Source organism: Micromys minutus (assembly GCF_963924665.1).
Source record: "Micromys minutus genome assembly, chromosome: 3".
NCBI classification, from domain to species: domain Eukaryota; kingdom Metazoa; phylum Chordata; class Mammalia; order Rodentia; family Muridae; genus Micromys; species Micromys minutus.
Window position 1 is genome coordinate 81,723,219 of NC_137972.1, and position 288,358 is coordinate 82,011,576.

Genomic DNA, 288,358 nt, shown 5'->3' on the forward strand with positions numbered 1-288,358 from the left:
CATCAACACTGGCCTAGTTTTGTAGAGAATGGATATAACATCAATGTCAACAACTGGAAGTGGTGTGTGTGTGTGTGTGTGTGTGTGTGTGTAGGGGAGTAGTACTATTCCAAGCACAAGGGGACCCCACTGACCAGCTATAAAAACATAATGAGTAATTCATGAACTACTACATTTGGTCTGGTTTACTGTGAGAGAATGAAAGAGAAACATCAGAAAATAGAATTCTGAATCCAAATTAAGATTTTTGGACTTGGCAGCAAGGAGCTATTGAATAGCTGCATCCCAGCTGTGCTTGAATATGCAGTTGTGTGAAGATATGCTGGTGAGGGGAGGGACTTAGGAAGAAGAGCATGCTGTTCAGAAAGTGTGGTGAGAACTTGGATGAGGTAGAGGCAATGGGTTATGGGAGTGGATGGATGCCCGAGTTACAAGAACCAAACAACAGAACCTGATGTCTGACCGGGACATGGAAAGATAAGGTATCCAATTTTGACCCTAAACTTTCCAGGTTGATTGTATTCCCAGAAAGAGGGCAAGGTCCGGGAGGCAATCTGAGAAAAGGATCAAGTTTCACTTGGGATAGTCAGCGTTTCCACACTTGTGAACACCCCGAGAAGAAACAGGGTAGACTTTGGGAGGGAGCAGAATACGGACAGTGGAGGAGTGGATGCATTTCTGCAAAAACACACAGACGGACTGCAGGAGCCTTACTGCCGAGGCTTGTTAGGAACCGGATGGGCGGGCTGGAGAGATGGCTCAGTGGTTAAGAGCACTGACTGCTCAGGTCCTGAGTTCAATTCCCAGCCACCACAAGGTGGCTCTCAACCATCTGCAATGAGATTTGATGCCCTCTTCTGGTGTGTCTGAAGACAGCTACAGAGTACTTATATATAACAAATAAATAAATCTAAAATAAAAGAACCAGAGGGGCATCGCCCGAGCTTTGCAGTCCCGTCCGCTCCTCACCCTGCCGCCCCGGCTCCCGCTGAGTCTCCAGTGACAAGCGGCCTTCCCCGTTAGTCCTATTCTCAGACTTTCCGGACCGGTGTATCAGGCAGTACGACGTCTTTTACCCGTCGGTCAGCAGGCAGGGAGGCTGCGAAAAGACTGCACAGCCCACCTTCGTCACGTCGCTCGACCCAAGGTCGATCCCCTGGGGCCCCGCCAAAGTTCGAAAACGAGGGGCGTGGCAGGAGGAAATAAAGAAGCGACGAATTCTGGATATCGCGAGACTTTACAGGCGACTCCGACTTTTGTGCTCCGGAAGCGGAAGTCGGATAGTTGAGGGATTCCTGAGCGTTTGGTTACCTTGGAGAGTGGTGTGGGGTGCTTCTGTGCCGACGCCCGCGGTCTCTCCAGTGCGTCCGGCTGAGGGGTGAGCACAGCCCTTGGCGGCGGAGGGAATGGGGGGCTGGAGCCGGGAGGAGGAGGAAGCCGGGCGTCGCTGCTCCTCGGAGCCTCTTTCCCCTCTGGTCGGCTCTTTAAGGCGCTTCTGGAAGGAGCTGCTTTATCAGAGCGGCCGTAAGCCACGCGTCACATGTGGTTCTCAGTCAGTTATCCTCGGCTGTTCTCTGGGCTCACCTCTGGAGAGCAGCCGAGCCAGGGCTGGAAGACCCCAGCCAAAGTTCTGTGTGGTTTTATTTGTGGTATAAGTGGGTTCGAGTACAATGAACGGCATCGGCCACAGCGACAACGAACGTGCGCCCTCAAGTTACTGGTGCTTGAACTGGCTTGTTGGTCTTGACGACCCTCTTGTAGTTCTTCAGCGGAAGAGCAAGTTTCCTCTATGGGCTGCTGGGGCTGAGATTCTTTAATTGTTTGCGGTTTGTGAGTGCTGGTGCCCGCAAAAGCCGGAAGAGGGCGTCGGAGCCCCTGGAGCTACAATTACAGGCTGCAGTGAGCTCCTCTCCGTGGGTGCTGGGATCTATCTGATCTGTGGTCCTTGGGAAGAGTAGTGAGTGCTCTTTACTACTGAGCTATCACTCCAACAACTCCTCCATCTTTGGAGGTTTCCTTCAAGTCCCTCCCCAGCCGTATTTTCATAATATTTTTTGTTCTATTTTATATGTTTATTATATAATTATATTTTATACATTATGTATTGCTATGCTTTATATTGTGTGATTTTTATATATTATATATTTTTAAATCGTAATAACATTTCCCTTTCCTCCCTTCAAACCCTCCCTTTTATCCCCCCTAGCTTTTTTCAAATTCATAGTCTGTTTAGTTGTTTTATATATATGCATATATGTATATACGCAACCTGCTCAGTTCGTATATTGTTACTTATATGTGTGTTTTCAGGGTTAATCACATATGGTATTGGATAACCAGTTGGTGTGCTCTTCCTTCAAGAAGATGATTTCTCTTGCTCTTAGCATTCCTTAGTTGCCTGTAGTTCTTTGTTGAGGCCTCTTGAGTTTTCCCTCTTCCACATTAGCTTGCCTTTTGGTAATGTTGTCCCCGGCTCATATTTAATTAACCAAAACAAACAGTATAGTTGTCTCAAATCTTTGGGTTAAGTAAAGCTTGCATTAAGGTTTTGTTTCAGTTCCGTTCTCATGAATAAGTCTGAAGATCCTGTGTGGTAGGGTATGGGGAAAATAGAGTAATGCATTTTCCTTACCGTGTGAATTTACTGTGTGTCTTAGTTGGGAATGGGGCGTTCTCCTAGTGGCTTCTGTGGTTAGTATGGAATCAAGGACACTTTTACTTAGTTGTGCGTTCTCATTGTTCTGTTTTGAGATGGTGCCTCTCTACATAGCTCTGGCTGTCCTGGAACTCACTCTGGAGACCAGCCTAGCCTCAAACTCAGAGATCCACCTGACTCTGTCTCCAAGTGCTGGGCTTAAAAGCATGTGTCACTACACTCCACTTAGTTGGATTTATGTTAAGCTCATTTGGTTTTGGGTATTTAATATTAGTTTGCCAATACCAGGTACAAGAGGGTATAATAAGGTAGAATCTGAGTAGTGGCCTGAAAGGTAAAAATGCCCTGGTACTGGTTCTTGTATTTAATTTGTTGGGATGAGGGTAATACTGTTATGTTTACATATTTTGAGGAAAGACAAAGCAATGAAGAATCTTCCAGTTAATCAACTCATGAAAAGCTTTATTAAAAGTGTAATTAGTACAAGGGAAAATGGTTTGAGGATATCTGGGGAAAGATGTGGTTTTAAGCTTTAGCAAGATATTACATATGCCTCAAATCATAAAATAGGCTTCGGTTCTTTCTCTTTGCCAAAGCTGGTTTTGTACTTCTAGGCTCAGGTGATCCTCCTGCCTCAGGTCCAGGAATGCTAGGTATTCATCATGGGCCATCTTCCCTGTCAGGGATAAGCTTTGAGGCATTCAGCAGAAATGAAGTTTGAATTAGGAAAGCTGGGGGAGAGAAAAGCTTGCTCACAGAATACTGGGAAGTGAGGATACCTATACAGTTATGCAGTTTCAAGGTCTTAGATGAAGATTAAAAGTGAGGTCTCTCTCTACTCTGGTTTCTTGAGGATTAGGCCTGCAATTTAAGCAATATCTTTTCCTTTAGGTAGAAGGTTAGAGAAATTTTATTTTTGATGTATCCATATATTATGTAGAAAATCATCTGTTAAGAGATTCATATTTTTAATTTTTTATTATATTCATTTGTATGTGGGTCTGTATGTCATGGTGCCATGTAAAGGTTGGAGCACAACTTGTGGGAGTCTGTTCATGGTTTCTGCCATATGTGACCTGAGGTTCAAACTAAGGTCCCTAGCTTTGGCCACACCACCTTTATTTACCCACTGAGCTATCTTGCCGGCCCAGATTCTACTTTTTATATCCATTAGACAGTATCTTACTTATTATTGTTAAATGTTTTTCATTTCTCGTGGGATCTGGAGTAGTGATACATTACATTAGATTATAAAATAGTTACCTATAACTTTTAATAGCCATACATCTAAAGGCCTGTTTTCATATATGTTGTTTGGGTTGGCTTCAGACCCCTGGTTTCAATTAATATCAGTTTCTGAAGTAGCTGAGACTGCAGGTACACATTTAGGAAGCTATACCCAGTTTCCCTTTTTCTTTATTCACCTTTGTTTGGGGCTGGGGTAGCTGTTTTTTTTTGTTTTTTTGGTTTTTTTTTTTTTTGTTTGTTTTTGTTTTTTAGACAGGGTCTTTGCTTTGTTTTTTGAGACATGGTTTCTCTGTGTAGTCTTGGCTGTCCTGGAACTTACTCTATAGAACAGACTAGCTTTGAACTCAGGGATCCACCTGCCTTTGTCTCTGGAATGTTGGGATTGAAGGCAAGTGCCACCACCTGGCAAAAGACAGGGTCTTCCATTGTAACCTAAGTTGGTCTCAAACTCAAAATTCTTATGTTTCAGTGTCCTGAGTGCTGTGATTACAGCTACTGATTCAGTTACTCGAGATTCTTAAAAATTCCAATTTCTCATATTTAATTCTCAGTCATTTGCAATTCTGCTTCATTTCCTACTACTATAAAACTGATAGCTGAATCCAATTCTCTTTTTGGTTCTTTATGCCATTGTCTGGTTGGCCAGTGTCAACTACTCTTCAGTCCCTTACCTTGAATGGTGATCTTTTCTGGTTGGCTTCTGTGTATGTACCAAAAATATTGTTTGTGTTCATCTTCATCTCTTACTCTCAGTTAACTTCAGTGTGTGGGCCACAGCACTCTCTAAATTCATTGTGCCGTTACCTTTTTAGTAGTTCTAAATGTATGTGGCACTATAATGTATGTAATCACTTGCCGGAAGTCTAAGAATTATCCTGTATTTCTTCCATATGAGTACACGGTAGCTGTCTTCAGACACACCAGAAGAGGGCATTGGATCCCATTACAGATGGTTGTGAGCCACCATGTGGTTGCTGGGATTTGAACTCAGGACCTCTGGAAGAACAGTCAGTGCTCTTAACCATTGAGCCATCTCTCCAGCCCCTCTCCTTCCATATCTTGTTGGTGACTATTTCTTGATGGGACTTTTTTCAAAATTGCTTTCTTAGTCCTACCTCACACTAATTAACCTTTTAGTATGTTACATATTACTATAGCAATCTGCTCTTAGTTCAGTTTCACTAGGCTCTACCTAGTCTTTTGAAATAGTAAATTGGATCTTTTTATTTTTGTTTATGGGATCCCACTATATAGCCTTTGCTGGCCTGGAATTAACTGCAGGTCGGGTTGGCCTGCGGTTCCTCTTGCCTCTGCTCCCTGTTTACAGATATGTATTACCACACAGGACAATAGATTGGATTTTCCCTTGTTAAGTCACCCATAATTCCCATTGCCCATCAGAAGATACGAAACTATTTGCACCAGAAGATATAAAAGTATTTGCATTGGATCCAACATTTTTCACGATTTGTCCCAGGATCACCTCTCTATTTTTATTTCTTGATGTCTTCTGCTTCTCCATCTATGTTTACATCATATATGTCTCCCTTATGCTTTTTGTTATGTGTGTATGTGTGTGGGGGTGCATGTGGAAATTAGATGTCCACTTTGGGGTCGTCCTTCGGGATTTATGCACCTTGATTTTTGAACTGGGTCCTTTCCCTGGAACCTGGGGCTTGCTTGCCATTTAGCTAGGCTGGCTGGCCAGCAGACGCCAGGGATCTGCCTGTGTCTACTTCTCCAGCACTGGGATTATAAGCCTATTCCACTGGGCCTGGCTTTTCATACATATCTGGAGAGCAAACTAAGGTCCACAGTCTTACAGGACAAGCATGTTACCAGTTAAGCTATTCTCCCCAGCCTTCATCTATGTCTCTTCTAGACTGGTGACTGTGGGAAGTATGGCCATGATGGTTATTGTCCATCTTAGTATGGCAGGCTCCAGTAGCATAGCATAGTCAAGAACTATTGAACTGAATGTCTACAATCTTAAGTTTAAAAATACATAGGGATTTTTGTTAACACTCTATCCAAAATTGTTCACTTCTTGTTTTTTATCAGCTAACAAATCAGTATTATTGTTTTTTAAATTCTTACAGATCTTAAATATTGTACAGAATTTCAAGATGAGTGATACTTCTGAAGTAATTCCAATTTTTGAAGAGATGTTCGCAAGCCGATTCACACAAGATGACAAAGAATACCAGGAATACTTGAAACGTCCTCCTGAATCCCCTCCAATTGTTGAGGAATGGAATAGCAGAGCTGGTGGTAACCAAAGAAATAGAGGCAACTGGTATGTGTTATTTCTGCAGGATAAATGCAGAGAGTGTAGTAACCAGTGCCCAGAACATAAGCACATACATACTTGCTCTTATGTGTCTTGGTTAAGCCAGGCATAGTGATGTAACTTTTCAGTACTTGGGAGGCTGAGACAGTAGGATTATGAGTTCTAGGCCAGCCTGGGCCAAACAGTAAGGCCCTGTCTCAAACTAATTTTTTTTTTTTTTTTTTACAAATATACCTAATTAAACTGGAGTTTTGAGCTTGATTTCATAAAGGTGTTGTTTTGATTACCTTAGAAATTTTAAAAAATGAGGTGGAAAATTAAATGTAATAATTCAGAACAATAAATAAATGACACTGATATTATGTATTTAATAGGTGTCATTTTGATCCCAGTCGGGCTTATTGCTTGCCTCTGTCCTGTAAAAGGTGTCCAGTATGATCTTAGGGCAATCTTACTAGTGCTTGCTGTGCAGCAGAGAAAGAGCCTTTCCACCTTTTTGTTGCTGTGTATCACATCAAGAACTCACTGCACTAGGATTGAGTTCTTGTTTGTAATAACGGGAAGTTAATGGTTCTCTTTTCTTTTGGTAGGCTACAAGACAACAGACAGTTTAGAGGTAGGGATAACAGACGAGGATGGCCAAGTGACAATCGGTCAAATCAGTGGCATGGACGGTCATGGGGTAACAACAACTACCCACAGCAGAGACCAGAGCCCTACTATCAACAGCAGTGCACACAGTATGGCCACAACCAGCGGCCTCCATATGGTTATTACTGACAGATGTCGGCAGCTTTTAACTAAGACCTTTTATTTTGACAACATGCTAAATGCTTGTGTGTCTTCTGTTGGTCATAGCTTTTCATTCTATTTTAAAGAATGGGTTATTGTTTAGAACTTGAGACTTGAAAAAATTAATCTTTTTAGAAATGTGATGATTGATGGGAATAAATTTACCAAGTGTGGATTATATTATTTGACTTTATCTTACATACTGTTTTGTTTTATGATTTAATAGTGTCTTGAGTTTGGTCTGTTTTCCTTATTTGGGTTATAGTTCTGTCTGTATCCCAGAAATAAAAAATTTTAATTAAAGTGCTGGCTTTATTTACTTTATACAAGAATAACATGCTTAGATTACTCACCTCTGAAGTGTTACAGAGGCTAGGTCTCTGAGAACACGCCCACGGTGTCTTAGAGTGTATTATACCTAATAACAGCAGTTAAGAGGTCAAACACTTGTGTTGCTTCTGTGTTTGTATGTGATCGTGGTATCTGGTGGTTTGTAAGTGAGAGACAGCTCCAGAACTGACTTGGTCCCTTTGTGGAAGGACTCATGTCCAGTGCAGCCTCCTGAAGCGGTGGTGGGTGGGATGGTAGCACTCAACATTTTGTGTATCCCAGTTTCTGTAAACTCAAAGCAGAGAAGAAATGGGTGTGCTCTATAACACAATAGCCGTGTAAACACTGTTGCATTTTGACTGTTGGTATTTAATATGTATTGATTTTTGTGAGGTTATTTTCATTTTCACATGCTTACCTTTGATGCTTCCTCTTACAGCTATAGTGAGGCTGTCGCCTGCTTCAGAACAATCATTCTTGAGATATTTTAATGATAACAATAGATTTATTCAAATAAAAATTTTAAAATACTTGTCAGCCTATTGTATGCGTACCGAGTATAAAAGAATGGATAAATTGAGTAAATGTAAGCAGCTCTGCCCTTAAGTTCTGACAGCCCATTGATTTATGTGGTGATGACGTAGTTGGGTTTTTACTATGCTGTCCTTTAGTAAATAAGAGTTAACTTTCTAAGTTTGCCTTTTCTCTTAGCTCCTCGATATGGACTCTTCCAGGTTCTCTGTAGTCTGAACGTATTAAGTCTCTTCTTAATGGGCCATTGCTCAGATAACCGTTTTTCTAATGCATCAGGTATTCACAATGAGGAAATAAGGCTTTAAGGTAAAGTAAGGCTTTTCCGGGTACCCTCCCCATGGCAATTGGCAATGGGCCACTGCGGATCCATAAAGATAAGTCTTGGTATTCCAGACACAGAAATATCTGTCCACTGGTGGAGTTGACTTAAGGGATGGATCTCAAGATGCTCAGAAGAAAAGTTGTTTTCTAACAGTATCTACTTTAAAAAACAAAACCAAAAAGAAAAAGAGTGAAGTTCTAAGAAATAAAAGGCATAAATTCTGCTTCATAAGAGAGGAAGTAACATGAGAAAGGACACTTTAAAGGTGAGCCAAAAAGTTGAATGAAAGTAGTTTTATAGTCTGTTATAATAGCACACAACATTTAGGCAGAGTTGTAAATGCCCAAAGGAAGAGTCAGGACTGAAACGGACCAGTAAACCCTCAGGTTGTAAGCACAGCACAAACATTTGTTCGGAGGGAGTATTGGTAAACTGAGGCAGAGTAGTGCAAGGTGGGCCAGGTGTGAGCACAGGCTCCAGACCCCAGGCCTCAGGAGGCCTAGGCAAGAGGTTCAACGTTCTCGGCCAGTCTGGTATAGTGAGTTCTCTACATACAAACAAGATTAGGAAAGGCAAGAAACAACGATGGGAGACTTATCACCATTTCCTTATGTATGATCAAATTAAATTGCAAAGGGAGAACAGAATATATTTAGGAAGTAGACACTTAAAGTTTGGAAGAAATTTATATAAAAGCTGAGCTAAAATTAATGGCACACACTTTGGAAATTGCACTCAAATGTGATTATCGAACACATCGGATTAAATCCTTTTGAGAACAGCTTGCTGGGACTTGATTTAAGAACTTTCTGGCATGTGTTTTGCAGTGCTAGAAATAATTGGGGTAGCTAGCTTATAAAATAACCCTGTGCCTTTGCTTTGAGAGGAGGTTTTGGGTTCTTGGAGCCGTTTAGGAAAGGCATCTGGAGAGATTTCTGGTCTTCAGATGTTTAACAGAGGATACAATTTGCCTTTTGTGTTTCGTATACCTCAAGGAAAATGCAGGACCATATGGTAGAATTAAGAGTAAAGAAACATCAGTTTTCTTTTTATCATTTAAGAGTGGAATTTCTCTGCTGAGGTTGGCCCAGATTCCTTAGGGTCAGACAGCTCTTAGACTGCTGAGTAGTGGGAGATACAGATGTATGCCACCCTGCCCAACCAGGATGTCAGCTGCTTTTATCACCATCACCATCTTTACATCCCCCTCAGTGCCCGACTCCTGGTCATCCCCTCCCACAATCTTTCCCTATCCCCTTACCCCCTCTCTGAGTGGGTAACTCAAGTGCCCCTCCTCCACTCTGTATCCCGCCCTGGTATATCAAGTCTCTGTGATGCTAGGATCATCCTCTTCCACTAAGGTCAGACAAGACAGCCCAGCTAGAAGAACATAGCCCACAAACAGGAAACAGCTTTTTCGAAGCCCCTGTTCCAGCTGTTCAGGACCCACATGAAGACCAAGCTGCACATCTGCGACATATGGGTGGGAAGCCTAGGTCCAGTCCGTGCATGCTCTTTGGTTTATGGTTCAGTCTTTGAGAGCCCCAAAGGGTCAGGTTAGTTGAGTCTGTTGGTCTTCCTGTGGAGTTCCTATCCCCACAAGGGCCTGCAGTCCTTCCTGTTCTTCCACGAGCGTCCCCAAGCTCCATCCACTGTGGCTGTGGATACCTGCACCTGTCTTGAGTCAGCTGCTGAGTGGATCCTTTCAGAGGACAGCCACCATAGGTTTTTTTTTTTTGTTGTTGTTCATTGGCTTTCCCCATGAGGGATTTTCTTTTTCTTTTTCTTTTTTTAATTGAAGAACTTTATTTTTAAAAAACAAAGATAAATGTGCAGATCTTAAAGCATTTTTGCATAAAAAGTATATGAATACATTTTTGTCAGTACTTGATTTTTTTAAAGGTTTGATAGTATGCCTTAAAATCTTACTAGTTACAATGAGCATAAGTACATGTAAAACAAGATGTAACCTGGAAATAGTCAGTTTTCTTGAGCCACCATAGTTTTAAGAGTGCTAAAGTAGAAGGAAATGACCTTTCATTCCGAAGGTTACTGACAGCACTAATTTTGAATTCTAATAAAAGTACTTGTCTTAGGGTTTCTATTGCTGTGAAGAGACACCATTACCACAGCAACTCTTATAAAGGAAAATATTTAATTGGTGCTGGCTTAGAGTTCAAAGGTTTAGTACATTATTGTTATGGGAGGAAGCATGGTGGCACACAGGCAGACATGGTGCTAGAGAAGTAGCTAAGAGTTCCACATCTGGAACCACTGGCAGCAGGAAGAGACTGAGACACACTTGCTCCAACAAGGAGTAATGCCACACCTACTCCAACAAAGCCACTCTCTCTGGGCCTCTGGGAGCTGCTTTTTTTCAAACTATCACAGTACTGTACTTTGCTCATAACATTGTTAAGCCTTAATATTTTCCTACCTTTTTATTCCACTTGACTTTTAACATTTGTGTTCATTGGTAGTCAGTATACACGAGGAAATTTAAAAGGGCAACAGGTACTTGAGGCTAATGATCTCGGGCTGCAGTCATGGTTGGCCCTATTCTTTTGGGCTCTTGACAGGGCAGTACATTGTGGAAAGAGCATGTAGCAGAAGCTTCACCTCATGATGGTGTGACAATGAGATGGGGGAGGAGAAGGACGGGGGTCAGGTTAACCTGAAGAACTTCCTACTCGGCCCTATGTCTGAACTCCCAAGGACCCCACAGGCTGGGACAAAGCTTTTCACACGTGGGCCTAGGATCTAAACAAAGATTTGGTTGTGGAAATCTAAATCCTGAGCTGTAAGGTTGATACTGGGGATAGGAAATAAGCTAGACTTGTCCGTGTCTCAGCCCTGTCTTCCAGACAGTTTATTCTGTGAGAGTTTTACTGAGTTCCCCAGGCTGACCTTGAACTTTCAGTCCTACTTGGGAAATGAACTTTCAATTAGCACTACTGTCTACAGTAACAGAAAATTAACATTGTCAATATTTAAATTAATACTTAAGGATTAAAATAGAGCTGTACATGACATTTTGTAGTATCTAATCAAAGATTTCCCAGGCTCTGCGATATTATTAAAGAACAAATTAAAAACCAGATCTAATTAGTAGATTGGACCTCAAGGGAACCTTGAGAGCAAATACTTCCTCCTTTCTAGGAATCTAGCTTTTGAGGAAACTAAGGTGAGTGGAACTTTCTGAGTGTGGCCCTGGGCCAGGATAGCTACATGGTGCCTATCTGCAGAGCTGTAATCTGTAAGGTGGTGCAGGGTGAGGAGGGAGGCCTTGGCATCAGGGAAACACTCTGAGGAACTGCTATCCTCAGAAATGAGCAGTGGGTAGTACCTGTGGGGTTCACCGTTTCCCAGGCTACGTAGGAGCAGGTTAACAGTGTGGCAGAGGCAGGAGGTCAAGGTCTGTGTAGTGAGGTTCAGCACAGCCAGGACTACATAGAAAGATCCCATCTCAAAAAGACAAGGAGGGTGGAATCATGTGCCCAGGGACAGAACTGCTGGAGGTTACTACTGTGTTCAGAGAAATAAGCCAGACACACCGCATATCACTAGTAGAAATGAAAATTTTGTTGACCACATAAACATGGAGTAGCACAGAGGTCACTAGAAACTAGGAGGAGGTGAGGGAAGGGAATAGAGAGGGTTGGTTAAGGATTCCAAAATAAAATCAGTGGTGGGAAGTAGCTGAGTAAAATCAATGTAAGATACATTCCACTTTCCAAAGTACCTAGAAGGCTCCGAGTTCCTGACACGTAGAAACGATAATGTGTGAGATGACAGAAATGCTAATTATCCTGATTTAGTCGCTGTCTGTACACATATCAAATTATACTATAGATCATGAAGAAGTACAAATCCTATACCAGTTACAAAGTAGCCAAGTATACAGCCCTGGACTAGGCACATAATGGTGCCTGGCTAGTAGCCGCTTCATACCTCCTGAATTTGAAGACGTTGGGTCCAATCTCTCTGGATTGGGTTAAGAGGTTCGGCTCACAGTCTCCATGAGTTTCTGTGCACACCAGCCTCGCTGTTTCTGGAAGGTGCTGAGTCCTTAGAATCATCCACGACCTTTGCCTCCTCTTTCACACAGGTCCCCGAGCCTCTTACAGGGTTGAGAAGACTTCCCACTTAGAGCTGAGTGTTCTAAAGTCTTTTACTCTGCACATTGTCCAGTTGTGGGTCCTTTTGTTAATTCCCAGCTACTACAAAACGAAGCTTCTCTGACCAGGGTTGAATGACACTCTGCTCTATGGGTGTATCATGCAAAGAACCTGCACAGCTTCAAACCAGACCAAATCCCAGACTGAAAACAGGAAGTGGGCACTGAGTCCCACCCACATATACCATTGACATCTGCATTACAGTTGATACCAGCATGAAACGGAAAATCAGTTTTCTCCAATGGAGTGTCACCAGGTATATCAACTACTCCCTGGAGCAGCCCTCATACCCAGGAGTAGCTGGCTAACAGAACAGACTCCATTTTTTTTAATGCATTTTTTTGTCTTGGTGTATTTTTTTTGTCTTACTAATTTGTCTTCCTTTTTTGAATTTTGTTTTGATTTTTAATTTTTTGGTTTTTCTGTGAGGTTACTGTGTGTGTTTTGATTGATACTATAAAGTTGGGTGGGTAGGGAGGTGGGTAGGATCTTGGGGTTTGGGGACGGGAAAGAATATAATTTAAATATATCGAATAAGCTTTTTTGTAAATGAAAATGTAAAAACTAGTTCAGCTCACGGGGCTGGGGAGTATGGCTTTTGAAGAGTGTCTGCCTGGCATTCACAAAGTCATGCATTTAATCAACGGCTCTATATAAGAAGCAGAAGGTGGAAATTGTGAGCTCATCTTCAATTATATAGCACATCTGATTCCGGCTGCTGCGGAAGACTGCCTCCAAAAATTAAAGTTCAGCACACAAATATCCCTCCAGTGTCTTCATGGGCTGATGAACTAATTTAGATGGTGTTTCATTCTGTCCCCAGGGGCACAGAGAGCCCTATGTATTAATTCCCAGTGGAGTTTTCTCTGTGATTCAGTGACCTCTCCTGAGACCAGTTCTGGGGAGGGTGATTGTGATCTCATGGTTTTTTTCCACTGCCAGTGCCTCTGACTCCCCTGTCTCCAGCCTCTTTTTGTCTGCATGAGGTAAACAAAGCTGTCCTAATTGCAAAAGCCAGAGGGTTTTGTCATTTCAAATTCTTTTCCTTTTATATTTCATTATGTACACTCCATGAAAATACAGAATAAATGTGAAGAGTGAATGAGGCCGTATAAAACTTAATCACTGTCACCCAACCATTATATGTTCTTTTATGTTTTACCATGTTCACAAAGATTTATAGAGTTATATATTCCTGTCTTTCTTGCCAAAGTGAGGAGATGTATGTGTGTGTGTGTGTATAAACATAAAACATATACTGAACAGTACAGTAGATACCATTCTAGTCAACAACAGATTAAAAACTAATGATTTTATTTTCATAATATGTATGGATTTGACACTGATTAAATGTCCACTTTTTTGGTATATACTTGGACATTCTCTTTTCATTTTTCATGTACTACCAATGTTACACTGCCTTTGCTCACATGTCCTTTCCTGCCTTTATTCTGTGTTCTGTGGAGAGGACTATAAAACACAGAATCAACTAAGCTGGGCTCAAAGGGGCTCCGAGAGCTTAAAGTGGCAAACAGAGCCTGCGTGGGTCCACACCACATGCTCTGGTTGTTTAGCTTGGGGTTTTTGTGGGACTCCTAACGGTGGGAGTGGGGGGGTGTCTGACCCTTTTCCTCTGAGCTGCCTCATTAGTCTTGTGAAGGTTTGTGCCTAGTCTTGTTCCATCTTGTTATGCTGAGTTCGGCTGGTATCCCTCAGAGGCCTGCTTTTTCTGAAGGGAAATGGATGAGCAGGGAATGGAGGAGAGGGAGAGATGGTGGGAGAGGTGGGAAGGAATTGAGGGAGGGAGGCTGCAAACGGTATGAGAGAACAAAAAGAAAAGTCAGGTTAAAAGACACGTAAAACACTAGGATCTCACATACCCTGGACTGCCTAAGTGGGAAGTGAGCTGAGTGTGGCCTCTCCCTGCTTCCTGACTACAGTGCGGTGTGGCCAGCGGCCTCAAGCTCCTGCTGCCTGCCACGCCCTCCTCAACCTGATAGGCTGCCCCCTCAAACTGAATCAAAAAATCCCTATTAGGTTTGCTTTTGTCAGATTGCTTGTCACAAAAGTGGCCGATATATAAAAGTTAAAGTGCTTTTCCCTGTAACTTCAAATTTTTAAAAACTTTTCTAACATTGATATCAGTATTGTGTGGGTGGGGGTGAAGGGCACACACATGTCACAGTGCATGCATGGCATTGGGACCAATCTTGGGAGTTGGTCCTCTCACAGTGGGTCTTGGTTCTGGGAGCTGAACTCAGGTGTCGGGCCTTACACAGCAAGTGTCTGACCCCTGAACCAGCTGCTTTCAGCCTGGGGGGGGGGCGGGTCACCACTTCTTTGGAGGTTGTGTATCAGACATCCTGCATATCAGATACTTACATTATGATTCATAATCAGCAGAATTAGTTATGGAGTAGCAATGAAAGTAATCTTAGGGTCGCATGTCACCACAGCACGAGGAACTGTACGAATGGGTCGCAGCATTAGGAAGGTTGAGAACCACTGCTGTAAACCATCTCTCCCTCCACACCTCAGCTCCTTGTCTGATTGCTCACAAGCTTCTTGGACTTTGCAGTCACAGCATGTACTAGGTTGTCTCATTGTTGGCTGTCACTACGCCCGTCATCTGGGACACCGCACCTCTCTGTAAAGTCCTCCTTTGTTCTCAAGCGTTTTCTTGCGTCTTTTTTTTTTTTTAAGATTTTATTTATTTAAGATTTTATTTATTTATTGTATGTATGTTGAGTACACTGTAGCTGTCTTCAGACACACCAGAAGAGGGCATCAGGTCCCATTAAAGATGGCTGTAGCCACTGTGTGGTTGCTGGGAATTGAACTCAGGACCTTGGCAAGAACAATCAGTGCCCTTAACCGCTGAGCCCTCTCTCCAGCCCTCTTTCATCTTTGAACATCGTGTTCTGCTTAGAATCCATTTGGGATGCTCAGCACACAGGCGTTGGTTCTCCTTAGACTCCTGCAGCCACTGTGTCCCCTTCCCTGGCTTCTCTGACCTGCCCTCACTTTTTTTTTTCTAGTGTGGTCTTTCGTCCTCTGGTGTTTTTTTTTTTTTTTTTTTTTTTTCCTCTTTTTATTATTTTAAATTATATGTATAAGGGGATTCCCTGGCTCTGATTCCAGGTTAACACACCTTCCAATAAAGGCATTTGTGGGTCTCTCACCGGGACAGAGTCTTTTCAGTAGAAGTCCCGTTGTATAGCCTATTGGCCAGTGTGTTCTTCATGCAAATAAGTAGGCATGTTTAGGGATCTGGCCAGTTCTGCCCGATGCCATTTTCAGAAACACTGACCAGGTGGGATTTCTGAAAGCTGCAGAGTAGAGAGAAGGACTCAGAATCCTGGGTCTTTCATGGCACTCACCTGGGACTGCTGAGGGCCTCGCCGGCCCTCAGTCAACACTGTCCTGTGTAAGATCTAAGCCTAAAGCATCTCTGGAAAGACAAGAAGGACCCAAGTGTGTGAGAATGACAGTGCAGAAAAGACGCCCTGACACAAATAAACTGATGGCCACCAGCCAACTGTTGTCAATTTCTGCTGTGCTGCCCTGGTGCCACCTCCTGGACGTAAGCTGAAAATCTGGGGTTTTGGGCTTTTTTATGATTTTATTTTATGTGCATTGGTGTTTTGCCTGCCTGTATGTCTGAGTGAAAGGTGTCAGATCCCCTGGAACTGGAGTTACAGGCAGTTGTGAGCTGTCAATGTAGGTGCTAGAAATTGAACCCTGGATTCTATGGAAGAGCAGTCAGTGCTCTTAACCACTGAGCCATCTCTCCAACCCCAGGTTTTTAGTTCCTAATCACATATATTAAAACAATCTGGATTTGTGGTCACAGTAGGTTCCAACTATTTATATTCTGCCTTACAGTTAAGGAACTATTTAACCAAATCCTTGAAAACTTGAAGTAGAATCCTAAGGTCCACAGCCTAGAGCATGCCTTCTAAAATCCAGGTCTTTAGCTTTTGGGGGCCTTAAATACTCAATGGTCTCATTTGCATTTTTTGGTTCTCTCTCTATCCTTTAGCCAGTGGAAGGTGTGGAGTGGCTCCCAGAAACCACAAGTTCAAAATCTGCCCTTGCTTCCTGAGCAGAATGATCTCATTTCTTTTCCTTCTTCAAGTTCTGCTAATGTGTGGTGTGAGAATTCGAATTATCACAACATTTGTGCTGGAGAGACTATCTCTTATGGTGGCAGTGAGAGGTGACAGGCACAGGGCCACAGTACCACCTGACACTAGCCCTCAGTTACAGCTCACTTATAGCTCTGGCAAAACGAGGTTCCCCAGGACACAGGACAAGAAAAGCAGTGTCCCGGGCCTTTCTGAAGACTCAGAATTAGAGGGTGGACCAGGCTAGAGTCACAGTTCCTGAAAAAGGATAGTGGGCATGTCCTTGGCTCTACTTCAGTATCCCTGAGGTGAGACCAGGGCCCAGCTGCCTAAGCAGCCTCTGTGGCAGGTCAAGGTTCCCACGAGTGAGGACAGGCAGCTGTTGACTCCTGAAGATGAAGAAGGGACTGCCCATCTTGAATACAAGCCCTGCACCAGTCCCTTGATAGTTTCACTATCACGTATCTTTTGTTTTCTCGTTTATTTGCAGTTACTCTCACTGTTTAATCCAGGCCTGACTGGATCTCACCAGTCTCTCCTGCCTCAGCCTCTCTGCAGCGGGCTTATAGGCCCTGTACCACCCACATGCTTATCATGATGCATCTTGTTAGAAAATATTGTTGTATTTCTCTAAAAAATAATTAGGCAAAGGCTCCTTGTTAAAATATGGCCACTTCAAAGTCAAATAATGATGGTGAGTGGAAGACATCTGCAGTTCCAGAACTCATGGGGCTGAGGTAGGCCAACTTAAAGCTAGCAATGTGAAACTAGTCTGGGCAACAGGTGAGGCCTCATCTCAAAAGAAGAAAAAAGGGAACTGGAGAGATGGCTCAGTGGTTAAGAGCACTGGCTGCTCTTCCAGAGGTCCTGAGTTCAAGCCCCAGCAACCACATGGTGGCTCACAACCATCTGTAATGGGATCTGACGCCCCCTTCTGGTGTGTCTGAGGACAGTAATCACATACGTGAAATAAATAAATCTATCTTAAAAAGAGATTTTTAAGAGGATTACTCCTCTCCAGCCTCCATGCTTGTCAATTTTATTCTGCTGTCCATTTCTCCGTTTGCTTCAGAGTGCACCTATCCTCTCTCCAGCTCTCCTTAGTTCGCCAACAATAATTAAGATAAATCTTTCCTATTCATTGGTTCCAGCTACTTATTAATGGGTGGGCATTTCTTGCCAAGAGGGTGGTTTAGAAACTTCATGCAATCTGATCGGGTATGAGGTAGAAGGGAGCTGAACTTCTGGAAAACAAACACCATAGCTCTTCTGAGCTGCCCTCTTTGTAGCAGAGGGTCTCACATGGATGTGAAGCCCGGAGCCAGGGCTCTCTGCCTCAGTGACATGGGACTGAGAATAAAGCTGGCATGACCACAGAAAGGAAAGTGGGCCCTCTGCGACATTACTGAGCTGTTCATCAGCCCATTAAGGACACTTCTGGATTTTGTTGTAGGCTTAGATTTTTTTCAAAACCTGCTTTGACTATGGTTCATTAATGCTTCAATGTACCTCCCTTCTAGCCCACCACCCACCATAGCCCACCACCCACCATAGCCCACCACCCACCATAGCCCACCACCCACCATAGCCCACCACCCACCAGAGGCAGGGGAAAGAAATAGGAAGCAGAAGTTGCGGACTGTTCAGAAACGGTTCTTTGGAGCTATTCCAATCTTTGTGGTCAGCAATCCAGTCCATAGCAAAATACCAAACACGAATCAGTAACCGCGGCTTGATCCAGAAGAAACCGCAAGGCTCTGCCAACTGGTATGAATCTGGGAAGTTTAAGCAGCAGACAGAATACCACCAGAAGTTCTTTGGTGCATTTCTCTCTACAAAGTCACAAGTGAAGCTCAGGGAAAGAAAGCAAAGGAGAACCAATGCTAGAATGTCATCAGCAAAGACCAGTGTCAGCCAAGCACAACAAGGACCAGCAAAGAGCTGCAAGGTGAACCAATGCAAGAGTGTCATTTACTGTCTGATGGGTTGTATTTATACTCTCTCTCAACATCGCCTGTCTCTCAAGCATCCTCTCCAGAAAAACATCAAATGCCCTTTCACCAAACAACTCCCCCCAAAAACATGTGTCTGTTTTCAGCAAAACATCCTTCCAAGTGTCTGCTTCAGCAAAGCTTCTTCTCATAAGACAGTTTCCAGGAAAATATCCCATGACACAACTGAGTCTCCAACGAAACCAGAAATTCCCACTTCATTTAGTAAGCATGTTAACACATGTACTTGACATGGGGATGGAATATGTTTCTGTTCCACAAGAATAGTCCTGTAGTAAGTCATGCAAGTGCTCAGGTGAAATGCCTTTAATTATTTTTTTATTGCATATTCTCTACTTAAAATTCAATCCCACCTCTCCTCCCCCACCCATTGCTTCCATGAAGGTATTCCCTCTCCTAACCTCTATCTCCTACCTCAGCATTCCCCTACACTGGGAAAATGACCCTTTACTGGACCAAAGTCCTCTCCTCTCATTGATGCCAGAGATATCCTCTGCTGCACATGCACCTGTGAAATGCCTTTTGATACCCAGTGGAACTTTGGGAAAGTTCTCTAGCCCAAACCACATGAAACAATGACTTGGAAGCAGGGTGGTAGACAAGCATCTTACAAGAGAGGGCAGCTGGATTTAAACCAAGTCTGCCTCTAAGGAATGACACTGTGCTTTGGATGAGCCTCCAGGGGTAATTTCTACTTCTTTTACATCAAGCATTTTTATAGTTGGTATTTCTTGTATGTGACTGATACATTTCTTATGTACTTACCGGCAAAGCACACACTACGAATCAGAGTGGTATGTTAACTTACTACATCACTGTAACTTGGCTGGGCACACTGTGGACGTCTGAATGTAATCGCAGAACAAGCATAAGGCTGCACAGTAAGTTCTACATTATGAGATTCTGTCTCAGAAACAACACAATCAACAACCTAAAGCATTACAATTTAGTTCAAACATATAAGATATATTTATTATCTCTTCAGCTATGTATACACATACATTATTGAGCAATTTATACATGTTGTCTATACAGATCTAGAAATACAGGCTCATGTGTCCCGGGCTGACCTGAAACTCCATTATGTAAAGGAATGCCTGAACTCATCTTCCTGCCCTCAGCTCTAGACTGCTGGGATATAAGAGTGTAATACCAGACCCAGTTACACAATGCTGGGGACTGAATCCAAGGCTTCATGCACAGCAGGAAACACTCCCAAATGATTTCTGATGGGCTTTATAAACAATGAAAAGAACATCCAGGACATCTTTATCATTCTTAAATTTTAAAGTTAAAAATTAACATAATAACATATTTAACATAATTATATATGTGCCTATCTCTGCAGGTATGCGTCTGTGTGTGCATATGAATGTGGGTGCCCTCAGACCAGAGGCACTGGATCCCTGGAAATTGCAGTTATAGGCAGTTGTGAGCCATTCCCTGTTGTGGTGCTGGGACTTGAACTCATGTCCTCTCCAAGGGCAGTAAGCACTCTTAACTACTTGCTCCAGACACTTCTTTCTTCTTTTAAGATCTTTGGAGATTCCTAAGAACTTGTAGATTTGAAAGTTTACAAGGTTCTAAAAATAACTGACATTAAGTTATATATCTTCATGATTACTTACTTTTTCACTAAATATTCCATATGATCTTTAAAAGATATAAAGAAAACACTTCTGCATTAAAAAAAAAAAAAAAAAAAAAAAAAAAAAAAACCTTAGAATAGAAGCTGTACAAAAGGTTTTTCTAGTTGTAAACTGAATTAGAGGACCCCAGAACTCCAGAACCACTGTGGCGCTATGAGGCTAAGGACACTTCACACGGAGTCCAGAGAGCGGGTTTCCTGTCAGCTTCCACGCTCTGATGTTCAACTCGTCTCCCAATGCCCGAGATCAGAAGCTCTGTCACGGACAGCTGCTGTTTCCTTGTGATTCCATGTAGTTAGAATAATCTAGTTCAGGCTGTTTGCACTCGGGGATTTTAAAGGTTTATTTATTTATTGTGTATGTGTGCCTGGAATGTACATATCTGAACTACAGGTCTGCAAGTGACCTTAGAGTCCAGAAAAGAGTGTCGGGACGCCCTGAAGCTGGAGTTCGTGTGAGCCTCCGGTGTCAGCGTTGGGAGCTGAGCCTGGTCCCCTGGAAGAGCCACAAGTGCTCTTGGCTGCTGCGCTGTCTCTCCAGCTGCCATCCCGAGGGATTTTACATTTTGTACTTTTATTTTAGTCTGCTTTGATCTATGTATTTATTCTCCACGCCTGGGCACGGGTGTATACTTTCCTCTGTGGTTTCCTTGTGAGAGCTCCGCAGGAAGTGCACATTTCTCGCCTTCATTTTTTTTCAGCTTCTGTTCTCAGCTTCTCCAGGACCTCCTCCGGAGTAGTGGAGGCCAAGAGCTTCACCACCTTTTCCCGAGATTTACCACCCTGAGCCAGAAAGAAAGAGACACCATCAGTATCCTAACACTGGCAGGGGCAGCGTGTCCCACCAGGAGCTATGCCCGGCCTTTCCCAACGGCCCTGGGCGCGTCCACCTCACTGCAAGTGCCTACAACTCTCCAGGGCTTTTGCTTTTCTACTTCAAGTTTTATAACAAAAGTCTGGTATTAAAGTTTCAACATAAATGTTTACAAGGTTCCAATTGCTATGTCTTACCTTCTCTCTTTAAGACAGGGTCTCATGTAGCCCAGGGTAGCTCAAACTCAATACAGAACCAGGGATAAACCTGAACCCCTGATGCTTTCTGTCCCCTTCAAGTGCTGGGGTCACATGTACTTCCTACCATGCCTGGATAATATTCTAGCTTCAAGTAATTTGTTTAAACTACAAAGGAAAATAATTTTAAAATATCAAATATGGCAACTCAGTATAAACTTTTAAAACACCTAAATATTAACTGCCCTTTTGTAAATGGTTACACATTTTTTTAAAACTTCAAACACAACCAACCGCATGTGACTTCACAATCACTTAAACCATCTCGCAAGAGGATTTATTTGAAACACGGCTTTTACAGAACACAGACTTTGGAGAGGAATTTATCTTAGATGAACTGTGTGGACAAAGGGAAGAATGGGGTGTACTTCCTGCTAATGTAAGCAAGGAGCACGGCCAAGGTCAGGCACGATCTGCCACAGGTTGGGGGAGGTAAAACAGGGCCTGATCAGATGGGCCTTCAGGTGTACTTTATTAATCAAGGACTTTAATGACACCCAGATATGACCTGCAGGGTGCAGAATTAGAACACATGCAGAGCTTTGTGACCATGGCCTGTCCCTTACATACAGACTCTATCTCAGCATGTCCACCGTGATGCCAGGAGCTTGTTTTAGTCATTCTCTGGTGATTCTGTCAGTCTAACTTCATATAAACTTACACTCACAATCAGCATCCCTAGTGAGCAGGATCAATGTGGAGTCAGAAACTCCTTAGTGGAGAAAGCAGACATTTTAGATTCTTTTCAGTACAGTGATGTCTTGAAGGAAGTAGGCATGATTAATCTGATAGTAGGCACAGTTATACATTCATGGGAAACATACTGTAAGTGAGCCTAAGGAAGGACTGTAAGGAGTGGGCGGTCCCTACCGGGAGGCAGTGTGGATGAAGGAGATGGAAATCACACATTTTGGCATTTAAATGAGTAAGTTTTTAAAACCTGACTTTACAAGACTAACAAGATGGCTCAGTAGTTGAGAGCACTGACTACTCTTCTAGAAGACCCAGGTTTAATTCCGAGCACCCACATGGTGGCTCACAACTATCTGTAATTTTAGTCTTGGAGGATCTGACACCCTCTTCTGGCCTCTGAGGGCACCAGGCACACATGTGGTACAGATATACACACCCAGGCATAACAGTCAGACACACATGGCTTGACAAAAACCTTTTATAGAAAATATGAACTATGATCAAAATCGAATAATTTAAAAAGGAGAGGCCCACCTTATCCAGAACCACGTCACTCTTCCTGAGGTCCAAGACCTTGGATAGGTACCGACAGAGCTCCGCATTTGCCTCTCCCTCAGACGGAGGCGCCGCAATGGCCACACCAACGGCCTCAGTGCTCAGATCTAGGAAGAAACGGCACCAACTCCATCCTTAAAGGGCTCCTCCTTCATGCAGCAAAGGACTGTCAAGCAGTAAGAGGTTACCTGGGACAGGACTTCGACGACCCACTGTTGAGCTAGGCTCAGTCTCTTGCACACAAACAATGACTGAATTGAATGACTACCCTGATACTCTAGAGGAGGAGAAAGAGTCTCTACAGTTACAGAATGCACACTCACAAAACCCTATTGCCCTGCTGAGACGGGGCTAGAGTCTTAGAGAGCATCTTGGATTTAGGCAACTAGACACTGCCTTAGAATGGGAAGAGCTCTAGGAAGCAGAGGGAGCTGCATACTGGATTGCACAGGGTTCAGGTTTCACATTAGGAAAAGCCCACCACTAGGCTAGGTTCCTTCCTCTTTGAGATATGTATCTTAGATGCTTTCAATATTCAATACATTAGTATTTATATACTAATTTCACTACTTTTAAGAGCATATACGCCTCCCTAAGGGGCTCCACTGGAACTTAGTACCATTATTGGCCCCATTTTACAGGTGATGCAGTTGGAACTGGGTAATGTGGTCTATAGCACTTCACAGCTATTGGGAGAGCAGAAGATTTACACAAAGTAGTTTGTGAATCTGAGGTAAGTCGTCCCCATCCATATTCATACACCCTGTATAACAAACACTTCTGCATATCCCACACGAACAAGACAGTAAAAGGCTCTCCCGTTACCTCTCAGACGCAGGTTTTCATTTTAGCATCTCTGACATTGTACCACGTCTTATAATGGATAGAAGAGTTTAGTTGTTCTAATTTGTAAAAAATGCTGTATATAAACACTTATGTCCCTTATAATTGATTCCACTTAGATTTGACTTAGGAAATGCTGGCCAAAGGTTGGGCTTGGAGCACAGGCCTACAGTCCTAGCACTTCTGCTGAGGCAGAAGGTAAGTGTGAGCCCAGCATCAGGCACACGGTGATTCTTATCTGGCAACAGATTCAAGACAACAGGACATGAGTGAAAGCCAGGCCTACCTAGCACTTTGGTTTTGATGTACTATTTTCAAAATACAAAAATAATTTGGTATACATTGCTTTATCTTTGTTTTTTGAGACAGGGTCTCTGTGTAGTTTCTCTGTCTTGGAACTCACTCTGAAGATCCGGTTGGCCTCAAACTCAAGAGATCTGCCCGCCTCTGCCTCCTGGGTGCTGGGATTAAAGACCTGCCCGGCACAAAGCTTTATCTTGAAAATAAAGATTCTTAAGATCATGCAGATCTAATTTTAACTCCACATAGGAATGAGTGAGTCGGGGGCTCAGTGCTCAGGTGTTCTCCTATTCTTTAGGTTAATGGTCATGAAACCAAACCAAAGACTCTCTTCTCCAGCAGTGCCTCTACTCTTTGGAACAGGAATAATTAAGAATAATCTAAGCTATATATAGATTTCCTAATGTGTCCTTCCTAAACATTTTGTTGTTTAGAGAGGGGGTCTTGTTTGTATTCTAGCTGACCTCCTGCCTCAGTTCCTAAGTCCTTGTGAATTACTGGTATATATAGCCAGGCCCATCTCCAAAACACCACATTTTTTAAGAAGGAAAAGATACAGAGAGTCCATCTGATTTGGTATTAAATATTGTACGTTTTCTTTCAAGTATCTTTGTATGAGACTAGAGAATGTTTAAGTGGAGAAGCCTTTAACTGGAGCTATAAAAAATACTGTTTATAGTTACAGGATAAACTTTTAGATAACAAGGCAAAAGAAGATTTAAAAAAGTGCTTGGTCCACATACAAGTCCCTTGCAGTGCCCAGACTGTACCTGTTACAGCATTCTGTTTGGATCCAGGTTTGGCATGGATGGCTATGGTGACAAAACCTTTAGGATCAGTTGCTACAGGCCCTGTAGGAGGTGGTGGTGGTGTCTCTGGTTCCTTGGTTTGGTTTTTACCCTAAAATGACACACACAATTTTACAGGTTACAAAATACTTCATTCCTACATCCCTCCACAGTCCGCCTGCTTCCCACCAACCACACAGTTTGCACTGCCCTTAAAACCTGGCTCTGGCCTCCACACCTTTCTCATATTAGACTGCTTTCTTAGGTCAGCTTATAATTCACTTCCCCACAAGCAGAGACACATCACTTGTCATGGCCCAAAGCTTTTAGTGTGTGTGTCCTGTTTAGACCTCTTGGCTAGCTTAGGACTTTTTCCCATAGTCTGCTTTATAGTTCTTATTCCTCAGAAGAAGGGCCGTTTCTATATCCAATACATTGCAAAGCTCAGAGTGAGTGAGGAGTCCATGGCAGAAAGAACAATGACTGGCATTTAAATGTCATCTAACAACAGAAAACAATTTACAGGGCAGTATGCAGACAGTGGGTATGAGGAGATTCATACTCGCTGTCTTCAAGGGGCTAGGATCACAGCGTCAGAGAACAAGAGATCATTAAGGGGAGGCAGTGCAGTCTCCTTGACAGAAGGAAGCCATCTGCCACCACTGGGAGGCAGAACGCATATCTGGCCAGGAAGTGTAACCCTCAGAAGGCGGGAGCAAAGACGGAGGACATCGGGTGCATAGCGGAGCCTACTTTGTTCCTAGAGCAAGGTAATGTGCGACCCAGGAAGTCTCAGACCTGGACCCGAAGGGAGGTCTTCCGCCCTCCAGGCGCTGCTTCTGTTCCCCGCCAGTGTAGCCCCGTGTCCCACCCTCTCCACATCACGGGGCTTGCCACTGGCCTTGCTTGTCGCACCGACTTTCTTAGGCATTGTGGAATCACACAGGAGTCTAGCAGAGGACAAGCACAGCGACCAACGGCGAGCCGAATCATCCCAACCCCGAAGGCGCCTCAGAGGGCCACAGCATGGCGGAAGAGTCCTGTGCGCCTGCGCTAGTCACGGGCGGACGCGGCATGCGCGTCAGCACGCACCTGAGAGCGCCACCTTGCCCCGGGATGGCGCGGTTTTCATTCCTTTGCAACCCGTCAGCTTCTTCGGGGTGTGATGCTTTGATGAGCGATCTTCATCAGCAGAGGGAAAGTTGTCACGTGTCCGTAGGACTGGCAAGAGCAACAGCCTCGGTGCTCGCCTGCCCTACGTGGCACCATAGCAATTCGCACAGGGCAGTGTGTAAGGAGAGGACCACTATGGAGTGGGATACAGCTGCTCGTGTAGCAGAGGCAAATCAATGCAGGTGCTAAAGTTAGGGACTGGCCTTGTCCAGTTAGGCTAGAATGTGTAGACAGTATATGCCCAGAGATAGGCATGCCACCTAAATGGGAGATAGATGGCTTGTAAACCATTTCGAGGATCTTTGGGACCAGAATGATCTGAGATGGAGGAAAGATCATCTGAAGATGCCCAAGTCTAGGGCTAGCAAACCGGTTTAGAAGTCCCTGGGGGAGTTTCTAGGGTACATTAGTTTTTAAATGATTGGAGATATCCAAGTGGAATAGTTAAGGAGCTACCTGAATACATAACCAAAACATCAGAGACGTGCCAGTGAGAGAGGGGACAGAGAAGGGAGAGAGGAAAAAGGGAGAGCAGGGAAAGGGGAGGAGAGGAGAGCAGAAGACGGGAAGAGATGAGGGAGAGGAGAAGGGAGGACAGAGAGGGAATGTGACGAATGTCAAATGTCAAAGGGTAGAAACGTTCAGATTCAGAAACAGGTGGGACTGGAATGTGAGTGCTGAGAATAGTCACTAAAGGCTGGGATCAGAATGGGATGTCTCAGATAAGTCCCCCAGAGACACCATTTCCATACAACATGTCATGTGGTGTGGTCATAAGTGGCTAAAGCCTACTAAATTGAAAAACTAGGAGGCAGAAGTGATCCAGGTGTTAAACCACACCATACCTTTTTTTTTCTTACAACTTTATTTTTTAAGAGACACGTGTACAGATTTTAAAAGGCATTTTGGTGTAAAACTATATGAATATATTTTTGTCAGTACTTAATTCTTTTAGAGGTTTGATAGTATGCATTGAAATCTTATTGCCTCTTTCTTCTTAATTACAAATAGAGGCACAAAGTGGAGCCAAAATTATACTGTAGTAATTTGAATTTTGAGGTGAAATGATGATACTCTTTTAAGCAGTGGCTCTCAACCTGTATGTATTTTCACCTTTACCAAACCTCCCTAAAAATATTTACATTATGATTCATACCAGTAGCAAAATTAGTTATGAAGTAGCAACAAAAGTAATTTTAAGATCAGGAGTCACCATAACATGAAGAACTGTATTAAAAGGTCTCAGCATCCGGGGCTGGAAAGATGGTTCAGGGATTAAGAGACTGACTGCTCTTCCAGAGGTCCCGAGTTCAAATCCCAGCAACTACATGGTGGCTCACAACCATCTGTAATGAGATCTGATGCCCTCTTCTGGTGTGTCTGAAGATAGCTACACTGTACTCAAATCTTTTTTTAAAAAAGATCTCAGCATTAGGAAGGTTGGGAACTACTGCTCTAGAGACTTGACCATCTTTTTAAAGGGAGGGGGCACGTTAGTGAATTACTGATGGTGCCTAGCATGTGGCTAGATGGGTAAAGGAGGGGAAAATGTCCTCTAAGGAGCCCTTCAGCCTTCTCCATTTATTATCTTACCCTCCAGAGAATAAAGACTTCATCGCCAGCTAGAAAGAGCAGGTCAATCTGTCACACAGCCACCTGCCCCAACGGAAAGAACAGGATCTGTCATCCAAAAGGCAGAAACCCAATGTAAAATTAGGTTTAAAAAAATAAATCTTACCTAAATTTGCCAATGGAGTTAAGTATTTTGTTTTGTTTGGCATGTAGGAAGAATAAATGCTGTGGCTCCCTCTTGTTTTTGAATGTGAGGACAGGGACAGGCAGCTGAAGAGGGCAGTAAGTGACACCTACTACTGTTCTATAAGCATTTTTTCCTTTCAAAGTGTATGTCTTCATAAAACTTCATGTTGACCTAAGTTACAATGTTTCAAAGTGCAAAAACTCCATCTTAAGTTGTTGGGTAGATAGTAGACTAGCAGTGTTTTAAAGGACTACTTTTCTTTTTTTTAAGATTTATTATATTTAAGTACACTGTAGCTGCCAGACACACCAGAAGAGGGCATCTGATCTCATTACAGATGGTTGTGAGCCACCATGTGGTTGCTGGGATTTGAACTCAGGCCCTCTGGAAGAGCAGTCAGTGCTCTTAACCTCTGAGCCATCTCTTCAGCCCAGAATACTCTTTCAATGTATTGCTATTCTACCATAGGTAGTGAAAATAATATATAATATATACATTGTGTCTTAATAGTACATTATATAATTATATAAAACTATAAATTATTTGTTATTATTATTAAAATAGGGTCTCTCTGTATAGTCCTGGCTGTCCTGGAACTTGTTCTGTAGACAAGGCTGGCCTCGAACTCAAAAGATGCACATTTCTCTGTCTCTCCAGTGCTGGGACTAAAGGTGTGCACCACAACCACCTGGCTGTTTTGGCAACTCAACAAAACATTTTACCTGCTCAATAGTGTGGGGCTAAAAATGACTTTAAATCGTATTCAATACCACGCAGTAACCTTTCTAATTATTATCTTCTTTGTTTGGGCATTGTAATACCAATGCACAATGATGTAATAACAAGCAAGAATGTATGCAAAACAGTGCAAAGGCCAATGCAGTAATCCTTCAGGCAGCAATGACTGGCATTTTGGAGCTAGGGATGGAATTCAAGCTAGGTATCTTAGTCAATAGTCTATTGCTGTGAACAGATACCATGACCAAGGCAACTCTTATAAAGGCAACATTTAATTGGGGCTGGTTTACAGTTCAGAGGTTCAGTCCAAGTTATCCTCACGGTGGGAAGCACGATGGTATGTATGCAAAGGCCACAACTTCTAAGGCCCTAGGAGCCTAGGGGGGCATTATCACTCAAACCACTACACTGGGCAACTGCTGTGCCTCTCAGTTATTCCCTGCCCAACTCTCTAAGTATTAGTTAAAATTAGAAGTACATGGACGCTAAACTTTAATTAACTGGAACTTTTGTTCCAAAGTAGTATCTCATTCAAGTTTTAGAGAAAAAGAGAAGTGACACACACAAAAAAATAGGTAAACAAAAAGGATAAATTTATTTAAAAAATTGCAGGTGGTGTCCCAACGTCAGTGAGTGGTTTCATGTCCTGCACCTTCCGTGAATACACTCAGTTAGTTGTTCAGTAAAACACAAGGCATGGGAATGCCCCAAATGTCAAGAAGCACTAACTTACCTCTGCATGCAATACTGGTTAAGGAATGGCTACTACATACTTTACTTCTCTTCAGTTAAGCAGAATCACACATCCCATGGGTATTTCAGCTAACGAAGGCTTATACCCATAAGATCATGGTGAAAACAGTTCCCTTTCTTCAACAACTTCAAGCGATCCTAGCCACCAACACCACATCACCTCCCTGCCATCTTGAAAATACAAAATATTACTTTTGATGAAAAGTTTTATATCCTATTTAGAAAAATTCTTAAGTAGATCCTTTAAAGAATTTTTATTTTTAGTAATTTTCCACAACTATCTGATAGACTGATATGCCTTAAGCTTAATTATACAAGGTTTTTTTTTTAATAAGATAATCATTTTCAAGGGGAAAATATTATCTTACTTGTATTTTAAAAATCTGTTTTATATAAAAATGTATAAATTTCACACTGCCAAAAATCATTTTGATCCACTTTGTGATCCACTGTGGATGTGTCAGTCACATCAACGGTAGAACTGTGCAGGTGACACAAAGACTCCTTTCCTTTTCAGCAGGAGGGACTGGCTGGACGGCTTTTATGATTCCAAGCAGCTGTTAGGAATCCTGGCCATCTATCCCCTTCTTGCTGCACAGGGCACTGCAGTGTGACGTGGTTACCTGTGGGCAACTGTCATAGTCAATCATCTGGATTACTGGCAGCACCCGCCCACGACAGGCTGTGGGATGGAGTGATAAAGAAGCCGTCTCTGATCATCTCCTTAGATCTGTTCATCTCACACTGTGAAGTTACACCAACTCCACCTCCAGCTTTAAAACTGTGTGATTCACTTCTATACTCTTACAAAATACCTTCTCTGGAAATGCACTGAAACGTTTCTTGGGTGTTTTCTAGGCTTACTTTTAGCATTACTCCAAAAGCTAATGACCAGATATTTGAAAACCCCAAGTATAAAGTCAGTTTTCTTAATTTCCTAAAATTAGTTATTTGAGTTAAAAAGAATTCTGTAGGAAAACTCATCCTTCTCATCTAGCTTTCAAAACAGTTAAAACAAAAGTTTAAACAAACAAACAAACATACCCACATCTGCTATTTATGACAAGAATCTCTCAATTCCCATACTGAAAGATCACCAGTCAGTGGATCTACAAAATCACACAAGATGAGGCAGAAAGACAGCAATTGACACACAAACCTGGTTCTCTTTGCTTCGAGAATAACAAGAAAAAGGAAAGTCTGCCTTTGTATCATGCTGAGATTTAAATTAACTATTTTACTTCTAAGAAACTAAAATGTTTCTTACTCTGTAATTATAAATACTCAAGACACTCAAACTATTTGTGGCCAGCTGTTTATGCTTTTGAGATTAGACTGAATGGTTGTTAACACTAGATTATGTATAAAATATTATTTCTGGTATCTGTCCATCTTCTATTGATGTGCCATTGTTATTGCCAGGGGAACTGAAAAATAAGAAAACAGTCTTGCTTGCAGCAGGAGTCTCGTGTACTACTTTCTTCAGTCCTTTTGTGCCATAGTGAGAATCTGGACCCTAAATGAAAACAAATGGTTCAGCAGTTGTTATTTAAGAAGCACTCAGTGTGTTCTGATTTGTCTAATGGTCTACCCTATTCATTATGGACTCAGTATAAAATTTCATGCAGCCATCTAATGAAATATGAGGGTTTTGCTTAAAAACAATTTTAATAACAAGATGGAGTTCAGCCATTAACACCTGTGAAAGGTTTTAAGAAAACAACTGTGAAAGTTCAATTTCCTTTACACAAAGAGGAAGCTCTTGGGAAGAACTGTTCTCTCAGAACACAGTGCTGGGCAGCACTTAACGCAGTAGAGCACCTTAGCTCTGGTTTCCTCTTCCCCGTTCTACGAACCTCCCATGCCAGTGACACAGCAGAACATGGAAGCCAGGAGCCTCATGAGTGCATACTGGGCACAGCCTGAGGGGCTGAGTGGCTCTTACCTTGAGTGTTGCACATGCTGTGTAACAGACATTGGGCAGGATCTCTATAGGTTCTTTGAACATGACCCTGAATGTGTTAGCAGTCCCATCACAACTAAATCCAGTATCATTTTGTCCCAAGGTTTGTTTTTTCTCATACTCGATGATCTGTGATTTTTTTAAAAGAAAAGTTACATTTAAGTTAAATTGTAACAGTCTTGTGGGAAAGAATATGAAGCTTTTAGAAATTGTGACGTAGTATAAACTTTTCTCTAATTATCACAGATAAATTTTTTAAAGCATGTGATGATCAGAAAATGGCTCTTTAACTCACGCATCACAAGAATAGGCAAGCAACAGGGGCTTGGCTACAGAAGAAGGATTCTGTAAGAAAGGAGTTTGGTATACGAACTCTAGAATGTGGCCTTGAGATGTTAGAGGGAAGAATCTTTCCTCCTTGCTTAGCCCATGTCTTATACCTAGAATAATCTCAACACTTTCAGCTTCAATAATTACTGCATTTAAAATGTCCTTAAATGCATTGTCATGTCTGTGAATACCTTCAATTAGTTCTATCACATGTGCCAAGTGATTAACGGCACTAAGGGACAACCTCAAGGAGGGTCCAGGCAACAGGAAACAGGCTGGAAGTGCCAAGTCAGATGATAAAGAGGACAGAGAGCTATCTGTTGGAAGAGGGCTGAAGCTTCAGGAAGGGCAGCTTGAAAAGCTCAAGCCATAGCTTACCAAGTGACTAGGAAGGCTTCCAAACACGGGGACAGTATGCAGGGGCAACCTTCCCCTCACAAGCCCACCTTTCTGCCAAGATTCTAGCAAACAATAATGAAACGAGCAAAAGCTACCTAAGGTTAGAACTCTGTAGGGGCGGGCAGAAGGATCACTAAGAATTCTAGACGTTGTTTTGTCTTGTTCCTTGACTAGGAATTAGCTATATAGGTGTGTAGAGTCTGTGAAAACTAAGACATGTACCATTTATTAATATAACCTGACTCAAGTTTTTTGTTTGTTTGTTTAACAAAGAAAAGGTCTCACTATGTAGTTCTGGCTGGCGTAGAACTCTCAAGAGCTGGGGACAAAGGCATCCACCACTACACTCAGTGAACATACCCTTCAAATATCTACTACCGGTTCAATAAAAGAGGTCATGCCATTATGAGGTATCATTATCAGCACATAGATTCATTTTTAACACCTTCTTTGTGTCAATTACTGCCAATTTACATTACTTCCTACTCAGTACTGCTGCCCCATGGAATTCTGGGGAGTTGAGATGTAACTGATACAGTGCTAACAGTCACTCTTTCCTTAATAATTCACATAGCTAATGGCGGGAGAGATATGGATCAACTTTCAAAAATGTTCTAAGCTAACACACCCTTCTATTACACAAGTCTCTGATACTTTCAGCTGTTGATACAGCTGAGCCAAAGTTGTCTTTTGAGATGAGCATGCTCTCATTTTAGGTGAAAGGTAAAGTGTATCTTAAACAAAGCAAGCATATAAAAATGAACTTTCACATAGTAAATGCCATCTCTGTCTATACCACCAGACTTTCCTTTCTATGCCACAAGTCTGTGAGATAAGGACCTAAGAGCTAGTTCAGCAGTTAAGAAAACTTAAGTGTCCCTTCAGAGGACATTTCCCAGTACTCACACGATGGCTCACAACTGTCTCTAATTCCACTTTCCAGGAAATCTAATGCTTCTTCAATCTGTTCAGGTTCCTTCATGCACATAGTATGCATACACAGACTTATAGCACGTAAGCTTCCTAGCACCCTAGCACTCAGTTCAAGGCCATCTTGTCCTACAGACTGTCTCCAAATAATGGTAGATGGCAGGTGAGGAATAAACCTCAAGATTTCCTCTGGATTCTACATGCATTCATGTACATTAATATGTACCTTTGCATGTGTAAACATACTTAACCCATATACAACAACAGCATGAAAAGAAATTTTTTCCTTTGTTTCTGGCTGTCACAGAAATTGTTTTTTAGTCACAAAAATATAAAGTAGTGACATTTTAAAGGCATGCATTTCATTACAAGGCTCAACGATTTTACTATTAAAAAGAATATAGGGGTTAACATTTAAAAGGCTTGTTTTTATTTTGTTGATAAAACCTTGAAACATGTTTTACTTCCTTTTCTCTTATTTTTATACTTTATGTATAAAAGATACAAAGCACTGCATAGTTCATAAATGATTTGTTTTACAAAATAATATTACTTGACAGGTATGTGACCCAAGGGAGAGCAGCAGATCTCTAGGAAAGATGGAACAGAAGAGGTGTTTAGCATGCTTTCCCACTGTACATTAGTGCCCTATTACAAAGAGCTGAGGTTGAGCAGCCCTAAAGAATGGTCGACTAGGCATGGTGGTACACACCTATCATCTCAGAAACAAAAACAAAAAACCCACAAGATAGTTCCAGTATACTAACACTTTTGTAAAGGACCTAAATTTCCCAAAACTGAATTTTTTACTTACAACAACCACAAAACAGAAATGGTTTAAAGTACTACTGATGCTTCTGGGTGCCTTTCACAATGACAATGAAACTTGTTTTCTTGTTAGGACAGTATTTACTGAAAAGCTGCTGTTACATCTCAGGATGCTAAGAGGAAAGGGGAGTACCTGTATATTCACTTGATAATCCGTGGGCCCATGAATAGATCCATACAAACCAAATCCAACTACAGAGATTCTTCTGTTAACTGTGAACCTGTGAGAAAGAAGCCCATTACAAAATAACAAAAATAATTCTCTAAGTGTTCATACTATAGCTTTTTAAAAGTATTACCCAGATTTTACTTAACAAAAAACAAAACAAAACACCCTATCATAAAAGACAATTTTGAAAATGTCATCTTCTTTGTCCACAAAAACCTAATGTGAACTGAAGAGGAACTCAAGTAGGATTTGTTCCGTACAGTCAAAGAATTGTAACCTAAATAACCACTTACCCAAATCTCTTTCATGAACATGCTAATCATTAGGACCAAAGTTCCAAATTTGAACAATCCATTGGCTCAGTAAATACTTACTGAGGGTCTATCATATTTAGTCACTGTGTGGGGCTGGTCAGAAAACAATGGTAAACAAGGCAGTTTCTATCTTTGCCAAAAGAGAGAAGGGAATAAATAATAATTAATTGTGATGAGAGCTGTGAGTGCACTAAACCAACGATTGGTGGTAGGTGGCTGGAGACAGGAGCTAACTCACACTGGTGGGCTTGAATAAAGGGTCCATAAAATAATTAGCAGGTCTCATTTGGTCTCAATAGTCAAGAATTATCAATCTCTCTTACTTCATTTAATATATGTGTAAAAACTGACATTAAATACAAAGGCAACTGAGAAGACTGTATAAGTATCATCTGTAGCACAAAACAGCTCTCTCAGCATTTTCAGCTCAAGTTTTGATTATTATTACTACTACTGGCACACCCACTACAACTTAGTAAATAATTCCTTATGTGCCAGTTCCTAAGCTCCATTTCTTACTATAACTCACTTCTTTAAAAAGCACAGCAGTCCTACATATTAGCAAACGATCTATTCTTATTATCCTAAGTTCTTGTCATCAAAAAAAGCTTTAGTCAGGCATGGTTGCAACCATTCATGGTGCAAGCTACGCAGGAAGCTAAAGCGGAAGAATAAGTTGTGCTCACAAGATCAAGATTGGTCTAGACAATACAGTGGGAGAAAGAGAAAAGATGGGAGGGGAGGGGAGGAGAGGAGGCGTTGGAAACAAAGGTCCTTGTGCTCACAGATAATACCAGGAAAGCCAGGAATGTGAAACATTCAGGGTTGTCTTTTCAAGGAAAAGGATGAGTGACCTAATGTTTGCCCAAAAGGCTGGGACTAGAAGTGGCTAAGAGCCTAGGTAACCCTTGCACTATCTGTAGAGTCAGGCCATACCTACCTCCTACAAGGATGACTATAGATACATAATAGCCTAGGTGACTTTTGTGTTATCTGTATGGCCAGGGGCTTCCCCGATTCCCTAGAACCAAGACCAGAAGTGGCTAATACCCCAAAGGTCCTCCCCACCCATCTACATACCACACCAGAACCTCCCAAAGGCCCTTAACAGTAACACATGTAACCTATCTTTAAAACCCACCTTCTTGGAAGAAGTGGTAAGTACTTTGAGAAGAGCTTTGATGTAATGATGCCTCCTTGTGCACACGGAATTGTGTTACACCAGGAAACATTTTTAACAAATTGTACTGCACTTAAATATGTCTGGTGTCAGTTTGTCTGGTCAGACTCAAAGATTGAACCAACACTGGCTAGTTAAGTCACGTTGAACCAGATTTCCTTCTTGTCTCAAACAGCCTGTTACTCTGCTGGCCCTGGCATTTGCAGAGATGCTCACAAGAAGGGGAAGGAGAGGAAAAGAGGAATAGAGAACAGAACAGACTGCAGTTTAAAGAGATTCTCCCGAGTCAAAAGTCTAGCCAGCAGGAACATAAATCTCACTCACCTAGAACGGCAAACCAATGCTCAGGCTGGAGACGCAGTTCTACGGCACAGTCCTTGCCTAGTGCATGAAGTTACTTCTAGCCTCAGCACCAAAGAGGAGGAGGGAAAGGCTCATGTCCTACCCCCTCCCCCATGCTAAGCCACAATACCAGGTATGGTAAGAAAACAACTCTAAAATTTTCTACAGTAATTTAAAATCATAAAACCCAGTATTCACTCATTCATTCATTCATCTGAATATTCTGTCTGTCTATCTGAAAGCTGCCCAGATAGGTAGTTGGGTAGTAGAGAATGTGTCTAGGTTCTGTAGTAGTCAATCCTCAGCACAAAAGAAAAGGCAAGAAAGCACTTGCAGCATCCTGTCAACTCCTTTCTATGAACTATATTAAAAACCATTATCAGACTCTGACTTTTAAATTCTTCATCATGTAAAACAGTAAAAAGGACATCAACTCACTGCAATCAACCAACTCCTTGGACAGTGTCTACGTCTAAGATAATGTATCATTTAGGCAAAGTTGTTTTACAAAGCTTTCCTTACCTCCTAGGATAAAGCCAGAAGTGGCACTGATAAGCCAAGGGCACTCCTAGGCCACTGGATGTTTGTTAGACTGTTTCAAAGAAGTTTAACTTTTTTTTTAATTTTAGACGTAAAATTCTTTAATCATGTGAACCAAACTATAATTTATTCCAAGTTTAGAGAGGCAGATAATCCTCATCATATGCTGTAGTATGTTCAAGTTTCTTTTTTTTTCAATGTTAAAACTTTAATTTTCCAATGGGTAACTCTTACCTCTCATTTATCTAATTCTAACTGTTCATCTGGCCCCAGAGTTTCTGACCTGTATATTGTGTTTCATATAAAACTTCATATAGACTCATTGTTATTTTTCATATTTGAAAATATTTTATTCTCACAGATTAACTATATTTTGTTAGACAACTCCTTTACCAAACTCATGGGATTCCTGAAAGGAATTTTCTAAAATACTCTTGGTAATTTAGAAAGTTAATGTATCCCTACCAAAGTGTGATTCAAGCCAAAGTTCTCTAGATAGTACTGTTTGCTGGACATTTCAGAGTTTAATTCTACTCTATTATAGTAATATTCAACATAATAAATATATACTTTCTGCAATACAGTAAAATATAAACTTGCATGTTATTTACTCAATATAACTTAGTTTCTCAAACACGGTACTGTGGCAGTACATACGTGAGCCGTACCATGTCAGTCATTATGTGCACAGCTGAGTGTACCAAGTGTTCACATCACTGTACAACTGTCGCTTTTCATTTCTGTAACCAAGTGCTTTTTATTTTATCAGAGTTTTGATGAGAATAATCTCAAATCTACATTTTAGGCAGCAACTATTCTTTTACTAGTTCCAATAGGTTTTTTTCCTTCACCCTAGATTTACAGGCACAAAGAGCCAGTGACGCTACAATTCCTGTGATATACAGAACAGACTCCTATAACCAAGAACCCCCACGTTCATGGAAGGAAATTGTTTGTGACTGTAAGCTATAATCATATTTTATTTAAAAAGCAAAGACATTTAAGTACAATTTCACTGACTTCCACAAAAGGCAAAACCCATGTAAGAAACTCTTAAACAGTTACTGTTGCCAATGATAATTGTGTGTAAATTTGTACAAGCAACTTTCTACCATATATGTGTTTGTTACACGTAAAGACACAGATACCCCTCTCTACCTTAGACTTAATCCAACCAACAACTCATCCTACACTGTCATGTTCATTGTACAAAGAGTTCAGTGACTTGACAAAGGCTGCCCTACTAACAGCTGCTTCACCTGGGTCCATTAAATCCAGCCCAGAGCAGTTTCTTGCACTGCCCCACCCTTATCTTTTCTGCTTGTGTAGGAAAAGCTGAAATAGGAAGGCAGAGCTTCAGCTTGCCTGGGAACATGCAACTAAAGTCTCTGACAGAAAATGACTAAAAAGCTGAGTGGTGACTTTAGAGTTCCAAATAGCTTTCAGCCATAGATGATTCAGATACAGGAAAAATGAATATATATAGAACTGACTGAACTATCAAATGTTGGAATGTAAGGTATGAACATGTGCATACTTTGTAGCTGACACATGAGTGCAGTGTATATAAATGTGCACTGCAGTTTGCCTGCTAGTGTCTTACCCAAAGTCTAAATACTGAAGTACTAACTTTACTACCAGCTTCAATATTTCTCTTTAAATTTTTATTATCAGCTGTATTTATTTCTCCTTGCATTATAGATATGCTATTTATCACCCAAATTGTGACACTATGAATTTCAAGTTGGTAAAGGAAGAAATACAAAACAAAACTGAAGTTTCCAGGAGCTATATACTAATGTACATCCAGAATTAACAGGAAAAGCCTCTTCCTTTCTGATTATCTTGGGCTCTAGTTTATGACTGCAATAATCACCACCAAAACTCAGTAAAGCTGCTAATATCTCTAGCTGGATTTTAAATTTCTCTTCAATAGTCATCACTGTTAGAGAAATGCTAACAATTTAACCTATTCATATTATCGCCAGGTACAGAGGTCAAATTTTATCAAAGGCAACCCTATCCACCAAGAGTCTCGCTGCTTGCTGGAACCACTGTTTCCTGTGGTCTCTCTCCTACTGTGATGAGCTATGTTATTGACTTCTTGACTCTCCAAACACATACCATTTGTTCTCACTGTTCCGTTAAGGCAATGGGATGTAGAATTTCCTCTATAGTGAGGCTCAGCTAGGATGTGTGTTGTTCAACTCTTACTTGAACTCGGCTTCCCTCAGTGATTAACCACATGGACTTTCCTCAATGCTCAAGGAACCTGTTCTTTGAGTGTTGAATAAAAACTCACCTGTAAGAACTTTGTGAATGGACAGTTCTCTGATAACTTAATTCTTCCCAGGGTAATTGGTCTACTCAGGCTTTCTTCTTCGGTCAATTTTGATAATTTATATTTGCCTATAAAATGATCCATTCCATCAAAATGTTCAATTTATTAGCATAGAGTAAACCCAGAACTAAAGTAAAAATTTCAGCCTATGATAGTCGCATTTTGATTTCTAAATATGAATTTAAAAAAAACTGCTTCTAGGATGGTTTGTTTTGTTAATCTTTTAAGGAAAATAGATTACAAATTGATCAATTTTCCTACTTTTAATCCACTACTATCGTCACTTGCCTATTTAATTTCTCTCGGGCTCTATGTTCATTTTCTACTCACTTGGACTAAATACTTGAATCAGTTGTTCCTACTCTTATTTGCTAAAGATAGTTATTTTTTCTTTGGTGTGCAGCTATGGCCTCATCCTGTATTAAGCAAACTATAACTACCTCTCACAAGAGGATAAAGACTAACCACTAACTGTCCCCTCCATCCCACACCATGCTCACAGTCCGACAGATACCTGATGCGATCACTTGTCCCACTGTACCCCCAGCGGCTCTCTACTTGCTGGAATCTATTGATGCAACACTCCTTTCCTCTGAGGCAGCACCGTGGTCGATCAATGTACTCTACTCGTGGTTTAGGATTGACGGTAAAATGAAGAAAGAGGTTTACCACTTCACGATCTGACAAAATTCCAGATTGAGCAGGACCTGGAAAAATAGAAATAAACTTAGCATATAAAATTTTAGCCAATCACTTTGAGGCTAACCTGAAAGAATGTGTTAAGTGAAGGCTTAGATGGAACTCCACCATAACAAAAAGTATCTTTCTGTCCACTCCCCTAAGTACCACAGACTTCTATTCACCAAAAGAATCAATCTCTCTGATGGCAAATCACTTCCAAGGTCAGACAGGTACCTGTGACCTTCCACCTCCCATTTAAATACTTGTCTGAGGCTACAATCTGAACATAGGGACATTCTGGCAGAAATGTCAGGGGAATAATGATTTATTTCTGGGGTTTAGCAGTGAGCAGAAGGTGAGAACTAAGGCTGGAAAAGCTGTGGAAACACACAACCACATTACAATGTTCCAGTCCACTGTCTCTTACTGGAGTACTTTTAAGCTTCCAAAATTAATGCTACTTCCTCACAAAGAAGGGCAGGAGATCCTTTGTAAAGCAAGTAGAAGCAGAAGAAACTTCAAATACTACAATTTTGGATTAGGAAGCCTACTGATTTTAAAACACAATTTAAAAGAAAATTCAGTATGAGAGCCAGGTGCAGTGGCATATGCCTATAGTCCTGGAACTCCATATGCAGAGGCAGCTGAATTTCTCTAAGGAAATTCAGGATCAGCATACTCTACACACACAGCATTTCCCAGTCACAGCAGTTATAATGAGACCCTGACTCAAATAAGTAAGTTTTAAAAAAGAAATCACATACAAAATGACAAAATATATTGCTCAGCAAAAATGATGCAAGCTTTGTCACTGGTAATCTGTGGGTAAGGAGAGTAAAGGCAAACAAGAGGACAGAGAGGAGGGAGAGAAGGAGGGGCATCAACCGAGTAACACCTGTGAATGATGAAATGAGGAAGATGAAAACTCATTCTCCTCCAGAGGATTAGCACCTTAAGGATAAGGACTGAGCCGACACTATTCTACAAAGCTGAGTCCCCAGCAGCCATGTAAAAAGCCACTCACAGTCCAAGTAAGAGGCTGTCCCCAAAACCTGTCATAATACCCAATGTGGGTAGTTCCTAAGGAACACCACCCATGACTGTCTAATAGTGTGCGCTACATCACATTCAACACACTTTTTAAGGTTAAAAATGCATGATGATTCAAAAGCCCATGGCGAGAGGATTTTCCTTTGTTGGAAAAAAAAAAAAAAAAAAAAAGAAGTCTTCCCTGGGCATGGACAGACCTTTGATCCCAGAACTCAGGAGGCAGAGGCAAGAGGATCTCTTGAGTTTGAGGCCAGCTTAATCTATACTGGTGAGTTCCAGGACAGGCAGGACTTCAGTGAGAAACCCTGTCTCAGGAAAAAAAACAAAAAGTTCTCATGTCATGAAAAACATGTAACAGCTTCAAGAAGGTAAAATAGCATTCACTAAAATTAAGAGAGAGATAAACAAAGAATTCAGGTCTGTTGTATAAAAGGATACACCAAATATTCATCAACAACCTACTAGAAAGCAAACATAATAAAAAAAATTCCTACAAGTACCACAGAAAGGGTATGCATCCTTCTAAAACTAAGCCTGGCCAATGAAAATAATGGAAGCCAAAGGAAATAGTAAATGAGTAGCTGCCACACTGAAGTTGTAGACCCGGAAACATTCTTGACAAGTGAAAGCAGGAGAAGATGCTCACAGACGAGCAGAGGAAAAAGGAGCCGAGGGACTCTGCTGGCCTAACGCCCACTATGAAAAATACTAATTGTTTAGCTTGACAGAAATGTTCCGGACAGAGGACAGCAGTCATCAGAAAGGATGAATTTACAGGCAATCTAGATGATTATTGATTTTTAAATTAACGACACCTTATAGGCTTTAAATTATATAAAGAGTTAAAATACATGGAAATGGCACGAAATACTGAAGAGAATAATTAGTAACATCTTTTGAACTGCATGGAAAAGTTTAATTTGAAATTTTTAATTTTTAAAGATTTAATTTTAAAATCTCATAAGGATTTGTGTATTATCAATTAACACACAAAAATAATAGTAAAAAATACTTAATTTTTCATTAAAATTGCTAATCTTTTTTTTTTTTTTTTTTTGCTGTGCACTAACAAAATAGTAGAGGAATGTTTAATAAGCAAATAGAGAACAAAATTCCAGAAATCACTTGGTTTCTCCAAAAGAAAAAGGAAAAGAGAAAACAAACAAACAAACAAAAAATCCACCACAAAAACCATAGCTGAGTCAAGATGCAGGAACACACAGCAAGACGGTAAATCCTATGTGCCAAGAACTGTTTAGATGTAATCAGGTAAACAAGTCAAAGGCAATGTTTCTAGAACTGGCTGCTTTAAAAAGTGCAGCTTACAGAACACAACTGGCATACAAAGATAGTGAGCACCTACTGAAAATGGGCAGTAACAGCTCATGAGTGAGACCAGTCTGACTCCCATAATACAGAAATACGGGCAGCCCATAAGTGCCCATGACTGGCCTTCTTAGGCACCTGCACTTCCTATGCACATACCACTTGTCAAACACATACAACTTAAAAAAAAAAAAAAATCCTTAGAAATATAGAATACAAAAAAGCTTTTTTAAAAAAGCTTGTAAAACTACATTAGTGTCAACATTGTAAAATAAGTTTTACTAGATTTAAAGGGGGATATAAAGTAAAAGTAAAGGAATATATCTAATAAAAGAAATATAAATTTTAATGTACCCACATTTTTAAGAAAAAGATTTATGAAACCAAGTGGGGACATACTTCTTTTAAAGATTTTTATTTATTTATTTATTTATATGTATGAGGACACTGTTTCTGTTTTCAGACACACCAGAAGAGGGCACCAAGAACACATTACAGATGGTTGTGAGACACCATGTGGCTGCTGGGAATTGAACTCAGGACCTCTAGAAGAGCAATCAGTGCTCTTAACCAGTGAGCCATCTCTCCAGCCCAGGGACATATTTTTAACCAAAACCAAACCCTCAAACCTATCTCTCCTAGGAACTGATAAGACAGAAGGAAACAGATATGTTGAGCAACATTTTTAAAATATGTATTTTGTAGATACATGATTAATCAAGTTGTTAAGCAAGATTTTTCTGTACTCAACAATTCAAAATACATTCACTTCATTATACATCAATATTTATTAAGGCTGGACATGGTATGATAGGACATAAAACAAGCCTCAACAAATTTCAAAGGACTGAAATGATAACAGAATAGATGTCCTGACTACACCAGAATTAAAAGAAAATAAAAATAAAATCTCAAGTACTTGAAATTAAAACACACACCTATAATCACAGTTCTGATGAGGAAAAAGAAAATGAAACTCTACTACAAAATCAGAACTGTTTTTTGTTGCTGAGGGTTAAACCCAATACCATGTAGATGCTGGGAAAGTGGTCCAAGCTGTAAGATGAAATAAACCCTTTCCTCCCCAGGTTGCTTTTAATCATAGTCTTAAATCACAGCAATGGAAAGCAAACTACAACCATGATGATAAAGTGTTGAGAGGGCTGTTACATGAAGAATCAGACTGAACTTAACTGTCTTAACTTTGTTCTGCAATGTGGACTTACCCACTTGAGGAAACTGACAGGATAAACTGATGCTAAAGCATTAGTTCTCAACTGATTCTCTACTCACATATGCCCAATAAAAATATTTCCCACTGTGTATCAAATGACATGTATATGAATGTACTTTTTAATTTTTATTATTTTATTCTCTATGTATGACTGTTTTACCTGCATCATCGACATTCCTGGTACCCAAAGAAGCCAGAAGAAGGTATTAGGACCCCTACTTGTGAACTCTAAGTGCTAGTTATACACCAAAAACTGAAAATCAAAGTGAGAAGCAGCAGCCATAAAAACCAAAAAGATTCATCCCTATATATAACCTTGGACAAGACACTTATTCTTTAGTTTACTTAGTCTATAAAATGTGGACATTATCTTGAACAGCTCTTATGAGAGTTAAATGAAATTACACACAAAAATATATTTATTATATATCTATTAAATCTTAGCTTACTCTTATTTTTTGCTCTAGAAATAGTTTCAAATTAGTGAAGTTACAGTCTTACCTGCTGCAAATTCCTCAATTGTCATCAGTGGGAACCGAATTAAGGAAAGTGCTTTTCCTAGGACTTTCTGTTTGTTTCCAAATGTCACAGGTAATTGTTGTCTCTGACATTCTGCTTCTGCCCAACGTACAATAGCTCCAAAAAGTCGACTTTCTCGGATACTCAGTGTGTCTCTTTCTAGAACTGCACAGAGTGTATCTAAAGAGAAAATACAATAATAAAGAGTACTTTGTTCTAAAATCTCAGTTTAAAACACACACACACAACTACAGATTAGATACATAAGGCTACTAATACAAACTAGAGTTTGCAGGTAAACTGGTGTGGATTAGCAGCATCCTCTGCAACACAGTGACAGAAAGCAACCAGGATAAAAACAATAAACTCTTGGTAAGAGAGAATGTGGAAGAACAAGAATGAAGACTAAGCTGAGACTTCTGCACTGAGGGGACTGGCAGGCACTGAATGGGCAGCATCTGCTGAGGGAGTGCCACTTCTTACAGACACAGCACTACAATAGCGCACTAGAGAGTAGACACGGTCAGGGGCTGGACAGTCAATGGAGATATGGATGGCCTGGGTAACACAGGCTGTGGGGACAGAGGGGCCTCATGCACAGACTCCACCAGAGCTCTGAAGTGAATAGCCTGGAAGGAATCAGCCCCACCATGGCTGAGTGAGAGAAACAGAAACCAGCAAGTGAGCTGCTGAACTTCTGCAGTCTCCTTGTTCGGGTAGGAAGAGATTACAGGACAGAGGTAATTAATCTCAGGTGGCCAGGCCTTCCATACCCTCGAGCCTCAGTCACAGGGAACTAAGCATGGGAAGAACTAATCCCCACACTCCAGAGACAAGCTGGAGCTAACTGGTGAGGCAGAAATGGAGTCTGCGAGGCTGTCATTCCGGCCATGTCTGTTCAGGAGAGAACTTGAAGTTGTAGCTAGAGCACTAAGACAACTAAAGAAAGATCCAGGGAATTCTACTTGGGAAAGAAACTAAAGAATCGCTACTCACAGAAGATAGGATAGAATACAAAAGCAACCCCAAAAATTCTACCAGGGAACTGCTATAGCTGATAAGCACCTTCAGCAAAGTGGTTGGATGAAAAATTAATAAAACAAAAAACAAAAAAAAACCCAAAAAACAAATAAACAAACAAAGAACAATTGTTCTCTTATATACAAATGGGAACTGGCTGAGAAAGAAATCAGGGAAATAACACCCTTCACAATAGCCACAAATTATATAAAATACCTTGGGGTAACTAACCAAGCAGTGAAAGACCTGTACGATAAAAACTTAAGTCTTGCCCCTGGGCTGCCTTGTCCAGCCTCACATGAGAGTATGTGCAGTCTCACCATATACTTGTTATGCCATGTTTGGTTGATGTCTCTGGGAGGCCTGCTCTACTCTGAGGGGAAGGGAAGGGGAACACAGACCTGGGGGGGGGGGGGGGCAAGAGCAGAGACTGAGAGAAGGGGAGGGAGAGGAACTGTAGTCAGGATGAAATACATAAGAGAATTTTTTTTTAAGGAAAAAAATTTAAAAATAGAAGAAAGGAAGAAAAGAAAAAAGGAATTCTGTAAAGAAACAAAGTAGAAATTCTGGAAATAACTAAATAAAAATCACTGTGAAAAGCATCTCCAGAAGACAAGTAAATACCAAGAATGGAGGTACAGGTGGAGACAATAATAGATCCTGATATACAGAAAGAAAAAAAGTGAGTTTGAGCAAAGCTTCCAAGAACACTAGGATATATCAACAGAAGGTAAGCAAGCCAGCAGTATGATCCAACATAAAGCAGACTTAGAGGAAATCACACAATTTTCTCAACAAACATAGAAAAGGTATCTGGCAAAGTTCAATAGCCCTTCTGATAAAAGTCCTGAGGAAAACAGAATAGAAGAAATATTTTTCAAAATAATAAAGGCTACTTATGACAAACCTATCACCACCATCTTACCAAGTTGGAAAAAACTAATAAATATTTCCTCTACACTCTGGATTGAGACAAGGGTGCCGACTATCCCCACTCTTATTCAATACAGGGCTCAAAGTCTATAGAAAAAAATTATAAAAGGCATATACATAAGAAAGGAAGAAGTCCTTTCTCAGATTGAAAAGGCCCTCAAGACTATCAGAAAATTCTTAGGCTGAAAACTTTCCATAAATTAAATGGTTAAATTATCAACATAAAAATCAGTAGCTTTTGTTTTAAACTGTGTGTGTGCCACACGTACACAGCACATGTGTGGGGAAGACAAAGACTTAGGAAAGTCAGCTCCATCCTTCTACCACATGGACAACAGTCTTGCTGACTTTATTAAAGCGTCTCACTGGCCCATTAGTAGTTTTTCTATACATGAAAAATGAACATGTAAAGACAGAAATGAGAAAAGATATCTCATTCACAACAGCTGTTTTAAAAGGACTAACTAAATGAAAACTTTAAAAAACTAAAGGAAAAAAAGACACAAGAAAATGGTATTTCCATGATCAAGTATAGGTAACATTGAAAATTAATACTATGAAAATATTACTGGAAATAATCTACATATTCAGTGTGATCTCCATCACAACTGCAATGGCATTCTTCACAGAACTAGCACAACTCTAGAATGCTGAGGGAAGCACAAAAGTCCTCATGTTAGCCATGTGATCCTGAGGAGAAAGTTGTGCTGGAGGATCACATTAGAGCCAGCATGGCACAGAACCAGACATGTAGACCATCTGAACAGAATAAAAGAAAGTGTGACACATACACACACTGCAATTCTAGTTACCTGTGTGGAAATGGACAGGACTGGCAATTACCTTAAATGAAACCAACTGGACTCAGAATGCCCAATACAGCATACTCTCCTATGTGGTCCTAAATTTTATGGGCATGCATAACTAGAAAGGGAACCTTGGAATGGTAACAACACACCTTTGAGGTAAGGAGAAAAGAGAAGGTAATGGGATGTATGTGTCATGGAAGCAGAAAAGGATTTGTTGGGGAGCCGGGAAGAAAGGAGAGCAGTAGAGAAGTAAGGGGGATGGGTTTTAGTGGGATGGGAATAAGGAGGAGCTATCATACCACCCAGTACTTCTGTTAGCCAACTAATAAAATTACTGGCTTTGTCTTTAAAATAGTAAAGACACTAGAGGAATTTACACACACACACACAAAACTGTCAAAAACTAAATAAAAGGTATTCTACTAAAACTATATATGGTAAGCAGGTAACTTGTCACTTAGAGCTCCTGATATAGTCATGCCACTTATTAAGCTTGGATAACCAGAAAATTAATAGTAAGCAACAAATAGGTATCAACGGTACAAAAACTAAAGAATACAGATACAATCCACTAAGCAAATATTTACTCTGAAGCATTCACTGTTGCTGGGTACTCTGTGCACAAATAAATCACTGAACAAAAGTCCTTGCCATCACAAAATCTACATTCTAATGAGAAGAGACTTAATTAACAAAAGATGTGTTAGATGACACTTGTAAAATAGCTAGGGAGGAGGAGTCAGAAGTTTTGATTCAGATTGGAGGGTCTGCAGAAGTCTCAGTTTCCAATGTTTGTTGCCCTACATTTTAAATTTAATTAAAAGCATGCTATATTTATACATAGCAGAAATCAACTAAAGCATTACATATGAGTAATAAATCATTCAGAAGTAAATATAAAATTATATTTTAAAAATCACATTCTGAAGTCTATAAATTCACAGTAAAAGTCAAATATTTGCTTTTCAATGGAGGGTAACATTGATATTAGTCCTTAGAACAAAGTAGGGGTTCAATAAGAAGTTAAACACTTTTATTTAAAAGGTTAAATAAAAATTCCTTTTAAAGTGACTCTACCTCTTGTGCAGATAACGTAATATGGGACTCAAAGAACAAACAACACCCGCTCTTCCCTTCCAGCATCTGATTCTGGGCTATCACTTGGGTCACCAGCCCACCTTTCCTCAGCCAGCAATCCTCAGGATTTGTTTTCTAACATCAAACTTTTTTTATTTTTACTGCTGCTGAGCAAAGTAGTTCGAACTAGGGCTCTATGTAGCATTTCACAATTCAATTAAGTGAAAATTAACGTACTTTATTGTATATTGTATTAAGTATACACAGTAAGGGGCCCACAGAGATGGCTCAGAGGTTACAAGCACTGGCTGATCTTCCAGAGGATCCGGGTTTAATTTCCAGCAACTGCATGGCAACTAACAACTGTCTGTAACTCTAGTTCCTGTGGATATGACACCCTCACACAGACATATATGCAAGCAAAACACCAATGCATCTAAAATAAAATTAGACAAGTTTTAAAAATACACAGTGAGCTCGCCATGGTAGCTAACTCCTATAACCCCAGCCTCCAAAGGCTGAGGCAAGAGAATCACACGCTCAAGGCCAGCCTGAACTACAGAGTGAGACCCTATCTCAGAAAATGAACAAACAATATTTAATCTCTAATCGAAATCAGACCTCTTGTCTAATTCAGTAATAACCTTGAGTTAAAAGTAAACTAAAATCCTCGAGTATGATACAAAGCACCTCACTCGGCTCTTGGCACAGTACAAACTTTTTCATTACTTAAAAATTTTGTGTGTATGTTTGTATGTATGCACACACCACAGTGCTCAGCCAGAGTTCTGTGCTTCTACTATATGGGTCCTAAGGCTCCAATTCCAGATGTCAGGCTTAACAGCTGAGCTATCTTGCTGGCCCAAATTCATTTTGTTATATCCATGTTACAAGAATCTCCTAAAACAAAAAAGCTAAAGCACCTTTCTTCCTCTAGAATACATGCCCACATCCTAGAGAAGGGAAAAAAATCCCTATCCTCATAAATACTAACTACACTTTCTCTAGAATTCCCAAGTTCAATAAGTATATATCAGATAAATTGGTCTCCAGTGTGGAAATAGGTGGAGGGACACACAGGTCCTACTGGCAGGTTTCTATTGGCAGATGGGTTTTTTTAAAAATTATGAGTCATAAACATAATATAACACTGGGTGTTAAACAAATCAGCAAATCTACTCAGCTAAGCACTCATACTTTAAGATTCCCAGGCTCTTAGACTTCATCCCAGGGATGAAAAATATAAAAGCTATTTATAAAACAGTTGCCACATATAAATCATTCAGATGCAGGTAGTGCGATTTTACAAGTAGATGAAAAACAATGGAGCATTTGACAGCTTAACAAGAAACAATTAAGATTTAACAATGCTTCATTAACAGCTCAACAACCTCCTAGCCCTTGCCCATCAATAAAACACAATGTATAAATTCTTCCCAGAGCACTGAGCAATGAACAGTAAACTGACAGTGGAATGTCATATTAGCTATAGAAGAGGACAGTCACATACAGAAAAGGGTAAGGTGCCAGTTCTTACACAACTCACCACAGTGGTCTGAGTTGAGCTGCGTTATGTTTTAAATGAATCAGCCTGGCTTCCTGACTGAAAATTACACACATCCAGGGACACAACATTTAGCTGGTCAGGTAACTCAACGTGTACTAGGGGGTTCTGCTGTTTTCTGTGCTACAAATAAGTGGTAAACAAGACAACGCCTCTGCCTTCAGGGAGAGCATCCTCTAGGAGAAGAGAGCAAACAACCAACACTTAAGAAAAGATGAACACCTAGTTAAGACTATCAAATAGGAATTAAAAAAAAAAAACAGAGTAAAGGAACAGGAATTTTATTAAGTTATTTAATTAAGTAGGTCGGAGCTAGTCTATCTCAAGTCTCAGTTAACCTGTAAATGGAGTAATTAAAAACAGGTAGCCATATAAAAAAAGTCCAGTCAGAATGAGCAACAAATACAAAGTCTTGAAAGATAATGACTCCTGTCTGGTGTAAACAGAACAGGAATGGACAAGAGGCAGGAGGCTAGCCAGTTGTGCTGAGCTTGAGCTGTTAATTACAATTATGTTCTCTCTTGTCTTAGGAAGTAAGTAGCCTGTACATCCTAGCTTGCCATGAAATCAGGTGGATCATGTGACTGAACTCTGGACAATGAAATAAGGATGCTATTTCTCTTAGACCCAAGTGGATATTTTCCCTCCCATCTGCTAGCAAGATACAGACAGTAATCAGGCCTGAGAGGTACCTGCTGATGACACTCTCTATGGACCATTACATGAATACAAAATGACTTTGTGTTTGTGTTTGAGCCAGACAGCACTTTGGGGTTTGTTACTATAACCAAGCCCAATCTCTGCCTTACACAGGGCCTGATCTTCTAAGAGTTATAAAAAGTTTGAATTATATTCTTCCTGCAGTGGAAACAGAAGTAATATAATCTGATTTTTTTCAGTTACAAAAATCATTCTAAGTCATCCCAATGAGAAAGAACGCTGGCTTATATGGTAGCAGCAGATAAGAAATAGTCACTTGTAGGATTTGTTTGCAGGTGAGACAGCATGTGGGGCTAATGAAAAAGAATAACCGAGACTAAGCAATCAGGCCTAAAAATAAATATATTTAACAACATTGTCTTTTGTGGATGAGAGGAATAAAAATTTTTTAGAGCATCAGATTTCTTGATGAAGACTAAAAACAGCCAGAAAGGAACTGAGGAATTCTAACATAGGGAAGGAAATGAACATTTCTCTTTTGACTGTTGTATGGAATGCCTTTAAAAAAAAAAAAATCTACAAATGAAGCAGGCAATATATATATGAATTTCAATCCCAAAAGAGAGGGACTAATTTTAATTCACCTTAAAAAGACAAAGCTATAGGAATCCGCTCTCTCCTCTCCTGCAAAACAAAGTTCAAATCCTAACCTGTCAACTTCCTGGTCCTCTACCACCTGAACAACCAGCCAGCTCTTCTGTTTATTTGCTCTAGGACCCTAGGACAATCCCACGATGATGAACAATCTTAGTTACTTAGTACCTGGGGACACACTGAGGTAGTAAGGATTCAAGAGTACTCTCACTCAGATGAAAGAAAGCACAACTCCTGGAGGAGGCAGGCCATCAGCGGTGTGGAAAGCCAGCGCAGTGTCCACTGGAGCACTGGGACTCACCTATGTCGATGTCGGTGAACCCTTCCGCGCTTATTGCATCCACTGTGCTTTTGTCTATCGTGTCCAGACAAAGACTAGCCAGCTGAGGCTCATCGAACAACCGCGCCTAGAACAACAAACAGTCTTACTTTCAGTTACTTTACCTCAGGCTGTGCACATTCCAAGTTCATACTGTACACAGTTGCAATTGCTAACTATGCAGAATACTGACAATGAGAAATGGAGGGCTAAAGAACACTGTTTCACAGCATCAACCCATCTTGTTATTTTTACTTTCACATGCATATAAATTACTGCCTACTTTTCCATGAATTACTTTAGTCTGATCCTTAACAAACTTTATAGATTAGGTAAAGCATATCAAATAATTCAGTGCTGTTCACTTATTTGTCTAAGATCATCTAGTTAGGTATGCTGCAGTCTAGTACTTAGAACTTTAGTCTTACCATCCCTGGTAACTAGTACATCAACTGTCAAGAATTAAAAGATATCACAAGTTTTTTAAAAACATTTCCTGTAGTAATGGGAGCTGTATTAAGAATTTTGGAGCCCCAGGCACCCAACTAATTTTAGTATACTACAACAATTTACTTCTTTAAAGATACAAAACATCACTCAATCAGCAAGCATCATATCACTGAGTTTTGTTATCACTCTTGATTACATAGACTTGTTATCACTCTTGATTACATAAAGTAGAAATATATTTTAACTCCTCTTGTACACAAGAGAACAGTAAACCTAGACTATGTAAACAGAACAAGTGGTATGACCCTCATATGAGGAGACACTGCCTATAGTGAAAACACCTCTTCAATGAAAAAGGATTCATTCTGCAAAACATTAAAAAAATGGATTTTCAAGCAGTTTGTTGTCTGGTTAAGTAACAAGAGCAGAGAGCACTTTAAACTTGCAAATCACAAGCATCACAAGGGAAAGAGAGTCTAGGATTTAAAAAACGTAGGTTGAAATGTTTTCACTAGAAACCAGCATCAGTTCAGTTACAACTGTCAGGATGCCCTGCCATCTTCTTCAGGCTGAGAAGTGTCCCACAGCTGCTTCTTCAGCATGGTCACCTCTACCTGTCTGCTCTTGTAATCTCCTCTGGGAAGGGCGGTGCATAACTTCCCTTTGCTTTATTTACTGGCATGGTACAAATACACTGAGCTAATGCACTAATTCTGTGAGACTAATTCTGTGGTCTCACTACTTCACGGTCTTATACCTACCAATTCATTAGCTGTCCTGAGTTTCAAATGTATTTTGTGCTGAATGAAAACATTTTCGTTGGCAGTAAGAATTTACATCACACACACACACACACACACACACACACACACACACACACACACACACACACACACATACATATTCATGAACATATTATTCATAGGCTTATTTATATCTTGAGTTAATACATAGAGTTAAGGCAAATAAATGTTTGTATGTTTTTCTTCTGTCACAAACCCATACTCCTGTCCCTCACAGCACTGTAATTTCATGTGCTTAGGCAGAGATGATTGGTTTTAATAGGGGGAAAAAAGTATTTTATAGTAGAAATAGTTCAAGGGCCTATATGGAACGCAGCACGGTTGTTACTACATATATTCACATAATAATTTAAACCCTTCTGTTTGTACTCTGTTTGATGAACATAAGCAGGAACTGGGTTATGGCACATGTGCTTTTATTATTTGGTAAGTAGACTGAAACAGACTGGTAAGCCTACTGAAGTTTGTTGGTCAAGATACTTGATTTTTAAACTTCCCTCTAAACCAGAACACCATACTTAGGTGCTGACCTTTGTTTCTTAAATACTGAGAATTGTGTCTATGCGTGTGGGTATGAGTATGTGTATGCAGGAGAGCACACATGGGGTTTGGAGGTCAGTGTAAATGCCCACTACTTAAACATTTCCAGAGCAGTGTGATGGCACTGTGTCTGGACTGAGGTAGGGAACTTTGAGGTCTAGTTTCCAGACCCACTAGAACATTGCCTGACTAAGCACATCACCAAGAATCTTAATGTTATGTACTAATTGTTTTAAAATAGGAATAGGCTTGTCTTGCAAATTGATATTCAAAAGGTAAGAGATACTTGCACATACTTCAATATAGAATATATAGATGCATTCATGGAAAAAATGACTTAAAATTAATTTATAAAATTATTTAAATTAACACATAGCCGTAAGTTTTCAGAATAAAGAAATTTAATATTTTTATACAATCACAAAATCTTTGCCTCCAATTCATAACTGAACTGAATGATTAAAAATGTGAGTACAGATTTTAGATACAGGCTTACAAACCAGTATCTTTAGAGTTTAAGACAGAATGATTCTCCTTAAAGGACACTGAGGGGCTAGAGGGATGGTTAGTGGGCAAAGGCATCTGCTATGTAGGCTTAGCCACTTTAGGTCAAACCCTGGCGCCCACTAAAATGGGAGGACCAGAAATTACACCCATAACCTGACATGACTGATAGGTCTTCACTTAATTTTCAGTAAAATTCTCTTCTTAAAGATTTATTTTTATGAGTGTTTTACATGTATGTATGTATGTGTACTGTGTGTGTGCTTGGTCCTGTACAGAAAAAGAAAGCATTGGATTCCCTGAACTGGAATTACAGAAGACTGAGACACCATGTAGGTCTGATTTAGGTCCTCTATGAGAACAGCAAATACTCTTTAACTGCTGAGCCATCTCTTTAGCCACAGCAAAATTTTAAAGGATTTAATAATTGAGTTTCTGTGTATGTGTCACACATATGTACAGTACATGTGAGCATATACGTGTGGGGATATGTCCATTTATGTGCACACAGAGGCCAGAGGAGGATGTCCAGTGCTTTCTTCTACCACTGTTCACCATATTTTTTTGAAACAGGGTCTCTCTCTGAACCAACAGCTAAGCTAAGCTACTTGGCTCTTACCTGCCTCTGCCCATCAATGCTGGTTAGATACTTTCATGTGAATGTTAACAGATTTGACTTTATCACAAGCACTTCACTAAGTTGTTTCTTAACTCAAGATTTAGCAATTCAGATACAACTGAACAATGTTCTCTTTTGATTATATATTAGGCTTGTTTATATTAATTTGCTTTGCCAATCTAATGTTAGCTTTAAATAATAAAAAAGTATTATCTTATGTAATTCTCCCATAACACACACACACACACACACACACACACCTCCCGATTACATATCTAAAAATTACCTACTGTACCTGCTCATTCTTTCCCTCTATACAAACCTGTGTTTTGTAGGGAGAGCAAATATACTCATTTGTGGGGGGTGAGCCAGGAAAGTAAATTGCATATATTGTGGCCTTTTAAAATTTCCTACAAATGAAGATAGTAATTTGGTAAAAACAAAATTAATACATTATTTATTAGTTTGTTGGCTGATTTCAGTTTTGTAACTTTGTCCTAGTCCTATTTTTGTAACATTTTCCTTGTAGTATGTGATGCAGTCTATAACCAGAATTCATTCATTCTTAAAGAAATTTAGTGCATTTTTATAAAGTGAAAATCTATCAAACAGATTTTTGTTGTTTTTTTATGACATGGTTTCTCTGTGTAGTCCCAGCTGTCCTGGAACTTACTATGTAGACGTTGCTAACCTCAAACTAATAGAAATCTGCCTGCCTCTGCCTTCCAAGTGCTGGATCTAAAAATGTGTGCCACCTAAACCAGCTTAGGCTCAATTTGTAGGCTATTTTTTACCTATATTTACTTACCTGAGTAAGCAACATAAAGGCATTATCTGCCCTAAGATGTTTAGTGAGAAATTCTACGCAATGTGCTTCCAAGGCAGGGACTGCATATTTCTTAGCAGTGTAAAGAGTGGTCATAACAGTTTCTGGACCAATTTGAACTTCATCTGAGTACAAAAATCTGAAAAGAAATTAAAAAGTTAAATAGACAATCAGCATTGTTTTAGACAAGTAATCCATCAGAATTAAACTTTAATGAGCAAACAAAAAAAAAAAAAAGAAAGAAAAAGAAAAACACCAGAAATTTGCATCAGGATAAGAAGCACCTGCACAGACATCTGATTCTTACTCCTCAGAGGTACAAAGTATTTCCATTTTCAGGAGGGTAAGATACTCAAGAGACAGGATTATAAACACACATCCCTAAGCCAAACCTTGGGCTCCATGTAGCACTCACTCCACAGCTGCTTACAACAGTGGTTCACTAATGTCTCCCTCATCACGAAAGTCACATCTCCAAATGTTAAACGATTCATTTATTTCTTGATATCAGAACCTTCCTTAAAGCCTTTCATAGCCATTCCAAAATTAGCACAATGACCACAGACTAGAGTGCTTTAGAGGAATAAAGTAATTTAACAATCCAGTTGATTCCACAGGTTCCATATTGGTGGACTCAACCAAATGTCTACCTATAACACATGTGAGGAGGAGGAGAAGAGAAAGAAATTGTGTGGGTCTGAACCAGTGCTATCATTTATTTGGTATGTAACCACATATTAAGCATATTACGGTGTGACTCTCTAGAGATGAGAATGACATCTATTTGTCATGTTAGTGAGAGCGAACACAAGCTAAAACAAATCATTTTCAGTAGAGCCCAACAAAGATTAGCCTGAGCTGCTTGCTAATGTATGGTCTACTTTTCTTTAATAAAAAAGTTTTCTTTTGTATTTCGGAATATTTCTTTCTCTGAGGCTTTTTGTTTGTTTGTTTGGTTGGTTTTCTGAGACAGGGCTTCTCTGTGCAGCCCCGGCTGTACTGGAGCTCACTGTGTAGACCAAGCTGGTATTAAAGGCGTGCACCCCAACTGGCAGAGTATTTCTTTTCCTTTGTTACAACCCTACCTTTCTCCTCAGCAATCACATCCACATTTCTCAAACCTCCTGCCGCCTTCTTGATTATTCCTTTTTCTTCCCTTCGCAACTTTATGTCTTAGCTTTGTGGATACAAAGCCTGTTCTCGTTTTTAAGACATGTAGTAGAAACTTTTAAGTCTTCTTGCCCCTCAAGTCCATGATTCTTTGAAATTCCTATGTTTTGTTTGTCTTTGTCATTCACATTCTGATTTTCTGTATCTCCAAGTTCAGGAATTAGTAGCTGGTCTGTTTCCATGTAAAAACATCTTGGAAATGCAAAGGCTAGGCTGTGAGCTCCGGGTATGTGGAAGCTTATGACCAGCACCTTGCCTTGAGATCAAGGACCCTTTATGTCATTATGAGAGCTTTAACCAGAGGTTCCAAAATCATACCAGCAGTTCTATTTGTTGCCAGGCAGTTTGCTCAGGTTTACAGAGGAACCTTCAGTTGTTATCAGCACGTGGCTGGGGGTCAGTCTTTACAATAATTTGTGTCGTAGGCATTAGGCTCCCTCCCACCTTCTTTAGTACCAATTTGGGGGGTTTGGGGGGGTTCTACCAGAGCAGTTCCTGGCTCCACTAGGCTCCTACTATGGACTGGATTATGGGCCCCCCAGTCAGCCACTCTCACTCTATCCACATAACTTCTAAGTACATTGTCTATTTTCTACACATTGGCCATTCCAAACCATCCCCTTTTCTTCTACCAGGCACATTGTCTTTCACATTTATCAGTAATCATTTAATTGAGAGAGATGGAAGACAAGGACACAAAGCTGAAGTACGTATGAATCTATGTTTGGGAGCTCCAATTTAGGCCGGCATGAAACTTCTGTGAAGACATTCTAAGTAAAAAAAAAATTGTGTTTTAGATTATTCTGCATGTGACCCTTCACATTCAAACTGAGTTTAATAAAAAGTCCACTTTAGTTATAATCTTTAGCTTATATCAAGGAACACAGTCATTATTATAGTAAAGGATCACCAGTGTCTAAAGCCATTGCTTGCAGACATTCATTATTATACTAATTCCTTCTCTATAAAAGCAATTCAACTGGGATATTCGGTTTCATTATTGTTCTCAATATTAGAGTACAGATCCCCTAAGTAGTTATTTTAAAGTCTAGAGATATCATGAATTGTAACTGATCAAGCAAGTTTCCTTCTTGTACATTTGTTGCTAAGATAATTACAAATGAAAGCTGTGGCTTGATCACAACATACTTTTTTCTTTTTATTAACCTTACTTAGTTCTATTTTAGTTTTTATCCTTAGATTTCTTGTAAGACACTTTAAATTATTTTTGAGAATTTAAGTTAAAAGTAAATACTGGACTATAAACAATCAAAAAGGGAATTTTCCCCCTACAGTAGTAAACAAAGTATGGGCAGTGCATTTAAGTTTTAATGTATACACATGTTAACACACTAGGTAAAAGTTTCTAAGTAACATCAATGTCGTGGGGTATATTTTAATTTTTCTACTTCTTTCGTCCTTTGTTTTTATTGTTTTTTGCTTTTGAGACAAGGTTTCTCTGTGTAGCCCTGGCTGTCTTGGAACTCTCTCTGTAGGCTGGCCTTGAACTCAAAAATTTGCCTCTGCTACCTAAGTGCTAGGATTAAAAGCATGCACCACCACTACCACCCGGCTAGTATTCTTATTTCTAATAAGAAAACTTACTAAAAATCTAAGAATCATCTTGCTCATATTTCATTTACATATATTCTCTGAAATATATTTAATCAGTAGGATTTCTTTTTATTTAAAGATCTATCTATTTATAATGTATATGAGGTTCAGTAAGTTTTTGTACCACTTGGAATGCAAGAGCCTGCAAAGGCCAGAAGAGTCTTAGATTCCCTGGAATTGAAGTTATAGGTAGTTGTGATCTGTCCTATGGGTGCTGGGAATCAAATCTTGATGCCTACAAGAGCAATAAGTACTCTTAATCACTGAACTATCTCTCTAGCCCCAATTAGATTTTTATCATAATTAAGAAAAACTACAAAAGATACAACTAAAACATGTCATAACATCACCACAATTCTTTGCATGTGAATTTTAACTCTTAGTCTGCATGCATGGTATCACAGTATGCATGTAGGTGAAATGATCTGTGGAATTGGCTCAGCTTAGACTGCCAGGCTTGCACAGTAGGCACCATAACACAGGCACACTCTGTATTCTGAAGAGACAACTCAAGCTCTCAGCCACAACCTTTAATTGTCAACAAAAACACAGAGAAATGATTCAATGTCATTAAAGTATATCTGTTTCCTTATCTCCACCCCAAAGATGGTCTCCAACAAGATAAAATCTAAGGTTTTATTTAATATGATTTAAGAAAATTTTAAGATAGTGTCTTCTGTAGCTGTTTTAGGCTTTGACGTTTTTTCTGATCCTTAAGCCTCCACTTCCCAAATGTTGGGGTGACGCCCGTGTGCCTCCACACCTGGCTAATTAAAATAATGTCATGTATGTGTATTCTTGTGTGGATGCATATGTAGTGGGTGGGTTTAGAGGTCAACCTCTAGAATAACATCCATCTCCTCTGAAGGCAGTCTCAGTACCCTGGAACTCACTAATTACACCAGAAAGGCCAGGGAGCCCCGGGGTTTCTCCTGAATTAGCCTTCCCAGCACTGAGACTTCAAGTACATGCCTACTACGTCTAGCATTTTGATGTAGGCTCTCTGGGAACCAAATTCAGGCCTCACGTTCCTTCAGCCCTGAATTAAACATTTTTGAAAGGACAGAATGAAAACTTAATCTCATGTTAGAAAGAGCATAAAAGATCATATCTGAAGAACTTTGTTTATCAATGATCCATTTTATTCAAAAACAGTTTTTGAAGGACTATGTATATCATTAGGCACAGTAATAGATAACAAACAGTGCTACAAAAATGAGCAAGATAGATTTGTCCATAGTAAGTTTATAAGAATGCTTAAGAAGTAATGCCATAAGATCAGAAGTATCAACCAGACACTAAGATACAATAACCACCTAAGAAGCCCACATTAGGTCATGCCTTCCAATATTAATGCTGGGACAAAGATCTTTGCTGGTTTATACATGATCCCCATTCACAATCAGCTTGATGTAGCGCTGCAAACACATCAGTTTAGCCTACACTTTAAGAACACCTAGAAGCTCCTATTTTTGTTCAAGAAATCAAGCTTGCTGAAATGATCTCAAACTACTTGAAAATCATCCAGAATCGGAGTCAAACCCTCCATATGACCACAGCCCTAGAAGTTATCTGAAATCAATTCCTGAAACCTTAAAGATATGCCAAACAATTGGGTGATCCCATCAATTCACAGCTCTAAAGATAATGAAATGACTGTTTAAAACCACCAGTTGTTGGAATGGTTTGTTCTAAAGTAACATGCAACCAAAACATGCCGAGAGATTAAATGAGCTAGGGTGCAAATTTGCCTGTAGGGGAAGGGAACAGTGATTTAATAAAAAACGCAAAGCCCAAAATTATTACCTGAAGTGTAATAATTACTGTCTTCTAGGAAGAAGCTATACAGTTAGAAGAGGCCTTGGAAGGCAGACACTGAAATAAGAAAAATGCCACCAGTAATTAGGTGGGGACACTGAATGGACAGAGGAAAGGGGAAGATGATATCACAATGGCCTTTAATAGCTGTAAAGCACTAAACTTCATCCAACAGTTCCTAAAAGGGAGAGAAACTGCAGAGAAGCATGCTGGGTGGGAGACACTAACAACAGGAAGACAGCCAAGTCCAAAGACAGCAGTAGCTTGGCTAAAGACAAATGCAGACTACCCCAGGATGGTCGAAAACTGAGAACTCTGCCCCAAAGAGGAGCACTAAAACTACTGCCTGAAATCAAAGCCAGAAGCACACCTCCACCCCCAAGGAATTGAGAGCGCATGCATTAGTGTTGGATATCAACACCTTACATCACACCATCAGGAATTCTCTTCACTTTACCCAACCTTCAGTACCATTTAACAGCTTCCACGGCTGACAAAGTTTTCCACTCTCATTTCCAAATATTCTCTTTGACTTGATGTGGGGCTCCAGCTTCCTTTCTCATTTCACTGACAGCTGCCTGTTTTGATGCATGCTCCCTTTCCCTGCCTACATCTCTATGTGCTTCAAGATCTCAGGGTTCAGCCTTGTACCTTTCACAATCCACTTCTTTCCCAAGTTGATTTCAGTTAAATCATTTAAATACCATTCATTCTTAACTTCCTCTGATCCCACCTTCAAAATATAACTGGAATCTGACCACTTATCATATCCATGCCTCCCCGGCAGCTCAACACATCTCTTATCTGAGTAGAGTACAACACAACCTCTAACTTATCCCTTTCCCATTTTACTCCCCTGTCTCCTGTCTAACCTCCAAATAACTGACAGGTGATGTTTTTAGTGTAAATAGGACCACAACACTCCACTGAAAACCCTCTTAAGCTTTCCTCAGTCTGGCCCATCCTTTTTACCACTATCACCTATCTCTTTTTATCTACTCAAACCTCGACGGTTTACTCCAGTAGTTTCTCTAACAGGAGAGATTAAGGCCTAAAACATGCCCCACCCCTTAGCTTTCTCTCGTGGCTTCATCATTTCCTTCAAAACACTGTCAGTCCTGACGTTGTGTCTAGTTCCCTTACGTAATTACTCACTTTGTGAGAACAGGGACTTTTTTCTTGTCCACTGCTGATTCCTACACTGAAAATTAAGCGGCACGAGGAGACACAGTATATGCCAATGGAACAAGAACATCATTTATAAGTGAGAGTGCTTTAACTGAGCAGATTATTAGTTTAAACTTAAGTTGAGAAGCCTGTAGGTAATGTTAATTTCGGTTGTAAAAAAAATCTGCCTCAGCTCCCTCACTTTTCCAGTTCAGCAAGCTCCACTGCCTGTTGTCCCACAAGTCTTAAAGATAATCAATACCTAAGTAAAAATTAGTCTAGAAAAATGACCAGAACCTGACTATCAGGAAAATAATTAACTTAAAAAGAAAGAGAGAAATCAAATGGGACTGTATATTTTAAGGGTCCTAAAATTAATTTATTTCCTATGAAAACTGATTAGCACACTCAATGAAAATACAAATTAAAAACAAGAGCATGAATAGCCCCCTCCATAAATTTATTCTAGCTCTATCAATAAAAGAGTGCCTAATAGTTTAGCTCCATGGCTCTCAAATTTAGCCAGTGTAAATTTCACTTAGGAAAAGTATAAAAATGCTTTAAGGTTTCACCTCCAAATATGATACCAAAAGGAGACATCTACTAATTTAGCATTCATTCCAGTGGGTCATGATACAGGTGGCAAAAGAACCATTTTTCCCTGCATGTGTGTGGAGGCAGGTACACTGCAGCACACATCTAGAGGTCAGAGGACAACTTGCAGGAAGGAGTAAGTTCTCCCTTTCCTTACAAGGCCACAGGGACCTCAGGTCCTCCACAGCTTGGCAACAGGAGCCTTCACCCACTCAGCCACCTCTCTGGCTTATCGTTTTAAGAAAGGCTTCTAAGCTACATAAATTAGCAAGCTATATCCAGTCTTCCTGGTCAAATTCAAAATCCAAATGATTTAAATACTAGCCCGTAGGTTGCACACCTCTCCCCAATAAATTCAAATACATTGAAGCATTATATTCCAATCAAGTAGACCTATGATTATTGAATTATTTATTCCCTTAGCTCAATTTCTTTCTACATTATTGTTTTCTAAGTGTAGAAAGGAAATCTAAGGCATCCAATTATTTTCCAAAGGCTTTTTATGATAATCTTTGTCAGAAAGTGTTCTTACAGTCATCTTTTAAATTTCTGGGTGGGCCAGCACTCAGGTGATGACAATGACAAGTTAGCTGAATTCGAAGCCAGCTTGGAATACTTATCAAGTCCCAAGTCAGCCAAGTCTACATAATGAGCCCTGGTCCAAGAAAAGCCAAAACTCCAAATGCCCAAATGCTCTGCCCCAAATGGTGGGGCTCATGATAAGGAGAAAACACTTTATTGTTTTAAGTTGCATTTCCTCATTTACTAATGAGATCAACCATTCTTTAGCTGTATTTTTTCTTTTCCATTTATCTTGTCCTTTATCCATTTATTAATGTGAATTTAATATTTATTTCTTGTGTGAACTTTATATCTCACTCCGTATGCATTTTCATGATGAAGCTGTGAGCCTCTGTGGATTCTTGTGTCCCACTGACTTGCCTGTTTACGTCAGAATTACTCAAAACTCTGCTATCTCAGAAACAACACATCACTCGGGCAACCAAAACCATCCTCGGATAATGAAACACACATGGTCCTCTGGGAGCTGGCTCCATTACCTTGGATGAGTTATTTTCCTGGGCCTCAGTCCCATTTGTAAAACTGAGGTAAACAACAGAACGTGCCTCCCCAACAGGACGGTTGTGATTAAAACCTAACAACACCAAAATGCTACTCCCTTCAGTTAAAGAAAACCAATCAGCTACCTAGCTCCTACTCTCAGATCATCAGAAAGCAAACTCAACACCAGCAGCGGGTTTTAGAAAACAATAAATGCTGCCGTGGCTACAGAAGCCTGTGTCAGCCTGTTACCAGCTATGGCTATTATTTTCCAGAGTCCTGACGACAAACCGTGAAGAACCTGAAAACACCAGACCTTCTCCAGCACCGCCGGCCGGGGAGGAACTGAGGGAGGCCGGCTCGCCTGGCCCAAGGTCACCCGGGAGTCGGCGCAGGCCGCGGGCCACCGGCTCGGCGCGCCCGGCGCTCACCTCAGCAGCGCCAGGAAGGCAGCGGGCTCCACGTCCGGCAGCTCGATCTCGGCCGACGTCGTAGCCATGCCGCCGTTGAACATGGCGTCGAAGACCGCGCTGCCGGCCGCCAGTACGAAGCGGTGGGCGGGGATGCGCTGAGGGCCCCCGGCGGCAGCCGCGCCTCGGCCCTTGCCGAGCACGAAGCGCACATCGCTCAGCAGCTCCGAGTTGAAGAGGAAGGCGAAGCGCTCCTTCAGCGACGCCTTGGTGGCCTGCCAGTTGTACAGCGGCTCACGCTGCAGGGGCAACAACGGCCCGAGAGCGGACGGCGAGGGGGCGGGTGGCGGCGGTGGAGGCGGCGGCGGGGCCGGAGGACCTGGCTCCGCCTCAGCTCCGGTCGCCGGCTCCCCAGCCGCGGCTGACCCGAGCGAGGCCATCCTCCCGCGGCGAGGCTCTGCTCAGGCCGTGAGCACCGGGAGCGCCGCCGCCATGGTCGAGCCTCCCTGAGGCCGGCGCCGCCCCCTTGCCTTCCGGGAAAGGCGCTTCCGGCCGCGCGTCCCCGCCCTCCCGCAGGGTGGCGTTGCTGAGGCAGGAGGGGCAAGCGCGCTGCGCAGTGTCCTCCGGCCGCCGCCCACCCCTCCCCGCAGGCTCCCCTGCCTCTTCCTCTTTGCTGGGACCCGAGGACGCCACCGTAGCCCTGCTGAAAGAGCTGGAAATGGAGGGACCCCGAGGGCGTGGCAAGGAAGTATGTGCAGGAGACGCCCTGATGTACTTACTAAAAGCAGGATGGTGGTCCTTGTCACAGCCCTGATGGCTATGTCACCCTTGGGAACCCCAAGCAGAGCTGGGAGGCTAGGAAGCCCCCTGATCTCTCCCCAGGTTTGCAGTCCCTTAGCTCTACTGTCCGTCCAGGCTCCACTACGCCCGATGTGAGAGTTCCTCCCCCATTTCCATCCCTGTAGTTGAAGGCCTTCCTGCGCAACTCTCTCCTAGGCCTTGTTTTTGGTTCCTGTGCAGAACAAACCACCACGGAAGCCCTAGGAATTGTGCTGAGATTGACTCATGCCTATAATCCCAGTAAAGTGGAAGGTCGAGGCCGGAACATTGCTGCAGCTGAGACCCCAGCCTGGGCAGCAAAAGTAGACCCGGGTCTTAACTCCTTTCCCTTCAAAAACAAATGGGAAGGGCGCTGCCAGCTACGTGTTTCTCCTTTCTAGCAGTTTTCCTATGTGGCTGTCATTATATGGGAGCCTTTCTTGAACCCTGTAGCAATAAATAGATCCTAAGATATGTCAGTTGTTATAGACAGAAGGTAAAAGACCCAGAAAATGATTCTTTACATGAGAATAATGGGTGGGGGTAGGGCTTCAAGTAATCTAAGAATCCTACACTTCTACTTTATAGTGGGATTGGAAAAGAAATTTAAGATGAATCTTTGAAAACAAAAGCAAGATACCAGAACCTGTTTTGCCCCATATTTTATTCTCTTTAGGGACGTTTTTAAAAACCCAAAAAAGCTCTATTACTAGTTTTGAAATGTGTACAATTCAGTTATCTCTTATGGGACTTTAAAGATAGAGTTGCACTTGCCACCAAGCCCGATGACTTGATTAAAACCCAAGGCCCTACATGGTGGAAGGAGAGAACTAACTCCTGCAAGTTGTCCTTTGGCCTCTAGATGTCCACTGTGACATATACACCCATCCCATAAAAATGGACTGTAATTTTAAAAGCAGACCTGGGTGTGATGATGTATACCTTTGAACCTAGGCCACAGAGGCCAGCCAATGAACCTCGCTTCAAAAATAACAATAAAAATAGCCTACATGGCCAGAAAGATGGCTCAACAGGTAAAGGTGCTTTCTGCTAAGACTAAAGACCTGAATTCCATCCTGGGAGAGACAGACTGATTGTCCTCTGAACTCCACAAGCACACTGTAGTGTGGATATCTATATATCTACAAATACACAAAAATGAGTAATTTAAAACACTATAAGGAGGGCAGCACACAGTGGTCCATGCCTTTAATCCCAGAATTAGGGAGGCAGGGGCAGACAGCTCTTTGTGAATTCCAGGCCAACCTGGTCTACAAAACAAATTCCTAATCAGCCAGGGCTACAGAGTGAGACCTTGTCTCAAAAACCAACAAACCAGCCAGCCAGCCAACAACAACAACAAAATCCAAAACTAATTCCTGTCAGGTCCAAATCCCTGCTTCCTCCAAAATGGCAGTGCTAGCGACATTGTCCTAAACAGAATGGGGTAAACAGAGGATTGTTGTCTGGTAAACAAGCCTCGAGGTTTCTATTTACTAGAAAAGCAGATCTCTTAAAGCAGCTGTTACTCACCAGGAATCTCCCTCAGTCTTCCAGGAATCTGCTGGGTGGTGAGTAACGTGCTCACACACACACTCTACTTTAATTCCAGCAGAGAGGCAGAGGTAGGCAGGTGTCTGAGTTCTAGGCCAGCCTTGTCTACAGAGCCAGTTCCAGGACAGCCAGTGCCACACAGAGGAACCTTGCTTCTGAAAAACTAAAACAAAATATTAAAAAATTAAAATCTTCCAGGAACCTTTCTTAACCTTCCTCCAAAGGTCAACTACCTCAGGCAAGGGTCCTTAGTTTGAGATCAACCCGGACAACCTCTGTCAGCTCAAGGTTCCCCATCCCACGACTGTCACATGAAATCCACTTGCTTTTCCACCATTTTGCTCTTCTCTCTACTCTACGTTCCCCTCGATGGTTTCTCTTAGTCACTGTTTATATCTTGATTACTGCTTTTTAATTATAATTGTGAAAGTCTTAAAACAATGAATTCTTATGACAGAAATATGTAGACTTAGGAGTTTGGCAATAATGTGATGGGTAGCACACCAGAGATGACCACTAAGATACAGTTTATAGCCAGTTCCTGATTCGAGGTGGTTAGGGCCACACCCAGGCATTAGAACAGCCAGCACACAGGGTTTTCCTCCAGAGGACCCAAGTTCAATTCCCCGCACCCACATGGCTGTTGCGCACCCTACGTCTCTCCAGCAAGAACGACGCACGACAACAGGATTCTTCTGCGAACAACCTTTATTGTACAGTACTCTTGAGCAGGGGACCATGTGGAAGAAAAGTGCACTGCTTATAAATGCCCAGAAGACTCGTGTTGCTACCTGATTGGTGTGCCCTCCAGTATCTCATTAGCATGCCCCGAGAGCGGGCTGTGATGTGTGTGGTACGTGTGCACTGCATCCCTCGGGCTGGATAACAGCTCTGTTTGCTGAATCATCAGCAGGAAGCCAGCGCCTTCTTTGGGTGCAGCACAAACGGCTTCCAACACATGGAAGCTCACACCTATCTATAACTCCAGTTCCAGAGTTCCAACCCCCTATTCTGGCCTCTGAGGGCACCAGTCACACAAGTGATACACAAACATACATGAAAAATGGCAAACAAAATACCCATACACATAAACATCAGATGTTCCTACAACTATAAAGTTGAGATAAAATGCAATAAAATGGAGTGTGGTCATTTACAGACATTCTAGGTCAGTATTTTTTAATTTAGTGATAATATATTAACCAGCATTGCCTTGACCCCTCCTTATTTCATTTTATCATCTGTAAAAATACTATATACTTTTATGAGTCTGAAGCTTCCATTATGAGGAGGAACTTTTAAGAAAAAAAATGCAAAGCTAAGTAGAAAATGGGGTTGAAGAGTCTTTGTTACACAATTCTTTCAAACCTTCCAACACTCTTGAAAGAGGAAGGATAAAGTCACCTCACCTCTGCAAGGCTTTGCTCCTGCAGTTTTGACTCTTCCGAATGATCAGAGAATACATGTACATACCATGCATGATATGTACTTACAAGTGGATATCACCCATAAAATACAGGATAACCATGCTACGACCCACAGACACAAAGAAGTAACAAGGAGGGCCCAATGGAGGATACTTGAATCTAACTCCGAAGGGGAAATAAACATCAGAAGTAGGTGGAGAAAGGGAACTGGGTAGGAGAGGGGGTGGGGAGGGGAGCTGGGACGGGGATCAGGTATGGGGATAGCGGGGTGGAATGGAAAGGGAGAAAAACGGTATATTCTAAAATGATCAGAGGATTATTAGTTTTTTAGTAAATATCTTCAGCTTATACAGTTGATCGTGGAGACCATTACTATTGTAGGTGGGTGTTCTGAAATCCAGGGAAGAGAGATACTTCTCTGCGTGAGCTATAGCAGAGATTTATAGTACAGATGTGGGTTCTAGAAACAACGAGAATGCTGGTTAGTTTATTCTGTGGGTTTTCACAAAAACAACATGATTATCTACTTGAATCTTCACGGTAGAAGACTTCTGCTCCAGCAGCTGGAAATAAGAACCAAGATCTCATAAAAGTGTACTTTGATGGATTGAAAGAATTTTTCCTCTGGTTGGCTTCAAGTGCTACAAATGTTTGGTTTTCTTCAACCACTCACCCATTCTAGGTCTGAAACCGAACTATAGAAAAGCTGTGGCCCCATCCCCTGCCATGCTGCTGGCTTGATCCCCACAACAGATGGTAGAAGTCTTCCTAGATCACTGGTTCTCAACCTTCCCCATGATGTGACACTTTAACCATACAATTATGTTATGGATGGTCATACATCCATAGGCTCCTGAGGCTGTGGTGACCCTCAGCCATACGATTATGTCATTACTATTTCATAACTGTCATTTTGCTACTGTTATGAATTGTAATGAAGACATCTGATATGTAGGATATCTGACATGTGACCTCTGTGAAAAGGTCATTCAACCCATGAAGGGGTCACGATCCACAGGTTGAGAATCCCCGTCCTACAGAATCTCTTAGCATGAAGGAGCCTAGGAACCACAGAAGGATGTCCTGCAAAACCCAGCTAACCTCCACTTACCTCCTTTTTTATGCTCTTAACTCAGGGTATTTGTCATAGAAGATTTTTTTCTTTTCCATAAGCAGTAGTCAACCAACTATTGTGGAATATCTTACTCTTCAAAGTTTATAAAAACATAGGCTTGCGTGTAGATGTTGCTGGGGTCCTCATGCCAGTGAACTGCCCTGAGCTTTAACTTCATGAGTGTGAAGACAGGGCTGCCCGGCAGAGGCTCTGAAATGGTTAACAGAAGTGAGATGTGGGAAGCTAGCAGGAGGGCCTGGTCATGCACAAATCATAGTATATGTGGCTGATAAGTAATAGTCTACTATACTTAGAGAAACTGGGAAATCCAGAAACTATGATAGACAGACATACAGGATAACAGTTCATGTTAGTGGAGAAAGTATGTGACTCATTAGTAAAGACACTAATATAAAATTATATTATATATCATGTGAGTTAGAGAATATTGCTCCCCTATATATTTGAAATAGTAGTCTATATATTTTAAAATATAATGGAAACCTGGCTGTGTCAATAATTACATGCACTCAGGTGGTTGAGACAGGTGAGTGTGAGGCAGTCCTGGGATGTATAGTGAGTTCAAAGCCAGCCTGAGCCTTATTCAGGGATCTTGCCTTAACAAAACAAAACCATAATAATAAAAAGGAAGAGGAAGGGAGAACAACACCAAGAATAAACTATAAAGGAACCAGAGTAAAATTCAAGTGGAAATGGTTGCTTTTTAAGGTAGGAAATGCCTTTATAAACAGGACATCAAAATCAATGTTTATAAAATAAAAAATAAAGGCATGTCAGATTAAAGCTGTTAAAACCTATCTACCTAAAATTATTATAAATACATAATAAAATCAAAAGTAGAGAAAAACAGAATATTGAGTTTACCAACAAAGAGTTTTTATGGCAGAGGTATGGGCTGTAATATATAAAGGACCTTTACAAATCAATAAGACAAATACCCATCTCCCTCTATTGTTCTGGGCCTCAAGCCTAGGTCTTTGTACACATTAGGGAAGTACTCCACCAATGAACTATGCCCACATCTCATTTTTGCTTTTCATGGATAAAACAATTACTGTACTAAAGTAATTCAGAAGTATATGTCCACAGATTAAAGCCAATAAATACCTTGTTTAAGAAATTCTGTCTATGGTAATCTATCTTGAAGAAATAGAGCTGGGTGTAGATTTTAAAACAAGGATATAGAAGTGTGGCAGTGATTTTTAAAATGGACATGTGACTGTTGTTCTGTGTTGCTTTCTGTTGCTGTGGTACTGACCAAAGGCATCTTGCGGCGGAAGAGGGTTTATTCCATTTTATAGGTTACAGTCCACATTGAGGCAGGTCAGAGCAGAAACCAGAGGAAGCAGAGACCAGGGAGGAACGTTGTTTACTAGCTTGCTTCCCTTGGCTTGAGTCCAGCCAGCTGTCTCATACAATCCAGTACAACTTCCCCCTGAGTGGCACAGCCCACACTGGGAGGGTCCCTCCCAGCCAACCATTTATCAAGAAAATGTGCCACAGACATGCCCACGAGACAGTCTAATCTAGGCAATTCCTCAATTCAGTTTCCTTCTTCCCATGACCACTACAGGACAGTCAGCCGTGTGATGGAGTAAGAATTATCTGTTGGAAAGAGGTTTATTGATGTGAAAAAGTGTCCTCAACCCATAATACTGACAAAAAAGAGTGATCACACACACAGCCAGGTACACAATACACTCATTTTTTCTCCAGGCTCAGAGTACAGCATTTTGTTTGAAATGCCTAAGACTTTATAAAAATATTTGCACAATATATACAGGAAATCATATAACCACTGCTCTTATATCTTACAGAATGATGAAGTAAAGGGTGATTTCCCTTATTGATAATTGAGGGGAAAAGAAGAGGTTGATTTTTATAAGGAAAAGCACTGGGAAGAGAGTACATTAAAATCTTAAGTGAACTCCCAGGTAAGCTCCAACAAGGACACCAGGCATGACTGTTATAAGTCACCATTATTTCTTGGGCCTGTGAAATGCCTTGAATCTGAAGAGATACTATTCAATCCACTTCTGTGCCCATTGGCAAGGATAGAGGTCTAATAGAGATTACAAAGGTGACTAAAATGAACATCTCCTGTCCCAGAAAGCGTCTACATTATCAAGAGGAGGAAGGCCTGCTCAGCTCAAAATCAAACTCCTTTTTTGTGTATTTCTTGAAATACCATGGCAGCAAGAACAATTTTCTGGGTCCCAAACTAAACACGGCTTTCTTACAGAGACCTTTCTTTTGCTTGTCAGTGCTTTCTGGAAGTCAGCCTAGGGAAGGTAACATATGCCACCCTGCTTGCTGGTTTATAATTAGAGCAGATGAGAGGACTCAGAAGGAAAAGACCTACTGACAGAAAGGCATTGAGGAAAACTCTAGAAAAGGCAGTGGGGAAAGGCAGGGGAAAGGATCTATTTTAGAAAATGATTTGATGCCAAAGAAGAGAAGAGAATTAGAAAGTATAAAAGGCAGTGATTAGGTCCTTGCAATTTCTGTGTTTCGGGGAGTTCGTGAAATGGTAGCTGCTGCTAGACTGCCTGCTCTTTGGAAGGATGAACACAGGATATAAATAGAAGCTAAAGCAAAGAAGACAAAGGCAGAAAGGCATGTGCCACAGAAACTGATAAGCATGTGAAGTCACATCCCTCACTATTTTTAAAAAATTTTTCTTTGTATATTTTATATGATTGTCACCTTTGGTATTTATTTATTTATTTCAAATTTTACATTTTTTATTAGATACTCTGTATTTGAGATGTTATCCCTTTACCCTTCCTCCCGCTCCATTTGCCTTCACGAAGGTGCACTCCCTTCTGATCACCCTCTCCGCCCCATTGCCTTGGCATCCCCCTACGTTGGGAAAACATGTCCTCCCTACTCTTAAGACTTATGTACATATGCCTGTGACCCCAGTTTGAGCTCCAGGCAAAGGACAGGTCAAAGAGCAAAAAGCCCAAGCCGGCTTTTCCGACAGCTCCTAAGCCAGCCCCAGCTGCCCCCACAAACTCAGAGACCTTGAGTGTTGGGGCTAAAGGTGTGCACCTCCTCTGCGTGGCTCAATCCTTTGAGACAGGAGATTTATCTACCTCGAAAGAAAGGAGTGGGAATTTGGCCTCCTTATCAAGGTAATTTGGAGAAAATTCAGTGGTCGAGGAGGAGATGTGGTGCTCACCGACTCCTGAGCCTCTCTTAGCTCCTAGGCTTAACGAGAAAAACTAGATTTCTACAATACTGCTGGGTGGGGCAAGTGTCCTTCTTGCCTGGACCTTCCACCTAGGGCCTGGTAGACAATGTGTCAGTAAAGCTCATGGGGTCAGCAAGAGCCAAGCCGAGGCTGGGCCAGCTGGAGAGCAGCTCTCAGGCTCTAGCCAAGAGAAGCGAAAACTAGGCCACAGGTTAGAATGAATGCTAAGGTCAGCTGTGGACACCAGGACGCCAGGGGCAGGGCCAGTATGTCAGCCATCACCAGCCTGCACGTATCCTAAGCAACAACCATTGCTTTGGAGTTGTGTCCCGGATACCGGGATGGAGGATGGAGACTTGACTTCATGCTTCTAGAACAGTGACTCACAGCACTTAAGTCACTCCTCTGCACAGCCACATGGATGTCTGTTGTGCTCCAGCCTCTAAATGCTGCTTCTGAGGCTCAGGACAAGATGGCGGTCTTTCTTCACGCAGAGTGGTATGTTGAGATGTACACATCTCCTGCCTCAGACCCAAGAGAGCTTAGTGGTTTTCAAGTGGCATCTCATTTGTGGTTTTGATTTTTTTCTCATTTGATTTGTGGTATTTTCCTGATTATTGATGTACTTACCGAACCATTAATTTCATGTGCTCATTGGTCATCCTAAAATTGTGTTTTTGAGTTGTAATTGTTCATCATATGTTCTGGAATGCTGGAGCTTTATTGCATGCATGGTTTACAAATATGGTTTCCATTCTATTGCTTCTCTTCTTACTTTCTTGCTACTGTTATTAGAACCTTAAAGCTTTTTCATTTTGATTAGATTCACTGGTCTACTTTTCCCATTTTCTTCTAAACGATTTATTTATTATTTTATGTGTATGAGTGTTTGCCTGCATGTGTGCATACCTGGTGTCCTCCGAGGCAGACATGAGGGCCTAAATTCAGTTCCCAGTATTTGTACAAAATCTGCATGATTATAATCCTAGCAGTGGGGAGGTAGAGACAGGCAGATCCTTGGGGTTTGGTGGCCAGCCAGCTTATCTACTGGGCAAGTTCCAGATCAATTAGAGACACTGGATTCGTTTGGATAGCAATGGCTCCTATAAGCTTGTGGACTTAAATGCCTGGTCACCAGGAAATGGTACTATTAGGAAGTGTGTCCCTGTTGGAGTAGATGTGGCCTGGTTGGAGGAAGTATGCTACTGGGGGTGGGTGGGCTTTGAGGTTTCAAATGAACAAACCAGGCCTAGCATCTCTCTCTAATAACTGACCCTTTGGATCAGTTACTTCTCCAACACCATGTCTGCCTGCATGCTGTGTTGCTTCCTGCCTTGCTGATAATGGCCTAAACCTCTGAAAATGTAAGCTAGCCCCAATTAAATACTTTCCTTTGTAAGAGTTGCTGTGGTCGTGGTGCCTTGTCACAGCAATAAAACCACACACATATGAATGTGCACATTCATACATATACACACAACAAAACTTATTTCTCCTTCACTAACCTTTCCCCCAAGTATTCTTTTTGATACTATTACAAATGGAATTTTTTAAAAAGTGCTTGAACGGTCCATTGTGCATATAAAAATGCAACAGATTTCTGGGTTTCAATTTTATATCTGCCAAACTGCCAAATTCAACAATTAATTCTAATGGTTTTTGTGCATGTATTCTTTGATACTTTCTCTATATAGAATCAGATAATCTGTGAATAAAAAGTTTTATTTCATCTTCCCACTTTAGATATTTTTTCTTTTCCTTTTTCCCTGATTGCTCTAGCTCAGAGTCCTAGAGCAGCAATGAGAGGAGAGGTGAGAGGTGAGAATCAGCATACTTTGTTCCTGATCCTGAGAGCTGCTTTGGGGGTTCTGGAAGCAGAGCCTTGTACTTATGTAGCTTTGACCACTGAGTAGTTCTTTCCTACTCTGAGGCCCTCTCAGGGACATGCATGGGACAGAGAGAGAAAGAGAGTACTCTGCCCATCCAAACAGAGAAGCTGAATCAAACCTGGTGATCAACAGTACCACACACATCAGAGGCAGACCACCCTCCCTCCCAATGGTTGAATCTTCAGGGCAATATCTTCCATCTTTCCCCATCGAGTATAATGCTAATTAACTATAGGTTGTTCACAGCTGCTCTTTCCCATGTAGAAGGTAGTAACCTTTTTAAAAATTCCTAGTTAGCTAAGGATTTTTTATCCTAAAAGCAGTTATATTTTCTAAAATCCTGAGATCAAAGAATGTTAAGATACTTGAGACCAGTTTGAGAGCTGCTGTTATAGAGTAGGGTAAGGAGAGAAAGGATTTTGAAACCAATTCACCTGGTTTTGAATTGTGTTTAGGCCACAATTTGTTACACATCATGACCAGTTTACATCACCTTTCCAGTCTCCATTTTCCTTGCTACAAGATGCTAGCAATTACTCAAAAATGAGTCAGCTTAAATACTAACTGCTTATTTCTTTTTGTTTGGCTTTTTGTTTTAAAGATTCTTGCTATGTATTGTAAGCTAGCTTTGAGCCCTTGATCCTCTGTCCCAACATCCTCAGCATCACAAGAATGGGCCACAAGGCTTACGTTCTCACTGCTAGTTTCTGTGCTACAATTTCCTAAGGCCTACTCTACAGAAACTTCCTTTAACTTTGTTTTTGTTTACCTTACAGCACCTCATTTCTCCTACTTCCTGGGTTCGCATTTGCTCTTGTTATTGCTACCTTTCCACTTAATCTACTCTCATCATTCCGTTGCTCTATTCTTGTTGGATGTCTCAGACTACTCTGATGGAGGCAAATACAACGCAGGTAACTAAAATTAGTCCAATTTACACGATCTCTTCAAGCTTTTTGTGATAATAAAAATAACCTTAGGGCTTACAGCCTGGAGGAGCTGGGCTCTGTGTTCTGAGCACAGTTGCTGTGATTCTGTTGCAGGATTTAAATATGACCTTCCACGAAAAACATGTCCTGGCCAGAAATGAAATACAAAGCAGCAGGTTGGGTTTCAGAGTCCACTTCTCTTGCATCTGCTGCCTCTTGGGTTACAGGAAAATAAATATAGATGCTGATTATGTGAACACGTCTCATTAGCTCTGCCCTTGGAAAGCAGACAATTCCAGTGTAAGCATTTGCTTGACTCTTTCCTGCCAGCTGCAGAAACCCCCTTCCCCCTTCTTTTCAAGATGACTTTTCCTGTCTTTGCACTTGAATTCATCCCACTATTCAGAGCCACTCTGTGCATTCATTCTCCTTCTGGCAACATTAATTCTCCTATTCCATGGCTCTCTTTTCCAGGTAGCCAATCCCCCATCCTGGGAAGTTTCCTCAACCCAGCCTCAGCTTCCATTCATGTCCCTTCCTTCACGGTTCCATTCACGTTTCCTCTTCCTTTGTGTCTAAGCATCTTCATTTTCTCACACACCTCACGCTTCCCACGCTGGTGTGGTCTGGCTCTGACATCCACCCCTACATGTAGCTCTAAGGCTGCTGGCTGGTGATCTAACTGAAGACCAGAGTCTCTTTCTGTTCTGTGACTTCACCACCCCGGGCCTGACAGTTCACTTCATTCTCTGAAACTGCCTTGCCTGGGCTCTGTAGCACACGTTTTATGTTGACAAATGTCAACTGGCACTCACCATAAAGATGGCTCAGTAAGTGAAGGTACTTCCCCATCAACCCGATGACCTGAGTTTGACCCCCAGAATTCACATGTTAGAAGAAGAGCGCCAACTCTGCGATTGCACTCTGAAGCTCTGACCTATACCTTCACGCTGGAGCACACATACCCACACAGATACATCACACACACACACACACACACACACACGCACATACAAAAAATAAACGTAAACAAATTTAAGAAGTTCAGCCAAAATTCTCGATGTGAAGTGGAAAGACAGTCTGGCTCTCAGCCTTGCCTGTGGTCTCAATAGTCACAACAGAATTCAACAGAACCGTATAGCATGCTAGCCGTTGTATTTACAGATGGAGTCACTTGATTACATTCCCGTCGCGTGAACTGGCACCACCGTGCAGGCAGCCACAGGCCGCAGTAGAAAGCCTCCAAGCCCCGGTGCTCTGCAGTTCTGTTCAGTCTAGATGCACGTGGGCAAGGGTTTTAACCTTGCCAAGGTTTATTTTGTCACCTGCCTAAGGGATATGATAAGATTGTAACTTATTTACTTGAGATAACAAAAGGATTAATTGCTTAGACTCAGAGCGCCCAAGGATCTTACCCAATACAGCCTTTACTACTGATTAAAAAGATGCAGATAACAGTGAGTCTAAAGCCAGCACAGAGGCATCTGGGCTCAGCAGTGAAAAGCTGGCCTCTCCCACAGTAGGACGAACAGTAGTCCATAAGGAACTTACTGGATTATTTGTACATGCAGAACACCACTTCCACCAAGGAGTTAGTAAACATCCGTATTTTATAGTGCAGTAGTTAAGACACTGTCACCAAAGATTGCCACTGTGCTAGGACCCTTAAAGGCATACATCCCAGATATGACAATACACGTAAACCAGCCATATCCTGCTAAGTGTGTTGCATAGATAAGACTTTTAAAAAATCTTTTTTAAAGCCGGGCATGGTGGTGCACTTGGGAGGCAGAAGCCAGCCAATCTCTGTGAGTTTAAGGTCAGCCTGGTCTACAGAGGTGAGTCCAGGATAGCCAGAGTTACACACAGAAACTCTGTCTCGAGAAACAAAACAACACATCTTTCTATTGTTAAGTGCCACCAAGAAGTATTTAGGAAACTCTTTGCCTTCTGGTTCTGTTTCCTTCTTTTCTTTCCGCATATTCTCATCCTCTTCTGTGATGTTCCACGGCACAGACAGCCACTTTCTGTTTCTGTTCTAGTTTTTAGAATCCAGTTTCATTCTGTGACAGCACATGCCCTTGAGGGACTGACTCTGTTTTCCGGGAGTAACCAAGAATGATCTTGTCTCCCCGTTGGTGCCGCTGAACCAATCAAACTGTGAGTTCCAGCCAATGAGCCGGTCTTTGTGATCTAGTTAAACTAAAAACCCCAGAGGAAGCAGGTTTATGTTACTAAGCTTAAAGGTGAAAATCCAGCATGCGGAAGGTGGGATTAGGAAGGCATAGAGGCCCTGTCTTTAGTGACATCCCAAGCCACTCATGCTGAAGATGGAGCCTTATTTCCCTAGGATTTTTCATATCAGATTTTCAAGGCACTTCTTCCTAAGCTAGGTGAGGGATGCGTGCTGATTCTCAGAACCCCCGTGTTCCAGGGAAGCAGAGCGTTGGGGAGGTGTCTGAGAATCAAGCACTGAGAATAGCTCCATGGCAAATTCACAGGTGCCTGTGATTTGAGCAGAGGGAAGAGTGAGATAGAAGAATGGGTTCCAGGTTAGCCTGGGCTACACAGCAGGAACCTGGGTGGAGGGGATGCGCAGATAAATTATCCAATAGATCTTTATCGTACATCTACATCCTGATAGCTTTTTCCTTTCTTTCCCAGTTTATAACACTCAGTGTTTTATTTGGGAAGCAACCAGCTTAAGGAAGGAGGAACCTGTCTCCAGGTTTTAGAGAAAAACCATGAAACATATGGGATTCAGTTCATTTCAGAGAATCTTTCTTCTTGGCTCCTTTATTCCTAGCCACCTGTCATGCCTAAATCCTCTGGCCCACTTTACTCTCAGTCAATTAACCACCAGACACTAGGCTCCAATTCCTAATTAACATGTCCTTTCTGCTCTCAGCTGCTCAGCACAGGCCCCTTAGTTTCCTGCTGAGATGACTGTTCTCTCCTCTTTGCTGCCTGTCTCCACCAGCTCACCTAATCTCTGCACACCGCCAGCCCCAGCTAATGAAACAGCCTAGCTGAGCATGTCACTTTCCTCTAGTCCTCTTGTCCTAAGCATTTCCTCCATCGGGCCATTCCACATGCTTTTTGAAAGGTCCCCTCCATCCTGCTCCTTCTGAGGTCACATTTGATGACTTACCTATCCTGTGAGGGTTCAGGATGTATTATTTCTTGGTGGTGGTTTAGATAAGAATGGCCCCCATAGGCTCATATATTTGAATGTTTAGTCATCAGGGAGTGGCACTACTTGAGAAGGATTAGAAGGTGTGGCCATGTATATCACTGGGGGTTGACTTTGCAGTCTCAAAAACACAAGCTGGATCTAGTCTCTCTCCCTGTTGCCTATGGATCCAGATGTAGAACTCTCTGCTACTTCTCTAACACGATGTCTGCCTGTGTGCTGCCGTGTTCACTGCCATAATAATGGATTAAGCCTCTGAAGCTGTAAGCAAGCCCCAACTAAATGCGTTCTTGTGTTGTTGTTGTTGTTGTTGTTTGATACAGCATTTCTCTGTGTAGCCCTGGCTGTCCTGGAACTTGCTGTGGAGAACAGGCTTCAAACTCAGATCCTCCTGCCTCTGCCTTCCAAGGCATGTGGGATTAAAGGGGTGTGCCACCACAACCCGACTAACTGCTTTCTTTTCTAGGATTTGCTACTACAGCAGTAGAACAGTGCCTAAGGTACCTCTGAATGCAGCATCTGAGAAAACAACAAAACCATCATTCCCTCATTGTTCCCGTGAAGCAGGTCACACACTTCCATTCTAGAAGTGCCCTCGAGGAGAGGGATCTCCTGATCCCTGAAGACCCAGAGATGCCAATCAGAACCTGAACAAACTGGTCTGGCACTGTCCCCACCCGTGATTGCTGCCTTTGTACACTTCTATTTTCCCAAGATATACACTTCTCATCAAGCAGCACACAAACAAACTCTCAGGCTTCTGTGTTCCAGCAAACCTCCATTTCTGGAGGCATGGTGTCACAGAAAAGTTATAAAGCCACCTTTATGAGTTTCTCTTGATCATTTGTCTTTTGCTTGATGTCTCAGCCATAAATCTAGCAACAGGTAAGGAAGATAGCATCTCCCTCATACTTCCCTTGCTATGGCCTCATGCAGTCACGATTGTGTTTCTCCAACCCAGCTGTGATTGTTATGAGTGATAAGTCTAACTTCCTTGTAGACTGTGAATGAGCTGGTAACTTACCCACAATTCCTAGTACAGGAAGTATCCAGTCAATGCCAGATACTGGCATTAAATCTGACAGCTAGGGTAGAGTTCACTTAGCTATCCAGCACTGAGGGTAGTTTGTTCATCTCTGCGCTGTGTTTTCTTTTTCACTTCTCTTTTCTACTTTCTGACTATAGGCCAATCTTGCCAACACTAGGGTCAAGGAAATGGTGAACTACTGGGGAAGGGCATATTTTACAGACAGCTAATACTCCCAATACCCAGAATTCATATTCTCTGCCGTAGAGTGTGTGAAACAGCGTTCATCACAGACACGATGCTGGAGAATATGAGCCTACTGGGAGGGAAGATCTACTTAATGTTAAGGTTCCACAGGTTTCTGTCCTCGATCACTGAGCTCCATTCCTTCTGGTTCTGAGGCAGAACGTCAGGAGCACATGGGGCAGGAAAATGGCTCCCCTTGTGGTAAACCAGAGGCCCTGAGAGAAACCAGAGGAACCGGGCAGGGTAAAGTATGCTCTTAAAGATGCACTTAGGTAACTACTTTCTCCAGCCAGGCTCCACCCCCACAATCCTTTCAGTATGAAGTCATCTGTGGATTAGCTCACTGGTTAAGTGGCATGACCCTCCAACAGTGCCTGCAGTTGGGGACCAAGCTTTGAACACATGAGCCTCTAGAGGGAGGCGGGATGTGACATGGCACTTAAATCTTTACATACATTGGGTGACAAGTACCAAAAGCTATCACCTTTTCAAAATACTGCTGACAAACTGCTCAGTGGTGCCCATGGGTTACTCACCACTGACCCTTTGATATTCAAGCTGCCTGTCTGAGTCTGTATCTTTGTTATTTGGCTGTTTGTTAATTAATTTCACAGTTAAAGTCTTGTTTTTCTAAGTAAGCCATTCTCGGTCATCACTTTAATCAACTTCATGAAGATTTAAAGTTCAGCAATCCAGGAAGGCTGCCTGTGAGGGGGAATGCTGCAGTAAATATCAAAAAACAAAAAAATGGTTTATCTCTTTACTGGCCCTGAGGTCTCACTCCTCAGGCCTGGTTTTAGTTCGGAGCCCCACGAACCTCTGGTGCCCCATGAACCTCTGGCGCCCGGTCCGAGCCACCAACATGGCCCAACTCGTCCGCACAACTCCTTTCCCTTGGCGGTTTACTACCGCCTGTTCTCCGCCTCTGTCCTGGGGTATTTCTGTACCCCAGAATCCCACAGAAACACAACTCTACAGCCTGCCAGCTTTTCATATAGGTTTATATGTTCAACTCTCAATCCACAAACCCTCTACACAACAAGATTACATCAAATAGACAAAGATACAAACTGCCCTTCATCTAAGATACTAGACCTATAAAATCCTTAATGTTCATAGCTATTTAAAACCAATTAATATCACCTGGGTCCAGCTGGTCCTTGGGAACCTCTATGTTGCCTCTACTTCTAACCTCCTCCGATCTGTCAGCCCTCTCCACTTCCTTCACCCCACCCAGTCACTGGCTTTCCTTCATTTTACTAATTAAAATGGGGAGGTTCAGTTGGAGTCAGGACTAGCCAGCCCTTCTAGGGGAAGTGGAATTAACATTAAAATACAAACAGCTTCAGGACAATCTACTGGGGAAGACCACTGCCTCTGTTGGGGAGGATGGGGAAAGGACTCTGGAATTAGTGTGAGTGGAGCCAGAGGACCTTTATAAATATGAAAAGTCATATCATTATATTGTGTGGCTTTAAGCAGATTCTCTGAGGATCCCCTTAAGTCGTGACCAGCTTCTTTCAATCCTTCAGGATTTCAGTTTCTTGTTTCTACGTTGTCTTCTTCCTTGGACCTTCTTTGCTTTTTACTGAACAGTACTGGTGGTTAATTTTTCTATCTAGGGGCATGGAGAGTAAATATCCTTAGTTATAGCATGCTGGGAAATGTAGCTGCTCTTTAGCCCTTTACCAATCACTGTTAGGGCAGGGCTTATTTATTATTCTAGGCCCAATGTCTTCTTCTTTGCTAACTCTGTTTTCTAACCTTAGGCTCTTTGTGTTGGGTGACAGCTCTGCTTTTTGTCCTCTTGAAGGAAACACCACATTTTTCACGATTTCCTTCCTATAACTGGAGTTATAAAACATTGCCTTTTGCCTCCAGGTTTAATTTAATTCCTTAACTCTTTGCTGGCATCTTTTGCGTCTAGACACTGTTAGTGAATAAATCAGGTAACCGTTCCCACTTTCCTGGAGCTGGCAGAATAGTAGGGGGAGACAGGTCGTAGCTAATATGTTTCATACATAAGTATACAGCATGCTAGTGACGGACAGTCCTGTGGAGAACAGAACCAAGCAGACCAGCGGGGCATGCTGGGAGGGGAGTTTTCTTCCTAATCCTATTCAGTGAGATGTTTCAGTCTTAAGGACTCATGGACTTAAGTGTGTAATTAGGCAGAGTGGTACACATCTATAATCTCAGACTGGGTAGGTGAAGTTGGATGTCTGATCTTTTCCCAATCACACAGTTGATGGATCTATAGTTTTCTCCCTTCTTTAATACTTCTGGTCCTTTGTTTTTCTTACTCTACATCCCGAGATTCCTAGGCCAACTGCTTTGTTGTTGTTTGTTCCTTTCCTGGAGTACCTCTCCCTGCTGTGCTGCTGGTTTTCCTGATGTAGTTAGAAACCCTTGGGTTTTGCTTGTATTTGTGAATAAAGGACTATGGTGGTCACTGTGCACACTTCTGTGTCTTTGCAGATGTGTAGGTTGCTCAGCGGGCCTTGTTCTAAGAGATAGGACACTTTAGCACTTGACCCTCCTCTAAGAACTCCCTTGCCAGATCACTTATTTCCTTCAGAGAGCACAGATCCTGATTAGGAAACAGGAAGCCATTATTTCAGGCTATTTCCTAGTCTCGTAGGGAAGAGACAGGCATGTCCCGCTTTGCTGCTGAAGGACCATCGAGACCTACCTTCTACTCTGCATTTGTGGACTTGGCATCAGATAGGCCAGGTTCAGGTTCCTCTGGTCTCTCCTGTCACTGTCTCCCCACCACTGTCCACTGTGCCATAACAAAGCACCCACAATTCCATGTGTCAGGACACCAAAGCTTTGCAATCTGTAATGGTTAAGAAAATTTGCTTTCAGGTGGTGTCAGTGTTGAGTTGGCTGGAAGGTTAAAAATGCTGCCTACTTGTTGGGAATGTCCATGGCTGTCAGACAGGTCATCTGTGTTGGCTTCTTCACACGCCTACTAGAACTTTTCTCATAGTGTCATAGCTGGGTTCTAAGCGAGTGGCTTCCAGAAGTGAGACCTACCTCAGCTTACCTGTGCTAGTGTCTCACTGGAAGGAATAGGCTACATGGCCAAGCCTGATGTCCAGTGGTGTGGCTCACTGTCCCTCCCTCCCCCTTGACAGTCGTCATAGCCCTCTGCCTGTCCTGCAGACTCTGTGACCTATCAGTCATATCGTTCTTCTTTTTAAGTAACTTAGTGTTAAAGCCCAGTCAGTTCTTCTTATACGGGGCTTTATCCCAACTCACCTTTTCCAGACAAGGTGTCGGAGTGTCTATTTTCCATGCTTACTTCAAAGCATGGGGCATTTTCGTTCTTGCTGGCCAGCTGCCACAACTTCAATCTATCACCTCTTGTGCAGTAAAATGTCCTTCCTCCCTTTTCCCTCCTCCTTTTCCTCCATCTCCCTTTCATGCTTGGAGACAGGGTCTCATCTCTGAGGGTGAACTCTAATTCACTATGTAACTGAGGCTAACTGTGAATTCTCATTCCTTTTTTAGTTTCTAAGTTCTCATAGATTATAGAAATATGCCCTCAAGCTTGACCTTAACTCTCTCTCTCTCTCTGTCTCTCTTTGTCTGTCTCTCTCTCTGTGTCTCTGTCTCTATCTCTCTGTCTCTGTCTCTGTCTCTCTCTCTCTCTCTCTCTCTCTCTGTGTGTGTGTGTGTGTGTGTGTGTGTATGTGTGTTTATTGAGACCAGAAGTCACCTTGGGCATCATTTCTTAGGGAACCCCTCCCCCACCTTACTATTTTGAAATAGGGTCTCTTATTGGCCTGGACTTTGCCGATTAGGTTAGGTTGGCTGGTGTGGTGGTTTGGACAAGAATGGCCCCATAGGCTCACACGTTTGAATGTGTGGTCATCATGGAGTGGCACTATTTAAGAGGGAGGAGGTGTAACGTTCTCAAAAGCCCAAGCCAGGCCCAAAGTTTTCCTCTTCCTACAGTTCTGTTCTCCGCATCTTCTCCAGCACCATGTCTGCCTGCGTGCCGCCATGTTTCCCTCCATGACGTTAACAGACCAAAACTCTGAAACTGTAAACAAGCACCAGTTCACAGATGCTTTCTTTTCTAAGAGTTGCCATGGTCATGGTGTCTGCTCACACAGCACTAGAACAGTGACTGAGACAGTGGGCAGCGAGACACAGGAATCTGCCTGTTTTTCCTCATGGAAATTACAAGTCCACATCACTGTGCTAGGCTTCCACCCGTTATGGGGATTAAATTCATTTCTCCAAGCTTGCGTGGCAAATGCTTTGCAAAGAGAAGTTTACCAGCATACTCTGTTGGGAAGGTGATACCTAAGGTACAGGTACGTGGTCTATCCTGTGCTTAACCAGAAGTGGGGGTATGGCTGCTGGAAAAGCATCTTCCATATATCACTGTCCCCAGATTTTATAAAATCTCCCTCTGAACCAGGTCTAAGTGCTCACAGAGTTCTTATCTTCATGAAACTACTTTGACCACTCAAGTATACTGAGTGACACTTGGCAAAGCACCAGCCACCTGCCCGAGGCTGTACTGAACACCAGCTGTCTAGAACATGAGCCCATATTGACTGTAGGAATGTTCCCTTAAGAAGACTGAGGGAAAAGTTCTTCTGAGCAACTGCTCTGCTCTTAATCTTATGGACACCGTAAATGTTACAACTGATTGTGTTTCTTTTTTTGGTCTGGTTGCTAGGAAACCCAGGGCAAAACTGCAGACCTCCACTGGCAACTGCTTAGGACCTTTTACACGCTCTGCTTTCTTCTCCTACTGCTCGCTTCTATATCTGGCACCCCTACTTGCTTTCCCCTCTGCAGTCAGTGTTGAGCATGGTGCTTGGTGCTGTTAGGAGCTGGATGCCCAGCAGCTTTACTGCCCTCAAGATCCTTGTTTATGATTTGAATCCACTCACAGTGACTGTAAAGTAAGCAATCACAGGTACCGAGAGATTCTTCCAGTAGTGAGGTTTAGGGAGGGAAGTGGTGGGTTGTACCCCAGGGGCCACACAGTCCTCACTTGGATCACTTTCATGTCATGTAAGTGCATGTAAGCTTCTGTAAGAACACATACTTTCCCTTTTTTGTTGGAGCTCAAACCCAGGGCCTGGTTTGTGCTAGGCACGTGCTCTGTCACTGAGGTACACCCCCAGCCGTACAAACTCAAGTAAAGATGAAGTATAAGAGACAGAGAGGGAAGGCCCTGGGGCTGGTGGGGGGAGGGTGAAAAGTGAAAGGCTGGCTGATCTCTGTGTACCTTCCAGAAAAGTCTTCATCTGGGAGACCTGGACGCTAGCTGATAAATGTAGGTTCCTAGTTCCCATGTGACCGAGCTTCCTCAGTCTTGCTTTTGTTTTTCACTGATGGAAACCTTCAGTTTAATTTCTCACCAGCCAGTTGTTGAATTGATAGTACAAAAATGATGACAGATTTCTATTTCTGTTTCACCTTCAGGACACTTGGACTCAGTTATTGCTATAGTTTTAGCATTCACAGTTTATAGGATGAATATATCTTTAAAAGCAATTTTAAAAATACCTATAAGACAAAAAGCATTGCCTGCCTTCCTTAAAACTTTTGCATGCCAGGAGAAGGCGATAGATCCCCTGGAACTGGAGTTACAGATAGTTGTGAGTCACCACATGGGTGCTAGAAACTGGACTTGGGTCCTATGGAAAAAGAGCAGCCAGTTTTCTTAACTCCTAAGCTATCTCTCTAGGCTCCTGAATGTTCTTTTAAAAGCAAAATTTGTCCCTCTCTCAAACTTAAATTACTAAGCTGTACTGAGTGAGGCTCTGGGTCACCCAGACAAACTTGAGGTGTGTGCACACAGTTTCCTAAGGTGCCAATTCTAGTGTTCTCTTGCTGGCTGGCTGTGGCATCCTGAGCAACTAAAAGGAGACATGAATTTGTCATTCCTTCTTTGCCCTTCAACTTTTTAGAAAATCAGCTAACTTCTTTGAGTTCTCAGGCTCTTCATCCACAAATGGTTCTACATTCTTTAGGATTTTTGTACAGAAGAGAGAGATTGTGTGGCCGTGGAGCCGTGGGACCTGGAGTAACAGGCTTGGAGCAAGAGTGGGGTCGAGGTGTGTCCAAACCCCGGAAATCTCACCCTGAGATCGGTGGGAGTAGGATTGTTTTCCCTCTGCTCTGGGCCAGAATGTCCTGGTGCGTGTGGCCTTGTGCCCCAACCCTTGCTTCACCAGAGGAGGTCATGAAACCTGGTAGCCAGGTTAAACTTCCTTGCCCCTTACAAGCGTCATGTTCAGCAGCACCTGAAACTCCTCTTTATGCAAATGAGGTGCCCCCAGCACTCTCGTCCCAGCCAATGATGTGTACTCAACCTGATAGCCCCTACTCACCTCCCCAAAGGTTTAAAAAGCCTTTGTTCCCTCCAATAAGCTGAAGCCATTTCTGGGTGTATGTTTTTTTGTCCAGGTACTCACTGCTGAACAAAATCCTTCCTGCACCTACCTGCCCCAGCTAAGCTTTCCTCCCTCTATTCCAGCCTGGTGTCTGATTGAGCCTGGGTACCCAGAGATGGAGAACCAGACACGGAGTGGCAAGAAATGGGGATTGCTTTTTAATCTACAGGGTACTGTTACGGATGGGTTTGTAGTTGCTAGGCTGCGAGTACTCACAAGCCTAGGGGAAGTTGCTGTGACACTTTCCCGCCACTCTCTATTTATGTTTTTATCTTCATGGAGAAGCACTGAAATCACAAGTCCAGTGAGCCGGCCACAAAGCTGTCAGCTCTCGGCCCTGGGATGTCCCACGGTGCTCACTGATCCGCTCAGACAGCTCCTGCTTGCCCTTCTCTTTGACTCTTCCTCTGTGTTCAATTCACTGTCCCACCTCTGGGCTGATGACACCCAAACTTGTATCTACAGCCTTTGGGACAGATCAAGATTCCCAATCGTCTTTGGGATGGTTGGAGCACGGTGGGTACTGAAAACCCACACCAGAAAAACGTCCTTCTATAGTCTCCTCCCACTTGGTCCCATTCTTTCTGGCATCTCTCATATCTGTTTCCTCTTCCCTCTCATTACCACTGGGTTGGTTCTGGTCTTATCATCTCTTGCCACAATAAACTGTAGAAGCTTCCCGACTGGTCTTCTTGCCACCTCTTCCTCTGGAAAGCAGCTATGCACACCACAGACTTTTAAGACTGCCCCCCCCCCCCAGTGTCTGACCTTACAACTGCTTCCTGCACTTACGGTTTTCTGAGAGGACCCTGGTCACCTCTCATGGTCATCCTCCTCTTCTCTCTGTCCCACAACACTTCAGCATTTCCACCCCAAACAGTTGATATGGAGCTAACGATGTGTCATACTCTGTGGCATTTTCCAGTACCTTTTGGTTAGCTGAGACAGAATCTCATATATCCCAGGCTGGCCTCAGACTTGCTGGGTAGCTGAGGGTGGCCTTGAACCACTGACTCCCTCTGCCTCCGTCTTCTAGTGCTGGAATTCCAGATGTGCCCCCATCAAATTCAGTTTATGAAGTACGTGAGGACAGAGCCTTAAGATTTGTGCACACTAAGCAAACTCTATCAACTACATTCCCGGACTCTATTAAATTATTTTCATAACTATAATTTTGAATGTAAAACAAAGCATGATGAGAAAGAATAAGTAGAAATGCTATCAAGCAAGTGTCTAGATAGACAAGAAAGATTCAAGGCAGCCAGAGAGGCTCAGGATACATCCAGAGGGCTAAAGCAGCTAGGTATGGGATGTGGAGGAGGTTGGACTGACCTGGGGAACTGGCTTGTGAGATGCTGGGGCAGAGAAGGTACCTGGGGGATGAAGGAGGCGGTAAAGGTCATCGTGAAAGACAGCGCTGTTCCCACTGAGGCTTTGGAAGAATCGTTGGAGATGCTGCACTCTGGACAGAGATGCTTTACCCCTTTGTGCTCACTGTTGGCTGAGTTTTCAAGGAAAGGTAGGACAGGTATTGGAATTGGGAAAGCCGGCTTTGGAACAACCCAATGGCCTAGAGCAGATTAGTGCCCCATCTATGGTCCATTTTCCTCACATTTAAAATGAGCCAACTGATCTGTAAGCCTGTGTCCTGAAGACAGGAAGACACGCACTCAGCTGCTCCTGCTGTTGCTCAGGAGCCCACTTTTCCCTTCCCCCGGGCTCCATCAACAGGGCTCAGGCCCGGGGTGCTTCCTGAGCGCACCCACTGGAGATCCTGGTGAAGCAGCACGTTGGGCACCATCATACTCTACACCCAGACTTCTGGCAATCTACAGAGAGCCCTAGTCTTCTAGTCTTTTTAGCCCCGGGGGTCCTGCCAGGCTAGCAGGTGATCACCTGGCCTCCAGGAACACTCCAGGCAAGGAATGAATGCTGCCTCAGTGTCTTATATCAGGGCATTCAGCAGAGGGTCAGTTCTGCAACAAAAAAGAAAGGGAGCAGGAGGCTAGTGTGCTGAGCAGTGCAGGATAAACACTTCATGCTTGTTAACTCGGTTAATTTCCACAGATGGAGCAGGCTGTCCCCATTTCACAGAGAGACAAGATACAGAGCATTTCAGTAACTTGATCAAGGTCAAGGGGCGGTGAGCGAGCAACCAGGGTGGGAAACAAATATTTCCACTTGGCACCAGAACATTAGTTGCTGCCGTTGGTGGCTGCTGTGTGTGTGTGTGTGTGTGTGTTGGGGTGGTGGGGGGAACGGCGCTGGAGGGGGGCAGGGTTGTTCCCAAGGTTCCAGGAGCATCTGTCCCCGCAGGTCTCTGGGCGGATCTCGCCGGCCTGCGGGCTTTGACACCCTCGGATCTGGCTCCACCCTCTGCTGGCCCTTGGCTCAGCCCAGCTGGGTTCCAGCTCGAGGATGCCTAGCTCCTGTCTGTGAGGCGTCCTTCTCCCGGCCCCTCCTTTTCTCACTAAAGCAAGCGTCCAGGGGCACTTGTCTCGTCGCGGTGGCTTCTGAGCCCCTGCGTCCCTGAGCAGGAGCCGGGTGGGGACGCCTCTGGGGATAGTACCGCGGCCCTCGCGCACCCGGGTGGTGCCTCTGCGGGCGACGGGGACGCGCAGAGGAGACGCGGCCGGGGGCCGCCTGGAAGGGCAGCGGCGAGGGGCTCGGCGCCGCCGGAAGCTGGGGCAGGCGCCCCCGGGCGTGATGCGGTGAAAGAAGAGCGACCCGGAGGTGGCGATGAGTGCCTCTGCGGCCACGGGGGTTTTTGTGCTGTCCCTCTCAGCCATCCCGGTCACCTACATCTTCAACCACCTGGCGGCCCAGCACGAGTGAGTGAGCGCGCGGGGTCGAGGAGCGCCCGCAACTTTTCCACGGGCTTGGGACTGCGGCTTTGGGACTGGGTAGCGGCCAGAAACGCCACGCCCGCAGCATAAGGCACCAGGGTCACCCGGCCTTAGGTCCTTGGCTGGGCTAGGGCAGTTCAAGGTCTGAGAGCTGGGCTCTGCTCTTTGCCAGTGCTGGGTGGGTAGCTGATATTACCGAGGTCAATATCGAAATGCCCCTGCCTCCGAGCTTCTCAGACCAAATGTGTGCAGAGCAACGGGGAAGGCACGAGCTACCCTATTTGACAAGAACGCTTTCCATGTATGGACTTTCACATACTTACCGTTTTTTTTTTTTTTTTTTTTTTTTGAATTTTAGAAACTCTTCTGAGCCGCTAGCAGAAATAACCATGGCTTTCTGGGCTTGGCTTTGCTACTAACAGGATGGCCTGGCTTTAGTGTTCTGGTCTGTCCAATGGGCAGTTTTTGAACCACAAACATCTTGTGGGAACTTTGTGCAAGGGTGCTATGAAAGGAAAAGGTTCGATGCTGGCCTGGAGCAAAGGCACAGCAGGCACAGTGATTGGTTTAATGCTAAGGAAACGGGTGGAGCCGAGGAATTCTGTAAGGACTCTGGGTCCCAGTCTTGCCTCCCACTTCTCTAAAAGGCATCACTGACTGACCAGCCCCTGTGGGCAGCCGAAAGCCCGTGTGGTCGGTGGAAAGGCGCCTCGGTGGCCCTGCTGAAGTTGATTGCTGGAGGAGGAAGTAGCCGGCTATGTTTTCCACAGCAGTTGGTGCGAAGGAAATTGCATCAGTCTATACCCTGCAACCCCTGCCAGACCTCCAGACTGCTAGAGGAGAGCTCACAGTCAGTGGATTATCTCTCACTGCTGCGGTCACCTCATCCAGACAGCACTGAGACAGTCCCTTAGACACAGGCTGCCTCTGCTCTTGGAGCAACCCTGCCTTTGGAGCATCTCCTGAAGCAGTGGCTCTGAGTGGTCAGTGTTTTGTGTCTGTCCATAGAGCACAGGGACCTAGGTTCCTAAGGTAATACCATGAGCAAGCAGCTCAGTGAACACCTCACTGAACACCTCTGTGCTTCGATCCCTTGCTGACGTTGGGGGCCAGCTGTGGCTAAGGAGCCATGCATTAAAACAGACATCATCAGATACATAGAGTAGCAACGCTGTGAAGACAACAGAACAGGGCATAGGGAAGCGGGTGAGCATGGTAGGGGAAGGACGGACATGTGATGGGCAGGTATTTGCTGGGATATCAGCAAGTGAGGAAGGGCTGCTGGTGGGGGTGAGGATTTGGTGACATATCACTGTGTGTTACTGACCAGTGCTGAGCCCTGGAAGGGATTAGTCCCAGCCACCCCCCACCCTCCTGCCCTGCTGGACCTCCAGGATGAAATTCCAACAGTCCCGAGCACCTCCCTTATAGCTCCTCCCTTTCTCCTTCCTACTGTCGTCTTTCCTTGTAAGTCTCAGGGCTACTCTAGTGTCTGTGTTCTCTGAGTTCTCTTTGGCGCTGGTTTCCTCTGGCACAGACTATGGCAAAGGCTTCCTCCTGCCTGAACCTCTGCACACCTCTGAGCCTCAGTTCCCCCCCCCATCCCCTCCACGTACCCAGAGTTGACTGTCTTTGATCTTTAACACCTGCTCTGCCTTCTTGCCTCAGGCTGTTCCTCCTTCCTTACTCCCCATTGCAGATTGACAGAGATAGGCCACTTCTTCATTTGCCGATCCAGGCACTTCTGCTTTGAGCCCCCTCAGCCTCCTGACTCACTTTCCCCACAGAGTTCCTTCCTGTGGTCAGAGCTCATTTTCCCATGCAGCCTGCCTTGGTACTGCTCTACCCAGTGCCCGCGTGCAGCAGGCATTCAGTCGCACTCGGCTTTTACAACTTGAGCTTCTGTTTCCCCGAGTCTTTTATGGAATTCTGAGAAACAGCATGATCAGATAGACTGAAGTGTCAGGAAGGGTTAGGGGGTCTCACAATGCACCCACATATGTTCAGTTATGGTGAGATCTGGGGACAGAACCGTGCAGGTATTCTGTGGGTATATGTGAGCTGGGTAAGGAAGGGGAGGGCTAGCCTGGTGTTTGTTGGGACAGCAGCCTAGGAAGAGCTTATCCACTTATCCAAAGCACCCCTCACCTGGAGTTCCACTTAGACCTCCTTCTGTCTGTCTTGGGCATGTGTTGTTTTCCGTAGAGGGTCTCCAAGGGCAGACCTGTGAGGAAGAAATGACCTACTACCCCAGTTTCTCTTCATTTGTCTTCCTCCCTCAGAGGTAGAGCATTTGAGGACAGCCTGAACCAATTCATGCTGCCCCTTTTGCTCCATCAGCACCCAGCCCCGTGAGCAGGCTGGCTGTGAGCTCAGCCTTTGCTGTCCAGGGACAGGGCTGTCTCCTGACCAGTTCCAGCCCCTGAGCTCATTGTTCACACTTAGTCACACCCAACTGCTGCTCTCCTCCCTGGATATCTTAGACCGGCATCATGGTTGTGACCCATGACAGCTTCTCCTTCCTCTGCTTTGGACCTTTGTGAAAAGGCACCAGAAACCTCCCATTTTTACCCCCCACACAGACCCAGCCTCTTTGTCATGAGTTCATCCATACACCATATGTCGTTCATGTACCGCCCCTCCATCCACTCTCCGTGTTTCCTCCTGCCCATCATCTCTCCTTCCCCTTCATCCCTTTCTTCCCTCCACCATTGTCTTCCTTGTTCCCAGAGGCATGTGATGAAGGCTGTCTGGAGATCCCACGTGCAGGCCACGGTGTGGAGGCATACCGGCTTAGGCTCAGTGCTTGTAGCATCTCCGAGTGACAGGGGAGGGAGAGCGGATAATACAATACCAAGATGACAGACAGAACCATGCAGGTATTTGTCCAGAATAGGAAGTCCTGTAAGTACTGGCAATCTGGATATCTCCGTAGGGCCAGGGTGACCTTACAGCAGATGGAGCTCAGAATCCACAAGATAAATCTCTCCATGTAGACAGAGACCTCTCTTGTTCATCCGGAGCCTTTTTGAGGACAGCAATGGTGCAAGCCACAAAGGGGAACACCGATCTCTCCCTGGAGGGCATGTGCAGTCATAATGAACTCAGTGTGAGAGCTTATTGCTGGTCCAGAGGAGGTGGCAGACTTGGTGCTTAGGCTTCTTAGCTTCCTGGGTAATGGGTTGGAGGGTAGAGGTAGCTAGGCTGCCGCCATATTAGGGATAAGGGAGGATGAGGAAGAAATATGTACACAAGATGGGAGGAAAGGAGAAGCAAATGACCTGGGTTTCTGGTCCTGAGAGTCATAGGGCTGTGACCCAGATCTGTTTGCTGTAGATAAACTCCACTGACTTTTCAGTGCGGTCGAGGCTGGGTTCCAGGAGCCTTTTGCAGCACAGGGAGCAAGGACCTTCAACAGCCAGGAAATTCCAGGCACCATTGTTTATTGTGATTACTGACCACTTCCCCGCTCTGGTGCTCACAGTTCCTGGACCATTGTTGGGGTTGCTGCCCTCATCCTGCTCCTGGTGGCCCTTTTGGCTCGGGTCCTTGTCAGAAGAAAACCACCAAGGGACCCTCTGTTCTACGGTAGGTAGGCCTCCACAAAGGGAGGGGTTTGTATTCACTCTATGACAGGAAGCTGGGCATTGGTATGAATTCTTTCTGGGATACGACTGCTCTGAGCCCACGGAAAGCGGAAGTGTAGGTCTGCTCAGAAGGTCCTTCCCTCTAAGTCCCCTTCTAGGCTGTGGTGTCTACTTTCTAAATAGAAGTCTCCTAGAGAGTGACTGTCAGGGCCAGGTGGGCCTCCTCCCCTCACCCTGTCGAGCCCCCAGCAAGCTCTTACCTCAGCCTCCTGGCTGGGCTTTCTGCCTTCCTGGTGGCTGGTCTCAGTCCACACCACACTCAGACCACACCATCACCCTTCCTAATGCAGAGACCCTAAATACTCACGTGGTAGGTGACCACTAAATGAACAGTTGTACTTCCTGTTATTTTGCTACTTTTATGAATCATTATCTGTGTTTTCTAATGGTGTAAGGTGACCCACAAAGGGATGCAAGCCATAGCGTTTTTCCTGTTTGCACACACACAAAATTGACCCTTGGAGAAACCATATACCTCTCGTGTCCAGCTGCACCTCTCTGACATCAGCACTGGGTCCTAATTTTTGTCCCACACCAAAACCCTACAGGCTTTGATCTTGTCCCAGACCAGTCTCCCACTGTTGTCTGTCCTTTCTCTTCCCCCCACTCAGGGAGTTCACACTTAACCTACTGATACAGCCCCCTGTCCTTGAGGCAGGGCAACCACTGTTGTGTCCTCGGTTCTGTTAGAGCTTGGAGGCCCCTTTGACCTTGGGGTCAAGCCTTGGACCAGTTTCCTTGTCATCTAGGAGGCAGAGGCTATGTCACTGTCCCCTCTAAGACAGTATCTGACCCTCCATGGTTCAGAGTGGTAATGTCTGAGTGGTAACCATGGGCCTGCTTCAGTGGAGCCTGGCGAAGCGTTACTCTCAGGGACCCTCACTCCTGATGGTGTCCACCGATACAGCTTTCCCACACGCCTTTTGGTTTTCCATAGCTTTTGACATCACAAACTGGGTTTTCTTCGGCCCCTCCACGGGCTCAGACTCCAGCTCATTACAACCTGGAGATGCAGTTCTCTTTATAGCTGCAGATGCCTTGAGTTGACTCGCCAGCTGTTAAAAAGCTCTGGTCCTTCGATGGTGGGCGCTCATAATGTTAAAGCTTAGTTAGGGACCTAGTACAACTGGCTGGATTCCTCAGATGCGGCAGCTCACCTCCCTCCTGAATCTTCAGGACCATCTGATGTGCATCTTTCAAACGCACTGCCTCCCCCCACCCCCCGAAGTCACTTACAGACTAAGCTAAAATGTTGGACATACCCTTTCTTCATTGTCCTGCATGCCACACTGAGATGACCCACCTCTTCTAGACCACCCAAGGGCCTCTTTGGCTGCTTGGTTACAGGCAGAGCTCCTGCTGCCCAAGTAGGAAGTAGGTTTCACTTGAACCTTGGCGAGGTCCGTGATGACAGGTAAATGCCCAGCTGGTATGAAGTAGATGCAGTCTTCTTTTCTGTGTAGATATGCTCACAGCATCTTCTGGGAAAACATGAGCCACATTCCATGACACCTGGTGGATACCCCATCCTGGTTGTCTCCTACGGCATGCATTTCCAGCCTCTGCTTCCTTTGTTCTAGTGTACGCGGTGTTTGGATTTACCAGCGTGGTGAACCTCATCATAGGCTTGGAGCAAGATGGCATCATTGATGGCTTTATGACACACTACCTGAGAGAGGTACGGGTTGCTCAGGGTTGCTCTATGATGGGGCAGATCAAGTGCAGGCAGATCAAGTGGAGTGTTTCTCCAGTCACCTCATCCATGTCCAAGCAGGCAGACGGCAAACCAGCCTCAGCAGACAGAGGGCTGGGAGACCACTCTCTCTTCACAGCTCCTTCACTCCAGAGCCACGGTGTGAAGAACGCCACATGGATTTAGTATTTGGGTTTCTGTTACTAGGTTGTTATCTCAGAGATCCCTAATCAGCCTACCTGTAATCAGTATACCTGTAATCTTGGCATTTAGGGGACTAAGGAGGAGGATTGCTACACGTCTGAAGGCTGTCTGACAACATGTTCTTAGGCCAGCATGGATTACAGTGTGAGACCCTACATCAAAATAATAATAATAACAGTAACAGCAGCAATAATAAATAATATCAAGGTACTTACTTAAGCTTTCTGAGTCCCTACCAGTCAAATCATAGCACTTGGGGAAAACTAAATGGAGAGTGGGCTGAATCTGGTCCCAGAGTGGCCAAGTGACTTACTAAAGGTCACATAGAGAATAAGGCAGAGATGTATTGTCTATTGTCTTTCTGTGCTTCAGATAATGGGGAGCTTTACGTGTGTCTCCCCAGGAGTGTGTGAGAGGAGAGTTTAAACCAGGGAAGAAGGCAAGCTTGTAGGCGTGGAGCCATGTCATGAGGTAGTACATCCCTAGGGAGGCTTCTGCAAGGCCAGCAGGAGAGCATAGAGGTAGCCAGAGGCAGTGCAGGGCAAACAGAGAGGACTGAGCTTCAGGGATATTGAGTGGGATTTGAGGTGGAGTTTGGGGGCGATGGAGAGGATGACATCTTGATCCCCACTTTGAGGTTTATTAGAATGCTAGTGTTACTAAGTTGGAGGCTTGAGGAGCAAAGTTCTGTGGAGAGTCATTGAATCTAACCTTGTCTTCGCCCTTCAAGGTATCACTGTCTGGGGCTGGAGAGATAGATGGCTCAGTGGTTACGAACACTGACCTCTTCCAGAGGTCCTGAGTTCAAATCCCAGCAACCACATGGATCCAGTGCCCTTTTCTGGTGTGTCTGAAGACAGTGACAGTGTGCTCACAGACATAAATAAATCTAAAAAATAAAAGAGTTCACTGTCCAATGTGAAGGGACGATGACACGGCCCTGGGGTGATGACAGAGGCACACTCGTGGCACGTGGCTCCGTGGCTGGCTGGGAAGGCCTCTCTGAGTTGCTGTTGTTTCTATAGAATTTCACAATAGCCACAGGAGAGGACCACACATAGTTCTGTATGATACAAGGAAGACAAAGGTCTGGAGAGGAGGCCCAATGTCTAGGGCCTTCCTAAAAGTCTGTGAGTGTTTGCAGGGTGACACAGAGTTCTTCTGGGAACTTTTGGAGTTTTGGGTGCTTGAAGGACATCTACTAATGCCCCAGATGGCCGGTCTCGGCAGGTCTGGACCTCTGAGTAATGGTTCTGTTAGAGGGATTTAGGAGCTACCCAAATAGAGTTGAAACTTAGAAGTCCAAGAAGAGAGTTGCTCACAGAGGTAGTGATGAAGAGATGCTGAAACTCTGGAGACTGGCTGGAAGGGGAGGAGCTTTGGAAATGAACCTTGGTGGGCAGACAGAGGCAGAAGGGAAGCTGGGAGAGGGGTCTTCCGGAGGGAGGCTGCTGGTCAGGGGCAAGATATCCACCTGGTGAGGTTGACAAGAATTGGGGCAAATAGGTACAAGAAAGGAAGCTGGGGCACAGCAGGGGTAAGACCTGGGGACCTGGTAGAAGAGATGGGGCTTTGACCCCCCCCTCCAGGCTTTCGGGCAGAGGGAGGCACTGAAGCAGGAGTGTGGTAAAGGGGAAGTTGGGGAGGTGGGATGCCCATTGGAAATGTAGCAGTGGTTCTGAGTTCTACATAACTCTGAAGGCACACGCTGTGATGAAGAGGGATGGCCACCTGAGATGACAGCACAGACATAACACTGGTGACATTTGTCCAAAGTCTGCAGAGCAGAGCTCGGAGCAGCCTGAGCCCTGTGTGGAGAGGCCAGGCAGGGCTCGTCTGAAGGGAGAAGCAGTTGGAGCTTGGTCGAAGGAGTTCAGGAGATTTGAAGGGCCCACGGGTGTCTCAAGCCCTCAGAGCTGGCCGGGCTGGCTGTCAGGGCCGAGTGTGTGGGCAGGAAAGACTAGAGCCATGAACTCAGTTGGAATTGTGCACTCAGAGTGCCACGGTGAATGAAGAGGGCTGTTGGCAGGCTTAGGACTAGAGTTTGGGTGTGGCTTCCTCCCCCATTGTGGTTTGAATTTGATTTGACTTTGGGCAAATGACCGCTGTGTTTGCCCCAGGAGGGCGGGGAACCCTGGAGTTTCAGAGAATGCCTTCTTGGATGTTTGATACGGTTTGACTGCTCAGACCTTTCCTAGTTAGAGAAAGGACTGCAAGTGACACATCGCGAGACATGAGCAATCTGGGTGAGGACCGGCCTGGGGAGGGAAGAGAGACCACCACTGAAGAACCCATGCCCATGACGGGACCAGAAACATGGCTACCCAGGGAAGTGAATCATGCATACATAGCTCATTATACAATCTGTGTCCATGAAACTAAAAACTATCTCAGAAATATGGTTCTTGGTAATACTCAAGCGGCTACATGTTAGCTATGCGACCTCAGGCAAGTCCTGAAGCTCTTGAACCGTGTTTTCTCCTCTCTGGACATTCAGTTCTGACCAGCCCACAAGCCTGTCGGGAAGGCTAATGGATAGGTAGGGAGCTGAGCTCTGTCTCTGGTGGGCACGCGAGAGTGGAATTGGATGGGAGCAGCTACCCACATACTGCCCAGTCCACTGCAAGAGCCGGGTTAAGGCCAGCAGGCGGCACCAGTGAGCAGGGCCTTCCTGGGCAGGCCCTCTGGCCAGAGCCAAGCACCTGCAGGCCCAGGTTTGGCCTGGCTCCAGTTGGCTGGGATTGCCCACGCAGCCATCTGATGCCTTTGTGTTGTTGTACAAACCTTTGCTGAGCAATCAAATGCCAATCTGTTAGGGATTCTCTTTCTGATGCCATGGCAGACCCTGGTTTTGGCAGCCCCAGGGTAAAGTCATATTTTCATAGTCCTACCAACTGCACAAAAGCTGTTTCATCTCAGTGAGCAAACAGCATCTAGCTCTGTTGTTTTGTTTGCAATGTGAAGATTCGAGTCGTGCTTAAAATGTCTTTTTAATGCTTTCCTTAGGGCGAACCGTATCTGAACACGGCCTATGGGCACATGATCTGCTACTGGGACGGCTCTGTTCATTACCTGATGTACCTGGTGATGGTGGCCGCCATAGCATGGGAGTAAGTTAGCTGTCCTGGTGGCTGTGTTACCCTTTGCTGCTCGTAAGGAACATGCACAGAGGCAAATATGTGCGGGCCTGCCAGGACCGGAATTTTCTATGAGTTGAACAAAACTTTATTTCTCTGTATTACTGTTTTTCTTTTTCTTTTTTTTTTTTTCTTTTCTTTTCTTTCTTTCTTTTTTTTTTTTTTTTTTTTTTTTTTTTGGTAGCAGCTCAGGCAGAACAACCCCTTAGGTTTAATCTCTCTTGGTGTAGTGGCTCACACCTTTATTCCAGCACTTAGGAGGCAGAATCAGGCAAATTTGTGAGTTCAAGGCCAGCCTGGTCTACAGAGTGATTTCCAGGATAGGGTTACACAGCGAGATCCAATTTCAACAAATAAATAAGCACACAACAACAATAAACCTCGTGTGTGTGTGTGTGTGTGTGTGTGTGTGAGTGTGTGTGTGTGAGTGTGTGAGTGTGTGTGTGTGTGTGTGTGAGTATGAGTGTGTGTGTGTGGCGGTGGCATATGTGTATGGGAGTGTGTGCTTATTCATGCAAGCCTGTACGGTGGCCAGAGGTTGATGCTGGATGTAGTTCTCAATTTTTCTGTACCTTATTTTTTAAATGACATTTTATTATTTTGTGTGCATGTTCGTGTGTGTGTGTTATTGTGTGTTGGCTATGATAGGTATGTGGAGGTTAATTTACAGGACTGGAGTCTCTCCTTGCACCAAGTGGGGTCTGGAGACCTAACTTAGGTTGGCAGGCTTGGCAGCAGGTACCTTTACCCACTGCACCACCTTGCTGGCTCACCGTCTTATTTTTAGAGGTATGGTCTCTCGCCCACACCAGAGCTCACTGTTTTGGCTAGATTGGCTGTCCAGCAAGCACCTGGGGTCTTCCTTGTCCGGTGCACATTATTTGGGTGCTAGAGATCTGAACTTGGGTCCGAAGGGAATCAAAGTCGAGCATATTGTAATTCTGGTTTCAGTTTCTCCTCAAGTTCAGGTGTGGGCCTAGGGCTTGGGAAATTGCACATAGACTTGGGCTAACCCCTCAAATCTTTGTGGCTAGCCCCTCTGGGAGCATAACTATGCTATTAAAGACATTGGGTAAGATTTTGTGACAGTTGCTGTTTTTTTGAGTACCCTTTTCTGTGACGAGCTAAGTCTCACAGCACACGGGCTCTTTGGGGACTCAGCAGAAATCTTTGTGCCACACCAATTGAAAAAGTACCAATGGCTTTGGCTGAATTCTCACTCTCTGTCTACTGTGGCTTCCATGGCTTCTTCTGGGCCCAGGAGGCAGTTTTTAACTATGAATTCTTCCCCAGCCTCGGCGCAGCCGGAGGTTAGGGAGGGTCTTTGAGTTCTGCCTCTGGGAGGCTGCAATGTGCCCCATGAGCTGACCTCCCCTTCCTGTGTCATGCTCTACCTTGGTTTTGTCATCCTGTGGCATTCTGAGACTAATCATTGGCCTGGTGGGGCTGGCTCCATTACAGGGGGGCAGCAGAGCAGAAAACACAGTGTTCCCCACTCTGTCCCCTCCTTTTGGATTTTTCTTAGTCTCTAGTGTGGTGTTGTTTCTGGGTTATGAGTTGAAGGGACATCTGGCCATCACTGAGATTAGAGCAGCCCCTTTAGAACACAGGGACACGTCACTATCCTCACCTCTGGGGCTCTAGCCCAAACTCCGTATTGCCACAGAAAGTCCCCTTTACATCTTTGTACTCATATAAAACGCTAGGTATGTGGGCAGGCACCTCAGTCCTGGGGTGCAGTGAGGATCCTGAGGACTTGCAGTCCTGCCTACCCAGCTGAATCGGCCAGAGCTCCAGACTCAGTGAGAAGCCCCATCTCAAAAAATGGGTGATGGAGAAAGGAGCCTGACACAGCCTTCTGGTCTCTACAGGCTTGTATATGGATAGGCCTATGCATACATGTGCACACACATATACCACATGTTTTTGTGAATGAGTGCTCAAACCTACAGAGGACACAAAGGCAGCTCTGTGCTGTGCACTTCTGGAAGTGATGCGTGATTGTCAGGGTTTCTTATGCTTAGCATTGGTTCAGTGAGTTTCTAGTCACGTGCCTTCATCGCTCGAATGAAAGGTCCTTCTAGGATCGTCTTTTGGATCCCAAGACAAGTGTGCTGAATCAAAGATGCTTTGTTGCAGGGAAAGCTACAGAACCATTGGCCTGTACTGGGTTGGATCCATTATAATGAGCATCGTGGTTTTTGTGCCTGGAAACATTGTGGGTAAGTACCCTGTTTTAACGGTCACTTTGTTGTCATTGTCTGTTTTGAACGGAGCTTTTTTTTTTTTTTTTTTTTTTTTTAGAGAAGTTGTTTTAAAAAGCATTTTAAAATAGAGTAATTCCAAGATTATTATTCCCTCGGTGCCCTTACCTGTTAAGAGGGCTTCACAACGGTTTTCAGATGTGTACACCGAACAGTTAGCGGAGCAACTGGCATTTAGTGCACTGGCAACTTCGGACAGCACTTGGTATTGTGGTTACTCCTCACACGCTATGAGAGCTTCTGCTAATGCGCTGGGACGTTAAGAGTCTTCCAGGCTGAAGTAAGAGAAGTCATATGATGTGCAAAACCTTAGGACATATGTGTTATACATGCTTTCTAATGTATCTAGGGCATCACTGTAACAAACATCTCAGGTCTTTAAGTTGACTTGTCTTATCTAATGCAAATATTGCCTAGTTCCTAGCAAAATTGGATCATTTGGGGTGGAAGATAGCCTAAATGTTACTGTGTTTACATATGCAGTATGGAATGCAGTGAACACACATTTGACTGTCTTTTCCTCTTTCTTTTGAATAGGAAAGTATGGGACACGGATTTGCCCTGCATTTTTCTTAAGCATACCATATACATGTCTTCCGGTCTGGGCTGGCTTCAGAATCTATAATCAGCCATCGGAAAACTATAATTATCCTTCAAAGGTGATTTTATTACACTTAGATAGATCTGATGCAAATATTTAGGTGTTGGAGTGTAAACCGGGGTTAGCACTCTGGCGGCCGGCTGCTCTTACATGTTCTCAGATTCACAGGCTTCACATCTCCTGTGAGGAGGGGAGCATTTGGGGCTGAATTGATGGCCTGGAATTTGCTGGCATCTTCTGTAACACGGCCGATGGTCTGCTTCTGCCTGGGTCCATCCATGCTACACGTCTGGATACTTCCTTTGCAGGGATCACCTCTGCTTCTGTGTTCATGTGACGGGTGATGTTCAGCTGATGGGGTTTGCTTGGGTTGTTAATGACCTGCGTGTGACACCTGACACGTCTCTCAGTAATGCCATTTACTGCTGAGGTGTTCAAGGTGATCCACATGGTCGTGGGGTCTGACCCCTGGGTGTGCAGGCCTCTGGAACACGGTTGTAGGAACACACCAGAGGCCTCTTCCTTCTGTTCACTGCTGAGATGGTCAGGGCGGTAAGTCCAGCCCTGCAGGGTTGCTTAAGTCTCTGTTTCTACGCTAGTGATTTCTTTCTAACTTTCTCTTCAGTTTAGACGTGAGATCCTTGGGCAAGGTTCTTTAGATATTCCCACTACATGAAAACACTACCAGTTAGAGCAGAGCTACTCTTCTTAGAAAGCTATTTTAGTTTTAAATGTATCGTTTTTGAGACAGGGTCTCACTATGTAGCTGGTCTTGAACTCTCTATGTAGACTAGACTGGCCTCAAGATCACGGAGATCCACCTGCCTCTGTCTCTTGAGTGTTGGGATTAAGAAATGTGCACTACCGCACCTGGCCAAAGTTATTTTTACAAATAGCAATAGTCTAAATGCCGTTTTCAGGGAGCGTTGGGAATAAATCCGTGGCACCTCTGTAACCCACTCCGGCACTGCGGTTTACAGCTCGCTCTGTGTGGATTATAACTTACACAGTTAATTTGTAAACATTTGGATACTGCTGTGTAAACTCAGGCCAACAACAGCTACACTCACACAGCTCTTTGAGGAGAGGGAAGCTGGTAAAGGGAAAGGTACCGTGGCCCTGGCTCCGTGGCCTTGAAAGGTCTCTAATGCCAGGGTGTGATACGTCTGCAGAACAAGAGACATAGCCACCTTCAACTTAAAGCACACAGCTGTGGGCTTTGTTACATGCTGCTGCTAAGAACTAAGCTCAGAGCCAACCAACAGTCTCAGAACCACGCAGCGAAGCAGTGCAGCCCTGTTCCAACCCATCTGCACAGCAGGGCCTGTCCCGAGGCAGTCGGCACAGACACTGCAGACGTTTCTCTGTCACAGGAAGTGGTACAGTGAAAATGCCCAGTGTCTTGCAGTGGGAGGAACAAGTGTGGCTTCCTTGTGGCATTTTCAGTTTTTAATCATGTAGGGATGTGCTCACAGGCAAGTTATTCAGTGAAGCATGCAAAACTGTTTATATTCTAGATCCTATTTTTCAAAAAGGTTACATGTGAGTATATGTACATACATATAAATGTGTAGAAATCTGTGAGTCAGGCATAGTGGCACACATGAACTCTAATCCTAGCAATTGTGAGGTGGAGAAAAGATGACCATGAATTTGAGGCTAACTTGAGCTACCCAGAAAGCCTATCTGAGCCACATAATTGAGGTCCTGTCTCAAAAAACCCAACCAATCAATCAAAACTAACCATCAACCAAACAGCTGACCAACCATGGCAGCTTATGATTTACTTCCTAAACTTTCATTTCTCAAATAAATGTAGCTAACCTTTATAATCCTAAAAATGTAATTTCAAGAAAACCAGCATGGACTAGAGCTGGACGGGCCCACATCCCCTGGCTCAGAGCCTCCATTTCACAGAGGAAGGAATGCACGGGAGGGGAAGACTCATAACCCTCAGTGCCGATGGGCTATGACGTGACCTGTGCGTCTTCCAGACTCATTCAGGTCATGGCATTTCAGTGTTTCAGACTTGACCCTGGCTTTGGGACAAGTTTTTTCTCTGGTGACAAACTCTATTTCAGGTTCTTCAAGAAGCCCAAGCAAAGGCCCTGCTGAGAAGACCATTTGACTTAGTGTTGGTTGTGTGTCTTTTGTTGGCAACTGGATTTTGCCTGTTCAGAGGCTTGGTAAGTATGTCAAAATAACAATATACTATAATATACTATTCCAAACAGGAAAACTCTCTCTCTCTCTCTCTCTCTCTCTCTCTCTCTCTCTCTCTCTCTCTCTCTGTGTGTGTGTGTGTGTGTGTGTGTGTGTGTGTGTAAAATCAAACGGACAAGCTTCTGCCCCTACTAGAGTCTGGAGCTCTGGACTACCTTCTGCTTGCCCTCTTGCCCTCAGTCCCCTACTCATAAGAAATGGCTCATGCTGGGCTATCTCATCTGTCTTTGGGTCCTCAGATCAAGCTCTGTCTAAAAGTATTTTAGATACCTGAAAAATTAGTATTAGAATCTTATTCTTTCGTTTTCTTTCTTTATTTCTCCAATTTGAAGGCAACCATCTTGGTCAAGGTGGTCCTCTAATATACCTGTGGCCCAGAGCACCCAGGAACTCTCAAGAGTAGGGGTGATGGGATCAGGGAGGGGACCCTGATCCTCACCTGTGCAGGGTCACATGAGTTTCTCACTGCTGAGGGTAATGCTGAGTTAGGCTTAGGCTTGGAGTCTGATAACTCGAAGGCCTCATGAGCCTTTTGTTTTTGTTTTGCTTTGTTTTGTTTTTCTCTTTGCCCTTTATCATCTCTGTACATCATAAGTGCTCAATAAACAATTGTTAGTTTTTGTTAATCTTTATTCATCAGTGATCCTTCACAATGACCCAGCTTTATAATTTATTCTTAGAAGAAATATTTACTATCTCAGAATTATTTGCTAATTATATTCCGTTTCAACAGTTACCAACAAGTCTGAACTTGCTGGTGTTGGCGCAAGTTGAGAAGAAGCCATAGAATCTATTTTTCTTTGGTTGGTTTGCTCTAATTGCCAAGTTCAGGCATGAGAGACCCAGTGGAGTCCTTCCAAGTCCTTTTCGTTTGCTCCTGAGAAAGATGTGTACATGAACACTGGGTGGGGCCCAACTCTACTGCTGGCCTATAATCTATGTTGTCATCTAGGTGGAAAATTTCTTGTACGGCCAAGGATATGAGGAATGGTTCCTAAGGGAAAAGTGTCTCAGGGATGTGCCAAAGTCTATTCTGTGGCTAGTGTTCACCACCAGGACTAAATCTGCTCTCTGCTCTTTCTCAGAGTGGACAGGAGGGGCTTCACAGGAGGACCCTGCTTTCAAAGCATCCCTTACTGCCTCCAGACATATGCTCTTTGGGACACTGGAGAGAGGTGGTTGCTATTTTGAATCTTGCAAAGTGTAGTAAAACGAATTTTGTACAGAAGTGTTCTTTTTCTTCCTGTAGATTTGTTTTCTTCCATGTTGACCAGTTATTCCCGAGAAAAGTGGGACTGACCACCTATAGCTGCAGCTGTGCTTTGGCTCAGGAAACCTAGGTGCGGAAGCTGAGACCATCAGTCTCAAAGCCCTGCTCCACTGTGAACCTAGGCTTAGTCATTTACAGAAGTCTAGTTCTTGAATCTCTTTTTTCCTGTTACTGGTGAGCCTATACAGACACATCATTTATGTTGAGATCTGAAGCAACTTCTTACTAAGCTGGCACAAAGCCTTATCAGCAAACTGAAGAACCAGACAAGACTATTTATAATGAATGTATTTTGTGTCCTTAGATTGCTTTGGATTGCCCCGCTGAGCTCTGCCGACTCTACACACAGTTCCAAGAACCCTACCTAAAGGACCCTGCTGCTTATCCCAAGATTCAGGTCAAGTAGTTACAAAGCCTACATACAGTTGTCTAAAGTTAATTCTCTCTCTTTTAAAAATTGGAATAGGAATTAGCATTTAATCTTTGAAAATATTTCATGTTTTTGCTTTTTCTTAAGGTCAAGCTGTTAATTTGTCTTTTCTTTCTTTTTTTACACAGATGCTGGCATACATGTTCTATTCTGTCCCTTACTTTGTGATTGCACTTTATGGCTTAGTGGTTCCTGGATGTTCATGGATGCCGGATATTACGCTGGTCCACGCTGGAGGTCTGGCTCAGGTATTAAGAATATTCCCTTTGGAGAAAGTTCATTAGGTCTCCAGCCTTAATTGTATTTATGTAACCCGTTTCTGCTTGGTGTCTGAGAAAGACATTGCCTTCTAGTTTGTTGGAAGGCATTTCTGCCACACACACACACACACACACACACACACACACACACACACACACACCACTTTCTTTAAATCTAATGATACCACTTTGTAGATGTAGCTATCTGGTGAAATTAAGTTTTTTTCTGGGGTCACAAAAGTAGCAAGTGGCACTGCTGTGTGATAAAACTGTTTCCCACATACGGACATTATGATCATGGATGAGCTGTGAGCTGTAACTCTTAAGCTGTTTATTCTACCTAAATGAAGTGTCCAGAGCTTTGCTACACAATGCTCAACAGAACCAAGACTGCTGGCTATGTTTCTGGAAAGCTGAGCCTTCCTGGTACCTCACCCTGGCACCTCTCCAAGTCCCTCCTTGACAGCAGGTGTTTAATGGAAGCACACTGACCTGGAAATGAGATTGGGGTCCACCCCGAAGCAAAGCAGTTAATCACACACTCATGGCATAGTTACCACGATGGCAGAAAGACCCCTGAATTCATAGGGTTGAAAAACAGAGAGTACTTATGGGGTCAGTAGGTTAAATTCTTCCTGGGGCACTTAATTAGAAATTTCATAGAAAAATAGTTGATGCTTGCAGAAGAAAGATCACTTTGCTCTCCTTGATCAACCTCTGAATACCTGATTCTCAAGACCTTGGGCTTTAATCTTGCCATCTTTTAATATCAGCTGTAAGGTGGAGATGTCTCCAGTCTTGACTGCTAACTCTGACATTTAACCCCATGTAGTCCTCTCAGCTGGATGTCGCACTAGCTCATCACATTTTTTTTTTTTTGGAGGCATTTTGAGAAACTTCTGATGCCTTTGTAATGGAAGCAGGTACACATGAGTTTTTAAGCACGGAAGCAAAGCAAGTGTCAGTCTATATAAGAAAACACATTTCCTGTTTGATACAGAGTCTTGCTTTGTGGCCAAGATTGGCCTTCAACTCACAAGTCTCAATCTCCCATCATGTCCAGGTAGATGTCAAATGTAGACTCAGACTGGACTCTTACTTCCTGTTGCCCGCCATCATTGTAAGCAGCCTGAACTTGCATTGACTGGCCAGTTCAAGCTCAAAACCTGGAATCCTCTAAATTCATTTAATGTTTATGTGTGTTCTGCTTGTATGTGTGTCTATGTACAATTTGTGGAACCATGGAGACTTGGAACAGGAACCTTCTCATCTGGAACTGAAGTTACAGATGGTTGTGAGCCACCATATGGGTGCTGGGAATGGAATTCCAGTCCTCTAAAGAACAGCAGTTCTCTGAGAACTGAGCCACTGAGCCCTCTCTCCAGACCCTGGAATAATTCTTCATACTCCCGTTCCCCCCACCCTTAGGTCAGATGAAGTCAGTTGTTTCCTGAGTGAGCTTCTAACCTCCTGTCTTGTTTTACTTGCCTTGTGGGAGGGTAGGCTATCTGTTTTGTGGTAGTAAACAATTTCTCAGTGGCTTAATGAAGTAAACATGTTTACTGAGGCCAGCTAAGTCAGCTTTTGCAAAGATCACATGGAAGTTTTCATGAGCCAGATCTTGCAATTTAGCTGCAGGGGAGGCTGGCAAATGTGATTTCAGTTCTCTGAAGCAATGGTGTGACGAATGGATGGAACATCTGTGGTTTTATTTAACTATCCCTTCAAAGACGAGGTATAACATCCCCAAATAACATACAGGGCTAAATTCTTCTGCCCGGCTCTGAGGCACATAGCTACAGTAGTAACATTTCCTCCTGCCCCTGCAAGCAATCAGCTGGGGTAGTACCCAGTAGCACAAAGATGTTGGGGAGCTGAGCCACTGTGGGCAAACGTAGTGGTAGGAGGCAGTGCTGCTTGCAGCCACTTTTTGAGGACTGAATGGAACTTCATTAGGTCGAACTGCTCCAGGAAACAATAGATGGAAGCATTTAGGCATGGAAGCAGGCGGTCAGGGCAGAATCAGCTTTGGCTTTTGTCTCCTTGGCTTGGTCCCTTCCCCCTCCCCTTTTCACTTGTATCCTCCAGGACAACCGAGGCAAATTTACCCCACTCTCGACAACCAGTCCAACAGCCGACTGTGCTTTGATTCAGGTGGACATCCTCTATATGCCATGTGAACTGCTGCCACCACCCCCAAGCAAGATAGATTTTAGTATCCTCAACTAGGAGGGTGGCAAAGGACAGGTATGCGGCCTGGTTAGTCTCAGGGGATAACTTGAGTAGACAGAAGACCCTAAACACACATGTCCAGAGCCATATGGCTAAGAGGTTTAGGAAGGTCTAACCTAGAGGCAAATAGGTTTCAAGCCTACATACTGTAAGTTCTGTGGATGAGGTTGAGTTTGCAAGTGGGTACCTGTGACTCTAAACAGGTGGCCCTGAAGGGCAGTGAGGGCTGCAGGCCGGGCAGAGGTGGCCCAGTCAGACTTTAAGCTTTGTAGCTGCCTTTGAGCATAGCCATCAGAGTCCAGTTTGACCAAGTAGACTGAAGCCAGTCTTGCTGTTGAGTACAGATCTAGGACATGGGGGGCAGGTCCCGTAATGCCAGTTTTCTCTCAACAGAGCAGCCCACGTGGCATGGCCCAAAGATTATATGTTCAGCATCCTCACAGTCCTTGTGTGGGCTTTAATATCTACTCATTCATAGTGTTCAGCTTAAGTGAGAGTGTGCCTTGTTCTGCTAGGAAATGACCCCACATGTCAAGAGGACACACTCATGGCAGAAAGGATCTCTGTAACCGCGACCAGCATCTCCTAGTCCCTAAAACTGTTGTCTAATTTAGAGATTTCACACATTTGTGCTTCTGCTGACAGTGTCAGACCTCCCCAGTACCGTCACGTCCAGGCAGGCTGGTCTTGTGACCTTCCTGCTCCAGTTTCCCAAGTGCTAGGAAAACAAATACATACCACCATGTCTTATTGAGTGATGTAATAAACTCCTAAGGCACTGCCATTTAATAAGAAAAAAAATCTTCCTATTTTCTTACTTAGATAAATGGAAGACACACTGGGTAGTTATTGGGTTAATTTCAGACTGTTACGAACCTCCCAAATCTGTTCTCTTCAGAAAATACAAGTTCAGTCAACATTTAAAATAAAAAATCAGGCCAGGTTTCATTGGGGGACTTATAATAAAGTCTCTTTTCGCACACAGCTTGCTATAGGATTGAAGTTGTAAGCCTAATGAGAAATATGGCAGAGCGATCAATTCTCTTACTAGTGTTTCCTATCACCCGAAGTAGTCAGTTCTTAGTTCTGTCAGATTTAACCAACTTAAGGGATGTACGTTGAGGCCTATGATGGGCATCAGTACTAAACAAAGGTAGACTTTTCTTTTTTCATAAAAGACACAGTACAACTGCTTGCACTGCATGTGCACTGTTTAGCTCTCTAAGTCATTTAAGGTGATACATGCAGAAAGATGTACATAAAATACAAACATGCTTTATACAAGGGACTTGAGGCTCCAGGGCTTTTGACATATCAGGGATTTCCCAAGTCCTGGAACCAATTCTCCTTGGATCCCAATGGCTGAATGCACACTGTTAGAATCATTGGAAATGAAACAAAGTCTAAGTTAATATAGTTAATATAATTAACAGCAGGAGTTGATTCAAGCTCTTTATTGTTACTAGTTAATTCAGTTAAAGCAACTTGTGTTTCTTTAACTCTCTTGATCATGAGTTTTCTCTCCTGTAAAGTTGCTGAGGATTAACAGGGTTATAAGTACAGAGCTAATGACAGTGCTTGACATATAAAAGCTATGTGACTCCTATTTATCATTATTAATATAGATTCCCAGAAAGAACTGAGAGAAAAATGCCTTCTCACTGAGATGAATTCTACAACTTAAATGAAGAGTCCACATATAACGACCCCCCCCCCAAGTCCCCGGAAAAAAACTGGGCAAAAGCTTAGGGGCAGGTTCCTAGTGGGCATTTGGTTAGCCCATACCAGCTGGGGCAGCTGAGTCAGGTTATCCCTCCCCACACACTCCCCCACCTCACCTTCCCTCCTGGATATGCTGGGGTTCCACGGGTACATCTGTGGACAGTCTAGCTCAGAAGAGTCAACCTTGAGGAAAGTCTTGTAACATTTTTTTTCTTCAGGGAAACCTTTAAGGAGTATCTTAACCTTTTAGGAAACTTCTAGATAACTAGGTCACCATCTCTCATCTGCTTCTGGTGCTTCATTACCAAGCACCTCTAGTGTTAAATTTTGACCTTGGGTTTCACTTTCTTACATGCTTATTCTTTGATAGAGTGAGAAGGTCAACAAAGGGATCTCAAAACTACAAGCCCAGATCACAAACAGGTAACTGAGGTTCCTAGTTTGCCTACCCCACCTCAGGTGGGCATTACCTGGCTTGTGGTGGAGCTATGATCCAATCTAGCCATGTGGTTCTGCAGTCAGAATTACCAACCTCTACACTGCGGATCATCTGCTTGTATTACATGGGGCCCAACAGAGGGTTTGTCTAATGCCTACAGTTTTGTTCTCCTAACACTCATGTGGAGGCAGGATTGTGATTAGGGAGGAGAGGGATTAGGATGGGGGGGGGGTGTCATCCTTTCCTAATTTTCTCTATAAATACAGGAGAGGGAGCTATTACAATTAAGCTTTTGGTTACTTTCATTATATCTTAAACATTCCATCAGACCAAAACAAAACTAACCAACCAACCAACCAAACAAACAAACAAACAAACAAAAACAAAACAAAAAAAACCCCAACCTAATACCTTATTTCTGCCAGGTAATAAGCTTAGAATGAAGCCAAGAGGAATGACGAGATGTGTCAGCACATCACTGGGCTTTATAATTATCACAATGGAGATACGGACTTTAGCAGCACACATTCCCTCCCTCCCTCTCCCAACTCCAGCAGGGTTCCCAGGCAGAGTTTCAGGCCCTGCAGGGAAGTGGAGTGAGTACTGCTGACCAGTATGCACTTGGGAAAGGAACCCTTTTCAGGTTCAACTGCAGCTCCTGAGACTTGGAACCCTGAGCACCTAACGCCAGAGGAAGCTGCAGGTGTGGCCCACTCAGCTGCCGCAAATACACTGTGCATGCCAGGAGCTGTACACAACTAGTCCATTATTCTTTTCTCATGGGCACACGGCCTTTGGTAACGATTGTTATGATCCTCGCCCCTTACTAATTCTGAGAATAATGGTCTACTACTATAGGTAGAGAAAAATGCTTAAAGATTCTTTTGTAGTCTGACAGTCACAAGACCATTGTTGTTGAACCTTTATTGAACTCTAACAATGTGACAGGTGCCACACAAAACATTAGACACAGTATCTGCCCGGTGGGCGTACAATCTAAGCTAAGGACACAAATCAGTTTTTGAATGTTGTCATGAGGTATTAAGTGCACTGTTCAGTGCAGGAAAGGGCCACACAATCACTGACCTTTCAGGAAGGTTTGCCTACAGACGTACAACCAACTGCCCATCCTGGAAATTATGGATAGTATTTTTCGGTCATTTTATGTTGAGCATAATAATCTATACGGATAGAATCACTAAACCCACAAATTGGACAAAAACAGGGTTCAAAACTGGCCTCTAGTCCAGAAGAAAATTGTTGTATGGTCAGAAAATCAGTTAAAGACCTAGAGAAGAAGTGTCAGGAGCCAAGCTTTTGTTCACTTCCCAGACTATTCACGACAGTGTCTCCACAAGGCAGTTTCCAAAGTGCCCTTTATTCTCAAGGTCTTTGTGTAGCCCTGAGACATGAACGTTTCCTGGGCCTTTCACTATCTGCCCTAGGGAGGTGTGTCTGAGAGCAGAGCCTTCTCAGTGCCCAAGGATCACAGTGTAGGCAATCTACTTGTTGGTCCTTGTCAACACACCACAGTAATTTAATTTTTATTTCCAGAGTAGTAAAAACATATAGGAGGTATCTGGAATATACCAGTAATTTATAAATTGTAGCCCATTAAAATATCTGCCATCGATAAAAATCTTAACATGCTCTTTTCTTGTCAAAGTCACATCAAATGCTAAGTGGCACATTTATCTGTTAGCACTTAGCACTCTCAATGGACTCCAAATGGAAAGACATATAAGGTAACAATACATTAAAAACAAATTCTTTAGCGACTCATTGTTACTTCAGTCTCTAGATTGCAGGATCCTTTATCTTTTCACTTTGAATATAGTATACCGATAATTTACTATTTAACTACATTTAAATCTTTAGTCTTTATTTCTGTGTATCTTGAATTTCAGGCAAACATAAAAGTGCAGACTTGGAGTTTGCATTTTATAATAATGTAAGTTTTCTGAGAATATACTCTCGATTTTTAATCCTGCTATAGCCTGTATTACTTTTCTAATACTTTTTCTCTGTGCTTATGAAAAGTACAAAAAACAAATGAGCCAAACAAAATTCAACCGTCACATTCTGAAGAGCTGACGAACTATTCCATATAAACAGCAGGAGCCCTTGCTGATCTATTCTGAAATTTCCTTACGCTAACCAGTCATAATTCTAAGTAGATTTTAGTTTGATTTAGAAAGGCTGCCTGTGTGTCTGTCATTTTATAATCATATTGCCATTCCCAGTCAAGCTATTAAGCTTCTTTTATAGACAGCCACAGCTATGAAGTTCCGTAAGACCAAACCCACGGAAGAACAAGAGAACAAGTCGATGGGCTCCGAGCGCTGGCCATAGCGGTGGGGCCGAAGCCCTCAGTGCCTCTCTTCAGTAGCTCAGTGTACTAAACACTGAGAAAATGTTACAACCAACTTCAGTTGTAACTCAAACCCAATTTCTGAGACCCTGCTGAGTGTGTACGTAGTTAGTCTTCCTAATTCAAATTGGAAAAAGGTGTGTGTGAGGGGGGATTTTTCAAAATTTTGCTGTTGAATTGAGCCACCAGTACTGTTTGGTATTTGGCACTGGCTAGGTTAAAAACACACAACTGGAATGATAAAAATCACACTTTGAAATGGATACATTATTTGGATAGTCATATCAAGACCAACCTTATATTTAGTGAACGACTATGTATTAAGACAGGATTATCTAAAGGTATTTTGCCTTTAAGATAGGTTTTGAGGGCACATGGTCTAAATGAGACACTCAGAATTTATCATTAATGCAAGTGAACAGATCTCATCCCTACTGTTTGTTTGTTTTAATGTAAACAGGCTCAGTTCTCTCACATTGGTGCGTCCCTTCATGCTAGAACTGCTTATGTCTACAGAGTCCCCGAAGAAGCGAAAATCTTTTTTCTAGCATTGAACATAGCATATGGGATTCTTCCTCAGCTCCTGGCCTACCGCTGTACCTACAACCCCGAGTTCTTCCTAAGAACCAAGGCAGACGAAAAGCTGGAATAACATACCTCACCTTCTCTGACTGGCACTCTCCTCTATCCCCTTCCATACATGAATGCTCAGAACACTCTTGCTTTGCAGCATACATGTGAAAGTAATGGTTTTGTGTGGGTCTATTAAAGCTGAGAAACAGCTTGTTTAAGGAAATATATCAACATTTGTCTGCGAGTGTGACCAGTGATCTTAACAGTTTGCACACAGTTGCACTCTAGTGCCTACAAAAAGCATAAAGATGAAACTATTCAGAACTGACTAACCATATTCACTATGCATAGGAAAGAATTCAAAATAGCAATTACAGGTTGGAGAAACAGCTTCATATGAAATGTATGAGTTGTTGACAATCTTAATATAAATGCCAAATCATTACAATATTTTTAAATTGATTCAAGTGTTTTCACATGGAAAGTATATTATTTATTGCTCTTTTTAAAATTGCTGTCAAAACATCTATTGTGAATTTAAACAGCTAAGATGACACAAATCAAACTTTATTAGTTGCCTTAATGAACACTTGTTTTATTGGTGGCTGGCTGATAATATTTCTCTTGTGTCTTGTATATCTCCAATAAAATTATCTTTTGGTGTTTATGAAGATAAACTTTATTAATTTTTAAGCATTTTATATATACATTTTCATGACAAATTTTGAACTTTTTATTTAAGAAATCTGTGCCAGGTAATGGTGGCACACACCTTTAATCCCAGCACCTGGGATTCAGAAATAGGCTGATCTCTGAGTTCGAGGCCAGCCTGGTCTACAGAGTGAGTTCTGGGACAACCAGGGCTACACAGAGAAACCCTGTCTCAAACAAACAAACAAACAAACGTCGTTATTTGTTCCAATTTAAAATGTTATCTACATTCTCCATGTTTTGCATGGCAATGAAGATATCTTTTGACAAGTTTGACTATTTTAAAATAAAGTACTTTAAATTAAAAAGTACCTTTTAAAGAAAATACTTGACAGCCTGTCTCTTAATGAATTTTCTATACTTGGAATTGTGTGAGTACAATAGGGGAGCCATTGATTGCTAAGTGACAGGAATCAGCTTGAAGGACAGTTGATGTCAAAGAGTAAGTAGACTGGTACATCTGAGCCTCAGAGCCCCATCACCCCCATCGTCATAATGACAATGGGCCTTTAGGTCTTCTTATACTTTCTCTTCATATTCATTAGTTCTTCAACAAAGTAAGAACACCAAAAGCAAACGGATGCACATAATGTAAACGCAGTGTCCACTGAGCTGGTGTTTTCTTAGACGTGCAGACAGATCCTACTATTACTCTCTCCTGTACCTCTCAGGGTTTTCAATTAACCTAACATCCAGAATATTTAAAAAGAAAAATGATAGAAAAAAATAAGATTTTCACCTGCACTTAATTCTAATGTCAATTTGCTGTCAATCTTTGCTATAACACAGGAATTACATTAATACTTCACATCACACATATGAAGCCAAATAACAGTAACTCAGTTAACAACCTCAAACCTTACTCCCAGTACACATTCCGATAAATTTATTCTGTAAAAACAATACATTTTTTTTGTTCTTTTTGATTTTTTTTTTACAGTAAACTTTTCAGCTACAAACCTCAAACATACACAAAAGATCTTCCAAGGACAAGCATGGCAGGGTGGATGAAACCCAAGCTGATGGATGTGTTCTTACAGCATAAGCTGGCATAAAAATAAATAAGACTCTCTAATCACAACAGCAACAATAATGTGCACACAACAGTGGCTGCTGACGAATGTTAACTACTCTAATTCTAGTTCTAAAAGAAAAGTTTATTTAAAAGCTGATATTCAAGAGTCAATGCTTTGTTTTCCCACAGTGCTCATGCTGATTCCAGCTTTCAGGTGTAAAGTGACCATCTTGAGTTTTAGCTCAAATCATATTGGCTTTGGGAAAAAAATAAATCCTTGCTTTATTTTGGTATGACATAAAAAGACTCCCTAAGTTCACACATAAACTCAGTTTGTGTGCACAGGAACATGAGTCTTGAGAAGTTTAAGTTTCAACTAGCTATTTCTAATACAGAATAGGTATTGTACAATATGGTTAAACTTTACACATGGCCTTAAAACTGAAAGATGACTCTAATTTTATCTCCAAAATGCCAACAGTATGTATCTAGGAGCTGGTTCTTGGGTTCTGCTATAAAGAAAACCCCATCCTGAAGTATTATGCTGAGTAGTCATCTAAAATACGAATTACTATTTAGCTGAGTATTTGATGGTGTTGGGGTAGAGGCAGGAAGCTGATGACTTGGACTGCCTTGGAAAAGAAGCCTAGACACAGAGAAATCTGCAAAATCTTCATCATTCTTAGTGGTTAAGGGCAACTTCATGCAACCAAATAACATTAAATTAAGCCAATAACCTTAAAAAAGGTTAAAATGTCTCTTTTTCCCTTCAGCAGAACAGAGAGGAATGTAATGCACACACTGGGGCTCTGTCAGCGACAACAAAGACTGTTGGTTCATATCAAATCCAAGAATCAGACAATCGAACAGTTAACCTTCTTGTGGTTTCTCTCAATATGCAGCATTCATTACGGTAGTTAGGTCTGTAAAAAAAGCAAACAAAACAAGCCTTAGATGATCTAGAACACTAACCAAGGAAGCTCGTCACCCCTTTGGGCACCAGACTACTGTTCTCTGAGGTCTGAATCAGCATCATAGGAGCAGCAGTACTTGAGAAAACAGCTTCAGAAGCCTTGCTTTTTTACCAACTAAAGAGTTACACGTTATTGTTATGTTCTATTAAACACCAAAAGAAAACCTGAAGCAACCCCTGTCTACTCTCCAGTGGAGGGAGCCATGCTATGGCACTCAAAAAGGTGTGCGCTGCCAGTGCCTGCTAAGCTACCATAGGACTGGACTGCCTGATACTGTCTGTGTTCACCCAGACTGTCTTCCACAGTATTTGCAACTTTAGTTATTTGTGGCACATGTGGCATAACAAAGTACAAGAGTTAGTGTCACCATGTCTATCTCTGACTTTCTGCTTTTGAAGAAAAAAAAACCAGATAAAACAAAAAAAGTCCAGATTTTTAAAAAACCTATGTGTCATACATGTGACAAAGATAAAATATTCATGCTTTGTAAAATAATTAAAATCTTAATTTTTATATTTCATTCTCTTTAAATATGTGTGTGTATACATGATACAGTGCACATATGAAGGTCATATCACAGCTTACTGGAGTAGGTTCTCTCCTACCATGTGGACTCTGGGAATCAAGACTCAGGTCATCAGGCTTGGTGGCCAGTCACTTTATCCATTGAGCCATCTTGTAGACCCAAGAATTACATTTAAATTTAGATTTTACTTTAAATTGTGTCAGGTTATATTTCCCTAAAGAGATGTTATTTTTGTTTTCTGTGTCATTAACCTAAATATGTTAACCACTTCTAGTTCTCATGAGATGAACAAAAAAGGGAACGCAGGCCCCAAATATTTTCCCCCTAAACCAGCTTGCATTATCCCATAAATACCTCAATCGACACATGTGTAGGTAGATGTTTCCACTTAATCAAAGCCTGTTATACTTTCCTTATCAAATCACACAGGACCTTCACACACTCACCTTATCAAATCACACAGGACCTTCACATGGAGAAAAGGTATCAAGCTTACCATTTCCATAGAACAGAAAATTTAAATTTCTCTGTCCCTACCCCAAACAAGGAGCCTAGTGGATCTTTAAACTCTATTTTATATATGGGTACACTGTTGCTGTCTTCAGACACACCAAAAGAGGGCATTGGATTCCATTACAGATGGTTGTGAGCTGCCATGTGGTTGCTGGGAATTGAACTCAGGACCTCTGGAAGAGCAGTCAGTGCTCTTAACCACTGAGCCACCTCTCCAGCCCCAGATCTTTAAACTTTTAAAGGCATATTTACAACCTTTGAGCTTGAAAAATGTAATGTTTGGTAACTGATTTATCAGTAAATGAAGCACTAAATATATGATTATACTCACGGATACTTCGGAGAACTCTTCCCTTGGGAGGAGAAAGATACCCAAATAATGAAAATTTGTTAAAGAAACCTTTAAAAGTAATTTTATTAAAAAATTTCGAAAGGCAGTAAATTCTGTGTTTACTATGGCAGAAAACCCCTTTAACAGCTCAATTCATATTAAAGAGTAGCTTAAAACAGACCCAGCAGTAGTCTCAGAGCTCTGTCCATGCACCGAAGAGATGGCACCAACATGACCACTTTAGAAGCACACCTCTGTTTCAAATAAGGTGCTGTCAAATGGGTGCTTGTGTAGCAACTGTAGTTTATGGCTTTAAATGTCTACTATAACTATGGTGCTCACGTGTATTAACTTGTAATCCATAATGTCTATAGACTGGATATAGAACTATGGGTATCCGCCAGGCCGGATGCTTCTTCGACCTAAAAGCTCATGTGGTGGCCATGTTCTGTGGTCAGCTTTTGTGCCTTGCATGGCTATGTTGGCTGACATCTGGAGGATCTAACCAGAGACCAACTTGAGAGACACAGTGAAAGAAGCTTTAAGGGACAGCAAAGCTAATGGATACCCAAAATATGGCAGGCAGAAGGCAAAAAGATTTTTATATATATACCATTTCATATGAAAAAAATTGATATCATGATTTAGGTATTTGGTGAGTTGAGCAGTGAGATGCAAATCAAAATTACAGTAAGATTCTATCTCACGCCAGCATGAATAGCTATCTATCGTCAAGAAAACAAAGACCAAATGCTGGGGAGGATACAGGAGTGAATGGAAACTAACACACTGTTGGGGAATCAAACTAGCTCAGCTATTAGTATCTGAATGGAGGCTCCACAGGCTGAAAGTAAGGGCTGGGAACACGGTCCTGTGGGTGAAGTGCTTGCTGCTCAAGCATGAAGACTGGATTCGGATCCTAGAGCCTATATAAAGTTGGGCATTGCAGTGTATAGTGGCAATGCCAGTGTTTGTAAGAGCAGAGCCAAGATGGGGGATGCACTAGCCAGTCAGCCTAGCAAAACCTGTGATATCAGGTTTACTGAGAAACTGTCTTCTTCTTCTTTAAGTGGAGAATGATAGAGGATTTTCAATGTTGCCCTCTGACATACACATACACAGATATGCATTTGAATTTAAAAAAAATAAAAAAGACAGAATTATTATAGGCCAGTTTACCAATCCTGAATATGTACATACAAAGAACCAAAGGCAGCATACATACATACATGTACACCCATGTTTACTGTGGCACTTACAATAATAGCCCGGTTATGGAATCAGGCTGGGTACCTAAGAAATGATAAAGAAAGTGTGACACACAGACACAGACACACACAGACATGCACACTCACTTTACTCAGCCAAAAGAAACTGTGGTGTTTGAATAAAAATTATTAAAACTAGAGATCATTGTGTTAAAACATATAAACAAGACTTACATAAGGCTTGTTTTCTCTCACATACAGATTTTAGACTGTAAACAGGAAAGACATAAGCAGAAGGCCTGGGTAAATATGATAATGGTATGTGATATATATATCACATGACATATAACATATGAAAACTTCTTCATGAATCTGTGTAGTTATTATACACTGATAAAAACGTTAGTATTGGGCACTTTGTAAAAAAATGAAGTGACTTACTAATTCATAGAAAAAAGTAGTTATTTGTTGCTAGTGATAAAATTTGATTAAGTGAAAATTATAACTTTAAATCCTCTGTGTGACAACTTCTTGACATTTAAAGACTTTAAAAAAGACAGTGATATTTAGAAATATGATTAAAATATAATAAAATATATCAAGACAAGACACAGTAACCTACAACAAAGAAGCAGCATGAAGAAGTTCTTGCAAGCAAGTAAAAGCAATCTGAAGAGTCGAGTAGTCTAAGAGACTTTACTGAACCAAAATATAGAAAGTTCAGATTCTGTCCTTGTTAACACCAGCTGTCAACCTGACAAAGCCTAGAATTGTCTGAGGGTCTCAACTGAGAGACTACCCAGGCCAGGTTATATGTGGCCATGTTTGGGAGCAATTGTCTTGACCGGTGATTGGTTTGGTAGAGCCCGGCACACTGTGGCCAGCACCAGGAAGGCGGTCCTGGGCTATAGAAGGAGCCTAGCTGACTACAAACCAGTGGGAAAGCCAATGTGTGAGCCAACAAACAACATTCCACAGTGGTTTCCTCCTCAAGCTCCTGCCTTGTTCCTTCCCTGACATCCCTCAGTTAGGGACTGTTACCTGCAATGTGAGCCAAATAAACCCTCTCCTCCTCAAGGTGGTTTTGCTCAGTGTTTTGTCACCGCAGCAGAAGGAAACGAGACAAATTCTTAATGTAGTAACCTTTAAGACACCATTATATACAAGAACTAAAAGGACTAGAGATGGGGAATAAAGAAGTCATCCTCACATGCAGCTGACAGTCCTGAAAGTTTCACCAGAGAATCCTCAGACCACGTAAATAGAGGAACAAGATAAGAAGACCACATGCAGACATACACTTGCTATACACTACGAGAGTCAGTTGACTGAAAACTAGAGAAAACCATCTCATCTGTAAAAGAAAGTAAAATGTCCAGGAATAAATCTAACCAAGGAGGTTGAAGACCTTCATGATGAAAACTGAAGACACTGAAAAAACTGGAAAGCAGGAGATGGAAGGGGTTCCCGTGATTATGGACTAGAAGGACCAATATTTGGTAAAAACACCTTATATGTATGTATGAAATTCTCAATACATTTTTTAACCTAAAAAAAGTGAAGAAAAACATAGGCAAAGTATTTTAAGACATAGCATAGGCAAGGACTTTCTAAAGGCTTCAGCAGCCTAAGAAATAATCCCAAGAATTGATAAATGGGATTATATAAAATTAAAACGCTCCAGTTAAGGTAATGGGAAAAGCTGAAGAAGGTGGAGAAACAACCTATTCTGTGTTGGGGGAAACAACATTTGCAAACTCTACATTTCCCAAGGGATTAGTACCTAGAATATATGAGAAACTGTAAAAACTGAACACTAAGAAATTCAATTAATAAACATATTTTGGATTCTATAGCTAACCATCCCCACCTCACCCTACCCCCTGTTCATTGGCCTCAACTCCTTTACTGTATTCAAGAGGAACTGAATTCTCTGCCCTCTCTGTGCCTGGAGCAAACCTCAACCATTCCCACTGCTTACTTCAGACGCATGCCCAAGAGCCCCAGGAGCTTCAACACTCACTCCCGCTTCTCTCCATCCATCCATTCTCGCTCCTACTCTTCTAAGAAACGACTAGAATCCCGTCCTTTCTTGTGAAGCTTCAGCACTCTTTTACTGCCCTCCCTCAAGCCATGACCTTGTTTCCTTAGAAACCAATGCTCACACAAGAAGTTTGTGTAAACTTGTATCCCACACACCCACGTACCTGAATTTCTGCCCTACTACTCCTTCATGATATGCTCTCATCTCATGCTTCTCTGCCTTCTAAAGGTCATGCACTATTGACTTTTCATTTTGCTAAATCAGATATTGAACCATTTTAGAGATTTGTGCATCAAGAAAACAGAGTCCCTTTGATATTCTACCCAGCTCATGACTACTAAGTATTTAAAGTAAGTTTAACATCATGCCATTAGCTTTATGGAGTATCATGACTCTTTAGAAAGCTACTATAATTTAGGGTGGGTGGGTAACTGACCAAGGGAACACAGAAGAACCCAGGCAGAAACTCATGGTGTGTAACAGACAATCTCAATAAGACGGCTGAAATGGTTATGCTTAAAGACAGAAAATGCTAGCCATAAAAAGAAAAGTCAACAGCTGGGCATAATAAAGTTTTTTAAGCAAACATTGAAGAATATTCCATAGAATAAGTAAAGTCCTATAAACCAGTAAGAAAATAATCTAATGGGAAAATAGGTGAAAACCCTGGAAATGTGTATCAAGAAGAAACATGGCTGACTCTTAGAAACAGAACAGAACAAAGACAAAACTTGAATCACCAATGATCATACTGCATTACAAACTCATACTATGACGACTATTTTATACCAATATACTGTCAAAAATAAAAGTCATATAACATCAAGTTAACTGCAGGGGCTTTAATATGCTGTTGGCCTGAGCATAAACTTGTCAACTCCTCCGTAACATAACTTGGTAAGGTTGAGAGCCATAAATTTGTATGTCAGCGTTGTCAGTTCTAGTTACATTCGTGAAGAACTTGAGCATGTATAACAGGAGACAAAATGCTTATAACAATACTGTCTAAAGCTGGAAATAGCCCAGATACCCATTAGTAGTAGATTGCAGCATATTCACATAGCATTATATACGCCATAAAAACTGAAACAATGAAAACTGAGTAAGGCCTGGCAAGATGGCACTTACTGCTAAGTCCAAGGCCTGAGCTGAATCCCAGGACTGATGGAAAGAGTATGGATTCTCAAAAGGTGTCCTGGGACCTCCTTACATGGACCATTGCAAGCTGTGACAGGCCCCACCCCAAGAATAACTTTTTAAAAAATTAGCCAAATGAATAAACATTAGAAGCACAGTGGTGAGTAAATGTCATCACTAAAAAATACCCAGCAACAAGCCAAATTGCACAATGTTGATAAGACAGACAGGAGAACTTTTAGGGAAGTATACCAAGATGGAAGGAGAGCTCTAGGAGACTGAGGAGAAGCAGAAAAGAATGGTTGCTAGTAAGAAAAGTCAAAACAAACTGTCTACTGATACCAAATGCTACAAGAGGAGACAGGACAAGTGTGGTGATGTACCCTGCAGGCCCAGCAGGTGGGTGAAGCACGGGGGCCAGCCTAAGCTACATAGTGAGGCAGACAGAGTTATATAACCAAGACCCTGTCTCAAAACCTGAGAGGAGGAGGAGGAAGCTGAGGAAGGCTAACCTGAGTGACAGGAGTAAGACCACTGAAACCATAGCCCCAGAGTAATGGTGGGTAACTAAGATGAAGGAAGAAAGCTGGTGACCCGGGACTGACAGGGACAGGTGAGAACAGATACAAACTCAGAGTTAACACAAGAGTAACAGTCCATCACTGTAGTGCGAGAGTCAACCCTTAGGCCAGTGCTCTACGCTCAAGTGCTCAGCCTTCATGGGCCATTATTTGAAGCCAAGTAGTATACGCAGAGGGAATGCTATCGGAAATGCCTATGTGCACAAATGACCTTTACATACTTTATGACTGTGGACCTGCCTGTGAATGCCAAAGTCAACAGAAGTCAACAAGACTCAGGATAGGTAAATCTGTTCCTACGGATATTCTAAATATCAGTACTCAAATACAGCTTGAACACTTTTATTCTTGTACAATGTTTCTGTACACTGAGTCAGGTTTACCATTGTATTATTCAAATGTTGATTTCTCTGCCCTCATATCTTGTTTCAACCTGGACATGACATTGTAAAGCTTTCACCAAGAATCTCCTGTTAAGTTACTCACTCCCATGTCAATAAGAGCTGATCACCCAATGACTGGGTAGAATAGAGAATAGGAGAGAGAGAGAGAGAGAGAGAGAGAGAGAGAGAGAGAGAGAGAGAGAGAGAGAGAGAGAGAGAGACAGAGAGACAGACAGAGAGAAAGACAGACACACATACACACACACACACACACAGACACAGAGAGATAGACAGACCTGGGAAAAGGAGACCAGCAGCAGGATGGAGGAATTGGAACCACGAAGAAGGGGTCCAGAGAGCGAAATCAACAATAATATGCAAGTATCATGAAATAGGGCTGGGAGGTAGTAAAGACAATCATTTAATTGCTCAGCTATTGAAATGTAGTTTTAAATAAATATTATTTCTTCTGTGTAATTATTGGGTAATAGCGTAAGGTAAAGAAATACAGCTGCCTTATTAATTCACCTTTTATATTTATATTAAGGATATTTCATTTACATATTCTATTTTGGACATGCCATTGACTTTGTGATAAAAAAAACAGAACTGTTAAATTTCATACTATCAATAATTTGAAGCCTGCCTTAAATATACTCTATAGTTACTAATGTAGTTTGAAAAAGCTAAGATTCAGAGCTTGAATTTTCTAAGAAGGTGTACTTTGTACATGGCTCTTTTGTCCTCAGATTCTGAACATCTGGCCACTTGTTCAGGCCTTGTGAACGGACATACCAGGATGAACGGTTACTAACGCTAGGCCATGAACACTGATTCCAAAGCAACATGTCTTCAGAGGTGAACAGGAGATAGGGAATCAGCACATCCTCACCCCTTCACCAGCTTTCTGCAAGTCTGAAGCCGTGTTTCTTGTGTCGTTGCCAGCATCTCCACCTTCAGAGCTGCTCTTGTTCTCTTCTTTGCAATCTTTATCATCTTCATCTCCTGGAGATTTCCGGGACTGTTTAGAAGACTTCTAAACATTTAGACAAGTTAAGAATTAGAGTCAAACGTAGAGCTCCAAATGCATAAATGTAGGCAAAGAGGTACACAAGGAGCTGTTGGCATGTGGTCTGTGTGGCTTGATACAGCACACAGAGAACACATGCAGTATGCCAAGGGTTGGCTGAGTGGTGATGGACAAGTCATTTTACTTCTCTGGACCTCTAATAACAAGCTAGAAAGGAAGCAGATGTGGGCTAGACAACTACCAAATTCGTGTAAGAAGTGTGATAATAAAAACTAGACCACACAGATACCCACAACAGGACTAAATACAACTGGGTGAGTACCTACAACCTCAGGAAGCAATCTCAAAAATCACCATGTCCTTCTCTGTCACATTACAGTGATAGAAACCAAGGTCCAGAGAAGTGAGGTGAACTTTCCAAGACAACACAGGACATTCAGGGTAGAACACTTCTTGCAGCAGTGTGTCTAAGGATGTCCACAGAAAGAACCTGGACAATGCTTTTGTATCACAGCACACCACCATTTAATCTTTATGGGTAATTACTTAAACACTAAGGCTATACTGGTAAAACAGTCTATTTGCTTTATCATCTTGCATTTGGAATAAAATTATAGCTTACACTCAAGTCTCCTGGTAGAATACTACTAACATGTCTCCATGTTATATAAGATGTCTCCAATTTTATGTCTTATAAGGATGAAATGTAGGATTTTCTAACATTTCCTTTTAAAAGATTTTAAATTTTAAAAGATTGATTTGTCTTATGTATATGAGTACACTGTAGCTGTCTTCAGACACACCAGAAGCGGTCACTGGATTCCATCTATAATATATTATAATATAATCCATTATAGATGGGATCCAATGTGGTTGCCGAGAATTGAACTCAGGACCTCTGGAAGAACAGTTAGTGCTCCTAACTGCTGAGCCATCTCTCTAGCCCTGAATTTTTAAAGTTATTTACTGTGTATGAGTATGTATTTGTATGGGTGTATGCACCTACTATGGCATGTGTGGAAGTTAGAGGCTAACCTGTGGAAGCTAATTTTTCCTCCAATCAAGTGGTTCCTGACTGAGGCCATTAGGCTTGGTAGCAAGTGACTTCATCCACTGAGTCACCTACAACTGCTCTTTAGTGGATTTTATTTAAGTAAAAAAATGAGCTTAATTCTAAGCATATAAACAATGTCTAATGGCTAGTGTGAATGACCACGAGGTAGAAAGGTTAGACAGTTGTTCTAATGCAGTCCCTATTCTTCTCTTAACAAGCTTCAAGGGCTGGGATTACAGCTCAGTCAGGAGTGCCCTGCATGCAGGAACTCTGGGCTTGATTCTCCAGCATTATATATATTCTGGGCATAAGGTGCATGTCTATGAGCCCAGCCCTCAGAAGATAGAGGAAGAAGGATCACAAGGGCAACCTTGGACTACATAATAAGTTTGAGACCAACCTGGGCTACAAGCAACCATTTTTTTAAGGAAAGAAGTAAAATGGGAGAGGAAAATTTAAAAGAAATTAATCTCCAAATACTTTGCAAACAAAAACTAGAATAAATGGACTCAACCAAATAATTTCTAGCCTTCCAGAAATAAATCACTAAATCTGAGCCCCTCAAATAATCAGATTTTAAAAATTACTTTGTGTGTGTGTGCATCTGTCTGTCTGTGTGCAGGCACGGTATAAGCAGCTGTGAGCAGCCAGAGTGGACGATGAGAATCCAACACTGGTCCTCTACAAGAACAGTCAGTCCTTTTGATTTCTGAATCACCTCCCTAGCTCCTTACTTAAAGTAATCAATTTTTGGGTTTCCGTTGTTTTTTAATGCAAAGATGGGCCGAAGAGATGGCTCAGTAGCTGAGAGCACTTGCAGAGAACCTGGGTTCAGTCCCCAGCACTGACATGACGGCTCACAACTATGTGTGACTCCGCTCCAGGAGAGCCATAGTCCCATTCTGCTCTCTGCAGGCAATACACACATGTATTGTACATACATACATGCAGGTGACACACACTCATACATTTAAATGAATAAATGTAAAATACATAAATAAATGTAAAATACAAAGAGAGCGACCATCTAGTTACATGACAGAAAGCATTACATTGCTATTTTACTTAACTAAAACTACAGTCCGCACTCAAAATATTAGTTTAAAATGTTATCACTTTTAACTTTTAGATTAAAAAAATGTATTAACAAAGTTTGGAGCATGGTCACCTAAAGATTCCATATGACAACATAAAGGTAACTTTTTCATTGTAGTAACTATCATGTAACAGTTGGAATGTGCAAACTGCATTATCCAGTAATTATCCAGTAATCTTCAAATAACAGTACTGATCTGCCACTCTGCCTAACACATCACGAGCTCTGTCTCCTGTGCAGGGTGTCTGTGAGTAACACCGAGCTTGTCCTTCTCAGCACTTGGCATGGTACAAACACCAAGTCTCAAACCCAGTGGGAACTAGGGCATCACTGTACTTCCAGTATCTTAGCAGGAAGTCTAGCTGCCAAACTAACTTTGTAAATCTCTTCAGATCAAATTCTTATACATTTGTTTGAAATTGAAGCTTATTATTTATTTTACTAATGTGGTTTTGAGTTGGTTCTATGTCTAATTGTTACTTTGTTAACTAAAATTCTTGGTCTTTTGGCATCTTTACTAGTTAATTTGTTTTAAGAATTTGATACATCTTAACTGTAAATCATTTGCATACAAATACTTTTTATCTATATTTTTCAGTATCTGCTAGTACTTAATATGAATCAGCTATACATTTACTCAAAAGATATATAATTTTCTTCAGATCTGTTGTACTTTGGCTTTTTGATTATTGAAGTTTTTTCTCTTACAGGTAAGCGAGATTAGGTAAATAGAGGAGCCATGAGATAATCCTTTACCTAGCTGGGATGTTGCTGAAGGTTTATTGACTACTAGTTTTTAAGTGCAAAGGGAGACTACTCAACTTAAAGAGAAATTCAACACATTCAACAAAAAGAAAAGCCCCAGAAACAACTCTCAGACTGTATGAAGTCCAAGAAATAAAGAAAACAAAACAAAACAAAAAAATCTCTATACAACAAGAAAACTTTGACTATTTCCATGTTACATTTTGTTTTACATGTACTTTTATGCTCATTGTAACTATTAAGTTTTCAATGCATACTATCAAACCTTTAAAAAAATCAAGTACTGACTAAAAATATATTCATACAGTTTTATGTAAAAATTATTTTAAAATCTGAAAAAAAAGTACTGACAAAAATGTATTGTATAATTTTATGCAAACAATGCTTAAAATCTGTTCATTTATCTTTGTTTTGTAAAATAAAGTTGTTAAAAAAAAAAAACAAAAACAAAAAGAAAATAGTGGGAATCCAGAAAAGGTTATACCAGGTTATACCAGGAAGTAATTTCTCCAAGTGCTATTCCCACATCAGTAGACTTAGAAACTAGATTCCCTGTCCTTTCCTAAAAATTGTGGATTAGCAGTGCTGGGACTTATAGCATGTCAACAGCATTTCACAAGATGCTCATACACATGAGATGTCCTATGTCATACTGACAGTAAAAAGCTAGAATTCTGACTGGCTTCTGCTCCCATACCTGCAATCACATAATTTGGGAGTCTGAGGCAAGAAGATCACCACGAGCTCAAGGCTAGCCTAGATTACAGAGATTATTCCTCTACAAGGAAAAAAAAAACTTCCTCCACTCTAACACCAAATGTTATAAAAATGTTGAAATGTTGGGCTGTAGCTCAGGTGGTAAAGTATTTGCCTAGCATTGTGCAAAAACACCAACAGCAAAATAATCAGTTCTTAAGTGATTATGAAAGTGGAAATTAACAGTCAAACTTTAGTTTAGCCCTTATCTTCTCTGCAACCTAACTGCGAGTCTTGGTTGTTGATCTTTGAAACGTGCCATGAAATAATGTCATTTAAAGGCCACATGTCCATTGTTAAAAGTCTACAAACCTTATGTCTTATGTAGCTTTGACATAATTTAGGGCTGCAAACGTATTCCATAAAAGCTCAGCAGGCAACCAATTAAATAAAAATAACTCAAATGGATGTGAAATCCAAAATGCTAAAAGAAACTCAGTGTAAAAATAGATGCCGTGGAGGGACTTTAACCATGTATGAGCTCTATCCCCAGCCAGAGCAGCCATGTTTGCCTGTGTTCTCTCCCAGCTGCATGCACTCCTACTTTTTTTTTTTTAATTTAACTTAATGCCCACTGTGTCCACTTAGCCTGTATGTTCTTGGGTGCGGGGGCATCTACCAGAGCACAGATATCCTCAAAGGGCCTGAATGTACCTTATATTTTTAGATGGGGTCTCTCAGTGAGTCTGGAGTTCTCTAATTAAGCTGACCTGCAAGCCCTTCCAGGGACAATCTCGCTTTACCTACCTGCTCCAGCTTCTGAGGGCCCATTTCACTACTTACATTTACTTATTAACTTGTTATTGTGTCCCCTCTCCTTTTTTATGGAGTCGAATTTACTCCCTCACTCCTGCACAACCAGTGCACAACTCAGCATCTGGCTCAGCCTGTGCTTAACATTCCTCCTTCAGCTAAGCCTGTGGTACTTTCAGGGCAAGTCAACTTTGCAGGAGTCACAAGCAGGAGTGGGCTTTGGCGTCCTCTCTCCTCTAAAGTTTGTACTATGTGTTGGGGGGTGCTGAACGACATGCTCTAGGCAAGTACTTTGCGGAAGAGCGATCCCTCCCACCCAATCTGAAAGTGTCAGTGAGTATGCAGGAAACATTAACAGGAGGAGGTTTTCAGCGACCTTTGAAGTGTAGGACTTTTTCCGTTTTGAGCCTCCTTTTTCATTCTTTCTTTTGCCTTTTCCATCTTCTACTCTATCACCTTCTTCCTCACTGCTTGCATCTGCAGTATTTCCACCTTCTCCCTCAGTTTCAGAAGAGCTCTGTTGCTGAATTGTCTAAGGAAAAAAAATTAACCAATTACATTTTTTAAAAAGAGCAGGAACACAAACTGGAAAAAAAAAAGTATGTTTTAATTTCAAAGATGTTGGCCTACTTTTGACATTTTCAAAATAAAGGACTATGAGAGCCAGGCACAATGGCACATACAGCCAATTTCAGTTACTAGAAAGGCTGAGGTAGGAGGGTTGTTTGAAACCAAGATATTGAAGCTAACCTTAGCAGCATGTGTAACCCTGATTCAATTAATGACTCAAGTGGCTGCCAAAGTCAATTTTTCAATGTCCACTTAACTCAGGCTCTTCTGGGCTAGAGCTGCTACTTAATGCAAGGTTAGTACTAACATGAAGGACACTTTACAAAGGTGCATAAGAGTTAAAAACAAAGAATAAGACACAACAAGAGACCGTGATGCAAACTATTACCTGGTACCCAGTAAATTTCACTCCTGGATTATTTTCAATTTCCCATAATCCTTCATTAAATCCTTTCCGTTTGTTTGACTTTCCAAATTTGTCTTTGTATTCCTTATATGGGAAAAGGTCTTTAGGACCTAGAAATGCACTGCAGGGATAGATAGAAATAGAACTGACATGCTGATCTTCAAATACAAGGTATTCTAAATATCAGGATCAAATGTGATGTCAGAGCACATTATAGTAAACATACTGAAAGTAGACATAAACCCTGTACCCTGTGGGTTAAGCACATACCACAAGATGCTTTAGAAACATATTTCAAGGCAATAAAAATGGGTATCTGAGTGTGTAAGCCGCCAACTCTGGGTTGTCCTATTTTGACATTAATGTTAATCAATATGCTTTGTTTGAAACTGATTCCTAGTGACATAAGTGGAACTAAAGCTACTCACTCTGGCTGCTTCTATCATCATTTAAACTAGTGTCTATGTTAGTCTTACTGTGAGTAAGGATCCGTGAGATTTATAGTAAGAAGTTAAATGCTGGGATAAAAATAATTTAATTCTGTATGCTACTTTAGAATAGTTAGCCAGCATCATTTCTGTAAATTGGGCATCAGTTGGGGAGGGGAGAACAAAGCAGAAATATACAAAATTGTATCTAATTTAAATCTTACTCTAAATTAATTGAAACCATTAAAAAGTAGTTAAATTCTGTAGCTAACACACTGCTACTCTAAACTGTCTGTAGCATTGTTGTCTGTGATCTAAATCTAGTGAGTGAAGCTACTGAGGCTCACTTTGGCTGACACCCTGGAGACTTACATTTCAAACTAAGGCTTATGTATTTATTAATTTAACAAACACCAATCAAACACGTGACAGCATTGCTGCAGTTGTACTGGAATTCCACAGAGAATATGGCACAGCCACTGCTGCCTTCTTGAAGTATAGGTGCTCATAGACTAAAATGATAAACAAAGCATGTATTTTGTTTATTCAGAGGAAGGATGGTGCCTTAGTTTCTTAATAATTGCTGTGATAAACACCATGAAGAGGAGAAAGGAAGGGTTGGAAGGTAGGACTGTGGAGGGAACGACTGGGAGAGGGGCAATGAGTGGGATGCTAAGTAAATAAAAGAAACAAAACAAAAACAAAAACACCCTGAAAAATGCAACTTAAGGAAGGAAGGATCTATTTAGCTTACAATTTAGGTTCTCACCCATCACTGTAGGAGAATCACGGTAGCAGGGACCTGAAGCAGCTAGACACATTAAGTCCACAGTCAAGAGCAGAGAGCAAAGAACTCACACCCAACTCACTCCATTCACACACTTAGAATCCATTTTAGGGAATGGTGCTGTCACTGTGAGTGGGTCTTTTTATCTCAATCAACTCAATGAAGAAATGCCTACACAGACATGCTCATAAGCCAACTTAGTCTAGATAATTTCTCATTGAAACTTTCTGTGGTGATTCTAGATTATGTCAAACAAACAATTAAAACTAGACATCACAGATGGATGGATACACTAGGGATGACTTTTACAATTTTAGCTATAAAGATTGAAGAAGGCATCACAAGAAAGAACATCTAAGAAAAGGAGGAGTTGTAGAAAATATTTAATTACAATCTGGGATTTTTATTCCACCTTTGACTATTAAGTTTTTGGTTAAAAGACACATAACTTTCATTATTTACAATAAACCTTAGTCAGTACTAGAGCTGGGCAGATAATTACCCTCTAAGCTACTAAAGTCAGTTTTCTATGGTTAACCCCGAGTTATTCCTTACTATGTGTTATCTAAACTGCTCTTAACTCCAATTGGCCAGTCCTCATGGCCATACTTTCTTGACTCCCCAACGCGGAGTCTTTCTCCTCTCTCCACCTTTCCTGGCCTATCTCAACTCTTCCCAGTTATAGATGTAGGCATTTTTATTCACCAATCAGAAGTAACCTGGAGGCACAGTCACATAGCTTCACTTGATTCTCTAGACTCCAGGACAGGCTTTACCCAGGACCCTGCACTTAACACTACAATACATAGAAACAGATCAAACCTCACAAGGGGGTGAAGGAACCATCTGTGCTGTACCTGGGAAAGAATACTGTGTCTGAGAAACACAAATGAGGCCAGGGTGTCTAGAGTGAAGTGAGTAACAGCAGGCCAGTGTGGGATAAGGATAAAGAGGTGACAGGTTAGTGACAGAGATTATTTAGGGTCCTAAAGGTCACTGCAAAGGTTCTGAGATGTGTCAACAGCATCATTTTGGCTGCTGTGCTGGAAGCCAAGTAAAGGTTAGAAAGTAGGATATAAGCAAGAAGTGACAAAGGCTACTGAAGTTAATTAAGTAGTACTGCCAACTTGGGCCAGGATGGACAACGTAGCTGGTGAAGAAATAGTCAAGTCCAGAATTCATTCTTAGGAAAGAACTTTTGATAGAAAACTAGATTTGAATCTATCTCTAAGGTTCCAGAATAAGAAATAAGAAAGCTGGAGTTGTTATTTACTGAAATAAGATTTTTCTTTTGGAAGAAAATATTTAGGGAGAAGCTAATTGTTAGGTGTAAAATCTGAAGTCCTAGTTAAGACATTTAAGTGAAGATATCAAGTAGGCAGTTAGAAGATGATTCTGGAAATTTAAAAAGGCTGTTAGATAGAGATAAAAATTTAGAAACCATCAAAAGATGACAACAAAACCTTCCAGTCAACATGTTAACAGTAATTCATAAATTCTACTTCTGACAGGGTATAGCAATGATCTCTCACACTGTCCAGTTGGTTAAAAAAAATACAACCAACAAATATGTACACTAAGCATTCTGATATACACTCCTAACACATTTGGGAAGTAGAGGCAGGAATTTGAACCCATTCTGGGCTATGTGAGACCCCATCTGTAAAAAACAGTTTTATCTAAGAATGGAGCCCTGGTAGTAAAGTACAACCAAACTCTAGGATGACCACACATCTGAGAATATTTGGGCAGTACAAATTGCTACTGATGGCTTAAAAAGAGACAACACAAAGAAGATAGAGAAGTGGATAGAGAAGGTATGGGTCCAGGAAGATTTAGGAGAGGGAAAATGCATATGATCAAAACATAAAACCAAGAACTAATAAAATTGATTGAGGGGTGGGTAGGTTGAATTTGTACTTGACAAACAATATGAGCATGAGAAAAAAAATGAACACTGTATAAGGCTAGTTCATTCTCAAGGAAACATAACAGTACTCTGACTTATGACTTTCTGCAAACATTGACTCTATGCATAGAAAGTAACTGTGGGTTAAGGTACCTAATGAAGAAAAGGCACATACGGTTTTTATTAAATAAAAATATAAGGCCTGAGTGTGGCTTAGTTGTAAAATTCTTGCCTGCTTGAGGACTTGCAGCTAGTTCAGCAAAACAAACACACACACACACACACACACACACACACACACACACACACACAAACACACACACACACACACACACACACACACACAAGAAAACAAAAAAAATAACTAAGCCAAACTCAAAACAATACCAAAGCCCTCTTACAATATGTTTATTTTCTGAAAGACACACAGTTATTTCTCACATCTTTAGGACTTTATCCTGGTACTTTCAAGAGCAGAATGAAGTGAAGTGAATGGAAGAAAGAGCATGCTAAGGTTCATGCTAAATTCTGCCAACATTCAAATGAAAATAAATGATATAGTCGCAGTGTGGCAAGACCGTCATTTGTTCCCATCGCCATTCTCTTATTTTTTATTAGCAGATTACTTCTTCCACGTTTTAGAACTGCTCAGCTGGAGGCTCCTTCCCAGCTTCCCCACAGCACGTGTGCTACATGACCAAGTTCCTGACAGTGGGTGAATGGAAGCAGAAGTGATCACGGGCTTTCCTTGCCTCTTCCTCACGACACATTCCTTGTTCTCACTCGTTTCCCCTTCCCTCTCCCTGGACGATGCATGGATAACTGAAGCATGTTAATTTTTAGAAATAAGGCAAACAAGCTAAGTGTGAAGGCAAGTGACTTTAACTCTAGCACATAGGAGGGAGAAGCAGGGGGATCTCTGAATTCAAGGCCAGCTTGGTCTACGTAGTGAAACTCTCGCAAACAAGTACACAAGAGTAACACCAAGGTCTGGTAGGGTCTGACAGAGGATACTGAGTTCTTAGCAAATCTGTCTATCCACCCTACCTGTGCTCACCTCTGTAATATTGTGAAAAAAGAAAATTCATGTATATATTACTTTAATCTACATATTAACAGACATAGTTAGAAAACCTTTTAAAGGCAGTGCATTTGTTATAGGTCTAAAGTTAAAAGTTAAAGAAAACATAACTTTGTCCTATACAAAGTGAGTTGAAGAAGCTTTTGTGAAGAGAAAATATACAGAGTTCCAAAGGGTCCCTAGGACTGGTGAGTCTACCACTCCAGGATGTCACAAGTGTCCTGAAAGAAGACTGTGGGTTGACAGCCAACACTTAAAAGAGAAACAGAAGTCAAGATGTGCTTTCAGTGATCAAGACTTCTATGAATGAAAACTTATTTTATGGCTTGAATTTGAAATGCTTCCCCTACTCCTGTGTTTGAAATGAAGTCCCCAGATGGTGATGCTAATTTGGGAAATTGTGAAGTCTTATGAGGTGAGGCCATTAGAAATGAATCTTTTAAGCTATGCCTATTTCCTGTTTTGCCCTTTCTACATGTCCAAGTTCACCATGTAAAACCAACCACCAAATATTCTTATGGACACTGATCCCACTATGCCTGCCCTGTTATGATGAACTGGAATCCCCAGAAACTATGAAGCAAAACAAACATTTTCTTCCTGATGTTGTTTCTGTTATATATTCTGTTACAACATTCAAAAATAACTACTACACCTTTCATTAATAAAAATATGTTAAGTTTGACTATCTTATAAATGGACACAACAACTAACAACATATAAAATAGTATAGATCATAGCTAAGTATATAATCTAGTAGCGTCAAATTAGAACTGTTGAAAATGTAAGCTATTTTGTTAACTTACGTTTCATGGGTACCAAAAAAGAAGATAGGGTACTTGTTTGCTGGAGGTTTCACAGCACCCTCTGGGAGTTCATCAATCTAGTAAAGATAAATTAAGTTAGAAAATAATGTTGTAAATGCAATATAAACATTGTTTTGAAAGCTTATTGCTAATTTCAAAATATAGTTAGTATAATAAAAATTCTAATAGTTTTTTCTCAAATCTAGCAAAATTACTCTAACCATCCTATTTGGCCTACTTAAAACTATAAATTGGTTTTATCCATTATAATAATTTATTGAGCCCAAACTTAATTTCTTTTGACTCAAGAGTTACTCATGGAAATCTCTTCTAGTGAAATAAAAGAGAAGCAAAAGCTGTACTTTTTATTAATACCTTTTAAGTTCCATCTATGTTTTTTTTTAACACAGTATTTTATTGGTTATTTGGGAATCTTATATCATGCACCTCCCAGACCTCCCATATCTGCCTCCCTTCCCACACATCCTTTCCCCTCTAAAAAAATTAAGAAAAAGAAACAAAACCTAAGTCCATATTGTGCTGACCATATACTCCAAGGAGTGTATGGTCAAACTCTTAATGGCTGCCCCCAGAGAAATTGAGTCCTTCTCCACCTGCACCACCTCACACTTTTTTTTTTTTTTTAAAGTTCTCTTTAATGGCTTTCTCTCTAGGCTGTCACTTTTTGAGGGGGGAGGGTTGGAGTGGAGGTAGTGGTTGTCACAGAAGGCTTTTATGTTCTCTTTCTCAACTGCAGTCATTGCTAACACTGCAAGAGTAGATTCCTTGTGCCCCAGTCAGTGGGAGCAGGATCCTAGGCTTCCACATGGTTTCTATCAACAGTACAGTCCCTGAGCATTCACTTGGTTGGCTTCTGGTTGCAGTACGAATTGAGAACATTAATATGGTTCTCTCCCACGTGGGCAACTGACCAGCATGGCCCTGGGAGAAGCATAAACTATGGAGGTCTTTTGAGGAGGCCCAATCCAGTAAATAGACCATTCTTCCGTTGCATGATCCTGTAACTGGGCTGAGTCTGTGCAGGCTCCAAGCTGATGCACACCATCCTGTCAACCCTTCTAGGTGACAACTTACTTTTCTATCAACCATGCTGACAAGTCTCAAGTTCTACTGTGCACCTACCATTCAGATCCTCCATCTCTCCTACCTCCCTATCACATACTGGTTAATCATAGTGGTACTGGAAGCTGTAGTGTGTCTCACAATATACCCTTTGGCCCAAACATCTTTATATGTAAATGTTTATTGCAATTAATAGTTGGTCTGATTCAAAGTCTCCGACTCTGCTATGCCATCAATACTGGATCTTTGCTGAGACTCCTCTCTGATATCCTGCTATTGCTCAGAGTCATGCATATTCTGTGGCTGTGGTTCCACAGGACCAGTCCCTCATGCATCAGTCTTCTCTGATGGCTGAACTTCCCATTTTTCAGAGACACATGTTGTTCAATTACAAAAATGAATATTTATTTATAACAACAAGCTACAAGATTATCATCAGCAATTTCCCAACATGTTTATACAGAAATGGTTTCTAATAATACAGCTCTCCAATTATTTTTTCCACCAAAGATTTGTTTATTATGTACAGTGCTCTGCCTAAACACTAGAAGAGGGCACCAAGAGGGCAACTATGTGGTTGTTAGGAATTGAATTCAGGACTTCTGGAAGCTCAGTCAGTGCTCTTAACCACTGAGCCATCTCTCCAGCCCACAACTTTCCTATTCTAAATTTGTTCAGTTTTTTAAACCCCTGCAATCACAAACAAAGAGTTTCAAAATCTAAGATTTAGTAACACGACAGATCTACCTATTGGCCATGCTTTTCTCTGGAAACTAGATATAGGTATAAGTCATGACTGTCGTTTACTGTCTGTTTGATCTTGGGCTAGTTACTCAACTGCAGTTCCTTCATCTCTTCACATGACAAATATTGTTGCCGTGACTATAAAGTTAAAGGTAGTTTAGAATCCCTAACACCAGGTGCTCAATAAATAAAATTGTAAGTATTATTACCATCAACCTGTAATACTTTCAAGGGCTATATGTTGGTTCTGCGCTTGCGTGGACATACATATAACAGGCCTGCGGAGAACATCAAGTGCCTTTGCTTTCTACCTTATTTTTGAGACATGGTCTCTCCTAAACATGAAACTTATTAATCCCACCAGGCTGGGCAGCCAATGAGCCTCAGGGATCTTGCTGCCTGTTTCTACTCCACCAGGATCTAAACTCAGGATCTCATGATTCCCTACCAATAGCCGTTTTCCTAGCTACTGCAAGAGCTAGTCATATTTAAAATACCATGGTAATGACAGGAAGGGGCCCTCACCAGAACTGGTGGCATGCTGTATGAACTTTCAGTACCCAACCACAAAATGACTAATTCATTTATCTAGGTATGGCAAATAGTAGTTTTCAACCATTGTGGCCATAATGGTTAAAAGAAAAAAAGCTAACATGTCACAATGGGGAAAAAAAAATCTCATGACTTTGTTTAAAGAAAAAAAAAAGCAAATACTTTGTGTCCATAATTGAGTAAAATTATAAATATGTATTTTTAAAGACAGGAACTAAAAAGGAATAGGAACATATAAACATTTAAGTGTGAGGTCAGTGTGGTATTAAGGGGGGAAATTCTCCCTCTACAACTTCCTTGTTGTCATAATTTGTAAAAATCAATCTTCCTATCAGAGGACTATAACTGTCATTACATAGAGAATTTCTTGTATTTCTTTACTACTGCTGTTTTAATCATACTCTAAAGATCAAAATAAGCCATTTCAGTGTGCAAAAAATTGCATCATTTATTTCTGAAAATCAAAATAATTTATGACCAGATTTTCTAATTATAACACGTCCCAAAATCAGTCTGCTGACTGTAAGCAATCTTGGAGCTTGTCAACACATATTTTAAGTACTGGACAACAGAGAGCAAGGACTACAGTCCCCAGCAATCAGTGCGTTAAGAAGTCGCCAGGCCATTTTGGGACATACTGTAAGACTTGTTAGCTTGTGGCTCCTGTATATGAGCGGTAGTGTAGTGTTTGTATTTACATGAAAGTCCTCATAAGGCTTTTGGTATTTAAGATACAAAAATTCAAGATTGCAAACATATATCAACGCAAGCTTGTTTTCCTAATTCTTTTATGTAGCCTTTTAGAAGTTTTTTTTAATAGTAACTGGAAACTCACCAGTGTTTAAAAGACAATGATCAAATTCAAAAAGTCAAAGTAAATTATGGAACAGATCAGACTGACTTGATATAAAAACAGCTATCTGTCTGAACAGAACCACCTTGGTGTGTAAGATAAGCAAATATTTTGCTATTAAAATAAGATAGATTTGTTTTCCCATGATGAAATTAATTAATTCTGAACTTTAAAAATTTCTTATACTACTGTGAAGCTAATATTTCCACACCATGTTTAAAATTAAGGAGAATATAAACAAATTACAAAATCTGAGGCTTTTTTCTTTGTAGTTCTTGCTATGTAGCCCATACTGACTTTAAACCCTTGACTCAGCTTTCTGAGTGCTGAGATCACAGGCATGCTCTACCCCACTTAGCTCTGCACAACTAGTTTTCTGTGTAATTATGCTCACCTCTGCAGAGGCCAGGAGGCCACTGGGTGCCTTCCTTTATGGTTGTTTCACTCCTTTGAGGTAGGGTCTTTTATTTGGGGGGAGGTTTAGGATACAGTGATTCCTCTGCCCCATCCCCATGCTGGGTTTACAGGTACAACTTGTTACACTTGTATTTTTGTGGGTACTCAGGTCTTCAGGACTGTGCAGCAAGGACTCTTACCTGCAGAGCCATCTCCTTACCCTTACAACTTTTAAAATGTAATAAGAATTATTTTCTGTATATCAGTGGTAATTGCCAGTGTTTAAGGACCCCTCCTCCCTAGCACTGAGTTAATTAAAAAATAAGTGATTCCACTGGGCAGGTGGGAGGCACAGCAAGCAGTCTGCTGCAGAGCTGGGGCTGAGACTGGTTTTGGAGGAGCTGAGGGAGAGGTGAAGATCTGCAGTTAGTCTACTTGCTTCCCTGATCAGAAAGGTCTATGGGTTTCCAGGAAGAGTCTTCTGGAGTTGGGGGCTGGGTGCTACAGCAAGGAAGGTATGGTTAGGAGGGGGAGATCTGTGTGATCCACTGGAGATGAGGGTAGAAGAAAGGGAGGCCTCAGCAAGTGATGCAGAGCTAGGAAGTTGACTCAAAGCGTCCATTAAAATCAGGTACAAGATAAGGTTGTTCACTCTACCCACACCCATTCAATATAGTACTTGAAGTCTTAGCTAGTACAATGAGACAAGAGGATATGAATTGAAAAGACAGAGAACAAAGTATCTTTATTTGATACATATGTGACATGACAACATATAAAAATGACCCTAAAAATTCCTCTGTGGAACCCCTAGAGCTCATAAATACTTTCAAAAAACTTCCCAACTGATACAAAATGATCTTTAGCTGGATACAAAATTAACTGACAAAAATCAGTAGCCCTATATCCAAATGACAAATAGACTGTGAAAGAAATCAGGGAAATAATATCTTTCACATTCACCTCAAAGAATATCAACTCTATTGGTCAACTCTAACCAAGCAAGTGAAAGATTTGTATGATAAAAATTTTAAGACATTGAAAAAAGAAATTGAAGAAGGTATTAGAAGATGCAAAGTTCTCCTATGCTTATGGACAGTAAGATTAACATAGTAAAAACACCCAATCTACCAAAAGAATTTACAGATTCAACACAAGCCTTGTTAAAATTCCAACACAATTCTTCACAGATCTTCAAAGGACAATTTTCTGCTTTATAAGAAAAACTCAAGAGAGCTAAAACAGTCCTGAACGATAAAAAAACTTCTGGATGTCACAACCCCGGTTTCAAGTTGTATTGCAGAGCTATAGTAATAAAAACAGCATGGGACTAGCACAAAAACATGCACATGCCCAATGGAATCAAATTGAAGACCCAGACATTAATCTACACATCTATGGACACTTTTTTTTTTTTTTTATATAAAGTAGCCAGGAATACACCCTGAAATAAAAAAGCATCTTCAATAAATGGTGCTGGTCAGAGTGGACAACTGAATGTACAAGAATGCAAATAGATCCATACTTTTCCCCTGCATGAAACTCAGCTATTGATCAAATGGATCAAAGACCTCAACGTAAAAACCAGATATACTGAATCTGTTAGAAGACAAAGGGGGAAATAACTCTGAACTCACTGGCACAGGAATAGACCTTCTGAACAGAACTCCATTAGCACAGGCACTAAGACCAGCAGTTAATACATGGGACCTCATGAGCGGAGAAGCCTCTGCACAGCAAAGGATACTGTCATTCAGACCAAATGGTAGTCTACAGAATTGGAAAAGATTTTTACCAACTACACATCTCATAGAGTTAATATCAAAATTATATAAAGAAATAAGAAATAATATCTAGATATCAAGAAAATGAATAATTCAATTAAAAATAGGGTGCAGATCTAAACAGAATCCTCAAATGAAGTTCAAATGGCTGAGAAATGCTTAATGAAACAGTCAACATCCTCAGCTGTCTTAGTTAGCGTTACTATTGTGATGAAACCATGATCAAAGCAAACAGTGAAGGGAAAGGTTTATCACTTCCACATCACTGATCATCATCAAAGGAAGTCAGGGAGGGACTCAAATGGCAGAAACCTGGAGGTAAGAGCTGATGCAGAAGGCATGCAGGAGTGCTGCTTACTGGCTTGCTCAGCTTGCTTTCTTATACATTCCAGGACCACCAGCCCAAGAATGGCACTACCCCACAAAGAGGTGGACCCCTCCCTGTCACTTACTAATTAAGAAATGACCTACAGAATGATCTTATGGAGGCATTTTCTTAATTGAGGTTCCTCCTTTCAGATAATTCTAGCTTCTGTCAAGTTGACATCAAGCTAGCTGGCACATTAGAAAATGCAAGTCAAAACTTGGAGATTTCATCTTACATCCCTCAGAATGACTAAGATCAATAAAACAAATGACAGTTCATGCTGGCAAATATGTAGAGTAAGATAAACATCCATTGCTGGTGGAAGTGCAAACTTGTACAGCTACTATGGAAATCAGTGTGGCAGTTCACCAGGATTATGTACCAATCTTGGTTTAGACTCAAAGAGACACTTGCTCAAACATGTTCACTGCTGCTCTATCCCAAGTAGCCAGGAATTATAAGTAACTTAGACGTCCCTCAACAGAGGAATGGATAAAGAGAATGTGGTACATTTACAAATTAGAATATTACTCAGCTGTTAAAAAAATAGCATCATGAAAATTCTAGGCAAATAAATAGAACTAAAAAATGAAAAACCACCATAAGTGAGGTATCCCGGACCCAGAAAGACAAATATGGTGTGATTTGCTTATAAGTGGTAACAGCTGTTAAGTGAATGATAACCAAGCCACAATCAGAAGAACCAGAGGTTAGTTATAAAGTAAGGAACTAGAGGAGACAAATAGATCTCATTAGGAAAAAAACACAGGATGGAAAAAGGGAGCGAAACACAGTGGATCAAATGGGGAGACAGAAGGGAATGAGGGAGGAACAGGGGAGAGCTAACCTTAATGGCCATCTGAGGGGTAGTGCATGAAACCTTATAGAGTGGGAGCTTCCTGGAATATTGACATATATGAAGGTAATATAAATTGCCAAAAATGGGGAGACAGAGCTCTAACTGGACATGTCTTGTCACCAAATGAAGCTTCCGTACCAGGATTGGGTTACATTTAAGTTGTTGGCCAAAGGTGTTCTATGGGAATCTTCAAATTTCCTAACCATCGTCAAGATTTTCTATTTTCATAGGGAAAGAAGCTAAATCTGATTCTTCAGTGCCTCTCACTAAAAATTCTAAATAAAGATGAGCACATAAAAACACTTGTAAACCCAGGTTACAAGATATATGACAATTTGCAACCCTCCTTTGATATCATATAAATACTGTCATCTTTTTGTTTCATCTAAATACACCTTTCCAGTTTGGAACTATTTTTTGCTTTCTATTCTCTTTTGTTAAGTCATTCTCTTATAAGGATTACACTGTTAAATTTTACAAGTCCAAATAAAAATAACCTGCAATCTTTAAACACCAGTCTTTTTTATGTTTCTGTTTTCCTGTAAATTATAACTTAAATACCTCATTTAAAACTCTATCAGCAGTTAAATTATCTCAAAAAAAAAAACCCCCAAAATTTATCAACAGCTAAAATAAGATATTTAATGCTTTCTTTTCATCCTGCTTTTCCTTCCCAATCTTTATTAACCTGCCCCTTTCTCTTCATCAGATTTCAGGGTTTGGTTTAGTAAATTAGTTAGCAACCACTTTTCTTGTCAGTGACACTAGGGTAACAGTGCCAAATAAAAGAGCTGCAAAAAGGTAAATATCACAGGCCAGTGTGTCAACACAAAGCTACCTGATTGCCAGTTTTAGCTGAAGATCCAAAATAAAATATAGTGTATTCCAAAAAGATGTGAATAATCACACACCGAAACCCGTGTATATTTTACTCTACATAACAAACAGAAAGGGTGAGAGGGAAAGTAATGGAGAACATTCTGATATGCTGGGACTCTCTCTTCTCCCAAGGACTTCAACCTACAGAAAGGTCCCTGGAGAGCCCGAGGTATGTCTTCTAGATCTATAGATGGTGTAAATCTGTGAAAGCTTTGAGAGAGGCTACAGACACAATCATTTGGTTTTTCTGATGACAGCATGAAATCAAGGGAGACTGCCAGGAATTCCTGTAACTAATGTCAAACTCCATTCTCTAAATGGTTTAAGAGGGCCACCTGGAGGTAAGGTGGTGACTGCAGGGAGGGAAAAAATCTGATAACACCAGATTAGGGAAAGGATCACGGAGAGGATGTACATTATCTGTACTAAGGAAATAAAACTAATCCCAGGAATGTTGTTGGTATGAGAATTGTTTGTTGCTTTAAAAATGGTTCCTAGTACAAGACAGAGACCTGGGATAAGAGAGACGCCCAAGAATCAATGTGGTAACTTTAGCTGTGACTCACAACATTCAGGATATGGAACCTAAAGAGGCTACCCCCTGGAGCCAGGCAGGAACCCCATTGGAGCAATAGAGACACCAACCACCACAAAATTTTCAACTCAAAATTTATCCTGTCTACAAGAAATGCAGGCACAGGGGATAAAGCAGAGAATGGGTGAATGGCCAACCAATAACCAGCCAACTTGAGACCCCATCCCATGGGCAAGCACCAATCCCTGACACTATTAATGACACTCAGTTATGCTTGCAGACAGGAGTCTAGCATGGCTGTCCTCTGAGAGGCTCTACCCAGCAGCTGATTCAGACAGATATAGACACCCACAGCCAAACAGTGGATGGAGCTTGGGAACTCTTATGAACAAATAGCAGGAAGGATTGCAGGCCCTAAAGGAGACTGGAGCTCCACAGAAAACTAATAATCAACCAACCTGGACCCTTGAGCTCTCAGTCTAAACTACCAACCAAAGGACATATATGGGCTGGACATAGGCCTTCCACATATATGTAGAAAATGTGTAGCTTGGTCTTCATGTGGGTCCTGAACAACTGGAGTGAGGCCTATCCCAAAAGCTGTTGCTTGTACATGGGGTATGTTCTTCTATCTGGACTGCCTTGTCTGGCCTCAGTGGGAGAGCCTCAAAGAGACTTCAAGTGCCAGGGCTGGTGTGTATGGGGGGGGGATACCCAGAGAGGCCCCTCACCTGCTCAGAGGAGAAGGGGAGGTAGGGAAAGGGTTGTGGGAGGGAGGTAATGTGTGGGATGTAAAGTAAATAAGTAGAAAAATTAAATTAAATTTAAAAAACGGTGCCTAGTGATAGCCATGCCAGATAGTCGTTGTCTTGTGTAAAATCTCCTTCCTACAGTACAGACTAGATCTAGCTATATACTAGTAATGAGTAAAACATGACAAACATGATTGTATGTCATTTCTAAGGCTAATCAGACAATGACTTTTGTTGTGCTATGAACTGATATTTTAAGCCTGAAAGCCATGGGGTACAGGACAACCTCTGACTAACAGCTATGAAGAAGTGAACTCCTAGCTTGATGATGGTGGTGGTGCACACCTTTAATCCCAGCACTAGGGAGGCAGGGGCAGGTGGATCTGAGTTTGAAAGCAGCCTGGACTACAGAGCAAGTTTCAGGGCAGCCAGGACTACACAGAGAAATCCTGTCTTGAAAAACAAACAAACAAACAAACAAATTAACTAGCAAACTAATAAGGAAAAAATAAAAGAACTCCTTAGGCCAACAAACTATGGGAACCTGAATCCTTCCAACTGGTCATGTGTCTCAAAAGTTGATCCATCCTATATTGAGCCTTAAGGTAACTGTGCTCTTCTGAAGATGCAGAGCCAATGGACACGCATCTACAGAATCTATTAAATAATGTGTGCTGTTTAAAAATACTAAATTTTAAAGTAATTTGTTATTATGAAGGTATTTAATTTGGAACGGTAACATAACAGATTAGTAAGTAATATAAAGGCAATTAGAGAGTAATTAAGAAGAAACTGCAAAGAATTAACAAGCAAAGAATTGGCTTTAAAGAGTTGCCAAGTCCAGGCAGCAGACACAGCAACTTCCCAGTTGTTAGTCAAGTATAAGTAATAATTTTCAACAGCAGAGGAGTTTAGCATACAGTAAGCACAGAGCTCAACACTCTGTACCCAACTAAACCAAGAAACGTTCCTGCCATTCCTACCTAACTTCCACTGAGGTGACTGAAGGCTTAAAAATATGGCTAGTAAGGATGTGGGGAAAAGAGGTCTGTAAGACAGGTAAGGTCAGAAATACTAGTTGATTCCTTTCTTACTGTAATAAGTCACTATTCAGGAGGCATGTATAAATCACTTTAGACAAGAGAACTGGCTGAACATAAAATTCAAAGTTTTCAATCATTACACAGAATTAACTATATTAATTATTGATGTGTGTGTGTGTGTGTTTAACTAGAACTGACTTCAGGACTTTTCATTAGCAGACCTTACTCAAGGTAGCAAGAAAAGGCTAGCATTACACAAGTGGAGCCAAAACATAGCTTCAACAGAGCAAAGTAAAAAAACAAAGAAGTCTCATCAGTTGATTTATAGATCAACCCCAGATTATGGACATAAGAGAAAACTAACAAGGTTAGATATTACATTTGTGAATGGTAGTTAGCAAACACACAGGTACCCAACACATGGCCAGGTTTTTGTTCACTTCCATTTAATATGAAAAGTAAACGATAATTTACATATTTCTTCTCTAAAACCTAACAGTATGTTACTATGTCTAGTGAGCAAATGTTTAATGTAGAGAATATCAGATAATTGTGTTCACAATTTACATTCAATTAAGCACTGCTAGTTATTTGTGAATTCAACTATTAAGCTGCTCCAATGTTTGTTATTAGTCTCATATTATTGAGTTTATGCCCAAAACTAAAGGTGCTGTTTAACAATGGAAAGTGAAAGTTAACAAAAATGAACATGGGAAGAAGCATTAGTGAGAAGCCTAAAATAATAACATTTCTGTATATTTCTCACAAGTCAAATAATATGAATTGAACTGTGACCAATGTGAAGGATTTTTTTTCCATCTAAACCAATATTGCAAAGTTAATAGTTATTGAGTACTTACTATCTAGCACTTTAACTTTAAAATTAATTATCCCTAAGACTACAATTGTAATGATGACTATCTGCATCTTCTACATGTGTGCATCCATAATACATACATACGTGCTTGACCGTGGAGTTCCCGCTTCGCTTTAGAGACAGGCTTACTTTCCTATCTTATAGACGTGCACACTCTAGGTACATACTATTTACAACCAACTGTGCTTCTCTCTATTTCCACACAGTCATACGCAAAGGTTTCAGACAGTGTAGGGCTGGTTTTGGAGGAGGGGGAGGAGGAAGAGTGGTGTGATACTTCTCAAACACAAAGAATTTTATTTTATAAAATTATTTTTATTATGGAAAATTTTAAAACTGGCATAGACCAATTAACTTTTTAAAATGATTAATAGAATGATTATAGAACCTATACATTCACCTTTCCCTAAGAGATGGACACAGACCTTGCTTTTCAGGGTCTTTTGCCTTACATTTATGTAACAGTGTTTCAATCTTAAAGAAATAGATTGCTAGAATTTTGTTGTATCATAGGTAAAATTGTTCCTAATAGCGATGTAGTAACCCTCATTTCTACCCAAGTATAAAAACAGCCTCCTTTTCCATCTTTGATAGCATTTGGGTATTACTTTGGTTTTAAACTTGCATTTTTTGAATGATGGGGGAGGTTAAACATCTTTTCATAGCTTTATTGGCTGTTATAATTTGCCCTTCAGCAAATTACCTACTCATCATTTTTTTAAATTTCTCTACAGAATTGTCTTTTAAAAAAAAACTTTTTCTGGATATCTTAACCCTACATTTTATTTATTTATTTATTTTTATTTTTATTAGATATTCTTTGTATTTACATTTGAAATGTTATCCCCTTCCCCCATCCTGCTCCCATCCCCCCATCCGCCTCCACTTGTCTCCACAAAGGTGCACTCCATCCTGATCACCCTCTCCACCTCAGTGCATTCCCCTACATTGGGAAACGTGCCCTCACTGGACCAAAGGCCTCTTCTCTCATTGATACCAAACACTGCTATCTTCTGCTACATATGCAACTGGAGCCATAGATCTCTCAGTGCTCAATGGTTAGTTAGTGTTTTAGTCCATGGGAGTTGTGGAGGGTTTGTTTGGCTGATAATGTTGTTCTTCCCATGAGGTTGCAACCCCTTTCAGCTCCTTCAATCCTTTCTTTAGCACCTTCAGTGGGGTCCCTATGTTCAATCCAATGGTTAGCTAGGTGCAAGCATGCTCAGCTGTTATCTGTATGACTCTCATTAACCCTACATTTGTTACTTCCTTTGTACATGGTGTTCCCAAAACAGTCAATGTCTTCGGAGACATTTTCTTTTCTTGAGTTCCAGGATTGATCAAACATTCAATCACTCAATCTTTCTCTCTTTCTCTGTCTCTCTCTATCACCCTCCAAACAAACAACCTCTTCTCATGAGTCACCTCTATTTTCACTCACTCTATTAATGATTTTCATGGCTTTAAATGTCATTTATAAGTTGATGCGTCTCATTTTGTAAACACCCAAATGCCAGCATTTTTAAGACTCTGATCACATACTGAGGTTGCCCTAAAAAATGTGAGCTTGTGGCCCAACCTGATTATCACTGCATAAGTAAATGGTATCACCCTCTACTCTGCTGTTCTACCAGACACTGGGAAAATACTTGTCGATGTAACATTCTTCAAAGGCATTACACCTTGGTCATCATTAGTATCTCCCAATTATGTTGCTAAGAAACATCTCCAAACTAGCCACTTCTTTCCAAGCCCACTGTTCTCCTAGTCCTTGTCAATCATCTAAGGCCCAAACTTCTACAAGTCTCCTAAAATGGCCTTTCATTCAACATCTCCAATCCTTACCCTCCCCAACTGTGCACCTAGCAGTCAATTCTTCAGTTCCTAAATATAAATCATGTAGATAATCCTGAAGCTGTTTCTATTTTGATGCTAATTTACTTCCCCAAGAAGTGCTGCCTAGTCACATACTCATGAGGTGACTTCATCTGAACCTTCCTGTTTTAACTAGTAAAATAAAGGAAAGCCAGTGACTGGGTGGGGTAAGGGAGGTGGAGAGAGGGTCAGAGGTCAGAGGACGGGAGCTGACCGAGGAAACTCCAAAATGAGATCCAGAAGGATGAACTAGATCCAGGCAGGCTTAATTGGCATTAAATAGCTATGAACATTTAAGGATTTTATAGGTCTAATATATAGAAGGACAGTTTGTATCTTTGTCTATTTGATGAAATCTTGTGTAGAGGGTTTGTGAATTGTGAATTAAATATATAAACCTGTATGAAAAGTTATCGGGCCTTAGAGTTGTGTTTGTGTTGGGACTGAAGTAAAGAACGGAGGCAATAGGAAGGTGGAGGAAAACTGCCAAGGGAAGGGAATCCTGCTAATAGAGTGAGATCCTGGTGGCAGCTCAGACAGGGAGTGGCTCTGTACTAGAAGCAGGCGCTCAGAGTGAGACTGTCAGGCCAATGAAGAGATAAGCAACTGTATTTTTAAAAATATTTACTGCAACAGGAATCAGACTGTCATTGCCTGCTCAAAATTCCCCAATGACTTTTTACCAGTTAAAAAAAATTCTAAGTAGGCTATAAAATCTAGAAGCCTAGATACCAAGACTTTTTGTCTACCTTGCAAAACTCATCTGTGTCTTTTTACCAAAAGGAGAATCTGTACAAGCCCCAATCGCCTACTTACTCCTTGATTATTCCAACCTCACTGCCACTTTGCCTTCAGGGAGTTGTATGGATTTTCCCATTGAATAATAAAATCTGCAGAAACATTGGCATTTGCAGAAAATTCTTCCCTTTATCATGTAGACATACACACTCTCTCTCCCTGTTCTCATCTCAGCATTACATCATAAGCACCCTCTTTGGCTTGCTTCATCTCCCATTCTCTCATTGTTACATTAAATTACATGTGATTCTGCTTGCTGGCTTATCCATAAGTCCCTTCTAAACTAAAACATCTCACAAGGACAGAACTATTTTCATACTGTTCAGCATTTAATCTCTAGCACCCAGGACAATGTATAGTGTGATGGCTAATCTTGACTGTAACCTGACTGCATCTGATCTGGTAGTAGCTAAGAGGTTGGACACACCTGTGGATTGATCAAATTATCTGAGGTACAAAGACCTATCCTAAATCTGGACCACATCTTTCAGTGGCAGCCCAGAGAAAAGGACATGGAAGAAGGAAGCTTTGCTTTTTGACCAGTCATCCACATTCTCACAGGCAAATTCATCTATCCTTCATTGGTATTAGAAGCTACTTCTTCAGGATTCCAACACAGACCAGTAGCTCTCTCTGATTCCTTGGAGACCCCAGCACCAGTTTGAGACTGCTGAGACATCCCGACTCATAGACTAAACAACTGCTGTATCTTTGGCCTACTGGGAAAAACCCATTATTGAATATTTGGACAACAACCTATAAGCCATTCTAATAAGTCGTGTGTGTGTGTGTGTGTGTGTGTGTGTGTGTGTGTGTTGTGTATCTCATTCTACCAACTAAGCTACATTCCTAGTTCTCTAGAAGTGTGAATTTATGTGCCATGGAAATTACAGATGTCGAGTCAGAAAGCATGCAACAGTCTACTTCACAATATACATTGTTTTCCAAAGTGGCTGGATGCTTACTTAATCTACCAGTTGTGTGTTAAAGATTCTCTTTTGAGTTACATCATCAGCAATTTATGATACTTACAAATTTATTAATTTCTGGCATTCCCATAGTAATACTAATTTGCATTTCTATGAGCATTTCCATAAACTTGTAGACATTATGTATTTCTTCAATGAAATGGATGTTCATGCAGCTTTGCTCATTTTTATTGAGCTGCCTGTCTTTGTCTACTTGACTCATTATATACACTCAAGCTTTATAGGTTCCATGTGTAGTGAGTATCCTTTCCAATTTCATTTAGCTTTTTGCAATTACATTATAGATAGAATTTTTTAAAAATTGATTTTTAATGAGTACAAATTTATCAATCTCTCCTTTTACAGCTCATCTCCTTTGTCTTCTTTTCACAAAATTCTTTCCTGCTTTTAGGACATGATGACGCTCTCATATACATTCTAAAAACTCTTCACGATTTTAACCAACATTTATATATGGTGTAAAAATAGATGTTTGGTCTTACACAGATGTTATAACAGTTAAGTTATCTGAATATTTATTGTGATATTAATCTTGTCAACTTGATTAAGATTACAAAATTTGTAAAGAATTTCTCTGGGTTTGTTTGTGAGGGCATCTTCAGATGATTAGATTATGAGGTTCTGACCAATCAACAAATTACCTATTGGGAGCTAGTGGAACTGTAGGCTAGCTAGAGGAAGTGGGTAGTTGGAGGATATTAACTTGTCCTGACCCCAGATTGTTATTCCCCACTCGCTTCTTGGCTACAATGAGTAAGTAGAGTTGTGCTCTTTCGTGCCCTTTACTATGATGTTCTACTTCCTTTAAGCACAAAGGAACAGAACCAGTTGACTATGGATTAAAATATCTAAAGCTGTGAACAAAAATAAAGTAAAATAAAACTCTGAGACAATGCATATGACTAAGCATGTCAGCATCACTTTAGAACTTAAAATCCCACAGTTGCCACCTACTGTGAATTGCATCATCTGTGGACCATTCGAGTTCACTTCTTCTGAATCTAAACTATCTTACCTTATCTTTAATTACTCTTTGAAAATTTCTATGTTTTATTATCTTATAAAGTCCCATCATTTTAACAGTTTAGAAATATTTTATCTTGGCCATCTCTTATTTTTACATACATCTCAAAGAATAGAAACAAAAAGAAAATGTAAATGAAACACACATAATGAGCAAAAATTATAACAAGACTAAAATGCATTTAAAACAGATGTGCAGGAAATTATAAAAACATTTAAAGGCCCAAATAAACAGACAAGTAAATAAACTACATTCCTGGGTAAGAAACCTCACTAATGTGTAAATTCTTCCCATATTAACACACAACGGAATTTAAATCCAACCAAAACGCAAAATCCCAATATAGTTAATTGATTGGAAATATTAAGAATTATAAGTCTAAGACTTTAACAATGTGTTTTGTAAAACACGTTAAATGCTACCTAGTTCTAAACTCAGATCTTTCTTTTAAAGTAAATCTAGATCTTTTTCCTGATAATTTTAGATTATTTGCTCTGTCTTTTGGCATTCATGTTTCAGAAAGTTGACTTTCCCACAGTATACTTCATTAATTATTATTTTAATCTCTAATAATTTATTTTTTGTTTTGGCTATATACCTCAAAGTCTGGTTTTGTGGGCTCGCTTACTCTCTGCAGCACTCATTCTACTAGGTCTCAGGGTCTTAAAGACTCCTGTCTGTGTTTTCTTATTTTATGTCATCATTGCTAACATTCTAATTTTCTACAATGATTAAAAACATTTTAAGAAGCATAGATGTGGGTAAGATGCTAAAAAATAATGGCTTTGGATAAAGACAAAGCTTAACACAAAAGAGCACAAAAACTTCTGGGCAAGGAAGAAATAATGCAAAGGCCAATGAGAGAGATACTTCATATAATTTCAGATTTAGGATTGAACAATTATTTTATTTTCCTCTGAAAAGAATACATGTACTAGATAATACTACACAAATGGCAAAAATCACTGAATCGAGGAGCAAATTTCATAGTCTATCAAACACCTCAAAAATTTAGCCTACAGTAGTAATAATACCATTCTAAGAATTTAATGCAACCCTCTGTAAAGTATCTCTTTCTAAGGATAAAATATAAAGGAAGATTTGTTATCTTTCAAAAGCTTTAACACAAAAATAAAACAAAATAAAAATTATTTTGATGGAATAAGTTAAGTAGAAGGAAGGAATCATCAATGTATGTTGCAGTTTTAAATCACAGGATTCTGAGAGCTGTGATTAGAAAGCTAAGGTCATTACGGATGAGGTAATATAATGCTAATAAATAAGGTGCGTGTGGGGAGTGTAATGAGCTAAGCCAATGAACCCTTTCCGACTTGCTTTCCATCAGGGTGCTTTATCACACCAATAGTAAGTAACCATGAATAAGAAAAACATAACCACAACCTTTTCTATTTTGCTTTTGGAGGATAAGCTGCCATACCTACTAGCCCTTAGCAGAATCTGGCCATTGCCCTAAGACTCCAATTCTTCACTCACACAAAGGAACTTTATTTGGTCTTTAAAAGAGAAGAGAATTCTGACACAACATGGATGAATCTTAAGAACATTATGCTAAGTGAAATAAGCCAGTTACAAAACATGTATAATGTATAATTCTTCTTATGTGAAATGCCTAGACAAATCACATACATAGAGACTGTTGCCAAGGGTTAGCAGGTAGGAAATGGAGAGCTACTGTTAAATGGACATATAGCTTCGTTTCTATAGGAGGAAGTAAGTTCTAGATCTAAAACTAGATGAAGGTGATATTGCGTTACTAAACCATCCACTTGTGCATGGTTATTAAGCTGGTACATACTCCATTAACAAGGAAGACTAAAAATTCTAGGCCTGGGTAATATAAAAAACATCAATATAATATTTTTAATATAACTATAAGTAATATAAAAACATTAAATATTGCTTTTTCTATCAAACACTGTAAAATTTGTGTTTCCAACAAGGAATTCAAGTCTTTTTTATCTCCCTACCTAGTAAGCCTTTAGTGCAAATTTTAAAAACACTCCCACTGGGCAAAACCTTTGTTTATACAAAGGTCATGTTGCATTCTCAGAACTTAAATGAATTAAGTAGTACACCTCAACCAACTTTTTTCCATTTCTTTTATGTGGATTCTTCTAAACCTAGTCAATTACAAAAAGACTATGATGGGGTTGGAGAGATGGCTCAGTGGTTAAGAGCACTGACTGCTCTTCCAGAGGTCCTGAGTTCACATCCCAGCAACCACATGGTGGCTCACAACCGTCTGTAATGGGACCCAATTCCCTCTTCTGCTGTGTCTGAGGACAGCTACAGTGTACTCATATAAATGAAATAAACAAAATAATCTTAAAATAAAAGACTATGAGATTGGACTCCAGCCAACTGGGGAAAGACACAGTCACCACCTGCATTAGAATAAAATGTAGGTGCACTTCCTGAACCCCCTTGCTCTTCTGCTTTTGTGAGTGGCATGCCCTCTTGATTAAGAGCCAAGTTTTGCCTTGTTGAGTCTCTTCCATTGGAATGGTGGTCTTTTTCTTTGCAACCTTGGGCACTGCTCTAATAATAGCAAAATCCTGTAACAAACAAGATATTGTTAAGATGGTTTTATAGTATGTGTACTGTACCATGATTTCTAATTGTAAAAACCAAAGTGACTTCATTTACTCTCACTTCCTCTTCTGTGTTGCACAGGTAAATAAGAACATCAATTTTAGCAAAGCACTTTCTATTAATTGAGTGTAATCTAAGCAACTTTGTTGGTTGCCTAGATTAATACATTTAAATTTTCTCATCTTTAAAACAACAAACCTTAAACCTTACATCTCAGAAAGTACTGCCATATAACTTTTTTTTTTTTTTTTTAAGATTTATTTATTTATTTTATGTAAGTATACCGTTAGCTGTTTTCAGACACACCAGAAGAGGTCATCAGATCCCATTACAGATGGTTGTGAGCCACCATGTGGTTGCTGGGAGTTGAACTCAGGACCTCTGGAAGAGCAGTCAGTGCTCTTAACCACTGAGCCATCCCTCCAGCCCGCCATATAACTTTTTATTAAAGGTTTCAAAACTGCCTGCAGGAAGGGAAGAAGCAGTAGAACAAAATGTCAAAGTAGGCTCATTCAGGATTTAGTCATCTTTCTCTAAGGGTCTGTATTTAAATGCCATTTTATTGAAGGGCTTTCCCAGATATCCTATGTAACACAGAAGCATCTACTCTACACTCTGCATACTTGGTAGCAATACCGTCCCTTCAGCTACTTAAGCAATGCCTGAAGACAGGGTCTTTGTCAGATTCCAAATATATAAACCCTGCCTCTCGACCAGTGCTTGGTGTACAGGCACTCAATAGCTTTGAATGAAAAGATGCATAAACTTGCATTACCAGATGTAAACACACAACTCACCGGACAGTTTAAAGTAAGTACTAGAGAGCTTTCAGTATATCAGTTGCTATTGGGCAACTTAGGGGAGATACTTAGAATCTCTCTAGACTTTAGGTTTTTTCCATCTGTAAGGGGGGTAATAATATTTATTATATATTATTCTGGAAACTGGCTCTTTTCTTCCACCATTTGTATTCCACAAAGTTGCCTTTTGTGAACATAACAAAAGTCTTCATCCTTAGTCACTTTAACAGTTTAGCACTGTAAACCCAAGTAAATTCCAAAGCCTCAGTATTAGCCAGGGAACATTATATAGTCAGACTCCGCATAAATAGTAATTAGTAAATACTTTTTACCCTTAACAAATGATATACATAAAACTATAACAGCTTTGAGGTAGTTAAAGATATATTACAGTTAAAAAATTAGAAGAGGAAATTAGAAAGTTTGAGCTTATATTTTAAAGCCCTTTCAGAACAAGGAATATTATAGGCCTGGATGATTAAAATATCTAACACAATATCACTTTCATTTCTTCTATTTATGACACTGATATAAGGCTGTAGTTGTATTAAAATACACAATTCAGAAATATTAGTAAATCATTGTTATTCTTAAATCCTAACAATGATTCCATATAACACACAACCCCTTTTCCTAACAGAAGAAAAAAAAAAAAACAAACAAATCGTGCTTTTAAATTAGTAAAAACTGATTTACTAGTATTCAACCTAACTTTACATCAAATTAAATATAAAACTATCAGGCTACATTACATGTAAAAAACATGGATTGGAAAAATTCTACTGCTTGTGTGTGTGGGGAACTAGCATTTATTTTTTTCTATGGAATATAGCAAAACCAAAAAAAAAAAACCCACCCTAAGTGAAGCAGCAATTACTTATTGTTTAAAAGAGTCTACATCTTCAAAACCAGTGAGTTAATCATATAGCAGTCAGCGAAGTAGAAAGTTTTACTTTGTTTGACAACAGTTGGTCTCATATTGAAAAATCAAAGATAGGGGCGGGAGAGGGGGGGAGTTGGAAAGATGGTTCAGTGGTTAAGAGCACTGACTGCTCTTCCAGAGGTTCTGAGTTTATTTCCCAGCAATCACATGGTGGCTCATAACCATCTGTAATGAGAGCTGATATCCTCTTCTGGTGTGTCTGAAGAGAGTGACAGTGTACTTATATATAATAAATAAATCTTTAAAAAAAATCAAAGACAGAGAGAAAATTCATTTTCAATCAGTTCAACATGTGAATTCAAAAACTCACTGAGAATTTATAATATCGTTCCTCTAGATATATATTTCCTTTAAAATTAAAATGTCATTAGTACAAAGTTTCTACTTCATAATCAAAAAAGGAGAGTTCTAAAGCTGAGTTATTTTCTGACATTCCTGCCTACATAATTTTTTCAATCTTCTGTGAAGCTTATTTTTATACATGCTAAGCACTACTGAACCAAACTTTTAATAGCTTTAATCTTAAGCATAGTTTGCATTAGAAACTACTACTGTGTTATCAAGACTTTACTAGTGCCCACACAAGAAACATTGTTGCTATCACTGACTATACCAGTCTGTGGAAACTGGACCTCACTTCTGGGTAGCCTTAAACTATTAGCATGTTTATGTAGCTTCAATCCCAGTGACCAAACAGAAAGGTTGATTTCTTCATTTACTGACCCACTTTTGCACCAAAATGGCCATATGTCTTGTCCCCCCCAAATTCTGAAGCTATGCGGAATCTCTATAAATGGTTCATTGCACTCGAAAATCTTACAGTAGGAAGGTCCCACAATTCTCATAACGTAGTGCCAAAATGATTATATAAAAGGAAACTATTGGAAAACATATCCACCAAGCCATACAAAACATTAACTGATATTTTTACTACCCCCCCCCCTTTTTGTATTACTAAGTAGAGAGTTGGGTGCTCTTAAGAGGTAACTGAATAGTCACTTAGTCATTTAATAGTGAATCCCTAGGAACAAGATGAGATGTTATCCTCCTTCTTGTTGTAAAAGGTAGACCTAAACAGTGGTACAACAGTTGCTTGACTTCCTCCGTATCTGGAAGATGTTAACCTGCGGGCTTGAATTTATTTATTTTTCTCCTTTCTTTTTCCTTCTATGTGATTCTCTGTCATCACACAGCTATTTGCCAGACTAACTGTAATCAATACATACTTGGGCAGGGAAGAGATAGAAAATCATTTACTAACTATAGTTTAGTTAGGCTGAAAGGCTACCACATAAATGGCAAGGAAATTCAGAAAAATCTTCTCAGGATCAGGAATGCAGTAAATTGGTAGAAACTACATTGGCTAATAGTCTTACAACTTAATGTATAGCTTTCTGCAAACTAAATATTCTTAATTAGTCTACCTGATGTTCAGAGAGTACCTGCTCTCTTACACATGCAGGTTTTGAAACCTTCACCAAAGTAAATAATACTATGCAACTAACTCAGAATTGATTTTAATAGTTCATTAATTTGTCTAAATATATAACTACAACCTTATTTATTTTTATATTTCCTTAAATAAATGGGCGTTTAAAGAGATGGACTACAGAAATATAATACACACCATTATAATGAATGTTCTATGATTTAAGATCAACAGCTTCTTTTTTTCTCTATCTATCTATCTATCTATCTATCTATCTATCTATCTATCTATCTACTACCTACCTATCTGATCTTCCTACATATTTTCAAGTATTTCTTCAGTTCTTTCATCTAATCTAATGTCACACTTGTTAACCTCCTGAGTCATTCTTAACAGTTATGGATTAAGACAGATGGCAGAGTGTTCGCTTAGAAACCTGAGGTCCCAGCGTTGACTCCAGCACTCTATGATGACTGAATATGGTAATGCATTTCCATAGTCCTAGTACTCAGAGGGTTTACAATGGGAAGAGTAGAAGTTTAAAGTCATGTATTACTTCATAATGGATTTGAGGTCAGCCTAGAAAATAGAACTGTTTTAAAACAATAATGAAAATAAGATATTCATTAATTAGGTAATTCTTAGTGAATTTAAGATAAGTCTTGGGAGTAAAAAGTACTATTATATTTACCTTATCCTATTGTCAAAAATATATAATATATATATCCTCAGTGATAATTAACCATAATTAAACAACTTGATTCAGGTACATGTGAGCATTTATTAAATTGACAGATTTATTTATGGGTGCTGAAGGTAGAACCTAGAGCCTTGTGCATGCTAGACATTTAAAAAGTCAAGTTATTTATTTTTAATTAATTAGAAGAAAAACAGGTATCCATTTTCTTTGCTAATAAACATGTGGGAGTCAAAATTTCTCTGTTAAAGCAATTTTAGTAATATAAATCCAGAGCTCTAAAATTCATATACATCCTTTGACTCAAAAATAGAATTTCTAGAGGCGCATCAAATAAAATAATGATTTAGTAAAAAAATAATTTCTGAGTCTTGTAATATAGTTATAAATTGAAATAACCTATGTTATATAACAGGAGCTATTATAATTTATAACCATTCTAAGTGCATATTCAGGTTGCTAAAACTAGGCACAATGATATTAATCTTTCTACAATGAATATTATCTGCATAATACAACTTTTTACTAGGAGAAACTACTACCTACAATATAAAATTCAACCTATTTTCTTTTTAAAAAGTTAATAATAGTACAAACAGCTTATAGTATTGAGTGAAGTATTTTAGATGAGAAGGCCATTAGTAATTTGCTTTTAAAATAGTCTTTCATAAATAGCATTTCTAGTTACTGTGAAAGACACTGATGTTTATAAAATATAATAAGGATGAATAATTTAAAAAGTAATAATTAAAAGGCACATAAAATTAAGCTTTGGCTTAAAATAATTATATTCACAAACAAAACTACCCTAAATTATTTTCACATATATTTTTGTTTTCTAAAACAGGGCTCCTCTGTGTAGTCCTGACTGTCCTGGAACTTACTCTGTAGACCATGTTGGCCTCTGCCTCCTGAGTGTTGGAATTAAAGGCATGTGCCACCATAGCTGGGCTACATTTTCACATTCTTATTATACTTTATTTATTTTAGCAATGACAGTTAACAACCTGGAGGTCATGTTCCCAGCAACACGCCTGAAGTGATCAAAAAGGGTTAAACCAGTAACCACACCAAGCAGACAAGATTCTTGCCTAACTTTTTAATACTCTTAGAAGAAGAAATTGATCTCCTGCTGACTAGTCTATACTGCTTAGATACTAATGGATACTTCTAATAAAGATGTATACAGTTCTAAACTATCAGTCACCATCCAAAAGAATCATAAACAGTATCTAGGGTAGAGATTAAAAACACTGGTATTAATTATAATTGGTATTAAAATTATGGGTATTACAGTTTAAATTGCCTATTTGCTCTCAATTTATGTAAAAGAACGAGACAACCCACCTATTTCTTGGCAAGGTCAATGTAGCCCCTTGAGGAAGAGGGTTGTGTGCTGTTTTCTACCTTAAGATAACTTCTCTGGACTCATGTGAAACAGTGAACATTATAAATATCTTTCTTTATGCTGAGATTTATGCAAACTTAAATTCTTGAAAATGTATGGCCTGCTTTCCAGAAATGAAGTCTTATATATTAGTGCTTTACTGCCAAAGGCAGACAAACGCATGCATGACCACCACCACCTGAACAGTGCTACAGTAAGGAACCAAAATGTTCCAAATGTTTACATTAGTAAAGGTTATAAAAATACTTTATATTTATGGTTTGACCATGCCACAAATTTAATATAAATTTTAAATTGCACCTAATATTGTGCCCTACACAGAATAAATATCCAACAAACTTCAGTAAGAGTTCAGGACTTCAAGCAATGCAGAAGGGTAAGGTAAATGCTTTTCTGTAAAGTTCTGTCAAGTGACAGAGGTTGAGACAGATCCAAAACATGATCCAATGTGATTCAGTAAGAAAGGAACAGAAAGACAAATGCAAGTAAAGAAAAGAAGCTGAAACCAGAACTGAAAGGAGACCTGAGAGAAAGTTGTAAAGTGGCAAATGAAACCTACTTCTCTTTTTCTGTCTTTCAGTGCCTCGGATGGAACTTAGGGCCTCACACTGCTAATCGAGGACTGCCATTGAGCTAAGTCTCCAGCAGTAAGAGGAAAACAAAACACCAAATACTAAACATGGTGAAATCTAATCCATGTAGCTTACAGGACCACTTTCTGTCTCCTCACCTCATATAAAATGTGAGAGGCTGCAATACCACATACTACCCCAAATTGTGTTTCTAAAGACTGAGACAGAATTCCATTACAGTAACTGGACAAGCTTTCCACGAGCTCTGGCATATCCAGCACCAGGAGATGAAGGCACAGGACAGCTGCAGCACGGCTCCACTGCACGCTCACCATCACTGTGAAGCCTTGTTTCCCAACATTGTATAAACAGCTTTCTACTCAGTATGCTGCTGTGCCTGTCTTCTGTGGCTCACCTTTATATTTTTCTGTGGGTATCAGTATCAGTAATACATGACACAGTACAGAGTCTCCTCTGAGGGGCATTCAGCTGTTTCTACTAGTCTACTATGAATATGCTGCTGTGCACAGGCACTTTTAGACCTTGTGCTGGACATAAACACTTTTCTTTTCTTGGTTCTAAGAAAACAGACTGCTATGCCACAAAGTAGCTTTGTGATCAATTTCAGCAGGTAAGACCAGATTTTGAAAGTGAGTACAGCAATTACTTATGAACAGTGTCTAAGATTTAAGAGTTCATATAAAAATATATTCACTGAAACCCTGAGACGGTATGTGTCTTACTATGTTACCCAGATTGTCTGCGAGCTTTCTGGACTCAAGCCATCCTCCTATGGTAGCCTCCTGAGTAGTAGGACTAAAGGCATGGGCTAACATGCCTGAAAATAACTTGGGGCAGAGGGAAGGAACTAGGGATTGAACTCGGGGCTCATGCATGCAAAGCACTGAAGTCCATCACATTTTCAATAAAGAAGAATTCTTCAGTTGAAGCACAAAAGCTTTGAGGCTATTCTCCGTACTCAGTAACAGAGTGCTCATAACTCATGCACAAGGTGAGTGGGGTGGGTGTGTGGGAAGAAGACACTTTCCATTTTAATTTTTTATTCTTTTATCTAAAAGGTAATTACTATCATTTAATATATACATAAACATTAATATCCTTACTCAGGACAGTTGTATTTATTTACCTCAGGCTTACTGTGATTTATAGTTGTGAAAACTTGGTTGAAAAGAATTATGAAATATTTAATTCAAGTACCTTCTCCAAACAGATGGCTAAAAAAGATCTACACAGCTAATGCTAATGAATACAAGCAAACAACTTTTTTAAATGGCTCAATTGGCAAGAGTAATCTAAGAACAGAGCAAAACAAAAACTCTTTAAAAGATTAAAAACTACAAGGCCATCTGATCAATTGGGTCCCACAAAGTGCAGGCCAAAAAAAAAAAAAAAAAAATCTAGAAACTAAGGTATAAAAATATGGGTCTAATATATCACTATTAATATTGTAACAATAAAACATTTGAACCATTAAATATCCTAACCTCATTTCCTTTGAATCATTTTGGTGTTTATTTTACAATGTACATGGCAGTAGTATAAAATAAAAGAATGTGTTATATTTTATATATGTATTATATTTTTAGATAAATTTACATATATTAGGGATGTGTGCTCCAATTTTACCAACAAGATACTCAAGAGTTCAGATCCTTGTCTAGTGCACGTTGTTTTTTAGTATTAAGCTAGCAAATCCTTATGCACATGAACTAGTTTTTAAAGCCATATACAACAATCCAAAAAATACTTGCTATTTAACGTTAAAATCACACAGACAAATGGTGGGAAAAAACGGGATGAAGACAGGTCTGCCAGGAAGAGACAAAAGAGAACATTCCTAGTTACTAGGACTAATTTAATTCTTGGTAGGTATTTTTATTATGTTATGTATAATCTAGTGTATATATTGGTCAAATTTAGTGAATGCACATTTAAGTTTCTTTCTATGTAAATTTTACCTCGTAAGGGAAAAAAGATTCATTAAATATGTTGACCCCTAGCATATTTAACTGTGTAAGAGTAAATTATAATAATGTCTACAACTTACATTGGAATAATTCAAAATAAGGTAGGCTGCTGTATGGATAAAAGAACTGATTGATATATGAACAGATATGTGATAAACTACAGTATAATTAATATAAATTTAGGTGAAAGACACATGATGTTCACTATATAACTGAATCCTTCTTACCATTTTTCATGGTAAAATACTGAGAAATCAACACATCTATGAGAGAGCTGAAAACTGCCAGATATGAATTTAATTGTACAATGTAAGTTATAAATTTATAAAGGAAAAAGTAGGGACGTTTGCTCAAGCACATTGCTTTGGTAGTTCCTTACCATCTTTGTATGTTTCAAGATTCACAGTGAATATGTAAAATGAAGCAGTACAAAAATCCAATAAATTTTTTTCTTGAAATGCACATAACTATGAAAATGTTCAACTTATAAATTAGGTAAAGGGAAACAGTAAAGTATAACAATTCAAACAATTTGCTGTAATTGTAGGCACTGCTCTGGACTTTTGTGGGAAATGAAAGCACAAAGGAGACCAAGAAGCTCTCCATAGTGAGATTACTAAACTGGAATGCAGAAGAGATTACAGAGGTACAGCCAGGCCACTAAGCATCAAGACCCCGCCATCTTGCATCTTCTTGATCCACATTCCTCAGAAAATTATTCTTACATTCTTGTGTGGACCAGCACTGGCTTTTCAAAAGCTCCTTCCTACAGTATGAAATAAAACTTACCTTCCTACCTTGGGTTTGATTCTGTGGGACCTCATATATTGCTAGCTTTATATACAGTGAAATATTGGAAATGCAAATAAGAATCGTTTTCCGGTTAGTATTTTTACATATCAACCTTCAAAGTTAGAATCAGGTATAAAAGGAGGGATAATGCTGAATAAAACTGAAATGAAAATGAGAACATATGTAATCAAGCATGTGGAATCAAGAGAAGGCCCAAAATACCCTTTTATTCTCACGTTTGCCTTTCCTTGGAGAATGCAAAATGTTGCTAGAGTTCTTGTGAGCCTCAGAACTTTCCGTAAGAAGGTAAGTGTGAACATGTGGGCTTTTCTTCCATTCTTTGTCTTAAATCTGAAAACCTAACAGTTTCTGCTTCCTCCTTTCCCTTTTTTATATTGGTTTGTAATTATACCTTCTACGACTTATTTATTTATTTAGTACAACTAGCAGTACATCTGTAGCAGTTTTGTTTCACTAATTACCACAGGTGGTCAACCTGTGATAGAGACATGTTAATGAGATTGTAAGTATTCCCTTTTTGACCCTCAGAAGACACTTATCAATGGCAAGACTCTTTGGTGTGACTGTGGCCTTTCACTCCTGAGTGTATCCATACAACCTCACAGAGCTTGACAAGTACACACGGAGACTCCCTAAAAGACCTCTAAAGTCACAAACCTTGCCCTTAAGTATTACACACAATTTTGTAAGATGAAACCAAACAACCACCAGTGATTCTACTTTGAAACTTCTCCTTATTTGAGGACTTGGGGTTCACACATGAAGAACTTATCACAGCGAGTGGACTCTAAGTAAGATTGTTTCTTCCTCTTGATGTCTGAGGTTGTTAGTGTTGGAAGGAATCCTAGAGATAATTATTTTAAAGTTACAGAAATGGATGTACAGGCAGCTAAAATGGTTAGTTCTTCCTAACAGTGCCTGAACCGCTCCCCAGATCCCCTAAGTTCCTGGCCCAGTGTCCTTTCCGTTTAAAACCTTGCCAAAATAAACGATTTCAAAATGATTGTGCCTATCCATTTCCTCAACTTCACTAAATTTCAGCCTGCCCCTCTTGATGTCACTTCCTTGTGTGAATGGGTGTATTTTCCCCTTGGTCTTGTTATCTTCACTTCATTACCACACAGCACGTGAGTTCACACTCCCAATTTTTGTCAGCTTTTGCCTTGACTATTTTTGTTCCTCAAGAATACCAACATTGTCTCCAAAATGCCTTAACTATTCCTTAACTATATTTATTTCAGTCAGCCAACTGCCAACTATTAAATTTAGATAAATTAAAGGTAAAAGTGATTGATTTTGTTCAAATAAGGTGCGCACACACAGCAGTGCTTCTTCCTCAGTCCGGGAGCCTAATAAAAATGCTGAATGCTATGTATTAAACGCAGATGCTTTCTAGAGAAAAACCTAGCGACAGTCTTGCTATTTAGGAAGAAGAGCGCTGTCGCGGGTTTGGTTCGAGGCCAAGAATAAGGTTCGGAAACCGACCTAAAACAAATATGGAGGTGAAAAGGCACAAGGAGCTCCTTGAACTCACCAGCCAGTGACAGGCTATTTGCTGTCAGTTTCTAAGAACCAGGGCACCAGGGAGGCAATGGACAATGAGAGGGCAGGTGGGGGGCACAGGGAATCGGGCCCAGGAAACACTCAACAAGTCTGGAAGATGAAGGATGCTCTGAGATGGAAGACTGCTACCACGAGGCTGCCGCTGGCCTCTGCACGACCAACCCCTTTCTAGGACTGGCCGTCACCCGCTCTCGCCGGCTAGCGGTCAGCCTTTCGCTCTCCTACCTGCCTCGACGTTCGCCCGGGACCAGGGCGTCTACCCTGGACCAAGCTGGGGGCCGACGCCTCCACCCCGGGCCCGCTTCCCGGTCACCGCCGGCTTCCATGAGGAAGGCGACGTCGGGCCTGTCCGGCGGGACCCGCCTTCGAACGTGGGCGTCAGGATGGCCGCCGAGCCGGCGAGGGCGCAGCCCGGAACCTTCGCCTCGGCCCAGAGCCCGGTGCGCAGCCCAGGCGCGAGGCGGACTCGGGCCGAGGTGATGGGGAAAGGGGGCGGGCGCGCCATCATGAAGGGAAAATGGTGGGCGGGCGGGCCCGCGCGCGCGGCCGCCGTACTCACCCGGGCGGGCCAGTGCGGGTAGCCCTTCATCTTGGCGAAGACCAGGTCTCCCGCTTTGTACTCGCGGGGCCGCGGACGCGCCATCCCGGTCGTTCCCCTGCCCGCTGGACCTTGGTCGCCGCGAAGATGCCGGGAGGCCGCCCCTCCGCCGGACGACGGACCGCACCGCGCTCCCCGCGGGCCTCGAGCCGGGCGCTCGAGCGGCCGCTCCGACGAGGGAGAGCCGCGAGGCAGCGGCCGAGGCGAGCGGTGGGCGGGGGGAGCCCCGCAGGCCTGGCAGATCCCCGCCCGGCTGCGGGGGAGGGGAGCCCGCGTCCAGCGGCGCCGAGTCCCGCCGCCGCCGCCGCCGCCGCCGCGCGCTGCTCACAGGAGCCGCGTCGCCAGCCTCAAGCAGCCGCCGCCGCCTCCCCGCCGAGCTTCTGGGTTCCGCGCGAGCTCCGGGCCTCGCGCCTCCTCCGAATTCCTCCTCGGGCAGCGACCGCAAACACGATCTTATTATTGTTCTCGCGCGCGCTCAGCATTCCCCCCCCCCTCCGCCCCTCGCCCGCCCCGCTTCCCTCCCCTCGCGCGCCGGCCGGTTAATTCCTAGGTGCACGGCCGGCTTTCTCGGAGAAACCGCGCGCGCCGACTGCCTGGCTCCGCGGGCTGCTAGTGGGCGCGTCCTCCCGCAGCAGCGAAGCCGGTGCCCGGCGGGTGGGAGCGCCTACTCCGAGGACGCCCGCCGCCTGCTCTCTTTTGTTCTTGGCCGGGAGCTGCCTGGCGTAGCCCAGCCAATCACCACCCGGCCGCCCCTCTTTCCCCTCCTGCTCGCCCACCCCCACCCCCCGCGGACTGCACCCACTTCTGACTGTCCCCCCCCTCACCCGCGGGCCACTTCCGCGGGTGATCTCTGGTGAGTGGGAGGGACAAAGGCGCCCCAGGCATGGGAGGGAATAGCTGTGCAGAGGACTCACTGCCTGGTCAGCTGGGAAGAACAAGCGACCTCCTTAGGTTCTGGCCCCAGGTCTGCCTTAACCATGCTAAGTGACCCACCTAGGGCGAACTACTTCGTTAGAGTCAAGGCCGGTCCTCACTGACAGGATAGCACAGTTGGGTTTTGAACCTATATGGTTCAGTGCCCACAGCCTATGTTATGCTTCTCAGTGTGGGGGCTTCAAGGGCCAATAATTTTGGGGCAAAGGACTTGCCCTGACAAGTCAAGTCAGTTGTTTTCGAATCTGGAAACGTGCTGGACAGCAGCTTGTGGAGATTCCTTTATACAGGTCAGTAGGTTTAGAACAAACGTATGCATTCATCGTTGTTTTATTTGGATTTCAGCTGACTGCTTTCAAACAGACATTTTGGGAGTGAGAATCTTTACAGCACTCTCCTTTGTGAATTTACCTCTCCTTCAGAGGTAAATAAAATAACTCTTTTCTGAATCTGCCCGGTGGATAAGTGAATGCTACCTTGGCCATCCCTGTGAATGCTGCACCTAGTTCGGAAGACTGCGCTCCTTTGTGAATTACCTTCTTTGCCATTTCTCCCCTCTTTAGAAAGTGGATTTTCCAAGTATCTGCCTCACTTGTGCTGGAGAACTGTGCTTTTAACGCAGCCTTTCCATTGCTGGGCTTCCAGTAAGTAGCCTTCTTTCTGAGGAGCGTTTACTTTGTTCACAGTACTTGGCCGTTTCTTTTTTACATCTCCAAATTGTCACCTTTTCCTAAAGGCTCCTTTTCCTCTCTTCCGCCGCAAAATTAGTCTAGGGTTTATCTGCCCTGGCTGTGATCGTCTTGGATAGCTCTGGGAATGTGCTTTTCACTTCCAGACATCATATCACATACATTGTAGTGTTCCCTAGATCCTTAGGTCAAAGCCACATCTCTTGACAGGCAAGCAAAGCCCTAATTGTCCAAAGCTGGAATGGCCGAGGCTCCCTGTGGGCTCAGAGTGGTCATGAGTAGGGGAGAGAATTGAAAGAAGTAATCAGTGTGGAAGCCCTGGCAGGAAGTTCAGCTGGGAAATAAGGTGATCATAGTGGGGCTTAGAGTGCTAGACTAGCTTCGAGGTGGGTCTGAGGGTCAGGGGCTGGAGCAGGGCTTTCACCAGGAGAGAGAAGACATGGTCTCAGACACCTTGCTAACCCATGAGCGGCAAGTAGTAGAATGAATGGTGACTAAACTATGATTCCTTAGTTTCTGGGTTAAGTAACAGGGTTTTCAGCATTTGGAAAGGCCAGTGTAGATTGTCCTGAAGCTGTTTGTATTTTAATGTTAATTCCACTTCCCCAAGAAGGACTGACTGCCTAGTCACAAACTAAAGAGGTGACTTCATCTGAACTTTCCCATTTTATTTAGTAATATAAAGGAAAGCCAGTGATTGGACCGGGCGAGGGAGGTGGAGGGCTGAGAGGTCTGAGGAGGTCAGAGGATGGAGGGCGGAGGTCGTGGCATCATGGTGGTTCCCAAGAACCAGCTGGACCCAGGTGATGTTAATTGGCGTTAAATAGCTTTGAACATTAAGGATTTTATAGGTCTAGTATCTCATATTGAAGGGCAGTTTGTGTCTTTGTCTATTTGATGCAATCTTGTTGTGTAGAGGGTTTGTGGGTTGAGAATTGAATACATAAACTTGTATGAAAAGCTATCAGGCTGTGGAGTTGTATTTATGTGGGATGTGGGGGTAGGGAAACACACCGGGACAGAGGCAGAGAACAGGCGGTTGAAAACTGCCAGGAAAGGGAGTTACATGAACAAGTTGGGCTGGTGGCAGCTCCAGGTGTGCGAGGCTCCATCTCAGGGTTGGGCCTGAGGAGTGAGACCTTAGGGCCGGTAAAGACATAAACCGATTTTTTAATATTTACTGCAACAAGACAGTATGTGAAGAACAGGCAGGTTTGCAAGATAGGGCCACGAGTGAGGTTCTGGTGTGTTGAGATTTCTGTGGGTCATACTTAGTGGGCTGCTGGTTAAGGCGGAATGCGGAGATTTGAGTGAGATCAGTATACGAGTGTCGATCAAAGCCCTGGCAGAGCCCGGGAGTCTGTAAAATGAGAGAATCAAGGGACAAGTTTGAAGGCAGGTCACCAGAAGTTTAGGGGGAAGTAGAAGAGAAACGTTAGTCCTGGGAGGCGGAGAGTTGAAGTATTTCTAGGGTAAGTGAGCTGCTAACGGAGGCTCCATTCATTATGCTGGCCAGGAAGTCACTGGTGAGCTTGCTGCTGAAGAGTGGTGGAAAGAAACCAGAGTGGAGGCTTGAGGTGCGTCAGAGGCACAGCTGTGGAAGCAGGAAGTAGACCAGCTCATCGCCACCAGTGGAGAAAAGTCAGCAAGGAGGCAGCAGGAGAGAGGACGGTTTCCTCCTGGCATCTGTGTTTGTAGAAAGGGGAAACAGCTAGCCAAGCAGTCAGGGGGCTAAAGGACATAGTTGACAGGACTCGGGTTATTTTGAGAAAATGGGTGTTTCTCCCAGTCTCAGTTTCTTGTTTTCAACTGAGCTTGGCCTTACTGCTCAGCACATATTATTGGCCCGACTCTTGTGCCGTAAGCAAGCCAGACTTAGTAACACAAAAACAGGGACTCCCCGTCTGGGTTGTCTTTGGATGATCATCAGGACCGCCACATGCCTGGCTAATAGCCTGTCTGTCTGCAGCCAGGTTGCATGCGGACCTGACGGGGAGGAAACACTCCTGCAGTATTCACCGAAGCTCTGACTGGTTTCTCCAAACCACTGATGCTGTGGAAATCCCAGAACAATGCTCTATTCAGCTACTTAGCAGATACTATGAAACCTGTCAGAGTTTCATTAGGACCATAGAAAAATACCTGATGTATTTATTTAGTCTGTGTGGTCCTAAAAGTTGGACTGTTTGTTACACTAGCACTTGAGAGGCAGAGGCAGGAGAATCAAAATTTTAAAGCCAGCCTCAAATACAAAACGAATGTGTGTCCAACCTGGGTTGTATGAGATCATATCTAAAAACAACAAAAAATACTAGTTTTATTTCCAAAACTTGGAGGAAAATTCATTCAAAAATTGTAATACTATCTATGTTCTTTGATTCTTTTTATTTCAGTATTCTCAAATCCCCCTGGGCTAATAATTTCTCTGACTCTGGCTCCATGATTTATTCTTGCAAATCCTTATTTCAGTCATATCCATCCATGTATTTTGAGCTGATCCTGCTTTTACTTTCTCCTTCATGGTTTAAGTTAGCATCCAATAAAGTTCCAGTAGTTCTGTCATATCTTGCCCTTAAATTCACCCATTCTAATTGTCAAAAATCTATTCCTTTGCCTGAAATTATGTGTGAAGTAGAATATATAGAGATAATTATATAAAATTACATATAAATGTAATTATGTCACATATTTATAATTGCATGTATAAAACATTGTATGTAATATATAATATATATTATATATAATTTAGACGGTGCTGAACACACAGTAACTGCTCTTTAATTGTTAACATGGCAAGGGGAAAGTAACTGAAAAGGAGTCTGGGAAAGCTGGGCCTAACCCACCATGCCCAGTAACTATGTTAGAAGAGAGCTCTTGCGACCTTGCATCAGGCCATTTCAATGGATTTTGCTACTTGAAGCATCTCTTAACTGCCTGCAACTCATCCCCAGGTCTTACCCTCCTTTTTCTTGAGAAAATTGGCTTGTTGACACTGACATCTTGAAACTCACAGATGAGACTTGAGGAGAGAGCCCCTCCTTAAGTGTGCATCAGAAGCAGTGTTAGATGGACAGAAGGCTCCATACGGCCTACGTGGGCTAGGATGGGAGAGGAGCGGCCCGGCAGTGTTAGCATCTGAGCATTAGAGCAGGGATGGGTAACATAAGAAACCACACTGAGGCCAGCAAGCAGACAAGCAGAGAATGCTCTCATAATAGTCTAGGATATAGTAAAAGCCTCTGAAAATACTTCGTGGACTGCCTGAGATTACTGCAGGTCTTGGGAATTCTGAGACACAGCTTAAAACCTATTTCACTGAGGTCAGTTCCACTTTCATGCCTTCACCGTCCTGTTCCAGACTGAGGAAGAGCGTGGATAAGTTTAATAAATTGGTTGCTATTTGGGGAGGAGAGACTGGGGATGTAGAATACATTAAACACCCAAAGCTGCCTGTCGTTTTTGTTAGTATTGTTCCAGTGTTAATGTGTATGATTATGAAGAAAGCATCAGACCCATGTTAGCCTCCATTCCCTGAAGGCTGGAGTGTACAACAGAGAAGAGAGTGATGGTGCCAGATGCAAAGCCACGAAAGCGGTACAGGATCCTTCGGAGGCTGAGATTCTGGGTATCTCAAGGGGATGTGGAGGGAAGGGGGTAGAAGAAATGACGTTTTCATAGTTCCGGCATCGGACATCCAAAGAGGCGTGGTGCTTTTGCTTTAATCCTCTTAGAGTCTGGACACCATGTCAAGAATTATGAATATTCTGATGCTCTGGAAAGATGGTGTCCTAGTTAGCTTTAACTGTCAACACATCCAGTCACCTGTGAAAGGAGTCTGAGTTGCTGGACTGCAAGGTCAGACTGGCTTGTGGGCATGTCTGTCTGTGGGGGGTTGTCTTGATTGTTACTTGATGTGGTAGTGGGGAGCGAGCGCATTATTGGTGGTAGCATGTCTGGGGCAGATGGTTCTGTGACTTGTAGGAAAGCTAAGAAAGCATGAGCCTGCCATCCAGTCAGCAAGCAGCATTTCTCCATGCTGGGTAAAAGACAACATGAGAGAGAGAAAGAGAGAAGCCTGAACAGCTCCCAGCTCTTACTGTCTCCACAGTTGAGTTGCTAGCCACATGGGTAAGACATATTGGATCCTCTTAGAAAATTCACAAAGGACCTCCCTGGGGTTAACAAATACCTATGTAAGAAGGGGTAAGCTTTTCTGTGGCTTTTCCGCTGCCTTTGAGAATCCTCAGTTATAGCAGCCTAAATCGAGTTAGTCACGAAGACATGGATTAAAAAGTCAATCACGACAACAGCTTTATCTTATCATAAAATCTTTGGAACGTGTAAACAAAATGTCTCTACACACACACACACACAAAAAGATGTACAAAACCTCATTATCTTCAGAGATACAGCACAAGATAAAGTGCTGATTTATCAACAGAAATAAGTAACAGCCTAAAATTCTAAATCAAGTTAGCTTTCAAATAAAGGAGAAATAAAGACTATAGAAACAGAAATCCAGAGAACTCATCAACATCAAATTTATATTAAATGAAATACTAATGAGCAATAGCCAGGCAAAACCAAAGTGGCCCTAAATTGAAGCAGGAAGATGCAGAAGAAACAGACAACTGAGGGAACAAATATCACAGCCAATCAAGTGCTTTGATTAGGCAGTGATTACTTATATGAGCAATATGTGGTGAATTAGGAATTCATAAGAGGGTGGCAGTGGCGATGATTCAGAGGTTAAGAGCACTAGCTGCTTTTGCAGAGAACCTGGATTTGATTCTCAGCACTCATAGGGCAGCTCATGACTATCTGCAACTTCAGTATCAGGGGATCTGTCAGCCTCTTCTGGCCTCAGTGGGTACCAGGAAAACATATGGTCACAGACATATACAGACAAAACACCCATGCACATGAATAAAATTAACTATAAATATTTTTGAAGCACTCCTATAGAGGACTGAGAGGGTGCCTCAGTGAATAATGTGCTTGCTGCACGAGCATACGGACCAGAGTTTGGAATCCCTAGACCCATGTAAGGCTGGGTGCATTTGGTGCCTTGTTTGTAGTTACAATGCTTATAAGGTATGTTTGTAAGGTAGAGATGGATCCCCTGAGCAAGCTGGCTAGGTACCATCAAAGTGAGCTCTAAGTTCATTTGAGAGACTCTGCCTCAATGCATGTTGCAGAGGAAGCAAGGAATATTCTCACCATCAGCTTTGGACCTCCACATGCATGCACATACACCTCCATGTAACCCACACACAGAATACACACACAGGAGAATTCATGAGGACCTCTACATGTATGCACATACACATCCATGTAACCCACACACAGAATACACACACAGGAGAATTCATGAGGACCTCCACATGCATGCACATACACCTTCATGTAACCCACACACAGGAGAATTCATGCGGGATGTAAGAATGTATATATTCAATCTAAAACATGAGTAGGGAGGGCTGGAGAGGTGAGTCAGCAGTTGGGAGTACTTGTTGCTCTTATAGAAAGACCAGGTTCATTTCACAGAACCCACAGGCAGCTCACAATCTTCTGTAACTCCAATCCCAGGGGACCCAACACCATCTTCTGGCCTCCTCAGTCACTGTACACACATGCTGTATGGACGTGCAGGCAAAACACAGATACACATAAAATACAAATAAAGGTTAATTTTTTAAAAGTCACAATAGCCCATAATCATGTGTAATTTTATGCAGCAATTAAACATTTAAATGAGGCTGAAGGGTTTACTCAGTAGTAGGTAACACTCTTGAAGAGGACATGAACCTGTACCTTAAACTCCAGAGAATCTAATGTCTCTGACTTTCAAGGTTACCTCACACACAGACAGAAACAGATAGACACACACACACATAAATAATTTTAAAAATCTTAAAAAACGGGATTATGGTGAATGGGATAAAGAGGTCTACATTCTTAGGATATGAAGAATTAACAAAGGTACTAAGATACTAAATTTTAACAAAGATACATGTGACTTTTAGGATCATTATCAGTATAATAGTAATTAAATGCTCAGACTAATAAAAATAATCCATACTTCCAAATGGGGAAAATGAGGAAAAATTATGGAATATGAAATAATTACACAGAACCTATAAATTCATGTATATCAATGATCACACTGAAGATAAAGTGACACATTTTCCAATTAAAAGATTGCCAAACTGAATTTAAAAGGCAACTTTATACCACTCAAAAGAGATTTCTCCACTCTTCTGAGAAAGTTTTACTTGTTATCCAGGTTGACCTTGAAATCATTGCAGTCAGCCTGCTTCAGCCTTCCACGAGTCGGAATTGCAGGTACAAGCCAGAGAGATAGCTTGAATATAGACACTGAAAGGCAAAATGATAGATGGGCAAAGACACTTGCAAATTCAAGCAGAAAATGGCTCTACTTGTATCAAAATAGACTGTAAGGCACAGAACATTACTATAAGTTGGTAACCAGGAGTGATTACCACCAAGTGTCTACCACCATGGACATTTGACAATACCTAAAGATACCTTCGATTTTCACGGTTTGATTTGAGGATGCTCTGCCATGTAGTTTATTGAGGAATAGGGTGTTACTAGACATTGTATTGTACAGAGCCTTCCATCCAACAAAATGTTATCTTGCCCCTATATCAGTATGAATATTTGAGAAATACTTACATATATTAATAGCATAACTCAAAATGCATAAATAAAATATGACACCTAAAGGAAAACAGAGAAATTTACAATCGTAGTTGGAGATTTCCGTATAATTCTGTGAGGAACTGATAGAATACGTAGTTTTTATAAAATCTGTGAGAAAGGTTATACTGTCTAATAGTAGATCACTTGCTTAGCCCTGGATTCCATCTTTAGGACTGCAAAAACATTAGTAAGGCCATAGATAACTCAAATAACATGAGGAGAGCTGTGAAGATGGCCCAGTGGCTAAACCCCTGTGGAAGAATAAATGAGTTCAGATCTTGAGAACTCAAATCTAGATTACAGTAGCTCGCACCTGTAATCCCAGAGTTAGATGGGAGGTTGAGATCTAAAAATCCTTGGAAGCTTAAAGGCCACCTAGTTAGTATGGAGTACACTGAGAGAACCTCTCTTAAAGCAGAAAGTGAAGATCTACACCTGAGGTTGTCCACTGATCTCCACTAGAGGTATATGTTTATTTACCTAAACTCACACACCATACATGCACACCCACACCATACGTGAACGCACACACATAGAAAAACACAAGTGATGATAAATGTAACTTTGTTAATATACTTAAGACACAATGCCAAATGTGCATATGGGACATTTACCAAAATTGACCATATGTAGGGCAGTAAGGTAATTTCCAATATCTTACAATTTCAGTGTTTTAAAATTAGACATGCCATATAGTCTCTGATCATAGAGCTATGCTATGCGTCAATAACCAAAGTATTAGGAAATTCCTAGGAACTTGGAAGTTAATTTTTTAAAATGTTTATTTATTTATTTATTTATTTATTTATTTATTTATTTAATGTAAGTATACTGTAGCTGTCTTCAGACATACCAGAAGAGAGCATCAGATCCCATTACTAATTACTGAGCCACCATGTTGTCACTGGGAATTGAACTCAGGACCTCTAGGAAGAGCAGTCAGTGCTCTTAACCGCTGAGCCATCTCTCCAGCCCAGGAAGTTAAATTTTTTATTTCCAGTTTTAAATAATATATGATTTGGGGAAGAAATAGCTATGGAAGTTAAAAATATATTTTTAATGAATAATACTGGAAACACAATGTATCTATACTTGAAAGCTCAAGTTAAAGCTGTTCAGGGAATTTAAATTCATGTCATAGGAAGAAGGCTGGAAAGCAGTGATATATCTCAAAAAGCCAGGGGGGGAAACCCAAAATGTTACTCAAAAGGAGAATAAATATATGATAAAAATATAGTGATTCAATAAAGCCAAGGATGATAAAATACACATGCCACTGTAGAATCTGAGCAAGATTGAAAGTGTAGTAAACAAATACAAGTGTTAAACATGATATATAACTTCAAATCCTATTGATATTCAACATAAAGGACATTATGGACAACTCAGTGCCCATACATTTGAAATATCAGTTGAAATCAACAATGTCTTGGAGAAAATACAGCTTACAAAGTTGACACAGACGAAAGAAAAGTGAGACTAGTCTTATATCTTCCAGAGAAATACATTTCATCTATAATATAAAACCTATAGTATATTTATAAAATATAAAGAAATTCAGGCTTATAGAACTTTACTAGCAAGTCATACTAAATGTTTTTAGGCTTAATCAATGCCAATACCATGCAAAACCAGAGCCTACAATGAGGGTAAATTTATCAAATTGTTTAATGAAACAGTGCAATACCAATATCAACATTTGACAAGTATAATATGAAAAGGAAAACTTTATACCAGTTTCTAATAATATAAGCAGAAAAAATCAACTAAGTATCAAACCAAATTCTGGTATATAAAAAAAGGTTAATCCAGCACGGTAAATTAAAATAATTCTAGAATGCAGGTTGGCATTTGAAAACCAAATTATCACCAAACTGTCTCAACCTGCCAGCCGCCCAAGTAATGATGAAGAAATAGATCTTTTATTAATTTTGAAAGCTTGATCTTAGGTAAGGCTTGTTCCGAACTATCTCCTATAACTTAAATTAACCCGTTTATACTAATCTACTTCTGCCATGAGGCTTGTTACCTCTCCTCAGTATTGGCTCCTGTTTTTTCTTCCATTTTTGGCTGGCCAATCTCTTGTTCCCGATTCTTTCCCAGAGTTCCATTCTCTGCCGGAAGTCCCGCCTACCCTCTCCTATTCTGCTCTAGGCCATTCAGCTCTTTATTAAACCTGAAGATGAGGAGAAGATGCTTACAAAATGCTGAGATAGATGATGCTTCATTAAAAACAACAATACCAAAGTCTGGCCTGTTCTCAACTCTCTGCTGGTACAGAAATCAGTATTTAAATAATACAAAGACGACCTGTACACAGAACAGAAGGCAATATCCCAACACCAACTGGTGTCATCACATAAATAGATAAGAGGGGAAGACTCTTTAATTGTGAGATTAATTAATTTTAATTAAATTTTAATTTAATTAAAAGTGTTTAAGTTTAAAAAAAAACAAGTCTAAACTATCCCCCCCCCAAAAAAAAAAAAAAAACACTAGGAATAGGGCTTTTCTAACTCAAATACAAGATACCCATAAAATAACTTGCAGAAAACATCACATTTAGTGCTAGAATATTGAAAACTTTCTCTATAATTATGAACAAAAAAGGCATCTGATACTATTTCTAGAGTTCTTAGCCTGTGAAATATGGGAAGGAAAAACTCACAGAGTTGGAAAATATTAAATCTACTTTTTCAAACTTAATATCCATGTAGTAATTTTAAAAATTGGTAGCTATTAGAATCAAGAAGTAAATTCAGCAAGTTCATAGGTGACAATGTGGCTTCGGAAAAATTAATTGTAGAGGCTAGAGAGATGACTCAGAGGTTGAGAGCACTGGCTGCTCTTAGAGGACTAGATTCGGTTCCCAGCACACACACGAGGATCTGATGTTCTGTTCAGGCTTCTGTGGGCGCTGCACTCACATGGTACACAGACATACGTGCACACTCATACACATAAATATAAATGTTTCAATTTGAAAAAAAAGAATGTATTTCTTTATAACAGCAACAAGTATAAAGTGAAATTTTAACTGTCATCATTTGTAATAATACCAAAAGTCAAATACTTATTAATAAATTAATAAAAGATTAATTATAATAGAAAACTTGAAGATAATGCCAACATGTCAATGGATTTGTGTACAATCCTGGAACTCAGTATTATAAATATTTTATTCTACCTTAAACTGATCTATGGGCTCTAATTAAGTTACATTAAAACCCTAGTGCTTTCTAAGGTATATTGAAGGGACTAAGCTCAGAGCAGGCCAACTCCATGACAGGCTGCAAACTGCCAGTTAGGGAGACTAGGCCTAAGTTTCTGTTTCCCAGAAATGAGAACCGGGGTCCAGGAACCTGTGGTCAGCCAACCACAGCCCCAGACAGCCAATCTAAGGGCACGGTGTCATCTGGCCTGAAGTACGAATAGGTAGCTAGAATGAATAAGTGACCCCCAGGGGGTAGGTCTCCAGAAGCCACAACCAACTGTAGAATTAGTCAGGCCCCCAGAGATAAAGCTAACCAATCAAGGTAAAAGGGCACATACCCCTTCCTGGAATTCCCCTAACTGACAATTAAAACTGGGTCTGTGAGCCCACTAAGGGTCTCCATTCTCGAATAGCAGAAATTCCCTGTGTGCAGGAAATTCAGCTGAATAAATGCTCTTTGCTTTTGCATACCATTTGAGTCTGGGGTATCATTCCTCAGTGATTCTTGGACCCTAACAATATGGATCTTTGCTTCTAAAAGCGCATATAAAATGTAGTATATCAAAGGGAAACAATAAAATATTGAAAATATTAGAGAACAAATTTGAAGAACTGATGTTACTAGGTATTAATATTTTTCACTATTAATTCAATATACAGTGATCAAGACAGTAAATTTTAGAATGAAAGTAGACTAACAGACTATGAGATAAAATTGCGAAATCAGTTACTCACCCACACACGTATTGCCTGGTGTGGCCCTGGTGGGGACAGAGTGACATGGTTCTTGCCCCTGGGTCAGGGCCCCCAATGTTGATGGCTGCTGTGAGTGGAAGGCTTGTTTGTATACTAATGTAATATTTCACATTCCTATGAGAAATGTTCTCTCTGTTAACGTTAATGAGGTGTAGCTACTTCTCAGCAAAATGGTAAACTGGGACCTTCAGGACAGCCCTTAAAGCTATGGGAAAGAGCTCTAAATACACGACTTCAAAAATATATAATTTCTCGACTATGCAAAAAATAAGGATGCAATATGAATTACTTGAGGGGCTCGGCGGCTCTAAAGGAACAGAGAGGTAGCTATACTATGAGCCAGCTTGTCAGAAAGATACAAAGGCAAGTAGATTCCTGGGTCCAGGATCAGCCTAGGACAGAGCAAGGTTAGGCTTGGGCACAGTGAAAATGGTCATTTCAGGGCAGGGTTGTCTGTGCTTAACAAAGGCAGACAGATTCTGAATTCTTTTGCAATGTTAAGAAAAAATAATCGTGCTTACTGTCTCCTAAGAATCAAAGGGCTCGAGTCACCGGATGCTGATTCATAAGATAATCAAAAGGAAACCTGGTGTAAATGACTGGACTGATGTAAAATAAAAGACTGGACACACACACACTCACACACACACCACTCACACACACTCACACACACACCACTCACACACACTCACAACACACATACTCACACACACACACTCACACACACACACACAGTCACACATATACTCTCACACACATACTTACAAACACACACACACACACACAGTCACACATACACTCTCACACACATACTTACAAACACACACACACACACACACACACTTACAAACATACTCAAACAGAAGCAGGACATGGACAGAGAGATCTCTTAGAATAGCAAAGCAAGTAAAACATAGAAATCTCCAGAGAGGAAGCTGAACATAGAAGCAGACTGGAACCAGATTGAATCTAAGATTTGAGTCATTCTTAAGGGTTGTCTATCAGACACCCCTTCTCAGAACCCATCTCCAGGCCGAGGCTGGTCCTTGGCAAATGTATGGATATTTAAACCTGTGTGGTAGTATATGCTTATAACCCTAGCAGCCAGGAGGCTGTGCTCAGAGAATTACTACTAGCATGAGGCCAGCCTGTGCTATATAGTAAAAACCAGATGTCGTAGTCAGCTTTAATTGCCAACACAGCCTAGAGTCCTCTGAGAAGAGAGTCTCAGTTGAGGGACAGCCCAGTTTGACCAGTTACCTTATCTGTAGTAGATTATCTAAGTTCTGGTTTTCCCCCACACATACATACTGTGACAAAGTTTAATTTATCAATTAGGCATAGTGAGCAATTGACAGCAATCAAAGAGCAGATTATATTCTAATAATTCTAACACTGCACTGTGATAAACGCTATTTAAACATTAATTATTTACCTTTGAAATTTTTTCATTTATTTTTCTAACCACAGTTGACCACAGACTAAGACAGGACACTGCCACAGCAAATTTGAATTCACGTGGTCAATTTTCACTGAATTTGGAGCTATCCACCACAGTTGAAGTGGCTTACTCTTTGTGTTTATAAATACGAACACAAGAGCATCAGAAGCCAGGCACAACAGGGTTTATTAGAAGCATCATTCATGGTAGTCAAGAGCTGGAAATGAGCCAGCACTAGAGTGGGTACATGCACTGGGGGCAATCATACAATAGCACGTGAGGATGGAGAGCAAATGGCCACTATAAGTAGTACCATGAATTATATTAGAAAGTCAAGCAGAAGAAGCCGGGCATGGGAAAGCAAATTCCATGCCATTCCTGACACCAAGTGTAGAATTTGTCAATGGCATTGAAGCAACCGTGCTCTCTTTTATGAAGAGTTTGGAAGGACATGGGGACTTTGGGGTGCTAACTGTTTATTTCTCACAGGGGATTGGCTGCACAGGTGTGTTCATTTTATGCTAATTCATCAAGCTGCGCACAAGATTTTCTTCACTATAACTATCATGCTTGGATAAAGTTTACTTCAAAATAAAGCGTTTATTGAGTTTTGGAACCATGGCCTAAAAAATGGTGAACTGGATGCCACACACACGCTTGTATACTTAATGTTTTTTTTTTCTTTGAAGAAATCCCTAAAGGATGAAAGGAAGCTGTTGTTTTCAAAATGACTTTAGGAATGAGAGAGAGAATTCTTAGATGAAACTCAGAATCTTGTTCAGGTCATTAAAGGTCACTTATCAGTAACATTTAAACTTCCCCAAAGGGGGCGCTGTTTTATTCAGTCAGGCGTACTAGAGGAAAGCAAATGTGTTTCATCCACTGTGCCAAATCCAAATCATTGGTAATGGCTTCCTGGAGCAGTATGGAAGAATGCATCTTGAAACTGCACATAGGATGAGTAGGAAATGTTCTGCCTTCCCCCCAGCAATGTATGTAGATACTATAGACAAAACAGTGGTTCATGAGACCATTTTAGCCATCTGAGGCCTGAAATCCCACAATCAGCTGATGAATGATGTGGAACACTGAATTATAAACACCATTGCTCAAGGAACTCACAGTAGGAACACGAGGATGTCAGGCTAATACTGAATATTATGACAGAAACGTCGGTGAACCAATCCACACAATTACTGTGAAGATAATAAAGTTTGATAGAAGACAAAGAATAGTGAGAGATGTTGGCAGTACATCATGGGGAAATGAAAATGGAATAGGAAACCACACTGTACATCAGCTTCTCCCAAACAGTTGTTCCAAGGAAGACTGTCTTTTAGGCTCTTCATAAGTAAGCACAGGCCTGCTCTGAATATCTCCAGGACCCAGGTCAAGGGTGTAAGTTGCGGTTGCATAGGTTACGAATCATGATAACTGTTAGATAAAATGTGTAACAAACATCTTCGAAAGGACAAAATGCTTCATGCATCCAAAGAATGGCAGAAATCAATGAAGATGAATTCAATGATTATCAAGCATATCTGGCCAGGTGTGGTGCACAGTTGTAACTCCAGGCCTTGGAAAACAGAGGCAGGAGGATCAGGAGCTCAAGGTCAGTCTTGGCTACATATCAAGTTGGAGGTCAGCCTCGGACTACATGAGACTCTGTCTTATAAAATAAAATAAAATAAAATAGCCTCAAACATGTCTGACTTTTCATCTGTTGTTGGCCAAATGATGTTTGCATGAATAATAAAGGGCATACATGGCTAATCAGTTATTTTGTATTTTCCCTCAGTATCTACTTCCTATCCTTTATGTTAGCAAGATCAAGATTTATAAGATGCATTTTATTGACAATAATGTAAAAACAGATATAACTAATGTCTATAATACCCTATTGCAATTATTCAATAGTATATTGACTAGCTATTTGTCACTGGAATGAAACACTGGACACAGGCTATTCCTGAAGGAGAGTTCATTGAGCCCACAGTTTTGGAAGTTCAAGTGCAAGGTACCGACATTAGCCCAGTTCTTGGCTCTGACCCATCATGGCAGAGAGCAGTGGTTGAAGTATGCATGAGCAAGCAACAGACTTGATCCAGGATGAGAAAGAGAATCAAGGAGTAGGGAGGAACTGGTACCTACCAGCCTTGTTGAGGACACCCCCCCAATGACATAACAACCTTCCACGAGGCCCCTGCTTTGCAAAAGTCCCATTACCTGGCAGCTTTGCCTGAGGAACCAGGTCTTTAACCACAATGGACTGTCAGGGAACACACACCATAAGTGATGTTTTTAAACAACTGTCTCAGAGTACAACACAGCAGCACACACCAGAGTGCTCAGCTGTTTGGCAGGCTGAGGCAGGAGGATCACTTAAGTCTAGATGGTCAGGGCCAGAATGTGCAAGAAAGCAATGCCTGTTCTTACAAACAAAGACTAGAGAGATAGCTCAGTGATTAGAGCTGTACAATCTGCTCTTGCAAAGGACCTGGGTTTAGTTCCCAGTACACACATGATGACTTATAACCACTGGAAATTCCAGATCCAGGGGCAATGCCCTCCTTTGGTCACTTCAGCCACTAGGCTTGCTTGCAGTGCACAGAAACATATGTAAGAAAACACTCATAGCCTTAAAAAAAAAAAAACCTGGGAGTGGTTGTACATCCCTTTAATCCCAGCACTCAGAGGGAGAGGCAGCTAGGGCTTTTAAACAGAGAAACCCTGTTTCAAAAAACCAACCCAATAACAACAAAACACCCAAAGACATGAGAATTTTTTTAAATTAAAGTTAAAAAAAAAAACCACTGCTTTGCCTGAGCTGTGACAACTTTAATTGTGAATAATACCTTCAAATAAGATTTAGAAACAAAGTCAGCAAGTTTACTTATAAAGCCATGTATGTCATTATAATGGGTTAGCTTATGGAAATGATTGTTAGCATAGGACATGTTACAAAATACTTCAGTCTCACTACATAGTATTTTCTGTATCATGATTTCTACTGTCTCTTAGCTAGATTTCTGTTGTCACACATACTATCCCTCTTGTTACGAGGGTCTTAAGTCCAATTAGAGAGCCATTGGTTACTGCCATGGTACTGTGCCACTATTCTACCTACAGGATTAAACAAAAATTTTTATGAAAATTTATTTGTCTTTCTAGCATAAAATGTCCATCTAGTTACAAATACCAGGTACACATGTCACATCACATGCTTTTGAAGGACATAGTTTTAATGGTTGAGTCCACAAAATGTTTTTGAACCACCCTGCATACAACTGTTGGTGAGTACCTTGCTGACTCATAACACAAAGAAAGAAGAGAAAAAGAAGTCTCTCTCCACCAGGGAAAGATGCTTAGTTATGTAAAGACAGATTGTTTCAGCCATCTGAGAAGGGTTTGCCACATTTGTTTTTCTTTTCTCTTACCTAAGTGCTTCGCCCACTTGGCTCCTCTCCAGACTCCTAGCCATCTGGGAGCATCCACACTCCAGCAGAGTCACCCACACACTCTCATTGTGTTTTCACACAGTCACCTTGGAGTTTGAGGGTGCAGAGGCTGGAAATGCAATAGATGACTGCCTTTCTCTAGGTTCTAGGATACATGTGGGGTCCAGGACAAAGGTTTCTTCTGCTTGGGCTTATGTCCAGGATAGTATATAAATGTGGAGCAAAATGAAGTGTGTAGTCAAATTAGCTTGACAAATGCTAAAGCACAGACACATCTTAGGGAATCCTCAGAGCCTTTAATATGCTTACAGAACCTAATCAAAGGGCAAAACCTTCAAGAAAAAGGAGTCAAGAGAAACAGTATGGCGCTTGTTCAAAAACTGATTCACTCACAGTATCCTTTAGTTGAAATGGCTCAAGAAGTTGCATTTCAGGGAGCAGAATTGGACAAACCATGGACAGTCTAGGGAACAGGATTTCTCACCCACACAGGTTAGGAAGAAGGAAGGCATCATCTGGACCATGTAGTCTTTGTCTTTCAAAGGCAAGTCAGAAAACCCAAGAAAAGAACCACCTCTAGCATTTGGGAGTGACTATAAGGAGAGGCCACTGGCATTTCTGTCTCTTGATTATGTGCTTGCTTAGTCAATTGATCCCTCTGCTGTGAGAGAAACATGTGTGTTCCAAGACAGAAGGACTAGGACAATTTGCCCTACTTGATAGCAGCTAAAAAAAAAAAAAAAAAAAAAAAAAAAAAAAAAAAAAAAAAAAAAAAATGGGAGAGAAAACTTAGGTATACCCAAAAGCTCATTCATTGGGTTACCATGGAGAACAGATGACACAAGGGAGGTGACTTTGCTAGAACCACCAGAGTGGGCAAAGACAAGACATAAGACATATCAGGAATAGAACATGACATCACTAGCTGTCAACCATCCTGAAGATGAGGCTAGGTTTCCTAATGGCAGAGTGCCTATCACCAAGACTGGTAGGAATTACCTATCCTCAATATGTTAACAATTGATGTAAGATAGGCTTGTAGCATGGAAGACCTGGTTCTCCAAGCTCTCTTTCTGCCCAGGAAAGGGGCATCAGTAGGAATTAATGATGCATATCATTCCTGCTGCTTTTTGTGGTGACTTTGTACCTGGCCATGGATTGAAATAAAGATTTCAATTACATTTTCCAAGGACACATTGAATATAGTTAACTAAACCGTAAGTTTATGGAATTCGATTGAGAAGAAAAACTATCCAGTAGTAAAGGAATCTCCCAAGACAATAAATACATAAAACTATTTCAGTTTAATGATTAAAAAACCATGGAATGTTAAGGCAGATTATCTCCATTGAAAGGTTTAGTGTTTTCTTTTCTACTGAGCAATTTTTAATGTTTATTAACTTCTCTGTGTGTCAATTACCTCTTCAGAATGAAAATTATCAATTCCATATGGTCATTATGAGTTAGTATTTTTACCTGATGGGTGCATAGGGAATGTTTATATTTGGTTATTGTGACGGTTTGTATATGCTTGGTCCAGGGAGTGGCACTGTCGAATGTTTATATTTGGTTATTATGACGGTTTGTATATGCTTGGTCCAGGGAGTGTCGAGAAATGTAGCCTTGTCAGAGTAGGTGCGGCTTTGTGGGTGTATGCTTTTTTTTTCTAATTTATTAGATATTCTCCGTATTTACATTTCAAATTTTATACCCTTCCCCCTTCCACTTCCCTCCTTCCTCTTCCTCAACTTGCTTCCATGAAGGTGCTCCCTCTCCCAATCACCCTCTCTACCTCAGTGCCTTGGCTGGTTTATAATGTTGTTCTTCCCATGAGGTTGCAAACCTTTCAGCTCTTTCAGTCCTTTCTCTACCTCTTTCATTGGGGTCCCTGTGTTCAGTCTGATGTTTAGCTGTGAGCATTCTCATTTGTATCTATATGAGTCTGGGAGAGCCTCTGAGGAGACATCCATATCTGTTTCCTGCCAGTAAACTCTTCTTGGAATCAGCAATAGTGCTTGGGTTTGATGGCTGCATATGTGGCGGTTCTCCAGGTGAGGCAGCCTCTGTAGATCTTTTCTTCAATCCCTGCTCCTCTATTTGATCTTGTGTTTTCTTCCCTGTTTTGTTCTCCCTTCTAAGAAGGACTAAAGCATCCACATTCTGGTCCTTCTTCTTTTTGAGCTTTATAAATTCTGTAGATGGTTTCTTGGGTATTCCAAGTTTTTTGAGGGTGGGGGGTTAGTTTCCGCTTATAAGTGAGTATATACTATGAGTGCTTTTTTGTGACTGGGTTACATCACTCAGGATGATAGCTTCAAGTTCCATCCATTTGCCTAGGAATTTTATGAACTCATTTTTAATAGCTGAGTAGAACTCCATTGTGTGTACGTACCACAATTTCTGTATCCATTTCTCTGTTGAAGGACATCTGTGTTCTTTCAGCTATTATAAATAAGGCTGCTATGAACATTGTTGAGCATGTGTCCCTGTTAGATGTTGGAGCTATTTTGGGGTATATGCCCAGGAGTGGTATAGCTTGGTCCTATGTCCAATTTTCTGAGGAACTGCCAGACTGATTTCCAGAGTAGTTTTACCAGTTTACAATCGGACCAACAGTTGGAGTGTTCCTCTTTCTCGACATCCTTATCAGCAATGGCTGTCACCTGAGTTTTTCATCTTGGCCATTCCAACTGGTGTGAGGTGGAATCTCAGTATTGTTTTGATTTGCATTTCCCTGATGACTAGGGATGTTGAGCATTTCTTTAGGTGTTTCTCAGCCATTTGTTATTCCTCAGTTGTGAATTCTTTGTTTAACTCTGTACCCCATTTTTAATAAGATTATTTGATTCTCTAGAGTCTAACTTCTTGAGTTCTTTGTATATATTGGATATTGGCCCTCTATCAGATGTAGGATTGTTAATATCTTTTCCCAATCTGTTGGTTGCCATTTTGTTCTTTTGACAGTGTCCTTGGCCTTACAGAAGCTTTGCAGCTTCATGAGGTCCCATTTATCAATTCTTGATCTTAGAGTACAAGCCCTTGGTGTTCTGTTCAGGAAATTTCCCCCTGTGCCTATGTGATCTAAGCTCTTCCCCACTTTCTGTTCTAATAGTTTCAGTGTGCCTGATTGTATGTGGAGATCTTTGATCCACTTGGACTTGAGCTTTGTACAAAGAGATAAGAAGGGATTGATTTGCATTCTTCTGCATGCTGCTGCCAGTTGATCCAGCACCATTTGTTAAAGAGGCTGTCCTTTTTCCATTGAATGGTTTTAGCTCCTTTGTCAAAGATCAAATGTCCATAGGTGTGTGGGTTCAGTTTCTATTTTTGATTCTATTCCATTGGTCTACCTGCCTGTCTTTGTACCAATACCAGGCAATATTTATGACAATTGACCTGTAATACAGCTTGAGGTCAGGGATGGTGATTCCCAGAAAGATTTTTATTGTTGAGAATGGTTTTTGCTATCCTAGGGTATTTTTGTTATTCCAAATGAATTTGCAAATTGCTCTTTCTAACTTTATGAAGAATTGAGTTGGAATTTTGATGGGGATTGCATTGAATCTGTAGATTGCTTTTGGTAAGATGGTCATTTTCACAATGTTGATCCTTTCAATCCATGAGCATGGGAGACCTTTCCATCTTCTGAGATCTTCTTCAATTTCCTTCTTCAGCGATTTGAAGTTCTTGTCATAAAGGTCCTTCACTTGCTTAGTTAGGGTCACACCAAGGTATTTCATATTCTTTGTGACTATTGTGAATGGCATCTTTCCCTTAATTTCTTTCTCAGCATGTTTATCCTTTGAGTAGAGGGAGGGTACTGATTTGTTTGAGCTAATTTTATATTCAGCTGAAGTTGTTTATCAGCTGTAAAAGTTCTCTGATGGAATTTTTGGGGTCACTTAAATATACTATCATGTCATCAACAAATAGTGATATTTTTGACTTCTTCCTTTCTGATTTGTAGCTCTTTGATGTCCTTTTGTTGTCTAATTGCTCTGGCCAGGACTTCCATTACTATATTGAATAGGTAGGGGGAGAGTAGGCAGCCTTGTCTAGTCCTTAATTTAGTGGGATTGCTTCAAGTTTCTCACTGTTTAGTTTGATGTTGGCTACTGGTTTGCAGTATATTGCTTTTACAATGTTTAGGTATGGATCTTGGATTCCTGCTCTTTCCAAGACTTTTAACATGAAGGGGTATTGAATTTTGTCATATGCTTTTGCACCATCTAGTGAGATGATCTTTTTTTTTTTTGAGTTTGTTTATATGATTGATTATGTTGATGGTTTTCTGTGTATTGAACCACCCCTGCATCCCAGGGATGCAGGTTACTTGATCATGATGAATGATTGTTGTATTTGGTTTGCAAGAATTTTATTGAATATTTTTGCATTAATGTTCATAAGGGAGATTGGTCTGAAGTTCTCTCTCTTTGTAGGATCTTTGTTTGGTTTAGAAATGAGAGTAATTATGGCTTCGATGAATAAGTTGGGTAATATTTCCTCTGTTTCTATTTTGTAGAATAGATAGGAGAGTATTGGTATTAGGTTTTCTTTGAAGGTCTGATAAAATTCTGCACTAAACCCATCAGGTTTGGGGCTTTTTTTGGTTAGGAGGCTTTTGATGACTGCTTCTACTTCTTTAGGGGTTATGGGGCTGTTTAGAAGGTCTATCTGATCCTGATTTAACTTTGGTATCTAGTAATTGTCTAGAAAATTGTCCATTTCCTCTAGATTTTCCAGCTCTGTTGAGTATAGGCTTTTGTAATAGTATCTGATGATCTCTTGAATTTCCTCAGTTTCTGTTTTTATGTCTCCCCTTTCATTTCTAATTTTGTCAATTTGGATACTCTCTCTGCACCCTCTGGTTAGTCTGGCTAATCATTTATCAATCTTGTTGATTTTTTCAAAGAGCCAGCTCTTGGTTTTGTTGATTCTTTGTATTGTTCTTTTTGTTTCTATTTGGTTGATTTCAGTTCTGAGTTTGATTATTTCCTGCCATTTACTCTCTTGGGTGTATCTGTTTCTTTTTGTTCTAGAGCTTTCAGTTGTGCTGTCAAGTTGTTCGTGTATGTTCTCTCCAGTTTCTTTTTGGAGGCACTCGGTGCTATGAGTTTTCCTCTTAGCACTGCTTTCATTGTATCCCATAAATTTGAGTATGTTGTGCTTTCATTTTTGTTAAATTCTAAAAAGGCTTTTATTTCTTTCTTTATTTCTTCCTTGACCAAGCTATCATTGAATAGAGCATTATTTAGCTTTCATGTGTATGTAGGCTTTTTGTTGTTTTTGTTGTTATTGAAGACCAGCTCTAGTCCATGGTGATCTGATAGGATGCATGGGAGAATTTCGATGTTCTTGTATCTGTTGAGGCCTGTATTGTGACCAACTATATAGTTAGTTTTGGAGAATGTGCCATGAGGTGCTGAGAAGAAGGTATATTCTTTTGTTTTAGGATGAAATATTTTATAGATGTCTGTTAAATCCATTTGGTTTATAACTTCTCTTAGTTTCACTGTGTTTCTGTTCAGTTTCTGTATCCATGATCTGTCCATTGATGAGAGTGGGGTGTTGAAGTCTCCCACTATTATTGTGTGTGGTGCAACATTTGCTCTGCACTTTAGTAGAGTTTCTTTTATGAATGTGGGTGCTTTTGTATTTGGAGCATAGATGTTCAGGATTGAAAGTTTATCTTGATAGATTTTTCCTTTGATGAGCAAAAAGTGTTCTTCCTTGTCTTTTTTTATGACTTTTGGTTAAAAATCTATTTTATTCGATATCAGGATGGCCACTTCAGCTTGTTTCTTGTGGCCATTTGCTTGGAAAGTTTTCCCCCAAAATTTTACTTGAGGTAGTGTCTGTCTTTGTTGCTGAGATGAGTTTCCTGTATGCAGAAAAATGCTGGATCCTGTTTACGTATCCAAGTCTGATAGCCTATGACTTTTTATTGAAGAATTGAGTCCATTGATGTTAAAGGATTTTAAGGAATAGTAATTGTTGTTTCCTGCTATTTTTGTTGTTAGAGGTAGAGTTATATTTGTGTGCTTCTTTGGTGTTTGTTGCAAGAGGATTAGTTTTTTAATTTTCCTAGGGTGAAGTTTCCCTTTGTGGTATAATTTTCCATCTATTATCCTTTGTAGGGCTGGATTTGTGGACAGATATTGTGTAAATTTTTTTTCCTGGAATATCTTTGTTTCTCCATCTATAGTGACTGAGAGTTTTTCTGGATATAGTAACCTGGGCTGAAATTTGTGTTTCCTTAGGGTCTGTATGATGTCAGTCCAGGATCTTCTAGCTTTTATAGTCTCTGTTGAAAATTTGTTGTAATTCTGATTGGTCTGCCTTTATATGTTACCTGTTTTTTTCTTGTACTGCTTTTAGTATTCTTTCTTTGTTTTGAACATTTGTTGTTTTGACTATTATGTGTTGGGATGAATTTCTTTTCTGGTCCAGTCTATTTGTGGTTTAGTAGTCTTCTTATATGTTTGTGTCATCTCTTTTTTTAGGTTAGGAAAGTTTCCTTCTATAATTTTGTTGAAGATATTTACTGGGACTTTTAGTTGGGAGTCTTCACTCTCTTCTACACCTATTATCCTTAGGTTTGGTCTTTTCCAAGCCTAAGATTTGTCCTGGATTTCCTGGATGTTTTGGGTTAGAAACTTTTTGATTATTGCGTTTTCTCTGACTATTGTGTCAATTATTTCTATGGTATCTTCTGCTCCTGAGATTCATTCCTTCATCTCTTGTCTTCTGTTGGTGATGCTGGCATCTTTGACTCCCAATGTCTTTCCTAGGTTTTCCAACTTTAGGATTGTCTCCTTTTGTGATTTCTTCATTGTTTCTATTTCTGTTTTTGGTTTCTTCACCTGGTTGTTTGTGCTTTCCTGTATCTCTTTAAGTGATCTTTGTGTTTTTTGTGTTTCCTCTTTAAGGGCTTCAACTTATTTGTGTTTGTTCTCCTGGCTTTCCTGTACTTCTTTAGGTGTGTTATTTATGTGCTTCTCAAAGATCTCCATCATCATCATGAAGTATGATTTTAAGTCTAAATCTTGTTTCTTCTGTTGAGTTGGGAAATCCACTATTTGCAGTGGTGGGAGAACTGGGTTCTCATGTTGCCAGGTTGTCTTGGTTTCCATTTCTTAGAGTCTTGTGCTTGCCTCTTGCCATCTTGTTATAGGTGCTGCTCCCTGGCAGTACTGCCACCTGTGCCACGAGAGTTCTGGGCAGCCTCTCCTGCATAGACAGTGGGCAGAAGAAGTTGACTCACCCTTCCTCTTAGGATGGACAGTGCTCCTGCAGCTCTTCCGAGCATCCAGCAGGGTGTGGGCTTTAATACCCTTGTCCTAGCTGCATGGGAGTCAATATCTGCTAGCAGCCTTCAGATGAAGATGTAGAACTCTCAGATCCCCCTGTACCACACCTGCCTGCATGCAGCCATGTTCCTACCTTGATGATACTGGGCTGAACCTCTGAACCCAATTAAATGTTGTCCTTTATAAGACTTGCCTTGGTCAAGGTGTCTGTTCACAGCAGTAAAGCCGTAACTAAGATGGTTATTAAATGAATTAGGGTTTTGTGCACTGCAGTACATGTGGAGTGCAGAGCACATGCCCTGTGTTTGGAACAGGGCAGCAGAAAAGCAGCACATGGCAAGAGCTGCCAGTCAGACCATGGGCTCACGACACATTTGATTTTGAATGATTTTTTTTTTTTTTGGTTACTGAATTTTCAGTAATATTTTATTGGTGACAAAAATTTTGTGACACCACCCCCTCTACAATTAAACAACCAATATAGGGAATTGACCTACGGTATAAGATGCTTGGATTTTGATGACGGTAGCCTCTGTCAAAAGGACTGCAGCTTCTCTATGGACCCCAGCCCACAAATGCCCAGTTTAGAAATGTATGAGTTTTCAATCTGTAAAAAATACCAGAGAAAATGAAAGCTTACTGTTGTTGTCAGTCACTTAAAATTCATTCTTCAGTTCATACTTATTCTAAAAGATTTGGTTACTTGTCACAGGCTTGATGAGTATTACTCTTTGATTCCATCATTTATTTAGCTTTGTGGTACTGAGGAAACTAGTCTGTTGTTGCGTATATACATTTTAAATATATTTTTGTTTATATATATATATGATATTTTCACATTTATTTTATTTTTTTTCAGAGCAAAGACTTTTTAATGAATATATTTTACAAATTCACTGGAGAATCATGCAATGCTTCCAGCATTGGATGCAATCCTGGGCCACAAGTCTGCACACTCCTTTGCAACTGGACCCGTGATAGCAGAACCTTTCATCTCACCTTTATTGTTTACTATGACCCCCGCATTATCTTCAAAATAAAGAAACACCCCATCTTTTCTTCTATATGACTTTCGTTGTCGAATTACCACTGCCGGATGAACCTTTTTTCTTAGCTCTGGTTTGCCTTTCTTAACTGTGGCCATCACCATGTCACCCACACCAGCAGCAGGAAGTCTGTTCAGGCGTCCCTTGATTCCCTTTACAGAGATGATGTACAAGTTTTTGGCTCCTGTGTTGTCAGCACAGTTGATTACTGCTCCTACCGGAAGACCCAGGGAAATCCGGAATTTCGCTCCGGAGGACCCACCACGTCCTGGCTTCGACATCTTGAGCGTCCGGAAAGAGTCAGAAAGGAAGTTAGTACAAGGGACGCTGGGATATGAACTGGATGCCCCGCCCACCCGGGTACGTGATCCGGCTTTCACATTTGTTTATGTAGTGTGTGTGTGTGTGTGTGTGTGTGTTGGGTGAGATGACAGTTCAGGAGTCATTTCTCTTCTTCCACCACGGGTTTCAGATTTGAACTCTGGTTGTCAGTCTTGTCAGAAAGCTCTTATACCTGCTGAGCTGTCTTGCTGGCCCCCACCAAAGTTTTAAAAATAAAAATCAACTAGTCTTTCCCATTATACATTTAAATTCTTAATTTACTTGTTTTTTCACTCCATAAATATGAAAATATCCATTCACGCTCTGCTGTAGTACTTTGATGGTTTAATTTTTATATTAGAGTATTTTCTTTAGGATTGTTGTGATGAAGGGAGGGATAACAACCTAATTTAACAATAGTTAGGGAGGAACTGAAGCCTTTTGCCAGTAGCCAGCAGCACCAATTTGCCACTTGGTATGTGAAATGGACCCATGACCCTGCCAAGTCCAACTCGTCAGTTCTATCAGTGAAGTCCAGTAAGCCATAGGTAGCCTGGTGGGCAGTCTTCCTTCTGGTCTACCATCTTTATCATATGTCAGGTTTACCTGTGTGCTTGGCTCTCTTTCACTGTTGCTCTGTTCCTGTACAGATGCAGTTCCTCTGTTTCTGGATGTCTCAGCCTTTTCACTTGTCTCATTGTTCTAAAGTAATTTTGAAATTAATTTCAACCTCAAATAAAAAGTAAATCATACACACACACACACACACACACACATACTACATAAATAAATGTGAAAGCCCGATCATGTACTGTATGTGTGTGTGTGTGTGTGTGTGTTCCCCCCAAGACAGGGTTTCTCTTTATAGCCTTGGTTGTCCTGAAACTCACTCTGTAGACCAGGTTGACCTCAAACTCAAAGATCTGCCTGCCTCTGCCTCCCAAGTGCTGGAAGTAAAGGCATGTGTCACCACTGCCTCATAAATAATTGGTCATATTTTTATTGCACCCAGTTTTTGAAATAGAGTGTCCCTATCAATGAGTAAACTGTCTTTCTATTGGACTCTTATTTGTTTTATGTGTTTTTAATAGTGAAAAATAAGCATTTGAGAGTTTCTTCCTGTAGTTTTCATTAAGTTTACTTCTAGGGTTGAAACAACTGAGGCATAACAGATATTTAATAAATTACATGGGTTTAACACACGTAATTTACTAGATTTTGACAAATGACATAATCACAGAAGTATCAACAAACCAAGAGGACATATGGACTTATCCGTAGTCTCCAAAGTTTCCTCATGTTCCTGTAGAGTTACCTTCTCCTGGACAACCATGGATCTGCGTTCTGTCACAGTAAGTTAGTATGCCATTTCATACAAAGGGAACTATGCAAAATATACTTCTTTGGTCTGGTTTCTTTTTAAGATTCATGCTACACAGTTATTTTTAATTGCTCAGTAGCATTCCGTTATATAAATACACAACAGCTTGTTCAACCATCCATCTGCTTGTCAATATTTCATCACTATAATGAAATACACCTAGCAGGCTTACTATATAAAGTAAAAAGGTTTATTTAGTTTGAAGTTTTGGAGGCTTAAGGTCATAGTGCTGACATTGGTTTCATTTTGATGATGGCCTTCCTGTTCGCAGAGCTTTGAAAGAGGACATGTCATAGAGAAAGTGCATGTCCATGTCTGCATCTGATCTCTTCCTTCCTTCCTTCCTTCCTTCCTTCCTTCCTTCCTTCCTTTCTTCCTTCCTTCCTTCCATTCTCTGTCATTCTGTTTCTTTTTTTCTCTGTTTCTTTGTTTCTTTGTTGATGGAATTTTACCCTGTAGCCAAGATTAGCCTCAAACTTATTCTTTAGTCTAGGCTGACCTTGAACATGCAGTGATTCTCCTGTCTCTGCTTTTCCAGTGCTATTACCAGCAGAAACCAAATCCTCCTTTTTTTTTTTTTTTTTTTAAAGCCACTAGTCTTGGGGCTCCACCCTAATGACTTTATCCAAACTTGATCGCTTTCCACATTCTCTAACACTAATCACCTCAGCTTGGTTTAATTTCTACACTCTTAATACTATTAACATGTGATCTAGAGATTCCTATACAAGTTCAAGGAGATAGGTCATAGTTAAGCCACAGCAGGTGAGATCGGTGTTTAGCAATCCCACACAAACCTGCATATATCTTTACACTTAGGTAATATGAACAAGCACTTTCTTCTCTCCATAGTAGGTGCCTTGGGGTGAGAGATCTGGACACACAGTAGATGTGTGACTGATTAAGAAAATTAAGTACGCCAAAGTATACTGCAAAGTGTGGCACCATTTCCCATCCCATCAGCAGCCTGTGAGGATGTTTGGGATCTGAATTCCCATTTCACTGTGTCTCAGAAACACATTGGGTATGCTTTTCTTGTACTTCTTTTGAATGGATACAGGTTTTGTTTTGGTCCTTCCAAAAGGCTGACTTTTGTAAATGTGTCAGTACTGGAAAGGGCAGTGTTCACGGAGGGGATTGGGCTGAGTTCAACATTATTGATTATAAATTATTGATTATAAAATGCAGAGACTCCACAGACCTGTTCATGCGACTCAAGCTCTGCTAGCTTGCTTGTCACGTGTGGAGAGAAAGGAAGTACTGCCTCCTTCTGTTTCTATGTTTGTTTGTTTGTTTGTGGGTTGCTTATAACTTTCTGCAGTCTTACCTTGTGAATTTCATTTGTTGCACAAATATTCATGATGGAGATATCTTTATTGTGTGTTGTCTTTAGCATTTTAAAGCCACTTTGTTTTGGAAATGACTTCCTAATTTAATTTAATCTTATCCAATTCAAGTAATAATTTTTTGAGATATAATGTTACTTTTTAGCCTAGGCTATCCTCAAATTGCAATAATCATCCTGCTTTAGCTTCCTGAAAGCTGGGATTACAGGCATGTGCTGCCAGCCACACATGACTTCTTTTTTTTGGGTGAGGGGCTTGAGTACACTTATGCCACTAAAGCAGAGGCTGTGGACCACTCAGATACCTAATTTGTTGGGAGGACCTGCTTAGTCTTGTAACAAGCCAATGGGTGAATTCTTTCTGCTCTCTATCAGAACCAGATGGAATTTAGCATCCTTCTCCTTTCTGTTGCTCCCAAGGTGCTTGCGGGCTGCCACTTCTTTCTTAGTCAAACAGCAGAGATCCTCCTCGGAGAGGTATAGGGCAAGGCCTTTGGACGGAAGGATTCTCAAGATTTTATTACCAGTCACAAAACTGACTCGTGGCACACAATATGAGTCCCTTGGAATCACACTGATTTAGGAGGGAGTCAGGTCTTTCTTGGACAGAACGTAAACCTGTCCCTTTCTGTCATCAGACGTCAGCTTCATCTAGGTGGGAATGCTACAGGGCGGTATAAAGGGCTGCCAACTGGGACAGGTCCTTCCCCAGGGTGTGCACATGTGTGACCTATGACAGTGGAGCTTTGGCAGCAAAGAGGGCACAATGAGATATGTTAAACCTTCCAGAACAAATATTATCATAAGGTGAGAGACAACAGGTTTTGATAAGAATGTGGAGAAAAGAAAATATTTGTCCATTGTTGGTGGGATATAAAGTAGTTCAGGCCTAGAAAAGGTGTGGAGGTTCATAAACAATAAAAAAAAGAATTACCATATAAACCAGCTATTATACTTCAGTGTTAAAGTCAGTATCAAAAGGATATTAAAACCTCATGTTCATTGCAGCATTATTCACAGTAGCCAAGTTATGGTATCAATCTAAGTATCCATCACAGATAAGTGAATAAAGAATGTGGTATACACACACAGTGGGAATTGTCTTAGTCAGAGTTTCTATTCCTGCACATGACATGAACATGAAGCAAGTTGGGGAGGAAAGGGTTTATTCAGCTTACACTTCCATATTGTTGTTCATCACCAAAGGAAGTCAGGACTGGAACTCAAGCAGGTCAGGAAGCAGGAGATGATGCAGAGGCCATGGAGGGATGTTACTTACTGGCTTGCTTCCCCTGGCTTGCTCAGCCTGCTTTCTTATAGAACCCAGGTCTATCAGCCCAGGGATGGCACCACACACAGTGGGTTGGGCCCTCTCCCCTTGATCACTAGTTGAGAAAATGCCTTACAGTTGGATCTCATGGAGACTGTTACATATTACCAAGTCCAGCCACAGCACAAGGTACAACTTTGGCTGTCTTTGGAACACAGCCTCTTTGTGCTCTCAGAAAACACTTCCCAGAAGGTTTCACCTCAGTGATGCTGGTCTCTTCTTAATCACCACTAATTTCTTAGCTCCAGCTGACCAGCATCAATAGTCCTAGTAATGCAAAGGTTCTGCTTTAGTCGTTCTGGTATCTTGTTAATCACAGCTGATTCTTCAGCCCCAGCTAACCAAAAACCACAGAACATTCACAATCAAAACAGCAACAGCCCTGATAAGAAAGTCTTTAATCTTCCCTCTGAAATTTCACAAGCCAGGCCTCCATCTTCTGCACTGTTCTCAACATTATCTTCCAAGCTCCCACTGAACATTCCACAGGGCTCTTAACATTCCAATGAGTCTTCTAGCTCAAAGTTCCAAAGTTCTTCCACAGTCCTCCCCAAAACATGGTTAGGTTGTCGCAGGAATACCTCACTTCTGGTACAAATTTGTCTTAGTCAAGGTTTCTATTCCTGCACAAAACATCATGAACATGAAGCAAGTTGAAGAGGAAAGGGTTTAATCAGCTTACACTTCCACATTGCTGTTCATCACCAAAGGAAGTCAGAACTGGAACCCAAGCAGGTCAGGAAGCAGGAGCTGATGCAGGGGCCATGGAGGGATGTCACTTACTGGTTTGCTTCCCTTGGCTTGCTCAGCCTGCTTTCTTATAGAACCCAGGTCTAGCAGCCCAGGGTTGGCACCACCCACAATGGGCTGGGCCCTCCCCCCTTGATCACTAGTTGAGAAACTGTCTTACAACTGGATCTCATGGAGGCATTTTTTCTCAACTGAGACTTCTTTCTCTGTGATAACTCCAGCTTGTGTCAAGTTAACACAAAACCAGCCAGTACAGTAATGCTACTGAGTTTTTCAAATCAGAGAAATTCTGTAGTTTATGAGAGCAGAGACAGAATTAGAAAATACCCTGCTTAGTTAACTAAGACTGATACTGCATGACCTCATTTGCCTGTTGGATCTAAAACAATAAAGCTCCTAGGAACTGAACGGTAGTTACAGGGCCTAGGGAATGGGAAAGGGGAGCTTCTGTCCAGAAGCTACTGAATCTCAGACAGGATTTGAAGCAAATTCTCAAACTACTGCTTAGTTTGGTAGATAAGTTTGAAAGTGTGCTGCGAGCCATGAACTGGATGAGCACTTTGAACTTTGATCCCAGCACTCAGGGAGGCAGAGGCAGGTGGACAGAGAAACCTTGACTACACAAAAACAAAAAATGAACAAAAAAGGAAGGAAGAAAGAAAGAAAGAAAGAAAGAAAGAAAGAAAGAAATTCACTGCATATTTCAAAACTGCTAAAGGAAATTCCAAAAGCTCGCCCGACAAAGAAATAATTGTTATCTAAGGCTATGAATATACTAATTAGCTTGATCTCTCTATCATCACCGGCCCAGGCCCATTCTGGGTCTTACTGAGTAGTCCAGGTCGGCCTTGAATGTGGAGTTCTGCCTCAGTCTCCTGAATGCTCTAATTACAGGCACGTGCTATTTCCCTACATGTGAAGTTGCTCTTTAATGTGTGAATGTGTGTGGGAACAGACACATAGTTTATTAATAACATTATACAAGCAATCGAGGGCTGGAGAGATATCTTAGTGATTAAAAGGATTTGCTGCTGTTAGAAAGGAGCTGCATTTGGTTTCCAGAATCCTAGAGGTGGCTTACAGCCATCTGTGGCTCAAGTTCCAGAGGAATCCAAAGCCTCTTTGGTTTCTTCAGGCTCCTGCACACACTTAGCACACATAACACAGGCTTATACAAATAAAGTTGGTTTTTGGAGAAGAAATTATTAATTTTTGAAAAAATTACTTTAGTTTTTATGTGTATGAGTGTTTTGCCTGTGTGTATGTATTTATGTATGTCTGTGCACCTTGTGTGTGTATGTGTATGTGTATGCAGATACCTCTGGTATCTGCAGAGGCCAGAAAGGTGTTCTGGATCCCCTAGAACTGGAGTTACAGACAGTCGTGGTTCCTCGGAATCAGACCTGAGTCCTTTGGAAGAGCATTCTGTGCTCTTAACCACTGAGCCATCTCTCCCGCCCCTGCAAAAATTATTATTTAAAACAATAGTTGTGAACAGCTGTTTATGGAGATTAGAAGCAGAGTCGGGGATGGAATGGGGACCAGAAATTCCTAGTGATCATAAGAGCAACCCTAGCATTCAAAAATAGAATATGAATATTTTGCAAAATTAAAACAACAAATAAATAGCCTGGGATGGAAAATAGCATAGGAAGAGGAACAATATCCCAGCAGCCCCTGCTCCAGCTCCAAAGCCAGGAAGGGAGAGTCTCCTTTCTTAAGGAGCAGGGCAAAGTTCGGTGCCGTCAGCACTAATCCTAGCTGTGCACAGTTCTGCAGCTTTGCAGGCGTACAGCTTGAACGGAAGATGCCACCCAAAATCTGCAGAGCTGCCTGTTTCTGAAAAGGAATTGACTTCATTTGGAGCTCTCTTGAGAGAGACCCTACTTGGCTGAACTTGAGCTACTTTAGGATCCCTACATACTCCCATCCTGGGGACCCCAGACACTACTGCACTGGGTTTACAGGTGGCAGGCAGCCTCAGAAACCAGGCCAGGCTTGGGGCTCAATGCTAACAGACTTCCAGAGAAGCTGCCACAGGGAGAGGGGCAGTGCAAAGCAAAAGGAACAAAGGCTGCCATCTAGAGGAACCAAGGGGTAGGAGATGAGGTGCCTGCCAACTGAGTCTAGGGACAGTTTCCTGGGGCAGTCAGGACCAGAGTGGTGGCATTGGCAGGTGTCCTAATGTCAAACATAGGTGTTTATACCACTTACCAAGATGCAGAAGGAATTATTAGTTTCTACTAATCCAAACTCACAACGGGGTGCTGGGGCTATGTCCAGGATGATGGTCGTTCTAGTTGTCACCTTGATTATATCTCAAATTAGCTAAAACCCAAGTGACTGGGTGTACTTGAGGTAGTGACTAAACCATGTGAGGTGGGAAGGGCCACTTTTCATCAGGGCCATACCTTCTGCTGGCAGCCTATATAAAGGCTGTGGGAGAGGGAAGCTTGCTGGGGTTTGCCTGCTTGCTCTCATTCTGACTGGCCAGTCTGTTCCTTCACTGACATTAGGCCCGCTTTGGATTCCAGAATCTCCCGAAGACCAGCCGAGACAGCCAGCTTTCTGCCCTGAACTGTCACTACCGTCTCCAACCAGCAGAAAAGGAGCGACGACACAGCATTCTTCTCAAAACGGTTTATTCAGGAACCTTACAGCATGCAAGTGAAAATCTTTCTGTCTCCTTCCTGTCTCTTTCTGTTTCTCTTTCTCTCCTCTCCCCACCCCCAAGCGCAGTCCTTTTATCCTCTCTCATCTCCACCTCCTCAGTCCATGTTGCGTGGCTGCAGTTCATAGGTCCGCATCATCTGCCCTGATCTCCCATCATGGGTGCGCCTGCGCAGCTCACACGGTGGGAGTGGCTAATTGGGGGGGGGGAGGCAGGAGGAAGTCAGGTGCTCTTCACAAGACTAGGCCAGAGTCCCAAGTGCCATTTTTGGACTGCCGCCACACCCGCTCTCCACACTGAACAACTGCTGGATTCCAGATCCTTCGGTTGGCAGACAGCTATCACTGGACTCACTAGACTGCAAGCCATCCTAATAAGTCCCCCTCCCCCTATATTCTATAGATCCGCCCTACCAGCTCTGCTCCAATAGAGACCCCTGACTAATGCCTGCAGCCTTGGCACTGCAGCCTTGCCCCAAATGCACAGCCTCAGAAACTGGTGTGGGTGGGTGGGTGGGGAGGCTCTGACCCCAGGCTCTTCTTCAGCTCCTCAGCTGAGAGGAATTTTGCCTGGAGCCAGTGGCAGCCTATCCACTATTGATCTCTGGATGATGCTACAAGGAAAGAAAGGGGGAGAAAAGGTGCTGGCCAATACTGCTTTCAACCATATGTGCCAGGGAAGCCTGAGGTCGCTTGTGGTAGCAGCAGAGAAGAGGAACATCATTTTTTTAATCATCTCAGCATCTACGTGGGTCCCTACGGTGGGTGCCTCCATGCCTTGTCTGACCAGGCACTCTGACTATATTGAGTGTGTGTGTCCCAGAGGGGATGCTCTCCGCTCTGTCCCTCTGTGTAAGGCATCTGGACCCACCACCATCAGTCTGTAACCAGAAGGCAAGAGCTTCAGGTGCCTTACCATTACTGGATAAACCAGTCCTGGTGATCCTTTTATAACAGGGCCAATAATGACTATGCCTAAGGAAACTTCTATCACTCCCTCGATGGGACCACCACTCCTTCTGAGGAGTAGCCATATAGTCCTCCCTCCCCTCAATTCTTCCTGCTCCAGCCTAAAGAGTAGGATCTATTTCCATTATGCAAGACCCATTAGCAGCGATCACCATCATCATCAGGGCAGTGTGACTACTCACAAATGGCCTCCAAGTTTGGCTGTTGCTGTCCCTGCTTAGAATGGGGTGAGGGGGTCATTAAACTCCCACCAACACCCATCCACCCTGCCTTGAATGCCTCTGCCAGCTCTGTGTAATTCTGCCACTGATGGTTGGGTGGGCGGGGCTAGATCATATAGCATGTGGAAGGTTGAATGAAGTGGGTAGGGAGACATCATCTATGCTGGGTAAGAATTTTTAGTAATATCGATGTTTGTGCTGGGTGGGGGTCACCTGTAAGTAAGCCCAATAAACTCACTGGCCCATCCAACTAGACTTGGGTGGGGTCATTATTTGCCCCGTAGCTGGTGCCCTGTTCTGGATGAGTAGATATGTGTTCACATCCCCCCCCCCCCAGGAGACGTTTCCACAGTAGGGTTTTCCAACTCTGATACAGCATGCACCATGTCCAAACTCACTGGTTATAGCCAAAGAAGCTCCTTGGAGATTACACTGGGGTACAGGTAGGAAATAATCTTGACCTTGTATAGCAAATTAATAACCCAAGATGAAGTTTTAGGAGAAAGTCACTTTAAAAACTTAAATTTATTCTTTGACAATTTCATCCATGGACTTGGTGACTCCTGCTCATCCTTTCTCCCTGCCATCACCATCTCCCTCACAGGCCCCCTCATCTTCAAGCTCTGACCCTTTGTTTGATAGCACATTGTTTTTTTTTAACCAGCACCCACGGTTTGGCCATGGGTTTACAACTATCCTTTGGAGCTGAACAGGCAGGCCACTGTTTGGTACACAGTTAACTGAGGGCAAGGGAGGCTGGCACTCCAGTCTTGTTGCTGATCCAGTGCAAGAAATCACAGCTGCTGTGAGATGCTATCTGCAGTGGCTCTGTTGTGTCCTGAAAATAGCACCCTGCAACTCTTCCCCTATCTTCTGGATCTTGCACTTGCTTCCTCTTCTGAGTGTTCCCTGAACACTAGAGGGGTTGTGTAAAGGTCTTGTGTAGGGCTGAGTGCCCAGCCATCATATATTTTAAGCATCTTGAGTTGTAAGTCTCTGCATTCACCAAAAAGATGAGCTTCTCTGATTAGGAATTCGAGGAGTGTCTGTCTATAAGTATAAACATTGATATTCAGACTGCAGCTTTTTACCATGACAACTCATCTAAACACTGAAAATGAGTTCCCAACTAGGGCCTATGACTTCCCTGGCCAGTGGCCTTTGAGCGGGTTTACAGTCCTGGATCTGTTGGTTTTTGAGGTGCTTGCCTGGAGGGGCTCATGTGAAGTGCCCTGAAAATTATTTGGTGCTTTCCAAAAACCCAAGGAATTATCTGGTAGTTTACAATTAATCATGAATCTATGATGCTAGCTTAGTTCATTCCTGAGCACTGAGCCTGGGGCCTCTCAAGTATATGAAAAGTGGGTTTTTCCCAGGAGCTATTGTTGATTCAAAGAATTCTACTAGGCCTACCGAGAATTTAAAATTCTCACCCGTCTTACGAACCCAGCAGAACCCAGCTTCACAGTGTCTAGAATGCGGGTCGCTATTAGTTGGACCTCTTACTTTCTTTTGGTGCTGGAAACTGAGCTCAATGCTTTGTGTGTTCTAGGCAGGTACTCTACCATTGAGTAGCACCCAACAAAGGGCTTAAATGTGTGTGTGTGTGTGTGTGTGTGTGTGTGTGTGTGTGTGTGCATGCATACACTTGTGTACAACTCCCAGGAGTTGTTCTCTCTTGACACCTTGTGGGAATTGAGATGTGCCCTCACACCTGCCCGACATTTACATGGGTGCTGGTATTTGAACTCTAGTTTCCATGCTTGTATGGCAAGCACTGTATCCTCTGAATCATCTCCCTGTTCCTGGGGTCTTAGGTTTTAAGTGTGAACATCTACTGAACCTCCTCCCCATTCCTGGGGGTTCCCATCTTATATGTGAAACTTTAGAAATGTTTTTCAAAGGACTGTGTCAGCTTCCCCTGAACAGGGTATAGTCACAAGTCTTCCTGACCAGCTCCCACGAGCTTGGATTCGGTTGAACCAGTTTCTTCACAGAAGATGCAGAGCTACCCCGGGTATATGACAGTTATTGAGCTTATTAGGAAATGGATTTTGGAGGGAGCCAGTGTCGTCAGCACACTGAGCAACGGACTGCAGCTCATTGGAAGAACTAGGTCACCCTTGCTCTCACTGTTCTCCACAGCACAGCTTGAAAAACAGGGAGGAGGGGAGCGTAGGACAGGCATCAGAGAAAGATCTTAGATGTCATCTTCTGAATGGTTTTGGAGAGAAAAGTCTTTCCTTTTTTAGTATCAATCCATGCAATACTAAGTGATCTGTGGCTTTATATGGTGCAAAAGTGTCCCATACAATGAGACAGTGAACACTTTACATTGGGAAGGCGTGTCAGACAACTAAATATCGCTAGGCTAACACAGGTGTTGAGGTAAGATGGGACAGGCCACCTGTGCTGTTCAGTACGCTGCCAGGTTTAGAAGATGGCTGAATCATAAGTTGGGAAGCATCTATGAATAAAACGAGTTAGGCAGGGAGACGGGAAGGTAGGAGGCTAGGTAGGAGGAGAGTAACTAACATCTAGAATAATCTATGATGCATTACAAGATAACTAGAAGTTCAAAGGTCACCAGCACAAGGATAATTGATGCCCGAGGAAGGAAAATGCTTGATTAGGTCATCGCATGGTACGCACCTGTACTGGATTAGTTTACAATAGACCATAGCTATGCAATTAGGTGCTCCTTTGAGCAAAGAGCTGCCACTTTCACCTAACCACTTGTGCCTGAAGCTCTAGCATGGTGACTGTTGACCAGACAGAAGTCCTGCAGGTCCTCTGGTACCCAACCAGGGCTGCCAGCCACTCTTCCTAGCCATTAGTATTCAAACTTGCCTTAACTGCCTGCAGCCTCAGAGACTTCAAGTCTTAGGTGCCAGAAATATTGGCTAGGGAAGTGGGAGCCCCAGTTTTCTTTGGGGCTATGGGAATGCCATCATCAATGCTGCAGAAGACTTTCCAGTACTACTGTTTTGGGGTAACCCACACAGCTTGCTCACACTCTGTGGTAAGCCTGTCGGTTCCCCAGGTGAATGATGGTGGATTGTTCTTATCTCCCATAGAAGGACTTCTCAAAACAGATGTGGATTACAACGAAAACACAGCAACCCCTGAAAGAACCAACCTTGGAGAATGTGTCATACACACACCTCCAAGTCCAGCACTTGGAGGTAGAGGTGAGAGCATCAAGAGTTGAAGGACAATCTGAGCTACAAGAAAACCTGTTTCAACATCAGGGACTGTAACTGAAAAATCAAAACCCACCAAAAAAAATCCCACCCAGCCACCCACCCACCCAACTAAACAAACAAACAAAAAACCCCTCAACAACCATCGACCCCCCAGTGAAACCCCAGTCTGATGTAGATGGAGTGAACTTCATCTTATGGAAGTAGAGTGAGCTCCTGCACAGTAGCTTCTCTCTACACCCTCTTCGCTGTCTTTTAACAATGTCACTCGAGGCACTTCTGAGGTTCCCCCAGAACACCTCAACATGCAATCTGGGGCCACCATGTCATGGATAAGAAGATGGAGACTCCAGAGTTGATGTTTAAGGTCTCATAGGCAGGTGTGCTGAGGTGGAAGATGAAGAAGGACCAGGGCAGGAAGCAGGATAGTTTCTGACTTCCCTGCTCTCCTGTTGTCACACCGAGGAAATGCCATAGGTGTGGTGTCTGGAGCCCTGGATTGAGGAGGGTAAAGGTGGCAGCCACAGGGGACCTTTCCAATTACAGTCTTAAATCTGGATTCCAGAGTAGCACACAGTGCCTGTTGCAATAACCCACATGTTCCGGCAGAGGGCACTCCTCCCTAATGATCTGAACAACTAAAAGCTTTGATTGGAAAGCGCAGTATTTCTTTATAAGTTTTTTCCTTTGACCTCAGTTTTCCTGCTCCTTTCTAAGATAAAGTTCCATGATTTTGATTAGAGAAATTTCATCACTTAAACTTAAAAAGGCAGATTTTGCCTGTGTTTACTCATTTGTGAATCCTAGATTTTATATAGATACATAAACATATACACTCACAGACATCCAGAGACAAACACATGGGAGTACCCCCAAACACACACTCACACTTCACATATATAAACATGAAAGTAGAGATATCAAATGATGTTATACATACATGTAAGAACTTAGAAGTGAGATTGGGGGGAAGGAAAGGCCCTGGCGAGAAGGAAGAAAGGGGAGGAGGTACAGAAGTGAATTCAGCCAAAGTATATGACATACATTTGAAAATGTCTTTATGAAATGCACTACCATGTACTATTGGTACCACTATGTACCAATGTAGGATCAAAACTTATCAATGACGTGATTTATAGTGTAAAAGCAGCAGGCGATGAGTAGGAATCCTTCTTCTGAAGTTTCCTTGTAGCTACTTTTAAAAGGTTCCTGGAAAAGCTGGCTTAAGTGGAAAGCTCTCAGAAGACATTGTGGGTGAGGGGTAGGTGACAGAGATCAAGCAGCTCACTCGGGATGGCACAGCTGGGGTCCAGAAACTTCGGGACACACTTTTCTTCTGCTCTCCCCATGGCCAGGCAGCTGGGCTAGGTCTCAGTTACCTGCATGGAGAGAGCTCTGTCTACAGGGTTGCTCCCTTAGGTTTCATGTTCCTTTGTAGCCATCCATGATCTGTGTGGTGGTGACAGGCAGAAAGAGGCTGCCTGAGCCCGGTGCCCAAGTGTGGTCCCAAGTCTTAGCATGGCAGCATCACTTGAGGGCCTGGTACACACGTGGGGTGTCATCTCAGACCTGCTGTCAGAAGGTGGGAACAATGGCTGTGAAACAGTGTGTCTTCCAGATGTTCTGGGGCACAGTTAAAGCCGAGAGACCTGTCTAGGGGATATAATACCCGAGGCTGGAACTTTAATGGTGGACTTCTAAATTAGTTTGCTTAAAGGAGGAAAGCATGTCACTGAGTTTCTGGACCCCAGCTGTGCCATCCCGAGTGAGCTGATTGATCTCTGTCACCTTCTACCCCTCACCCACAATGTCTTCTGAGAGCTTTCCACTTAAGCCAGCTTTTCCAGGAACCTTTTAGAAGTAGCTACAAGGAAACTTCAGAAGAAGGATTCCTACTCATTGCCTGTTGCTTTTACACTATAAATCTGTGTCACCGCAGAACTTCTGAGATACGGGGTCTGAGTTATTTGGTCGAATTTACATCTCTTACACGTTTTGGGCAATGCTGTTAGTGTTTGTCTAGGACCATTTTTCGAGAAAAACCCAAGATATTGCCTCTAATTTGCCTGTGTAAAACATGGCCAACGTGTTTAGATCCCAGGCCTCCCTCACTCCCAAGAAGGAGGGCATCACCAAAGGAAGAACCTATGGCTAGGTTTGATTTTTTTACTTAATTTAATTAATTTATTTTTTAAAACAAGTGTATCAGGACATAAGCTCAAACTGGGTTGAAAATCCTGTCTTGGAAGGTTAAGTGCAGGAATTATTGACCAATGACACAGTCTTTGGGTCTCTCAGGCCTACAGCAGAAGCTGCTGAGCCAGGATGGGGAAAAATCAGCTGGAGAGTCTCCAAGCTTTTTACCTAGGCCACAGAATGAACAGGTAGGCCACTTCAGAACGTCTGAAGGTCGGATTTAACAACCAGTCCTTTGAACGGCTACACTGGGGATTCCAGTATAAGGCCACATTTAGGAACCAGAGGCCCTCAAACAGTCTAGCATTTTCTTAAATATATAGTTACTATGCGATCAGTAATTCTACTCCTAGATAACCACCCAAGAGAATTGAAAGCATTAACCTACACAAAAATTTGTTCACAGATGTTCACAGCCATGGGAGCAGAGATACCCATGACTAGGGAGTAAGATGCTTCTGGAGTTTGACTGAAGTATATATGATTCCACCCTGTGATTAAGAGCAAAGATGCAAGTTTTCTCCCAGGAGCTGTAATGTATTATTTGAAAGTTTATCGTTGGGCTGGAGAGATGGCTCAGCGGTTAAGAGCACCAATTGCTCTTCCAGAGGTCCTGAGTTCAATTCCCAGCAACCATATGGTGGCTCACAACCATCTGCAATTGGGATCGATGCCCTCTCTGGTGTGTCTGAAGACAGCAACAGTACACTCATACAGGTAAAATAAATGAATAAATCTTTTAAAAATTACATTTTAAAAGTTTGTCTTCAGAATGAGGTCTGTGCTCTTCTGACATTTAGAGGCTAATGGAGAGAATCATTGCTGAGACAAATTTTCTTCCTGTGTGCGGTGGAGACTCAGTTATTTATGGATATAGGTGGAAGGATGGCCTTAAAAGATTTGAGGCAATTGACACTTAAGTTATATGCATGTATGCAGCCACTTATGTAGCTAGCCTTTTAAACAATTTCTGTGTTTCTGTAAGTATGTGTGTGTGCACATGCTCTTGGTAGCCAGAAGGCAGCATCAGATCCACCAGAATTAGATCCACCATGCCAGACATGGGTGCTGAGAACAAAACTTGGGTCCTCTGCAAGAATGGTGTCTCAGTTACTTTCTTATTGCTGCAACAAAATGCCATGACCAAGACCAAGAACACAGAAGGAAGCATTTAATTTGGAATATGGTTTCAGAGGCTTAGAGTCCAGAATGGTGGAGTAAAGGCATGACCACAGGAACAGCTGAGTGCTCATGCCTTGATCCATAAGTAGAAAGTGGAAAGAACTAACTTGAAATGTTGTCTTTTGCAACCTCAGAGTGTACCCCCATTGCCTCCTCCAACAAGGCCACACCTTCTAGCCCTTCCCAAACAGTTCACCATTTGGGGACCAAGTATTCAAACACATGAGCCCATGAAGGCCATTCTCATTCAAATCACCACAAATAGTATGAACTTTTAACCGGTTTTTTAAGGAAGAAAAGCCCTGGGAGGTTTCTTGACCCCAGCCCTCAGCTATTTACAATTGACTACCTATAAGAGGGATCATAGCAAATAAAACACAAAGTAGAATTTGTTTTCTAACAGTTTAGCTTGTATTACTTTTGACTTAGAGCTTTCTTTTCTTCTTCTCTCATACTTTACATCCTGGCTGTAGTTTCCCCTCCTTCCACTCCTCCCAATCCCTCCCCCAAGATTATGCCTTTCTTGATGGACTCCAAATTTCCTAAGGGCAGGGACTAAGTGCCTAGTGGACTTAATACTACCTGAGGATGGTGGGATGCAGCTAGAGATTGGGACACAGTCAAATGTGTGCAGTGGTAGATCTTCCCATGATTGCTATGTGAAGGCTGGATTTGAGCATTTGAGAGCAAACAGAAGTAGTTTGCTAGAATAGTCTTACACAAAAAGACTATCAGTGTTCCTCAACCTCCCTAAAGCTGCAACCGTTTAATACAGTTCCTCACATTCTGCTGACCCCCCCACACTAACCATAGAACTGTTTTCATTGCTACTTCATAACTGTAATTTTGCAACCGCTATAAAGTATAATGCAAATATCTGTGTTTTCCAATGGTCTTAGGTGGTCCCCTTGAAAGGCTCATTTGACCTACGAAGAGTCACAACCAACAGGATGAGAACCGCTGATATTCATAAACAAGAATTCATTATGGATATGAAGAAGTGTGTGGGGAAGGTAGTTGTGTTGGGATTTGGTGACTGCTGCCTACTGTGCGTGAGGAAAAAGAACTGCTTGACCGTGTGTGTCACCATAGGCCACATTTATTGAGCACTGAGCTAAGCACTACACGCCCACTGTCATTAGGGTCTTATCATGACTCCTGAATTGGGGACCATTTTTTCCACTCATGGTTCTGATGAGGAACCATGACTCAGAGAAGTTCTTCCTTCCTTAGTCACCTGTTAGCCATTTGACCTTGGACAGTTGGACTTAAAGGGCAATGTCCTTGACTAGAGTTGATGTTCTTCTGGGTTGTGAGTGTTCATTGGTGATGATACCTCTTCTCTAACATGAGGATGTGTTCCAATGAGTGGTTGGGTAGAGGAGACACTGAAGAGCCACTGAACTGAGTGTAGGATAGGTGAGCTGGAGGAGCTGTGAACTGGTTATTCTGTGGCATCCAGTGGGTTAGTCACTGCCTGAGAAGCTATGCATAGAAGTCAGTTGTCGAGATGTAACAACCTGGGGAAGAGGAGACAAAGTTCAAGTCACAACCAAGAGACACCAAAGAGCCAAACATGTCCTTTGAATGTGGCCAACAGAAAGTCACTGGGAACCATGGCTGACTTGGTTGCAGGAGAATACCACAAGAAAGGACAAGAGTCCAGAAGGCTTGCTGTCTTAGAGATGGAAGAGCTTGAGTGAGTTGGGTCTGATGGCACACACCTGCAATCCCAGCAGCTGGAAGGCTGAAGCAGGAGCACCTCTAGTTCAAGGCAGCCCGGGCTATGTGAGATGCCCTTGTTTTTAAAGGATGAATTAGACACTGAGTGAGACAGGGAGAATCGATGGTTCCTGTCCCTCAAGGGGTGGGGAGACGGCAGACATGAGGAAGAAACGTGGAGGGTGAGTTGAGAGTAGCATCCTTCAGACAGGATGAATACTTCTGTGGAGTCTAGAAAAAGTATGGGTTTGAACTCACATTGACCAAGGCTGAGGGACTTCAGAAAGGTGACATCTGGCTAAGGGTTCTAGGCACTGTGTTTTGAAATCCATAGCCACATTTACATGGAATCCTCCATGCTGCCTAGACTGCAAAGTGACCTTGGGTGCTTCCAGTAGATCTTCTCTCCCTTCAGGATAGAACTGCACCGTGTATGCTGTCTGCCCACCCGTCCTGCTTTCCCTCACTCCCTTTCTGACTTAAAAGAAGTTCCTCGCAGTAAAATCCTCCTGTATTTTAAAGCTGGTTCATGGAGGTTCCAGACCTATACATAGCTCCAAATAGGGAAAACCAAAAAGCCAGACAGGGGGAGCTGGGGAAGACTGGATCTTTTACTGATAGGCGAGTCTGGGGAGACTGAGATGAGACTGGGTAGTGACAGAAAAGTGGGTGGTGGGGGAATCCCACTCACTTCTCGGAGAGATCTGCAGGTCGCTCGGATGGTGCAGACACATGCTGGTTCTGCAGGTGCAGAGACATGGCCACACATGATGAATGTGAATATGGACACCATGACAAGGGCAGTGCATAAATGGTTTCCATCTAGTCTGAAAAAGTCAGCTGCAATGTGATTCATAAATGAAGTTTTGGAAGAGCTTCAAAAGGAAGAGAGACAGTGTATGCAAAGGAGGCAGTGTAGTGGGCAAGCAGATGGAGAAGTTACAGAGGTAGAAAGATACTCCAGGTCTTCGTGAACCTTGGGATGCTTCTGGGTTTTCTATTAGCTGTTGCGGGAACCCATTGGAGGGGGTATGAACTTGAGCACATGATCTAATTTACAACGGTTTAAGATCATTGTAACTGTTATAGGATTTAAGACTAGAAACAAAAGATCATCTAGGAGGCCACTGCAGCCATCCAGAAAGGGGGAAATGGCTTGGGTGTAGGGCAGGACTAGTATAAATGCTAATAGATAAGCTTTCTCTCTAACGACCTTCTTTACTTAGTAAAATATTGAAGGGAGGCTGGATGGACAGATGTGTTCAAGCTCCTTCTCTCTGGGCTCAGTGTTGCCCACTGCTTTTCAGAAGTTAGCATTCACCAGGAGAGTCAATGGCCTGCAAACTGGGAATGTATGGACTGCAACTTCACCATCTGGTGGACATTCTGCTTCCTGTACTGACCAAGGGGCCAGTTTAAGTGGGACACTAGATTCATGAAGGTGAGCAAAAGTGAAGAAATTAAGTTGTATTTGAGGAAAGGCTTATTATTTCATTATGTTCTATGTTAAGTATTAGGTAAGGCTTAGCTTGGCCAGCACGGGATTTATGAAACATCACAGTATGTGGTTTTTTCTTTAAAGATCAATACTCAGCTCATCCTCCCAATGAATTAATCACTTCATCTCTTTGACCTTTTTACTGCCATCTATAATGGTATAGGAAGTCTTGTCATCTATGGACTTTCATTTCTCTCAAGTTCAGTGTGTCTGTGTTTGTGTGCATGAGGAGATCTACTTGTGAAAATACAGACATATAAGCAAAACCATTGTTATAAATATTTGCCTTTTAAACAAAAGGTATGCCATATATTTTATTAAATCATAGAAAACATTTGCATACAAAAATTTTCCATTTGGGGGAAACTAGAATGTTAAACATCTCAGTAACAAAAAAAGCTTGAAAGATAATCTCTCTTTAAGCAGAGTCAACTTTTAAGTAATTTTTTTTAAAGTTGAAATAATTGCTAACAGGTTGTTGGCTTTCTCTATTTGTAAGCCATGGGGATAATATCTCTTATAACCATCAATTTCCTTTAAGGATTTTTTAATTAAGTCAACATGAGTCAAACAGACAGTTAACTTGAACTCTAAATACAAAACCCACTTCTTTTAAAGCTGCATAGCCCTGCTGACTACTATAAATGCCTAATTCCAAGAGACATTCTCACTTCACAGGGCTAATTACAAATCCTTCCTACAGTGGCAAACATGTCTAACAGTGTAGAATAGATCTTGGAATAAGTTAAATATTAAGACATAGAACAAGGCAGTAAGGTCTCTATTTTCTACCAAATAAATTTCAAAGTTCATCCAAACCTTATATATTTACCAACGGGTGAAGACTGGAGGGCCAGTGATGCTGAAAATGTACAACAGCTAGAAGAGCCATGTTCTCTAAGCTTGGTGGATATATACAAATGATTTAGTCAGAATCACACGGACACTCACCCCAGTGGGTCAACAGACTCTGCAGTTCACCACCTGAAGACAGGCCGTGGTTCGGAAGCATAAGTTGTCACTTGTTCTAATTCTGAACAGATTCAGTGGTGACAGGGACATGTTTGCACTTGCACCAGATAGTTACATAATATAAACTCAAGTTAAATATTATCAAAATAACTTTAAATTAAACTGAAGACCACTACTCTTAAGTGCAGGAAATATTTTTCCCTCTAGCTTTTTAAATGCATGTTACAGATCAAGAGTTGACAATAAACATATTCAAAGCCACCTAGCTTTCTTGGAGAACTCCCTGGAGTTCCATGAGAGACTGAGGGAAGAGTTAACAACTCCCAATGGAGGGATGCTCTCTGAATGTCAATGCCCTAAACTCAAGTCTGAGTTTTGGATTCACCCCTGCCAGGGCGGGGAGGGGAGGCTGAAAACGACATCTTTGGGACTGGTGTCATGCCAATGGTGACTGTGCTGTATTCCAAGGAACTTCTTCCCTGATACCCGGAATACTGCAGCCCCGCTTGCACCTGGTTCCTGGTTCCTGACCACTACTCCCTCCAGTTAATCTGTAGACCTGGAGGTTTCCTAGGAAACATGTAAACAAATCTGGGAAAACTGGCTTTCTGTATTTTCCTTGTGTCAATGGAAAACCTTATGGGCTAAGAAAAAAAATATAATAGGAAGGGCTACCCCAGTGTTGCTGTACAAGGCTGGAAGTAAAATCACTTTCGCTTGGCTTTTGAGATATGGTACTAAACAATCCAGCTACCTTATTCTTTGGATTATTTAATTCCTGAAATAGGTCAAACGCTTCTAAAAGTCTTTGGTTTGTTACTGGAGGTGGCTTGGAGATGAAGCCAGGCTCTTGTGCAGGTTGGGATTCTGACTGTGTCTGTTTCTACTGCGGACAGATGAGAACATCGTGTTACAGCCTGGCACTTTGCACTTGTGGAGCTGGCGGAGGTGCACGGTTTTGTAATGGGCTCTAAAGGTCCCTTTGTTACTGTATATCTTTTGGCAGAGATGGCAGGTTATTGGCAAACCAGAGGGTAGACTAGCAAGGCTCTGGTCAGTCTTCTCCATCAGGACACAGATGGGGTACTCATCTTCCCCAGAGACAAGGCTCTGTCCTTCACAGTTGCCATCACTGTCCTCCATAAGAGCAGTGCCTTCCTCACTCACCCCATCAGAGTCCCAGGAGGAATGACTGCTGCTCTCTGACTTCATACTTGAGGTAGTGCTCAAATCCAGGATGGTGCCCTCGCTAGGGGGGCCAGAGTTGTAGCTCTCCAGGCTGGCACTGTGAACCTGAGATATTGGGTAAACCACACTGCCCATGCCACTTGTTCCCTTGAAGATGACAGATGTCTGTGATGCTTGTGGTGTGAAAGCCACATCCTGATAGGCCTCCTTGGCCACATCTTGCAGAAGGTACGCTGTACGAAAATGGTCCTCACTAGTCTCCAACGCTTCTTCATTCAATACTTTTTGGTGGAGGCTTAGGTTCGAGCTGTGTCTACAAGAGTGAACAGACAGAGGATGAGTTGCTTTGGTAGTTGTTTTAGAGCCATTATTCTGAGTAGAGAGACTCAACAGACACTAGGAAATCCTGTGGTGTGGTGTTAGCATCAGAGCCAGAGTTAGCATCCTGTGAGCCAGGGTATGCAATCAGCAGGTACTAGACCACTGTGTGGCTACCTATCAGAAGCCAGCATTCCCCCAGGAAAGCCAACAGTCTGGAAACTTTAATTTTCACCACCAGATTACACATAACTGCCTTTATCTCAACCATAGAAGATGTCGAGACTACTTCAATTAGGCTAATTTAATGGGATACTAGAATGGGGGTGGTAAGAAGAGCATCAGTCACAAATAATAAGAAATTAAGCAGAATACTTTATTTCAATGAAATGAGGAAAGGTTACCGTCTTTAAAACACACCATTTCATATGGCCATTGAACACCTGACACACTGCCACTGTCACATACAGAAATTATAGTATTTGGGCTATACTGAATTACACATGTTATTAAGCCTTATATTTCCTGCTTCCTTTTCCCCCTTTGATGTGGTGGGTAAAGCATTAAGATTCCTAATGTGGTTTCCTATCATCTTTCTATTGGACAGTACTGGTCTAGAGCAGAAACACATGCTCACTCCAGAAGTCCTGCAGGTACAGCTGGTAACCTAACCAGCTGGAAATCGTGTGTGTGTGTGTGTGTGTGTGTGTGTGTGTGTGTGTGTGTGTGTGTCGTGTTTGCACTGTCTCGTAAGGAACCAGACAGGAGTTTTGCAAATGCAGCAGTGTAAACACACTGCCAATCTTGCACCCAGTGATTTACTGCTCACAGGCAGACGATGAGCATCCATTATGACACATGCTGTTTGCCCCCATGCTATCATGGAGTAACTTGTAAAATCAATGTTGCTCTTTTTGGGGATCCTGATAACTTCTGACAAGAAAAAAAAAATCCCTGTATCCAAAGGTGACAATCTTACAGGTGACAGAAGAATGATTCCAAAGGAGAAAAGATCAGAATTATGCCATAAAAGATCATAATATAGATCAGAATTATGCCAGAGTCAAGAAAACACCCTCTCTATAAATAAAGAATTAAAACTTTCCTTCTAAGTCTCTCAAGATATATTATGAAGGAGACCTAATCACATTTCATAAAACATAGATATTTTGTTATGCAGCTTTTAGCCCTTTATACGTTTTTGTGGACATAATGAGGATTATACCCAAGATCACCCACTTTGCAAGCCGCTCTTCTCAGCCGTAGCGCTGCCCTGTGATTATGTTAATGTTCCGCGCTGAAGGGCTGGTACTTGTCTGGCAGAAAACCAGACAGCAGATGGACATATTAATTCCACTACATTCAAGCGCTTAAAAGGCAGACATTTGCAGGAACCTGGAACATGAAAGTTCTACTACAGTGTAAATCTAGCTCCTGGGTATCCAGTGAAGACTAACAGCTAACTCTTCCCTTCTTCTCAGACCTTAGTGGGTTAGCCATTCCTAAGGCTAAAGTCCTTCCCTATGACCAGGAAGCATGATGAATGACAGACTATCTGGGTCGGGTGCCAGGCTGTCTTCTCCTAGGACTTGGTGACTCTGTCCCTGCCTCATATCCTCTCTTCAGCCCCCACCTCGCACTAAGGGTTCGCCCTCTCAACTCTACTTAGTTGAGATCAGTGACTCTTAAAGCGAGGTCTGAACAAGCCTCAGCCCCAACAGCCTCCCAAGACGAGTTCATAAATAATTATTAATTCTGGGGAGTTTTCCAGAATGTTGTGGCACGTGTTATTGCAACAGACTGAATTTAGAAGCAGATGTGAGAGCCAAGCTGTTTTCTACTAAACCAGATATTAGAGATCTGCAAAAATATAAAATAAAGCCATTTACCTCACTATATTTGTTTGGAGAAAAATAAGTCTTATCCCATTAAAATGTTATATTAACATATAATATATTATTCTTGTTTTAAAGAGACATGTCATTTTTTTTCCAGTTTTACTTCCTAATACAGTAAACAATGGACAATGGTTGCTACAACCTAAATAGAGAAAAGATAAGAATTTGAAGGTCCTTAGCTGAGGTACATTAAAAAAAAAAATGTTATGGGACTAAGACATTTAATACTTGCTGGCTTGGACATTCCCCTTCATCCAGGGGGCCTTGATTAGCATATTGAGGAGTCTGGGTAAGCACCCTAATATGTGTCACCACAGCCTACACAACACAGCAGCAATCCTCATGGCCACCTACAATTACCTTGTGCTGTTTGTCTCCTCCACTAGACCGAAGGCTTGTGTGAGCATGGATTGTTCCCAAGCACCTAACACAGAAGAGTTACTGGTCAACTCTGTCTGTCTGCTTCATTTCCTCTCCCTCCCTCTTCTTCCTCCTTCCCTCCCTCCCTAGGAAGTGCTTCTGGCTAGAGCCGTGGCTCAGAGAAGGGATGTGAGCTTCTTCAACACGGTGCATTACAGTTCTCGACCTTTGACTTAGCTGAAGCGATAGACCTGGGTTTACCCATAAAGTCCTACTTAAAATGGTGTTTTTGAAACTATAGATTTTTAGATAAATGTTTAGATATCTTGACTTTTGGGATAAGTAGTATTGAAACATTCAGAAGATGAAAATCTGTTACAGTCAAGACTATACTTACTGGTCAGAACATGACAAAACACTGTATGAAAATGAAGTATCATCTGAAAAGACCTGTGGATCCAGTACGCTTTATAATCTAGTAGACCCTGTGGACTACCATAGTCTCATAAGCAGCAAAGATAACCTAACTGATATGACTACCTCTTCTTTCTAACAACAGCTTATTCATGAGGAAACCCTCCTCCTCTCAGAGGACCAAGGAAAAGGACTGGTTCACTAATTAGGGTATCCTAATGGTTTGCTTTAAACATCCTAGCAACAGAAGCAGGAATTTTAACTAATATCTCCTGTGTCTTTAGTAAAGACAATGAGAGTGTTCTTATTAGCCCTAGCAAGGAATGTGTGTGGGAGTCTTTACATTTTCACCCTCTTAACAAATTAGGCGTTACAATTTGGACTAAGTTAGTGGTGATGCTAAGCTGCTTCAAGTCAAGCTTGTTGGAACAAATGTAGTTTTCACATCCTCTGAGCCATTTATCACACCTCATTTCATCAGACAGCTGACCCTTTCATTAAACCTCTTAGGTCACCTTTGTTTTACCTGTTCTCCCTTCCAGAGGCTGGGAGGAGGGTGACCTTAATTGTGACTGGTAGCCCAAGTGCACAAAGAAAAGCACAGTGCTGTGCTGTAGGGGATGAGCCTATGAGTGTGCACTCTGAGGCTAGTCTGTGTGCTTCATGAAAGCATCTCTCCAACAAGTCAGAGCTACTGAAACGAGCTGCCGACCATCTTCATTCTTTGATAGGTTCTAAGCAAACTGTTATTTTTTTTTTTTCTGCAAGTGTTGCTGGATGACTATAAACCAGAGAAAAGGTTTGATGTGATGGATTCTCTATTTTGTGAAATGACAATCAGGCTAATTTTGAGAAATGGTGTGACACTTTAAAAAGCCCTTCCTCCATCCCCCTACAGTCGCCCTTCCTACCAGCAGCTAAAGTGAGAACCGGCATACCATTAGCACATATACCTGGGGTCAGATTTGTTTCTCAATTTGGAATCTCTCAGACTTTAGAAAGGTAGAAATGATTCGTGTGCATCTATTAATAAACTAATATCAATACATTAATTAGTAACCCAATGATGCCAATGCTACATAAACCCTCTAGAAAGGTGATGCTGGGAATCTTCCACAAAAGCATCGTGTTTTACCAGGTCATGTTTTGTAGCTAGATGATGCCTTTCTTGGAACTGAAAATTCAAGTTTCCTCAGAATAACTACCATATCACATCATTTGCTAGAAATGCAAACTCTCGTGTTTCACTCCTGACCTACGACAGTAAATTTTAGGGTTAGAGCCCAGAAGCCTGTTTTCCTGACCTTTCAGGCCAGTACATGCTGAGGTTTAAAAACTGCTGGGTTTGCGTGGTGCTGGTGCATGCCTTCAAACCCAGCACTTGGGAGGTAGAGTCAAGCAGACTTCTGTGAGCTTGAGGCCGGCCACATCTACAGAGCTGAACTTCAGGCCAGCCGGGGCTATACAGAGAAACTATCTCAAAAAACCAAAACCAAGCAAGCAAGTCACCCAAAGCTGCCATCTTGGGACCTTACCTGTCTCTGCTCCTACGGGAAGGGAAAGCGGCAGCGCAGCCCTCCACTGTGCACGCGTGTGTCTCTCTGGCATGTGTATTCTTCTCATGCGTCTTCATGCTGCAAGCGTTTTTAAAGGTCTTCTTGCAGATGTCACACTGGAAGCGAGTCTCTTCCTTCTGCCTCACTAGTGCGTGCTCACTCAGCTGTTCCAGTTCTTTAGACTCTTCCAGAAAAGGAAAAGCCATCCCCCTGTTGGACAAAGCACCGAAGAGTCCTCCAGCCAGCAGGCGCTGCTGCAGTTCCATATAGTCAGGAAAAGGGATTTGGGGCCCCAGGCCAGGTGTGAAATGGCGTTCAAGGCCACCATCCTCCACTTCTCTTGGCACCACTGAACTCAGTGCTACCTTCTGTTCAGCCTCCCTCTCAGCAAGCGTGGTCTGCTCAAGGGTTCTGCCGATAGCTCCATGCGACTCAATCACAGATTCAAGATGGCATGCTCTTTCGCCTTGTGGAAGAGGTTCCTCTAAGCTTAGCTGTGTATGCCTCTCGTTGGGCACTCTGTGTGACTGAGGACTGCTGTCCCCTGCTTCATCTTCACTGACGACCTGCAGGGGCATGTCATCATCTGAGCTGAGACTGTGCCTCTTCTCATCAGCTATTTCTACAGCTTCTTTCTCTATTTTGATAGGCATACTGGACTTCCGGGATTTCTTCTTGGGAAGAGCATCAAACGGCATGTCTGTGGAGATCAGCTGTTCTGGGATTGAAGAGGAGAGCAGAGGGAGAGAAGGTAGCATGCCAGGTGTGTTTGCCAGTTCAGCGGGAGTAGCTGGACTGCGGTAGAAAGGGAGGACTGGCTGGACAGTCTTTAGGTTAGGGAAAAGCACACCATTTTGCCCAATGCTTGAGAAAGCTGGTTGGCCTTTGGAGTCCTCCACTGAGCCAGTGTAGCCAGGGAGGGGCCCACAGTCTGGAGACATCACTGGGAAACCTGGGCGCTTGTAGGTCTCACAGCTTGCCAGGTTCAGGCTGTTCCTGAGATCTTTGTCCCGGTTGTTTCTGTTCATTGGCATGTGCAGGCGAGGGTTGGGGTTGGCACTGTGTCTGTTCCGGCTCCTCAGGGAGCTGAAAACCATGTTACACCCTTCAATGGTGCACTTATGCTTGATCTTCAGGTGCACGGCGTTGTAGTGGATCTTGAGAGTGCCTTTGTCATAGAATGTCTTCTCGCACGCAGTGCAGAACACCCGCCCCTTCTTAGCACTAAGGCTGTTCCTCTCAGGCTTTACTTTGGCCTCAGGGGACAGCTGTGTCCTTTCCAGCTTACTGGCAATGCTGTATGAGCTGGAGTCACTTATGTGAGCACTGTCTTCCTTTTGGGTGACAGCTTCTGGACAGTTTAGACACTGTTCTTTCTCAACCTGAAATGGGGTGGAAGTTAAGAAGCTGCTGTCAGAAAAGGGCCCATGGAGCTCCTGTTTGGGGTCCTGGTTTTGGTCCTGACCCTGCTCCAGCATGTACTGCTCAGGTAGTGAACCTATCAGAGCAGGAGGCAGAGGGTTGAAGAACTGGAAAGGCAACATGAATGTCATGTTGCTTATAAGGTTCTCAAAAGGGTGCATGCTGCTGGGGTTTCCTTTGTCCACCGGAGTGGGGAGCTTAGCACCCCTGTGGCTGCAGCTCTCGATGAAAGCCCTGATGTCTACGTTTGCTGTGGCAGGTGGCATGATGATAGATTGCTCTTCTTTCTCTTGGATTGCCATGAGCTCAACTATAGACTTGGTCTCTCCAAAACGAAGGAATTGCTGCAAGGTGGCCACTTCCTCCTCACTGGTCATGATGCTCCAGTGATCCAACACCTTCCCTGAGGCATCCTAAATACAAAGCAGAATGTAAGAGAATTCCAGTCCACGGCTCCCTATTCTGTTCCCCGCGCAAGTGCATTTCATTTTGTGCACATCAGGAAGGGGCTATGGTGGATCAACAGAGGGTTTGCAGAGTTTAATCCCTGCCCACCCCGACCCCTAGGCCAGATACTCTGTGCAGATCATAAACTATGCAAATGTAAATCGTGGCCATACCATTGCTCTAGAAGAGCTCTGTAAATGTGTATTACTCAAACCCAAGCCAGGGAAGTCCGGTAATTATTTTTCATTTTATTTCAAACTAGCTGGTTGTCATATACGATTTCTGTCATATATGAGGCACAGTGATTTTCTTCACTAAAATAGAAATATGCATCACTTGAACGACAGTAGAATCTTCATCTAAGGAGTACAATGGGGCTGTGAAGACTGGATATAGCTCAAGTATTCATTTGCTACAGACTTAATATTAAATCTCCTAAGCACCTACCATCAACAACCAAGTGAGCATGTATTGATTGTCTATTCATGTTCACAAAGCAGAGCTATAGTTATGCTAGAGTGCTGGAAATCTGTCAAACTCTTAACAAGGCCTAACTTTCCCCAAAACTACAATAAATATTTTATCATAGAACATGTATTTGATGGCCTACTGAGATTTTTTTTCACAGCGCATGTGAGAGTTTTGAAGATGAGGAGGAATGTAACATCATAAATATTTCAAGCATCAGAGGTTCAAGGTAATTGATTCCACATTTTTAATCCTAACACTAGAAAGCAAGATTATTAGGATCATTAAATATTGATCTATATCATAATGCAAGACTGTAATGCAGCTCTATGTATGGCCATTTCTAGTCAGCTGAGCACCCTACAGCAGAAATGGGCACATAGATTCAAGGCTTTAGAACGTGGAAGAAACGTGCTCACTTAGTGAAGGCACTCACAGCCTTCTGGATCTTCAATTAGAGAACGAGGGGAAAGGGTTTACTGCTGCCCACCTTTAATCCCAGCAGAGGAGGCAGGGGCAGGTGGAACTCTGTGAGTTCAAGGCCAGCCTGGCCTACCTAGACAATTCTATGCAAGTTAGGGCTACATAGTAAGACCCTATCTAAAAAAAGAAGAGGAGGGGGAAGAGGGAGGAGGAGGAGGAAGGGAAGAAACCAACAAACCAGCGATATTATATCTACTTCATCATCAAAGTACTAGAGGAGCGTGTGCATAATAAATAGGTGTTGCCAATATTTATTTTTAGTGATATGATCTACCCCAAAACTAAAGTTAATATTAGACTTGAAAATACACACAGCTCTCATTTCACTGAAGAAAATTTAACCAAAGTTTGCTGACATGTGTAGTGTAGTAGAAAAGACTCTGATGGTGTCTGACTGAGGAGCCTGAGACACTGCACACATAGTATGACACAGAGAAAGAAGTTCAACTTCTCCGGAAATAGATGAGAAGCACTGAAGTACAGGGCAAAGATGAGAATACAGAGGAAGCTGGAAGAGAGGAGGAGGAAGTGAGTGAAGAAGAGTCACCTGCAGGAGGGAGAGGACGGGATAGAGACAGTGAGGAAGGGTTGCCATAGGAACACAACAACATCACACAGGGAGCTGAGGAAAGAAACCTAGCCACAGTGGCACAGGCTTTCCAGAACAGCAAAGGAGCATCTGCTTGAGCGCTGTTTGCTGTGTAGTTCTGACACAGAAACGCTTTGTCTCGTCTCCCAGCTGAGACACAGACTCTGACACACAGAACATCCCAGGTCGGTGCACAGTTTGGCAACACTGAACATAAAGCAAGTGGTTTTCTGTGGAAGACTGCTTAGTGAAATAAGCTCAAGGGTTCACGCTGTGCCCCCATAGCCTAAAGCTTCGCAGAGATCTTAGGAAAGTGCACACGATTCCTCCTAGAACATGAGTCTGGGCCTTAAGTCATTAGGAAGAAGTTCAAAGGGAAGGAGGCCGAGGGACTGGTGGGGAGGGCACTGGGTCCATCAGTTACATGGGCACTCAAGGAGAACAGGGCCAAGGTCACTGTACCTGCAACACATATCCACGGATGTAATCCTGGAGCGTCCAGTCCAGGGCATGGAGGATCTGAAGAACCTCATCTTGCTTCAGCACACTGAAGAGCCGGTCCAGGAGGATTTTCAGGCGAACAGGGATAGCTTGCGTTCCATAGAGCATGAGGCTGCTAATATCGAACACCACATTGGACTGGACAATTTCCACTTGGCTTGTTGGATACATGGGGGGAATCCTCAGCTTACTTAGAGCTGAAAATCAAATGGGAGATGTTTGGGCGAGTTCTAATTTTAGGAGAACCACAGTATAGAAAGAATATAAGAAAAAAAACCATAAGAATAGCTGAGGCTATAATTAGTTATCTGTACCAACGGGGGGGGGGACCCCAAATCCATAAAGGACTAATATCTGTAGGTGCCACAGGGCTTCATGTTCTTCACAGAAACTTCTAAAATAAAAGTCAAATAAAAAAGACAGACTAAAGATTCCTCTTCCATTCTTGTGACATGCCCGAGAAGGAAAATCTTCACAAACTGGGGAAGGGGGAAAGAAAAGGGGAGCACAGAACCAGTAAGAACAGAATCAGACCAGACGGCTAACAGTCAAGAGTCTGGAGGGGAAGATGGGCCTGGGGACTTCAAAGATCTGGGGTCAAGGCCTAATCTGCTGCTTGGGATTGGGGCTTTAGAAATTAAGCCACCTAATTCCAGTCTGTTTAACACAAGAGTTACCAGCCCCTGGGAGCTATTTACATTAAATCAATCAAAGTTAAAGAGAGGTAGAGACACCAGTCTCCAGCAGCCCACAGCACATTTCTGGCACTCAGCAGTTACCAGTGGCTCACAGCCGGAGTTGGCAAATGCAAAAGCAGGATGTCTAGTTAGAAATTCCAGCTAAATCATGAATAAGGGACACATTTGCATCAGGACACATTTCAGCCACAAAATATTAGAGGCTAATTATGACAATGGGACATGTCTATCACCGTCATACAATAGCACCTGAAGGATCAGTTTTGACATATTTAGATTGGAGTTAATAAGATATTACATAAATTAAAATGTGAAGAGATAATTTACGTAGCCTGTTACCCGGAACATGCTAGAAATTACTACTGCTTAGAAGTCAGCTGCCACACTGCTACAAATCAGCTCCTCTATAAATGTAAGTCATTAAGAAAGTCCACTAAGGGATGAGAAGGAAGAAAATTACCATGAGCCACCCATCCGTGCCTGCACTGTTCACACTGACGGTGGTTTATTTTCCCAGGTTTGAAACTTTGGCAACTGCAGTTCAGAGTACAGCCGATAGCCTGCAGGAGAGAACACATGTATGTATATAATGTCAGAGCTATGTGCAGGACATGGTGCACTTATAAAACAAGCCGGCCAAACGTATGCATTATACCTTAGGAAAGAGGAACAGAGATTCCAGTATGTAGGAGACCATGAACTTCAACACAGATACTTTGCATATGACAATAAGCAGACACTATAAGGATTTCTCAACAAATATTCTGGTTTGAAACCTTCCTACTATGAAGAAAAAGTAAAAATTGTATTTTTACCAAATTTCCAAGCTGGTAAGAGCAGCAACTCTGAACAATTGCTTATAACTAGTTTGGAACCAGTGGAAGAAAGATCGGAAGCAAGAGTGATCTATGTATGGGTCTGTTACCCTCAGATGCCTCAGATATGGGAGAAGCTGGAAATATTAAATAAACTTGAGAACAGATAATGGCTGATTACATTACATGACTGTTAGAAACAGATATAGGTCAGGAAAACCCTGTGCTCATACTCAGGTGTATGCTATCGGTCATGTCTTGTATTTGTGTATGCATGTATATGTATGTGTATATGCATGTATATGTAAGTGTGTATGCATGTATATGTATGTGTGTATGCATGTATATGTATGTGTATATGCATGTATATGTATGTGTGTATGCATGTATATAAATGTGCGTATACAATGTCCAAAAGTAAGGTGGAAATAGAAACCAGAGATGCATGTGTCCAACAAAGTCCCAGTGTTAAGATTGAGAAGACACATATATAAAGTGTTTTCTCTCTCCCCTCCCCGTGTGAGCATGTGTGTTGTACATTTATGTATGCATTATGTATGGATCTGAATATGAGTGTGTGTGTCGACCAGAAGTTGATACCAGGCCCAGGTGTCTTTCTCAGTTAACCTCTACCTTGTTATTTGAGTCAGGGACTCGCAGCCCAAAGTTCACCAAATCCTACAGACTGGCTGGCCAGTGAACTCCCCAGCTGACTGTCTCACTCCTGGGGTTACAAACTGGTGCTGGGCTTTTACATGGGTGCTGAGGCTCTAAACTCAGGTCCTCATGCTTGTGTGCCATGTACTTTACCAACCCATGTGTCAAGAGTCTCTCACAAGATAGAGGCCTAAAGGATCCAATCTATTATAATAACCAACTAACAAGCAAGACCCCTTAAAGCAGCTCAGCCAGTGGGGCTCCAACTCAGTCAGTTATTTGTAGTTTGTGTGTGTGTGTGTGTGTGTGTGTGTTTAAAGCCATAAATTATGCTTCTGGGTGAAATTTGTATGGTTCAAGAGAGCTTTAAAACTGGGGAGAATGTGTTTTTGGGGAAAGATCAATAAGGCCTCTGAATTTGTGGCTTAAACCTCTAGTATGTCCATCAAGAGACCACGAGGCACAGTGTGGAGGACAAGGAAGAAGAATCTGGTCAAGGATTTGGAAAGTTCACTTCAAGGACTAGTGAAACCTGTCTCCCCTCAAATAAAAAAAAATCATCTGGTATGGTGCTGTGAAATGTACAGATACTCTGGGACAGTCTGGGGGCTTCTTTAAAAGTCAAGCATAGAGTTCCTGTTTGACCCAGAAATTCTGCTCCAAGAACAAAAAAACCTTATGTCTATCCCAAAATCATCCACATGACTGTTGGTAACACTATCCACAACAGTGAAAGTGGAAACAATCCCAATATCCACCAGCTGATGAATAAGCAAGATGTAGTTGGTGTTCTCACAATGGGATGGAGAATGGATATATGTTACAGATGTGTGAAAAGTCAGGCACAAAAGTCACATGGGTCTATGGTTCTATATATGAATACGTGTCAGGAGGAGCCAATTCATATAGGCAGAGGGCAGAGGAGTGACTGTGGGGAATGGGGCGGGGGAAAGAGACTGAATGGGAAGCCGAAGAGTATTCATTGAGTTACATAAAGGATTATCTTGCTTTGTGCTATGTTCCTTTACTGAGCTTGTAAATATTGCACTTTTTACAAACTAAAAATTTGAAGCTACCCTATGTTTTCCGTTAGCAGTGTTTTTTCCCAACATCTCAGTGTTAGCCATATTTTTTAAAGCAGTACACTATGTTTCAATTAAGGTGTGCACACATAACTGGCATTTCACACTTAACAGACTATAGCATAAACTTAAATAATATACAAAGAAAACTACAAAGAACAAGTATGATTTGCTGTGTTTTCTAGAATTAAGCACAGTCTCATCAAGCTATACCTGTAGTAACTCTGTTTAACTTGTGGAGAAACTGTCAGGTTGTTTAGAGAAGCAATTGGTTTGGTCTAGATTACCATAGTAACATGTGAGGGGGTTCATCAACACTTGCTAATGTTTCAAGACAGGGTTTTACACAGCCCAGACAGGTTTCAAATGCACTCGGTAGCTCAGGATGACCTTGAACTCCTGACCCTCCTGCCTCCATCTGCTAAAATCTGGAACTGAAGACTTCGGTCACCTCACGTTTCTGGTTTGTTTGTTTGTTTGTTTGTTTGTTTTTAATAGCCATCCTTGTGATCTTTGTGGATGTGAGTGAAATCTCATTGTGGTTTGGTTCACACTTCCCTGATGACCAATGGGTTGGCATCTTTTCTGTTTACTGGGTATTTGTGCATATTCTTTGGAGACATATCTGCTGTTAGATCCTTTGTCTATTTTTTAAAATAAGGTTGTGTTTTTGGTACTGTGATTTATACATTCTTTTATTTTCCAGGTTCAAGTCTGTTACCAGATACATTATTTCAAATGTTTACCTACCTGTTCTCTTTCTTAATAGTATCTTTTGAAACACAGAAGTTTCAGACTTTGAGTAGGTTTTAAGGTGATGAAATTAGATAATGATCACCATACAAACAATGTAATCATTTGTTGATTGTTGAGTGCCAACAACACACTACTGTTATACAAAGCTGAAGTATTTCACAATCCAGATTCAACAAATACTGCTTTAAAATAAAGTATTTTAAAGGGAAGAACATTTCTTTTACCTGTTTTTTGAGATAGCATTTGCTCTTTTAGAAAAAGGTATGGATAGCTAGACATGGTAACATATGCCTTTAATCCCAGAACTCAGTAGGCAAAGACAGGCAGGTCTATGAGTTCGAGGCCAGACTGGTGTGCACTAGTTGAGTTCAGACTAACCAAGGCTATATAAGGAGACCCAGTCTCAAAAACCAAAGCCAAACATGGTTATGGAAATATACAAATAAACTTACATTCCACTTATTTTGAAAAATAAGCCCGTCATAAGAGAAAGATGTTCTTGAGTACACACTTGGGTTCAATCCCTGAAGATTTTGCTCAAAAGACTGAGGCTCATTCAAAGTCTCAGGCATATTCCCTAGCCAAGGACTGAAGCCTGTTTTCTCCATCTCCTGCCATTCCATTTGTATGTCCCAACCTCAGACAACTGATATTTCCGGTATCTCTGTGGCTGTCCTGTGTATTAGTCAGGTACAGTGGCCCTGGTCTCTGCCCCATCTTATGTCAATTAAACTCCTTTAGACCTTTCCAAATGTCCCTAAGACCCATCTCATCTCATCTGTTGTTGAGACCACTGACCCAATTTGGTCATTCCCGTATATCAGCTTCTACCTGAGGAACATAACATAAAGAACAGTATCCACAATTCCCACTTATAAGTGTTCATTTATGAGAAACATTCATGTGGCTGCACATGAAGCCATTTGAATAAGGCTTAATAAATGTCAGAGGAATTATTTGTGAACTAGAAGAACCTAATTAGAATATGAAGAAAAGTTCTAATGTAGAGACCACTGGATTTTTTCCACATAGCTCAGAATTCCACAAGGTCAAATTGTACCATCCTTAGCTGAAGATAAATTACACCTTCTCAAATGAAACCAACCAAGCCAAAAAAAAAAAAAAAAAAAAAAAAAAAAAAAAAAAAAAAATCAAATTACAAGATGAAAGTCCTCATGTAAATCAAAATGGAAAACTTGAAGTTTACACGTTTTCATTTGGGTCCTCAGAAGGAAAGCAGATGTCTCTAGCAATCCAAATTCAACAAGTCATGAGTATTGTGTCTTAGGCTCCTGCCCTAATCAGATGATCTCCAGAGTTGTTATTAGTCATTAGGATGAGATATCTAAATCTATATCTAAATCCATATCTAAAATTCCGCCTTGCTGACTTACAACCATCATTTTCTCATTCACAGCTTGTGTGTGACACAGTTGGTCATTCACTTGGGAGAGGCCGGGAATGTATGGCCTTGACCTTAGACAGTTTGGTGGATCTGTTTAATCTCCCACACAACCCTGTTCTACCTGTAGCTTGGGGAGATGCTTCCACAGGCCTTTTGCTAGAGGAGCTGAGAACCTGTCCCAGGCACACAGTGAGGTAGATGCAGATGTCCAGCACTGGACAACAGAGGCCTGTTTTGGGATCTGAATTGATCCCAATAATAAAAACCATCCAAAGCTATTGTCACGTCTACAATATGTGTATTTTAATCTTAGACATTTTCATGGTTTTAAAGAGGTAAGTATGAGAACTTTGGGACCCCCATGTTGGTTGCATTGAATTTTTGGAGGGTTACTTTGTCAGCTCAAGGTCTTCACTGTCCGGAACACTAGCTGCATGTGGCTGCTGAGATCTGATGACATAGCATAGCGCTTACATTCAGTTCCTTGGTCACACCAATCATACCTGGTGCTCTACTTGTGTCAAGTAGCTGCAACAACACACAGGAATGACACCATCACTGCACAGTAGCTCTACGGGCCAGTGCTAAGCTCAGGAGTGAGACCAGCGAGGCTGCTGCCCTTACTATCAGGCTGTGAGGACAGAATTCTTTTAGGACACTTAAATTAATGAAAGATTTAAACTTACTAAGGGTCACACAGCTAGTCAGCTTTACCAAACATTATGTGTGAGAAGCTGCACCAAATAACACCCACGTGTAACCTGTATCCCTTTTCACAACTACTAAAGGAGTTCGGTGCTGCCATCCCTCTTTTATAAACCAAAAAGCTGAAGGATCTGCAGGCTATCCAGGTGGTCTAAAACCTGAATATTCAGGGGACAGTCTGCCTTAAAGCGTCAGTATTTGGTGCTAACACAGTAGTGCTCCGTGCAATACTTTTTAGGGTTGGGTCTTATCATACTGTGCACAAGATCAAGAGGTTGAAGTTTTACACGGTAAAGAAACTTCATCCGGTAAGTGTTTCTTGGATGTGAGTGAGACATCACTCTGGACTGTCGAGGCTGCGGTGTGGAACAAGACGGCTGAGGCCCATGCCTTCATGGAGCCTGAATCTAGAGGAGGCAGATGATGGGAAGATAAGTAAGAATCTCACAATAAAGTAAGTGATGGGAAAGAGCTGAGCAGACCTCAGTGCTAAAACCTGTTGGCATTCAGAATACTGATTAGAGGATGTCCCTTATGTAGGGCCGTCATCAAGGGCCTCAGAGAAGGACATGCAAGCCAAGTTCCAAGGTGATGGAGAGAGTACTTTAGAGAGCAAGCTCAGCAAGGACAAAGGACAAAGGAGGCCAGTGTAGTTAAACAGTGAAGTTAAGGGTAAAAAGTAAGTCACAGAGACACCAGAGGCCTTTCCGTACAGAGCTTTGTGGGGCAGGCCAGGAGCCTGAATTCTAACAGTGAGCCTCCTGACCTCTAACGACACAGGTGAACTCCTTCCACGTCATTAAGCACCTTCACTAAGTGTAATAAAATCTAGAACTTCCTCCATCCTGTGTGAGGCTCAGTCTCCATCACGTGCTGCTAGGCACCCTGCCTCCCTCAGGCCTGTCAGCCGTGAGCAGACACATAGATGAGACACGGAGAAACACAGACTGAGCACGCTTCTTGCTGCCATGTCCACAGCAGGCTCTCAGGTGCTCTGGCTCTGGCGGCTTGACTGCATAGACACCAAAGATCGGCAACAGATCAGAATGCTCCTCAGACTCTCAGAAAACAGTGAGGAAACAATTAACACCTACTGACTGGCTGAGACTCAAGCCTGGTAAACCCCACTGTGCTACCTGAATGGAGACGTGAATGACAGGACCAGTGAAGGGTTTACCTTCTGCAATGACCCAAGATGCCCATCTAGCCCTCCTAAAGTTTTACTTATTTATTTCAATTGTGCACAAGCACACTCATGCCACAGTATAAATGTGGGAGTCAGGACGTTTGTGGGCTAAATTCAGGCTGTGAGGCCTCATTGGCTGGCACCTTTCCCCACTGAGCTGTCTTGCTGACCCACCGTATCCTTTTTTTCTGATCTGCCTTGGTAAGAGAACTTTAGCTGGGTCTCATGATGCAGGCCTATAAATCCCAGTTACACACGAGGCTCACAGTAGGAGGATTATAGGTTCAAGGCTTGCCAGTACTTCAAAGTGAATTGGAGGCCAGTCTGGACAACTCAGTGAAGCCCTGTTTCAAGCTGGAATCTAAACAGAGGGCTGGGGATATGGTTCAGTGGTGAAGTGCTTGCTCAATGTGTGGGCCTTAGGTTCAACCTCTAGTATGAAAAATTAGAAAAAGGAGTTTTAATTTCCTTGTCCTCACTGATGGGTAGGTGGCTAAGCACTGGCTCATGGTGGACAGTAGAACTTCCTGGGTAGAGCATCATAGAAAGCTCCCCATACATGGGAACTGCATGAACTTCAATTCCTTTGTCCTTCCTCCATCTTGGAACAAAACCAGGGTTGCTAGAGACCACTCTGTGACCATTAGGCAACTTGGAGGGTACATCTCAAGGGTGGCTGAGAATAAAGAATGGTAACTAGTTATGATCTTGGTGCTTTTACTAGTAGCCAAATGCACTTTCTAGTTTGCACACTTACACAGTGATCTTCCCACTGGCTATTGGAAAGGCCACAAAAATCAAAACAAAACAAAACCCACCTAGAAAATGACTCACTAGGAGAGATGGCTGAGGTAAGTCTGGAGTCTGAGGCCCTATCTTAAATGATGGAATATTAAGACTCTGCCATATCCCTAGTGGTAAAAAAAAATTAAGTTCTCAACTTGAAATCAAAGGACCCCAGGCTGCCAAACCATAGCTCACCTACAATTCACTAGGTTTGGGGACAGAAAGGCTTACGGCTTTTCCAGCTTGTATTTCTAAACAGTGGACATAGATAAGTGCTATTAGTTTGTTCGAGTCCTGGAAAATTTCACTATACATCCAAAACTGTCAATCAGAACATGATCTAAAGTTGCCAGGATGCCCTGTGAGAGGGAGGCTTTGTTTCTCTCCACTGCAATGGCATTGCCATTCTCTTCCTTATGGGGCTACGGACGGTGTCGTCCTGGCTCTGAAAATCAAACATCCAAAGCTGGGAGTTGTCTCCTTGGAGCCAACCTGACAGCGTACTCATTTTTCTTACCAGAACCAGGTTTGCTTTTCGATTCTGACCTCCCCACTTCCTTTTCACAGATTCCTTTCTTTCTTTTTTTTCTTTCTTTCCTTCTTTCTTTCTTTTTTAATGTTCTCCATCAATTTTCTCATATGTAAAACCCAATAGGGGTGCGACTGGGATTCTGAAAATACCGTTGTCATTTGTCAGATGGGCAGTTAGGACAACTGGGAGAAGGAAGCAGCCGCTGAGGCCCTCATGTGTGAAGCAACACTACGCGGACACCCACCTGACAAAGAACAGATGCTCACCCCACCCGAGTATCACACCTTCACCTTGCACAGCCTCAGCCACCTGAGAAGTGGCAGTGAGGACACAAGAGAGATGGCTCAGTGGTCAAGAATGCTGCCTGCTCTTCCAGAGGACTCGGGTTCAATTCCCAGCACCTACATAACAGCTCACAGCTATCTGTACCTCCAGGTCCAGGGGATCCGAACCCTCACACAGACATGCGCACAGGCCAAACACCAGTGCACATACAATAATATTAAGTATTTTTTAAAAAGCATCGAATATAGTTGATCAGTTAGCTTGCATCATTTACAGATGAAAACCCAAGGCTTTGAAATGCCCTGAAAATGCAAAATGCAAATGCAAAGTCACTGACACCATTAGAAAATCCTGGAAACCAAGGACAGGAAACTAGAGGAAGAGTGAAGAAGGTGTTCTTTCCTACAGGACCCGAGTTCCAGGGAAGCCAAACCACTGATGAGACAGGTGTCTTAGAAGGAGTCAAATCAGTGAAGCACTAACACGTTCACGTTCACAGTTCGTAATAAAAAAGGACAACAATCAGCCCCAGTAGAGCCTGAAGAACAGCCCATTGCACATGTGGTACTCGTGTCAAAGCATCCAAACCTATGGCTGAGCAAGATTCTTCACCAACACTGAGTTTCAAAGATGCAGGAGACAGAAATATGTGCAAATGGCGTCACAAGAGAGGAATTGTCAGAACTCACACTAGCATTCTAAAGATGGCTGGCTGACTGGGCCTTTTCAACAGACGATGGCAAAGTCAAAAAGAAAGACTATAAACCTAGAAAAAGATGGTATATACATCTGTATTCTAATTTGAATGAACCAATGGTGGTATAAAGTTTATAAGACAGTCTAGGGAATTTGAACATTGCCTGGAAATTTAATGACAAGGAGTTATGATAATTAACTATTATTATTTTCTGGTGTTGAGGCTTGAACCTAAGGCCCTGAACATGCTAAGTATGTACTCCACCACTGAACCACACCCCCAAATTATTTTAAGGTGTTTTATGATATGTTGGTTTTGTTTCTAAAAGAGAATGCTTTTATATTTTATAGCAACGTATTAAAATATTTTAATGAAATTGTATGACAGCTAGAATCTCCTTTAAAGTAACCCGAGGTTTCTAGTAGTAGGAAATAGGAAATGCACATGAAGATTAACTTTTGACATCCCAAACACATATCACCAAATTTCATTCCAGTTTAATTATTTTGATTTAAAATTTTCTGTAATAAAAAGGGAAAAGTAAACTATGTGAAGACTCCCATTCCTTTCACAATTTCAGTTTGCACTAGCTGACAGAGAGTATCCTGTGTCAAGAGGCCAGGGGAGTCTTCCTCCAGGAGATAGCAGACATGTTCTCTGTGTACAAGCAATATCCTGGGTTGGTGTGTTGGGTCCAGTAACCTGGTCCACAAAACATAGGTTTCTGTGTGGCCAGTGAGAACCAATCTTGAAAAGCAATGTAGGTGGGGTTGAGGGGTGGGAGGCCCTTACGGACAGTCAGCATCTCTCTGTTGGGTCTTACGGGGTTCTGAACAATGGAAGACACTGTTGACCACTATCAGGAGTGAAGACCACGACTAAAAAGGGGACCTGGGAGCTTCAGGATGTAGTTAGTTCTGCAACGTAAAGGTAATACTGAAAGAGAACAGACTGTGACATCGCACTGCAAGCTAGGGCTCAGGAGAGGACACAAAGGCAACCAGGGCATGGAGATGGGCCTGCAGAGAGAAGTTAGGGAGCTAGAGGCCCTCAGGGGACGGATGTTGGGCTAAGTCTACCTGTAAGCAAAAGGTACACAGGACCACTCTGTAAAGTTCTCTTGGTGCTTAGTTCAAAGAGGATAATGGGAAAAATACTTGTTCTTTTGATGTGTATAAATCAAAGCCTAAATCCTATGCCAAAACAATTTAACATCTACACTCTGTTTTCATAATATTTTTAGTTTTGCAAACTGAAAATGTGAAAAATTATAGAAAATATACAAACATCTTAGAAATCAAACTGAATTTCTTCCTTTTTAAAGAAAAAGCTTTAAAATATACACAGTAATATAAATGATATGGGTATATGTCTTCCTTATAACCTATATGTAGACAAACCCAGAAGTCTTCATAAACCTTAGATAGCAAAGCTAAAAAGTCATCAGAGATCTGTAACACAGAACCAGCCTTGGAAGGTGGGAATAAAAAAAAGACTTTGACATTTTAGTTAAGGTAGGTTAGTTAAATACTTCACACAAATTTGTTACTCATGATGATCTAAAAGCCAACATTCAAATAAAACCATTTTAGGGGTTCAAAGGGAACACAAAAACCAACTTTTTTGACAAGATAAAGTCAAACTCAGTTATTTATGTCATTCCAACCCCCACCTTAAGATTCAGCACGTGAACCATGAAGCGTTACAACTGGAGGTATCACAGCTTGACTGTCATAATTCCACAAACAGGTGGGGGGGGGGGCTACGGAAGGACGGTGATATTTCTAGAAGCTGGAAAGAACTGAAAACAGTTTTCCACATTTCAGTATATGAAAGGCTCACACAATCCCCAGGAAGGGACAGCCGAATCAATATAATGAATGGGAAGAACTTTTTAAATCGTAAATTAAGAGTTCACCTGAGCTAAGCATTCTACACAGGTTTGCTCAAGCCCAGCTTTTACATGTTATTCCCCCAACCTCTCTTTACATGAGTGGAGAGAAACAGTGATCTCCTCTAAGCTAGAGCCCTTTCACAATTGGTATGGTTGATTTATAATGAATGGTCCATGTGTGGACGGGAACTGAAAGAGCTTTTTTTCAAGTAACCGTGCGTCTCAGGAGGCTCCAAACTGACCTCTGGAGAAGCAGGGCTGCTTTGTGTTTGGACTCACCTTCCTTGGCTAAAACAGGCATGTAACAGGCATGCGTGTGGATGTGGAGATCGAGGAGTGCCACACTGCAATCTTGGAAACTCCAGAAGGAGGGAGAGAGAACTTCAAAGGATGATGAGATAAGAAAAAAGGTTTCTGCTAGAAACCAACTAAAAAGGGAGGAGGATCCCAGCGCTTCCCAACGCTGCTTCTGTACAGCCCCCAGTTATCCTACACAGCCCTCAAAAAAGTCACCAACAGTAAACAAGAAAGTCAAGCTCTGTAGTGAAATACAGCAAAGGGAAGGGCAAAGAGAGCAGATGACGTCCTGCACCCAATCCTAGCAAACCAGAGCCATGTCAGCTCGAAGAACCCGGGTAAATGGCATTTCTACTTTCTTTCTAACCAGACTGCTTCTGACAAAAGTTAACTACCTCACTCTAAATGACATCTGCAGAGGAGAAAATCCACCCTGGGGTGAAGCACACCCCTCCTGCAAGTAATTTTACCTTGCAAGCCTTCGGGGCAACTCCTTTTAATGGCCACCGTCAAAATAACTTCCAAAGCCATATACAGAAGCTCAAAGACATTTCTGGCCGCTTGTACTGCAGTTTCATTTTACTAACAAACAAAAGTTTTTAAATGTTCCCTCACACTTACTTCCTGGCATTCAGAAATGACAAGTGTGTGCTGAAGAGACAATCATTTGTTTTGAAGGGAAACCAAGATGGCTTTTCTCACCACGGGGCAGGGTCATTTTTCTAAGCTGATGATGATCTGAGGTATAAAACGTTGGTATGGGCCTGGGATACAGGTCTAACTTCTTCAAGGGAAAAGGTCATAAAAACCAAACCATCCTCTGTATAAATCTTATTATTTCTAAGGCAATGGATTTATGTCAGTTAACATTTCTTATGTGAATTCCAACCCAGGTACACAGATCACTGGTACATATCCTAGGAAATATTCATGGACAGATTACTCAAACCAGTAACCATTTTCTCTCTAACAGAGCTCCATGGAATCCTTACCAGTATGCATGGGTGAAAATGACAGTAAAAATTAAATTAAAAATTAAATTATGCAGCTGTATGTACTCAATTTGAGTTCTCAAACTATTAGGAGCTCATACCCTAAAAGATTCCATCAAAGTGACTGAGGATTCAGCTACAACGGAACACAGCCAATAAATGAATGGAGACAGTTACCATTTCTGTAAAATCAAACTTCATGAACTTACTAGACAATAAATGAAAATAACAAGTCATATGCTTTTTAAACTGTCTGGATAGTTATTAAAATTCCCCAGAGGAAGAAGGGTAGCTGTCTGTGTCTATTTTAAAGAAAAATAAAATAGAGCACAAATTGTAATGCTTGAAGTAATGTGCAAAATTACACTTCGATGCCTACAATTTCAAGAAAGGTATAATAATACAAATCAACAAATTTGGGGAGGGGCAAATGAGAAAGTCATCTGTTTCACTACTCAACAGAAGTTTTAATGCACAAACATCAATTTGTAAAGTTAAATTTTAAAAGATTCCATGAAATCTAATAGCACAGTGAAGGCAACGAGCAAGGAAAGAAAAAGATTTGCCAAAATGCTCTTTGTCAGCTCACCTATACTGTCACCAAAATCTTGTTGCTTTAATAAGAATTTATTTATTACTGTTGATACATCTGTTTCCATGAAGTAACACGTGTATACACACACACACACACACACACACACACAAACCCTCTGACAGGGATTCCTAGGACATCAGTGGGGCCTCTTTCAAGCCCCTTAAGTGTTAACAGCAGAGGCCTGGCTGCGACCAGGCGTCTGGCCTGATTTAAATACCCTCATCTTCAGAGGTCTGCGGTGAGCCTAGCCATAAAACTAGGGGACATTACCGAACCCCAGAGTGTCTGATCTCCCCCACCCCAACATACACACACACACACACACACACACACACACACACACACAACTTCACTCATACAATTAAGGCTGCTAGTTGGCATTCCATTTAACTGTCAAACGCAGGCTAGTGGCAGCCCCACAGCCACAAAGAGATGCCTTAAACGAGAAGAACATGTTTCTACACCGCATTTGAGAAAGTTTGGCTCCGAGCTATGTACTGATTGGTATCAGATCTCTCACTCGCCTCTCCAATCTTGTCACATCTGGCTGACAAATCCCCAGGAGCTTATCCAAAGTCAGGTGGCCCGTAGGGTTAAGGGGGTCCCTTGGGAAGCAGCGCCCGTGGACAGCGGGCACCCGAAGCGGATGCTGGGGTACGTCGGGCTGGAACCCCGCTGCCGGGTGGACAGTCGCTGCGCCACTAAGCACCTTACCTCTGCAATGCCAGGGTCCCTTCCTGTCACCCGCAGGTTAACTATCTCCAAAGAGACAGGACCTTGGCTTCCCCATCAGCATCCTGACGAGCTCCTCCAAGTCCCTGAGCGACCTGAGGACACCAACACCCCTCACTGTCCCACGCTCCAGCAGCCAGGCGGAAAGCCGGCAAACCAACTTATGCCTTCAGCGCGGTTCATCTGTAAGCGTCCCCTTTAGACACGTCTAAGCTGAGGGTTTGCGGCTCTTGGGTCTTTTATCTCTTCCCTTTATTTAAAAAAAAAAAAAAAAAAAAAAAAAAAAAAAAGCAAGTATTTGTCCCTCAGGGGACAGGCGCCCCCTCCACGCCTCTCCTCCCGAATGACCGGAGGTCACGGCATGAAATACCAGACTGATGAACGTTCGTACGCCAGCAGCGGTTGGACAGGGGTGCTGGGGTGTAAGAGAAACGGGGCGCCGCTCACGGGTCACCTCGCTGTGACTGAGCCCAGGCTGGGAGGAACCGCAGTTCGGCCTCCCAGGACGCGCAGGGCGCCGACGAGCAGGTGGCCCTCGTCAGGGGGCCCCGCGCCCATCGCCCGCGCGACCGCTTACCTCAGCCATGCTGCGGCCGCTGCAGAGCCGGCCTTCCCGGCGCGCGTCCCCTGCCCGGGCCGCTCCGCGTCCGCCCCGGCTCGGCGACCGCCGCATCCACGCTCTGGCCGTCTGGGCCACCCCCCCGCCCCGCTGCGCAGAAGTGGGCGGCTCCCCGCTGCGCCCGGTGGCCGCGCCGGCCCTTGCGCCCCTCGTGCGCCCTCGCGTCCGCCCCGCGCCCCGGGGGGCCGCCCCTCCGCTCGCCCCGCCCCGCGCCCCTGCTCGGGCCGCCGGGGGGCTGCGGGCGCCGCTCGGCCGGGAAAGGCCCCGCGAAGTCGCAGCCGCTGAGGCCAGGCCGCGGGTCCCCGCGCACAGCGGAGACCTCGGCGGCCGCGGGCGCGGAGGTGTCGGCCCCCGGCGGGCTTGAAGGCACTTGTTGAGAAAGAGACAGACGTGTCGGTGTTTGCCTCTCTCCGGCGAGGGCGAAACGCTCTCTGAAGTTCCCTGGCTCTGCTCTCTGGGGCTGGTGCTGCCTCCCTCGCCTCCCCCGGAGGCGCCTCGGGTCCCGGTGCGGACCAGGCGGGAGGCTGCCCCGCCCCCGCCCCCACCAGGAACTTTTATTTCCACAGATGTGGGGACTTGGGTCGGGTCGTGGAGGCTTGATTGGGAACTCAAACACCCAGGTCCCTTGTGTGCTCTTAAAGTCCCGGTACCGCTTTCCTGGGACAGGTGACTTCACCCTTTCAATCTAGGTTGGAAAGCGGGGTTAGGCTTTCTCGCCTCTTAACGGGGTTCTAAGGAGAGACCGAAATGAAGTGATAAATCAAACAAGAGCTTCGTCCCAGTGAACCGACAGGGAGGGGCCCGCCAGGAGAACCTGCTTTCCGGGGCCTGAGGACAAAGAATCCTTCAGCCCTAAGAGCAGGAGAAGATAGTCCACAGCTGGTGTGAAACAGAAACAGGCTTTGCTATATAGCTCTTGGGTAGGGCGGGCCCGAGACCTGAAGAAATGCCAAAGTGTTTGGCTTTTTGGGTCTGTCCTGTTTTAGAATTTAGAGCCTAGACTTGGAGTGGCAGGTCTTGTTTCCTTTACTTCCAATTTGTTGCACCTGCTTCGCTGCTGGTGGGCGTCCTTGAAAAGGGAACACAGTCCTACACAAATCAGAGATGGAGGGACAAAGGATGAGTTGCAAGCAAACAAACAAGACAGGATGCCTGTTGCCCCCACGTGCTCTCCACAGGCTTCAAAGAGGGAAAGGTGAGAACAGGACACATGTGGAAAAAAAAATGTGTGGGTATCTGTGCTTTAAGGGGGTCAGGAGACTGGATGGACACCAGTATTATCACCAGGTGGCGGTTCTGGGTCTACATGGTGGTACTTTTCCTTGCAGGCATGCAGTTGCCTGACCATTGTGATAAGCATTGACCCATAGAGGCAAATTAACATTGCCAAATGGCTAACTTCGTTACGAAGCCCTGCTTTATTAGTGGCCAAGTTAAACTGGTTGTTGACTTTCTGTTTCTCTGCTTCTTCCCAAACTGCTACGGTCCACCACACCACACAACACAACATTTTAGGTCTTTTTTTTTCTGGTCCTTTCTTTTCTGACTATTGCTTGAAGGTGCTCTCTTCAGAGTGGAATGTGGCCCTGGCTCAGAAGCCTTCCCTGACCCACCAGGCCTCCACTCCACATACTTCTGCACCCTTCACTTGTTTCTGTCCCTCCTGCCCTTATGCTATTGCATTTTGAAGCCTAGTTATGTTTTCTTGTCTTCTTGGCCATTGCATATCTTAGTGGACTCTGTGCAATGAGTCGCTGTAGCAGACAGGACCCTTGTTTCAGAGTTAGAGTGACCTGGGCTTGTTCTCAACAATTGGAAACTGCTGGAGGAGGCTAGCCAATTTGCTCTCCTATTTCTTATATATAAAAGCAGAACTGAAACCACCTCTACGTTCAGGTTGGCTAACTAAATAAAATAATCTCTCTTACTACATGTAGAGCTGATTTTTATTAATTGACTAATTTTTGTAGTTTTAGAACATTTATATTTGCTTGTTATTATACAGGCAGCAAAGTGTCTAAATCCCAGGAAATGATCCATTTAAATATTTTTTAATTTTTTTTCAGTTGAAAGTTTGTGTTCACTGCAAATGAACCGTATTTGTTTTAGTAAAACTTTCCACCAGTGACGGATTTGGGAGTCCACATGTTAACTCTGCTCCTGCTGACAAACGCAGAGAGGATTTGGGAATGGTTTGAACACAAGAAAACAGGCTGCCTCTCTCTCAAAATGTATCACATTTTACATATAAGGAATGAATAGGTCTAGATGAAAATTATCTCACAATGCCTTGTGGCTTATAAAATGGCACTTAGCACACTCTACTGAGTTGATGGCTGGTTCCTCTGCCACCTCCTGGAAGCAGGTACTGGGAAACAGGGACAAAAAAAGCACGTGTGGTGCAGGCTGGGTGAAGCAGGCTCCTGTTCTTGTCCTGGGAGCTGTAGGATCGGACACAGCTCTCCCCTCTCTCCGCCTCAGCCATCCTTCTCTGGAAAATGAGAACATCTCTGGCCCTTCACCCTGTTCTCTCAAACCTCAGCTTTTCCCTTTGAAACCCAGCCTTGGTCTTTCTCCTTTATGTCTAGTTTTTTTCTCTTATCAAGAAAATAAAACAATGCTTCTCCAACCTTGCCAGGAATTTTTAAAACCCGATTTACTAAAAAGGGCAAAAATTAAGAAGACACAAAACAAATCTTGGTGATCTTAAAAAAAAAAAAAAAAAAAAAGAGTCAGCTCTTGAGGAACAAGGGACCTGATTGGGCCTTTTGTCTCTGAGTTAGTCCTTTCTTAGAGTAGATGGTTATGATTCCCAATTCTAAGAGGGACTGGCTGGTTGGGTCTTGGGTCAGGGGAGGCAGGGACGGTAGGGGCTGTAGAGACGGGCACTGAAGTGGGCATTTGTTACCTGCCATCAGCTGGGAACGTGGACTCAGTTTTGCCAGATTTTGTGAGTTTTCAAGAAAGGCTGGAAACATTCTGATATTTAAAAGTTGGCACCTAATTCAAGTTTTTGATAAATATAGTATGGGTCAAACAAAATGTTTGTAAGCTGAATCCGGCCAGTTAGCAGTCATTCCTTCCCTCGGCCGAGTGGTGATGTCTTCCCGAGGTCTGGGATGTAGCACTTAACAGACGGGCAGTGAGGCTTGCTGAGCAGGATCGGAGAGAGGCTGCTGGAGAACGGCTCCTAGCCACGAGTCCACGTGTGTTGGATTCGGTCTACAAACAAGCTGATAAAAGTTTCTAACATTTACCCTCTGGAAAAACTCCTCCTGGGGTCGGGAGTAAGATGAAAGAAATTGAAGTTGAAATTTTTTTAATTAAAAAAAAAACCATTTTTAATCACTTAGATTGTTGTCTTTAAAAATCCTCTCATGCCAGCTAGGAGGGTTGGACGTTAAAGATGGGAACATCCTATAACAGCAAGGTAAGCAAGTAACCTGCCCAAGGAGACAGCCACCTCTCACCTGAGCTCCTCAGGGAGGGAGGAGGAGCCAGCCCTGGGGCTGCTGGCTAGAGGACAGAGTGAGGGCCAAAAGGGCAGGGCAAGCAGAGGCTCTGACCCAGAGCGTGGGCAGAGAGATGGAGCCTGGTGGCGGTGGTGGCCTCCCCCAGTCGTCCACATTCCTCTACGGACAGTGTCGGGAAACACCAGCAGGCAGGAGTCACCTCCCGGCCCAGACACAGACACCTGGTGGCGGCAGGTCTGGGCACATCTGAAAGCTCAGCTCCGTGTTGGAGCCTGACTAAGCAGCGCTTGGGCCAACTGGGCCCCCCCACGTGGCTGCCTGCTGCGGGGCAGGCTGGCCTGCTGCGACGCAGGTGTTGCAACCCACCCCCCCACCCCCCAGCTCCAGAGCTGTTTGCTGTGGAGCTAGACCTATGAGAACCATTCCTACCCCTCCCTCCCTTACACAGGCTTAGGGCTGAAAGCACTCAAGTGCCCCGCAGGTCCTCCATCACAGACTTGAATGCGCTGCCCCTGGTAGTGTGGGCTTTGGAGTCCAAAACTATCTAGGAGGTGGAGAGGGGGGCTATCGACGGAAGCAGGATAAAGAGAGTAGTAAATTCCAAAGAGAAAACGGACCCAGGCCTAACTGACTCTCTGAATGCTTCGGCAGGCATGTGGCTTGAACACACCAGTGGCCCTTTCTGCAATCGGGGAAAATTACCTCTTTTTAATACGGGCAAGCTGGAGGCTTATGATACTTTCAAGTGTTACACTTGGGGATGGGGTGGTTTGCAAATGTATATAGCTCATGGCTTGGGAATGTCTGAGCTGGGTTCTCAGTTGACTGGTCCCGTGTCTGTGGCCTTTGTATGTGCACACGTGTGGAAGTCGAAGGTTGATTGACATTGAGTATCTTCCTCAGCCACTCTTCATGATACCCACCCACCACCTTTTCAGCTGGTACTGCTGGCCAGTGAGCATTAGGGGTCTGTCTGTTCCCTCCTGACACCCCCAGCACTGGGGTTACAATATATGCTACCATACAGGGCACCCTGTGAGTACTGGGGATCCAAACTCAGGACCTCATGATGGTGTGGCAGGCACTTCACTGACTGAGCCATCTCTCCAGTCCCTCTGTGGTCTTTAAGCAGTTACAAGAGAGTTGTGGCCTGCCTTCCAAACACCTCATTCTCTCTTCTCTAGAAGGCACTGGGAAGAAGTCACCTCCCTGGCTACTTTGTTTGGTGTTACAGCTACATCTTTGAGCTCAGGGAGCCCCATTTCTAATTTACGTGTGGAAGAAATTTTCAGTTGCTGGAAATCTCCTGGACAATTTACAGAGGAGCTGATGAGTTGGGGGTCTTTTTATGAGAAGACCAGTACTGCTTTGATATATCTAGGGAGGGGGTGGGGCTGGTGAACACACAGCAGGAAACTTTTAAGACATTATTTAAGACACCCTGGAACACTGATGAAGGAGAAAATAGTTGGGCTACCTTACGTGTGAACCCCAAATAGAGTTAGACATCTCTGACACTGGGATGAGGGGGTAGGAAAGAGGGTGGATTTTTAAGCTATCTCCAATTATTCAAAGTATAAAAAAATGATTCTTTGAGTATCACTGTATATTAAGAGGAGGTAGAATTAGGGAAAATTTTCAGCCCCTCCCCCCCAGGCCAAGCATGGTGACAAATACCTATATTTCCCGTATTCAAGAGCCTGAGGCAGAAGGATTACATGAATGAGGCTAGTCTGGGTTATACAGTGAATTACTGGCTAGACTAGGTTACGATAGTGAGGCTTATCTCTCAAAGCCAAGATCACTTACTTGTTTGTCATCCTTTTCTTTCTTTCTTTCTTTCTTTCTTTCTTCCTTCCTTCCTTCCTTCCTTTCTTCCTTCCTTTCTTTCTTTCTTTCTTTTTTTTTTTTTGATGAAGTAAAACCACCTTTCAATGTCTAATGTAGCAAGTTTAGCTGAGATAATGCTTTTGACTAGAGGTTATTCTGATAGTAAATAAAAGCCAATCATCAATCTAGAATCCACGGTCCTGTCTGATCCTCCTCGCTCTCCCTCTCATTCCTCCCAGGTTACAAGGCACTGTCCTGTCAGGTGTGACTCAGCCCTAGTCTCACAGCTGACTGGCTCTCCCATCTATCTGGCAAGAAGTCAGCAGCAAGGCACTTTTCTCACAGCAGGAGTTGGGTCTAGGTAACCCACTCATTTTATAGCCCAGGACTTCGGTGGGGTTAAGAAGCTAACCCCCGCCCCCAAGGTATGAAGAAGGGACTCCCTGACTCTTGTGTCCTTCACTTTGGGAACAATGAGGATCAGTCTAGTAACACAGCTGACAGGTGAAACGCTGATTAAATCGCTCCCAAAGCCTGTGGCCCCTGGGAGACATCTGAAAATTAAATTACTCTCATCATTTGAATGGAGATGGCTTCCAATAACAAGCTGTTCGACCAAAACACTGACACATTCTCACCCACCACTGCCAGTGAGGTTGTCCCGGAAAACATTCTTTGCTCCCTATTTGAACTTTTAAATAGCATTGGTGTTAGGAGGTTAGGAATCTTTGACTTAGATCCATGGTCCATAAACCCGAGGCTAGGCAAGGTTCTTCTAGGCACAGTTTCATTCTGTCTACTGTCATGTTCTTTTCCTTCAGGTGAAGTAAAAATATTTCTGAGACAGGCATGGATCAATACTTTAACTTTAGAAGAGGCTTTTCTTCACTGGAGTTTGAGAATGTGATAGGTAGGGACTTCTGATTTTTTTTTTTTTTTTTTTTTTTTTGCCCTGTCTGACACAGCACAATGCTTTTATGTACACAGTAGGTGTTTTGGGGGAGAGGGGGCTTTACCTATGCAAGTACCAAATGAAGAGACTTAAATGACACATTCTTGATTTGTGGTCTCTTAAAATTCCATTCTTATCAATGGCATGGTGTAAGACTTCTAAAAATGCAATTGCTAACTGTGCTTGGAAAATCCACTTTGTTGAACTGTGGCTTCTCACACTTTGTCTCCAGCACCAAATCAGTTCTGATACCTCCATTTCCAGAGGTGTGGCTTTTAATCCTCAAATTACAATACAAGTTTTAACAGGCCAGTTCAGTCTGTCACCAGGAGTTCAGTAATTAACAAAACGCCACAGCACTAATGGTTTATCAAAGGGCTAGTAAGCAAGCAAGAGACATGATACAGGAAACAGATCTGGCATGCTCACTGAACTCATTTAAGGAACACCCCAATTCTCTGTTATGCTTCATTCGGGGCCAGTCAGTGGAAGCTCAAGATTGGCCATAAATCCCGGGGCATGAACAAAGCCAAGCTGCAGGAATCACACGCATTGGGCTCATTTTCACAGCTGCAGCTATTTTGCAACAGGCTTTGCTGCAAAATGCCTTCCATAAAAGCTAGTGGTTTCCTTGGGAGTTCGAAACAGGGCACATAATAGCCAATGAGTAACCGGCAAGTAATGCCTGTGGTGACAATTTTGCTTTGTTCCCTGGGAGTGTAAGAAGCCGAGTCAGGACACGACTGCTTGCTTCCTCGTGAGTGTTGGGAAAGGAGTGTGCACACACTCCAAGCAAGTTGTTCTCTTTATCTGAGGGAGCTGCATACATGTAGCTGGACTTGAGAGGACACACATGTTTTGATTATAACTTGGTAGAAGCCAGGAAAAGAAGAGGACCTGGGTGATTTGACAGATTAAGTTTAGCCCTGCAGAGGTCCCTTCTTCAGAGCCTCATTGTCCCTAAAACCAAGCAGAAAGGTCTGGACACACCAGGCTGGCGTTTCTCCAGAGCAGGCTCTCTGCCCAAACCTCTCCTCTCACTTTCTCTCATCAGGACATCACTAATGGATTGCAGATGTCCCGTTGGGTTAGAAGCACGTCTCAGATACATCTGCCCTCCTTGCTTTTATGGAAAAAACACCTGCAAATCTTTATCTTTGGTTAGATTTACCACACATTTGAAGCTTTGAAATTTGGGTCCAGTGGGAAAGAGGAACATGTCACCACCCTCCTTCTTAAGCTGGGTTCTGTAGCTGACAATAGTTTTTGTGGAAGATGTTTTCATTTTTTTCTTTAAGAATATTAGTAAGATTTTAACAGCTTCAGACCTATGTAGTAGAAAGTTAATTAATTAATTTATTTAATCCTAGAGCTTGTGAACAAAAACTTCCACAGTGACTATGGGCAGACAGAGTTATTTCTCTCTTTCCCTCCCCCCCAGTCATGTGTGTGTGTGTGTCTGTGTGTGTGTGTGTGTGTGTGTGTTGGTGCATCTGATCTTCTGGTTCTTAAAGGCATTGATAGCACAGTACCAGGCAAGGGAGAAGAGAACAATAGAATGCTGGCAATCTGGCTAGGATATGGTTACAGGACTGGCTTCTTTGCGTGTACATTGAAAAGACATGTAGTAAGTAAATCCTTCTGGGCCTCCAGGAAGATTCTAACCACTCCCTTTATTCAACTTTAGGGCATTTAGTCCCGTCATCCCGAGAATGACAAATGCCATTTAATATAGTCGTGAGATAATAAAATACCGAGGTGCCTCTGGGAACGTTGAGAAGGAGCTCCCACTGGGTGTGGCACTGTAAGAAGGTAGGAAGCTCTGGCTCACTAGACTCCAGTCTTGTGACTTTCAGTAAAACACTTAACCTTTTGGAGCTTCCCTAGGCTCACCTGAGAAATGAAGGCCATAGATGGAAGTCTTCTGTTAATTCCACAGAGATTTAGTGTTGTCAACACACTGTACTGCTTACAGCAGACCTTGGTCCTGTATCCATGGGCAGTACCCTCAGCCATCCTGCCACTTCTGGGACACTCCCAAATCACACCAGCACAAAAGCAGGCCTAGAACCTCCCACCCTGCCTCAATCTTCATTTCTTTCCAATAACTTCTCAGTATAATTTTTGACTTCTTTGCTTTCCCATGTTTTTCTTTCTCTCTATCTCTCTATCTCTCTATCCTTGTCCACCTGTCATCCACCTTTCATATATCTTTCATCTGTATGTCTATCTTTTACCTATCTGCCTGTCTATCATCTTTCATCTGTCTGTCTGCCTGCCTGCATGTCTGTTTGTCTATCTATCTATCTATCTATCTATCATCTATCTATCATCTATCTATCTATCTATCTATCTATCTATCTATCATCTATCTATTTATCTATCTATCATCTATCTATCTATCTATCTATCATCTATCTATCTATCTATCTATCTGTCTTTTCCCCTCTTTATTCACAGTTCAGTGTATTTTGAGCCTGCAGAGGAAGTTTTCCTCTTCTGTTTCTTCTGCCATTCTTCTCCTGGGCTCTTTTGCCTATGCATATGGACTCAGGATCTTGTTTCTAGTTTGTTTGTCTCGCTAATTCATACAGGCTTATGGGACCGTGGTCCTTTTGCCTCGGTATCCTGACTCGGAATCCCCACAAATTCTATGCATGTTTCCACACTTCTAGGACCACCACTTCAATTTCCTCACTGACTCTGTAAGAATACACAAGGACCGTTGACATTTTTACTTCTCCGTTTCGTGTATGTCATGGTGTGCATGTGGAGGTCAGAGGACAACTTACAGGGTTGACCATTTAGCTCAGAGGGATTGAACTTGAGTCATGGCAGCGAATGCCTTTACTTGGTGAGCCATCTCACTACCCCAGCATAGCCATTTTTAATCTCTCCTTTTTCTTCTAATCTGAGATGAATCTGTCCCCTGCCCTCAAGTCTCTAGTAATAATCTCTCTCTGCTGTATCCCTATCCCTAGCATCTCCTTTTCAATCCATTTCCTTTAGGCTCAGCGTATACAAAATTAAAATTCTATACCAAGAAGGAACATCCACTCTTGTAGTGGACTTTTATCTCGACCGGCATCTCTGCTCACTTCTCCCAGTATTCACAGCCTTGAGTAGTACCCCCTCTGGGAATGGTAGTCTTGATCTCCAGGTTAACTTTGGTTAGAAAGTTATTAGCAGGTTTGATACGAGTGGAGTTGTGGTAGACAATGCCCACCGAGTCTCTTCCTTAGCTCCCTCCTGTTTGGAGTCCAGCTGCCATGTTATAAGAAAGCTCAAGCCATCCTGACAAGGAGAACAACATGGAACTGGTCCTAGAACATGAGAGTCCTTGCTGGAACAGAGGCTCTGAGGCATACAGAGAAGCCTTCGGTGAAACCAAGCCAACCAGATGACCTTCTAGTTAAAAGTACACCTAAGAGTGGCAGAGAGACCGAGAGAGACAGACAGAGACAGAGAGAGAGCTGAAGAACCACCCAAATATTAGGGTACTGAGAAATAAACCAGAGCAGCTTGTAGCAGCAGGTAAGGAAAACAACCCCAAGAACAAGCAAACGCCCCAAACGTCCTTTAACATCAACCCTCTCTACTCTCTCTTTTTGTCTAAGAGTTTTGCAGTAGCCTGTATGTGGTGTGGAGACCCCTCTGTTTCTAATCTAAGGGGTGCTCTTCAGAACTGGCTCTCTCTTCTACTGCTCATCCCATGGACCATCCTTATCCAGTCTCTGGGACCCCTCAAGCTCCAGGTTCTCCACATTCTTCCCTCCACGCATTGTCCTTTCCTAAGGCCTCCTATTCCTCTGCCTGCCCTTTTCGTATCCTCGGGGTTTATTCTCAGCCAGCTGCTTTTATTTTTTATACTTCACACTTCCCACTCTGCCCGGATGATCTCTCCATGTATGATTTGAGCCATAACCACACGCGGCTGCTGATCCCCAAATCCAGGTGCTGGATGTTAGTTTAGACAATATGAAAAACAGGCATATGTCTAAACCTGCAGCCCAGTGAGTGTGCAGGAATTTCTGTAAGCACCAGACCATTTCCTGTCTCTCATGCCTCCAGTCTCCTCTTCCCCAAGTACCTCACCTGTGGCACAGTGCTTCCACACCTCTCCCTCCCTTCCTAGCACACTCACCTTTAGATGTCTTTGTCCCATACTGGGCTGGGCAACCTATCTTGTGGCTGTGCTCTGACCATATTTTTGTGTGTGCGCATTACACTTTAATTGTTCTAAATGTATTCTTTCTTATTTAAGTCTAAGTTTGCTGAGTGCAAAAACTATGCTTTACCTATTACTATCTCTTGGCATTTAAGCACAGTGCTCAGTGTCCCATCCGTGCCTGGTCATAGGTGTTTAACAAGTACTTGTCAAAGGACTGAACTGTAGGCTCTCCTCTTAAGGTTTTATGGAGTTCTACCCTAGTTGAGCCTTTTCATATCTATGTTTTTAAAAAGGAAATTGGCCTATAATTGCATGTATGTGAATCAAAGAACTTTGGAGTCCACTGACACATTTAATTTATAAAATAAACTGGGAAGGAGGTGAAGAAATGGCTCAGGGGGATAAGTATTTGCTGAATAAGCATGAAAACCTGAGTTCAAATTCCCAGAACATATATAGAAACCAGATGCAGTGGCACACATCTGTAATCTCAGCCCTGGTGGGTGGTGGTTATCAGAAAAAGGCAGATCCTGGGGGCTTTCTAGCCAACCAGTCTAGTCAAAACAGCCAGCTTCAGGTTCAATGAGAGATACTGGGTCAAATGTAAGGTGTCGAGCAATAGAACAATATCAACCCCTGGCCTCCACACAGGTAAAAGGCAGGGAACACACGTGCACACATGGATGCATGCACACATTCACTATAGATTTTTCTCTCTCATAGATACTCACATACATACACACACACATACACACACACACACCACACACTACACACACACATATACACACACACATGCACACACATACACACACATACACACACACATACACACACACACCACACATACACACACATACACACACACACACACACACACACACACACACAATCAATTAGTAGTTTTTCACTTTCCCCAGTGTTACAGCAATACTTTTCTAACATGAAAATTAGAAGTTCCTCTAAGGTTTGATAGTATTTACCTGTGTTTCAGGAGATTACCTTTTGATGGGGGTAGTTTTTAAATATATCTTTTTCTCAAGTTTTTCATATGTAGCATTTTCAATTACTTGTTTAGTTTTTAGTGGTTAATGATCATCTAATTGCTATTTTAAATTTTAAGAAATAATTGTATAAGAGTTACATAATTGAAAATATAACTAGTATTGTATAACTCTTCTCAAGTCTAATTTTGCTTTTTCTTTAAAATAGAGCTGCAACTACATCGGGCACAGGGCATATGCCTGCAGTTCTGGCACTCTGGAGGCTGTGGGGGAGGACCGTTCATTTGTTCTTTAAAGAAAGGTAATATTCTACATCTTTCTAGTGACCAGCTCCTTCCCCCTAGGTTTTCTATTGTGTACTCCCCAGAGAAGTTTAGACTAAACACTGAACTGATCCTCTAAGAATCACTTTATACTCTCTGCTCTAAGAATGTCATTAGCCACATTTTCTATCTTTGTTTATTGGAAGTCTCCATGTGTTTCTGAATGATGTCTTATTATGTTATTAATATTCTCTCTGAAGCAAAAATCGTACAAGGCTGTCCAGTGTATTAATAATCCTTTATCTTAAACTTCATGATTCCTCATTTTATTGGACTATGACCAGATTATACCAACATAATCTTACTCATTTGAACTTACTGGGGACTTATATAAAATGAGTTTTTTGTTTGTGTTTATGAAGCATATATTATTAACTGTGTGTTAAAATAATAGTGTGGCTATGTTCCAATTTTTTGATACAATATTTTATTTTCTTTGCCACAGCTTAATAACAGTGAATAGAACAAGTCATCTGTTGTCCTGATCACTGTGATTCCAGCAGACACCAAATAAGTAGCTATCATTGGATTCTCTCTTACGAAATGCATTTGGGAGTAGTTCTTCTCTACAACAGAAACTGTCTCAATCTGCACTTACTTGGACCCCAGGGGCTTCACAGTAGCTTTCAAAGTCTTTTCTGCTTTCATTCTGACATCTGAAGCAGACCCTCCTTACCTTCCTATTTGGAAGCCTTACACCATATTGTTAGGCAAAGTAATAATTTTCAGAAAACGACATGCTTTTCTTTTCCTGTTCTAGAATCAAAACTGACATCTTTTCCCTCACTTTCATGGCAAAATGTTTATGTAATAAATAGAATAGAATAGACTTACAGGTACATTAATTCTGTATTGCCAGCAATTATTCAAAAGTTGAATGGTTCAAAACAGCAAAAGATGTTTGTTTGTTTTTGTAAATTCCAAATGTAAAATGATACAGCTCCCATTCCAAATGCTAGTCTAACTGCATAGAAGTTCACTAAGGTGCATTGATTTTGAATCTGGTTAACTTGGGTGTGTGATATTTTTAATTTGCAACATCTTTATAGTAAAGTTTATTAAATCATAAAACATTTATTTAAAAATATTTTTCCGTGCTTTAGAATATGGGTTAGCCGTGTTCTACAGTTAAGGATCATAGCTCACTTTGCAATGAAGGTGTTAGTCATCGCTACCATCTTTTAAAGGTTCAACCATAGAAGTATTTGCTTCTAACTAAGCTCACTGATGTAATGGTTGGCAGGTATCAGGTTGGGCTTGGATGCTGGAAGAAGTAGCAGTTTCTTCCTCAAAGATCTATCTGTAGAGACACTCCAATAAGGCAGTGCTTACAGCAAGATAAGAGAGACGGAGCAAGGGTTGTACAGCAAGACCATAATAGATTGTAACCTAAGCTCAGAAGTGACATCCCATCAGCTGCACCCTATTTTATTTGTTAGAAAAGAGTAAAGGTACTTGCCCACCTGCTGGGGAAGGCCTGAACTTCAGGAGGAAGGGGTCTAGGGAGCAGCCATCTTGGAAACTTCCTGGCTCCCCAGAAGACTCCCTCTTTGTTCTTTCAAAACTATATTTCCCTTTTGTTCCAGTATCTATATTTTTTATTCTGGCATAGCAACACTCTTTGCCTTTCACTTTAAAGCACAATGTAGCTCCTTTAATTTCCATGGTATTTATTCTTTCTTTTTCAATTGTAAATTAATTCTGAGCATAATGATGTTATTCACTTGACCTATACAAACAACCCTTAGAGTGTGAATGTTTTCAGTCTAAGGAGATCTTAGATACTGCCTTACCTATCAACAGCTCACAGCTAGCAGAATTCTAGGGTCACTACTGTGCTTTGGTGGGCTGAAGGTGCTTCTTTCTTTTTTTGTCTTCCTAGTTTCTAAAGATATGCATGAAGCTTGCTTTATTTCTTAAAGGCAGAGTTTCTGTGTGAAGGTCAGGATGGCCTTGAACTCATAATTTCCTGTGCTCGCCTCCCCAAGTGCTGTCATTATAAGCATGTGTCGCCAAGCTGGGCTTGCACTCCTGACTTGTAACTCAGTTAGCACTTTCCCTGCCTCTCAACTCATTGGCCTGTTTTTTCCTTGGGTTTAAGAATTTACTTGAATTTGTATTATTAATTTTCTTTTTTTTGGTGATCATATTTTGGATCAAGTCAGTCTGAAATATCAGAAGCTCTGGTACTCAAGTCTTACCCAGTTGTTGACCAGACATATTTGATTGACAGGCTACCTGTTGGGCTAATTTGGCTCTTTCCTGTCTTTTTTGTTCAGCTATTTTATTGACTTATTTTAATTGGGCATGTCACTCTTGACACTATCATTTATATGGACAAATAGACTTTAGTAACTTTCCTATGCCTTTTAATGAAGACAGGACATAAATTTGTCACTTCCTCCTTTATGCTGACTTTTTCACTGATGGAGTCTCTTATTTCTTTGTAAATACAAAACAGATCTGTCTTCACATTAACTTGCTCAGGGAGGAAGATTTTCCTTTGGGGAAATCTTATATAACCTTTAGTGTTGCAACATTCCCCACCACCACGTTCCTTTTCTGAGTTTGCCACCCCTTTTTTTTCCTAAAAGTTTTTACTATGTTTGTCAAGAATACCTGAGGGATTGGATTAACAAACAAACAAACAAACAAACAAAAACCCAACCACATCCCATGATTCATTTGAACATGGAAGAGTTCTTCCTGGGACTGGTGCCAAAGGTTCAATCAAAAGCTGTGAACGGCTCCCTTAGGAAGTTCCTGGATCTAGAAATAAAGCCTAGACCAGGAATAGCTGCAGGTTAGCTAATCTGAATCTTCCTTGGAATAATACTGAACTATAAATCAATCAATATATGCAGATCATCATCTCTCCTCTGCTGAGTGGCTGGGCAGAGATGATCTAGAGGAGACCAGTTTATTTTTATTAATGCAGGTGAATTATTTCTTTGTTTTGGCACATGTCTGGGCATTTTCCCTCTCTATCTTGAGCTTCTTCAGGTAAATTCTGGTCCAAATTTACAAGCAGTGTTTAGCCTACTGATGCACTTCCCCTTGGTGCCGACTTCTCCTTTCTTCATCCTGTTCTATCCTCCTGGGTTCATTTTTCTTTTAGCTGAAGTAAACTCTTGGGTACTCTCCTCAGTGGAGACCAGATGTTGCAAATACTCTTAGCTATCATAAGTGTGAAAGGGCCGTGGCTGTTGTTTGTGATCTTGATACCAATAAAGTTTGCCTGCATGCAGCATTTGAACACTTACCCCCCATGGCTCTCAGTGTTGAGGCCTGGCCTTCACCTTCCTCTTAGTCAGTGACCGGTCCTGTCTCTCTGTGGCTTTATGTCTCTATATTTATTTTCTGAACTTTCCAGGACTGTATCTGGGAACGATTTCGTTTATCTTGCTCAAGATTTAGATACATTCCTAACAATATGAGGGAAAATTCTCATTTTTCCTGTCCTTGATTTGCTCTGGATTGTCTTTATCGTTTCTTAAAATAATTCTGAAACCTTTGTGTTAGAGTCTGAGTTTCTGAATTGCTCTTTAGTTTTTGCTTTGTTTTGTTTTTCTCTCAGTGGTTTTTGTTTTTGTTTGTCTTTATTCACAGTTGTGGGTAGGTGGGGAAAATACCCACCTTACATGCAATCAGGACGTGAGAAAGGCCATGTCATTCTCCAGTGTTTGGCTCCTTTCGGCTGAGTGCTGTGGCAGCCATGGTCCCTATTTCTCCTGGGATTCTCTGCTTAACTGTGGTGCTCACTGCAGTTTTGAGCATGAATATATACAGATGGCGTTCCATCTTCACACGTATCCATCACTGCCACATGCTGAGAGTCAGAGAGGATTCTGGGTATGAACTTAACTCTGTTTTGACTCCCAGTGCTGCTTCCAGTGTATAATCTGCTCTAGAGATTTGGTATCTGTTTCCTGTCTTCAAAGTGTACATTTCAATAAGATATTTCCTTTTCCAACAGAAATGAAAAATTAATTTCTAAGTACACATTAGACTGGATTGACTTTAATTTTCAAGTCTCTTTTTATTAGCTATGGTTAAAATTAGCATAATCATTCTGCACCCTACCCTCCCATCCCCTACTTCTACCTGAGTTTAAATGGCTTATCAATCTGACTGCTGATATATGTGAAGGGATATGATCACAGTGTTAAACAAGTTCCAGTCGATTATCATTATTAGATCCATAAATACAGATTTGGTTAAGTCTCTCAGGCAGAGACATGGCTCACGACTTTACTCCTGGCCACACACAGTACTGGAGCCTAGGGTCAATCAAGTATCTTAGACATAGGTCAGAAAAGACCCTCTGCTTCCACAGATGCTCCGGGTCTCAGGAAATACTTGTATTCTGTGTAATTGTCAGAACATAACTGGGGCAGAGCTGCCCTTGTGGGTGACCAGGAAACAGTGAGGAGATGGTCATTTGGATGCTTTCCTTCCTCACAGTTACCAAGGGACTGTTGCAACCCCTCTTCTTGGCTTCTTTCACACCAAGTGTATGTGTGTGTGTGTGACTGTGCCTGTGCATACACATATGCAGATGTGAAGGTGTGTGTCCTCTGTATGTAACTACTGGCAGCTACAGTAAAATGTTTTCAGAGAAATGTTGTGGATCCCTCTGGTCTGCTCTAGAGGAAGGGCTCCTGCCCAGGGAATATTATGAGGAACTCAGATCTGAAGGGCTCACAATAGGAGCTGTGTCCTCCGGTGGATAGTGAAGCTGAGGGCCACAGCATGGCCTTCTGTGTTTTGTTTGTTTGTTTGAGACAGGGGTTTACTATGTAACCAAGACTAGCCTAAAAAGTCTTATGTTTCTGCCCACCCACCTAGCTCTATTATCATGTGGCCAAGGGGATTAATCTTGCCCAATCAGCTCAAACATATTCTGAGATAGCTCATGCTGGAGAATGGCAGATACCCTGAAAAATGTGGCCAGAAGGAATGGTCCTTTTATAATTCTCTTCCATCTCTTATTTTTGGTGTGTTAAGCTGAGATGTTATAATCAGGTACAGATTAGTTACTCAATGCCTGCCATGATGCTCGCAGTACATGCAGCCTAGAGATGGGCCTGAGTTCCCTAAATTCTGTTTCCTAAAAACTGTGTGTGTGTGTGTGTGTGTGTGTGTGTGTGTGTGTGTACCTGCAACTGTACATTAGTATGCAGAAGTAAGGGGTGAACACTGGGTTGATCCCTTTATTGCTCTCCCCACCTTCCTGTCGATATTTAAGGATATTATAAGCAGCTGGGGCGGGTGGTGGCAGAGGCTCAGACCTTTAATCTCATCGAGTTCTTGAGTCAGAAGCAGACAGTGCTCTGTGAGTTGAGGCCAGCCTGGTCTACAGAGCAAGTTCCAAGTTCTGCTCTTTTATTCAGCTCTAGCCTACTCTGTTTATCAGAGTTCTTTTCTTTTGAAAAGGTCTTCTGATGGCAGCTGGGCCCAGTGGTGGAAGTGTGGAACCCAGACACTGGGAAACAAAGCAGCAGAGCCTAAGTTCAAGAACTGTGGGGGCTGCAGAATGAGAAGCCCAAGCTAGTCAACTCAACACAGTCTCAAAATGAAAGCAAAAAGAAGACTGGGGTATTTCTCTCAGTGACAGAACACTTGCTTAATATGCAGACTGCCCTGAATTCAGCCCACACCCAGCACTGGAAATTAAAGTCTTCAATTACCAACCATCAGATGGAGGTATACAACAGATGTGTCCGGCAGACTACTATTCAGCCTTAAAACGGAAGGAAATCTTATGTGTTAAACACGTATCCACCTTGAGGATATTATAGTAGGTCAAATATACATAGAGATATGTATATTTTCTGAAGGACAGAATCTCCATGAGTTCCTGTAGTAGCTGAATCCCAAGAGAGTTCAGCTTAGGGGGCTGTTTGTGGGCGCAGATGAAGGTTTGGAGCTGGGTTGCGCAGCAGGATGACTACACTGATCAAATGACTACACATTTACAAACATCTTGTCAGAACTGAAAAAAGCCCCAGACGACACTGTGACAGGACGCGGCCTGATTCAGGCTCAGTCAGGGCAAGACCTAAGGGCTGGACGGATCAACCAGAAGGTCTTAAGCAGCTCTAGACAGCGAGGGTGGTGGTGTGACTAACTTACACAGCCGTGGCCCGGCCTTATCAGATCCTGTGCGGGTTATTACAGTCAAACAGCTTCCGTCTCTCTCTGTCTACACACTGATGCCAGGTTGATTTTTTTTTTTTTCACAACACCACCTGGATCATGTCACCCTCCCACCTTCCTGGCTAATCCTTCTCGAGCCTTTTCACCTGGCCCCACCCAGGCTCTCCGTGGCTGCTCTTCCGTTGTTCCCCCGGGGTGAACTCTTGCCCTGGTTCTATCCCTGTGTTCCTCAAACATTGCCTATTCCTTCCTGCCTCGACACCTCCGTTTATGAAAGGTCTTCCTCCAGGAACATTCTCTCTCTTCTCCTCAGCCCCTGTTCTGTCTGCCCGTTCCTTCAGGGTTCACCTCCCACCCCTACCAGGACCCTTTTCTTTCTGGCTCTGTAACTCATCATTTCTTGTTGGCTGTCTTCTCCCTAACTGCAGCCGTCCCCTCCCCCACACTTACACACATTACTGGAGAATCTCGTCTTACTCAAGTCTGAGTCCCTAGTGCTCAGTGGCACATCCAAGGGGCCAATAACACTTAACACATACCAGGCGTCCACTAGTAATCATTCCCCATGATCAGCAGCTTATACTGGGCCAGTAGGATCTGGCGGACTCAGGCTGAGGTTCACTTGAGAAGTAGCCTGTTTACCCTCAGCACTGCCCCCATCCACCTCCCGTAACCCTTCTATCTACTTCTGACATTCTTGAGCTGAACATCTTCTGGCCAGACCCTCCAGATGCTTAACAGGCTTATCTGCCTTACAGCGCATGCTTCCCAGGCCTAGCCCTCCATCTAGGGAGATACAGAGGCTGGAAAAGGCAAGAAGGCACATTTTTCTAAAGTTCAAAGCTCTGGGGCTCATCAAGGATACTGCTTGGGACGGCAAGGGAACCAGGTGAAAGTCCCGCGCTGATTCGACTCAAAGCAAGTGGTTTAACTCAGGAGAGCAGCTGCTTCCACTGGCGCTGGGCAGAACCATTCCGCTGGCAAACTTAGTGTCCAGGGCTGCAGAGGAGTGGGGGCTGGAGGAGGAGGCGGGGCGGGGGTGGAGGAACCCACCTGGATGCTATCAGTCTTGTCAGCGTAAACAGAGCTGACAGGAGTGCTTGCCGGCAGCCTGGTACAGGTTAGGGGGGGTCACCGAAGCTGCCCGGTGACCTGCTTGCCTTAAGGTAGAGCTGTTCTGGAGTCTGTCACCGAGGACAGAGCTGAAAGCTCGTTCCTCCCAGAATGAACCCGTTTCCTGGCATTCCACACTGTTGGGAGTGCATAGGCTTTAAAAAAATGTTCTCACTGTAAATCGGAGCTAGGCTCAAATGCGCACACTGAAAGCAAGACAAACAAAAAAGATCCCATCTCCACACCTCCGAAGTAGCGCCTAGACCATAGATTGCACTCGCCGTAAAAACAACTTTTAAAAAGCTCTCCCGGTTTCTTAAAGTTTGGAGGGCTTAAAAGGAATAGTCCAGTTTATAAGGAGAATCCCACCACTTACTTATCTAGAATTTTCCCAGCACAACAGCAGGTTCTAAGTTACGCAGTTTTCTTACTGAAATCTTATGATAGTACGAAAAAAAAATCCCTTAATAATATGGAAAGTAGACATCGCCCTCCACCCTCATAAGAATTTGGGACTTCAGAGATGGCCCATCCCTTAAGAGCACTGGCTAGTGCCAGACTTCAGTTCAGGTGGCTCAATAGACTATCATTCTAGCTGCGGCTGCCTTCTGGTCTCTGTGGGTACCTAAATTTGCCTGCACACATATATGCCCCCACACACAGGCGCACGCGCGCGTACACACACACTCTCTCACACACACACATAACCTTAAAGATCAAAATCCCCAGATACTCGATTCTTCACCGGAAGTGATCGATATATCATGATCTTCTAAGAGTCTTCTCCCAGGTGGAAGGGAAACTGAAAGTTTGGGTAACCAAGGTTTTTGAACTCGAAACCCTAGTGAGACTACCATTTCTGCCCCCGCTCCCCAGCAACCACCAAGGGCCCATGATGTGCACCGAATTTCTCAAGAATATACAGTGGTCTCCAGGCATTGTGGTCACCAGGCATTAAAGGCCACGGTCATTGTTCTCAAGCACCGGCCCCTCCCCCAGGCACAAAAAATGACATCTTACAGGGTTGAAGGAAATCAATCATCTTCCAAACTTGCCTGTGATCTGCAAGATGTCCCACTGATTTGTTATGTGACCTTGGGCAAGTCACTTCACCAGCCCCTGTCTTGTTTCTTTACCTATAAAACAAAGATAGTAAAACTCAGTTGCCTCCCGGGTATTCCTGGCACTAATGAAGGCCCATAAAACGCTTTGAGATCCCCAGGATGAAAGTCTCTTGAGAATAGTAAAGCTTGATTATTATGCTACAAACACGACATTCCCAGGAAAACCTCAGACTCTTACCCCACCTCTCAGGGAAGATTTAAGAGTGGAGAGAATTGTCATAAGTTTTAAAAGATGGAGACCTCTATTACGGCTACTAAATACGCTGCGGCGAACTAGTATATTAAGGGCTATTATCATGAATAATTAAGGCCAAGTTCTCCTTACAGATGAATGAGCCATGCATACGTGGCAATACAGTGGGTTTTCACTGTGCCCTCCTCCCCCCAAGCAGCTACTGTCGCAGAATTCACGTGCTCTCAGTGGATTCTCCAGATTGCATAGATTAGCAGGTTCACTTTAAAGAATAGGCTGGCCAGAAGTACACTTCTGAGGCTACTTATATATCTGCTCTAAGAAATAAACCCAATTAGAGGCCTCTTCCCTTCTTAGTACAGAAGACAAGGTTCATTAATGATAATGAGGGTCTAAGCTACACCAGGCCCTAGGTTTGTAATTAATCTTGGACAGCCTTCCCGCTTGAAAATATTGAAGAATATCAAAGTCATGAACATCGCCCCAGGCTAAAACGCAAGCACGTGAGAAAAGAAGGGCAGGCTCCTGCACAGACGTTTTGGCTGATCTTGGACAATGTTACTTCTGATGATGCGCTCGGCTTGGAAGGCGTAACCATAATAAGATCAAATGAAAGCCTTTAGATAACTCAACAGAATCAACTGGTAAAAATCCATACTTTCTATATTGATGGCATTTTAAGAGATGTCCAGAATAAGTGACCAAGCACAGGGTTTTAAAGACATGGCTTGCTGGCTTGCTTGCTGGGCTCTGGTCAAAGACCCCCAATTCAAAAAAATAAGGTGGGGAGAGATTGAAGAGACAGCACATACTGACCTCTGGCCCCCACATGTACCACACACAAATATTCACACATATGAATGATTACACACACACACACACACACACACACACACACCACCACCACCACCACCACCACCACCACCACCACCACCACCACCACCACAAGACTTGGTCGAGAGGAACAGTGTTGCATCTGTATTAAGGACTTTGATTATACATATCTCCAAACAACTTAAAACAAATATCCAAAGTATTAGTGGCATGCTGTGTACTCTTTCCTGTGACCTCTTTTTAATGACAATTTTTCTATAATGATGTTTGATGTTGCCTTTGAGACCAGTCAGTATAAAGTAATTTGCAATGCTAGTGTGCTCTGTGACTGTAGTGTGTGTGTGGTGTGTGTTGTGTGGTGTGTGTGTGTGCGTGTGGTGTGTTTGTGGTATGTGTGTGATGGTGTGGTGTGTGTTTGTGGTATGTGGTGTGTGTGTGGTATGTGTGTGTGTTGTGTGTTTGTGGTATGTGTGTGAGGTGTGTGTGTGGTGTGTGTGGTGTGTGTGTGTAGTGTGTGTGTGGTATGTGTGAGTGTGGTGTATGTGTTGTGTGTTTGTGGTATGTGTGTGTGTGTGTGTGGTGTGTGTGTGTGTGGTATGTGTTTGTGGTATGTGTGTGTGTGGTGTGTGTGTATTGTGTGTTTGTGGTATGTGTGTGATGTGTGTGTGTGTGGTGTGTGTGGTGTATGTGTTGTGTGTTTGTGGTGTGTGTGTGTGTGTGTGTGTGTGGTATGTGTGTGTGTGTGTGTGTGTGTGTGTGTGTGGTATGTGTGTGTATTTCATCTTCTACCATCCTGCATCTTGTCTTATCACAAGTTTTTCTGGGTTTATTTCCCCTTGAGGGCTTAAGCAATAGACAAGAGTAAGTCTGTCTTAATCACATTGGTTGTAAGGGTGCTGTGAGAAAGCTCCTGATACCTAATACAAATCCATTGATGGAGAATCTAAGTAGTTACCACCCAACATGACAAAGCTTGGCGATCCTCAGGGCTGTGCTAAAATACAGCCCTCCACGGGCTGCAGATCAGGTGTGAATTCTTACTGTAATCAATTTATTGGGTGCCTGAGTGACTGAGGACACCCTGGGGCTTTTATGGCCACAGGACCAAAGTCACCATGCTCCAATGGAGAGGGAGGAGGTAGAACCCTCGTCTTGTTGCTATCAATCTGTGTAAAGAATTAAATGTTTATTCTTGTCTTAATCCAAGTTGATTGGCTATGCTGATAGCCAGAATCACCTTTCATTTCAGCAGAGAGGTTGTTAGTAAGCTATCGGGAGTGGTGCTGAGATGTTGCCTGCAGTCTGTCATAGGGTATTGAATGCAAGGGTCTTGATGAGGCGGGTGGTTCCTCAGGTGGCTCAGCAGAAGGTAAAGAGGAGTTGATCTGGAGACAAGCAGTGGCTGGTGGAGCACACCCTGGCACTACAACCTTTAGCTACGTTGCTCTCCCAGAGGTTGCTGTACTTCACATCTTGCTGTAGAGTAGACTCATCCTTTCAAAATTCCCCTTGCCGGGCATCATGAGCCAGGTTTAATTGGGATCTCTGGGATTGGACTGGAGTGTGGGTATTTTTCTGAAGCATCTTTAAATGATTCTGATGAGCAATCAAGTTCGAGGACAGAATGGAAACCCACTGAGGCTCTGAAACTCCAGGGGATGAGTTGGTGTAAGACAACAGGGAACAGTGGGGATTGTGGTAAACTGGAAAACACATGTCCCACTTAAGGATTTCCAGCTCTTAGAAAATGAATTCACTGTTCAGGCCAAATGAAACACAGCTGGATTTTTAGCCCATGGGCCATTGACTTGCCTGTGATAAAATTGCTGGTGAGGCCAGGGAAGGTTCTCAGGATAGGTCAGAGCCTGGACTCAGGAAGTGCTGCTAAGGGCTTTGAGCTCCCGAGGATTCCCCCTTCACTCTTGCTCTCTTTCCCCCCAAGCTACAGCTCCCTAGACGCTATTGCTGATCGGCTTTTATTTATTTATTTTATATGCTTTTACATTTCGGAGACTTTGAAAATGTATCTTAAAGTGCCACTGTAGGACATGCCCTCAGGTTGAATTTCAGCTTGGCAGAATTCTCCGCAGCAATCTCACAGTGCTCACCAAAGCCATCCGACAAGCCCTGCTGTATAAAGCGAGGAAGCAGAGCCGGCCAGTGGTACATTTCTGAAGCAAACCCCCAGGTCTTCCTGGGAACAGGCTTTCCTTTTCCAGGCCCCCCTTTCCCACTGGGGGTCACTTCTGAGATGAGAGGGTGAACTGATATATTTTCCTTAGCCCTCCTCCTGCCTTGTCCCTTGTCCCAAGTACAGGCTCCATGGCGTTCCTTTCCTGTTCTTAGGGTTCAGAAGTCGTTGACTAAATTGGGTGTGGCCCGGACAAGGCTGAACTAGTCCTGTCACATTTTCCTCTCAGCTCATCCCCGCCCGTTATTAGTAAGTAATTCCCTTTCTGCACCTAAGCCTCAGCAAAGCCCTTATCACACTGCCACAGCGGTTGTCATCAGATTCTGTACCCAGATCAAGAGGACCATCCCCTCTGTCACTTGCACAGTCACTGCAGAGGTTAATTAATGCCCATGCCCCATCCACCGATCTGAATTTCTTGGCAGAAATATCTCCACTTTCTGTTGAATTGCTACTTCTTTCTGAGCTTTCTGGTTTACCTGATAGAATTACTTAGGTTAATAACAGTTAATAACAAATAACTTGTCATAATAACAGTTGCACAATAAACAAGTACACCTAGAACAAATGCTCAAATGAATGAGTACACCTAGAACAAATGCTCAAATGAATGAATGAATGAATAAATGATGCTTCTTTTGGACCACAGGCTGATAACAGGGCTTCCCAGGGAAAGAGAAGGAAAGTGTGTGGTTCCAAAAGAAGTGTGTGGTTCTACTTTCTCATGGGTGTGGGGGTTGAGATTAATGGGGTGGGGATGGGAAATGGGGCTAGGTTGAGGGATGGGGTGGTTGTTTATTCTTGTGTGTGTGTGTGTGTGTGTGTGTGTGTGTGTGTGTGTGTGTGTGCCTGTGTATCTGTTCTCACTGTCACTCAGGTGTCAGAACCACTAGCAAGTAAGTTGCTGCCCTCGGGGAGCTCCCTTGAGAGTGGGGTGATCCAAGAGGCTCACCCGCTGGTGCTCTGACAAAGAGGTGTGTGTACAGAGCGCTGTGGGAGCCCAAGAAGGAAGTGAGTAAGTCTGCCTTGGGGCACTGGGAAAGTCTCAGAGACGCTGGGACATCAGGGCTGGGCTTCAAAGACACTCCCTTTCCCAGCAGGAGCCTGACTCTAAGTTTGGGGACAATGTCTTTCCCAGGTCTGTCCTCCCCTCAGACCTTCTCTATGAGGACAAAAGGGCAATTGTAGGTGTTCAAGGGCACTCCTATCCCAAGCACTTGTCTTCACACCTCACAGTGGGGACAGAGGATCCCAGAGGGAGATCAGACTTAAGGTAAAATGGGGGTGGTGGCCTGAGACCACCAAGCTGGAGTAGGCCTTATCACTGCCCTTGTTTAGAGCTGCCTGTCAACGATAGAAAGGAACATGTGCACTTGCAGTGCTTACGTTGTTTTGGAGTTCTCTATGGACAATGCACCCTCTTATTTCCTGCACCCTAGGAGGACTCCTCCCTTGGTCCTCAACTTTTCTGCATTAACTTTCTGTAAGTTCAGACAAACCTGTGTGTTGAATGCAGCCTTGGAAATTCCAGTAAGTTCTGGTTTTCGGTGTGCCTGTACCAACTGGTGTAGACACTAGGGCCTTGACTGGCACATCTTGACCCCTCCCCCAGGAAACAGTTCCGTGAAGTCCATGGTTTCCCACTTGCCCTCCAGATGTAGATCACGAACAACAAATTGGGGACATGAGCCTCACAGCCCCAGGATCAGGAGCAGGTCAATTGAGATGGTCGGTCCTTTTTCCAGAAGAATAATCCTGGCCCTGGAGGCAGCTAAGTGGTTCTCTCTAGTGACCAAGGCAAGGTGCTTGACTCTAGAACTGGAAAGTTGATTCTAAAGACTGTGTCAAGCCAGGGATCTAACACCCTGTCCTGGGATCCACGGGGCAGACATATGGTACATACACATATACAAGCAGACAGTATGTCCACACAGAAAAAGCAATCTTTGTAAAGAAGCTGTTTGTTTGATGTTGCTGTCTGCTACTTTATTTATTAGTCTGAGGTGTCTAAATTCTATACGAGGTATTTAGGGAAACCAATCTTTCTTTAGGCATCTTCTTGAAATTGACACTCTGAGAAGCAGGGCATATGAGCTTGGCAGAATCCTGCATCACTGCAGTAGGGACACAATACAAAGAGCATTTCTGAAGGGACACAACAGAGACTGAAGGAAGCAGACAGTCTTGCTGTGTCTTATGCTTCACAGCATCATCCTTGGTGTCCATGTTCTGCACTGAGTGCTGTCTCACAAAGAAGGGCCTGCCCGGGTTTTATGCTATAGATCCCTTTAAAGTGAAAGGCAATTATTTCTATATTACAAAAACACTATGTAGTACTTGGGGAAAAATGTTTAAAAGCTTAACATCTTCTAAACACGCCTTACATGTGTGTGTCACATATGTTGGGTCACATTTTCTTTTCTTTGTGTATGTGTGTGTGTGTGTGTATGTGTGTGTGTAAGAGAGAGGTGTGAGAGAGATGTGTATGTATGTATATGTATGTATGTATGTGAGAAAGTATATTTTGAGAGAGGTATATGGCAGAGAAAGGAGGTGTATATATATGTGTGTGTGTGTGTGTGTGTGTGTGTGAGAGAGAGAGAGAGAGAGAGAGAGAGAGAGGTGAGAAAGAGAGATGTGTGTGTCTATGTATGTATGCATGTATGAGAGAGTGTGAGAGAGGCAGGTGTGAGAAATGTGTGTATATGGTATATGTATGTATATGAGAGTGTGTATGTGAGAGAGAGAGAGAAGTATATGACGAATGGGGGGGGGGGAGAGGGACTGAGCACACATGCCATGATGGATGGAGGTTCGAGGACAACCTTGGGGTTCCAGTCTATGCCATTCCACTTCATTTCAGTTTCTGTACTACTGTGTAAGCCAGACTAGTTGGCTCCTAAATTTCCAGAGTCTCTCCCGACCCCAGTTCCCGTGTTTCCAATGGGATTAGATACTGTGCTACGTCTTTAACGTAGGTGCTAGAGACCCAAGGTCAGGTCATCAGGCTTGTACAGTAAGCACACTCACCCCCCCCCCCCAGCCTTCTCAGTCCTCCAATGATATTTTCTAACCTGTCTGATTTACTTAACTCCCCTGAGCATCCTTCTATAACAATAAATCTGAAACATTCGTTTTAGTGTCATATCCCTTTACATTTTGTTTGTTTGTTTTTAGTTACAGGATTTTCCCTGGATTTTCTGAAACTCACTGTGTAGCCCAAGCTGGACACAGACTCAGAGATCTGCCTGCCTTTGCCTCCCAAGTGCTGGGATTAAAAGTGGGCACCACCTCTACCTGACTTTCCGAACAGATTTTTTTAAACACATGGTTCCTTTCCAACTTGTAAAATCTTTACAAGAGTTGTCAGCTGACCATGTGGAAGATGACTGTTAGAAACGTCCATTCCCAACTATTTCCTTAGTCAGAGACTATGTTCACACCAAAGGTCTGAGATGCATGTCACCTCATTGTCCCTTGGACCTGCAGATTATTGAAACTGCCACCTAGGGAAGATGTAGGAAAAAAATGTATCTCCTATGTCCTGGGCAGATGGCTCAACAGGCAAGAGTGCTTGCCACATAAGCATAAGGACCAGAGTTCAAACCCCCAGCACCCAAGTAAAAAGCCAAGTGTGGTTGTATGTCAGCCCCAGTGCTGGGGCTGGGGTGGAGACGGGAGTTTGTTAGAGCTTGCTGGCCACCAGGCCATCTCCAGGTGAGAGACCCTGTTCAATGGCAGAGAAGTGCGGAGCACACAATGCTCCCTGCTGGATGCGGCCCGTAGTGTCTTTCTTTTCATTGTTTCCTTGTAATGGATATCCCACATTGTTTGTCCACTCACCAGTTCTTAGAAGTGCAACACGTTTTTGTCGTGGAGAACAGACAACTCCAGTGGCTCTTAAAGGGTAGTCCATGAACCGTCATCATTACTGAGGAATGTGTTAGAGACGCTTGTTCTCAGGACTCACCCTAGACTCTGAATTGCTACCACACTTTCGGGAGAGCTCGGATGTGCCTCACACGGAGCCCATTGCTGACCCAGATCCACAGTTTAGAACTGTTGGAGTCCTTACCTATGCATTGTTTTCATTGTTCTAGTTGGTAAGTTACTAACTTAAGCCTAGTGTGTTGGAATGTAAACCTAATATATTAACTTTATGAACTGTTAAAATCTTAGATTGCTGTAGTCCCAGCACTCCAGAGGCTGAGGCAGGAAGATTCAGGATTTGAAACCAGCCTGGACCATACAGTGAGTTTCAGGCCAGCTTAGGCCAGGGAAACATTATCATAACAACCTAAAGAACAAAATGAAACAAAGGCCCTGGTTGCCTTTTCACCCACACTTTTTTTTGTTTCATACCAGAGTCAACAATTGAGGAATTAAAACCTATCCTTTGTCTTTTCACACTCAGAATTACAACTCCAGAGTGAAGTTTGAGAATCCAGACGGGTTGTTGTTATTTTCAGTGTGAGGGCTTCTTGCTATGGTCTTTTGCATATTCAGCTGGTGTTCTACCTCTGTGCTGTATCTGCCACTCTTAAATAAAAACAAAATTAGTATTACTATTATTGCGTGTCTATGTGTATGTGTACATGCCTCAGCATATGTTAGAGGTCAGAGGACAGTTGTGTGGCATTTGGTGTCTCCTTCAATCTTTACATGGTAACTTAGTTTTCTATTACTGTTATAAGATACCTCAAAAAAGCCAGTTGAGAGAAAGATGGGTTTATTTGGGCTCCCAATTCTAGAGAATATCCTGTTCTTCATGTCAGGGCAGGCATGGTGGCAGGACCATGACAGCAGCCTATACATTACATCTGCAGTCCTGAATCAGAGAGAAAGCAGGAAGGTGGGGACAGGCTATAAAATCCTAAGGCTCCACCCAGTTCCACACCCAACCCCAGTGACAAACTTCCTTCAGCAAAGATTCTTTCTCCTAAAGGTTCAGTAACCTTCCTAAACAGTGCCACCAGCTAGGGATTGAGTGTTCAAAGACATGATCCTACAGGTGACATTTCACATCCAGGCCACAGCATATGGGTTTCAGGAATTATTCTCAAGTCACCAGGCTTGCACAACAGGCACCTTTACCTGCACCTCTTCCCTGCCTTCACCCTAGTACTTATTATTCGTTTTAAAGAAGCAGAATTTCTTCAAGAAAAGCACATTTACAGTATATTTTATTTTATTCAGAATTCTCTCCATTTTAACTGGTTTTAGAGCTCAGCATAATTTCCCTTTTCTCAGGCTCTTTAGTTTTTTTTTTTTTTTTTTTTTTTTTTTTTTTTTTTTATGTTCTGAATTACTATAAAGCATAAAACTACAACTCCCAGATTGCATTGCTGCAGGTTCTTGTGTCCACTGGCCTCATGGGTAGATCATATGATCTACTGTGCCTCTATTGTATAGATCTTAGGATGTAAGCAACGGGTCCCCCCCCCCCCCCACGCTCTGACCACCTTAAGTCTAGCATCTGTCCTTTTGAGATTTTGTATTTTTTAAATTTATTGTTTTCATCATGAAACAAAAAGACTCCTCATGTTTTAGCCGAAAGGCTGCTCTGAGGTGTGATGGCTGCTCTACAGCTGGGCCTCTTGCGGTCTGTGAATGAGAAGAAGGTCCCTTGCCCTGGGTTCAGGAGACATGGCATTGCTTTCATTATACTTCAGTTTAAAGATCATACTTGGACAGTGAGATGTCTTCGAACTCCTAGAATGCTGTTGGTGGGAAGCAAATGAGAAAACAACATGGCTCCTGCCCTCATGGACAACAGAGAAAAACCAGAAAGCAGAGCAGACGGTGTAAAAATTCTTTCTGAGCAGAAATAGGACTGAATCCTAATCAAGGAGCTTTCAACCTTTTCCCAGTTGGATTTCCAAACTGCTAGAGACTAGCATCCTATTGGGAACAAGGCTCTAAAGCCAGGCCACTGACTTCTGGACTGCTTTAGAAACGAGACAATCCAAAATGCTTCCCCATGCAGTTCCCACTCCTGTTGGGTTAGAAGCTGCTGCAGATGACATTTAAGTTTCTCAGGTGTTCTGAATGAGAAGAGCCAAGACCAGGTACCTTCTCTTACACTACGGACACATGCTTAACATCTGGCCTCAGTATAGATAAAATGATTCTGAGCATCAAGTCAATGCTATACATTTGGCGATCTTGAAAGATCCTTAGTAAGGGGCGAAGGGTAAGTAAATTGTGATCAGAGGGTAAACTTCCATGGCTTGGAAAATGCATCCACAAACTATTTGTTATTATGTGTTATGTTCATCAAGAAGTGAACTCTGATTCCCTTGAGGGTCCCCTGTACTGAGTGACACATTTCTAATGACTGAAATATGGTAGTAAAGGATGACATGAGCCTTCTAAAACTAGGTTATGAAAGATATTTTAACTTCTTCCCCCACATTCCTTTTCATTATTTTTTGGGAGAAGCTGGCCGCCATGTTGCCAAGCAGCCTATGGGGAAATACATACAGGGACCAACTGGCCTCTTGTTTACAACTATGGAAGTGAGGAAGATGGGCTCTCTTGTGAGAAGACTGCTCAGACATGGATTCAAGCCCATAGGAAGTCTTTATTAACTGTCCAGTAACTACACTAGGTGTTTAGGATCCCAGAGTAGCACTGGGCCTTTTTCAGGGTGAGCTTTTAAGCCACTCTCCCCCAAAACAAAAACAAAATAAAACAAAAAACTGTGTTCTGGGTGGAGATACTTCAGTTAACTAGTACAGTTAGCTAAAAGCTGAAAATCAAAGTTAGTGCATTTTTGAGACTTTCCCAGAAGTATATGGACTTTGGTGGTTTAGGTCTTTGTTTTAGTTTAGGCAGGAGATGCTGTCTGCTTGGTGAGTTGTATAGATGGGACTTCCATCATGGAGTCAGTTGTGCTAAGGTCTGGGGGCCTGTTACATCTCTGAAGCATTTAAGATGATGGCAGCCCCTTACAACATATTGGCTGTAGCTTCACGAGAGATTACGAACCAGAACTAGTCAGTTTAGTTGCTCCAGATTCCTGACCAACAAAGGCAATTACATAATTAATGCCTAGTGTTTTAGCCAACATGTCCTGGGGTACTCCATGATACGGCACTAGGTAATTAATGTACGCATACACTGTCACTCCAACATCCTTCTGATTCCAGGCATGGATCAGGAAAGAGATCCTGAATAAGGTCTTTTCGGAGACACCACTTGAGGCAGGATTCCTAGAGAGAGGTCACTGTTCCCTGACTGCAGCAGAATACCTGTTTATAAACCAACTATTTGTGTGACCAGCACCCAAAATAAAATCACAGCCTCTGGATTCCTTTTCAAACCCAGATCCAGCCATGAGTCCTCCGAGGGAAGCCACTATGTTGACTATGAACAGCAAAGATTAGTGATGCTTGCTCTTGTTCTTTAGATAAACATGGACTCATACCTTCTGTGTCTAGCTTCTAATACCCAGCATTGTGTTAATGAGATTCATTGAAATCATTTCATGTAGCTGTAGATTGCTCACTGTAATTACTCTGCCTTATCCTATTGTACGAAATCCCACAATTTATTTACTATCCATCAACTAGTGATGGGCATTTGGAGAATTTCCAGTTTGGGGCTATTACAAATAGTCTAACTATGAACATGTAAAGATTATTTTTATGATAACAATGTCTAAGGATTACAAATGAGTGTGTAGCCTACCTTTCCCAGTTTACCTTTCAGGCATGGCAAAGAAGAAACTGAAGGTTGTAAAAATAACGGAAATTAAATGTTCCCATGAGCTAATCTGAATCACTTCTAGAAAGGCAAGACATAGAAACCACCCAGTCCACATACGCATCACTGGTGTAGTGGGTGCTAGGGTCTGAGGGGAGAAGCTAGCCTGTCCTTCGGGTGCTGTCTCACAGCAAGGTAAAGACAGAGCAAGGACCTGCATGCTGAGATGTCGGACAGTCCTCAAGAAAAGCCAAGATAACCAAGAAAAGCCTTAATCAAGAAAGATGAAGAGGGCTTCCAGGCAGGTGGGCCTTGGATAATAGACACAGCCAGTTCTCAGACTGGGGATGAGAAAGAAATAGGGAGAGGAAACTTACAGAGGTGGTCATTATCTGTAGTTAACCCATCTTAAAAATAACCTGAAGATTTTCAAAATAGGAGAAAAAAAAAAAAACTGACACCGTTCCATGTTCTCCTTACCAACTGTTATAGAAAATGGAAAATTTCAGATAGGCCTTTTATTTTTCACAAAAACATATTTTCTTAAAGTTTGACATGTCTTCTAACTTTAAGTAGAGCACCCATTCATCCACTGACTATCTGTCCTGTGGAGTCACTGGCCTGCACCACTGGGAATGGAAATGAAGAAAGGACAGCCAAAGACAAAGCCACTCAGTGATTTAGGTCCTGCAGCTGGAAGGCTGGGAAATGGTTAAGCTGAGAATTCCTGGGCATGCTTGCCACAGGAAGCTTGGTGAAGTCAATGATGTCTTCACGGTGGGGGAGACATTTTCAAGTTGTTCTCAGCCTGGAAATAGTTCTCTTCACCCCAAACACCAGATGCTGTAAAACTTCCCTCCCAGCTACAATGGTGATCAGAGGCACAGACTGGTATGTATGGGGTAAAAAGTTCTTGGTACCATGATGTGCACCCAAACCATGCAGTGGGCATTTAGTAATGGGCGTGCCAGAACTTTTGCCACGTGCACGGGTGTGTGCAATAGCCAGTAGGAACAGATCTACATGGGCTTGTGTGAGTTGCACTGGTTAAGACACACTCCAAGGGTAATCTCTGAGCAACTGTAGATACAGAGATTCAACTGTAGATACAGCACAGTTGATGTGAAGGCCAAGGAAGGAAACTCCCCAACAACCTCTGTGGAGCACGGCACCACATAGAGCCCAGAGAGGATATAAGGGTGGTGGAAATCTAAGCCAACTACCAAAGATTCAGACAGCATGTGTGTAGTTTCCACATATGTCTGAGGACCTCCGACAGGACTGAAGTGAATATAAACACAGAACCCAGATGGCTCTGATGGTAACACACACACTAATTAGAGATTCCAGAAGTTGTATGAGGGTGTATGGCATAAGATGAATTCCGTTCTTCTCAATTTGACATGCCCAACAGAGACCAAATAAGCCCATGCTATGCTAAAAGTTCCAACAGTGCTCTGTCTCAGTAAATTTCCATGAGAAATGGTCTCTGCTTAGTGTCCAGAGCCTGTTGTTCAGGGTACAGTGTCTGTAAGGGGTGCTGTGGTCTTTGGAGTGGGGACTCATGATACCTTTGTAAAAGAACACCTTTGAGTTCTATCTCCGGTATATGTTCTCCTTCTGCCCAAACTAGGCCAGCCATCAAACAGCATGTGGGATGTCATTCTACAGGCAACTGGCAGATGTAGTCAATGAAATCCAGCATTGAAAAGCAAATGTTGGTGCTGGAGAGATGGCCTAATGTGTAAAGGGCTTGTAGTGCAAACAGGAAGACCCAAATTCCCATTCTAGCATCCATGTAAAGCTGGGTGTGCTGGTATGCTTCCATAATCTCTGTGGTGGAGACAGGAGGATTCCAGGGGTTTCCTAGCCAGCCATCTAGTCAATTGGTGAACTCCAGGCTCAGCAAGAGACTGTTTCATGAAATACAGTGAAGGGGCTGGGAGGTGGCTCATAGTTAAAGCACTTGTGGCATGCATATCTATAATTCCAGGGCTCCTGTGGTGAGATAGAAGAGTTCTCAAAACTCCCAAGTCAGCTAGCCTGGTATCCACAGTAGCAAAACAAGAAGACCATGTCTCCAATAAGATGGAAGATAAAGACCAACACCCGAGGTTGCCTTTGTCTTCATGTACATGCTATAGCATGTGTCTAAACTCATAAACAGACACACAAACACATATACCTACACTCCTCCCCACACATATCCCATACATATAAAAATTTTAAAAGTTATAATAAAATCAGGGGGTACCCAATGTTAACCTCTGGCTTCCATATATGCACACAAAATACACACACACACACACACACACACACACACACACACACACACATAGGGTGGAGTTAGGAGAAAAGGGAGAAAGAAAGAAATACAGAAAAGAAGAGTAATAAATAGAAGTCCACCCCTTCATACGCATGAAAGAGCATCCTCCAGCCCTCAGTCAGTACTGGGGTTCCAGCGTTCTCTGCAGAGCCCTGTCTTGCCCAAGTCTCCTGAATGTGCTGAACACCCCACACCACAGTAAATAAAACAGCTAGTGTGTAGTCTTTTCATCCAGTAGCCCAGTGTCATTTGAGCTTTGCATTTTTGCACAAGGGGAGCTGGAAACAAGAAGGGATGCTCAATAGCCCGTGGAGGGTCTGTGTCATAATCTGAGCAGCCATGGCTCCTGTCTCCGAATCTCTCCTGTTAGAACCACTTCCTTTCTGGGGCAAAGGCTTCTTACCCTGTCTCTCCAAATTCAACCAAAGGTCTTTTCTAGTGGTTACCTTCAAATATAAAACAAAAGCAGCAAAGAGTTTAAGTCCCCCAAAAGATGTGTCCCAGATGCTGAGGTCAGTGTGCCTTGAAGGAAGGCACAGTGGGAAACCGTGCCCATCCAGTCTAATCACAACAGCTACCAGACACTGGGCACTGGGAGACTTAGGGGGGGTTTAATCTTGTCTCCCGCAGTCTTTTCTCTTGGTATTTATTTCCTAAGGACAGAGTAGGGCCTGCAGCAACTAGCTTTGGGTCTGACTAAGCGTTTTTCCCCCTGGTGAAGAGCAAGCTGCAACGAGGCCTCGTTCCTGAGTGTATAAGGCCAGGAGAGTCCAGCCAGAATGGGAGCTGGGCTCTTCACCCAGGCCCTGTGAGCCCTGCTAAGTGCAGGGACTCTGAAAGCAGGCGTCTGGCCAGTTACAAGTGCATGGGGCTGACTCTAAGACTGTAAGAGGCTTCTGAAACAAATATAAATCCAGACCTCTCCCTCCTAAGGACAAGTCATTTGTGGGGGTATGTTCTTCCTTGATTGCAAAATATTAGCTATTGAATGGGAAGAAAAGCCACCCTCCCCCACACACAGATACATGCTATAAGACATGGGTGTTAAAAAAAGCGCTTCATCTGAACCTTTAGTTCTTCGTGTCAGTGTATGACAATCCCCATCCTTTGTGCACGGTGAGACATGTTTTTAACTGGTGAGAACTTTTTTTAAAAAGCCATTTTTCTCTATTATGACAGAGACCAGGAAAGTGGGAACATCTTGTAAATAGACTAACCACAGGGAGAAAGGTCAAGGAACGTTCCAGAGAGTTGAGATTGCTCTAAATCTTGGTATAGACAACATCTCTATGGATGTATAGCTGAATAAAAATGAAGGCTGAGGCTGTCTCAAAATAAGAAAGAGGCCATTAAGATATGCACTTGAACTTGGTGGTGATGGTGCACACCTTTAATCCCAGCACTCTTTGAGGCAGGGGCAGGGGGATCGCTGTGAGTTCAAGGCTAGCCTAGGCTACAGAATAAGACAGCCAGGACTATACAGAGAAACCCCGTCTTGAAAAAAAAAACAAACAAAAATAATAAATAAATAAATAAACAAAAATGTATACCCATGCGATCTGTACTTTTTACTTTATTTAAGTTATACTTCTGTAAAAAAAAAAAATCAAATGCTTTGATAAACCAGTAATTCAGAAAAGGAACATTCATTTCCATAAGCTAAACATGAGTAACTTGTATGATATTTCAAACCACCTCTACACCCTCTCTGAAAATACTCTTTGTGCCCAAGCTCTTTCCTTATAAAACATGACCAACTGACTTTTAAGGGTCAACGATGATTTTTCTCTGTCTGTCATGTTTGTCCGTGGCAGATGTGGACATGTCATCTGGAATGTGGCACAGAGGCCCTGACGAAATTAGAAAAGCATGCGGAGATAAAAATCACTCAGGGGTGAATCCAGACACTTCCTACCACTTGACAGATGTCACAGGGCTAGAAGCCACCCTCCTGGGTGATTCCGCCAGCCTCAGCCAGATGTGTAGGAAGCTCCTGGGCCCCGCATGTTAACACTGTCCTGATTGTGTGTGCAGGCAGGGCCACACACCAGGAGTCTTTCAGGCATGGCCCACCAGTCAGCCTGTAGCGCGACGCACCGATGAGGCCAGTCAGCAGATGTGTGTCACCACGACACAGGCCAGGGCTGGTTAAATGACACCAGAGCTCAGTGACCTAATACATACACTCAGTCCTTCCTGAGAACCTGGTGCTGAGGTTGTCACTCCGCGGGATACGTGTCAGCTTGATTTCCAAGGCTGCTCGGTACAGTGCACGGAGTGGCAGAAATGCCTTTCCCTGTACTCAGCCTCTGTGTCACAGAGCTCAGCCAGCAGCCAAGACACGGAGGTGGTGCAACTTCCGCCACCCAGGATTTGGGGAAACCGGGAATGCTGTAACAAGATGGTTTGATTTGGGGAAGCTGAGTCAGTGACTGGGTTCACTTTCCTAGTGTGACCCTCTGGAGGCCCCAGCTGCCTGCAGGCAGGAGCTCTTCCCTCTGGGGAGCCTACTCAGCCCCTCCCTCTCACAGCAAGCACTGAAGGTTGAATTAATGCAAATCTTCTAAACTCATTCAAACTGACTTCTCTGGACTTCTGCCCTCTCTGATGGTGAAAGGGGTGTAAACCTGCGCAAGTGTCCTCAGCCTCTCTTCTATGTATTAGTGAGGACACGGGTGTCACTCCGAGATGACATGATACCATAGCATAGGGTAGTTGGATGCGCTTGCAACTCCTTGGTTGGTCAATAACAGCAAATGTTACACACAAGACGTCCTGGCACGTTGTTCTTGTGGGTGGATATGGGGGAGCAGATATAGAGATATTTCTCACCGGTTGCTGGTTGCTGTTAGTTACCAGTTGCTGAGAAACTTCCATTGCATTTACCTGCAAACCTCCTAGTCCCCAAATTGCTGGTGCTGCTAAAGACAGCACACCATCTGCATGCTCAGCCATCATTTTTGGCAAAGGCACACACCTGTTGTGTTTCCACCCAGACACCAGGAAAGACAAATTGTCTTCGATCATCGCGCTAGCTCTTCAGAAACAACTGCCTTCCTGTCCACACAAAGTTCTTTGTGTAATCATGGCTTTGGTTGCCTAAATGCTGATCCTCAGAAGGGCAAATGCTACCGGAGCTACATCATACATGATGCCTCTTTCCTTTGGACCGTGGAAGAACATATGGAAAGGTAGTGAGTGTGCCTCCACCTACCTACTACGTGCGGTTTCCAGACCACACAAAGCAGTCACCAAAAAGCTGGCTGTGCCTCCTGTTGTGGAGTGGATTCTGCTCGCCTGGCAGAGAGAATTCTCAGGGAGAGCAGCGGTCAGATAATACATACCTGTGGCTCATCACTAGTCATTTACTTGGCTTTAGAATTTGTTTTTGTGCTTACGCTGGAATATGGGTCTGCCTAAGGCTGTGGGAATTCACAGCACTTTAGATAAACTAAATGATCTTCCCTTTAAAGACCTGAGTCAGGCAAAACTGAAGGAGGTTTTGTCTCTTGCCCTGCCACCGGCTCAGAACCAGGCTGGATTCAGAGGCAAGAATCAGAAGTAAAATATTAGCCTAAAATGGGCTTTCCACCACCTAAGGACTAAGTGCAAACTTGAAAGGTGTTTGGCAGGTCTGCAAAGTAAAGGGATAATAGCCTTCCTTATGCCAGTGGCCGCTTGTGTATTCCTGCCTCCAATAAATAAGGATTTACACACACACACACACACACACACTTCCTGATTCCTTCTCATCTTCCCAATGCCTTCACACGCTAAATATTATAGGACCTGGCTTTATTTTCACACCTGTGATTTCAAGTTGAATATATCCACTGGATAGATTATAGGAAGCACTTACCTAGAGGGTTAGTCAAACCCTCATCTAGAGGTTGAAGAGAAGGTAGATTGTAGGCATGGTTAGTAGCCACACTCTGCAGACTTGAGGCGATTACTCCCATAATCTGCAGGCCTTCCTTCAGTCAGTCAAAGGCCTAACAACAAAAAAATGTGATTTCCTGATAAGAAACTTTGCCTCAAAATTGAATTTAAAAAAATTTCCTACTTGGGGGCTGGAGAGATGGCTCAGTGGTTAAGAGCACTGGCTGCTCCTCTAGAGGACCCAGGTTCAATTCCCAGCAACCACATGGAGGCTTACCACAGTCTGTAACTCCAGTTCAGTGGATCCCGTACCATCACACAGACATAAATGCAGGCAAAACACCAATGTACTCAAAATAAAAAAATTAATAAATCTTAAAAGCAAAACAAAGCATCGTCCTAGATTTAATGGCCTTTCGATGGCCTCCTAACTGTGTGAGCCAGTTCCTTGAATTTTTTAGTGCTCTCTCTCCCCCTCCCTCTGTTCTGTTTTTCTGTAGAGCTGTGACACCCAACACAGCTCCCAACACTCAGGTCTGATGGAGGCGCTCAGGTCTGATGGAGGCTCTCCAGCCTAGCCAACTACACAGCCTTTCTCCTTTTGTCTTAATTCATATGCATCAGAAGGCCTCTGGCTGTTTGCTAAGAAGGTCCAAGGTCTTCTGCTTTTATGACAGTTCCTTCCCTCAGCTCAACTTCACTCTTGTGGGCTGAGCCATGAATGATCTTTCAGAGAGGACTGTGTGTCTGAACACGGCTCTGAGGAATGTGCAGGGACTGGACTTAGATGGAGAAGTCCAGGTCAAGGACACAGGATGAGGACAGTGCCCTCAGGGAGAAGTCTGACGTCAGAAAGGCTTTGAGGGTTGTCCTTAGGCAACCCAAGGGTCTCTGGTTGCTGCCACTGAGACTAAGGAGGTGATCAGATTTTGGTGGAAGAAACACCGACTTTCGGCCCATCCTTGCTTTCCTTATCCTGCCAAGTGGGTGCTGGGTATCGAACCTTGAGAGAAGCAGCCTGTGTTCTTAACCACTGAGCCAACTCTCCAGCTCCTGGAGAATGCCTGGTTTCTCCCAAAGGGGAATCTGGTATTTCCAGTGTTTCTTCAAAGTTGGACTTGGAGTTTTTATTCAGGTTTGGTTGAAACTATTTTGTTTGTTTGTTTGTTTGTTTTCCCTCAGAGAAAAGGCCTTGAGAGTAAATCCAAAGTGAGAAGCTGTGGGTAAGAGTGGTACCAGAGAAACGACACCACAGCTGAAATTATACACCAAAGAGCGTGGGCCCGTGTTTCCTCCAGCACGGAAGACAGAACTCAGTGCACCACAGAGCACTGGTAAGTTTCACCAAACAAACGCAGTGAATACATCTGTTACGAAAGCCTTCCCATTTGCAGAAATCCGGAGTATGAGTTTCTTAAAAAGTGTAAATAAACAAAACAAAGATTAAAAACAAGACACCCCCCAAAAAACATGCAAAAAAAAAAAAAACCAAAAACAACAAAACAAAACAAAACAAAACAAAACAAAAAGCCCACAACTTTCACAAACCCCTAAAACTTTTAATTAGCTTTAGATTTTCTGAGGAAACAGAAAATAAAGGCTGCTGGCACTTATTTGTTCTTCCTGAATCTGTTCTTACCCAGCATCATAGCCAAGCACTGGGTCCAAAACCCCTGAGACTTCAGCTGATGACAGAATGCAGCCCCACCCTCCAGGAGCTCCCATCCAATAGCAGACAGACAAGGCCCTGATAATTACCACACAATGTGGTGAGTGTTCTCAGTCCGGGAGGGGGCTCCAGGAACCAGGGAGGGAGTGACTAACTTCTAACTGCCTGGGGGCTTTTGGGAAGGCTGGGACTTGAAGCCTCAACAGGAGTTCACATGCCTGGCAAGGGGGCTGGCGAGGGAAAGAGTCCAAATTCCACCTTGGACCATGGCTCCATCAGATTACACACGCGGCAGAGCTGCTGACAGGGAGCCAAATGGACAAGCCAAAGTTGCCTTTTTTCTTTTTCTTTTTTCCCCTTTTCTCTTCTCTCCTCATAGAGCGGTACTAATGAGCCGTGGGGCCCAAAAAGCCGGTGAGAGTGAGGAAGACACTCGATAATGGGCCGAATAGATGGCCAGCCTCCTCTGAATCAAGTCGTCCTGCCCTTACCAACATCGCCAACTAGAACTTGATAACCACATGGCCACGGAGGAAGAGGCTCCTCTGTAACATCCGGTTGGCTTAGCACTTGCAGAGATCCAGCCACTGGGGGCTCTTGGTCAGAAAGAAGGCTTGGAAGTAGGGGAGACAGGGATTCCTAAGACAAAGGGTAACTGGTCTTGAAAGAGTGGGCGCTGCTAAAAACCTGTTGCCTGTTAATTGCCGTGGAGTGCAACATGCCAAGGTATCTTAATTCAAATCTTACCTCACCGTCCTAGGGACCTTTTGTTGCTGTAAGGATGGTCCTCGGTTCCAAGAAGAAAATTAAAGGCTGCTCCTGAGGTGAGCACAGTCATTTGGATGAAAGAAAACACATGGTTGCATTTAGAGATCAGATCTCAACAAGATGGGGCATCACCTTCTGCCCAGCAGAGAGCGGGCCACAGGATGCAGAACTGGAATTTGTGTGAGACTACCTGGCCCCCATTATAGCATCTCTAGGTGAGCCTGACACACATTTCTGGCACTCATTAGTTCTTGTGTCTAATTGCTGTGGGCGCACATTGTACATGCCCATTTTCCTGATGGAAGGACCAACAGGGAAGGTAGGCAGAGGTGTCTGCAAAGGTGAATAATGCCACATCTGTTCAAGCCTGTTTGCTCAGTTTTTATGCTCTTATAGTTTTTGCTGTGAGCTGTGTTTTACCACTGAACCCATAGGTTTGACCCTCCCTCTGGGATTTGCTTTTATCTTCTGTCCCTAAACTTGGAGTCAAAATGGCAGGGCTAGACATTGACAGCAAAGTCTGAGTTTCTACTCTGACGCTTAGCAGCTGTGGGGGCCTGGCCCGACTAGATTCCCAGTCAGACTTCATGCCTCAGTTTCTTCACCTCTAATATGAATTTGACAACAGTAATTACCTTCTCATGGGCCCACCATGAGGATTAGCTGAATTTTGGTGCACTTTTATTTGTTTGCCTTTATTGTTGTGTGGGGACAAGGTATTATGTGGCCCCGTCTGGTCTTGAACTCACTATATAGTTAAGGAGGATTTTGAGTTCTCGATCCTTCTGCCTCTACCTCTCAAGTGTTCAGAAGCTGAACACTTGCAAAGCTTCTGGAGAAATGCATGACCCACAGTGAACTATTAGGCTGATGATATAAAATTACCAACATCTATCCTCACTTTTACAGGAAAGACCTTAACTTTGCCTGGTTCATTATCGTATGTGTTTAATGATGAATAATACCATTTATGTACTTGTCATGTTTATGATATTCCAGTACTTGTATTATTATCATCACTTAATTTGTGACCCTGCTACTATAATTGTATATATTGTAATGTGACTGTCTGCATTAATAATTAATTTAATGCGCTTTAAAACAGTATGCTTATTCCATTTAAAAAGTTGTCACAGAGAGGTGCCGAGTGACATATACTTGTAGGTAACTGATGCCTACATGTAATAAAAGGATCAAGGATTCCACGTTTTAGGATCAGGGAACCATGACATGGAGTTGTTGGGGAAATCATGTCAACACCAGCCTCCATCCGGCCTCCATACTGGCTGTGAAGAAAGACACATGGGGGCGGGGTTAAAAACATGGTTGGCCTCTTGGGCAGGGGAGGTAGTTACTTCTCTCTAAAAGCCAAAACAGGGAGGCAGAAGGGGAAACCGTCAATGCAGAGTATGTTCATTCTATTATTTTATCTAAGAGTAGTCTGGTGCAGCAATATCCAGTATACACATGAATGACAGACTTGGGCATGGGAAACTGCACGGCAGGGAGTTAGGGAGAGGCGGGGCCCATCTTCCTGTCTTCCTTTCCCTGGACTGGGGACTTGGTTTAAGTTGGAATGTAGAATGTAAATTCATGAGTGTTGAGTTAGGTGAGCTGGGGCAAGTGAGTTTGGGAGCCAAGAACTCCAGGGAGTATGGTCAGAGGCATGAAGCAGGGTTTTGAGAGCTGGGGAAGAGAGACATGGGTCCAAAGACTAAAGGCAACACGTGTTGGCATCAAGCCATGGGTAGTGTGCTATTACTTGGTAGGAAAGATTTTCCCTCTTGAGTTAAATGAAATGACAGCCATCTTCTATTTGTTCTTCCAGGCCCCAGTACTGTCTTAGTCTGGAAAGATGGTAGAAGCGTAAGGGACAAGGGGAGGGAACACCAGATATCCAGGTAGACGGGTGTAGGTGGTGGGTGGGGGGAGGGTGTAGGGGTTTGGGGGGACAACAGCGCAAAGTGTGTGAGAACTGTGCAGCAAAGTGTGTGAGCATTGTCTCTCTTACCCTGTCTCAGCTCACAGCCTACGATCATGGCAAACAGTTCCTAGCATTATTTCCTCTCCTCAGAAGAAGCTGGGGGCCAGAGGTTAGGAAACAAGCCAAGCTCTTAGCAAGTGGCACAGCCGCTCTTGCAGTCCTGACAGCCAATTCAGAATCTAGCTCTTTGCTGGCCAAGACTAAAGAAATAAAACAGTTTAAAGCAAAAAGAAAACAAACAAACAAACAAAACCTGACAAGAAACATAGCCAAGGAGGAACAGAATTGTCATGGGTTATCAGCAAGGGGCTACATTCGCTCGGGAGAGTGGGCTTCAAAGGACAACCAGGAAGATTTGGATAAATAAAAGAACTTCTTGTTCCTCTCCCCCCAGGGAGTTGAAACTCATCGATAAGATTCACCCCCTGCCCCACACAAGCTTGTTTCTTCTATGAGCTTCCAAGGTGCTGCTAATCTCGTTTATAGACAAGGAAGCCAAGTTGCACAAGATCACTTGCAAGTGTGGAGCTACATGTTTGAATTTGGTTTCTTAGACTTCAGAATCTGAGCTAGAATCTCTGGGCACTATGAAGGACACCAGTGGATGGCCAGAGTGGATTTTAGTCAGGGATGTAGTTATGCAAGGGAGATAAGCCATAAGTAAAGGAGAAAGGGGGACACCCAGGCAGTAGAGGTTACTCATGTGACATTATGGATGGGAGAAGGAAAGAGGGACTCCATAGCCCCTCATATTCAGACAGGACTGAGCACATTATACTTGTAAGACATTGACAACAATCCCATTGTGGGCATTCAAACAGTCCAGGATGCAATGGGTGCTCATGCCGTTAATTAAGCTAAGCATGCTTCCCACAGGTTAAAAATTCAAGGCTAAGAGATACCAATTTTATGTGATTACTCTAAAGATAATTGACCTTTTAAAAAATTTCCTATTAAATGCATTTAAAGTTGCCAAGTTCCTTTATCCACGGCTTTGGTTGTAGCCTATATGTTGTGGTATTATATATCATTAACACCTAAAATATTTAGCAATTTGCATTATGATCTTTCCTTGATGCATTGTAATTTTAGAAGTTTGTGGGGTAGTTTACTCTTGTAATCTTGGCACCTGGGAAACTGAGGCAGGAAAATCACTTGATCTCAAGAGTTCAATACTAGCCTTAACCAGGCAGTGGTGGTACACACATTTAATCCCAGCACTCCAGAGGCAGAGGCAAAAGGATCTCTGTGAGTTTGAGGATAGCCTGGTCTCCAGAGTGACGTGTGCTCTAGGGCAGCGGAGGCTACACAGAGAAACTGTCTCAGTAACAAAAAAAAAAACAATGACTAGCCTTGACAACAGAAAGAAATCTTGCTTAAGAAATTGAGTATATTATGTAACATTTAAATATTTGAGGATTTTGCTATATTTTCATAGATGTTATGTTATTTTATTGCAATACTAGAATATATTTTATATAATGAAGTTTTTTAATATTATTTATTTAATGTATATGAGTACACTGTAGCTGTCTTCAGACACACCAGAAGAGGGCATCAGATCTCATTACAGATGGTTGTGAGCCACCATGAGGTTACTAGGATTTGAACTCAGGACCTCTGGAAGAACAGTCAGTGCCCTTAACCGTTGAGCCATCTCTCCAGCCCTATAATGAAGATTTTGAGATTCTCTTAGATCTACTGTTTTGTTCCTGTACTACAAAATCTATTTTGATCAAGTGTCCTGTGCATCTTTGAAAAGAATATGCACTTCGGGTCTGCAGGAAATAGCTCATGCTCCATGTGTGGACCCAAACGTGGGCCCACATCACTCATGTGAAGTTGGATGCAGTAGCGCATGTCTGTCTGCAGTCCCAGGGAGCAAGACTGGTGGAGGAGACAGAGAATCCCTGAAAGCTTACAGGCCAGCTACCCTACTGTGTGCAGTGGGGAAACATCAGGAGATCCTGTCTGTAAAAGGCAGAAGGAGTGAACAGGCAGTTGGCCTTATCCCCTGACCTCCCCGTGTGCAGGAGAACACACATGCACCTATGTTCACACACAGATATTCTTCAGGTGAGTCGCCTGGAGTCAACATCCTGTTAATCTTGTGTATTTTTAATTCTCAAATATGTCCTTTGAAAAAGGCATCTCTTTAATTAAAAAGTTTTCGACTTCTCACAAAGGAAGCTGGCTTATTGCCAACAGATGCTATGCTCTACTAGAGAACCAGGGTAAGTAAATACCAGAGCGGGAGGGCCCTCTGTGCCAAGCAAGATCTGTTGAGGAAGTAGGCTGAGGAGTCAAACTCCAGAAGTGTGAGATTGGGTGGTGCAAGTTGCGTGTGTATGTGTGCTCATGCCTGCATGTGTGCGATGTGCACTTGTGTCCCCGGATCCAGTGTCTTCAGATCTTTCCGTTCCATGGCTTACTGCTGGCCCACTTAGTCCCTCAGTCCCTGCAATGAGCAGTATGTTGGTATTTCTTACTATGATGTAACCCTAAACTGTGTGAGTCCCTCCTATTCCCGAGTTTCTCCTTGTTCCAGGAGTCATAGTCTCAGGGGTTTCAAATGAAATTCTGGCTGTATCACTCACTTTCTGTGTTGGTGCTGGCATGTTTCTTCTTCCCAGGCCTGGCCGACTGCTATCTGCTCTCCAGTGGCTCCTTCTGCACACTAGGCTCCCCCCAGGCTCACCTCCCCAGGCTCACCTCCCCAGGCTCTCTTCCCCAGGCTCCTCACCTCCCCAGGCTCCTCACCTCCCCAGGCTCCTCACCTCCCCAGGCTCCTCACCTCCCCAGGCTCACCTCCCCAGGCTCACCTCCCCAGGTTCACCTCCCCAGGTTCACCTCCCCAGGCTCTCTTCCCCAGGCTCACCTCCCTAGGCTCCCCCAGGTTCATCTTCCCAGGTTCACCTCCCCAGGCTCCTCACCTCCCCAGGCTCACCTCCCCAGGCTCCTCACCTCCCCAGGCTCCTCACCTCCCCAGGCTCACCTCCTCAGGCTCACCTCCCCAGGCTCACCTCCTCAGGCTCACCTCTTCAGGCTCACCTCCCCAGGCTCCTCACCTCCCCAGGCTCACCTCCTCAGGCTCACCTCCTCAGGTTCACCTCCCCAGGCTCACCTCCCCAGGCTCACCTCCTCAGGCTCACCTCTTCAGGCTCACCTCCCCAGGCTCCTCACCTCCCCAGGCTCACCTCCTCAGGCTCACCTCCCCAGGCTCACCTCCCCAGGCTCACCTCCCCAGGATCACCTCCCCAGGCTTACCTCCCCAGGCTCACCTCCCCAGGCTCACCTCCCCAGGATCACCTCCCCAGGCTCACCTCCTCAGGCTCACCTCCCCAGGCTTACCTGCACTGCAGGAGTTGGACTCCACAGCCTGCTGCCTGAACAACTCTTGCTTGATGTAGAAAGTTCCCCTTACCATCTGATATTTACGTATCCTGGTTCTCTAGTTGATCTTAGCATCTGTCAGCAATAAGCCAGCCTGCTCTCGTGGGAAGTGGGAACCTCTTTCATAGATGCCCTTTCATCTCTTTATTTTCATCATATCTGAGAATTTAAAATGCACAAAATTAAGAGGATGTTGACCCTGGGTGGCAAGAGAGGCCTTCTTCAGGTGGCTCACCTAAGATCCTAAGCCATGGCTTAGGTTCACAGATAACTTGTTTAGTGACCACTTCCCTCGGTGTCTCCCCTCCCTGGCTGCATTATGTAACCAACAAAAATTTAAAAAAAGCATCTAATAACCCACACCTCTTTCTTCAAAACAAAAATGTGCTTTTTTTCTCACTTTTGAGTACATACTGCTGAAAGATTTGTTTTTATTTGTGTGTAAGGGCATTTGCCTATGTGATTGTCTGTTTACCATGTGCCAGCCTGGGGCTCAGGGATCCAGAAAAGGCCATTGGGTCCGAAGGAAACAGACTATTGTGAGCATTCACGCAGGTGCTGGGAATAGTCTTCTGCAAGAACAACAGAAGCTGTTACCAGCTGTCCATCCCCCTCAGCATGTACTTTCTATGCCTAGTGATCTGTAATAAGACAGCCTGTGCTATCTCTCACAGAGATAACTGTCTCTCAGCATCACTCCATTAGGATGTTCTACCAGCCTTTGCAATCCTAATTTATAATCCTGTGATACATAGCCCAACTCCAAATGTATACTTGTTTCTAAACAGATCTCCTAAATAAATCGCCGACATATCTACTTTTTTTGGACCATCTTTATTTCTTTTAATTTCTTGAAAATACTTTCTTGAGAATAGAAATCTATTCAGTTCCTCAGAGGTTTTAAAAATGCAGTTAAACCTGCTCATCGTTTTTCCTCCTGAGAGTTCTCCTTCAGTGAGAAGCCAAAGCAGAGTGTTCACTGCAGTTGTGTTTGAGAGTTCCCATGGAAGAAGCCTCTGATCACCGCATAAGCCTAGCAAGTGTGACAGACAGGAAACAGTGTGGGGAGGAAATGAAGACAAGGAAGGTCACTCCTTTGCCCTCAGAACGCTTGACCTCTCTAGGGAGTGATCCGTCTTGCATGTGAGTACCTCGTGTTAATCCAGCTTGATGAGAGTCAGAATAGATAGAAAGGCACTGGGAAACAGGGAGGAAAAAAACTTTAGGGGCCAACAAAATACAACTAGTCACTTCTTGGTATTTGTGAAGTGTCCAATCCATGGTCCCACTGATACCCAAACATCTGATGCTTAATTCCAAGGCGTAGAATGGTATAGTGTTTGCATCTAACTGATATATATTCTTCTACATTCATTTCATCTTTGTTGTTGTTGAGTTTTCTGCCATGGCTTGCTTTATATAGTTTCGAGGTTACTTATTATATATATATATATATTATAATATATATATATTATAATATATATAATCAAATGTAAATTCTATATAGTTGTGTGTTGCTTAGGCACTACATAAGAAAGAGTCTGTGCATTTTCAATACAGATGTGATTTTAAATATGTCTATGGCTATAGAGGTGACTAAACAGTTAAGTGCTTACTCAGAGGACCAAGGTTCAGTTCCCAGTGCCCATACGGCAGCTCACCTCTACCATTCTAGGGGATCTACTATTCTCTTATGGACCCTTCACACTTGGGGGGAATAAAAAATTGATTTTGAGCTGGGCAGTGCTGGCTCACACCCTTAATCCCACTACTCAGGAAGCAGAGGCAGGAGGATCTCTGAGTTTGAGGCTCGCCTGGTCTATAGAGGGAGTTCCGGGGCAGCCAGGGCTACACAAGAAGTCCTGTTTTTTTTTTTTTTTTTTTGTTTTTTGTGTTTTTTTTTTGTTTTTAATAATTTTGCTAAGAAGTTTATCAGGAAGGAACTTTTCAATAAAGGAGATGTTTCTGGGTAATTTTAGGTGGATAGAAAATCATGTGGCCAGGGGTGGAAAACTGTGAGTATATCCGGTGGTCCACAAACAGCAAGTGAGGGAGCTGGGTGTGAGGACCCTGGAGCAAAGGTGACCTAGAGAAGGTTGAAACCTTGCTGTGAGTTCCAATATAGACGGACTCTCCTTCCTGAGGTACTGACGTGACAAGGCGCTGATGGGGCTAGGCTTGCCTGTTTGCTAAAGACATTTAGATTTTCATCTGGATTAATCCAGCTAATTAGATTAATCTGGCTGAGCAGAGCAACTGGCAAGTACTATGCAGGGAACTGACTTCCCATTCCAGCCTAGAGCCCTTACTCTCCTTGGGAAACCATTCTTATCATTTTCTTTGCAGTTCATACTCCTTGAAAATAAATATTTAAGTTGTACTTAAATTAGCACAGAGAACCATGGGCATTTTCATTGGGAAGCTAATGCGAGCTCCTGAATCTGTCTTTATTAAAAGAACCGAAATGAAATATTAACTCAGAACGGTGTGTGTAAGTTGTGGATAGATACCTGCCTAGGAGCTCAAGCATCAGCCTCACCTATTCACACCGGGTGGACATCACTGATCACTGTTAGCACCATTATGAACTCTTGGAGCTATGATAACACATGATCGTTTATTTGCTCATGGAAAAAATTAAGTAAAGTCAACCTGTTTTGTGGTTGTTTTACATTAAAGTCATTGTCCTCCTCAGTTCTTGTCCTCTTCCATTGGTACTGTCCTACATGCTTCCACTCTTCCCTTCCTGTGTCCAAAGCAGACATTACTAGTTGATCCAGAGTACTTTCCAGTTGAGCCACAGCACAGACACAGAGGGGTTTCATGCCCCAACTCTTAGTTATCACAATCTATGGACTACAGTTGTGACATGAAACTGTCCCTTGCCCTAGCATAGGCTCTACGCTCTCAAGTTCTCCCCGGATGCTAGAAGCCATACACTTCTAATAGAACGCTCCAGCTTTGTGTCAGCCATACATTTCTTCCTAGTTGCTGACCACAACTACAGACTCATGTTCATCCTCTGTTTTAGTGACAGAAGACTCTGCTAATGACTTCATAACAGAGCCAAGATGGACAGAGTCCAACAAGTATTGGTCCACAATAGTGGGGTCCTCTGATTTGTCACTTGTGTGCTGATTCTTGCACTTTTATCATCTTTTTTTTTTTTTATGTCCAAGATGTTGAGTTTTGCTGAGTTTATGTTTCAGATCTTTCTACAGAATTTGGGCTAGTCTGCTTCATGTGCATATGTGTTTCTGCAAGCTCAGTCTCCTCCTACTTACTCATTTACAGTTAGAATGTAAAGTTAATTTATTTACAGTTAGAATTCACAAATTCAGAAGGCAGCCAGTTTGTAGGGTCTCATTCTTCAGGGATTATTCCTAAACTAAGGGCATGAAGACATATTTGAAAACTGGGGAATTGATGGATAAAATTCTTTTTTTTTTTCTTACTTTTTGTTGAGGCACCTTCAACATCTATATACATGCATACACATATATACACATTTATATATAAATATAAATTATATATATACATATAATTTAAATTTTCCTGGGGGGGGATGTTTGGGGACAGAGGTAGAAAGAGTAGGAGGCTTTGGATTGCAGATGGGCATTCCTGCCTCAGAAGTACAGGAAAGCCACAGAGCTGATGGGTGCTTTGTCAGAGAAATTGAAATAAAATTAATTTTATTTAACTTGTCCTCATGGAGAATTGTGACATAATAACAAAATCACTACAGTGGCTATGACAACGCCTTCATAGCAGAAAGACTGTGAGCTTCCCACGGAAAACCCAGCATTTGTGTCTTAGTGTTACTGTTGCTGTGATGAAACACCACAACCAAACCGTCTTGGGGAGGAAGAGTTTTGTTTGGCTCACTCTTCCATATCACTGTGGATCATTAAAGGAAGTCGGGACAGGAACTCAAGCAGGGCAGGAACCTGGAGGCAGGAGCTGATGCAGAGGCCATGGAGGGGTGCTGCTCACTGGCTTGCTTCCCTGTGGCTTGCTCAGCTGCTTTCTCGTAGAACCCAGGATGGAACCCAGGCTCTACCTACCATTACTAATTAGGAAATTAGTGATTAGGAAAGTACCCATAGGCCTGCCTACAGCCTGATCTTAAGGAGACATTTTCTTGATCGAGGTTCTCTTCTCTCAGATGACTTCATCTTGTATAAAGTTGACCTAAAAGTAGCCAGCATGGTGCTAAGGAAATGCCAGTGAGTAACCAGGCTTCATACCGTCTACTAGGTCTAAAGTAGTAAACCAATGAAAAACAAGCAAATAAGATTTCATACATCCCAGCCAGGAATTTGAAGATAATATTTACCCAGTTAAGAAAAATAATTCTTGGATACATCACGTGCTTCTCCGTGAAACTTTCTGAGGCTCACCTCAAATGTATGTTCCCAGATCACCCAAAGGTTGATCCACGGAGGCTTAACATTTATGAAACAAAAATAAGCTAACTCACGGAGATTGTGAAATACCGAGAATCAAAACCTAGAGCAGTCTCCGGGCACTGAAGTGGCCATAATTAAGGCTCTGAGGTTCCCATGATCAATACAGCATTTGTTCAGGATCCTATTTATGATTTCCAACCAACTCTAAGCAATTTGTTCATTCCCTGCCTCCAGCCACTGAATAACAAGACAGTCAGAAATATCTGAGCAAAATACTGTCTTGACAAAAACTATTTACCAGAGCATGATGTACTAACATCACTGTGGGCAACTATTGTTCTCCTGTGCACATGCTAACACAAAACTCATTGTCCAAGCTCAAGGGTTTGCACAGGGCTAGTAAGAGCTAGCAGGTCCCCAGCTCCTGCTGTTGTTCTAGTCTATTTTTTGTAGGCTTCAGTGACATAAAAATGCAGAAAGGACAAGGGAGAGGAAAAGGGAAGGACAGATCTTGCTAAATGACACTTCTGGGTGATGGGGCATCGAGAAGACTTGCTCTGCTGATCCCCTTTCGGTGGAGAAAACCTTTGGGGTATTCAGCACGACTGGCCTTAGCATTAAGGTCTCCTTCATTAGGTTGCATCATAGTCTGTAAACAGTAATTTGTCCTCACATGTTCCCAGGGTGAAGGAGAGAACAGACACAGGACGGAGGTGCGCAGTCTTTCTTTAGTGTCCACGTTCCGTGGAGAGAGCATGGTGGGGGCAAGGGGAGGGAAGGAGAGGGGGAGAGAGGGGGGAGAGAAAGAGAGAGTGGGAAAGAGGGAGAGAAGGAGAGGAAGAGAGGAAGAGATGGGGGGTGAGAAACAGAGGGAGAGGAAGTGGGGAGGGAGGGATGGAGGGGGAGAGAGAGAGAATGACTGTAACTTTCCATCACAGGGACTTTGAAAAGGGTAAGAACAGTGCACCAGCTTCCACAGCTCAATAGTGGTGTGTGGCCAGCAAAAAAGAATAAATTCTAGAAAACACGGTCAGGGCACCCCTGTGGAGAGTAGCTGCATGTGAGGCAAGCCCATCAAACATTTAACTGGAGAAGGTGGGAAATATGACAGCTTGGGCTACAGTCCCCTTTATAAAGGCATACTGGGTGAAGGTGGAAAAGAGTAAGAGACATTGATTAGCTAGGAAGTTGGGCTCCTTAGTACACACTATCCCTTTGCTCAGTGCTCTACCTGGAGTTGTCTACACACACACACACACACACACACACACACACACACAAACACACACACACACACACACCTCTGCAATCCATTGGCTCTCAGAAGCTACCTGAGGGAACCGTGGAATTATGTACTTGGCAGTTGGAGAATAAGGGTAAACAAAAGGCAGACAGAGCCTGAGGTCACGGGGTGAGCTGGTAATAACATAACAAATTCCTGAAGGGAAGGGTAGTCTGGCTGTAGTCACTACACCCACAGAGGGGAGGAGAGGAGGAGGAACTTCCAACACACTCCCTCCATTTAATATGCTGTCTGATAAAGCAACAGATCTGCGTATAGAGTGAGGTCTCTGTGTAGTCACATTTAAGATCTCAGTGAAGAGCGTGACATACACAGGGTTGGGGAGATGGCTCAGTGGGTAAAGCTTGAAGACCTGAGTCTGATCCTTACCAACCACAGAAAAGCCAGTCGCAGCGGTGTAGACCTGTAACCCCAACACTGGTACAGGCCAAGACAGGATGATACCTCATAACTTTCCGGTCAGCCATCCTGGCTGAATCAGTGAAGTTCGGGTTCAGTGAGAGACCTGGCCTCAGAAATTCAGGTGTTAAGTGATGGAGGATGCTACATGTCAACCTCTGGCCTCTACACGAATGTGCATGGACACCACACATACACCCCAGAGGAGATAGTGAAGTTGTATATCAAGCTTTGAACATTGCGTTCAGAAAACAAGGAAGCACAGAACTCAGTGTTGAGAAGTGAGGTCCATGAGAAACAAGCAAGTCAGCGTTCTAATGGAGGAGTCTGGGGACGGCAGCTCGGTTGCCTTAGGTTTGGCCTCTGGCGCTACATATACTTGGCATGGCACAAACCCCTGTGATTCCAGCATTTGGGAGGAGGAGGCAGAGGGATCACAAACTCAGTGTCATCTTTGGCTACCTGGAGAATTCAAAGCCAACCTGTGCTAGAGGAGACCCTGTCAGAGACCAGATGCTATGCCCATGTCCGTGATAGAGACAAACCTCCGAAGAAAATTCCCTGCGTGTTCCCATGTGTCATTATTGTTGGAATTAGCAAATATTTTTTAAGTAGCTAAAATGGCTGCAAGGCCCTAGGATGATGCCCTTTTCTGACTCTGAGGCCGAGTTGGACTCTCTTAGACTGGAACATTCTCCATAAGCAATCTCATTTCTGCTTCCACTGTGAACTTTGGTTCATGGGCTTTTTCATGAAAAAGCTGACATTTAAGAAACACAAAGAGATCTATGTATACGTGCACATGCATGGCCATACTCTCACTGAAGCAGTCCAAGGCTTTGTGACCTCCGAGTCCGCTGGCTCACTGGCTAACTTTGTATTCTGTACTGCTCAGTAGAAGTCCTAGAACCCGACTCACACAGTGACTGAGGCTAAGCAAGTCAGCCAGGTACCTCAGCAGCAAGCATTTCTTTCCTCCTCTGTGCCTCATCCCAGGGTCTTTAGGAACAAGGCGTTAATTTGTACCACCATAAAAGATACTTTCTAATGGCTGTCCCTGGCTGCCCAAGCCCTCTGCTTCCTAATTTTAACCTCCTCTCCCTTCTCATTAACTTGTCTTTCACCTCATCTTGAAATCTGAGTTAGTGCCCGGAATTAAAACTAAAGTCTTCATTCAGCCCCTTGACCGGACTCATCCTCCCTCATTTTAGCCAGCAGATCGATTATCTGGGGCAGAGTCCATGGGCCGTGGGCGGAGGCAGACAACAGGAGTGGGCATGGGTCTGGCTAGAACCTTCTAGCAGCATCTCTTTCAGCTTCGGGTCCCCTCCTCCCTCCTCCACCCAGTCCTTGGGTTGGGGTTCTCTTAAGGCAATCACATCTATGAAAAGCAAGGCCTGTTGGGACATGACACAGCCACAGAAGGTCCTCCAGGCAAGACTTCCCATAGACAATTTGGCCAAATTCATAAATTAAGTTGAAAATTTGATCCAGCTTGCTGCCAAGCGGGGCTAATTAATTTCTGTAGAGACTGATGAACAGGAAGCTAGCGATTCGCATTATTTCATCAACAATTAATTCACTAAGCTCCGATTCATTAGTTTCCTGGCATTCACCTACCTTACGCTGTGGGGAAGGTGTTTGTGGAGGAAGCCTGGCTATTTTAAGCCTGCTAGAGAATACCTTAGGCTCAGCTCCCTCTCTGCAGGTGACTTCACCCTCCCGGAGAGGACTCATTAGGGGGTGTTGTACACCCCGGGAGGCAGGCCTGGGTGGTAAACCTTTTCTTCCTGGGACCTTCCTATAGCTCTGTGGCCTTCTTGGCAAGGAGCTCTGGGCCCCACTTTAATGGTTGCTCCTTTAATGAGCTTCAAAAAAACAAAACCAAACAAAACCAGCCCCCAGGGTACTCCCAGAATGGAGTTCCTGCTCAGCCCTAGGTGACTCTCAGCTCTCCTGCCCTCCTTCTCCTTAGATCGATCTCCTGGAATTCCAGAGCAATTGCCTTGGAAAAATAGATTTGTGTGTGTGTGTGTGTGTGTGTGTGTGTGTATCGGCTAGTAGGTACTTCATACATTTGTGGTGTGCAGTTCAAGAGGACTTCCTGGATGTGCAGTTGAAGAGGACTTCCTGGAGGAAGAACAACAAAAGTGTTGCCTAAGCACAGGAACCCTGCTTTGTTACAATTGTATCCTTAATTCACAGCACAGCTTCTCACATGCAGTCAATAATAGAGGTACGGGAGACTGAAATGGCAGAAGGAAAGTCAGGCAGGCACGTTGGTGCATCCTTTAATCCCAGCACTTGGAGGCAGAGGCAGGAGGATATCTGAGGTCAAGGCCAGCCTGGTCTACAGAGTGAGTTCCAGGATACTCAGAGAAACTTTGTCTCCGGAAACCAACAACAACCCCCCTCCCCAAACAAAACAAAAAAGGAAAGAAAAGGAAGAAGGGTGGAAGGGGGGACTGACCTGAACCTGAGACTAGAAGAGCTGGTACCACATGGGAGAAGCAGGGTACAGAGGTGGTCGTTGGGAGCCATGATACACAGAGGTATGAGTTCTGCACTGCACATCTCTAAAGACACTGCATCCAAAGGGACACACTTAGAGCAAGCTCACAGCTTTACATCCATGGGCATCCTCTTGCATGCTGAGAAGGAACCACAGGATGCCAGCAAGGAGTCACTTTCCAAAGTCTTACTTTTTTTTTTTTTTTTTTTTTTGGTGGGTGCTGGGAATTGAACCCAGGTTTTTTGGAAGACCAGTCAGTGTTCTTAACCTCCGAGCCATCTGTTTATCCAAAATGATGCTTTAACTTTAACTTTTTTTTTTTTTTTTTTTTTTTTTTTGACGCTTTCCAAAGCCAAGCTCAGGCTTGCACAGAAGAGATGTGGTCAGGTGAGTTCATCTGGCCTAGCTCCACCCTCATGCAGGCTGAAAGACCAGGTAGCATCAGCCTGACCAGGGGATTCTGGCTCTGCTTCTTGGCAGTGGTCATACACTTGACAGTCTCTCTGTTTGTGTGTCTCCTTTTTTGTCTGGGCATAGTAAACTACTGCAGCCAAGGCAGGTCTTGGCCCACAGGGCAGGCAAGTCAGAGCCCTTGACAGCGGTCTCACTCAGAAGCCTTGCCGTGCTGGACACTGCATCCTCTCTGGCACCCTTCTTCCTGGGCTTTTCTAAGCACGGGGATGGGGGTGGGGCATGCCAGAAACTGAGGCTTCGATGTCTGAAAACATTCTTCTAAAGATGTTGGATGTATGTTTTCCCCCCCACAGCAGCGGCCATGAGCAGGAAGGGAAACTTTCAAGTTGCTGGTCTCCAGTGTGTAGAGAGTCAGCTTGTTAGAAGACTTAGACAAGATGGTCCTCTGGGTCAATCCTAAGTAAAGTTATGAGGGACATACAACAGGTAAGTCTGGATTTGTTCTAGAAGCTGGGGGAGGGCCGCAAGCAGGAGTCAGAAGATCTCACAAGATTGGTGAGAAGGAGAACAGTGGTCCAAAATGAAAGTAATATGCTCCTGTCCAATTCGGAATTCTACTTCCCGAGAAAGCAGCAATGCCTCATGGGAGAAGCTGAGCAGACCCTGGGTAAGGCAAGGAGGGAGACCCATGGCTGGGATTTAAGGTTTGGTCAGCGGGAAGCTGACCTGGGAGCATCTGGGGAGTCCAGAAAGGAAGATGCATTCTCCACAGCTGTCTGCCTCTGGAGGAAAAGCAGCCATCCGGAGGCTTACTCAGCCTTGGGCTTCAGGTGCCTCAGGCTGCTATGGGTGTTGCTGGTGAGGTAAAGACAGAATTACCTCTGCACCAGGCACAGGGTCCTTGGCAGAGACTCACAGAGTTAGGTCAGCCTAACATGGTGGGCAATGTCTTAAAGCCTAGTCCTGGAAGGTGAAGGCCGGAGAATTCCAAGTTCAAGTGTAGCCTGGACCACGCCACAAGGTCCTGTCTCAGAACAAAGCAAGAGTAAGAGCCTCAAACAACAAAGCAAAAAACGTCCACGGGTGAGGATCTCTGCTGTCCTGAACTGTAGCCTGGTCTTTGCTACTTTGTGGGTTCTTCTTTTTCCCACCTTTATCCCCTGCATTCCCACATTTTGCCCCTTATCACTAGATAGGAGAGAAAGAGGGACCAAAGGAAGAAAGAAGGGAGGAAGGGAAGGAGCCCTGAATTTTATTTCCTTTTGTTTCTTCTTTCAACATGACTACTAACAAACCCCCACCCCACCCCCAGTGACCACAGCCACTGGCCCCACCTATCAGGGCCTTGGCATGTATCCTCTGAAAAGTTCCCAGGATTCCAAATGTCACACAGTCACAGAAACTGCAGCTGGCACTGGCAAAACCTCGCCTCCGATAAAGCACAGTGAGGCACATGGTAGTCAGCAGCTACGGTCCGTCTGAAGCAACAATAATCCCACATCCCCACACCTGGGGTTAAAACACAAACGCATTCTTATGGTAGTTCCGTGCTTTAAAAAGAAATCAAAACTGCAGACTTTTCACTTTGCCTAGCCACTCGTGTAGCTGTATAAGGGAGCTGCCCCATGCTTTAAGATGATATTAGAGACAAGTCGGACAGCTACGTGGGACCAAGCACACCAGAGTAGGGAGTCAAGAAGGATTAAATGTAAGTTTGGGCTGGTTTGTTTAATTATTTTGTCTTGTATGTGACTGCTCTGCTGCATATATGCCTGGGGCTTAGCAGGCCAGAGGAGGGCACTGGATCCCTGGAACTGGAAAGTAGTGAGCCTCCATGTGGGCGCCGGGAACGGAGTTGGGGTCCCCAGTGGCCAGTGCTCTTCACACTGTGCCGTCCTTCCAACCCCATGGTTCTTTGTTTGTTTAACTAAATTTTGCAGGGCTGGAGCCATGGCTTTGTAGCTAAAAACACTGGCTGCTCTCACAAAGGACAGCAGTCACGCGGTAACTCACTGCTGTCTAAGTGCCGAACGCTGGGCTTTTTATATGGCCCAGAGGGCTCTGAACTCAGGTCCTTGTGATTCTGTAGCAGAAGTTTGTTTCCCCTGAGCCTTCTCACTGCCCCTTTCGTTCTTGTCTGTGCTGAAGTAACTACGTTTATACCATAATTTGTGTACCCTTTCACGTATTTGCTGGCAGAGATTAGAATTATTAGAATCCTTCAGGGTGATGTGTGTACTGCTAATCTGAGCAGGCGTGCACTTGTGTTTGTGGATATGGTAGAAGTAGCATCGAGAGGTCACCTAACGACTCTAGGTTTATCTTTTAAAGGTAGTTACAGCTGTTTTCCAGTGACTGTACCATTCCCAACCCTACCAGGAACCAGAACAGCTCCGGCTTTCTCTCCATTGCTGGTCTGTCTTTTTTATGGCAGCCATCCTAGTGGGTTCAGAGTGGGTTTAGTGAATCATTCAGTTTTCATTTCTGTTTATCGGGGGACTAGAGGAAACAGATCTGAAGATAATTTTACTAAATGAAGATGAGAATTTCCCAAAGAGTCAGCTCTGTGCCAAGAGTCCAAGGAGGGGACAGATGAGAGCGTTAGGCAGCAGTACAAGACAGAGTTCTAAATGCTTCAAATCAGCACAAAACAACATCCAAAGTAGTTGTTACTATCATTCTTCTTATTAGGTGAAGTTACTGTTTTATATGGAGGTTCAGAGAAAGTCCAGACACTTGTACAAAGCAGGAAACTTACAAAGGAAACACTATGGACTAATACTTACTGTGGAAAAAAAAAACCAATTTATATAGCATCTGCTTTATCCTTTCCATAAAAATTCAGGAATGCTTTCAAGAGAAGGGACCTGAATTAGGATGAAAGAAAACCCATGAAGGCAGCTGAGTGACGTCATGATCGGATGATGTGACCCTAAACTGTTTCGGTGGGGCCTGAAGCCGAAGGGATGGCACCAAGCAGAATTAATGGGGCAAGAGAATATGGAACGTATTTCTTTTTCAAGGCATGACAAGAGATGTGTGTGTGTGAGGGGTGTGGGGGGAGGCTGTCAGGGTTAGGACATCAGATGCTAGGCACAGCACTTGGTTCTATCCTTGGGAACATTTACACATCTTTGTCTATCTACAAAGATCTGGACAGTGTCCTGCCAAAAGAACAGGATCCAGCCAGGCGACTTCTCTGTCTGCTTTTCAGCTCTCTTCTATGAAGTCCCGTATGTGGGCCCCATCAAAGAAGTGAGGTTTGGAGTCTGGGGGGTCAGTGGGACTGCCCATCAAGTTATCTTCTATTAAAGGAGAGCGAAAGCACACATCACACTCTGAGGGCCCCACCTCCCCATTCTTAGCTCCGCCTCCTCTCCCAGGGTGGGCTCCCTTTCCCTGCAGGGATTTAGATCTTAGCTGCCGCAGCTGCCTTCTCACTTCTGAGGGGGTGATGGCTTCTGAGAACAAAGTCTGCCTGTTGGGAGAACAGAGCCCTGCAGAGTACTCCTGTTGTTCAGCCCCTGAGGATGTGCCTGACACCTAACCTTGGCCAGAGCTGTAAACTTACTGGAGCAGATAAACTGGCTTAAACCAGTCCCGGGTTGGATTTTCTGTTGCCGATAACCACAAAGATTCCAACTAATGTGGTTGGACGGAATAAATCAATGCCTTCGAATGACTACACTATTCTTCTGAGATTCTGCGGGTGTAAGATTTTTATTAATGTCCATGCTCATTTGAACAGTCTACTTTAAAAACAAAAAAAACAATGAGCCAGTCCTAGTGACTAATGGCAGTCATCTCAACCCTTTGGAGGTGGAGGCAGGAAGATCAGAAGTTCAAAATCATCCTCAGCTGCAGCGAATTCAAAGCCATACTGGGCTCCACGAGACTCTCAAACAAACAAACGAAAAAGTTAAAAAATAAAACCAAACAATCAATGATGTATATATACCATCACCTCTTCACATGTATACATTTTGATTTTTCTGTCTTTATAACCAGGTTATTGATCTTCAGTGCCTTAAAGATCAGAGGAAATGAGACCTAAGACCATAGGGAGCTAAGGAACACTTTATGGATGTATGAGGGGGAAACCGCCAAAGGGGTGCAGTCATTGCTCGCTCCCCTGACAGGTTTCCCTCCGCTCTCACTCAGAACCAGCCCCTCCTTTCCCTCCACAAGGCCTCGAACAGTCATAAAATACTTCCTGGTCTGTCTGTGGACACTGACTCTTTGCTTCACTAAAAGGTCCCCAAGGTAGTAATGGCCAGAATAGTTACCCTATTCTATAGGCAAATCCTTTTCCAGTGAATGAATGAGTGAGTGAATGAATGAATGTTGTGGTTAGGAGGAACAAAAGAGTTTCTGTAAAAATTATTTTTGTCTGAGCTGTTTGTTTTCTTTTTTCTTTTCTTTTTTTTTTTTTTAACGTCCTAAGCTTTTTGTTTAAAAAGAGGTTGGCATTTTGTCATCAGACTCCAAACTCCATTTTTCAGCTGAGGGATGTCCCGTTTGGGAGAAGGGAGAAGGGAGTTGGTGCCACCTGGAAACTGGTTCTGTGAGTTTCTCTTCAGACACAGGCAATTGAGTGAAGGCTATGAAATCTGTGTGCATTCTGCTTCTGGAAGGGAACCGGACAGCTGCTGCCAGGAGTCCGCAGGGAGTGGGTTCTGGGCGATGGTCACATTCTGAGTTGGCACAAGAGACCATTACTGCATCTAATTTCTGTTACCTGAAGACCTTGGAGAACAGCCAGGAGAGTAGAAATCGAAGCAAGAAAAAAAGAGAAGGAAAGAAAACCAGGTTCTTTTTATTTTTATAAAACATTTAGCTAGATTCATCTTTAGTAAGGAGGGAATAGCCACACAATGCCTCAGCAGAGGCTGCTCAACAATAGAACGATTATAATAGTGTAGAGCATGATGTGCTGTAGCATTAAGTTCAGAATCAAAAGAAAACTGAGGGGGAAAAGAGAAAACAACAAAAATAACAAACCTGCCCAACCCAAGGTCGAGCCACCAGCTAACAGCCAGGTTGATAAACGCAAGCCCTGGCCTGGTTTGCTTCTCCAGTGCTGGAGGCCTCTGTTGGCTGTCCTTAACCGTCCTGTCACTCATACTGTGTCTCTTCCCCATCCTTCCCCTCTTCTGACCACGCCCCTCGGTCCTTTCAATTTAAAGATTTGTTCCTCTGGAGAGCAGGCCAGACTCCAGAAGTGCTCTAAAGGTTGTACTTCCAGGTCATGACTCTGAAGCCAAAGCCTTGTCGCCCCAACCCCCACCCCCAGGCTGTTCTCTGAGAGCCCCTTGCATTGTCCCTGCTTCCTGCCTCAGGCCTCCACAGCCCAGAAGAACTTGAGGATTGCTGACTTGAAGGAAATAGGCCACACAAACATTCCTTTCTGTTTATATTGTTCCATTTTTGTTGTTTGGTTTGTTTTGGTTTTCTGTTTTTTGTTTTTTTCTGAGACAGGGTTTCTCTGTGTAGCCC

At 42.5% G+C, this 288,358-nt stretch overlaps 7 protein-coding genes and 1 long non-coding RNA gene across 17 annotated transcripts; 3 read left to right on the top strand and 5 right to left on the bottom strand.

The window, feature by feature from the left end:
* Positions 1–1,287: 1,287 nt before the first annotated feature.
* On the top strand, positions 1,288–7,788 carry RAMAC (RNA guanine-7 methyltransferase activating subunit). The gene is made up of 3 exons (XM_080913937.1): positions 1,288–1,378; positions 6,004–6,200; positions 6,785–7,788. Exons 2-3 carry the CDS (start codon positions 6,031–6,033, stop codon positions 6,972–6,974), a joined length of 360 nt encoding a protein of 119 aa, XP_080770063.1. The 5' UTR covers positions 1,288–1,378; positions 6,004–6,030; the 3' UTR covers positions 6,975–7,788.
* A 12,444-nt stretch (positions 7,789–20,232) lies between these two features.
* Positions 20,233–25,380, bottom strand: LOC308418550 (UPF0235 protein C15orf40 homolog; the record flags this gene model as incomplete). Its single annotated transcript, XM_080913936.1, has 4 exons — positions 20,233–20,920; positions 22,436–22,563; positions 24,370–24,499; positions 25,186–25,380. The coding sequence occupies 4 exons, from the start codon at positions 25,378–25,380 to the stop codon at positions 20,825–20,827; spliced, it is 549 nt and encodes a 182-aa protein (XP_080770062.1). The 3' UTR covers positions 20,233–20,824.
* A 3,253-nt stretch (positions 25,381–28,633) lies between these two features.
* On the bottom strand, positions 28,634–62,086 carry BTBD1 (BTB domain containing 1). Its single transcript, XM_080915084.1, has 8 exons — positions 61,591–62,086; positions 53,717–53,873; positions 49,975–50,080; positions 42,939–43,136; positions 38,661–38,853; positions 33,394–33,481; positions 30,756–30,902; positions 28,634–30,326 (listed from the first exon to the last, which is right to left on the bottom strand). The coding sequence occupies exons 1-8, from the start codon at positions 62,007–62,009 to the stop codon at positions 30,168–30,170; spliced, it is 1,467 nt and encodes a 488-aa protein (XP_080771210.1). The 5' UTR covers positions 62,010–62,086; the 3' UTR covers positions 28,634–30,167.
* Positions 62,087–72,375: 10,289 nt separating this feature from the next.
* Positions 72,376–76,523, top strand: LOC308419204. The gene is made up of 3 exons (XR_013974985.1): positions 72,376–72,503; positions 74,561–74,678; positions 76,178–76,523. It is a non-coding gene; the product is annotated as an uncharacterized lncRNA (long non-coding RNA).
* Positions 76,524–85,829: 9,306 nt separating this feature from the next.
* TM6SF1 (transmembrane 6 superfamily member 1) lies at positions 85,830–154,181 on the top strand. 9 transcript variants are annotated; one of them, XM_080914489.1, is made up of 11 exons: positions 85,830–86,243; positions 89,743–89,846; positions 91,486–91,583; positions 94,809–94,912; positions 97,079–97,161; positions 97,741–97,862; positions 99,886–99,990; positions 101,602–101,694; positions 101,856–101,975; positions 121,932–122,026; positions 122,638–122,866. In XM_080914489.1, the coding sequence occupies exons 1-10, from the start codon at positions 86,152–86,154 to the stop codon at positions 122,001–122,003; spliced, it is 993 nt and encodes a 330-aa protein (XP_080770615.1). In that variant the 5' UTR covers positions 85,830–86,151; the 3' UTR covers positions 122,004–122,026; positions 122,638–122,866. The 9 variants fall into 9 exon arrangements, with proteins under 9 accessions (XP_080770615.1, XP_080770620.1, XP_080770616.1 ...); XM_080914494.1 differs by having other exon boundaries at positions 121,961–122,026; XM_080914490.1 differs by lacking the exons at positions 121,932–122,026; positions 122,638–122,866 and adding an exon at positions 154,069–154,181.
* HDGFL3 (HDGF like 3) lies at positions 111,845–159,131 on the bottom strand. Its single transcript, XM_080914496.1, has 6 exons — positions 158,984–159,131; positions 130,189–130,265; positions 125,160–125,298; positions 124,578–124,733; positions 119,640–119,783; positions 111,845–111,973 (listed from the first exon to the last, which is right to left on the bottom strand). Exons 1-6 carry the CDS (start codon positions 159,065–159,067, stop codon positions 111,968–111,970), a joined length of 606 nt encoding a protein of 201 aa, XP_080770622.1. The 5' UTR covers positions 159,068–159,131; the 3' UTR covers positions 111,845–111,967.
* A 25,322-nt stretch (positions 159,132–184,453) lies between these two features.
* Positions 184,454–184,885, bottom strand: LOC308418284 (large ribosomal subunit protein uL14-like; the record flags this gene model as incomplete). The annotated part of the gene is made up of 1 exon (XM_080913674.1): positions 184,454–184,885. Exon 1 carries the CDS (start codon positions 184,874–184,876, stop codon positions 184,454–184,456), a length of 423 nt encoding a protein of 140 aa, XP_080769800.1. The 5' UTR covers positions 184,877–184,885.
* A 20,286-nt stretch (positions 184,886–205,171) lies between these two features.
* On the bottom strand, positions 205,172–228,786 carry BNC1 (basonuclin zinc finger protein 1; the record flags this gene model as incomplete). 2 transcript variants are annotated; one of them, XM_080914099.1, is made up of 5 exons in its annotated part: positions 205,172–205,856; positions 210,069–211,924; positions 213,961–214,196; positions 215,158–215,257; positions 228,691–228,786. In XM_080914099.1, the coding sequence occupies 5 exons, from the start codon at positions 228,784–228,786 to the stop codon at positions 205,172–205,174; spliced, it is 2,973 nt and encodes a 990-aa protein (XP_080770225.1). The 2 variants fall into 2 exon arrangements, with proteins under 2 accessions (XP_080770225.1, XP_080770226.1); XM_080914100.1 differs by lacking the exon at positions 228,691–228,786 and adding an exon at positions 227,773–227,850.
* Between the last annotated feature and the right edge of the window lie 59,572 nt (positions 228,787–288,358).

Bases quoted from the DNA above. Each gene is read 5' to 3' on its own strand.
- BTBD1 (XM_080915084.1), bottom strand. From the start codon at position 62,009: ATGGCCTCGCTCGGGTCAGCCGCGGCTGGGGAGCCGGCGACCGGAGCT. The intron at 43,137-49,974 runs GTGAGTCCCAGT...TTTTCTCTTTAG, and splicing joins GTTCACCGACATCGACATAG to ATACACTCTGTGCAGTTCTA. The intron at 38,854-42,938 runs GTAAGACTGTAA...CTATTTTTCCAG, and splicing joins AATTGAGGAATTTGCAGCAG to GTCCTGCTCAATCTGGAATT.
- RAMAC (XM_080913937.1), top strand. From the start codon at position 6,031: ATGAGTGATACTTCTGAAGTAATTCCAATTTTTGAAGAGATGTTCGCA. The intron at 6,201-6,784 runs GTATGTGTTATT...TTCTTTTGGTAG, and splicing joins CAAAGAAATAGAGGCAACTG to GCTACAAGACAACAGACAGT.
- HDGFL3 (XM_080914496.1), bottom strand. From the start codon at position 159,067: ATGGCGCGTCCGCGGCCCCGCGAGTACAAAGCGGGAGACCTGGTCTTC. The intron at 130,266-158,983 runs GTGAGTACGGCG...TATCTTTACTAG, and splicing joins ACCCGCACTGGCCCGCCCGG to ATTGATGAACTCCCAGAGGG. The intron at 124,734-125,159 runs GTAATAGTTTGC...TTTTTTCCTTAG, and splicing joins TGAAATTTACTGGGTACCAG to ACAATTCAGCAACAGAGCTC.
- TM6SF1 (XM_080914487.1), top strand. From the start codon at position 86,152: ATGAGTGCCTCTGCGGCCACGGGGGTTTTTGTGCTGTCCCTCTCAGCC. The intron at 89,847-91,485 runs GTAGGTAGGCCT...CCTTTGTTCTAG, and splicing joins AAGGGACCCTCTGTTCTACG to TGTACGCGGTGTTTGGATTT. The intron at 101,695-101,855 runs GTCAAGTAGTTA...TTTTTTACACAG, and splicing joins CTGCTTATCCCAAGATTCAG to ATGCTGGCATACATGTTCTA.